At 45.9% G+C, this 239,682-nt stretch overlaps 2 protein-coding genes across 6 annotated transcripts; one reads left to right on the top strand and one right to left on the bottom strand.

Annotated features, from left to right (window-relative positions):
• Positions 1-23,588: 23,588 nt before the first annotated feature.
• LOC142589013 (uncharacterized) lies at positions 23,589-141,634 on the bottom strand. Of its 3 annotated transcripts, XR_012829775.1 has the most exons (7): positions 141,523-141,634; positions 135,729-135,853; positions 107,385-107,450; positions 101,355-101,500; positions 101,240-101,281; positions 90,174-90,279; positions 82,209-82,224 (listed from the first exon to the last, which is right to left on the bottom strand). XR_012829775.1 is itself a non-coding variant. In XM_075700806.1 (5 exons), the coding sequence occupies exons 1-5, from the start codon at positions 141,620-141,622 to the stop codon at positions 23,677-23,679; spliced, it is 435 nt and encodes a 144-aa protein (XP_075556921.1). In that variant the 5' UTR covers positions 141,623-141,634; the 3' UTR covers positions 23,589-23,676. The 3 variants fall into 3 exon arrangements, 2 of the variants coding, with proteins under 2 accessions (XP_075556921.1, XP_075556920.1); XM_075700806.1 differs by lacking the exons at positions 82,209-82,224; positions 90,174-90,279; positions 101,240-101,281; positions 101,355-101,500 and adding exons at positions 23,589-23,712; positions 24,667-24,774; XM_075700805.1 differs by lacking the exons at positions 82,209-82,224; positions 101,240-101,281 and having other exon boundaries at positions 90,210-90,279.
• A 37,964-nt stretch (positions 141,635-179,598) lies between these two features.
• Positions 179,599-197,609, top strand: LOC142587410 (uncharacterized). Of its 3 annotated transcripts, none has more exons than XM_075698406.1 (5): positions 179,599-179,774; positions 181,414-181,550; positions 181,614-181,681; positions 192,976-193,059; positions 193,959-194,061. In XM_075698406.1, exons 1-5 carry the CDS (start codon positions 179,670-179,672, stop codon positions 193,985-193,987), a joined length of 423 nt encoding a protein of 140 aa, XP_075554521.1. In that variant the 5' UTR covers positions 179,599-179,669; the 3' UTR covers positions 193,988-194,061. The 3 variants fall into 3 exon arrangements, with proteins under 3 accessions (XP_075554521.1, XP_075554520.1, XP_075554522.1); XM_075698405.1 differs by lacking the exon at positions 193,959-194,061 and adding an exon at positions 196,991-197,609 and having other exon boundaries at positions 179,600-179,774; XM_075698407.1 differs by lacking the exon at positions 193,959-194,061 and adding an exon at positions 196,408-196,929 and having other exon boundaries at positions 179,600-179,774; positions 192,976-193,060.
• Positions 197,610-239,682: the final 42,073 nt, after the last annotated feature.

The following is a 239,682-nucleotide window of genomic DNA, read 5'->3' as shown; positions in this document are numbered from 1 at the left end:
GTTTACAAAAGAATATTTTGCGGCAAGCGGATGTGTATGCTTTACGAATTCACCCACCTTAATACATCAAGGCTTGGCCATTAAATGCGAAGTCATCGTTAAATTGGAGGCGAGAGAAGCAATGACAGCTAATCTTCGCATAACGCTTTACGCGACATGGAGCCCAAATATTCAGTAAAAAACCGCATTGTCAGGAAACGAACCGCCAAGTAAGCTGCTTGGATAGACCCTCATAAGCATAAACGCGAAGTAAAATTTGAAGAAACAACCAAATCATGTAAAGCATTAGGAGCGACTTGCAGGAAGGGCCGTACGAAAGGATGGGAAGTCTCACGAAAAAAACAAGAAAAAGATATGTTATTTGCCACGCACAAAGATGTACTAAGCCCAACCACCTTCACTAACTGGCTTAAATATATTGTCTCGCTTCATGGGCTCCGACCTGAAAGGCCATACGACAACTGCGAAAATTCGGTGAATGCGTTCGATCCTGAGTCTGACACAATGAATAACTTGGAATTCGTAGTAAATTAAAAGAAACAATTGCAGGCTCCACCTTTAAGTAGAATAAAAAGTCGGTGTGTAAGGAATATCTTGGCGTGACTTAGCGAGGCCGAAACCCGTTCGTTCCACTGGTGCACACATAATTTATATGCGTCTAGTGCCACGTGAAGGTATTTTGGCGGAACATCTATCCACTTGATGCCTGCAATCGTTTTCTGGTTTATAGCACTACGAGACAAACAATAACTCTAAAGTTTTCATTCGTGCTCCTGAAATGCTGCGAAATTTCTCCATTGTTGATACTACACCTTTAACATTGGGCTTATCCGTCCAGAAGAAGGCTAGATCATCTTTAGAAGCTAAGACCTTTACTTCATTACCCAGTATATACACGCCGTCGATATAAGTCGACTTAATTACGCTTAAGCATAGCGGTTCCAGGTAAAACGCGAATAGTAGAAGGGATGTCGGGCATCCTTGTTTTACTGAAGAGAAAATAGAAACGAGTTAGGACAGATGACCATTAATAACTAAACGAATGTAGCAATGTCTAACGCCTTTAGGCACAACCAAGTCAACATCGGGGTGCCCCATAAGAGAATATAACAGAAATAAACGAGAAGCTTTAGGAAGGACTTCCTGGAGCATCGCAAGCTGCCCAGTGGAACTGTAAAAGTAATGAAGACGTGTACGGATGATATGTATGTTGACTTGGATGGATTGGCCACTAATTTCGCGCGTGTAATTCGAACCAATGAGAACCGCTATACCAAATTGCAATTTATCAGATTTTATGAATGATTTAGAAGCAAAATTTTTTTATTCACGTTTGACAATGCGAATGGTCTGTAGCTTCTAAGAGAACGCAGTTTCACATTACCTGTAGTTTTAGTAAATGAAACTGTGTGCGTTTTGCAAAAACATTCTGGAACAGCGTCCGCGTCTAAACTTGTAGTAAAATATCTAATAATGTGGGACTGACACTTGCTCTGAAAGCTTTGTAAACTTCACTTGAAAGTCGATTACGCCGGGTGTTTTCAATAAAGTCAGCTAAACCATAGTTAACTCAATTTCTTGGATTGTAAGAGTACCTCTGATGAACGTACACTCATCATCCTGCAAAGGTCTTACGAGAGACACAAATCTCTGCAAGACTTTTGCATTGTAATTGTCGGGAGGGGTACTGATCAACACACTGTAGTAAGTATTGAACTAAGAAATTGTCATTCGTGTTTGTTGGACGACCACGTTAGAGTATATTTCCGGAACTACTTTGGAGACAGCGTTACGCCAATCGTCAAGTAAATCTCGACGTGTTGGCTCCTTGGGGTGTAGGGCTCGCCTATTTCGAGGTCGAAGTTGCGCTCCTTCGTAACGCAGTGCGTCATATTTTTGCCAGTGACACTTGCAATTTTCTCTGTCTACAATGCAAGTGCCTGGCATTGCGCATTCCATCTCATAAAGTCATTTTTTATTTATTGTATAGAATGTTCAACGATGCAATTTCTACAGTCACTGTACGAGCCTCTTGCTTAAAGGGCTACGAAGCAACAAATAACGGCAAGCCAGTAAAAAAACACGTTGTTACGGCCATACGCAAGCGATTTATAAATTAGTGGACATTTGAAGTTCAGAGTGGCTAAGGTTGTTTTCAAAAAGTGCGCACGCACATTTATATTTAGATATAGAAGTGTGACTTGACCATTCTTAGTGCGTTGACAATCTCTAGTTCCAAGTTATGCAGCTTTTTCAGTTAAAGGAAGAACGATAGTGTGTGAAACTTGTGTGGCAGAGATTGACATGTCGTGCAAATATAACCGTCTAGAGGAAAGCAGAAGTTTGTGCCCGTCCTGTGTACTTGTGCCTTTCTGAGTTCATGTTTCTTGCACTACTCGTCAAGGTTTTTAGCTATGAACCAACCAGCCCGAACTAAACATTTATTTAAGCTTATAGAGTGTCCACTGTGGTCAGAAATTAGTTACAGATTTCTCCCCAATGATTGCGTTGAACGTACAAGGATAAGAGAACGAAATCGGGATGGTAATACAGGACACTCATCGAAAGGAGAGTGATGAAGAGACATAAATACGATTAAAGCGAGCGTAAAATCGACCTTGAATACGAGTTTAAGAGCCCGACGCGTGGCCAGACACTCCTATATCTATGAACCCTGGATTTTCTATTACGTTTGATGAAACTTCACCACTCCTGTCCCACTAAATTTTAATCTCACTTTGATTACTAGGATGGCACACAAATAAAATCTTCCATTACCATAATGCAGCGTTCACAGTCCATTACGCTAGACAAAGTATTAAACAAGAAAAATCATTCAACAGCGTCAGTGAAAGCATAGAGGTTGACTATTCGTCATTGCACACCCTGGTATACCAAATGCAACATATATATCGGCCTTCAGTGTCTACACGGTAACTAAATTCAGAAGAAAGTACGCTATTTTTCATAAACAGGAAAAGCCATGGATAAACCAAAAGCTTCTGAAATGCAGACATTATAATCAGACAGAAAAGGTCGAAAACAGTTTCTACCTTGTCATCACTCTCAATCTTTGCCTCCTGCATGGCGAAGAAGTCTAGGCGATTCCTAGATAAAAGCCGGCGAAGCTGTGCAGTTCGCTGCAAAGACCTAAAGCCTACTACGTTCAAAGTTGCGAACAGAAGTTGCTGGGACAGCGCCATAGTGACTACCCCCTATTTGAACCTAATGCCCTGCGTGGTGGCCCTTGAGGGCAATGGTGAGGCTCCCTTCAAACCCCTACCAGGTCTCCTCGACCGTTATCGTCTTCACGTTCATGAGTGTTTTGACGTTTTGCGGTGACATGCTTACCTTGTGGTAGCGGTCGCGCCGTTGTCCGTGCTTGATTCCGATCTGTTACTCACCTGGTGCTTTGAAATTGATGTATCCGTGCTACTTCGCCTGTGCTCTGACAGCACAAGGCAAGTGTTGAGATGCTTTGGTGTAGCAGATTAGTCACTCACGGCTTCCTCATGATTGTGCTTGAGATGAACTGGCTGCGTGGTATACGGGCGCTTCCTTGCGTTGTTGCTTGTTGTTGGTGTTGTTGATCATCTGTCTCTCCGCTGCCTTCCTGGCGGAGGTATGTGATACCATTGTCTGTAACATCTACAAGAGACTTGCTGACATGACTTCTGCTGACGAACAAATCAAATTCGTTTGAGTCCCTTATTAAGTCTAGCTCAAAAAACTTCTTCATTAACAACAGAGACCATGAGTTTGATGCTCACATTTCTTCGTGGTTCTACTCACACCAAAGCAAGCGGGTTCTTATCCTTAAAAGCACCAAAGTTAGCGTGTTTTGTAGAATTTTGCACCTTTAATGACGTCGAAGCGTTTTCGTTCAAGGTAGATGAGACATAAGGATTTGGTTTTCAGCATAAATCAGGCAATGCGTATCGTTGGTGTTAACCCCGTTGTCTTCTACCTCCATTGCTTCGCGTGGGCGTTCTCATAAACGTCCAAGTGCGAAACCTTATCTTTAGGACAATGGAGATGTCTTGCAAGTGGTTAAATATTCTTTTTTTCATTTATGTTTTTTAGTATACGGTGTCCTTCCGTATTTCTAGCTTTTTCCTCATTTGAAGACATCAGTGCCGAAAGTGCACTTGTATGTACTTTCTGTACATGTGGTTTTGCAGAACTTCGCCGGGCACATTACTGCCGTTCTTTTTATATTCATATCCGACACGGAATATAGAAATAACGGGAAGGGAAGCTTTCATGTATGAATGAGACAAATTCCATGCTCTAAATCTTCCCATTTCACTATTGCGTGTTTGGCACAAGCGAAAGAGGCAGACACCCATGTGCTCTTGTGCGCCCGCGCTATGCGAAGTGAACCACGTGACTATAATTTCAATAAATGTCAATGCAACGATATAAGTACCCTTGCAATTGTGGCCTCAAAGTTTGAGCGTGTGGCTTCGGTACTATGGGCCGACGTTTGATTCTACCATCATTCATGTAATTGAACTTCTTGCCTATCAGCTATTTGCAAGGCAGCAACATCCAGCGGCAAGGGTGAGAAAGGTTCGGGAAGGATCGTGTTTTGCAAAAAAAGGTTAGTGTAATGTTTCTGGAAACAGGAACAAATTGTTATTAGGGCTAATAGTCTCCGTGTAGGCCGTACGCAAAAGAGGACAACTACAGGTAGCGGTGATAAAAGTGCTCCGGCTGAAACCGTCGACGGCAAACATGACGCGAGACTATGGCACGAGGCATGAGAAATTAAGTTCTCGGCCAACCAGCAACATCGATGGGAATGCCGAAGAACAAAAGCTAAGAATTGGAAGCGAAGTCGGCAAGCGTGGAAGCTGTGGGCGGGCATGAAAGATTGTGTCCGGAATCGCCAGTAACTCTCACTTAAGGCATAGAGAAAGGAATACAACAAGACCGGACACTGCCATAGAGCCCAGCGCCCAAATTGACTGCAGCGCACCAAGCCGTGGATGTTAAAACCTGAAGCAAACTTCCGGTTTCGGTTTTGTGCGCGCGCGTTTTGAACACTAGCTGGTGCGCGTCATGCCGGCTCCGTTTTTTTTTTGCTTTTGCAGCAAATATCTATTTACATATTATATATTTATTTGCAAATCATTTTATCAAGTAAAATTGATTGCGAAAGATCTTCAGAAGGCTCCAATGAATATGTGCCACGTGCAGTTTCATAACGATGCAAGACACCTTGTGAAATGAGGCAAAATTAACGTTTATTTTATTGTTTGTAAATTGTCGCGGGCTTTTTGTTCATTCATCCAGCGTTGTGGCACCAGGTAAGCGGCGCTACATTCCGCAGGAAGTTCCACCAGACGACGTCAGCTGAAAACATTACAAGCGTTATTTTGGTATTAACATGTAAGAATAATGCCTGTAGAGGCGAAGCGTGCGAAAGTGGTGAGTGGGTGGCATTACAAACAAAAGCAGTTCGTATTTACACACACGGCGTGCAAAATACTCGACTCATCCCACGCAATATCGTACATAACACAAACACATTCTAATTCCAAGCATTCCCTTCTTACCAATACTTATTTCCTGCACTTTAATAGCACGAATGCGCGGGCAACGGCGCGTTTCGTCAACTTGGCTACAACCGACGCGACAGTACGCTACGAATACACAGGGGTGGCCACAACACAGGCTCTCAACCAGAGCATGCTGGACGCTCGCAGAATTCCTTTTACTCCCACTCAAGACAAAATTCATGGGTGCCGTTCAGAAGACAGAATGTTCGAGTTACTAGTTCCTGGCGTTTGAGCTCCTTGGCTTATCTTGTGCGTTCTGCAAGCGCAAGCAACGCACTCCCGTGTTATCACTCTTGACGATTGCTCCTTGCGTTTTGGACAATCGTGGGTATCGAAAGAAGGCTTAAATTGTTGCGGGGACATAAAAATTGCCACAAACTTGTCGCAGTAAGATTCAGTACGCGCCAAACTAACTGTCACCACGGCCGAGTTGCTTTTCGCTGCGTCACAACAGGCGCGGCGAGCGGGCCTCATAACATAAGAGTATCGAAAATAATTTTCAACAATGTTGGGCGTCAGAGAAAGAAAAGCGCCATGAACTTGTCAGTGCATTAAAGCGCGAAACCGCGCACCACGGCCGAGCTGATTTTCGCTAACCGAGTCACAGCGGCAGGCGCGCCCACTGCGCTCGAAAGGTAGCCCAAAAAGAAATGAAATTAGTTTCAATAATGTTGGCAGTCAGAGAAAGTGCCAAAACTTGTCGCAGTAAAATTCAGTACACGCGAAACTGCGTCACAGCACCCTGTGCGACTAGCATGCCCAAAAACTACCGAAATTATTTAAAATAATATTGGGGCTTATAGGAAGCGTCGCAAACATCTCCCAGTAAGATTCCTTAATTCAAGTTAACTGCTCCCCGGCGGCCACGCTGTTTTTCGTTAACTGCGTCACAAGCCTAGCCTAGGTGCCGGGCAGTAAGTCTAATTGCTTGAAGCGCGTCGCAGACTGTCGAACAAAGTGTCTCACCTTGCTGTAGTCTAATAGTGCACTGCTGCCATGTCGAAGTTCCGAATGAACGCAATAATTCGCCGGGAGGCCACCAAACCAGGCTAAATCCCAGAATAGAAAAACAGGCAGACGGGTGCCCGAACAGTCCAACGCTCAGATGCGCGGCCGGTCTCTCTCGCTTCGGTGGTGTGTCTGACAAATGACGCAAACATCTGGCTCGTCATTCGCTGGTTCGCCTGTCGCTAGGCAACGGAAGTAAGCCGCAAAGTTTAATTTAATTTATACGTAGATATTTCTTAAATTTTCCGGGAAAGAATAAAAAATAAAACAATTTCTGTTTATCTCATTTCACATTCTTCGACGCTCGCGGCCCCAATTCGTTGATGTTAATACTATAGCGTGACGTGTTTACCGTTTCCAATTTTCGCCGAGTGTCCGCTCTTGTTCAATCTCTTTCTCTATGCGAGCACGGTCAGCGATCCTCGAAAAATCTTATCAGCGGGTCAAGCGCGTCGGCTTTTATACAGCAGTCGTCGAACGTTCCAGACTAATCGTTCGCACCCGCGTGCCTTCCACAAAGTTCTACACCATTCGCGTCACGCGATGATAACAAGGTTCGGCGACAACAAAAAGCGGATAGAAGCATCTATAACTTTCCAGAAACTTCGGATACATGCAGGCGCGTCCCGCGCCGTGTGATTACATTTGTTAGGTGGCGAAACGCGGTCGCCCGATAAAGATAAGTACACGTGTCAATACCCCCCTTTTAAAAAGCGTCGACCAGATGGTGCATACAAACGAAAGTAATAAAGAAAAACACTCGTAGCAAAGAAAACAACACAATAAGGAAGTTCGTCAGCGTCCGTAAAAGGGTTTCAGACGCACCACGTGGACCACTTCAGATCGTGCGTGGCGCCGCTGTGAATGTGAAATTCCGTTTAGCACGACCTCATAGTCCAGTGCGCCAATACGTCGAATGACCTTGTAGGACCCGAAATAGCGGCGCAATAGTTTCTCACTTAGTCCTCGTCGGCGTATCGGTGTCCAAACCCAAACATGGTCGCCGGGCAGGTACTCGACGAAGCGTCGTCGGAGGTTGTAGTGTCGGCTGTCGGTCCTCTGTTGGCTCTTGATCCATAGGCGGGCGAGCTGTCGGGCTCCTTCGGTAGGCTGGAGATAGCTAGCGACGTCAGCATTCTCTTCGTCAGTGAAGTGGGGCAGCATGGAGTCGAGCGTCGTCGTCGGGTTCCTGCCGTAAACCAGCTTAAATGGCGTGATCTGTGTTGTTTCTTGCACCGCCGTTTTGTAAGCGAAGGTTACATACGGCAGGACCGCGTCCCACGTCTTGTGCTCGACGTCGACGTACATTGCTAGCATGTCGGCGAGGGTCTTGTTCAGGCGCTCCGTGAGACCATTCGTCTGCGGATGGTAGGCAGTTGTCCTCCTGTGGCTTGTCTGGCTGTACTGCAGAATGGCTTGGGTGAGCTCTGCTGTAAAAGCCGTTCCTCTGTCGCTGATGAGGACTTCTGGGGCACCACGTCGCAGCAGGATGTTCTCGATGAAAAATTTCGCCACTTCGGCTGCGCTGCCTTTTGGTAGAGCTTTAGTTACAGCAAAGCGGGTGAGATAGTCCGTCGCCACGACGATTCACTTATTCCCGGATGTTGACATCGGAAACGGCCCCAACAAATCCATCCCAATCTGTTGGAATGGTTGGCGAGGCGGCTCGATCGGTTGTAGTAATCTTGCTGGCCTTGTCGGTGGTGTCCTGCGTCGTTGACACTTTCGGCATGACTTGACTTAACGGGCGACGTCAGGGCTCAGACGCGGCCAGTAATACCTTTCCTGTATTCTCGACAGCGTCCGGGAGAAACCGAGGTACCGAGCGGTTGGGTCGTGGTGTAGGGCGTGCAGTATTTCTGGCCACACCGCTGACGGTACAACAAGAAAGTAGCTGACGCGGACAGGTGAGAAGTTCTTCTCCAGCAGGTTGTTTTGTAGCGTGAACGACGACAACCCGCGCTTATATGCCCTAGGGAAAACGTCGGTGTTCCCTTCCAAATACTGGACGAGGCCTTTTAGCTCCGGGCCTGTTCCTTGCTGTTTAGTGAAGTGTTCCGCGCTTATTATCCCAAGGAAGGCTTCGTCGTCCTCGTCGTCTTGCGGCGGGGGATCGATGGTGGCGCGCGATAAGCAGTCGGCGTCGGAGTGTTTTCTTCCGGACTTGTATACTACCGTGACGTCACATTCATGCAGTCTGAGGCTCCACCGCGCCAACCGTCCTGAAGGGCCCTTTAAGTTAGCTAGCAAACACAATTCGTCATGGTCGCTGACGACATTGAATGGCCTGCCATAGAGGTAAGGGCTGAATTTAGATGTAGCCCAAATGATGGCGAGGCATTCCTTTTCAGTCGTAGAATAACTGCTTTCCGCTTTTGACAGCGACCGGTTGCATACGATATCACCCGTTCAAGTTCTTCTTTCCTCTGGACTAGGACGGCACCAAGGCCTAGGCTACTGGTGTCAGTGTGCATATCGGTATCGGCGTGCTCGTCGAAGTGTGCAAGTACCAGCGGCGACTGCATGCGTTGTTTAAGTTCCTGAAATGCCTTGGCCTGCCGCGGTAACCACTTCAACTCGACATCACATTTGGTTAGATGTGTTTGCGGCTCCGCGATGCGTGAAAAGTCCTTGACAAAGCGCCTATAGTAGGCACACATGCCAAGGAATCTGCGCACTGCCTTCTAGTCGGTTGGCTGCGGGAATTTTGCGATGGCAGCTGTCTTCTGTGGGTCGGGGCGTACTCCTGATTTGCTGATGACGTGGCCTAGGAACAAAAGCTCATCGTAAGCGAAGCGGCACTTTTCCGGCTTCAGAGTGAGCCCTGGGGTGCTATGCAGGATGCGCCGAGTTTGGCGAAAGTCGGGATCTTCACGAGCTCTGGCGACACCCCAAGATGAAAGCACGAATGATACCGAGACACAGTTTATCTTTCGACAAGCCTGCAGTTTCATTGGTTTATCTAGATTCACTCTGGCTGGCTATCATTCCTTGGGCGTTGCCTTCTGGGCGGTCGACAAACTGGGGCTCACGTGATCATACCGTCGGTGCATGGTCGTGCCATCTTTCACTTGTTTGTCGTTCCACCGAGTGCATTACATGCACAAGCGAGTTATAAAATAAACGCATTTAGTACAATATTATTAGTTAGTTTAACGTGGTTTAGAAGCATTTTAAAGCTTTCAACATGTACACGGAATGTGCATTAGACTAATTTGTGATTTAGTACGCTTCGCATTATACCACGAGGGAACGCTGTGGTGGCGTCATCACATCCATTCACCGGGCGAGCATGGCGGCTAAGCATCGGAGGCGCCCAGTGTAAACAAACTCGTTCAACGAGCTTGCAGTGCGCGACGTAGTGATCAGGCTCGACAATGACCACTATTTCTTGGATAGTTCTGTTCCTCCGTGAGCAATCTTTCCGTGCACCCCGAAAGACTGCCAATAGCTTCGGCGATTTTACAGATCGCAACGCGCACCTACTGTTCACGGCGCAGTGCTGAAGAAACAACTTGTCCGATGCTGCTTCTGCGAGTGCGCTGAGTTCCTCCACTCTGCGTGACTGCGAGCGTCACGAACATTACATAGTGTGGGCAAAAGGCAGACATCCTATATAGCTACGATGCGACAAGGAGGTTGTACCGACGATGGATCTCGCTACCAACACAGTGAAGGAGACATCGACAGACTGCAGTTAAGTATATTTCTACTGTTTCATATTTAGCATAATAAGAGTGCGCGGATTAAGTCGCTTTCGTAGTAACGAACTGAATGTCCAGCAGTTTAAAGAAGGCAGTGAGAACCAATGAGTGTTCGTGCAAGTGGGCCCGCGAAAATATGGAAAAGTTGAACGTAACCTTCACTAACTTGGTGAGATAACAGAAATTCATGAGTGACATTAAGCCCGCAAAATTTATGGAAGAGTATCTTTATCCAGGTGAAATATCAATAGCAGGTACTGATATAAAGCAGGAAAGTTATACAAAAATTTCATGGGTTGAACAGGACATGGAAGGCATTACCGAATCGTGATCGCCACGTTACCGATATCCTTGAAAAAAGTTTAGAAACATTGCATTCTACCGGTTATGCAATATGGGACATAAACCTGGAGGCCAACAAAGAAACTTGAGATGTCAATGACTGTGCAGAAAGGGAAGTAACAAAAATTGTTGGAGATAGCATTAAGGCAGGAAGACAGTGGCGTAGTAAACCGTGGCAACTGATATGCTAGTTGACATTAGGAAAAAAAAAGGAATCGGCAGGTAGGCCATGCACGTAATCGATCACTTGTTGCCAATTCATAACAGGTGATTACATAAGCGTGACAGAATGAATGTCAAGGAGAGAGAACTACAGCCGAGGATGGTAGAAAATTGCGTAATGGGACAAAAATATGATGTCTGTAGGCATAGGATGCAATCAGCTCGTATAAGACGGGATTGTAGGGTGAGGCATTTGTTTTGCAGCGAACAAAAATAGGTTTGTGGTGCTGACAGTAGAGACTCGTGAAGGTGCGGGGCCACGTTAGCTGCTGGCACACTAATCAACATAATTGGCCCTGAAAAAGAAAGCCCCAGTTATGAAAAATAAAGCAACGTTGTCCCAACGCATTGTTTAATTATGCATACTACACAAGAGGTTTCTACAGTTAAGGGCACTTAGTACTAATAGTGCAACGATCATTTTTCTTTGTAAATAATGGTTTGGATGCGGCTGATTCATTGCAATTCACTTTTTTGCAGCAAAACATTCTGCTGCTGGAGGCACTCAACCGCCTGGTGGCAGTAGGTGAGCGCCACGCACGTGCTCTTGAGAGTGTGGCAGAGGTTCAGAGGGCTGCTCTGCAAGAGTAGTATCGGTGCCCTCACTGCTCTCCTGTCGAGCCCACAGAAGGCACCTTATAAAGGAGCTCTCAGTCTAATCTTTTGTTTATTATTCAAGAACAGGAATAAAATTATTGCAGTAAACATTGTGCTGTGCATATTAGGAGACTTGTAACATGCATTGGTGTCCCTTCAATATAGGCAAAAACGTAAGACAACCTGTGCCACTCTTGGACCATGTAAATAAAGAATACACTAATGCAGCATACACGTCATTGTGCTGTTTGTTCTTTCTATGTGCAAGAATACAGTGTGTGTTGATTAGCCACAAGATGAACGGTGTGTGTAATTCACAATGAAGACAGGAAACAGCAGGAGTTTAATAATGCTATCACCTATAGTCTGTGCAAATGACTGCAACACACCCCGATTCAAATGTTCCATTACATGCATGTTCGATACCACATATTGTTTAGCATTGTCTTATAATTGCATGTACTATATTTCACACATCTTAAGCCTTTCCATAGCACACTTCTAATGTATCCATTGCATAGGCCAAATAATTGTACACTTTGTCATTTTGTGTTGTATGAAAAGCAGCATCCTTTACAGTCGGAAAAAACTTCAGAAGACAGGAGAGGCCTCGCCCAGATGACCAAAACGCAGCAGCCGATTTCCTCCTAGTCTGAAGAAATAGTCCCTCTCCAGCGAGCAGGTATTAGTCTGTCCGGCGGCGCGATGTCAGTCTAGAGTGCGTGCCCATTGGCGCAGGCATGTGTTCACCTGCCTTAAAGTGCAGGTTCCACAGCCTCCTAAAGTTGTATCCGACTATAGAAACACGTAATGCCTTGCACCAGAAGCATAAACTTCTGCAACTTGATAGCACACAATGATCAGGAGCAGAAATCTATAAAGGCATCCAAGCAAAGCTGGCTGGCCGCACTTCCATTATGAGGGGCTGCAAAAGGTCTCGTGAAATATTCCCATGACGTCCTTGAAAATGAGGTGGTGTTTCGCACTTCTTTAGAATCAAAAACAGATTACAGTGAATGTTATGTAGCACGTCAAAACAAACTGAGCTTGGTTGTCTGCACAGCATGTAATGGGAGGTTGTGCTTCACATAGGAAAGAAACTGCTCTGTCGAGTACAATTTTGAGGCCGGTATGGCACCTATTATGTCAACAGTGTCAATATACAAATTACACTTTTCACAGGCCATTGATTTCACCATTATTTTTGTATGATGACTCTTTCAATCAGTTCTTTTATAACATGAGCAGGTGGATTTGAAAGCAAAGCTTTGTTTGCAAACCTTCTGACTTCCATAATTGTGTGGCAACGCACTGGCATGTTGCCGAATAGCTCACGCTTCCTCGGTCCTGCACCAAGGAAGCCCAATGCTCTATTTGAAGTTGGATCGCATAACAATTCAACGGCACACTAAGAAGAGTAACACACACAGCAAAGCATTCTGCTGTGTGTATTTCTCTTCTTTGCGTCCCGTCGAATTGTTGTGCAATTAAACTTCAAGCTACTATACCAATGCACCCAGTCTTCAACATCACCAATGCTGTAGTTATTAGGCCACAATGGTGCACATCTTTGAAATTTCCCAACAGAAATTAGCTCTCCAAAAAATCACAAATGTTAAATTTTGCAGCACAGGTGTATGTATGCACGTGCCATATTCTTTACATGATTGAAAAGTGACAGTTCGTGTTCGAGGACGAGGATCTTCCGGCAACAGCGACGCGGTGTCGAGCTGAGAGGCATCAACAATCTTGACCGCCGACATAAAACACGCACAACGCACTGTCATCGGTGATGTACACCACTATCAAAAACAAAGCGTTGACTGTCGCTGGCTTATGCATACATCTTCTCGGGCTGAGATGGCTGCACAGCATGGTTTCATTGCCTGCATTGTGGCGCGTAGCGCACAGTAAATTATTATCGGCACGTCACTGTAGCTGCTTACAAGGCGTCGATGCGGCGAGGGGGACGACGATGCTGAGGAGTGCGTATTGCAGCAGTCGTCTGAGATGGCTGCTCTGTCATCGGTGATGAAACGGAGCCACAGCGTCGTAAACACGATCAGCGTCCGAGAATCGCTCGCTCTTCTAGACCCAGTGCAATGGCATTTCTTCATCAGAAGCACTGCGCACTCAACAGTTCCAACACCTCTCTCCGTTCGAAATCTGATTTCATAACTGCACACAAGAGCCCTCACCTGCCAAAATGCGAGTGCTGCGGTGCCGTTACGATACCCATCTGCGATCGCTGCTGGCTCCAGCAGAGGTAACCCGCAAGCTCCTTCGACTGCACAACACACTCATATATTGCGTACATGCGCTCAGAGGCACCTTCACTGGGCAAGCGATAATAATAATATTTGGGGTTTTACGTGCCAAAACCACTTTCCGATTATGAGGCACGCCGTAGTGGAGGACTCCGGAAATTTTGACCACCTGGGGTTCTTTAACGTGCCCCTAAATCTAAGCACACGGGTGTTTTCGCATTTCGCCCCCATCGAAATGCGGCCGCCGTGGCCGGGATTCGATCCCGCGACCTCGTGCTCAGCAGCCCAACACCATAGCCACTGAGCAACCACGGCGGGTGGGCAAGCGATGACAAGCGATGAATAGTGTAGCTGGGGAAGCACGCACTTTTCGCAATGTATCGCAGAGGCTTCGCGTACAAAGATAAACTGGTACATTTTCGCTGAACTGCGTCACAACGCACTCTAAAATAACATACCACCATTTCGCAGCGAGAGCCGTTGTGCCGTTTTTAGTTGGTAAAGCGGGGGCCTTAATGGCCTAGTGAAGCGCCCGCCATGAACAACCGTACCGCGGCGCTGCGTTTCTATTCCCCTAATAGAGAAAGAGTGGCCATGACCCTCCATGGACCATGACCGGCATTATTGAGAATAGCTCTGCAGCGCCCCTAGGCGACTTATCGCCGTATGAACGCCCTCGTGCAGGCGACCTGCTTCAATGTACCGCCTCTAAGCTTTCGCCTCACTGTCGCCACTCGCGGCAACAAGTGCAAAATTTAATAATTTGCTCGATCTCCGTTTGTCATCACAAATTTCTAGCATTGAAAACGAAAAACAGATACTTAGAGAAACAAAAATGTTCGTTATTTTATTTGATGTATTTTAACGTATTCGTTTGAGTGAAAGTGTAGGTGCAAGAATGCGCCGCATGTACCCTGTTCGCATTCGATGGAGGAAAGAAACATAGCACCCGAAAGAGGAGGCACGCCCTTAACGCGCCCGGGAAAGGCGTGGCAAGCGGCTCACGGCAAGTGTGCAGACAGACAGCGGGACAGTCACGGTATCGCTAAGTTGCGATAATCCGTTGATAACAATACGCGGCGCTGGCGCGTTTCGTTGTGAAGCCTTGTGCACTTGAAACGTGGAAGCAGCGTGCTGCGCAGGGTGCGCTCATGTTGTCATACGCGGCCTTTTGTCTACATATTTTTTTGCCTGCACCTTCGGCGCGTTCCGCGCTATCTCCGTTCACTGACTGCCGTCGAGCAAACTCGGGTAAAACTCGGGTGAACGAGAAACTCGGCGAATCCTGCATAGCACCCCTGATGACTTAATGGCCTCTAACACTGTCGCAAGCCGCCTAAAGTGATCGTCGAAATTTCCGGCGAAGACAACGACGTCATCCAAGTAAACAAGGCACGTCTGCCACTTCAATCCTGCTAACATCGTGTCCACGACGCGCTGAAACCTTGCGGGCGCCGAGCACAGACCGAATGGCGTGACCTTGAACTCGTACAGGCCGTCTGGCATGATGAAGGCGGTCTTTTCGCGATCTCTCTCGTCGACTTCTATTTGCCAGTAGCCAGACTTGAGGTCCATCGACGAGAAGTATTTAGCGTTGCAGAGCCGATCCAATGCGTCGTCTATCCGTGGAAGGGGGTACACATCCTTCTTCGTGATCTTGTTCAGTCGACGATAATCGACGCAGAAGCGTAGGGTTCCGTCCTTTTTCTTCGCCAGGACTACAGGAGAGGCCCACGGGCTTTTTGACGACTGGATGATGTCGTCGCGCAGCATTTCATCAACTTGTTGCCTGATAGCTTCACGTTCCCGCATCGAAACTCGGTAAGGGCTCTGGCGGAGTGGTCGAGCGCTCTCTTCGTTAATATGCGATGCTTTGCAACTGGTGTTTGTCAAATCCTCGATGACTTCGAAAAGCAATCTTTGTATCGTCGGAGAAGACATCTGATATGTTGCTGCTTACTCATAGGAATCCGAGAGGACAAAGGCATTGTTGGTTTCCACAATTTCCTCGATATATGCGATTGTGGTGCCCTTGTTGATGTGCTTGAACTCTTGACTGAAGTTGGTTAGCATAACTTTCACTTGCCCTCCGTGGAGTCGAGCCATCCCTCTTGCGACGCAAATTTCACGTTCGAGCAGTAGATATTGGTCGCCCTCGATGACGCCTTCTACGTCAGCGGCTGTTTCGGTGCCGACGGAAACAATAATGCTGGAGCGTGGCGGGACGCTCACTTGATCTTCGAGCACACTCAAGGCGTGGTGACTACGACAGCTCTCCGGCGGTATCGCTTGATCTTGCGACAGAGTTATCGATTTCGACTTCAGGTGGATGACTGCGCCATGTTGATTTAGGAAGTCCATGCCGAGAATGACTTCTCGTGAGCACTGTTGGAGGATAACGAAGGTGGCAGGGTAAGTCCGGTCATGAACGGTAATTCTTGCCGTGCAGATCCCAGTCTGCGTAATCAGGTATCCTTCAGCGGTCCGAATGTGAGGGCCTTCCCATGCAGTCTTAACTTTCCTCAACTGGGCGGCGATGGGTCCACTCCTGACGGAGTAGTCGGCTCCTGTCTCTACTAAGGCGGTGACTGCGTGGCCGTCGAATAGCACGTCGAGGTCGGTGGTTCTTTGTCTTGCGTTACAGTTAGGTCTTAGCGTCGGATCACGGCTGCGTCCTGTTGAACTGAAGTTGGAACGTCGCGTCGTCGAGTCGTCTTTCGTCGGTGTAGTCTTGGCTTCCTGATTTCGTCGGGACGGTGCCATGTCGTTATTATGTCGTCTAGATGGTCTCTTCGTAGTCTTCATCGGCGGCGGAGGATCTTCGTCAGTTCGACGAACAGCAACCGCACCTCCATCGGTTGCTGCTTTTAGTTTTCCGGATATAGGCTGACGGACCGGCCCCGGAATGGTCAAGTGTAGGCTCGGCGCTGCGCCGGCAGGTAGCGGCCTGGTGACGGCGAACGGGAAGGTCATCAAGAGATCCATTGTGTGGCGGCGAGGTGGTCCGCCGTATTGCGAGATCGTTCGCCAATCTAGGGCCGCGGCGCGTTAACGGCGAAACCTCGCACTCCCATGTCCCGGTATGCGCGTCGGCGGTACACATGGCCTACTTCTCCGCAGTGGTAGCAGAGCGGGCGGTGGTCAAGAGCGCAGCAAACGGCTGTCTTCCTCGTGTAGGTGCGCTGGGCGACGGTTGGGCGGGCTGGCGGCGGCGGTGGTGGTCGACAGAATTGCGGCGTTACGGGGCCCTGGCGCGGTCGTGGCGGGGGACCTTGACGGCGGGCGACGGCGGCGTAGCTCATCGCTTGCGGCTGAGGCTGCGGCGGTTCAGGGGCTACTCCGAGTTGTTGTTGGAGCTCCTCACGCACGGCGTCGGCAATCGAAGTCACTTAGGCTGTGATGATGGGAACAGCTTCTGCAGCTCCTCCCGCACGACCGCTCGGATAGTCTCGCGCAGGTCGTCGGTTGCCAGTGAATGAACTCCCGCGTAGCTTGTAGAGTTCGGACGGTGCTCGAATTGCCGGTTTCGCATCTCGAGTGCCTTCTGAAGGCTGGTGGCTTCGCGAAGAAACTCGTCGACTGTCTTTGGTGGGCTTTGTACCATTCCGGCAAAAAGTTCCTCCTTCACACCACGCATGAGTAGGTGGACTTTCTTCTCCTCGGGCATTTCAGGGTCGGTATGGCGGAATAGATGGTCCATTTCCTCCGTTAAGATCGCGGTTGTCTTATAAGGTAGCTGCACCCGGGTTTGTAATAGCGCTTGGGCTCGTTCTCGGCGCAATAGTGGTTATCTGATTTTACTGCATATCGCTTGAAAACACAGCAGAGTAATCAGAGTGAGGAAAATGACTATCTTTTACGCAATTAGCATTATTTGGTGACTTTGCGCTCCTGTAGCATATCCATCTCTGTGTATCATAATATAGATCAACCCATCGCTCTGCTTGTATATCTGGTCTCTTAGACGGACTCAAATGTCCAAATGGTGTACCTGGTTTGGACGCACAGTATTGGCTCGTAGCAGTGATGCGATCATCATCAAACCATCATTGTCACTCGAGCATCGTTATCTGATTCTTGTCATGCCACCATGCAGCCTTTGTGTAGCGCCATCGTGCTCGTAAACTCGCAATATTCCTAATATCTTGATGCCACTGTCATGCCATCATCGTCATTGCGCCGATGTCATACGACCGTCGTCACGCAACCATTGTCATACTGTCGTCGTGATGTTGTCGTGCGCGTTTCATTGTCCTGATTTTACCTTAGTCACTCAGCTCTCGTTTGGCCACCCCCGTCACGGAGCCTTCATTCTGTCATTGTCATCACGCCAACATCTACGCGCAGTCGTCTCCATACATGGTGGTCAGGCTGCCTTTCTCACGTTTTCATGGTAACGTCATAATCACTTCAGAAACTTCGTCCCATTGTCGTCCCGCTGTCGCGCTCATACCGTCATTGTCAGTGCAACGGTATATTTCGTCTTTGTCATCTTTTTCCTAGCCATGTTCTCGCTATTAAGAAGAGGTTATGGGCCTTTGTATTGCCATTGGTGTCATTTTGTCGTTCTCGTGCATTCGTTAACATCATGCCATCACCCACATACACTAGCACTCATCAACTCACTTTATACCGTCGTCCTCACACTGTCGTCGTTTTAAGATGGTTACTTCAGCATCGCCATCTCATTTTCGACATGCCCACTTTGCATTCCTAACGTATTCAATGTTCTATGAATGTGATTCCTTCTTCGTCCTTCTACAGTAGTCACTCCATCGTCATCACTGCTTCGTAGACGTACAGTTTTGTCGCGTTATCCGTCATAGTTCCATAGCGAAGTCAGACGGCGCCAGAGACAGTGTATATGGCATGTAGTTGGAGAAAAGGAGGCTTGAATGTGACGACTGCAGAGTACAAATAAAAATAATTTGAGCAACGCAGTTTGCCACTACATTGCTTAATGTAAATATCATTACCATCACGAGGGATTTTGAGAAATATTCTGGTATAATATTGCCACGTACCCGGCCACGGCGGCCGCATTTCGATGGGGGCGAAATGCGAAAACACCCGTGTGCTTAGATTTAGGTGCACGTTAAAGAACCTCAGGTGGTCGAAATTTCCGGAGTCCTCCACTACGGCGTGCCTCATAATCAGAAAGTGGTTTTGGCACGTAAAACCCCAAATATTATTTTAATGTCACGTAGTGGTGAGGTTTAAGAACACAGTAGCAATACTGTGAAAGGCAAAACTAAGTTTTATTGGGTGAACCTGTGCACACAAAAACAGGCTACACTTATAGCACAAGGATAGCGGCGAACACGGTCGGCGATCATCGAAAATCTGCTCAACGGGTCAAGCGCGTCGGTTTTTATACATCAATCGTCGAACGTTCCAGACTAATCGCTGGGACCCGCGCGCCTTCCACAAAGTTCTATGTTATTCGCGTCGCGCACACATGCAATCAGATTACACAACTTTCGGTCACAGACAGTAGATGGAACCGTCGGTTATTCCAGAAACTTCCCACACATGCACACGCGTCCTGCGCTGTGCGATAACATTTGTTAGGCGGTGAAACGTGTCGCCCAATAAAGACAAGTACACGTGTCAATACCCCCCTCTTAAAAAGCATCGACCCGATGCCTCAAACAAACGAAAGTAATAAAGGAAAGCACTCGTAGCAAAGAAAACAAAAATAAGAACTTCGTCAACGTGCGTAAAAGGGCTTTAGACGCACTACGTAGACCACTTCAGATCGTGCCCGGGGCCGCTGTGACTGCGAAATGCCGTCATGCGAAATGCGAAAGTCCAGTCCGCGAACACGTCGGATGATCTTGTTGGGTGCAAAATAACGTCGCAATAGTTTCTCACTGAGTCCTCGTCGACGTATTGGGGTCCAAACCCAAACACGGTCACCGGGCTGGTACTCGAAGAAGCGTCGTCGGAGGTTGTAGTGTCTGCAGTGGGTACGCTGCTGGTTCTTGATCCGTAGGCGGGCGACCTGTCGGGCTTTTTCGGCGCGCTGGAGATAGGTAGCGACGTCAAGATTCTCCTCCTCAGTGACGTGCGGCAGCGTGGCGTCGAGCGTCGTTGTCTGGTTCCTGTCGTAAACCAGCTAGAACGGCGTGATCTGTGTTGTTTCTTGCTCCGCCGTGTTGTAAGCGAAAGTTACGTACGGCGGGACGGCATCCCACGTCTTGTGTTCGACGTCTACGTACATTGCTAGCATGTCGGCGAGGGTTTTATTCAGGCGCGCCATAAGACCATTCGTCTGTGGGTGGCAGGCAGTTGTCCTTCTGTGCCTTGTCTGTCTGTACTGAAGAATGGCTTGGGTGAGCTCCGCTGTAAAGGCCCTTCCTCTGTCGGTGATGAGGACTTCTGGAGCGCGATGTCGCAGCAGAATGCTTTCGACGAAAAATTTTGACACTTCGGCTGTGCTGCCTTTCGGCAGAGCTTTACTTTCAGCGAAGCGGGTGAGGTAGTCTGTCGCCACGATGATGCACTTATTTCCGGACGTTGACGTCGGAAACAACCCGTACAAGTCCATCCCGATTTGCTGAAAAGGTCGGCAAGGAGGCTTGATCGGCTGCAGTAATCCGGCTGGCCTTGTGGGTGGTGTCTTGCGTCACTGACAGTCTCGGCATTTCTTGACCTAACGGGCAACGTCGCCGGTTAGGCGCGGCCAGTAATACCTTTCTTGTATCCTCGATAGCGTCCGGGAGAAGCCGAGATGCCCGGCGGTCGGATAGTCCTGTAGGGCGCACAGTACACCTGGACGCAGCGCTGACGGAACAACAAGAAGGTAGTTGGCGCGGACTGGTGAGAAGTTCTTCCCGAGTAGATTGTTTTGAAGCGTGAAAGAAGATAATCCGCGCTTAAATGCCCTGTGGACAATTTCAGTGTACCCTTCCAAATATTCCACGATGCCTTTTAGCTCCGGGTCTACCCGTTGCTGTTCAGCGAAGTCTTCCGCGCTTATCATTCCAAGGAAGGCGTCGTCATTCTCGTCATATTGCTCCGGCGGGTCAATGGGCGCGCGTGTTAGGTAATCGGCGTCGGGGTGTTTTCGTCCGGACTTGTAGGTTACAGTGATATCGTATTCTTGTAGGCTGAGGTTCCAACGCGCCAGTCGTCCTTAAGGAACTTTTTATTCGCTAGCCAACACAACACGTGGTGGTCCCTGACGACATTGAATGGCCTGCCATAAAGGGCGAAATTTAGCTGCAGCCCAAACGATGGCGAGGCATACCTTTTTTGTCGTACAATAGTTGCCTTCCCCTTTTGACAGCGACCGGCTAGCGTAAGCTATCACCTGTTCGACTCCGCTTCTCCTCTGGACTAGAACGGCTCCGAGGTATAGGCTACTGCTGTCAGTATGGATTTCTGTATCGGCGTACTCGTCGAAGTGCGCAAGTACCGACGGCGACTGCATGCGTCGTTTGAGTTCTTCAAATGCGTCGGCCTGCGGCGTTTCCCACTTGAACTCAACATTACATCTAGTTACACGTGTCAACGGCTCAGCGATGCGTGAAAAGTCCTTTACAAAGCGCCTGTAGAAGGGACACATGCCAATGAATCTACGCACTGCCTTCTTGTCGATGGGCTGCGGGAACTTTGCGATGGCAGCTGTCCTCTTCGGGTCGGGGCATACTCCAGATTTGCTGATGACGTGGCCTAGAAACAGAAGCTCCTCGTAAGCGAAGCCGCACTTCTCCGGCTTCAAAGTAAGCCCTGATTACCTGATGGCCTCTAGTACTGTTGCAAGCTGCCTAAGGTGATCGTCGAAATTTCCGGCGAAGACGACGACGTCATCCAAGTATACGAGACAGGTCTGCCACTTCAGTCCTACTAAAACCGTGTCCATCACGAGGTGGAACGTTGCAGGCGCCGAGCACACTCCGAATGGCATAACCTAGAACTCGTAGAGGCCGTCTGGGGTGATGAAGGCGGTCTTCTTGCGATTTCTTTCGTCGACTGCTATTTGCCCATAGCCAGACTTGAGGTCCGTCGACGAGAAGTATTGAGCGTTGAAGAGCCGATCCAATGCGTCGTCTATTTGTGGGAGGGGCTATACGTCCTTTTTCGTGATCTTGTTCAGTCGACGATAATCAACGCAGAAACGTAGGGTTCCTTTCTTTTTCTTCACCAAGACTACTGGAGATGCGCACGGGCTTTTTGACGGCTGGATGATGTCGTCGCGCGGCTTTTCGTGGACTTGGTGCCTTATAGCCTCACATTTTCGCGTAGAAACTTCATAAGGGCTCTGGCGAAGTGGCTGAGCACACTCTTCATTTATTATGCGATGCTTTGCGACTGGCGTTTGTCGAATCCTTGATGACGTAGAAAAGCACTCTTTGTATCGTCGAAGTAAACTTCTGAGTTTTTGTTGCTTAGTCATGGGGAGACTTGGATTTATGTCGAAGTCTGGTTCGGGAACTACGGTCATCGGGGTAGATGCGGCAGAATCCAATAGGACGAATGCATTACTGGTTTCCAGAATTTCCTCGATGTATGCGATCGTGGGCTCTTGTTGATGTGGTTGAATTCCTGGCTGAAGTTTGTGACCAACACTTTCGTGTTTCCTCCGTGCAGTCGAGCGATTCCTCTTGCGACGTAAATTTTGCGATCGCACAGTAGACGTTGTTCGCCTTCGATGACGCCTGCTACGTCAGCAGGTGTTTCGGTGCTGACCGAAATAACAATGCTGGAGCGAGGCGGGATGCTCACTTGATCTTCGAGCACGCTCAACGCGCGGTGACTAGGAAGGCTGTCCGGCGGTATCGCTTCATCTTCCGACAGCGGTATCGATTTTGACTTCAGGTCTATGATTCCGTCGTATTGGTTCAGCAAGTCCATGCCGAGAATGACGTCTCGTGAACACTGCTGGAGGATAACGAAGGTGCCAGGGTAAGTCCGGTCATGAATGGTGATTCTTGCCGTGCAGATTCCAGTCGGCGTAACGAGGTGTCCTCCAGCGGTTCGAACTTGAGGGCCTTCCCGTGCAGTTTTAACTTTCTTCAACTGGGCGGCGATGTGTCCACTCATTATGGAGTAATCAGCCCGTTGTCCACTAAGGCGGTATCTGCGTGGCGGTCGAGAAGCACGTCGAGGTTGTTGGTTCTTTGTCTCTCGTTGCAGTTAGGTCTCGGCGTCGGATCACGGCTTGTCGGGGGCGTCCGATACATGAACGAAGAGCACCTCCGCCAGATGTCACGTGGTGGGGAGGTTGAACACAGTAGCAATACTGTGAAAGGCAAATAACTTTTATTGGGCGAACCTCAGCCCACAAAAACAGGCTTCACTTATAGCACAACGATAGCGGTGAACACGGTCGGCGATCGTCGAAAATCTGCTCAACGGGTCAAGCGCTTCGGCTTTTATACATCAATCGTCGAATGTTCCAGACTAATCGCTGGGACCCGCGCGCCTTCCACATGGTGCTACACTATTCGCGTCGCGCACACATGCAATAAGATTACACAAGTTTCGGTCACAGACAGTGGATGGAACCGTCGATAATATTCCAGAAACTTCCCACACATGCAAGCGCGTCCTGCGCTGTGCGATAACATTTGTTAGGAGGTGAAACGTGTCGCACGATAAAGACAAGTACACGTGTCAACATAATGGTTTTGCGTTCTTCTCTTTCTATAGTGGTGCTCTTATCTCTCTTTTTACTCATTACAGAGCAGTAAGTATATAGTCATACCAATACCTCGAAAATCCCCACTATCCTAAAAACTCTCTTACAGCAAATCAAGAGCCGTTTTGACCATCATGTAGAGCTAGCGATTCGGCAGAAACCTTCCCGAAAGTTTCTGTGACTGGGTTTGTTGAAATTAAAAAATAACATGTCGCTTCATAAAGCTTCCCGCTTACAAGTTTCAAAGAGCGCTTTATTGATTGTAAAATTGTGCCTTTATTCACGCATAGGAATATGTTGCTTCCATTCCACGTAGTAGTCGCAGGTTAGTTGATTTTCTCGCAAATTCCGTTGATACACCTCTGAAATAAGAAGTCAGGCATCCTTCTTTAGACTCATAAAATTTCAGAAAGCTCTCTGTGTTCTGAGTTTGTGTTTTAATAATTTCAAGTAACCTATGCCTCTCAAGCGCCGTTTAGGTCTAAAATATAGTTTGCATAGGTCAAAAATTTTGCAGCTAAAATCGCACAACATCCCTGTGGAAGAAACTTACGCGAAGGTTTCGGTATGCATCGTGTGTTTTCTTCTTGATTTTATTTTTTGTACAACATAATGGATTGTGCACTTGCAGGTAACTCAAAATAAAGCTTGTGTTGAGTACTGGCTCGTTGAGTGCCGGTGCTTGCTTGATTGTATTGTTAACTCGCTGTAAATTCCTGCTCGCTTCTGTTTTTCCTCACTAAGTACTGGGAGCTATGAAATAACCTGCGATGATTACTGCTCTGTGCTAATGAATTTATATTTACAAAGCACCACTTTTTGTGTCATTGTATTGCAGAAATGTACGATGCATTCAGGCCTTGCATGTGATACATTTTGTCAGTGCTGTTAAAAATACTGCACTAAGTCTCAATGCCGCCCTCAAAGGAAGTGACACGCGGTGAAACGAACAGGTTAGCTACCGAACACAATGCGACGCATATTCTGCAAAACTTGTTAATAATGAGAAAATCCCGTTACACTCAACACTGAAGAAAAGTAGGCAGAACTCAATATCGAAGGTTTCTTCCTTTTTTGTGAATATTGTTTATTTCATATTTGTGCTACACTACGGCGACTGAAGAGTCCGGATAGTATTTATTGGGTAGTTAATTGGTTTCCGAGGAACTACCTTGAGTTTATTTATACCTGTGTTTTTTTTTTCATTTGGGTGATTACGTCATAAACCGACATTGCTCCATCACAAACTGCATTGAGTGACTAATGTGCTCAGCTGCTGATCGGTCACTAGAGGGATTTGAAAACTGCCCTCTTACCCTGTCCACAACGCCTGTGGCATCTTTGCCACACTGGAGGCCGTCTGGCGCGACTATCTTCCTTGGCGATCGGAATCCCGAACAGCAAAAGACAAAGCAAAGCTTTTCCTGCGGTGTAAAGTGAAATACATCATATGAAGTAACGCGTGAACATTGATAGGTGCCAAAAAAAACAACGCACTAATAAATGCCCACCTTGACCTAAGAAAAATATAGCGAAAATAAGGCTGTTTTCAGTCGCCACATAGGTGGTCATCAACAAAAATAAAGCGGTTTGGTCCACGGCTTTGCTTCCTCTAAAGAAGTAATACTTATCGGTGTATCTGCTCCAAATAGGTTCTGAAATTGAACTAGGAGAAATTTACACGTGATATACTGGCCAAACTAAACAACAGAAACTCGCTTTTAGTGCTTTCGCGAAGTACAAAACGCGAAACGCTTTTGGGGAGGACTACACGCCGTGGTGTACATGTTGCTCTTGGCAACACTGCGGTAAGAATTTGGCACAATTTTATAAATGGTTTATAATAACAAATTATATATACATACTTAAAATAAAGAAATATATATATAATAAATTTTACATCATATTTATATATATATCAAATTTCATTTTATAAAAGAAATAAAAAAATATATAATTTTATCATTTCTTTATTTCAGTATTATTATTTCAGTTGCGAAGAAATAAGTTTGGTGTTGTGAAGGCGTCCGCTTCACTTGAAAAGTTGTAGGTGCTCTTTCACTCCCTTGCTGTGGTCAAATATGTGCCACTCGAATCAGGCGACGCTGGGGTTTTACGGCATACTTTCAGTGTATATATATTCACGTAGCGGTGCAAAATCCAGAGCGGTGGCCGCTACACAATGATGCTCAACTGATAAAAATAATTTCAAAATCGGCGTAACCCTCCCCACGATGACTCCTGACAGCATAGTGCTAGCATAGATAGCATTGATTAAATATAGTATCACAAGCGATTGCCGCGATCAAAACCTGTTATGTACGAGGCGTGTAATGAGCAGAATTCGTCTTTCGCGCTTCCGTAAGAACAGTCGGCGCCATCTAGCGCCGCCGGCATGAAGCCGGTGCGCCAGTGCAGATGAACTCTGATAAACGTGTCATTCGGCAGCTGTGCACCTGTCTTGTGCTACTTTCAGGACACGCTGCGCCATCTAGTGGCACTGCCGAGAGAAGTCTGCGCGTTGCTTGAAAAACGAAAACCGTGGCGAGCCCGCGTCTCCGAGTGCTGAGCATTGTTCACTTATTCGCCGCGCACTCAGTGGCGCACGCGCAAGGACCGAAGTTGGCGAAATGTTCGTCGAAGACCGGTACGCGCCCATTGCATTTGCGGCGAGCCTGCTAGAGCGTCGCGTCCTTAAGTAACCCTCCTCATGTAGGTTCGATACCGCTCAGCATCGTAAAAATTTCAGGGAACTTTTTCTTATTACAGAGCCGCCCATTCTTAGTGGCACGTGCCTAGTTTCGCAAGGGGGCGTCAAACGTATTCAATGAAGAGCCGCGCACACCTACTGCGACAAACCCAGTATCCCAAGCTGGTATGAAAGATGTTCAGTGAAATTCAGTACGGACCGAGTGACACATATTCAGTGTTCCAAACTTTTGTGAAAGCTTCGGACAGCCTTACCTACCCAGTCCTGCATCTGCAATAGCTCTTGTCGGCGTGAAAGAGGTTCGCAGCGGAGCGGCACCTATGTACACATTGCCACATACTCATTGACTGAAGTTGGTCGGAGGGCTAGTTCCGAATTCTGGTTGCTCAGCACAGCCTCTCGATACGCTTCACACTCACCCATAGAGTACCCAGTGACGCAGGTACACGGGAAAACTGATACATCATCATCATCATCATCATCAGCAGCCTGGTTACGCCCACTGCAGGGCAAAGGCCTCTCCCATACTTCTCCAACAACCCCGGTCATGTACTAATTGTGGCCATGCCGTCCCTGCAAACTTCTTAATCTCATCCGCCCACCTAACTTTCTGCCGCCCCCTGCTACGCTTCCCTTCCCTTGGGATCCAGTCCGTAACCCTTAATGACCATCGGTTATCTTCCCTCCTCATTACATGTCCTGCCCATGCCCATTTCTTTTTCTTGATTTCAACTAAGATGTCATTAACTCGCGTTTGTTCCCTCACCCAATCTGCTCTTTTCTTATCCCTTAACGTTACACCTATCATTCTTCTTTCCATAGCTCGTTGTGTCGTCCTCAATTTGAGTAGAACCCTTTTCGTAAGCCTCCAGGTTTCTGCCCCGTAGGTGAGTACTGGTAAGACACAGCTATTATATACTTTTCTCTTGAGGGATAACGGCAACCTGCTCTTCATGATTTGGGAATGCCTGCCAAACGCACTCCAGCCCATTCTTATTCTTCTGATTATTTCCGTCTCATGATCCGAATCCGCTGTCACTACCTGCCCTAAGTAGATGTATTCCCTTACGACTTCCAGTGCCTCGCTGCCTATTGTAAATTGCTGTTCTCTCCCGAGACTGTTAAGCATTACTTTAGTTTTCTGCATATTAATTTTTAGACCCACTCTTCTGCTTTGCCTCTCCAGGTCAGTTAGCATGCATTGCAATTGGTCCCCTGAGTTACTAAGCAAGGCAATATCATCAGCGAATCGCAAGTTACTAAGGTATTCTCCATTAACTTTTATCCCCAATTCTTCCCAATCCAGGTCTCTGAATAGCTCCTGTAAACACGCTGTGAATAGCATTGGAGATATCGTATCTCCCTGCCTGACGCCTTTCTTTATTGAGATTTTGTTGCTTGCTTTATGGAGGACTACGGTGGCTGTGGAGCCGCTATAGATATCTTCCAGTATTTTTACATACGGCTCATCTACGCCCTGATTCCGTAATGCCTCCATGACTGCTGAGGTTTCGACTGAATCAAACGCTTTCTCGTAATCAATGAAAGCTATATATAAGGGTTGGTTATATTCTGCACATTTCTCTATCACTTGATTGATAGTGTGAATATGGTCTATTGTTGAGTAGCCTTTACGGAATCCTGCCTGGTCCTTTGGTTGACAGAAGTCTAAGGTGTTCCTGATTCTATTTGCAATTACCTTAGTAAATACTTTGTAGGCAACGGACAGTAAGCTGATCGGTCTATAATTTTTCAAGTCTTTGGCGTCCCCTTTCTTATGGATTAGGATTATGTTAGCGTTCTTCCAAGATTCCGGTACGCTCGAGGTCATGAGGCATTGCGTATACAGGGTGGCCAGTTTCTCTAGAACAATCTGTCCACCATCCTTCAACAAATCTGCTGTTACCTGATCCTCCCCAGCTGCCTTCCCCCTTTGCATATCTCCTAAGGCTTTCTTTACTTCTTCCGGCGTTACCTTCGGGATTTCGAATTCCTCTAGACTATTTTCTCTTCCATTATCGTCGTGGGTGCCACTGGTACTGTATAAATCTCTATAGAACTCCTCAGCCACTTGAACTATCTCATCCATATTAGTAATGATATTGCCGGCTTTGTCTCTTAACGCATACATCTGATTCTTGCCAATTCCTAGTTTCTTCTTCACTGTTTTTAGGCTTCCTCCGCTCCTGAGAGCATGTTCAATTCTATCCATATTATACTTCCTTATGTCGGCTGTCTTACGCACAAACGCAAACACATATATACAGATACATGCAAACAATGACGGGTCGCCTTTGGAAAGTACATGATGCATCTTATGAATGATAATGGCTGTCAAATGTAAGGCAACTGAACCTATATTGGACGTCGATCGGAATCATCACCTGATGAGGAAATCACCACCTGGCAACGGCGACAATGCACCGGCACGAACATCGAATCCGGCGCAGGATATAAAAGTCCGCCACAACCGCTCTCTGCTGGGCACGACGCCACTATGACAATGAGACACTCACTGCTTTTGTTGTTACAGGTTAGTTACTTGGACAATACCAGTGGCTTTAAGTGCAACAATTGCTGTCTAATAGCGGTATTGTGCTCAATTCAACTCTATGGTAGTGTCAAGCGGGCCCTGTGCTGCTTTGCACGACATCATGCTTATTTCTGTGTCTCGCTGCGACTGATGCTGCCGGGGATGTCGAACTTAATCCTGTCCTGAAGATTCTGTCTTAGACATTGTACGCAGGATAGAAACAGGCCAAACTGCAATTTTGGTGGAACTTATGCGGATAAAGGAGAAGCAGGACGCCACGGCCGTTGAGGTGAAATGCCTTAAGGATGGAGTCGCCATTCTCAAGTCCACCCTTAGCCTAAGTAAAACATCCGGGACAGACACATCTGTCATCATCAAGTCATTTTCACGGCAGGTAAAAATGATAACTTCAAGGTGTGAGGACGCTGAAAACAGACTACGTAGACCAAATTTAGTTTTTTTGGCATTATCGATGAGGCCGGTGAAGACTGGACGACTTAAGAGCAAAAAGTCATCAACCTCTGCACTGAAAGGTTGGAGCTTATTTTATCAAGCGACCGGTTTGAACCATTGCACAAAATTGGTCGATTCGCTCATGACAAATGCCGGCCAATAACCGCTAAGCTTGTGATATTTAAAGACAAACAGAACATTTTGGCCTCTGCAAGTGACGCGAAAAGACTCCAGCTTATCTGTTCGTGAGGATTTCGTGCCAATCACTCGCTTAGCGAGAAAAAAAAACTGCTAGAATATACAAGAGCACAGGACAAATTGTGTAAACTGTCTCTTGGCTAAATGCGCAATAATGACAAGGAATACATGTACCAGGTTGATAGAGACACCATCGTACTACGTAGCAGATAGCTAGAAAAACCTATGGGTACACGGGTCTCTAGACTACCCCTTTAAACTGACTTATCTTGCTTGCTCACAATGTCGTACACTAACATACGTACCATACGAAAGAGGCGCGAAAACTTATGTTCATTTATAGAAGATAGCAGTCGCGGCATTCTAGCCCTAACAGAAACATGGCTGCGCCATTATGTTTAAGATGGTGAAATATTTGCAGTAAGTGACATATTCAGCATTTATCCGCCTGACCGCAATGATAAAATTGGGCGGTGGTGTCCCCAACAAACTCAGAGGTATCATTACGGTGGTAAACATCCCAAGAAACGTGCACCTCGATTACAACCGATGTTGAAGAAAGGCAAGAGCCGAGGCTGTGCTCCGTTCATTCTGCAGGGAGAGAAACGTGCGCTTTGTCTACGCAGCCAAATATCCGAACGGCCAAAAATACACCACCCTAGTCATAGACACAAACTCTAAAATCAGAACCACATGCAGTGTATACACCAAACACTCGGAAATACCGGAGGAAGTAGCGATCCCGCTGACCCTCAGGGAACAGGAATGTGAAGTCGTACTAAGCGGCTCGCAAACGGCAGTAAACAATTACGCCAAAGGTAGAATTTCCAAGGACGCCTTGTCCATTGTGGCCAAAGTGTGCAGATCCAAAACCGCGAGCTCGGGGATCATATGGTTCTACGCGCACGTCACCCCGGAAAACAATGCGCCCCCAAACCTAAACCGCGAGACATGACCCACCGCACCGAACAGTCAACGCCTCTCGCATGATAGCGAACACTCCTCGCGCAGAACGGCACAGGCTCAGCAGATACAACGACACAACCAGTACATATCTAAACGCCAGAAGGATATACCCACCGCCGAGTTCCAATTTGAACAGGAGGCAGGCAGTCGCCTGGAGACAACTCCAGACGAACACCTTCCCCGATAAGCATCAGGACGACACGTGCAAATTGTACCAGGAAGGACCAGCAACGGTCAAACTAATGCTGTGGGAGTGCAACGTAGTTATAGGAATGATGGCAGTTGCTCCGAAAACCCTGTCATCGAGGTGGGCTGCCACTCGGCGCACCTCAGACCTCGGAATCCAGACGTGGGTAGTCCAGCAAGCGCGTGAGGCGCTGTTGAGGCACGGCCTTGACGTTCACCCGTGGGAGACCTGAGCCCTGGTTGCGTTAACCCTTGCCGGACGTACAAGAAAATTGTAGCCATCCATCGATGGTGCCTTGCTTGCAATAAATAAAAGTATTTCTTCTTATGAAGTTGACACCTCGTCATCGCTTGAGATTGTCTGGGCTGCTTGTCAAACCATTTGTGGAAACATATTAGTTGGTGTCTGTTACCGCCCCCCGGAAATGTCCCTTCCATTTGTTGATAACATACGCGAAAGCACTCTTACTGCCATGCAGAAATGTTCAACTAGTTATGTTTATCTACTTGGCGTACTTATTTTTCCCAAATCATTTTGTCATGCTTTACATCATCGTGCAAGCACGCAACATTTTTCATTGAAATAACCTTGTAATTAAGTCTTTCTCATGTAATCACTCAACCCACTCGTGACAACACCTCTTTAGGTTTGCCACTAACTACTGCACCTGAAACCATGCATCCTCTATTAATTTCTGATGGTTTTAGTGACCATAAGCTGCTTGAGCTGACACTCCAGATGCCCATGTTATTTACTGGATTTCAGTATAAAAAATTCAGGATTACAACAAAGTTAACGACGTTGCCATCAAGACTGAACTTCAGTTATTTCTCAGCGACTCAATTTTCCCGTCTTTTCCCCAGCGTTCCGTTAACGAAAACTGAATACTTTACAAAAATAAATTACTCGTTCTTGCAGACAAATATATTCCGTATGTTTCGGCAGCCAACGACAAGTGTAAACCATGGTTCAATAACAATATTTGAACATTACATAATAAAAAAACATCTCGCTGCAAAAAAAAAAGAAAACAACCGTGCAGCGAGTCCTCATGGGGCAAGTACAAAAGTTTCCTTAGTGTGTACATTATTGCCATACGCACTTCAAAAACAAGTACTTCGCTAACAACTTACCTTCTCTCCTGAATACTACTCCGCAAAATTTTCGCAAATTTTAACATCTGGTCACAGTTCCCATATTTCGCTGCTAGACGGAAAACAACAGACCTTTTCAGACGGGGAATGTTGTTCGCTATTTAATGCATATTTTTCTTCTGTTTTAACAAGGAAAGACGATTCCGAAATTCCAGTGCTTCCGGATTACGATTACCCATTTACGGCACCCATAAATATCTCAAGTGAAGGCCATTGTTAGCCTCATTACCGAACTTAAAACAACATCTGCTTGTGGTATTGACAATATTAACACTAAGCTATTAAAAACACGGCATCTATTTCAAGTGTCATTCTGTACCATATCTTCAAGCAGTCCTTGTCGACTTGTGTCTTGCCCATTGACTGGAAGATTGAGAAGGTTTGTCCCCATTTTGAAAACTGGAGATAGACATAGGCCTGGAAACTATCGTCCAACATCGTCAACACCTGTGTCATGCAAACTACTTGAACACATAATCGACTCGCACATTTATTCACGGCTAGAAAAACAATACTATTTTCATTCAGAAACAGCTTGGCTTCAAGAAAGGTCTATTTTTTGAAACACAGTTACTGTAGATCACCACCGATCTACACAGCAGCATGAACAACAGTCAACAAATAAACGCATTTTCCTGGACTTCTCAAAATGATTCGGTCGCGTTGCCCACTGCCCACTCATTTCTGAAATATATATCGACTCACTAACCCTTTCTTGGCTTAGAAACTTCTTATCGCTTCGTCACCAGTTTAGCGCTGTTAACGATCGTCCTTCTATAACTGAGGTCATGTCTGGTGTACCACAGGAGTGTCTGGGGCCTCTGCTTTTCCTAATATTTATTAACGACATACCTTCAAACATTTCCTCTTGTATACGACTGTTTGCCGATGACTTCATTGTTTACCGACCAATAACTTCGGTTAACGATCATACCGCCTTGCAGCATGACCCTCACACTATCACCGACTGGTGTAACATATGGAAGATGTCTCTTAACCCTTCCAATTGTAATAATATATCGCTCTCTCGCAAGCGCACTAGCTCCATATTCACGTACACCATTAATAACACGAGTCTGTCGCGTACCACTACCTACATATACGTTGGTGTAAACCTCACTAGGATATCGTCTATACCCGTTTGCTCTCTGATCCAAACCGCCCTGTTTCTGTCGTTTAACGTAATGCCTAGCAATATTCGTTCCCTCGCTCTTTGCGCGGTCAGGGAACAGGGTAGGCAAAATCTCCGAAAAAAAAATCGATTTTTTGTTTTTGTGTAATTGAAAATCTATATTCTTTCCTTACCATGACCCAGTGTTTCATTTGTGCCCAGGCGAAATATTTACCTCAAAATCAACATTCTTCTAAACCTAGGCAGCATCCTGCCCCGCCCCCTTTGACACATGCTCGAGATCTGTGTCTCTCCTAAACTGAAAAAAAAAAATGTTTCAACGCCTATTTTTTGTCACATTTAGCGGAATGGCTGTCAGTCATCTGGCAGCAGTGAAAGCCTAGCTGGTATATTTCACTTACCCAAACGAATCCTAAGACGCAGCTGGATTACTGGTAACGCGCGGTGTTTTGCTCGTGCTTCGGCGTCTTTTCGCGAACAATCGAATTCGCTTATACGTTGGGGCTGGTTATTTAACGGTAATGGAATGGCGAAGCCAAACAAGTGCTTTAAAAAAACGTCTCTTTAATGGAACCCGGCATAAGTCCATCTCCAATGACGCCAATTCTCCGCAACCCAATCCAGGAGTGGGCGCCGCAGCCACCACGTGCGCGGCTGCATCGAAGCTTTCGCACTCGGTGGAACGCTTGAAAAACCTATAGGCTAAGCTCTCAAAGCCTGACCTTCTCCAGAAATGTCTCCATGGAGAAGCTCAGAACGCGAATGTGGTGTTCAACAACGTTGTATGGGAGTGCGCTCCAAAGAATGTCTTTCTTGGCCTCAAGACGCTGAAAATAGCGACAATGGATGCTGTGCTAACATTTATTGACGACAGAATTGCTCAAGCTGACATTTTGAGGTCATTCGAAGTTTCTCCAGGATGGTTCACAGTCCAGTGGTTGCGCGAAGCTGACCGGCGGCGACTGTACTTTACGGAGAGGCTGCACGACTGGTCACTAAGGAGGCCCGAAAAACAAGGCAGCAAGCACAGAATAGAAGTGTTGATAATGGAGGGTACTACCAGGCTGCTGGCTATTGAAAAAAATGCGTCAGAATTTGTTTATATAGCCCTATATTGCATTAAAGCTCTTTCTTCCACTTCAAAGCCAATTATCTCAAAACACCAAATTTTGCTGCATTTGACCCTTTCTTTCAGAAACTACAAGCACTAAAGAAATAATATTTTCCAGATATTGAGCAAACATTGTGGACAATTTACTGAACTGGGATTATAAATATTCGTGCAGGGGATTTTCATTTACGGGCTATTTACTGCAGATTTGGCTCTAAAATTTGGTCGGTCCAGTAAAAAAGAAAACAAATAACTAATCTTTTAAAAAAATAAACCTAGTTCAGTAACACTACCTAACATTGCTGATTACAATGCCACCAAGGCAAATGTTCTAACCACAGTAGGTCACGAAAAAAGGGTCACGAACATAGCCTAAAATAGATGGCAAGAATAGGACCTAACCTGTCCCCTTAACTTGTTCTCAAGCTTCTTTGTCAGTCTCGAAGTCTCTGCCCCATATGTCAGCACTGGTAAAATGCACTGATTGTTCACCTTCCTTTTCAATGATAATGGTAAGCTTCCAGTCAGAAGCAGGCGATATCTGCCGTATGCGATCCAACCCATTTTTCTTTTTCTGTTATTTTCCTTCCCATGATCAGCGTTCTCTGTGATTAATTGACCTAGGTAAACGCACTCCTCCACAAACTCTTAAGGCCAACTGGGCATCTTGAACTCTTGGTTCTTTGCCCGGCTATTTATTATTATCTTTGTCTTCTGTATATTAATCTTCAACCCCACTCTTCCACGTTCTCTGTTAAAGTCGTCAATGAATTGTTATAACTCGTCTGCATTGTTGCTGAATCGAACAATGTCATCGGCAAACCGAAGGTTACCGAGATATTCGCCGTGGATCTTTACTCCTTAGCCTTCCTAGTATAATAGCTTGAATACTTCTTCTAAGCACGCAGTGAACAGCATTGGAGAGATTGTGTCTCCCTGTCTGGCCCCTTTCTTTATTAGTATCTTCCTGCTTTCCTTATGTAGAATTAAGGTAGCTGTAGAAACTGTGTAGATATTTCTAAGGTATTTATGTAAGCGTTCTTCACTCCTTCATTATGCAATGCCTATATGATTGCTGGTACCTCCACTGAATCAAATGCATTTTAGTAATCCATGAAAGCCATATAGGGGGGGCCTATCGTACTCTTCGGATTTCTCGATATCCTGATTTATGACATGGATGTGATCCATTGTAGTGTATCTCTTCCTGAAGCTACCCTGTTCCCTCGGTTGACTAAAGTCCAGTGGAGAATATTTTGGTAAATATTTTATATAATACTGGGAGTAAGCTAATGGACGTATAATTTTTCAATTCTTTAACGTCTCCCTTTCTGTGGATTAGTATGATGTTTGCATTCTTGCAGTGTTCTGGGACCCTTGCAGTCGACAGACACTTCGTATACAGAGCTACCAGTTTTCCATGCAGTATGTCTCCTCGATCTTTGAGTAATTCGACTGTTCTTTCATCTTCTCCTATCGCCCTTCCTCGTTTCATCTCTTGCAGGGCTCTTCTGACCTCATCGCTAGTTATAGGAGGAGTTTCTGTATCCAGTTCATTACTGTTTGTAATTGAGGCGTTCGGACTCCTCTGGGTACTGTGCAGGTCAGTATAGAATTATGAAATCAATTTCATTTCCTGTTTCACCATTAGGGCTTTTCCAGATCCTCTTTCTGTTGCTACGCTTCTTGAAAAATGTGTTCATTATTCGAAGCTTATTCCTTTCTGCGAATTCTACCAGCATCTCTCCATCTAGCGTTCTTAAAATCGACGCCGTAGTAGCCAATTGCTTGTTCCCCAGCCTGCCTTTTCCCCACTTTTGCATTGAAGTCGCCCAATAGTATAGTATACTGAGTTTGCAGTTTTCTCATCACTAATTCAACTTCATAAAACTGCTCTGCTGCCTCATCGTCGTGACTAGATGTTGGAGCGTAGGCTTATGCTACCTTTAATCTATACCTCTTATTAAGCTCGATTACGGCTACAGCTACCCTCTCATTTATGATTTAGAATTTGTTATGGTTTCCCGCTATGGTCATTTTGGTTTAGGAATCGTACGCCATATTGCTTCTTATCTATGAGACATCTGTAGTAGAGTATATGCCTGTTATTCAGCAATGTATAATCCTCACCAGTTCTTCTAGTCTCCCTAAGGCTGATGATTTCCCAAACAACGTCTGATATTTCCTCAGAGTCCTGCTAAGCTAGCCTCCCTCGAGGGGGTTCGGGTGTTAAATGTTGCCGGGGTCAGTTTCCACTGGCGGCCTGTCCGGATACAGAGATTCTCAGCAGCCCCTGCTGCGTTAGAGGTCTGACAGTCGCTTTGGTCAGGTGTTCTGGAGCTGCTGGGGACTGAGCGCTATTGGGTAATTGAGTGAGCCATGTGGAAGGGGGTGGCCGAATTCCCTCACCAGGGAGGCCAATTCCTCTTCCGGTGAGGGAAAGAGGAATCAAGAGGAGAAAATGGAGCTGGGCAGGCCATGTAATGCGCCGCTTAGATAACCGTAGGACCATTAGGGTTACAAAATGGGTAGCAAGAGAAGGAAAACGCAATCAACGACGACAAAAGACTACTTGGAGCGATTGAATTAGGAAATTCGCGGGCGCTAGTTGGAATTGGTTCGCGCAGGACAGAGGTAATTCAAGACCGCAGGGAGATGCCTTCCTTCTGCAGTAGACATAAAACAGGCCGATTATGATGATCATGAAACCTCACTAGTAACCCTTCTTGTTATTCCCATATTAATACAAATTGCGCAACTGCACCTTAAACGCTTGGCTATCTTAGGCGCAACTTGCAAAATTCATCTGCGGACGTGCGTAATTTGCATACCTGGCATTTATTTGCATACGCTGTATGATCACCACACCAAGCATATTCTCTAAAAACTAGAGAGGTGTATCGCAGGAGTGAAGCAGCCGATTTGCTCTTCAAAGCGTTTTTTTCTCTCAATATGTCGAATGGAGTGAAATGCATTATTCACTCCGTCACCAAGGAGAGAGTGAAATGTGTTTTTCACTTTCCCCTTCAGAAAGAGAGAGAGAGCAGAATGCTCTTTCTGCTCTTGAGGCAATAGAGAACAAAACTTAGCGTAATCTTCTGCTTCAACTGTAAGAGGCTGGCCCGAACATGGCGATGTATCACTCACGCACGCTGAGCAAAGTACACACCGTTTAGCTTCTAACAGAACAGGCTGCCACAGTTCAAAGGAACGCGTTGCGAGCGCTCTACTTTTTTACTCGGAGTTGCTCCACCGCGCGCGCGCTCAACGTCGCGGAACAACACAGCACAGGCGAAAGGTGATCCGTCCAGCGAGCAGCAACGATGGCCATCCAAGGGAGATCGTGTGTCAGCCATCTCGCGTTGCCGCGAAAACACGACCGTCGTTCGTCACTCGTTGGATATAACAACAAATCCTCCACGGTAAGTGAATTCTAACTTGGGTGAACATTCTGCGTATATCGCAGGCTATCGCCAGGAAGTCGTCCTGGCGCTAAGCCGTCGGGACTGACAACGGACTAGGCAAGCGCGCTGTGTCTCTCGATGTCAATCGCAAAAGCCAGTCGTCGCGATAACTGCATGTAGTTTTATCACTTGCCGCTATCCGTAAGAGCTTTGAAAACCGCAAACGTTGTTAGAACTATAGTATGTTCAGTAAGTCGTGTGGCGAAAGGATGCTTAAAGCGGTTTGTTCACTAGCCCATGATTCCGAGCCTATGCGGAGTGTGCTTAGCATGCGTTTTGTGTGTTTGCATTTATTCAGTTTGGCCGTATGCTGTGTACGGAATGCTGTTGAAATAAGGTGTCACATAACAGAAGGCGTCATATTGCTGGCGGCATGCTTTCGTTCTACGTAAGCAGCGCGCTTGACGGTGTCTCGCCCATGGATAATCAGCGACCACTGAAGTTACGTGCAGCACCAGTGCTAGTTAGGAACTTTGCCGCAGGCATTCAGCTGAATGCAGCAAGAGGACAATTGGGCGCGTTATCTTGAACTTACTAAAAACTCATGAGGAATCCATGTTTAACGTATAACCTATAAACCACATATCAGCGATCTTGCGTCCGATAGCTACAAGCGATGCGATGGAGCTGTCTGTCGCGTTCGCTCGTCGCTTACAAGCCGTACTGCGTCAGAGCGACAATATTGAGCGGCGCGTCCCCGGCGTTGCCGGTACGAGGGCTGCAACCACACGTCGAAACTAGCGTGACGCGTGCTTTTGTAATTTAAGTTCATCTATTTTACTGTAAAATGCAGCATAAAATATTTCCAAAGGACTTGCAGTAGGTTCTGATCGTTGCACGTATAAAAATTGAATCGTTTGCTCGTTTCGCGGGACAATCGCTAGTAATTGAGCTATGTACATCCAGTTCCGGCTTCGCGCTATTGGCTAGTCGCTCATAGCACTTCCGGGAGACGAGCAACGATTTCTAGATTTCCAGGACCTAGCGATCTGTTCAAGCGACGGCCCGTTTTGTAGCTCCAAGCTGACCCTCGTTGCCGTCGCGTACTAAATCGCTCTCGTGGGGTTTAGCCCGAAGATTGAACTGTTCTTGCTCATGTATTGAAAAGGTGCGATTGTATGTTTGATTTTATGTCTCCTGTTGCGGTCTTCGAGGACGGTGCGAATCTCAAAGGGTGCCTATATACGTACTCGCTGAATTGTCAAGCAGCGAGTTATGCATCGGCATCGAATATAATGGCTGCTGTGTGTAATTACAATTGCAGGGACACTTTGCCGAGACTTATTGTTTTGGGCATGCCTGTGCATTTGCTAATATGAGTTGGCGTTGCAGAGTTATGTCATATGAACAGCTAAATCACCCTTCCTTTCGGGGTTACAAGCGTTATGTGTGCATCTTGATTTTGCATGTCAGATAAAAATGTGTTTATCGCTTTAATATTTTAGGACCAAAATAAAGTATCAAAATAAAACCTTGCTTTAATTCCGTGTTACCAGTCATCTGTTGTACACAAAAGAAAGAGTTGGTCTAATAAACTAATACTGCGGTCTAACTGCAACTTCTACATGCCTTCAAGAATGTAAAATGCTAGATTTCAAACTGCAGCAGTAGTGGAGTCTATCAAAATGAACTCCATTGCGCACTTCATATATTAAAATAAGTTCATGCCTTTTAGTAAGCTTAGATGCAGGCCGCAGTGAACTTTCTTGTTATTCAAATGTGGGTAAGCTCGCCATAAGGAGCCTTGTTGCCATTTATTATAGGCACATCCAGTCATATCCATTGAACTGGAGGACCATATTTTAGTCCCGACTGAACATCATGTTCGAGGATATGATCCTTAAATTATGGCTTGAGCAGTGGCACAACCAGAGAAGATGCGGGAGGAGGGGCGGGGGTGGGGCACACTGGGCACGTGCTTAGGATGTGTCACAAGTGCTGTTTGCGACACACCAGACTAATGACGGAGCTATGACATCTGACAATGATCAATATTCTATTTATTAGGAGGATTATTTTAACATTGGTGCCAAACGAGGATGAAGTGTCCGTTATTTCTTTTTTATTTCATTCTACAAATTGAAGTTAGTTTAGCAGTTGACTGTTGCAGTCATTTACATGTTTCGCATGCATATCAGTAGGAAGAGTAAGAGCTAAGACTTTCTTTTCGTGCCATGACCTTGACTGTCTTGATGTTGTTTACACCATGTGTTCGTGTTGACTTTTGCACACGATATTTTTCAGGCACCCGCATGATATAACGCAAGAAGGCAGCTGCAAGGACACAAGGATGCCAAAAAGCCAGTCCAGTGCGACTTCACCGAGTGCAGAGGTGCGCACGCCAAAGAATCAAATTACATTGCCATGCAATTTGGACAAGAAGACTAGAATGTGAGTATATTTGGTGTACCATTCGACTAAATGCTAACAAAATCAAAACACAGTACGTCACACCAAGATGAAAATTCTCACGTGCTCTAGGCAGAGCTGCGGCCTTAGAATATGGCACACAAAAAAAGTTTCTTGCACAATTTATCTACATTACCAGCTCCATGCATAGCAGCTCATTTGGTAACCTCTGCCATATAAGTGCACATGTTTGGTGCCAGAAATGTGTTTGCTGCGCAGTAATGTGGCGCATATTTCTCTTCGATCACAGTGTCAATACTTTGTGAGTTTGGACATGTTTGTTCTATGTTTAATTTTCAATTGTATAGTTCAAAATTGAAAAGAAAGACCAAGTGAATATAAAGAATTTTTCGACACTGTGATACTGCTGAAACTATAGATAATATGCTTATGTTTTATTATAAGATGTGTTCTAAATTTCATGGGCAACATTGCAATCTGATTTGATGTGTTCAGTTCAGTTCAGTTTATTATACTTTAAATACAATGAATTGGTAAGAGACAATATAGAGACGAGGGTCCCAAAGTCAAGGACTGCAACGGGACCCTCGGTTAATAATAACAATTCGGAGATGTATTAAACAAGAGCAAGGTGACTAAAAGAAACACACAAAATCGCGAAAATACAACATAGAAAAAAGATAAGTGAAAACAAATTGATTGTATATAAGCCTAAAGTGCAAAACAAAAACTGTCAATACACACAGTTGACAAATGTAGTGTAATGAATGACCTAAGCTTAGTTACACATATAGAACACCTTAACGGCATGACAGAATGTATGAAAGGATGAAGATTTAATGCTGACGGGTACACCATTCCACAGTTGTAATGCAGCGAATGATGATGACATTTTTCCCATAGTCAAAGTGAACCATAGGTAGTAGAAAAATTGGAGTTACGTGCAAACCTGGTAATATTGTTATTTATGAGGTGCCAGGAATCAATGGATTGGTATAACAGCTGTTTAGTAAGTAATTTATAGAGCATAATTCTTAGATGATAGTTGAACAAGTTCGTTACAACAAGGATGTTATTTTCACAAAGCAGTACAGTAGCAATCTTGAAAAAACCACTGTTAGTGATAATGCGTATTGCTTGGTTTTTTAAGTGCTGAATAGACGAGATATGACAGTTATAGGTGTTTCCCCAGGAAACAATACCATAATTAATGTGACTGTGAATGGAGGCAATGTATAATGCTAATAATTCGTCTTTACAGAAATATGTTCTTGACTTGATTAATGCTCTAATACCGAAGACACACTTTTGCTTAATGAACGCAATGTGTAGAGAAAACTTAATGTTAGAATCTAATATGGTGCCCAAAAATAATACACAGTCAGGGAAGGGAATGTGATGGCCATCTAGAGTTATCTCAGGCAAGCCAGGTATTATTCTTTGGCTAGAACGCAAAATCATAAATTGAGAATTTGAAGGATCGATACATAAATGATTGGACGAACACCAAGCAACAACATGGTCAAGCTCCTTGTTTTGTTTAAAAATTAGGGCAGTTAAAGAATTCTCACGCATCGATATAGTAGTATAGTCTGCGTATAGTGCACAATGTGCCGACTTATGACACGTGGGTAAATCATTACTAGAAATAGAGAACAGCAGGGGACCTAATATGGGGAGCCTTGCGGTACACCTTGGGTAATAACTGTAGTATCAGAATATACACCTCCAAAAAAACTGTTTGCTCTCTATCATGTCATCATCACCATCACCACCATCATCATCATCATCCTGGTTATGCCCACTGCAGGGCAAAGGGCTCTGCCATACTTCTCCAACTACCCCGGTCATGTAGTAATTGTGGCCATGTTGTACCTGCAAATCTCTTAATCTTATCCGTCCACCTAACTTTCTGCCGCCCGCTGCTACGCTTCCCTTCCATTGGAATACAGTCCCTAACCCTTAATGACCATCGGTTATCTTGCCTCCGCATTACACGTCCTGCCCATGCCCCCCCCCCATTCCTTTTTCTTGATTTCAAGTAAGATGTCATTAACTCCCGTTTGTTCCCTCACCCCAATCTGCTCTTTTCTTATCCCTTAACGTTACACGTATCATTCTTCTTTCTATAGCTCGTTGCGTCGTCCTCAATTTAAGTAGAACCCTTTTTGTAAGCCGTTGTTTCTGCCCCGTACGTGAGACGTAAGACACAGCTGTTGTACACTTTTCTTTTGAGAGATAATGGCAACCTGCTGTTCATAATCTGAGAATGCCTGCCAAACGCACCCCCAGCCCATTCTGATTATTCTGATTATTTCACTCTCATGATCCGGATCCACAGTCACTACCTGTCCTAAGTAGATGTATTGTCTTACCACTTCCAGTGCCTCGCTACCTATCGTAAACTGCTGTTCTCTTCCGAGACTGTTAAACATTACTTTAGTTTTCTGCAGATTAATTTTTAGACCCAGCATTGTCCTTTGTCTCTCCAGGCTAGTGAGCATGCATTGCAATTCGTCCCCTGACTTACAGGGCAAGGCAATATCATCAGGAAATCGCAAGTTACTAAGGTAATCTTCATTAACTCTTATCCACAATTCCTCCAAATACAGGTCTCTGAATACCTCCTGTAAACACGCTGTGAATAACATTGGAGAGATCGTATTCCCCTGCCTGACACCTTTCTTTATTGAGATTCTGTTGCTTTCTTTGTGGAAGACTACGGTGGCTGTGGAGCCGCAATAGATATCTCTCAGTATTTTTACATACGGCTCGTCTAACCCCTGATCCCGTAATGCGTCCATGACTGCTGAGGTTTCGACTGAATCAAGCGCTTTCTCCTAATCAATGAAAGCTATATATAAGGGTTGGTTATATTCTGCACATTTCTCTATCGCCTGATTGATAGTGTGAATATGGTCTATTGTCGAGTGGCCTTTAAGGAATCCTGCCTGGTCCTTTGGCTGACGGAAGTCAGTCTAAGGTGTTCCTGATTCAATTTGCGATTACCTTGGCAATGTGAAGAAGAAGACGCGCCTCGCGGCACAGCCGCATCGCCAACGCGCGGCTCGGTTTCTGCTCGCGCTGTTGATTGCTGGCGTCCTTTCTGGACAGTGCTTCGGGCTGCCTCGCCGTTCCCGCTCGCTGTGACTTTGCATTAGGAGCCGCAAATTAACCTGTTCTCAATTGGTGGAGTTGGGGTACTCAAACCCCGTCGCTTGAAACCCTGGAGCTGCGATCCCGAACGCTACCGTCCGCCATGACTGATATCTCATCCCAAACGGCGCCGACGCCATAGTGCGTCACTTGCACCGGTGTTCCACGACAACGGGACCCCAAGATCTTCAGCGGTGTAGACGACGAAGACGTCGAAGATTGGGTTGCGTCATATGAACGGGTGAACGCGCACAAGTGGGAAGATCCAGCCAAGTTAACCCACGTCACCTTTTATCTGGCTGTTGTTGCCCAACTCTGGTTTCACAACAACGACCGTGACGTACCGACATTGTCTGTCTTCAAGACAACCTTTACGGAAGTGTTCGGCCGACCCGCTGCTCGCAAGCTGCGTGCCGAACAACGCTTGCGCGACCGAGCACAGCAGACGGCAGAAACGTTTTTGAGCTACACTGAATACGTCGTGGACCTTTGTAAACTAGTCAACGCCGCAATAACCGAAGCTGAGCGAATTCGCTATATACTTAAAGGCATCGATGACGGCGCATTCCAGATGCTCCTAGCCAGGAATCCGCACACTGTGTCTGAAGTCGTCAGCATGTGCCAAAGTTACGATGAGCTAAGGAAGCAACGCGGTATGACTCGGCGTGCTCTGGGAAGCGACGACTTGTTGGCGAGCGTTGACGACATGTACGACCTATCCTCATTCTTTGAGCGGGTCAAGGACTTCGTGCGCGAGGATGTTGCCCGATAACTTTTTTTAGTCACCTTGACTCAGGAGCCCACCTCCCGTCTTCCAAACACGCTCCGCACCCTCATTTCCGAAGAGGTCGCTCAATTTGTCGTTTCCGCACACCATCAGCCGCCTGCAGCCACGAATCTCAACTCTGCGCTGGCAGTGCAGCCTGTCGCCACGCCTCACACCTATGCGCAGCCAGTCCTGCCTGTGGCCGCGCCTCTTACGTACGCGCAGGCAGTACGCAGGCCTCCACCGGCGTCGTTCGCGACCCATTCCCAACCAGTGCCACCAGAAGGTCATGCTGCATCTTGGACCGCACCGAGAGCTAATCCTTGGAGGACACCTGACAATCGTCCCATCTGTTATTCTTGCTGCACTCCCGGACACGTCGCCCGATATTGCCGCCGTCGCCCTCAAGCGTTCGGCGACGCCTCTCGGCCGTTCGAGTACGGCAGCCAGCCCTTTCGCCAATACGCCACTCCTTCCCCCCAACCGTATGCTCGTGCTAAGCTTCCAGAATTTCCTTCGCGTCGCTCGCCATCCCCTCGCCGACGCTCGCTCTCCCCAATGCGTCGGCGACCCGCACCACCTGACCAGGAAAACTGAACGTCGCAGTTCAAGAGGCAAGAACTGCGCCCCATTCGAACTGTCTAAGTCATCGCGCCTCTCCTGCTAACGTGGTCGAAATTTGTGTAGAAGGTATTCCTGCATTTGCTCTTGTCGATACCGGCGCAGCCATTTCTGTGATAGCCGCCAAACTGTGCCGTTTGCTGAGCAAGGTGACCACGCCGGTTTCTGGACTGTCGCTTCGTACGGCAAGCGCGCAGCACGTCACTCCGCACGCACCCTGTACTGTACGTGTGCTTATTCACGGCGCTGTTTACATCGTCGAATGTATCGTTCTTCCCACCTGCTCACATGGCGTCATCCTCGGATGGGACTTCTTATACCGTCATAAAGCCGTGATCGACTGGGCAGTCGCCGAAGTTGAATTTTCCCCTTTGACCTTGGACGAAGATTGCGACCGCCCTTCTAAACTTACCGTGCGCGAGGACACAGATATTCCACCTGGCTCCTTCGCCCTCGTACCCGTCGCCTGCGATGCCGTCGCTGATGCAACGGTCCTCTTCACACCATCCGACGTGTTCATGAGCCGTAAATCTCTCCCACTACCTTTCGCGACGCTTTACATGGCTGGCGGCTGCAGCAATATATTCTTTTACAATCCCCTCTGCGCGCCTATTACGTTTCTCTTTGGTGAATGCCTTGGCTTCGTGGAACTCCTTGACTCTTCGTCCTTGGTTGACGTCCCCGGAGACTATTTTGATGTGGACTCAGGCCAACCATTCTCGATTTCCGCGTTTGAGGAATCGTCCAGTGATGCGTTCTCGAATGCCATCGCCGATACCCTCACACCTGCCGAACACGCCGACCTTCTTGATCTCCTGCACAAATTTAGAAGTTCATTCGACGTTTCACAACCTCACCTGGGCCGCACGTCGGAAGTTCAGCACTACATTGACACCGGTTCACATCAGCCGTTACGTCAACGACCGTACCGCGTCTCTGCCGAAGAGCGTCGTGTCATTACCGCCCAAGTCGAAGATATGCTGCCCTGTGATGTTATTCAACCTTCGCACAGTCCCTGGGCATCTCCTGTTGTTCTCATTCGCAATAAGGATGGCTCTATTCGCTTTTGCGTCGACTACCGTCCGTTAAATAAGGTAACGCGCAAAGACGTCTATCCTTTGCCGCGCATCGACGACGCCCTCGACAGTCTTCCGGCAGCACAATTCTTCTCGTCCCTTCACTTGCGTTCAGGGTACTGGCCGGTCCCGATGGCTGCGGGAGATCGCCAGAAGAGCGCATTCATTACGCCTGACGGCTTATATGAATTTAAGGTGATGCCTTTTAGGGCTTTGTAACGCCCCTGCCACCTTTGAACGACTCGTGGAGAATCTGCTGCGTGGCCTCAAGTGGTCTATATGTCTGTGTTACTTCGACGATGTTGTGGTTTTCTCGTCTGATTTCCCTACTCACCTGCACCGCCTCAGACAAGTTTTGACCTGTCTAACGAACGCTGGCCTTCAACTCAACTTCAAGAAATGCCGCTCCGCTGCCCAAGAGCTTACCATTTCAGGCCACCTTGTGTCCAAGCATGGCGTTCTACCCAATTCTGCAAAACTTCGAGCAGTCGCTGAGTTTCCGAAGCCTCAGACGATCAAATAACTTCGAAGCTTTGTCAGCCTATGCTCATATTTCCGGCGCTTTGTTCGGAATTTCGCATCGATCCTGGCGCCATTGACTCAGCTTCTACGCGGTGACGCCGCCCTCTCCTGCTGGTTCCCTGCATGTGACTCCGCCTTTGCTACGCTGCGTCGTCCTCTCACCTCCGCACCTATTCTTCGTCATTTCGACCCCTCAGCTGCAGCTGAAGTGCATACAGATGCCAGCGCGGTCGGTCTCGGCACCGTCCTCGCCCAATGAAAGCCCGGCTAACCAGAATACGTAGTCGCACGCTGACGAAGCCGGAGGCCAATTACAGCGTGACCGAAAAAGAGTGCTTGGCTTTAGTATGGGTACTTGGCAAGTTCCGACCATACCTGTACGGGCGCCCATTCGACTTTGTCGCAGATCACCACGCGCTTTGTTGGCTCGCCAACTTGAAAGATCCCACTGGCAGCCTAGTTCGTTGGGCACTACGCATCCAGGAGTACGATATTCGCGTCGTATACCGCAGCGGACGCACACACTCCGACGCAGACGCCTTGTCTCGTTCACCTTTACCTCCATACCCGGCCTCCGGAACAACTTCCGCACATTCCGTGTCATCTTTCGACATAGACTCCTTTGCCACCGCACAACGTTGTGACCCATGGATCACTTCTCTTTTCGGCTATCCTTCTGGATCATCGACCATCCCTGTATCCCGAACCCTCCGATGCCAAGCAGTTCATTTCGCCATTCGTGACCAGCTGCTGCACCGACGCAGTTACACTCCTGAAGGTCGTCGGTAGCTTCTGGTGGTTCCTCGCAGCTTAAGGCCTCAAATATGTGCCGCTTTCCACAACGATCCGCAGTGTGGCCAGCCGGAGTCTTCAAGACGTACGAACGAATTCGCCGCCGCTACTACTGGCGCGGCATTTACAATTTTGTACACAAGTTTGTTCGGTGCTGTGTTGACTGTCCACGCCGCAAATTGCCGCCTTTACGCCCGTCTGGTGCCTTGCAGCCGCTCCCGTTCCCTGCCACACCCTTCGATCGCGCCGGCATCGACCTCTACGGCCCGATTCCTATGACGCCAAACGGCAATCGGTGGATCGTAGTTGCTGTTGACCATTTGACACGCTACGCCGAAACTGCTGCTTTACCAAGTGCTACACAGCGGGATGTAGCCTCTTTCGTCCTACATCGCATCGTGCTTCGACACGGCGCACCTCGAGAACTCCTCGGCGATCGAGTCCACGCCTTTCTCTCAGAATTCGTCGAAAGTTTGCTTTCCGAATGCAATATTATTCATCGGACAAGCACGGCATACCATCCACAGACTAACGGGCTCACAGAGCAATTTAACCGCACACTTGGTGATATGCTATCTATGTGCGTGGCATCTGATCATGGCAACTGGGACTGCATCCTTCCATTAATCACGTTCGCGTACAACACCGCGATCCAGGCCACTACGGGATTTTCACCTTTGTTCCTCCTGTATGGCCGCGAGCCTACGCATACCATTGACACGCTCCTTCAATACCGTCCTGACGCCTCCGAGTGTCTACCTGTGTCCGACGTCACCCGACAAGCCGCAGAATGCCGCCAGCTAGCGCGCTCTTTTACGGCACAGCAACAGAAGTTCCAGTAAGAAAACCGCATCGACACGCTTCCAAACGCCACCTACGCTCCAGGCGCTCAACTTGTGTGGTTGTCGGTCCCTTTCCAAACGCCGGGGATTTCCTCGAAACTTGTCCCAAAATTTGAAGGGCCTTACCGAGTTTTGGAGCAAACATCCCCGGTGAATTTCTTTATTAAGCCCCTGTCACCACCTGAAGACTTGCGCCGGCGTGGACGTGACATTGTCCACGTCTCGCGCCTCGAGCCCTACCACGACCCTCTGCATCTCAATTCTTAAGGCGCCAGGATGACTCTTGTTGTCCGGGGGGAGATTGTGAAGAAGAAGACGCGCCTCGCGGCACAGCCGCATCGCCAACGCGCGGCTCGGTTTCGGCTCGCGCTGTTGATTGCTGGCGTCCCTTTTGGACAGTGCTTCGGGCTGCCTCGCCATTCCCTGTCGCGGTGACTTTGCCTTAGGAGCCGCCAATAAACCTCTTTTCAGTAAATACTTTCTACGCAACGGACAGTAAGCTGATCGGTCTTTAATTTTCAAGTATTTGGCCTCCCCTTTCTTATGGATTAGGATTGTGCTAGCGTTCTTCCAAGATTCCAATACGCTCGAAGTCATGAGGCATGTTTTATACAGGTGGGAGGTTCTTCTAGAACAATCTATCCACCATCCTTCAAAAAATCTGCTGTTATCTGATCCTCCCCAGCTGCCTTCCCCCTCTGTGTAGCTCCCAAGGCTTTCTTTTTTTCTGCCGGCGTTACTTGTGGGATTTCAAATTCCTGTGGACTACCCTCTTTTCTATTATCGTCGGGGGTGCCACTGGTACTGTACAAATCTCTATAGAACTCCTCAGCCACTGGAACTATCTCACCCAGATTAGTAATGATATCGTCGGCTTTTTCTCTTAACGCGTACATCTGATTCTTGCCTATTCGTAGTTTCTTATTCACTGCTTTTAGGCTTTCTCCGTTCCTGAGAGCATGTTCAATTCTATCCATAATATACTTCCTTATGTTTGCTGTCTTACGCTTGTTGATTAACTTGGAAAGTTCTGCCAGTTATATTCTAGCTGTAGGGTTAGAGGCTTTCATACATTGACGTTTCTTGATCAGGTCTTTCGTCTCCTGCGATAACTTACTGGCATCCTGTCTAACGGAGTTACCACCGCCTTCTATTCACATTCCTTAATGATGCCATAAGAGTGTCGTTCATATCCTCCACAATAAGTTGCTCTTCTTGATTAAAAGCCGAATATCTGTTCTGTAGCTTGATCCGGAATTCCTCTATCTTCCCTCTTGCCGCTAACTCATTGATCGGCTTCTTATGTAGCAGTTTCTCCGTTCCCTCCTCAGGTCTAGGCTAATGCGGGCTCTTACCACTTTGTGGTCACTGCAGTGGACTTTGCCGAGCACGTCCACATCTTCTATGATGCCAGGTGGTTTGTGCAGAGTATAAAATCTATTTCATGTCTTGTCTCGCCGTTCGGGCTCCTCCACGTCCACTTTCGGCTATCACGCTTGCGGAAGAAGGTATTCATTATCCGCATATTATTCCGTTCTGCAAACTCTACTAGTAACTCTACCCTGCTATTCCTAGAGCCCATGCTATATAAATAAATTATATTGTTTATACAGGCCATTTTCTCCCAGACTTGCTGAGGAAAAAACCTTCTCTCATCACCACTAACTACAGGTTCACATGTCTTCAAAATACTATTTTAATATGGCTGCAAGCTGGCCTGTAAGTATTCCCTAAGAATATTCCAGTAAAGCCGCGAAATGTTTAGCTCCAGTCATGCCTTCATATGCATTCCTGTCATCTCTATTTTCTAGCATTGCGCATACGTCAGACAGTATTGTTTTCCGTGGAAACATCGTTTTTAGAAAACCAAACACACGCATTTATTTAAAGATATTGATACGTGCTAGGGCAGCACTTAACGTATAGTAATAGTAGCCTTGATTAATGATAATTTATGCCGCAGTCGTGATATACATATACAATTTGGACCGTATACCTTCTGAATGTTTTCCGTACTGTTGAAGTCCATGCATTCAATCAATGAATATTGTGATGCGAAGGCCGAGTCAGTAAGACGAGCAACTATTTACAGGTTACATTTACAATAGCGGTTGCAGCGCTGGCCAGTTAGATTCTCAGCGCTAGCCCAGTTAGTTCTACCTCTTCTCTCTTGAGAGATAGCACCCACGCACGTTCGTTGAAACAATCAAATACCACACACGTGTAGCATAATTCACCGGCGGCATAAGCGACGTGCGAGAGCGTTTAAATGTCATCACTGGGAGGGTGATCCAGCTTCAGTCCTGTAACGTGCGCAATATCACTGGAGTGGGAAGCAGGTGAGGCATTATGGGAGATCTCGGAGGTGACGGAATCACGGCACGAAGCACTCGGTATAGGCCTGTGTAACGATACAGCGGTTCTTCTGATAGGCCAACCTGACGCGCCACAGACCATAGAAGCACCAAAGAACCAGGCGGGAAGTGGACGTTCGGTCGTACAAATGTCTATGAGCTTATTGGAATTTCAGAAGACGGTCACGGGCAATTTCTCTTGCGTGGGCACAGCGGGTAATAGCGTCAAGTGCATATTCACTGGTCGGTGCCGTGGGAACAGGGAGTGTTGTGTCGAGGCGCAGTGGTGACTCTCGGCCGAACACAAGAAAAAATGGGGAAAACCGGCTGTGTCGTGGCGCGAGGAATTGTAAGCAAATGTGACAAACGGGAAAGTGAGGTCCCAGTCTGTGCGGTCTAAAGAGACATATCTCGTGAGCATGCCTGTGAGAGGGCGATTGAGACTCTCCGTGAGGCCATTTGTTTGCGAATGGTATGACGTGGAAAGCTGTTGCCTCGTGGCACAGGACTGCAGGATGTCCGCGATAACTTTTGTTAGGAATGTCCGGCCACGGTCGGTGAGAAGTTGTCGCTGAGCACCATGTAATAAAATCACGTCGCGTACAAGAAAATCGGCGGCATCTGTGGCGCAGCCTGTAGCAGGCGCTCGCATGGCGTAGCACGTGGCATCATCCGTAGCCACAGCGATCCACCTGTCCCCAGAGGTAGAAAGAGAAAATGGCGAGGCAAGTCTAAACCGAACTAAAAGAATGATTCCGCGGTAATGTCGAGTGGTTGAAGGTACCCAGCAGAAAGCGCCGATGGTGTCTTGCGTCGCTGGCTTATGTGACACGCAGCTATCTATCTTCGAACGGAGCGAGCAAGCTCTGGCCAAAGAAGCTTTGGCAGATCCGGTCGTAGGTACGTGAAAAAGCCAGGAGACCGGCAGTGGTGAGGTCGTGAAGTTCGCGGAGAAGAGCCGAGCGAAGGTGGTTAGGCATGACAAGGAATAATGCAGGTTCGTCGGGGTGAATGTTGCGGCCGTATAGTACGCCATCATGAAGTGTGAATAAGTGAAGGGAACTGTCAGCAAGTGACGATTCGAGGAGGTCAATGATGATACGCAAGGACGAGTCACGGCGCTGCTCGTCGGTGATGTGCAGCAGTGGAAAAATGGAGAGAACACAGGCGTTGGTGTTAGTATTAGGCGTAGAGGATCCGTCTTCGACAGGGTAGCGAGAGAGGCAATTTGGGTCCTGGTGGTGGTGTCCAGACTTGTAAGTCACTGTGTAGGGATATTCTTGTAGTCAGAGGTCCCAACGACCGAGCCCGCCAGTCGGATCCTTGAGCGACGAAAGCCAACAGAGCCCATCATGGCCTGTGATTACTGAGAAGGGCTTGCCATATAAATATGGGCGGAACTATGACACAGCCCCGAAAAGAGCAGGACATTCGCGCTTGGTAATCAAACAGTTGTGCTCTGCAGTTGTCAGGAGCCGGGTTGCGTAGGCTATAACACGTTCGTGTCCGTTGGCGTTGCGATAAGACGACGCCGATCACATAACCACTGGCATCGGATCGGACCTCATTAGGTGCGGACGGGTCAAAGTGGCCCATGACCGGTGAATTGGTGAGAAGTGTAATAAGGCGTGAAAATGCGGTAGCCTGAGGGGAACCCCACATAAAAGGCACGTCTTTCTTCAGAAGCTCTGTGAGTGGTCGAGCGATTGCTGCGAAATATTTCACGAACCATAGGAAATAAGAACAGAGCCCCACAAACTCCGGATGTCTTTGACAGGCTGAGGTACAGGAAAAGCCATTACTGCCCGAACCTAAGTCGGGTCGGGGTGTACTAAGGAAGCTTCGACGAGATGGCCTAGCACTGTAATCCGTCGCCGCGCCAAGTGGCATTTCGATGAGTTTAATTGGAGCCCAGCCTTGCGGAAAACGTCATAGATAGCTGCAACGCGCTCAAGGTGCGTTTCAAATATAGGAGATAACTCAAGGACGTAGTCAAGGTAACAAAGGCCATTTGACCATTGCAAGCCTTGAAGCAAAGAGTCAAACATCCGTTCAAACGTGTTGGGGGCATTGCATAAACTTAGCGGCAAAACCTTAAATTGATAGAGGCCATCTGGAGTGAAGAAACGGTATTTTCTAGGTCTTGCTCATCGACTCAAATCTGCCAATAACCAGATCGAAGGTCGATGGAAGAAAAGTATTTGGTAAACGTTCTATTAGGTAATTTGGTTTAGGCGGCGGTAATCAACGCAGAAACGTCACGCGCCATCTTTCTTTACGACGATCACGACCGCCAATGCCCAAGGGCTCGACGAAGGGTCAGCAATACCTCTGGCGAGCATCTTGTTTACTTCCTGCTGAAGAACTTGCCGTTCTGACGTGGACACGCGATGCGGTCGGCGGTGAATGGGAACAGCGCCACCAGTATTTATCCAATGCTTAACAAGGGACGTCTGACCAAGTTGTCGATTGTCAGTGTCAAATATGTCGTGGTAGGAAAGCAAAAGGCGATATAAGGCGGCTGCTCGGTCAGGTGGACATCCGGAGCGACCATAGGAAGTATTGGGCCATCGAGGTTCAAAGCATCCAGCGGGTAAACAAGAGCATCGGGAGACGCGTCGGCTGCAAAAAAGTGTCATGGTCGTCTGTCACTGACCACAACGTGGCCACCGCTATGCCTTCAGGTAACACTTGCTTCGTCAAGCCATAATTGATAGCGGGGATACAAATGCGATTAGCGTCAATAGTTAAAACGGAGTGTGGCAGAGCGATGTCACGCGCAAAAAGGACATCACGAATAGGCGCGACGGCATAGTCACCATCAGGCACAGTTGCCGTTGAGGCCAATTCGACAAAGGTTACGGCTTTTGGTGGTAACCGAACAAACGCTGTAGTGCAGAGTTTGTTCGGTTGTGCGGGGCGAATGTGGGAAAGAGCAGGAAGCTAGAGGAACAGCGTACCGTGGGAACGCTGGAACAGTCGATGAGGGCTGAATGCGCCGTCAGAAAGTGGAGCCCGAAGGTTATGTCATGAGGGGAACTGGTAAGCACAGTAAAGAGGACAGCAACTTGTCGGCCAGCAATTTCTATGCCAGCAGTGCACATACCCCTTACGACAACAGTGCCGCCATTGGTGACGCGTACGGCTGGAGTGATGGCAAGCGTAAGAACGTTTTTCAGGCAACGGCATAGGTTAGCGCTCATTATGGAGACTTAGATTCCAGTATCAATTAATGCCGTCAACGGAACACCATCTACGTCTACTTCAATTAGGCTTATGTTGGTCAGGAGCGTCAGCGGAGGATTTAGACTTGACGAACGTGATGCGGCACTACCTCCAAGAGCTTCATGGCCTAGTTTTCTGTCCGGTAATTTGGCGAGGAAAACCAGGGAGATTGGGGTGACAGAGAGCGGCCGTCAGGGGCATCAGGAGTAGAGTACAGACGGCGAGGTGAATAACGGCGAGCGTCGGCGTATGGGCGATGAGCAGTGGATGAGCTCCAGTACGGCAGCATCCAGGTGTTGCGGTAGTGGCCGGATACACGACCAACGCCGTGGCAGTGGAAGCAGATCGGTTTCTCGTCTGGGGTTCACCATTCAGCAGGGTTGCGTGGTCTGGGAGCGAAATACTGGTCATTACAGGTTGTGACATTGGAATGGGTGCCGAATCAGGTCGGGAGGTAGATCAGGTGGTAGGGATGCCAAGGTTTGCAATTTCTTGCCGCAGAACTGCTTGAATAACAGAAATAGCGGGGGCCGCTCGGTCAAAGGTACCGTCAGGGGGTCGTGGATGAAGGGGGCCGAACTCGCCGCTTCAATCTCACAGTGAACGATACGTGCGACGCTCTCTTGAAATGGTCGTGTGGTGGTAAGAGCGGAGCACGAGGACGTGGCAGAGTTGTTTGGGAGACGGGAAAACTGTGTGACGACGCGGGGGCTTTTGACTACCTCGAAGCGGCGGCATTTTTTGACGATGACCTCGACGATAGAAACGTCGTTATAGACGAGTAAATTGAAGGCGTCATCCGCGATGCCTTTTAGGATAACACCCACCTTGTCAACCTCGGTCATGTGCTCGTCGACTTTTCGGCAAAGCGTGAGCATTTGATGTATGTAGGAGACATACGATTCGGTCGATGACTGGACACGGGTGGCAAGCTGTTTTTGTGCAGCCTCTTGGCGACCTGACGGGTTCCCAAATAGGTCACGAAGCTGCTCTTTGAAATTGCCCCAGCTGGAGAGCTCGATTTCATGGGTGCGTAACCAGACAAGCGGTGTGCCGTCCAGACAAAGGTCACATTGGCAAGCATGATGGCAGGTTCTCAGTGGTGGCTTTCGCTAACAGGCTCATACATGCTGAGCCATTCGTCGACGTCAACGTCATTTTGAGCGGAGAATGTCCCAGGATCTCGGAGACTAGGAAGGGCAACGTACGTTGTGGTTGGCGCCGCAGGTGTAGGTGGCGACGGGGTGTTCCATCAGAAGCCGTGGCTGAGAAGACGATGGTGCGGCCGCTTCGGAGTTGTGTGGCGAGCACAGGGAACGGTCCACCTCCACCACAATGTTACGCGAAGGACGAGTGAGCAAGACTAGCAATTATTTTCAGGTTATATTTACAGCGCTGACCGGTTAGATTCACAGCGCGAGCCCAGTTCGTTCTTCCTCCTGTTGTCTCGAGTGATGGCGCCCCCATCCCTCGTTCAAACAATGTAATACCACACGCGTGTGGCCATATCAATATAGTTCATTGAATTGTTACAGTAAACAGTTGGCATGAAGCGACATCCTCAGACGCGTGAATCACCAAAGTGAACTCTGACCAGATTCTTACTGGTGCACAAGTTTCTATTTATTTATCAGCCAAACAATCGGCTGAAGAACACAGGAAAGCTTTTGTTCGGGCTAGTTGGTAAGCAAAACTTAAAGAATTTTATTTGCAGAATTTACCAAAAGCCCAATGGGTCGTTTCATTCATGTTCGTGTATGATTTTTGTAAATTCTGCAATAAAGCCGTATGAAATATGAAGAGCAAAGGTAACTGATTATATTTTATATGACTTAATACAAAGGTAAGTGAAAATCATTGAGTTTAGTACTTCTTCCAGCTGAACCTTCGTAATTCAACAACTTCGTAATGGCTCAGGCTAGTTGTACATGTGGCGAAAAATTTTCCATAAGTTTTCTCTTGCGAATTCAGCAGCATTCAAGCAATTTTTCTCCAAGGACGCTTACGCTGGGTCATGTTTGAGCGCAGTAGTCTAGAAACTATCCACTGAACAATGCACTTGCTCTTTCTCGACTTACCGCCCATAGTTTGTGCTTCAAAATTACACAATGCCTGCTAGTCTCCTGTTGGTGGAGTTCGTTTTCAGTGTCACATTGTGCTTGAAGCACAAATAACTCTTTGTCTCCGCTATCCGCAGACTCCACTTGGACTCCCCAGATGTATCTCTGAACTCCCGCTCATGCACGTATTCTCCTAGTGTCTTTGCTTACTGTTCGAGCATGTTTTATACAGTAGACTCTCAATAAATCAAGCCTTAAAGGACCGGCGGAATATGCTTCGTACGCTGGTGTATAGATGTGTAAAACATCCTCCTGAAACTTTTAAATATGTCAAGGATCTGCAGGAGCTAGTTATTGCAGCGGTTTGGACGCGGTCGATGACTACTGGAATGTCTAAGCTTCATCAGTTTTAATTTCGAACGAGCAACCGTGAGCGCATGAAACGAAAAGCCCAGATTTTACTGTTCCTGTCGATTGCCGAGAAATACTTTCTTGTGCAGCGGAGTACACAATATTACACGGCAGCCTGTAAGGCATCCGAAATTTCGGTTCTCCTTATTTTGGTCGTCTAAAAAATTCAAACTATGGATTTTTACGTGCCAAAACCACTTTCCGATTACGAGGCACGCCGTACTGGAGGGCTCTGAAAATTTCGACCATCTGGGGTTCCTTAACGTGCACCTAAATCTAAGTACATGGCTGTTTATGGCATTTCGACCTCATCAAAATGCGGCCGCCGTGGCCGTGATTCGATATCGCGACCTTGTGCTCAGGAGCCTAGCACCATAGCCACTGAGCAACCACGGCGGGTTATTTTGTTCGTCTATGGGCAAGTGGTAGTGCCGCGAAGGTGTTCCTGTCTGCGCATGCTACATAAATAAAATCTAAAATTTTCGCATGTTTAAATCTTACCACCACTTGTTAAGAATGGCTTTCCAGATAGAAGACAAATGTCACCAAATGTACAATTCTGATGCTGACTCCTTCTGATAAAATCAATTGCAGCTTCCTTCACGGTCTGGTTTATAGAGTGTTAATAGAACTTAATTTCCGAATAACGAACGTTTTCATTTGTATTAAATTACTCAGACTGTTGTTTTATCTAGGCGACAAATCCGCTTGAGCGATTTCTGTTTAGCGAGATTCCACAGGGTTTCGGCAGCGGTACACGCTGGAGAGGGGTTTGATCCCTGTGGCTGCGCCACTGTAGCCTTCAACGCAGTTGAGGAAGAACACTCCTCGTGATGATGCACTGTGAGGTAAAGAGCATTCTTGTTTATTCGGCATGATAGAGCGCGTTTAAAGCTTGCGGTAATTATCAGACTCATGGCTCGCCGGTTTCAATAAATTCTGGCCACCACTGCTCCCGCTTCACGTCACCTGTGCAAGTTCGTGTTCAGGGCACCGCAAGGGTATTTACTTTATCAGTCTACTCGGCTGTATCAAGTGGCAAACACTGCGGTGGCATGGCTAATAAGACCATGCATGCGCCCTGAATAACGGTATTATATTATTTATTCACTGTGTGCCTCATGCCATCCGACCTTGCAGCTGAATGTACCAGGATTGTACCATACACTCGCATTCGCAGCACGAAAATAATTATTAGAGTGCAATCAGCAAATTCTCCTTTACTGCTGGATCACAACGCTACTTAAAGCTCACCAGGCCACCAAGACCTGACAAACGCAACTTCAATAAATAAGCTAATAAGGTGATTGGGTATCATTTGGCCTAAGTCACATCACATAAGTGTTGTAAACAATGCCAGTTGCACGCTGAAAGTGCAGTGGAAAAGAAAGTTGTGCTTACCTCGTCCGGTATGCATGCTAGGCTGCCCATTTCCAACGCCTGAAAGTAAAGAATCAAGAAAAATAGAAGATGCAGAAAGCAAGCGTTGAAAATTTACCTTTATTCTGTCGTTAACGAATTGCGGTATACTATTAATAATCACGTCGATGCTCAGCTGCAGTGGTCTAGGTTCCAACGAAGGTTAAGGCTGCCCCCAAATTTACAGTTTCATCTCAACTGCAGGTTGGCTAGATCGCTAATCGTCCTATAGTCGGCCGCCTTCCAATTGTTACAGTTGGGATCAATTACAGACTCAAAGACCCAACGTGGTTTCTCAATGGCTGTGGTCTTGAGCTGCTAAGCACGAGGTCGCGAGATCAAATCCCGGTCATGGCGATGGCATTTCAATGGAGGCCAAATACGAAAACACCAGTGGTAGTTAGATTTAGGCGCAAGTTAATGAACCCCTGCTGCTCCAAATTATGCCGGTGTCCCTCACTACGGTTTCCCTCACAATGAGATCGTGGTTCTGGCACGTAAATTCGCTTACTTTTATTTTGATTTACGGGCCCAAAGCATATACGCTGGCAAATATGAGCGGCAGGCGTCATGCAAAAGTAACATAATCGGTTCATCGTCAGTTATAGCAAACAAGCTCAACTTCCAGACACTGCTATAGTTTGTGAAATAAATGTGCTTCAGTTCCAATGCAGCGCGCATATAACTGAAAATTATCTACATTATCTACAGCTGGTAAAACTTGCATATTAGTAATACGCATACCTATTGACATTGCCATTGCAGCCATGCCAAATGAGATTATGTAGATAAAGATTGCTACGCTATATTGGTGGACAGGTCAAAGAAGACAAGAACATTGGTTTCAGTTCTGGCGGCTCCCTCAGCTAAGCCTTCCGCTAGCATCGTTCGTCCTCGCATTTGTAAATTAACACGTTTCACCGTAACAGCATTGGCGGAGCTGCGAGACACCTCAGTGGAAATCCGAAGAACGACAACGGAAGCACAACCTCTGGAGCTTCGCCTAAGTCACCGATTCGCCGGCCTTCCACCTTCAGCTATTAGCCCTGAAGATGACCAAACCCAGAAAGACGGCAACGTGTTGCGCAAGGTCGAAACTTGTGCACAGCGAAGGTGACCGCAACTACACCGTAACAGTGCAATAGTACGTTGCGGTCGTCTTCGCTGAGCAAGATTTGCGTCCTCGAATGATGTTAAGAGGCCATGACACTATCTTTTACTTTATTGTACTTTAAGATGCACAACATTAATTCTATGCTATCTCAAAAAAGTATAAGTGCCTTCTTTTTTTTTGTAGCTCAAAAATGTAATGCCGAGCAATTTCTAACCTGTTAGCAGCAAGCGACTGCTGCATTTTTAGAAACCAAGGTGACTGTTCCTAGCAGCAAAAATATCATTATTATCATCATCAGCCTATTTTATGTCGACTGCAGGACGAAGGCCTTTCCCTGCGATCTCCAATGACGCCTGTCCTGCGCCAACGAATTCCAACTAGCACCCGCAAATTTCCTAATTTCGTCGAACCCCCTAGTCTTCCGCTGTCCTCTACTGCGCTTCCCCTCTCATGATGCCCATTTTTTCACCATAAGGGCCCACCGGTTATCTAATCTGCGCACTACATGACCTGCACAGCACCACTTTTTTCTCCTAATGTCCATTGGAATGTCGTCTATACCCGTTTGCGCTCTGATCCAGGCCACTCTCCTTCTGTCTTTTATGCCTCGCATTCTTCGTTCCATCGCTCTTTGCGTGGTTCTTAACTTTTTCTTAGTCTCGAAGTCTCTGCCCCATATACGTCTGCACCGGTAAAGTGCACTGATTTTGTACCTTCCTTTTCAATGATAACGATAAGATTTAAGTCAGGAGCTCACAATGTCTGCCGTATGCAATCCAAACCATTTTCATTCTTCTCCGAATTTCCTTCTCATGGTCAGGGTCCTTCTGATTAGTTGACCTAGGTAAACGTACTCCTTCGCAGACTCTAGAGGCTGACTTGCGAACCTGAACTCTTATTCCCTTGCCTGGCTATTCATGAATATCTTTGTCTTCTGCATGTTACTATTAAACCCCACTTTTTTACTACTCCTGTTATGGCCCTCAATCATTTGTTGTAACTCGTCTGCAGTGTTGTTGAATAGAACCATGTCATCGGGAAATCGAATGTTCCTGAGGTATTCGCCGTCGATCCTTACTCCTAAACCTTACCAGTTTAGTAACTTGAATATTTCTTCCAAGCACCTTAAAACAAAAGTAATATTTCAAATGTAGCACACGAACAAAAATAACTGGTTGTTCACACATATCGGTAATTTGAACTCTCTGATAGTATCTAACAGGGGAAAGAAAAGTTTTGCTGCGACAGTTTTTTTTAGTTAATGGGTAAATTCATTACCTAATGTATCACATCTTGTAGGCTGATTTTGACGACACCAAATGGGTCGTTCCGCGCCAAAACAAACAGCGTGTTTTTAATTGTCACAGACATAGTTTAAGAAAATCCAACGTGTTTGCTAATGTTTAACACTATTTCTACGCGTTCATTTTTATTCCCGAAAATAATCTAGTATTCTTGCGAAAATTGTTCTTGTGCAACTGAGCCAGAAGGCATCAATAAACATTGTTGTTTTCAAGAGTCATTGCAGGATGTTTCCGTTGGAATGGTGCGTATGGCGAGAAAATGAACAGATTGGACTGCGAAAATAACCGATATTTCAATTATTTGAATATTATAGTAATTTTCGCAGCAGCGAAAGCCCGTAAAATTGCAAAGTTTCAATGTTTTTAACTGAAAGCAGAAACTTCAGGAGCCCAAAATTTAAAAAAAATTGCTGGCTGTCCCGTAACCAAGAGTCGCATGCAAGCATGACATGGCAACCGGCTAAGCACATTCGCTGAAGATAATGCTAGCTAAAATCATAAAATCGGTGTAGTGCATGTTCGCAACGGCAAACCCCACCAAACCGCACCGCATCGCAACACGCCGTACTGCGGACTCGTCCATATGGACGCTGCCCATCGAGAAGAATAAAAGCGTCTAAAGGAGAGGCGTCACGCAGCGTGTTGCCGACGCAAAACCCGTGCCGATGACATCATGGACCACTGGCGTTCAAAACAGCACAGACAACCCTGCCTCAGCTCCAAAAAATGAAAATGAAATGTATGGTGCCCCGTAGCTGCATATTGAACGCCACTATTGGAAATAACGAATAAAATATCAGCGCACTAAAAGTCACAGCTTGAGTGATATTGTGAGCATTAGGTACAACTCGGCTGGACTATTTTTCATAACTCGTTTCGACAGTAACTAGCGTATGTAATGCTGTCCTGTAGAAAGGCTTAGGGGCCAGAGACCCCATTTTAGTAAGTTTTGACTGGTTGCCCGGATGATCTTGTTTTGTTCTTGAGACATGCCCGCAACTTCTTGTTTGAGTGCCTGGATAGCGGTTCTGGATTTTGACCCAAGGTTACTTGAAGGTCACCGATGAGGGGAGCTAAAAGCATTTCGTGCTTAATGGAATGGAAGCCCGGTTGACATAGTGTAGCCAAAAATTATCTCAAGCTTTGAAGGTTCAGCCGATAGCCTGAAAAATAACTGTAAAGTAACATATTTTATAGAAAAGGCTTCGTGGTAAATGTCAAAACAGTAGCTTTGTTTTTCGCCTTAAAATTTATGTGATATATAATTGGATATCTCTATGTGTCCGCTATTCATGTGCGAAGTAACTAAAACTATTATTTTTATGTCAGCTATGGTTTCTCTCTGACATGCCCACAAGGTTGCTGGTGTGGCTTGCAGATGACAAAGCTGGCTTTGTCTGCACACAGATCTGGCAATAGAACGTTGTTATGGTCCACGTTTTATTGCCAGTAGACGCACGCTCTAAGGCAATGTGGCGCGTTCTTGGTGTGTGTTACGTAAGCCATACAGTCAGTGCACATGGAATATCACGATGTGTTAAATTCTTCAGGGAGTCCTGCAGAGTTAAAATTTACGTTTCATAAAGGTTATATAAAGATACATTTGAACTTAAGTAGCCAATAAATCCCCAAAGAGCGCTGATATCGTACACGCAAAACACTTGAAAAGATATGTCGCACTGCAATACAGTGCGAGATAACAACGTGCAGTGTGACATATATAGAGCAGCACGATTTCTGCCCTGTTCCCTGACACCCAAAGACTGTTGTAAGGTGATTAAAACAGAAAAACCTTTATAATTAGAACTGAAAACCTACACGAGCTTGAACATAGTCTTTTGGTTTGCGCGCTACCACTGTTCGACCGCATTAATATACTCGGCTGTAAAATTCATATGTGCTGTGTTCAGCCTGATGTGCTCGACCAGTTGACGTCAACTTTTCGCTTTCATGGGAATAAAAAGAACACGAGAATAAGCTGGGGCACTTCACGTTGCTTGTCTTATATTAATCAAAAGAAGTGCGTCACAATTTCTTGAACAGTTCCCCCGACTCATTTTTTTTAAATCTCTCCTTCCTGGACGGCAAAAGGCCATATATTTCTCCTGTGTGCACGATCCACGTAGTAACAGTTAGAAAAAATATATTTGATACGTTAAATAAATAATATCTTCTTCAACATCTCGCATAAATAGCCGATATGTAGAGCTGTTTAATGAGACGTCACATACATTTTTAAACTCTACACCAAAGGAACCTTCGTTCACCTTCAACACGAACCTTTTTGTAAAAAAAATATACCCCAGCCATTATATTTGAGGCCATCGGCTGAACATCCAAACTTAATATATTTTTCGGCTATAATATGTCAACTAGGCTTCCATTCCATGCTTATTTTAGGCGTTTTCCATTTCTGTCTCGTTCAGAGAAAAACTCAAACTTTGCAATTTTACCGGCTTTGGCCAGGGCTAAAACTAACCAAAGCATTCATACATATGAAAGATTGGTTATTTTTAGTGTCATCGCTGCATTTTCTTGCCATACACTATTCCAACGACTGCATCATACATGCGCCTTCGAAAAAAAATGTTGAGTGAGGCCTTTTTTGCTCTTCTGGTCGAGAACAATAGGTTTCGCCAAAACGCTAAAATGTTTGGGAAGAAAAATAAACGACGAGAACGAGTTTTGAATGTTTCAAGGTGAGGGGGCATAAAGACATTCAGCTCGAAAAATAGCAATCAAAGTAAACGCGGCACTCAAGAAGGAACCATCAACAGGGAATTCTTGCGCCGTTCAAAGAAGATCGAATTGAGTTTTTGGATGGTAACAAAATTATTTATATTCCTGCAGGGCTTTCTTCAACGGGGCGTTAGGTCTCCCACGTGGGGACGTCGAGGTGAGGCCACGTCGCCGCCTCGCGGGCCTACTGGACGGCCCAGAGTTGGTCGCCGAGGCTGGGCCTGCGCAAGGCAGAGGCCGACCGCCGCGGAAGCGTTCCGGAGTTAGCACCGTGCGGGGTTTTGTTACAGTCCCAGAGCATGTGAGTTAAAGGGGCTGTATCAGTGTGGCAGACCTCGCACGTATTTGTCGGGTATGTACCGGGGTAGAGCTTAAAGTATTGTGCCGGGTTAGGGTGTGTGAGCGTCTGCAGTTGTCTGAGGGCCGCCGCCTGCCCCCTGTCCAGCTTATCGCTAGGCGGAGAGACGGTTAAGCGGGCCAGGCAGAGAGCCTTGGTAATTTCGTTGTAGCTGGTGAAGCAGTCTTTTGTGCGGTCCCATGGGCGACGGTCGCCGGCGCGGTTCGCGAGCTCACACACCTTCGGGTGTGCCGTCTCGTTTCGGTTGCTATGTGTCTCAGATACTTCTCCCATGTGCGCCGAGAACCACTGGATTCGGGTTTGAAAATCTACATCCCGCTGGACTTCTCGATTGCTCAGGACTCAGGTCGCTTTCCGTGAGGTCCATCTTTTGGCGAAGTTTCTGGCCACTTTTCGCCAGTCGCAGAGAACCGTCGTGCACGTCGGATGCGCAAGGCCGGCTGCCACCTCCGCTTCCTCTGCTGCCTCTGCGCGCTCGCACGCTACACTTGCGGTTATGAGCGTTTCGCCACTAGAATCGATGACCGCAACCGCGAATCGCGAGCGTTCTGCGTATTCCGCGGTGCCAACGAAACGTGTCTGCGTTTCGTGTTCGAGGCTGTGTAGGAAAGATCCGGCCATGGCCACTCTTCTTCGCCGGTTGTGTTCCGGGTTGACGTTCCGTGGAATCGGGTCGACCCTTAGCGTTTGGCTGATTCCGTCCGGAACGGTGACTTTCTCCCCTTGGTGCGCTCGGTATGTATGCCGATACTTTCCATGATCTGGCGCCCCGCTCTCGTGTCCGCTAATCTGTCTAGTTGTGAAGTGCGCTGCGCGTCGTTGATTTCGCTCGGCGTGTTGGGAAACGCGAACTGTAGCAAGCGGTGCGTGCTGGTGGACTCGGGTAGGCGGAGTGCTATCTTGTATAGCTTGCGGATGAGGACATTGATCTTGGCTTCTTCTCCCTAGTGCCTGTTGGAATGCGCGACGTACGCAATATGGCACATGATGAAAGAGTGTATGAGTCGTGGGACACTCGCCTCCCTCATTCCATTTGTTTTGCTAGTGACCCTCTTGAGGATCCTCATGGCGTTAGCCGTATTGTGCTTTAATTTAGTTAGCGTTTCGCCGTTGGCTGTTGGCCATGATCGAATGGAATGATTCCAAAATAATTTCTTCGTTTCAAGCGCTGCTCATTAATACCAATATTTATACACCCCGAAACCCACACATCATAAATACACACACGTAGTTCATGATCCAACTCCACCAAAAATGCTTCGCTTTACGCATACGTCGACTGGATGTACATCTGACTTTATTATGCCATATTAGAGGGCGGTTTTTGCTGCTCAGATGTCATTATGTCCTCATCACAAAATTTGCTGACTACACAGTCTCAAATTTGGATGCGCGTCTGGCAATAAATTTCAGGCTACCAGGGCATAGTAGGAAGTACGCGAGCTCATACGTTAGCCTGATTTAAGGCTTGTTGTGCGCCAAAATTCAATCCACAAATTTGAAATGCTTCTTTCGACTTGATCTCACCTATTTTTATGCGCAGATGAAGCATTTCTGAAAAAAAACTCGGGTCTCTTTTATTTTTGTGACGTAATTATTCACTACAGATAGCTTATAATAAGATGGAGAGAAAGACAGAGAAAGAGTAACCATCAGTACAAAGTGGGTGACGCTCTTTTAGCAACCGAGTTACACTCGGTATTTCTGTATTATCCTTTGTATTTCGACATTGCCATTAATAGGCTTGCGTCAAGCTTAAGAGGGCATGCAAGAAAAAGTTCCGTAATTCGTGTAACCACGAAATGCTTACATCACAGTGTACAGAGCTCAACGCGGTACAGTACGACGCTCTTGAAATAGGTGGCGGCAACGAAAGATCCTTCACTTTTCTTGAGGAAGAATTTTTTTCCAAACATGTCAGCTTCCTGCAAGGAAAATATTTCATTATGTACTTTCGTTTGAGCACTAGCATTGGCGGCCGATTTTGCACCATGGGTAATACCAATAACATGGGACTTTCTAAAGACATGTGTCAAGCAAAAAGTACGAAAAGAAATCATTACCTTGGTTTTGCGAAAGAATATATCATTCTCCTGGGTACATTAGGTGCAATTAGTTTCCTGAGGGATACTTATGATAGACCTCATTGGAGGCCATTTTCAAAATGAAGTTAATCCGCTTTCATGCGCGAAGCAAGTTTCAAACAGTAATAGTTAGGTATGACACAGGATGCTATTAAACTAGCGAATAATCGTTGCATGGTACACAATTCTTTTAGCACGCTATTCGCTCTGTTGACGGTGGTTCTTTACCAATCTTGTTAGCATTAGGCATTAGTGTACGGCACACAAATCTGCGAAATTGAATGTCTTCCAGAACGTATGCACTTTATTTCACTTACGCTGGTCCACCCCACCTCCCCACGCAAAAACTAACAAAAAAAACAGATTTCAAAAACGCTTTCTTTGTAATCAGACATATGAAATAGGCTATATATGGCAAAGAGAGATACATTGAGACCGGAAATAAAAGAGCGTCAACCATAGGAGAGGATTCTTATTTGCGACGCTAAACTGGCGGACGCGTAAATGGAAAAAAGAATGCAAGGATGCGATGCATAGTACTATTGCTGACTGCGCTAGTTGGCAATCCATACTAAACGTGAAGAGCGCAACAGCAACAAATCGATGAGGACCATAAAGGGGATCTATTCTTTTAATTCATTTCTGAAAATCCGACGAGTGACCAACCAATGGATTACCCGAACAATGCGAAACCATCACTTCGTAGGCAAATAAAACTTCTCTTCATGATCATGCACTCACATGGCGTAGAAGGATTTCTCAGTGTAAGTGCACTACCCTCCCTGTATATTAGTCTTGGTGCTTGATTTAACAATGTGAAGTACAAAGAAACAGTCTTGCCACCATGCACAGAGAGCACCAAACAAGGAATCCTAGCCGTAATTACATACAATTATTATGTATCGCCTATCCTTCTCAAAGTAGCACCTTGACTGTATGCGGCGGTTGTATTTTCCGCTCCCCTGAAGCATGGCGAGACTGTGCAAGTTCATTTATCTATGCTCCAGAAACTGTTTAGTTGTAATGAGAACTATTGAAAAAATACTGTCCACAGTTATACAGGGGTAATTCAAGAATTCATGTTTTGTCTCAAAGCGTATTTATTGAGCAAAGAAGTCGTTGGCTCAATGGCCGTCGGAGGGAACGCCATAGCAATGCTGAGTAACGAAACCAACAAATACCTCACCGCCTACTTTTATTGAAAATGTTGTAGGTGTGCTCTTCTAGATCACACCTATAATAATGCAATGAATATCGAACGACTCTTATTTATTCGAAGATGTTTGAAGTAAAGGAAAAGTTACAACAGCGGAGATTGCAGAGGGCTTACAGAAAATGAACTTCGCTGCTGAGATGGCACGAGAAAGCAATTCACATGTACGAGTGTGAAACATATGAGTACATTAGACGACACTGCTTTCAGACAAATCAGTTTGAACTATCGTCTGCGTGTATTTTTTCTTTCTTTTGTCAGCGTATGTTAAGGATGTTTACACGTTTCCAATGCTCAATCCACTCGCCCCACTAGCTATGGTTTTGCTCCTTACCTGCTCATCAGAAGCGATAAATGTATGTAGAAATAATGTATTTGTTGATATCGTGTGATATATTCTGCAGCTATTAGTAGTGAAATTGTTGAAGTAAAGCGACTATACACTAGTCATTCCTTTTGGGGTACACGGTATTTCTTTTAGATCAAGTTTCTCGTTCTTACATAGGTGGTGTACGTTACTGGTATCAAATCAATTTATTTACACTAATGGGGAAAAGTAGAAGTAAATAATCTGCATACTTATCCTTCCCGGCTAGAAATTGGGCCCACACAGAATGCGGTAGTTACGGTAGCGAAACAACACTTCATTGTATGTCAATTTTATCTACAGCAAAGTTATGCAATGTTCACATACAAACACGAAACTTAAGGCACACAAGAACTTATACAATATTTACACAAGTAAAAATATCTAAAAAGATAAACATTAGCTTTAAATGGACTCCCGTATTGGTAACTTCCTATAAACGTTTTGGTAACAGCAAATAAAACATGACCTATCTACGTTTGCAGGTACATTGTAGGCAGCAGAAGAGACAATAGTTCACCGTAAGCATTCTTAACCATTGAAAGGCTTAATTGACAGTGGAAAAAAGACCTTTCTCAGCGAGGTGGATAAACATAAGCAGACGACGGAAGTGGTGTGTTGTAATTTATCGTGTATGAGCAAACAAGCCGATTTGTAGTCCCTCATAGCAAAGCATGGTGTATAATTTAGACGATCAAAGTGTGGAGCGGATCTCTGCGTGAATCTGCTATGTGCAAATAAACGAAGGGTTTTCTGTAAAACTTTCATGGGGATGAGAGTAAAATAGTTCGTTTAAATACGTGGTATATGTTGGTCCCCATGATTCTACACAGTAAATGATGTGGCTGTGCAAAAGGCAGCAACATAGAGTTTGTAGTGTACGAATTAGAAAGAATTTTCGACATTTTATTTGGACAAAACGAGCTCCTGTTATTTTCTGCTTACTTGTGTTATACGAGGATGAAAATTCAAGGTAGCATGATTAAAAGACAGAAGAGAAGAAGGTTCTTATTTTGTCCGGTCTTTTAGTCGCACTGCCGTATGTCTGTTCAAGATGTGTTACCAACAAGCCCACACTGCAACCCTGAAGACATAAATAAAAGTTGAATTGAGAGTTACACCAAGACATACCTGTTCATCGGCATGCTCTAAGAGGTTTGCGCCAATTGAACAGCGAGTGAAACAGTTTGAAAGTTTATTGGGACTACAGAAAAGGATGTACTTAATTTTTGGCGTATATATTGCCAAGTTATTCTGTGAGAACCACCGGAATATCTCAGAAAAATCCCTATTCACGTGAATTTCAACCATCTGAATTTCTTGACAGGAAAAAAGATCTGTATCGTCTGCGTACATAATAATCTGCCTGTGAGTGCAGTGATCTTAGGTTAGTGAGGTCTAGGATTCCTCTCAATTTTGAAAGAAAAAGAGTAAAATTGGTCAGCAAGAAACAGCGCAACCTAGACGCAGTGAGGGTGAAAGGAGACCAATTCAGGCTGGTAATTGCAAACACATAGGCAGCCTCAGAACCGAGAGATGAAGATGACATAGATGTAACGAATGAAACCATAACTAGGCTGTTTTCAGAGGCAGCAATAGAAGTGGCACATGAGGTGCCGAAGCAACCAGTAGGCAAGTGCTCTCAAGTATCAAAGGACCTAAAAAACGACAAGAAATGAAAGTGTCCAACTCAAGAGATAAGACACAATTCGTGGAATTGTAAAAACTGCTCAAGAAGCAGAAAATAAGCGATATTAGAAATTATAAGGTGACAAACACTGAGGAAACACTAAAGAAATGGACACAGGATCAAATAAGTTAGAAGAAAGCTTGGAATAGGACAAACCAAGATGTACCCACGGAAAGATAAGCACCGTAATATCAGGAGCAATGACGAAGGTATACTGAAAACAGCAGAAGAATTCTTTACTAAACTACAGAGTACCAAGAGCAGCCACGATGCCTCCATTTGAAGCAGTAATGAACAGGTTACTGAGACTCCTTCTGTAGCTAGCGATGACCCCAATAGGGCCTCGCATTACATGAAACGGGAAAAAGCGGCAGCAGAAGATGAACTACCACTCGATTCAATCAAAGATGGAGGAGACACAATGACTGAATAACTGGTGGCACTTTATACGAACTGTGTATCAACGTCACGGGTCCCAGAGAGATGGAAGAATGCCAACATATTACTATTCCACAAAGGGGGAGACGTTAAAGAATTGAAAAATTATAGGCAAGTTGGCTTACTCCCTGTATTGTATAAAAAAATTGACCTAGATAATTTCCAATTAAACAAGGAGAACACTGGACTTAGCCAACCAAGGGACAGGCTGGCTTCAAGAGATATTCTAGAATAAGTCACATCCATGTTATTATTCAGCTAATTGTGAAATCCGCAGATTACAATCAGCCTCTTCGCATTGTTTTCGCATATTACGAAAATGCCTTCCATTCAGTAGAGATACAAGCAGTGAAAGAGTCACAACGTAATTAAGAAGTACAGGACGCTAACGCAAATGTCTTAGAAAATATCTACAGAGATTCCACAGCCGCCCTAATTGTCCACAAGAAAAGTACGAAGGTACCAATGAAGAAAGGGGCCAGACAAGCAGACACAATCACTCCAATGGTATTCACTGTGTGCTTGGAAGAAGTATTCGGGCTATTAAACTGGAAACACTTAGGAGTGAAGATCAATGGTGAATATCTCAGCAACCTCCGGCTTGAAGATGACAGTGCCCTCTTCACTAACACACGGGACGAGTTACGATAAGTGATTGTGGACCTCAACAAAGAGCTTGTGAGTGTGGGCTTGAAGATATTATGCAGAAGACAAAGATAATCACGAATAGCCGGGCAAGAGAACAAGAGTCCAGAATTGCCAGTCAGCCTCTAGAGTCCGTGAAGGAGTACGTTTATCTAGGTCAATTAGTGACGGCGAACCCTGATCATGAGAAGTACTTCAACAGAAAGATCAAAATGAGTTGGAGCGCATATGGCAGAAATTGACAGCTCCTTAGTGGAAGCTTACCATTATCATTGAAAATGAAGGCGTATAATCAGTGCATTTTACCGGTGCTAACATATGGGTAGAAACTTGGAGACTGACAAAGAAGCTTGAGAGCAAGTTAAGGACCGCGCAAAGAGCGATGGAACGAGGAATGTGAGGAGTAACGTTTAGGGACCGAGAGAGAGCCTTGTGGATGAGACAGCAAACGGGGATAGCCGATATCCTAATTTACATTAGGAGAAAAAAAAACGAGCTCTGAATCTGATGTAATGCGCTGGTTGGATAACCGGTGGACCATTAGTGTTTAAGAGTAAGTGCCAAGAGAAAGGAAGCGCAGTCGAGGACCATAGAAGAGTAGGCGAGGTGATTAAATTAGGAAATTCATGAACGCTAGTTTGAATCGGTTGGCGCAGTACAGGGATCATTGGAGATCGCAAGAAGAGATCTTTGTCCTGCTGTGCACATAAAATAAGCTTATGACGATGATGTTGATGATGATGAAGAAGAAGAAGTAAGAGCACTTGACAGGTCATTTATATATAAAGGAAAGAGTAATGGTTTCAACATTGAGCCCTGAGCCAAGCCACACAGGAATTAATTACCATTAGATACGGACCTATCTGAAATGTTAGGTGTGGAAAGACACAGATGAAAGTTGCTATTTACACGCTATTTACACTGGAGCCAGGCAGCTAGGCTACACAAGCTCGTGCCAAGGGCACCGATCAACTTCTTCGTCGTTCTAGTGGCGGCTCGTCTCTTGAGCATCGCTCAATCATATCGTAATAATATTAACATACCGCTTTGCGCCAGAGAGCTGCAAAAAGACTGTTTAGCTGGGCTTCTAAATCGATACCGTTCCAAATTTTGATATCATTATGTTATAATTAACAGTATCAAATGATATTTTTGTGTGCCAATAAAAAGGCTGACTACATATTGTTTTTTACTTGAGGCTTTGATAATAAATTTACTCAAACACTGTGCAGCCGTGCATGTCGATCTGTGTTTACGAAACCCAGGTTGTTTATCTACTAGAATTTTCTATTTATGCAGAAAACAAATAAGGCGTTGAATTAACAATTTTGCAAATTCCGTGTTAAGGGCACTAAGCATTCATATCGGCCGGTGGTTCTGAATGTCACCTTTACTTCCAGACATGTACATAGGAGTGACTGGAGGTATTTTGAAAGTGTGCGTATATGTAGCCGTATAGAATGATACGTTACATAATCTTTTCGAATTCTCACTGACTTCCTCGGTGTATTGATAAATGATTAAAATGCGTATTTTATCTCTGCTAGGTGAGTTCCACCTGTAATTTGTTTAACAGTATATATTTTTTCGTCATGAGTAATGTCATATACGTAGAATGACGTATAGGAGCTGGAAGCCTAGGGTTTTCGTAGGCAGTAAACTGTTTTGCAAGAGCGGGCTCTGTAATACAAAAAATATGAAATAAGCTCATCGCCAAGGCTTCACGTGCTTATGCTTGGTGAGATAATTTCTGATAGTACATGGTCCTCGCCAGAAATTTTAATTACCGAGTTCACTTTTTCCCGCATCTTTTGCGGAGCATCTTGTGTTGAAAGAGGGAGGGTATGGTACCGCCTTTTACATTTTCTAAGCAAGACCAGAGTTCTATGTTTACGTATTTTACGCTCGCTTCGATAGTATTCATTGCCTTTAAATCTGTTATGTTTTTAGGCATCCTGTCATTTGTATAGCGGGCAAAGCCTGAATTGCTGCCCAAGGACATACCAAGTGGGAATAATACCTTAAAATCAGTAATTGTTTGTTTAAGACACGATGCGATAATATTAAAGAGGCGGTCTAATTCTATAATAATATTTATATTGTTGTCAACATTTATCTGTAGAGTGCTTGTACGCGAAGAACACAGGTTATGATCCACTGTGGTAATTACGAGTTTCTTTAATGATTTTTGAAGGGGGTAGGTGGTCAATGAAAAAACAAGGAAATAAGGTCTGAAGTATCTGCGTCAATAGCAGCAGAGATAGCCCGCGAAGTACCAAAATAACATGTAATGTGGTCTATAGCATTTAGTTAGTGGGTTAACTCGAGTTGCTTGCTTCATTCGAGTAACATATCTATACGATTCATTCAGCTTCAGGTGCGGTATAATGGTTTAATTGATAGTGCCAAAGTTTATGTCGCCACATATAATAGCAGATTTATTCATAGAAGCAAAAAAATCTAAGGTTGGTTCTAAGGTGGCTAAAAATGCTAATGCGTGAACGTGCGCAGCGGTATAGAACTCGCATGGTTAACTTTCTACATATTTCGGTGAAAAAGACATCACGAGCTCCCAGAACCTGGCATGTCATTCTTGCAGTGCTTAAAAATACACCGTTTTTTATATAAAACGCAACTCCTCCGCCACGAGCCTTCGGTGATCGCGAGAGATAACTGAAATTGATATTTGGTATGTTAAAAACTCATCAGTATTCAGCCATGTTTCTGACAATGCGGTGATGTCATACTCAAAAGAAGGGGAAAGCAACAAAATCATAGGGAGTCAATGTTTTTATTTATGCTTCCAATAGTTCAGTGTAGTACTGTCAGGTTATGTGTAGCTGAACATGCAGCTCTTAGGTACGATACACTACACATTTCTAGGGTCGGATTACGTAGAGCAAGGCTACTGAATCACACAATTAGCTTAAAACCTTCCTCAGGTGTTACTTGAATGTCCGACGAGGTTTGAGTCTTCCTCGCTAGAATTGTTCCGTTAGAAACCCAAGAAATTTTCCGATCTTGATCATTCTTCTTTGAGTATTCTTTCGCAGCAATATTTTCAATTCGGGACACAGATGCTTATTAATAAAGATTCGATTGTCCTCTTAGAATCACAAGCTGGTAGTTAAAATTTTGTTACTTTTAAAGAGTTGAAGCAGTTTCTTTTGGATATTGGGGGATCCGAACCGAACAACGTTGCATTTAGGTGAAAACACAATGAACAGCTTCCACAATAAGTTTACTATCGACTGCCTGTACAGCATTCTAGAGGTTCTTGCCGACGTTGACAGGGAGACCCTTTTTGTAATTTCATTGCTGTACTGTATTGCTTCAGGTCTGCCACATATTTGTTTTAGCGGCAAGTTCTTGCTTGGGTCGTAATTTTTCTTTTTTTTTCGAGTTGTTCATTGTCGTCTTTTACAGACTTGAGATCCGCGCAAGCACTTATAAGCTTTCACACAAAATCACAAAGGAGCTGATAATAAAGACAGTGGCTGCCTTGATGTCATCAGAGTCTTTACTGATTGTTTCAATTTCGTCAAGCTTAGATGACATTTCCTGCACCATCTTTGCTAATTCCTTGATGGCGCTGGGTGCCTTATCTCCCATTATAGGACCAGAGCAGCGATCGACTGAAATTAGGTAAACGAAAGAAAACAACACAGTCCCACATCTGAAAGATAGTGAATGACGTTTTAGCAGAGTAGCTCCATGCGCACTTCTCCCACAGGCAGCCGCTGCTCTGTGCCGATATAGTTCCGCCGTCTTGCATACATAGCGGCAGCTCCGATGGTGCGAATGCGCAACGTTGCTCTTTAGTCAGCACGGTTGAAGGGGTGCCATGCAGGTTGTCCATGTAATCGACGTGTTGATTCGAAAGATGGTGAACGGCGTTTTATCAGCGTAGTTGTATACGTGCTTTTACCACTGCTCTGTGCCGAGGTAGACTCGCCGTCTTGATGTTATAGCTGTTGCTCTGACAATGCGAGGGCGCAACGTTGTTATATAGTCAACAGGGTTGAACGGGAATCATCGAGGCTGCCCGTGTAATCACCGCGATCATCTCAAATATGGTGAACGACGTTTTAGCAGTGAAGTTAAATGCGTGCGTTTCTCATTGAATCGCCCACTGCTCTGAAGCCTATAAAAGGCGGGATATGTTTAAAAAATAGCTTCAAGATACACCAATGACACCTTGCTAATATACACTATGGTGGCGTCCCTTTTAAAAACAGGCTTTTATGTGCTTGGTAATGGTTCGTTCTGGTTGCCTACTTTAACAACTATAGAAACGCATTACAAAGCAGATTATTACAGAAGTGGTCTCCTAGGAACATTCGGTTACTGAAAAAGCAACTCTCGTACCAACGTGAACATGTCCCTGCAATCTGGCGGTAATTCATAACTTCATTTGTTTCGGTGTTATGGCGAACCTCTACGTTCTTGCCCAGCGGTCATTTCATATTTCATCACAATTTGTCTAGCAAGACCGGGACATAAAGTGAGTCCCATCAAAGCCTGGACAAGTTGCTTTGAAAATAGCTTAAAGGTATGGCAGTGACGCCACCATTGTTTTGTTAGCAATTGGCTCTCGCGTGCTGGTAAATCTTCTGTTTATTTTGACCAGCTAATTTGTGAAAATAAAGTGCCTATATAAAAAGATTGTTTGCACAGTTGCGTAGCCCAGTATGTCAAATCGGGCATCGCAATTTAGATAATTATTTTGCAGTTCTTAACTCCGAAAAAATTTTCCCACTTGCTTTTTCTCAGTTCTAACGTTACAGAAAGAATGCGAAGAAGAATGCGAAATAATGGCAGACCTGGGTGCTGCGCGCACGCGACAGTAGTTCTCTCCAAGACAGATATAAAGAATCAACACTGCCTAAATGGCTGGCTCAGTAACCACGAATCTTACAAAGCAACGGCATATGCGTTCGCTATTGGAACTAGGACATAGTCACGGCGTCCTTCTTGTTCATTTTTTGTTCACTGAGGTGGTATTTTTAACAGCACCGTAAGGTGGCGAACAATGCTTTAGCCTGGAATGGCTGCTTTCTCCAGGCAGCAACGAGCAGCTACGCCATCGGTTTATCACTATGCCGTATCCTTATCACTAGTTAACCATTGCGTAGTGCTTATTCTTTGAAGGCCGTTTTGCTGAAGGAGCTGCTGCCGGTTGGACGAAACTCGCAGACCCGTCTTCATTTCGCCTTTTGCCTCTCGTTTTACGTAGTAACCTTTAACGCGGAAAAGTAGTAAGCTCCGAAAGGCTACATACGATGTTGTTAAACGCGATACACATTCAGCTCTCGAGTATAGGCAAATATGCAAGTTTTATGAATTGAGGCAATATTGTTAGGGGAGGATGAAAGAAGAGAGAGGAAGAAGAACGGCGACGCTGGCTGCTGCGTGTTGTTAGTGGTCAGCCATTTTACCTACTCTGACTCATCCTGTATATATATCGTAAATATAGTTTTTCTATACTCGCAACATCCCCCTAACATATTGGTGAGAGGTGCGGGGTATCCCGGCGGGAAAACGGAGCTCCACAGTGAACGTCGCATCGCCGTCCGCGCCATGACTGACGTTGAGCAGGCGGGATCAACGTCGATGCTGCCACTGACCTCACCGTCGCTAGCTACGTCGCCATCACCTTCGGTTGTCGGTGTGCAACCCAACGATCCTAGAGCTTTCTGCGGGACAGATGGCGCCGACGTTGAAGAGTGGGTGGTCATGTACGAACGCCTGAGTGGAATAAACAGATAAGACTCTAGGCTTCTGCTAGCTATCATGTTGTTCTACCTAAGAGGCACGGCAAAGGTGTGATACGAAACCACGAAGAGGAGCTGACCAGCTGCGACCAATGCAAATAGAAATTCACAGAGTTGTTTGGCAAGGCAGTCGGCCATAAGATTGCCGCAAAGCAGGAACTGGCCACCCGTGTCCAATCGCCCATAGAGTCCTATGTCTCGTCAATCCAGGACTTGGTGGTACTTTGTCGTAAAGCCGATCACGACATGACAGAAGCTGGGAAGGGTGGGCACCTGCCTAAGGGAATTGCTGACGACGCGTTTAATCTTCTCATGCGTAAGAGCTGCTCTTCAGTTGACGCAATCATTAAAGAGTGCCGAAAATTCGAGCACGCCAAAAGCCGACGCGTCTTGCTACCCTTCACCAGACTTCCCAATACTGCGGCAACGTCAACCTGCGAAGATGAACTGGCACAGCAGCATGCGTCGCTATCAGAGGACATGGTGCGAATCGTTTGACGTGAACTGGATGCGATAACGCCTGCAGCTTTCTGTTCGCGTAGCCCTGATGCTATCACATTTTCAATTCCCCTCGTACAAACTATCGTTCGCCAGGAACTTGAAAACATTGCTTTACAGTCGGTGTGTGCCGTTGCTAATCCCAGAGCTAACGAGCGCCCTTCTACTACTTTCACTCCACCCCGACGCTTCTCTCCAGGTCATCGAGTGGAGAAATGCAGACGAACAGCCGCTATGTTTCACCTGTCGCCGTATTGGTCATGTCGCCCGATACTATCGCAACTTGTGGCCCTCACCTCAACACCTCGCACGCCGACCAACCTCAGCCGTTTTGACGGAAATATCAGCAATGTTTCGCTCACGGACGAGTCTAACAGCGCCAACAATTCTGCTCGTACCACGTGGTACAGCCGCTCATCATCGTCGCGCGGCCACCAGTCTCGTTCACCTCAAACGCGTCGTCCATCTTCCCGTTTACCGCAGCCATGTCACCTTTCGTCCCCTTTGGCTTTTGGCCACACCCTTTCGGAAAACTAGGAAATGCTGCCCTCGGAAATGGTGCTGCATTGCCGACTACTGCAGCAAATCCTCTGTCTGTGCCCCCAAGGAGAACTGTAATTGACGTTAAAATAGACGGCGTACCTGTCCAAGCACTTGTCGACACTGGAGCCCCCCAAAAATTAAATTATGGTGTTTTACGTACCAAAACCATTTTCTGATTATGAGAGACGCCGTATTGGAGGACTCCGGAAATTTCGATCACCTGGGGTTCTTTACCGTGCACCTAAGTCTAAGTACACGGGTGTTTTCGCATTTAGCCCCTATCGAAATGTGGCCGCCGTGGCCGCGATTCGATCCCGCGACCTTGTGCTCAGCAGCCTAACACCATAGCCACTGAACAACCACGGCGGTACTGGAGCCCACGTGTCTGCGATGAGTACTACCCAACGTAGATGTTTAAAGAAGGTCCTCACCCCAGCAGCTGCCCGAGTGCTTCGTGTGGCCGACGGCGGCGTGCTTGTTGTTCTTGGAATGTGTACAGTGGTTTATTATAGCCGGCCGCCCTACTTCTGTTCTCTTTGCTGTGATCGACAACTGCCCTCACGACGTTATCCACTTATTTTTTTATCCACTTATTCTGCTCTCGTCGACTGCGTGACTGGCGTTCTTCAGTTAGAACTGCCTCAACTCGCCGATGCTTCGAGTACCGCGCCACGACGCTTGCGCTCCCTTCAAGATGTGCGTCTGTCGCCCGAGGCAGTTGCTTACGTCACTTTGACCGCCCTGCCACAGTTTCCTGACGGTGAACATGTGCTTCACCCTATCATCAAAGTGCCTTTGAACCGGAACGTTTCTTTTCCGGATACGTTGATCACGGACACTAAGAATGACGTCGTTATTCCGCTTCAGAATTTCAGCCTGTGCCTCAAGTGCTTCAGGCCGGCATGTTCTTGGCCAGTGTTTCTAGTGTTTGCGAATTTTACATTTAAAGTCGGAATGCCGGGAGTGGCTTATTAGCGTCAATGGTAACTGACTGCTCTGGTTCCTTAAAGGATGACTTCGCGAAAATGATTGCACCTGACCTCACCTCTGCAAAGGCCACGGACATACGACTCCTGCTTGAATCGTTCCCTGACATCTTTGATTTCGGCGACAAATCTTTAGGCCAAACATCTGTTGTTCCTCACCGTATACACAATAGAAATACGAACACTATTAGTCGCCGTCCCTGTCATGTATGACATGCTCACCGTCGAGCCATCCAATCAGAAGTGGACAAAATGTTCCACAAAGGGGTCATCGAGCCATCAGCCAGTTGTTGGGCTTCGCATCTTGTCATTGTGAAAAAGAAAGATGGCACCTGGCGTTCTTGCGTCGATTATCGCCACTTAAACAAGATCACGCGAAAAGACGTCTACCCACTACCACGCATCGATAACGCCTTAGACTGCTTGCGCGGAGCTAAATACTTCCCGTCCATCGATCTTCGATCCGGCTACTGGCAGATGTCACTCGATGAAATGGACCACGAGAAGACGGCCTTTTTCACACCAGGGGGCCTATATCAGTTCAAAGTCATGCCCTTTGGCCTATGCAATGCTCCTGATACATTTGAACGTATGATGGACTCTCTTCTGTTGGGCTACAATTGAACCACCTGTCTCTGTTACCTTGACGACGTTATTGTTTTTTCCTCCAACGTTCGGCAGCCACCTTACCCGACTCGCTGCGATTCTTGTGGCCTTCCGATATGCCGGCCTTCAACTCAACTCCACGAAGTGTCAGTTCGCGCGCCATCAGATCACTGTGTTGGGACACCTTGTTGACGCACCCGGTATCAAACCGGATTCGAAAAAAGTCGCACTCTACGCAGTTTTTCTGTGGCATGTTCTGCTTCTGAAGTGCGCTTCTTCTTCTGCTGGTGTTCTTACTTTCGCCGTTTCATCAAAAACTTCGCCGACGTTGCTTGGCCTTTGACAGATCTTCTAAAGAAGAACATGCCATTCTCATGGGGCCCGGACCAGGCTCACGCGTTCACCACTCTCATCGGGTTTCTGACCACCCCTTTCATATTTGCTCACATTTATCCGTCTGCACCGACCGAAGTCCACACTGGCGCAAGCGGCTATGGCATCGGTGCTGTTCTCGCCCAACACCAGTATAGTATAGAGTGTGTGATAGCTTACGCAAGTAGCCTGCTGCCGAGATAAATTACTCCATCGCCGAGCTGGAATGCTTGGCTTTAGTTTGGGCTGCCGCCAAGTTCCAGCCATATTTTTAGGGCCGCACATTTTCAGTCGTCACAGACCACTACGCACTCAGCTGGCTGACTTCCTTTCTGGAGCCGATTGCACGGCTTGGTTGCTGGGCTTTTCGGCACCAGAAATTTTCATTTAGTGTCCAATGCAAAACCGGACACCTCCACAAGCACACTCACTGCCTCTCGCGTCACCCCGTGGATCCTCCTAATCCTGTTGCGCATGATCCGGTGACCTGCATGATTGCTTTGGCTGACATGACCGACATGCGCGCTGAACAACAACGCGACGTATCCTTGCAGTCCATCATCTCTGGAGTGCAATCTGGCAGGACCGACGGCATGTGCCGCATGTTCGCGCTGCAAGACGGAATCCTCTATCGTCGCAATACCAACGCTGACGGCCCTGAGTTGCTCCTTGTCCTTCCTTATTATCTGTGACCTGTCGTTCTCGAACAACGTCACAATTCACCAATGGCGGGGCACCTTGGAGTTTTGCGTAAATGCGACCCCTTACGACGCCGGTTCTTCTGGCCGGGCCCTTACCGCTCTGTGCGTCGTTTTGTCGCAACTTGCGACTCCATCCCATTGATGTCACCTCTGAACAGTTCTTTCAGGTAGGCATTGACCTGCTTGGCCTTTTTCCGACAACCACTAGAGGGAACAAGTTAATCGCCATCGCTACTGATTACGCGACACCCTACGCGAAAACAAAGGCGTTGCCGACTAGTTGCGCAAGTGACGTTGCCGATTTTCTCCTCTACGACGTCAATCTCCACCACGGTGCACCTTGACAGTTACTTACAGACCGCGACCGCTAGTTCTTTTCTCGAGTTGGCGAGAAGTTCCTCCACATTTGTGCCACTGAGCACAAGCAGTCCACCACCTACAACCCACAAACGAACGGTATTACGGAACGCCTCAACCGAACAATCCCAGAGGTGCTGTCGATGTGCGTGCCCAACGTTCACCGCGACTAGGATCCCACGCTGGCTTACGTGGCATTCGCGTTTAACTCGTGCAGACATGACACCACAGGATATTCACCATTTTATCTCTTGTATTGCCGCGACCCCACACTGCCGCTTGACACCATCCTGCCTGTTGTGCCCCGTGTTGCAACTCAGTACGCTCGTGAAGTCATCGATCGCCGTCACATGGCATCTCAAGTCGCCCGATCGCGTTTATTAGCCTCGCAGCATATAAAAAAGAGCGTTACGACCGCTGCCATCGCGATGGTCAGCTCGCACCAGGTGCTTGGGTGCTCCTCTGGTCACCATATCATCGAGTTGGCCTTCCCAGAAGCTTCTCTCTCGCTATACAGGGCCTTATGAAGTCTTACGCCACGTTAACGGCGTAAATTACGAGATTTCACCGCTAGATTTTGATGCATCCTCAAGTCAGGCGCCTGTTGACGTCGTACAGGTTTCGCGGCTGAAGCCATAATTCGCTCGCAATTCTTCCCCTGCCATGCGAAACGCCGAGATGGCGTTTCGCCACCCGGGGGTCCTGTTTCGGAAGGATGAAAGAATGGCGAGGAAGAAGATCTAAGACGCTGGCTGCTGCGTGTTGTTGGTGGTCAGCCATCTTAACTACTCTAACTCATCCTGTATATATATTGTAAATACAGTTTCTCTATACTGGCAGAATCCGCGTAACAATATCTATGTGGGTCACCACTATTAACAGAAAAACTAACCAGTGTGCGCAAACCGACTGCTAATAAAACACTGATGTTGACATCGTAGTACGTACAGCACGTTTTAACAACTTGGGCCAGGCCAGGTAAGGCGCACGGTATGTGCTACCATATGTGAAACCTCTGTCTCATGATTTTGAAGCTACATGGGTTTTATGTTCGATTAAAACATGGGGCCCATTATACCGCCGGTTATAGAAAATAAATAATAATTATAATTTGTTGCACATTCAGAAAACACAGCACTTTATCAAAATTTTTCTCAAATATTAGCATGTACCTTGTACAATACATTTGCAAGCGTGCTCTAATTATTACCTGTTGGGCAATAAATATTTTACCATTGTGCTATCTGAGACATATTTAACGACAGTAGTGCTATACCTACCAAAGATTGCATGATTGCTTGAAAACAAGGCCAACGTCAGCGGCGATAGCGCTCGTTCAATTTACAAGTAATTTATTTGTTTACTTTATAGTAAATAGAAGTATATTCGTTTACCCCACAAGAGGCAACTATTACATTTCTAAGGAACATTTTCGTGGCGCGATATGGTAAAACAATAAAGGCTATATATGTCCTAAAACAAAGGTGTATTGATGGCCGATTTGCTTCAACAGTGCACGTGTCAGAATCTCCACTTTCATTCGAACTTTGTACTCTTCAAGCCGATGTTTTATTTTAAAAGAACTTCATGGCCACTCGTGCGAGTATCAGACTCTAGCGACGAGCAATGTGTAGAAAAATTTTTGAGCATATCTAAAACGCGTGGTTCATAACATCACAAACCGCCCTTTTTCATCGCTAAGATAAACTCCTTGTATTGCTTTGCCGCGGGCTTCTGCTTTATCAAATAAGCCTAATTTCCCTTTGAATAAGCCTACCCCTTTGAATAGCCCGCTCCTAGTAATGTATTATAGGCAAATTTTCAACAGCAGTTTATTTATTTGAGCATTGCTAGGTTACTTCAAGAGCGTCATATGCGAGGTTTGAATGCCTGAAGACACGTTGTTTTCAGTTGTTGGACGCTTGAAGAAATGGAGGATAAGTACATTGCACATCCGAGTGCGACATGTTCAGAAGGATACTGCGTTCCTCACAGAACAGTTGCTGCGGGTGGACATGCCACACGAACAATTTACGGCTTAACGAGAATAAGAGAATTGAACCACACTCCAATGTATTTCTTGCCTCCCAATTTTTGGATGTCATAACTTCTGTAACGTTGCAATAATAAGTGACGTTAAATACAATAAACATCTTTTTTTGACTGAGAGTTTATCAATTCATGTGACCACGTTTTTTTTTCAAGAAAAATTTGTTTTAGTTATTTGATACAGTGCAGTGAAGGTGTTTTCTTTTCTACCAGAAATAGCCATAAAAACACATGCGGATCAGAGCAACATGTAATGCGCAACATAAACGATTCAACCACTTCTACAAGTCAAATGAAATGCTCTGCAGTCCGAGCACCAGTCAACCTCACTAGGTCTAATTTCTGGGGAGATCGAGTCACTCCTGACTACTTTGCTAACCTTTAGTGCCGAAACATCACATTGAGGAACGCTCTTTGGGCCGCTATTCAAGAGAAAGGCGTATCTACCACATGGATTCAGTACTGACACGATGTTCATAAAATAAGCTTGCCGCTCTAAACAAAGTCACAACATTTCCATTCTTTACTGTTGGAATGAAAACGTAACATCATAATTTTGCTATTTATTACGTAAAAAATCAATAAAGGCCTATGTTTTCATCAATAAATTCAATAGGCTCCGAAGATTACGGTCCTTGCCGCCATGCAAACGAATGTAATTGAGTCTGAAAGTGCGTGGGTCATGCTTTTTTTTTACCTGTTACAACTTGGTAGGAAGGAAGAACTGATTCCTTTATGCAGTTCTACGCCATTTTTTTTATCCTCCTACTGCTGTATATGGTCCCTCAGGTTGTGCGTTTTTGCCATTTTTGTATGTGTTTTGTTTCAAATGTCTTCGTAGGAGCTATGCATATTTATTGTGTCTTGCGATGCTCGCTCACTTCTTGTTTGATCTCCTCCTTACCCATACCAATATGTTCTTCCCGAGCTAAAAACTATGATGTCCATAGTTAACCGCCATCAGGCGTCTATGTGATACCCGAAAAATCCTTCCTTTATGCTTTCGTTTTTTTTGTGTGTGTGAGTGGGTTGCCGGGGCTCCATGATGGTCGAGGATGGTCCCTTTTTACGGACAACTCCCGCCGGTAGTGCCTGGTCGCACAAGGTCGGGTGCCCCGTGGGCAAGCGATGCTCGCTTGATGCCCCCTATAGTCATTTTAGTGATTAACTGACATCACAGAGTGCAGATCTAATTCCATAGGGGAAGAGAAGTGTAACTCAGTAGGAACTGTGAATGGAGGACACAACGGCTGCATGAGTTTATTCATGTGGTGAGAGCGAAATATGATGTGACTTTGCGAATACAGGTAATTCATGCATTTAAAATTTTATCATTTCACAACCCTCCAATCCGCGTATTGCTTTTTGAAACAAGTCACCTTAATGCCGCTGGAAGAAGGTGGAGTGTGCATTCCGAGAAAGCCAGTGGCAGGCGAGGTTCAGTCCCCATGAGAAATCCATCACCTCTCCGGCAGCAGCGAGCAGCGCCGGCACCGTCCATATCAACGCCAAACCTGTAGAAACCAATGCATCCAACAAGGTTAGGGTGATAGTACACAGATTGAGAACTGGCATTTGTCAAACGACAGCTAACTGTGCCGTTTATGCGTGTTGTCACCTGTCATATGCGATTTACTGTAAAACAACGCGCTTTCCTTTTTAAAGTCTACATGGACTTCGAGCAGCAGCGCGACTTCATTTGCGCTCATTACGAAATGTGCAAGTTCCACATCAATATGAATATGCAAGGCGTCATCGTGAATTTCTTACCGCACTGGTCTGGATATGGCTAACGCAATGCACTACACATATACAATTAGGAAAAATAGAATCATGGCTTTTCCGAATGTTCCATGTATGGGAGTACATAGCTCGCCTAAGGTAATTTTAGGAGCATCGTCTTATTCGAAAGGTCCACTCTAATGGCCACTACTACGCTACTGCAGGGTAGAGAGGTATTATTCCATGCGTTTGCGGCGGCCAAATTACAAAAAAGTAACACTTCCGACTGACAAGCAGTAGGTCCACAGTACTAATGCAGGCTAAGCTGTTTTTATTTCTTCGCTTAGATTTTTATGAACGTCTCGAAAAGCACTGAGGGATTTCTTCCCTATTCCGAAAGTCTAAGGCTGGGTTACAATGGACGATAACACAATAAATAAAACATAGTATGCATTTTGACAAAATTACATGAGGCGAAAGGGTGCGCTTTCAGATCTAACCATTTTACTTGGATGTATTAGTTCGCTCTAACACCGCTTTCTATGGTTGTGAAAGGGAAAATTTCAGAAACGACACTTAGGGAGAAATGTAAATGCGAATACCATTCTTTAAATATTTAAACAGTTGTGAGTGGATCTATCTATCTATCTATCTATCTATCTATCTATCTATCTATCTATCTATCTATCTATCTATCTATCTATCTATCTATCTATCTATCTATCTATCTATCCTCGTATGCTGACCCAGTGGCCCAAGTTATCTACCTGCCTGCGCCACTAAGTGTGCGCTCTTTGGGGTGATGCCGTCGTGGTTGCTCCAATGTTGTAATTGCTTCATCGTAATGTCTTGATTCGTCATGCCGTCTTCGAAGGGCCTTCTACCATAACTCAGCGACCACGTTGTTTATTACTGCTGCGCTAAAGCCACAGGAAGAATGAAAGAATAGGAGAAAAAAGTGGGCTTGTCTTTGCAGAGGCTCTGTGTCGGCGCGGCCTGTTTTCATCCCTTCATCTTTAAACATACGCACCCCATCGTAATAATTTTGGTGGACGGTGTGGGGTAAAACAACGGCGTCCCCGAAGAACGACGATGAACCGCTCGCCGAATAAGCGTAATCTGGATTTTCGCTGAAGTCACTGAATTGCCGGTCTGCCACCACATATGGCTTCCCGCTGCGACAACCCGCCACCTTCTACCAGCAACCCATGGCAATCCTACATCGTAACACGAGCCTTCGCCGGAAAGCCGGGGAAGACGTGGATGCTTGGCTCAGCTGTGCCAATGCGCAAGTCGGTTCAGTGGCTGGAATGCCACCGCCCAGCTTAGCAACGTTGCTTTCTTCCTCAAGGGAATCGCGTCTGTGTGGCTTCAAAACCACAAAGAAAGCATGACGACGTGGGAAAAGTTCGTAGAAAAATAAGGTAGTGCTTCGGAGATCCATCAGCTAAAAAGAAGCATGCAGAGCAAACCCTAACGCAGCGAGCGCAAGTTCCCGGCGAAATATGCACGGCGTACATCGAGGAAGTGCTGAAGTTGTGCAAGGCCCTGGACCCTCAGATGAGAGAAGAGGACAAAGTTAAAAAAAATTGCCGTGGACGTGTACCAATTCCTCGTGGGCAAAAACAGTCTGGACCTCGTAAGTGACGTCATTCGGCATTGCCGTACATTTGAAGCCACGAAAGGTCGGCGTTTCACCCCGCAGTTCGACCGCCTGGCCAACGTAGCTAACGTCGCCAGTGTTAACGTAGTCCCAGCTCCATCCGACATTACGTCAGTTATTCGACAAGTGGTGCGCGAAGAGCTTGACCTACGTGAGGCGGCGTCCCTCTCCACTCCGCTGGCTTGAGAGCCGTTTTCTCACTGTGACTTCCGTGAGACGTCCATCAACGCCGCATCCGTTGACACCTACAGCTTCGCTCCTTCTTTGAAACGCCAAACCCTACTATGAACGCGCATCCCAATTATCAGTTCCACGACGTTTACTCACCCAGACCACCTGCAGTCTGTCAATAGTGGGACGGCCACGCCAGTTATTCTGCTACTGATAATTTCGGTGCGTCCCCTGAGTGACCCATCTGCTTCCAATGCGGAATTCGCGTTCACGTCACCAGATTTTGTCCTCATCGCCGTCGCACCTCACCACCGTTCCATGAGCGACCGCGCACTTTTTATCGGCGTAACAAGTGGTGCGGCGACGGCCCACTCTGGTCTTCTGACTCCGATAGCAGGACAAACGACCAGGCGAATTACCATAGTGACTGCCAAGCTTCCCTGTGGAGCTTGACGCCGCCGCCGTCACGTCAGCGCAAGTCCCTATCTGCACGACGACGCCTCACGTCACTGCCGCCGGAAAATTAAGCGGCGCGACCGATATAGGTGAAGTCGCCAGTCATCATTAACTACACGCCTCTATGCCTGCGCCGGTCAGCATGCGTCTTAACAACATACGTGTTTTAGTGGACAATGTTGCTACGTTGGCCTGTGAACACAGGAGCGAGTGTCTCCGTAATCAGCCGGGATCTCAAAACCCGACTAGGACGTAGTGTTACGTTTCGCTTGGATAACGCTAATGCATTTCGTGCTGTGAGTGGAGAGTTGCTGCCATCTATTGGAGGGTGCACCGCGAAAGTTTGCTTCTCCGATAACATGTATCGAGCCGAATTTGCAGTGCTTGCTCAGTACATTCACAACGCAATCCTTTGCCTCGATTTTCTACAACAGTGCGGTGCCATTGTTGACTGCGGTACTGACGTGGTTTTCCTGTCTTCTCTTGCCGACCAACCAACGCTCTCGCGCTCTGGCCGTCATTGAAGATGGTGTTTCAGCGGCACGTTCCTTATCCAGAGCTCGAGTGTTGCTGCTTGCGATGTCGACGCCGATAAATTTCATGCAATTGTTAATCCTGTGCCATTGATTTTTGAGAAGAAATGTATATTCGTACCTCGATGTGCCCTCTCTGTGGCCTGCGGAACAACTATCCTGTGGGTGTCAAATTTAGCCTCCGAGTTGGTTGTGCTACCCAGCGGTGTGCGACTTGTCTCTTTTGAAGTGGATACCAGTATCAGCATAGGCGCTTTAACTGATGACACGTAACACGAATCTCTACCGCACGGGGCTGACCATGGAGGACTCTGAAGACTCGTCGCCTTTTCGAAAACTTTCTTCACAGAAGCGCCAAGCCCTGGTTAGCGCCCATAGCAAGCATGCGTCATTATATGATTTCGTGCAGAACGTTAACAACGATCGCGTTCCGACTACGCGGCCTCGCTACACGATCCACACGGGGTCCGCGCAACCCGTCAGGCAGAAGCCTCACCGCGTGTCCGCGTCGGAGCGAAAGATCATCGCTGAACATGTTGATGATATGCTAGCCAAGGCCGTCATCCAAGATGTCTGCAGCCCTTGGGCTGCGGCGGCCATCCTCGTGAAAAAGAAAGGTGGGTTGTGGAGGTTTTGTGTTGACTACCGACGTCTCAATTCTGCGATGAAAAAGGATGTGCTCCCACTTCGCCGGATCGATGACGTTATCGACTGCCTTCATTCCGCATCCTATTATTCATCTGTAGACCTCCGATCATGCTACTGGCTGATATCTATTCATCCAACTATAAAGAGACAACGGCTTTTGTGACCTCAAACGGCTTGTTTGAATTCAACGTCATGCCGTTTGGTTTGTGCAACGTGCCTGCAACATTTGAGAGATTTATGGACACGGTAGTGCGCGGCCAGAAATGGGAGGTTTGTTTGCATTATCTCGAAGACGTCTTAATTTTTAGCAGCACATTTGCAGTGAACAACCATCGACTCGACGTTGTTCTGACGGGCCTTAAACAACCTGCCCTTACCCTCAACTCCAAGAATTGTCACTTTGGCCAGCGAGAGGCTCTAGAACTTAAAGCAGGGTTTAGGTACGGGTTAGATGGTATTCGATTGTTTCAAACATCGCTTACAGCGCGTACATAGACAGGGATCAAAATAACAACGAAGACAAGTGCTTACTATCACCCTATTTTTATTTTGAGCAACACGCATATGTACCGAGACACCAAGACAAACCAAGGCTCATGTCGGGGTTAAGCTTTGAGGGGGGGCGGGGGTCGCTTTTGGCTTGGTGTCTCGGTATATATGCGTGTTTCTCAAAATAAAAATCAGTTGGAAGACTGCGCTTGTCTTCGTCGCTCGTTTGGTCTCTGTCTATGCACGCGCAGCAAGTGTTGTTTGAAGCTAGTACTTGTACATCTAGTTGACAAGCAGGGGGTGCGACCAGACCCAGAGAAGGTCGCTGCAGCTAGCCTCTTTAAACAACCGCAGCCAAAACGCGAACTTGGGAGTTTCTTGTGTGTTTGCTCGTACTTCAGACGTTTTGTGCCCATCTTTGCCGGTGCTGCCTACGCTCTAATTTCATTGCTGGGGAAGGATAACCGTTTCACGTAGACAGCAGATTGCGATTGCTCGTTTTGTCAACTGAAGTTTCTGCTCTATTCCGGACCCATACTTCGCCATTTTGACCCCTCTGCCACAACAGAATTGCACACCTACGCGAGTGGAATCGGCCTCAGCGCCGTCCTCGTCCTCCGGCATTTTGGTGACGCCGAGCATGCCATTGCCTATGCCAGCCGTTCTTTGAACAAGGCCGAATATAATTACACCATCACTGAGCAAGAGTGTCTCGCTGTCTCTGCATTGCAGTCTAGAAGTTCCGCCCAAATCTCTACGGTTGCCATTTCACGATCGTTACTGGTCACCATTCACCATGTTGGTTGGTTGATCTTCGCGATTCGTCTGGTCGCCTTGCTTGATGGGGGTACGTTTGCGGGCATTTGACTTTGCAGTCCGTTACAAGAGAGGCCCACATCATTCGGATGCTCGCTGTCCTTCGAGGCTCCCTCTACCAACAAGTGCATGTGACGCCGACAATTTCGACGAGTTTCTGGCCGCCATAGACGACATTCTTTTTCCCGACCTGGCGACTTCCCGGAAAGAGCAGCGTGACGACCGCAGCATGGATACCTTCTTCGACACAGCTGCTGCACCAACAGGAAAAATGGCTTTGTCATCCAAGATGGCCTGCTCTACAAGAAGAATTATGCGGCTGATGGCACCCACTTCCTCTTAGTGGTCCCTTCGAATTCGAGAATTCACGTGCTCTGTGCTATGCACGACGACTCGATCGCTGGGCACCTAGGTTTCATCAGAATATACCACCGCATTCAGGCCTGATTCTATTGGACTAGCATGCGATGGGACATAGAAAAGTACGCGGCCAGTTGCAACAAGTGCCCGCAATTCAAGCGCCCTAAAACTGCTCTGGTCGAAGTTATTCACCCTGTGGGGCGACCATCATTTCCTTTCGAACTGGTTGAAGTGGTCCTTCTCGGTTGATTCCCGCGCTCAAGAAACGACAACCGTTGGATTATAGTCTACGTCGACCATCTGACGCGTTATACTGAAACCGCAGCGACGCAAACAGCCACAGCTCGAGCTTCCTCCTGTCTTCAGTTTTACGGCGTCATGGATCCCCTCGTGTCATCTAGAGCGCACGGGGTCGCCAGTTCATGGGCGATGTAGTCGAAGAGCTGTTGTGTTTCTGCGCTTTCCAGTTCCGCCATGCGACGCCGTATCACTCGCAGGCAAATTGTCTCATCGAGCGCACAAGAACTTAGACCAACATGCTTTCGATGTACGTAGATTCCAGGCACAAAAACTGGGATAATATCCTGCCTTTTATCAAATACGCCTGCAACACTGCAAAGCACCAATATACCGGCTGCAGTCCTTTCTATCCTCTTTATGTCATACCACCCCGCCGCTTCCTTAAGACCATTCTACCTTATACTCCTCATGCGCACTTTTGTATTGCCCACACTCACTGCCGCGCTGAGGAAGCACGCCGCAGGGCTCAGCTCCGTACGTTGGCATGAAAGTTCCTCGTTACCTCGTGAAAGTTCTCTAGTACGGTGTGGATTTCATGTGCTTTTTTAGGATTCTTTGCCATTATTCACCTTTTATATAAATGAACGCTGTTAGGTAGAAGTGCAAGCGAGAGTAATAGGTAACATTAAATTTTCAGGCTATGAAACAAAGGAGGCCGCAGTTCAGCTGCGTTCTTAAGTGTGCGGCAAACTGCTGTAAAGTATCCGAGGATTGGAAGCATTCGTTTTTTGTAGTTCTTAATAGCCCGAAGAAATATGACAATAAAAGACCAATTGCAAATTCGCAAATGAAGCTTGACAAGCACGGGGGCAACTTCTTTCCATGCACAATTCTAGACACATCATATGCTGCACGGCATTATCCACCTCATAAACAGCAAATAAGTTAGTCTGCCTTATTACCAGAGAAAAACCTTAATTGAAATGGTGCCTTTATGATTTAGCGTACGGCATCACCAGCAGGGCTACACCGCTTCAGAGGATGTAAAGGAGCAGCTGACACAATCTGATTAGACCGAACCATTCTGCACTTGAGCCAATAACAACTCACAATCACCAGAATTACGTGTCCTCAACGGTTCACTGCGAAAGAGTAGAAGAACATCCACGTCTGCAAGCCTCGTGGAAGGCCTGAGGAATTATCACGAGACAAAAGATCATTGTGTGAATGACGGCTGTTATCAGTGAGGCTTCCGGGCGGCAACAAACAGGGCACGAGGCCCTACCTATCTCTTATGACACCTTAGACATGTAGACGGGCAAGTCTTCAGTTCGGAAATATTGATGGTGTTTTCTCCGGGATCGCAAGAGTTGCGCAACCAGCGGAAAGATACTTTGCATACGAGGAATACGCACTGTCGCGCTTGACGCACATTAACTGCAGTTTGTAAAAATGAATCAACCTTGTTTCTGTGGTAAATAAGGAAGATCATATAAAAAATGATGCGATCTTTCTGTAACGAGGCACCATAGGTGAAGATCAGCGTAGTCAAAGCCCAATCACTATTACTGCCTCATGACACGATCCCAGTATCTGGTGCCACGAGAAGTCTTCTTCAGTTCAAGCGGTCAGGGCATGATCCCGCAAAAAGGTGAGCCGCTTGTGTTCGAGTGAGTAGAGCTGCAGGAAAATCGGAAAGGGTCGTTGCTAAAAAAGTATAGTTAATAGTTTATTGATGGTAAAATTAGAAAGAAGAAATATTGCTGCAATACAGTGGGCTTTTATTATTCGAAATTTGTTTTGGTCTTCCACCTGAGTAGAAAAGGCGAATGTGCTGGACCAAACGAAATATATTCGATGTTAGAATAAGATAATTCATCACACTATATATTTCCATAAAAGCCGAAAATGCGTATTTGGTAACACACATGCTGGCATAGGCATGTTTGGGTGTGTTGGAGAGATTGTGCCATTTTCTCTTTGTGTAGGTGTGCGCACGTGTGTGCGTATGTCTGTTTGTAAGTGTGTGCGGTTCAAGTTCTACCATCCTACTTGTCTCTGTTCTTAACTGTAATATTGTTTTTAGTACAAGCTATATCTCTGAACTGCTGAACAACATATTTCTAACAGCACGGTAAAAGTTACGTTGCCGATAATTATTTTCGAAATAAAAAAAAATTTGAGTGAAGCTTTAGGTATTCGATATAATACGCGCTACTATATGTCACCCCATTGGACAGGAACTGAAGTTATCAATATAAGAGTGTTCAAATGATTTTTCGGAGTTGTATTGATGAGAAGACTAGCAAATTTCCTACATTGGCGGGTGTTCCAGATGCATTTGTAAACAACAAAAAATACTTACGAATGAACAATTAGTTTTGCAATGCTGTTTACGGCTGAAAAGCTTCCGTCGTCTTTCACCAGTACAAAGTTATTCTGCGTGCACATACTTCCTTTGACAGCAGAGCCTGCAATAATACATGAATTGTCAAGCTGAAGCGACGTACCGTATGTCAAATTTCAGTTGTTGCTCACAAAGCCAAGAACGTCTGTGATGAACCATCCCATACATTGACTAGATACATGGTCTTCGATTATTCACTTTGAACAGAACATTGGCTCTAAGTGTTTATTAAATAGGTAGGTGAAAGATTAGGAAAAGACCAGTATATACCCGTACCTTTAAAATAAATGAGTACAATGAGGGGCCGCCTATCCAATCTGATAGAAAATGCACTGAATTTGTGAAACGCGACCTCAATAATAAGAATGCAAGGAAAAAAGTCCTTTATTAGACGATAACGCTTAATTGATAGCAGTAAAATTCAGGCGTCTTTTGTGGGCTACTCCCACCCCGACGATCAGCATACGCGCTTCAGATTTCCTATTTCCTTGGACCTGTAGTGAAGAGGGATGCCCGGCGCGGCAGCCACATTGCCAGTCGCCCGGGAGGCGGGAGCTCGAGATTGCCTGAGCTGCTCTGGTTGAGACATGCTGCCTGCTGCTCTCTTGTGCTGTATTCCTATTAGATTCTGGTGGAGGTACTGTGGTTTTCCCCACCCTGGAAATACGGAACCGAAATCTGCCATCCGTCATGCCTGATGACCTCAGCCCGACATCCCCAACGGTTACTCCAGCCATTTTATGTGCCGGTGCCCAGTGTCAGCAGGATACTGATATCTTCAGCGGCACCAATGAGAAAGACGTTGAAGATTGTTTCGAATCGCATGGACGCGCCAGCAACACCAACAAATGGGACGATCCCCTAAAGCTCGGCAACGCGATCTTCTATTTATCGGGCGTCGCCAAGCTGTGGTTCAAAAACCACGAAGCCGATGTCCGCACGTGGGCTAGGTCGAAAACCGGCATCGCAGATGTTTTCGGCCGCCCTAGCGTGCGCAAATTTCGCGCTGAACAACGCCTACGAAGCCGATCCCAGCAAGCTGGTGAAACGCTCACCAGCTACATAGAGGGCATCGTCGACCTCTGCCGCTGTGTCAACCCGACGATGGTGGAGGTGGACAAGGTCTGAGCTGCTCTGGCTGAGACACACTGCCTGCTGCCCTCTTGTGCTGTATTTATATTAGAGAACCTAATATGAATTCTCTGTTAAGCAGTTGTGTGTCCTCTTCTTTCTTGTGCATTGCCATTGGAGACGCATTTCCGTTGTCATGGAATGCCATTTTTGCAATGCATTTTGTTATGAGCACCATCATTTAATGGAAGGAGTAGCCATTTGTATCTTGAGTGCTATCTTTGTGTTTGAAAAAAAAAATGGTCTTCCTATATGTGGTAACACGTAAAACAAATCTGCAACACATCAGCTGCCTCAATGTGAAATGTGTCCTCTTGGCAACCGACAAGATGTAATTTTGTATTATATTGAAGAAATTAGAAATGAAACATGGACAGCTACATAACATATTATGCCAATATCTGTTCGCTAATGTGGGCATCATGGTAAATTAGTCGTAAGAATGGAAACTTCCTGGGGAATATATAAAGAAAAACCTACTTTTTTATAAAAAGACATAGGCCTTAGTTTCCTTAAGTGAATGGGCGTAGTCTACGGGCATAAATTAGAGTGTACTCGTATTTCATAAGAGGGCAAATAGAGGAATCCTAGATCAAGCTACAGAACAGGTATTCGGCTTTAACTCAGGAAGAAGACCTTAATGTTGAAGATATGAACGATAATCTTACTGGCATCATTAGGGAGTGCGCGATAGAAGTCGGCGATAACTCCGCTAGACACGATGCCTGTAAACTATCGCATTAGTGAGATCTTGATATGGGCTAGTTGGTTCGCACTTAGAACTGAGGTTAGAAAGTGCGAAAAAGGCAAGGACACAAGGAAACAAATACCCCGCACAAGCTCTGACTGCCGACTGGAAGTTTACTTGAAATTCAACGGACATTTATACCTTTTCCGACATAGGAATTCGAACACCAGTCGTAAACACATCTGCAAATCAGCAACATTATATTGTTTCATCCAAAAATGGTATTTCTTTTCCCGAAAAGGCAAGAGAGGGAGATAGCACACATTTATTTCTTTCCTTTCTGATGTGATAAGCCTCTACTGTTTCTCTTTCCCTCTTACCTTTTAGCTCGACGCTGTAATATCTGTCACTGCACCCTCATATTTGAAAAGACTAAATTCACAGGGAAAGGAAAAGGTAAGAGGGAAAGTCAAATTGTAGAGGATTATCTGATTAGTAAACAAGGAGATAAATGTGTAAGTACTCCCTCTCTTCCTTGACGGGAAGAGAAATGAGATGTTTGAATGAAAGATTATAATGTTGTGGATTTGCAGATACTTTTTCGACTGGTGTACGCACGCCTATGCTGAAAAAAGTATATATGTGCGGTGAATTTCAATGAAACTTCCAGTTGGCAGTCGAAGCTTGTCTGTGGCATTTGTTTCTTTGTGTCATTGTCTTCTTCGCGCTTTTTAAACTCAGTTATAAGTTATCGCAGGAGACGGAAGATCTGATCAAGAAAGGCCAATGTATGAAAGCCTCTAACCCTACAGCTAGGCTAGAACTGGCACAACTTTCCAAGTTAATCAACAAGCGTAAAACAGCTCACACAAGGAACATAAAGAACATAACGAACAGAAAAAATATGCGCATAATGAATACCTTCTTCTGTAAGCGGGATACCCGAAAGTGGACGTGGAGGAGCCTGAATGGCGATACTAGCAATGAAATAGAGTGTTACTCTGCGCTTATCCTGGCATCATACAAGATGTGAACATGCTCGGCAAGGTGCGCTGCAGTGACCATAGGATGGTAAGAACTGGAATTAACCTAGATTGGAGGAGGAAACGGAAGAAACTGGTACATAAGAAGCAGATCAATGAGTTCGCGGTAAGAGGGAAAATAGAGGAATTCCGGATCAAGCTACAGAACAGGTATTCGGCTTTAACTCAAAAAGAGGACCTTAGTGCTGAAGCAATGAACAACAATCCTATGGGCATCATTAAGGAGTGTGCAATAGAAGTCCGCGGTAACTGCTTTAGACAGGATACCAGTAAGCTACTAAATATCTGGTCAAAAAGCGCCAATGTATGAAAGCATCTAATCCCACCGCTAGAATAGAACTGGCAGAACTATCCAAGCTAATCAACAAGCGTAAGCCAGCTGACATAAGGAAGTATATAGTGGATAGAATTGAAGATGCTCTCGGGAACGGAGAAAGGCTAAGAGCAGTGAAAAAGAAACTAGAAATTGGCAAGAATCAGATGTATGCGTTAAGAGACAAAGCCAGCAATATCATTACTAATATGGATGAGATAGTTCAAGTGGCTGAGGAGTTCTATTGAGATTTATAAAGTACCACTGACACCCACGACGATAATGGAAGAGAGAATAGTCTAGAGGAATTTGAAATCCCACAAGTAATGCCGGAAAAAGTAAAGAAAGCCTCAGGAGCTAAGCAAAGGGGGAAGGCAGCTGGAGAGGATCAGATAACAGCAGATTTGTTGAAGGATGGTGGGCAGATTGTTCTAGAAAAACTGGCCACCCTCTATACGCAATGCCTCATGACCTCGAGCGTACCGCAACCTCAGAAGAACGCTAAAATAATCCTAATCCATAAGAATGGGGACTCCAATGACTTGAACAATTATAGAACGATAAGCTTACTGTTTGTTACCTACAAAGTATTTACTAAGGTAATCGCAAATAGAATCAGAAGCACCTTAGACTTCTTCCAACCAAAGGACCAGGCAGGATTCCGTAAAGGCTACTCAACAATAGCCCATATTCCCTCTATCAATGAGGTGATAGAGAAATGTGCGGAATATAACCAGTTCTTACATATAGCTTTCATTGATTACGAGAAAGCGTTTTATAAAGTCGTAACCTCCGCTGTGATCGAGGCATTACGGAGTCAGACTGCAGAGCAGCCGTATGTAAAAATACTGAAAGATATTTATAGTGGTTCCACAGCCGCCGTAGTCCTCAATAAAGGAAGCAACAAAATCCCAATAAAGAAGGCGTCAGGCAGGGAGATACGATCTCTCCAATGCTATTCACAGCGTATTTACAGGAGGTATTCAGAGACCTGGATTGGGAAGAATTGAGGATATGAGTTAAGGGAGAATACCTTAGTAACTTGCGATTTCGCTCATAATATTGCTTTGGTTAGTAACTCAGGGGACCCATTGCAATGCATGGTCACTGATGTCGAATGGCAAAACAGAAGGGTGGGTCTAAAAATTGATCTGCAGAAAACTAAAGTGATGTTTAACGGTCTCGGAAGAGAACAGCAGTTTACCATAGGTAGTGTTATAGGCACTGGAAGTGTTAAGGACATACATCTACTTACGCAGGTAGTGACTGCGGATCGGGATCATGAGACTGAAATAGTCAGAATAATAATGGGCTGGGCAGCGTTTGGCAGACATTCTCAGATCATGAACAGCAGATTGCCATTATCCCTCAAGAGAAAAGTGTATAACACCTGTGTCTCACCAGTACTCATGTACGGGGCATAAACCTGGAGGCTTCCGAAAATGGTTATACTCAAATTGAGGACGACGCAACGAGCTATGGAATGAAGAATGATGGGTGTAACATTAAGGGATAAGAAAAAAGCATATTTGGTGAGGGAACAAACGCGAGGTAATGACATCTTAGTTGAAGAAAGAGAAATGGGTATGGGCAGGACATGCAATTAGAAGGGAAGATAACCGATGGTCATTAAAGGTTACGGACTGGATTCCAAGGGAAGGGAAGCGTAGCAGGGGGCGGCAGAATTTTAGGTGGGCGGATAAGATTAAGAAATTTGCAGGGGCAACATGGCCACAATCAGTGCATCACAGGGGTAGTTGGAGAAGTATGGGAGAGGCCTTTGCCCTGCAGTGGGCGTAATCAGGCTGATGATGATGATGATGATGATGATGATGTATTTGCTTCTTAAGTTGAACAAGGTGGCTTTCAGAAAGATGTAGCGTGCATTGGAACACATGTGACGATGATCTCGCAAAAAGCTCGCTGTAACAGTATGATAAAAGAGTAAGTCAGCCTTCTAATCACTTTCGCTCACAAGTTTGAAATATACAAACTGTGAAATAAGCTGTTAGTTTTACAAAGAAAAATACATCTTAAATGCCTCAAATGCTCTCCGAGTGACTCAACATTTCTTCCTAATCGCAAAACAGTGAAATAAAGATTACATGAAAGTGATCATTCATGTGGTGATGGATGTGCGTAAGAGACACATTACATTTCATGTCTTTAATTCAGCTCTAAGAATGTCATGGGATGTATGTGTGAAGCAGGAATGGGATCACTAACTACAGCATACGGAACCGCACGTCGCTCCCTGCTTGCGGTCTGCATGACGCCATCGCTTGGAAAGTGCAAACGTAACGGCAAAAATACATTTTTTACAGAGAAGTTGAGCATGACTACTCCAGGAAAGTTTCTGCGTCCGTGCTTGTACACCATCACGTCGAGGAAGAAAACTTTAGTCTTCAGCGTTAATTAGTGTTAAACAAAGTCTTGTCTTGTAGGTCCAATAGCATAACTGTCGAAACCTACGATGAAATGCCTGTTCTTCATCGTAGTGAGCTCGTCACGAGTGTCGAGTGACTGATGACGCAATATTCTCGGCGAGGCTCTCCTTAGTCACCGCTATAGCAATCGGGCCCATCTAAAGGCCGTAATAAACACACACGTATGTATGTACCAATGTGTGTTCGTCTGTAGATTTGCCTCATTGGCACTTAGCGACCTTCTTGACAGTTTTTCTTGAGTGTTTCCTTGGGGCGTACACGTATTGTGCCCACCAAAGAGGAGCAACGTGTCCTTCTAGAACAACGACGGGAGCGACAGTGGGGATGGGTGCGGGGGCGATGGGAAGCCGACAAAGCCGATCGTGCGTCTGTCGATTAGCCCGGCCCATCGTGTGTACCGACCAACGAAGACCGACGAAAGTGGGTGACATCCAACTGTAGTTTTATAAAGAAATCTTTGAATGATGACTGAATTAACTTCAGTGTGTCACAATACTTGTTAAATGTTTTACCTGCCTCACGGGATAGCAGGCATTACTATATCGTGCCAGAGTCGCGATTCGTATGGCCCGTGCATACATGGCAGCACGATGGAGCCTCCGACTGCGATACTTCGATATCACCGTGATATACAAGTCCTGGAGAAGAGTCTCTGATGCCTACTGCCTACCGACTGACTCTCAGACTGCCTCGACAACCAGGACGACCACTACGGACAATTGGTGACGAGGACTTCTCCGAAAAGAACTGAGCAGAACCGCAAATAAGAAGCACTTTCGAGTTCTTGGTAGGGACGACCGACTTCGACCCAAGAGTACTCAAGCGCAGATTGTAGTCTTCTTCATTGCAAAACGACGTCCTCACATAGAAGAAGTTCTCGTTTGTCTAGAGCAGTGCAGCCAGAAGGTCTCCAAACCCTTCAAGATGGTCTAATGGTAGGCCATATTGAATTTTGCTGTACGGTCGCGAGGATTCCGTGGAACTATTAGTCGGCACCCTTGAACGTTGGCGCAATCCATTACACTGAGACCTCCCGAGACTGCCAGCGGCGCAAGACAGCAACGACAAGGGCGGTGGGACTGCTACAGACGTTTGAGCCTCCTTAACGAGCTTTTTATTAGATCGGGATGAACTTCTTCGGGCCCTTTCCCATGTCGCCGTTAGAGAGCAAGTTGGTTTTCATGATCATCGACAACCTTACCCAGTACGCTGAAACAAAAGCCCTGCCCAAAAGAAGTGCGTCGGAAGTAGCGAATTTCTTCGTCGAGAACATCCTGCTGAGACATGGTGTTCCAGACGTCTTCATTAATGACAGACAATAGGCTTTTACAGCTGAACTTGGGGAAGCCATCATACAACATAGCCAGACAAGTTAGCGCAGAACGACTGCTTTACCACAAGAAGACGAATTGCTTAAGAGAATGCCTGAACAAGACTCTCGCCGACATGCCAGCGATGTACGTCGACCTAGAACAAAATACATGGGATGGTACTCCTCGTGCTTGCTTGTTGGCATTTGAGTTGTGCTACAAAGCACGAGGTCAGGGTAATAAATTCCGGCCATGACGGCTGCATGTCGATGGGGGTGAAATAAAAAGGACACCCGTGTACTTAGATTTAGGTGCACGTTAAGGAACCACAGATGGTCTAATTAATCCGGAGTCCCCCACTATGGTGTGCCTTACAATCACATCGTGGTATTGGCACGTAAAACGGCATAATATTTAAGACGTGGGATGCAATCCTTCGATACACAACCTTCGCTTAAAACACGGCAGAGTAAGAAACAATCTAAATAATGCTGCTGAAGCTCCTTTGCGGAAGGCACCCGACCGTGGCTTCCGAGGCAATGCTACCACACCTCACCAACGAAGAGAATCTAGACGTCACCGCCTAGCTGCAGCGCGCCAAAAATGCAAAAGTTGCCCTCCTGAGAATCAAGAGTCAGCAAAGGTGAGAAAGCCGACGCTACAAATTTCGACGACGCTACGCGGAATACCAGCTTGGCTATCTTGTTTGGGTTTGAAGCCGGATTCGCCAACAACAATTTATTGAGAAACTTGCGTGATATTATTTCGCACCCTAAAAGATGATCTGGCGTACTGGCTCACTGTTCTACGAAGTTGTGCTAGACAACATTGCGCAATCCCAGTGGCACCACTCGCCACCTGAAGTATTTCATGCTGTGTGCCTGCAAGTTACTGGCAACCAATATTTAAAGACCTAGTTCTTATGGTGCAACACAAAGCTCACGATCTGTAGTGTTTAGGCCTGAACCGAATACTAGCAAACGAGCGCGCATGTTTGTAAGCAGAAGTTTTTGATAAGAGCAGCCTCTGCAAAAGAAAGAGCCCCTCCTCCAAACCCGCCCATAGGTCTGCTTTCACAGGAGTGAATGTAACTGTAGTTACCAACCTACATTTTGACCGCTTCAACCACTTGTGAAAGTAAAAAGTTGGTACAATAATTGAGCCTTGTTGTAAAGAAATTTCTTGTATTTGTACCGCGCTTTGTCTCAAGTAAATGCCTACGTCAAGCTGGCAGGCTCCGGTCGTCGATATCCTGCCGATAGACGGACCATGCCAACGAAGGCAGCGTCCCTTTTGTGCTCGCTACAAACTATAGCATTTCTGCACATTACAAGTTAGAAAAAAAGCTTATGACAAAAAAGTGTACCGCATTTCAATACTAACACTAAGATCAGGAACGGCGTATATTAACAGAAGGTCACTTGATAGGCCCCTTGTGCATCTTCATGTTTTCGCCGTCTGGAGTGCGAAAGGTTATTTTTGGCCACTTTTAGTGACGAACTCAATATACAAATGCACATTTAATAGGAAAAACTTGGTTGGTTTTTACGAATACCACTGGCAATCTTTTCATCCGCGCGGCTACCTCGATTCATATTCTGAGCTGTTGTCTTTCCCTTTAAGCCTCTCTACCAGTGATAACAAACCCTGGGACATTGCCTCTTTTTTGTTAATTTTTATTTACTGCGACTGGCGTAGCTATTGCTCGCGTTTTCGTAGCAACGTGACGATCGATTTTCAGAGGTTGGGGACACTGACTCTTCTACTTTGTTTATCTTTTTTCCAGGAACTTTCACCGTCTAAAACGTGTCATTATCGCTAAGTGCAAGGCGCGCTTGTGTCACATGGAACTTTCTCGCATGTCATCGCTTATCCTATCTGTTGTATATGTTCTCGCCGAACGTTGCGTAATCAGGTGTTATACGCCAGATCAATTGTGCAATATTTCCTGGATGGTACGCAGGCAGCAGTCATTTCGCTGCAACCTTTGACGAGTCATCTGTAAAAACCGCCACGCCTGACCCACCGATCACATTTCCAAAATCGCCGGCAGTGCTCGCTGCTGTCGTTGTTCTATGAATGTCATTTGTATTGCGCGCCATATGTTCACACGAAAAACAATTATTATTTTAAAGTAACGCTTTTAACACCATTCTACGCTGCCACGACAACGGCAGAAGAGGATCATGTATCGGAAGTAATTATCCTGAAAATACAACGTAAGAATGATGCAGACGTAATGGAAATGGTATGACAACCACTATGCGAAGGTATTTGCGTAATCACCATGACCTGACGAGAGGGCGCTAACGAAGTTATAATGGGGACGACGAAAAGACCGCTACGGTATCACGACGATGGTATGACAGCAAATTAGTGACGACGACTGTATGGCGAGGACACAATTACGACGTTGTCATGACAACGGCAAGAACAGAATGCGAAGGCGACTATGGCATGACGAAAATTCTGTGATTACTATTGTATGATGAACTCTATATCACGAAGGTGACGAGATGACGGAAACAACGAGATATAGATGACGAATTTAGAGTGACAGCTTTAGAACCACCACGAGGGCATTGCGACGACTGTATGACGATGACCTATCTTCGAGGAAGCAATGATGACGATGACATGGTGGGGTTCGCCGCAAAAGGGGAGGACGACGAGTGCATTACAACGACGGCGTGACACGTATTGTATGATGAAGACACGATGACGGGTCTTAAAAAATTATCGCGTCCTTGAGTGCGATGTTCCTCTGACATTAACTCCAGTTAAGCAAAGATAGTTTAGGTTTAATACAGCAAGGTGGGAAACTCATCAGTTACTCTGGCCTACCCTGACAAATTTTATAGCCTTTTTTTATAAACCTCCGACTATGTGGACACGGGTAAACAGAGTCAGAGGTAGAGAATTGTAGAGCCTTCTTTTGTCATCGTCTATTGTGCTTTGATTGTCATGGCCCTATGCAAAATTTAAGTGAACTCAAGTTTCTACTACTGTGACGGAGCAACAGTTAATAACAGCCTAACAATGTAGCAGTAAGTGTACTTTTAGCTGCACCAAATTTTAAATATTTGCCTTCAGCAGGTGAAAGAATTCTAACCAGTGAGCAAGAAACTCGATGAGGCGACCAGCACTACTACGACAAATCAAAATGCCCAACTGAATAACTTGCACAATTGCACTACTTATATTTTAAATTATTTACTTTGCAGCACGTATAAAAGGTGTCACAACTATCATGCACCAAGGTTTAAATATATGCAAATGCCACGCACCCAGACAGAACCAAGTTTATCTAGTTTTCTGTCTCTTGGAGAAACTTGCATAATACTTTGCGATCAGCGTTATTACATATTTAATCTTCATGATATAAACAACCTCTGAAATGTTATAATTAGATTAAAAGTGTCAAAGAGAAAATTGTAGGGCCATATAAAAAACTCCCAACAAAGCTTTCTGTTCCTCAATACGTGTTACCTAAAAGAGTTTTTGCGAGCGTCAAAACAGGCTGTGAATACACACAAAGTGCCTCGAGCGGCCAGTCTTGCGGCAATTTCGCGTATATTTTGCGTGTACTAAGAGCATCGCTTTTTGAGCTAGTGGTATTTACTAGCTTCTGTAGGTAATAAATAGGACTATCACTTTACTACCTTCACTTAGTCAGAATGTAGTGATTTGTGCGACAAGTAACATGTTAGTATTCAGTTACTGAATATGACTACCATTTATAGGAGTGCTTGTTTGACTACACTATCTTTACAATCACCTACCGCTTTTCGTTGGACAGAAACCTAGAAAGTGGGCGCGGTCTTTCTATACTGCTTTGCCTATAATAATACTATTCAATTTTTCAAATCTGTCTTTATTAAAATAGTTCACGCGGTATATTTTTGTGAGGCACGTCCATCAGCGGCAGTTCAGGAGCTCATGCTCAAAAAGAGCGGTGGCTGCGTTGACTTGTCCGTTTAATTTTCTTAGACCACTTACACATAAAAATGCTGAGAAGTTTAAACGCCCATATGCTTATCTTCGATGTAATGCATCTGCTTACTGCATTATCATAAATTATGCATGACATACTTGCCAGTGCGCCTGTCGCCGTTAGGATCCCTCATGGTACGTCTGCATAAGTTCATCAAGGATTAGAATGACAGAAAAGCACATGTCACGAAATAATAGGGAGCTTTATACTTACTTCGTTATTAAAATAATAAGGTCTTTTCCATGTGTATGGCTTTCAAGCTCCTTAGCCAGTTGTGAATTCCAGTGGAGAATGATCTCGTTGGTATTCGCCGACTTCCCAGATTTTAGAAACAGAACTTGGCTTTGTTCCATGGATAACTTCAAAAGAAGGGATGAAATATTTTCGTAGATAACCTCACTTACATTGCGATTATACAGAACCACTAAAATGATAACCACCTGCACGGGCAAATATGACCTTACATAATAGTGATTTTGCTCTTTGCGTAATATTTCTATTTTCTGTTTTTCCCTCATGTTGTATCCTTTTGTAAGTGGCGTCTTCGCCATCTCGCAAGGTGGATCCATTGAAAGAAATGTAGTGTTCGAGTTCTCCGTAAACGTTTTTTAGGTAAAGGAAATAATTAGATTGCGTAGGAAAGCGAATCTTTGTAGCTGTTCCTAGGCCAGATTAGTAAATGTGAGACTTATACGAGAAATAAGATCCAGAAAATGGTGTAAACATAAACAAGTGGTTAGAAAAGGCACTACCAGCTATAGTACAACCGATCAAACAGTCACTACAAACAGTCACTACGGTAGCATTGTAGGAACATTTGCAATAATTAAAAAAGTCGGAAGCTTACCAAAACCGGTCATAAACATCTTCATCAACGTATTTTTATTTCCTCTGCAGGACGAGGGCCCTCACAGTGATCTCAAATTACCGCGGTATCATGCCACCCTATTCTTTATTAAATAAAAATGTTTCAGTTTATAACACCGTCTAAATCTCTGCCCTTCTTGACTGGCTTCCTTTTCCTTGGTGCCTTTCTTGCGGCTCCAATATACCACCGGCTATCTGCCGTACCAATTACACGGCCCTGGTACACTTCCTTGGGATAATAATTGGGACTCGGACAAACTATACGGACGCCGATAGGTGTGTTTGCATCATCGCGGTTAGCATCGGCGTTATCGTGCAGTCTCACTAACGAAAGCGAACGCGGTCCTCACACGCGGTGTGTTGGAGGGGCAGAGGGTGGAAACCTTAATTTTCAAAACCCATGTTCGGGTCTGTGTTTCAAGGTGAGAGTTGAAATTACTTCCCGATAATGGCTAGAAGAGGGTCAAGAAGACTTTTTCGAGGGTCTCCAGGGTTTTGGGGCACGCTTGGATGGATAAAAAAACAAAGGGAGGCGGATGTGCCATGACCACTCGTCAGCCGCTTGGTAGCGGAGCCATACCGGCATTTTGCCATGCAACTCACGCTTTCATGCCAGCAGAGCTTTGCTGCTGCCATGACACGTTATTATAAAGCGTCTGCAAACATTTCTCCCTGACAAGCGTACAATCGGCCTTGTTTTGCAGCAGCTGATTGTGTTTGGTGGCGCCTGTACCTCCTTAAACCGCAGTTAAATGCATTCAACTGTGTTCGACTAGAACTTCCAGCTAGACTGCTAGCAAAGTGGGAGAAGAACATTGGAGTGCACGAAGGGCTCGACATACATCGTTATCAGTGAAGGCGATTTGGGACATTACCACTCGAAGCGTACATTGAACAACGGAGATCTACGGCGGGGAGTTAGCGCACGGCGGTTGGCGTAGGCCCATCTCCGTCCGCGCGCTAGCGTTGTAGGTAGTGACGTGAAAGCAGTCTAGTGTCGTCAACTCAGCATAAATATTCTGCGAAATAAAGGTGGTGTGGTAAGGCCGCTGAGCAACGGCGGCTTCGTTTCAGGAAATGCCTGTTAATGTCGCGTGCGTGTGTTTACTTCATGGAATTGCATAAAGACAAGCAAACACAAATAAACAAGAATCTACAACAGCAACATGCTGTATCAGAATGCTCCGTGGCAAAAAGAGGCATTGACCTCCGACGCTGCAGGACGTGTGAGTCCAACGCTTCTCCCAAGGTCTAAACTTGCCGAGCTGCCATTAGAGGCACTGGCTGTAGTCACGGACACCACACGCACGTTCGACTTGACCGCAGGGAAACGCGGACGGAACGCGGACGGCGTCAGCGCAAGCTCTGTCTCGTCTTTCGCTGCGTAGCCTCATCAGTGCTGCTACATACCTATGCGTGATGGAATTCACTGAAACATCACTGGTCTGCCCTGAGAAGTCTTTTTATGGGCTTCAGTAAATACTTCGGGTGGAAAAGGTGATCCAGCGTTCCAAATGGACAGCCAGATGAGAACAGAGGTGAAACAGCGCGAAAAAGACGAGGACACAAGGAAACAAATACCACAGACAAGCGCTGACTGCCAACTAGAAGTTTACTTGAAATTCACCGGACATTTATACCTTTTTCAGCATAGGCATGCGCAAATCAGTCGCAAAAACCTGTGCAAATCAACAACATTTTAATCTTTCTTCCACGAGTGTGATTTCTTTTCCCGACAAGACAATAGAGGGAGTGCTTACACATTTATCTCCTTCCTTTCTAATATGAAAGGCTTCTACTATTTCGCTTTCCTTCTTACCCTTTCCTTTCCCTATGAATTTTGTCTTTTCAAATATGGGGTGCATTGACACTTGTTACAGTGTCTAGCTAAATGACTCCCATAGCCATTCTTTAGGTTAGTGCTGTGCTGACGAACTCTTTCAGTGAAGCACTGTCCCGTTTGACCTATATAAGATTTTCCACAGCTGACCGGTATTTGATAGATGACGTTGCCTCTACACTCAGTTAAACGAGTTTTATGATTTCTGGTGTACAGGTGCCTTTCGCGCTTGTTCATGCGATTAAATATCGAGGACAACTTACATGGGTCACTGAAAACCAAATTAATATTATATCTATTGGAAACTTTCTTAAGATTGTGTGACAGCTTGTGTAGGTATGGCACCACGTGCGCTTGTCTTTTGTCTTGGTTTTCTTTTTGGGAAGCATCGGAACTTTTTTTCTCTTTCTGCAAAATGGCTTCGCCTACTGAAGTGATCACAGAACTGGGAAAGCCTGCGTCCTGCAGTCGCGATGTTTGATTTAAAAACTTTGATCGCACTCATTCTCACATGACATACTAAGTGCTGCCTTAATGGGCGTTGTGGCTATGCCTCTCTTAATCAATTTAGAGTTTGCGCTGCCCTAACGCAACAAGGTTTTCTTAGATCGGGGATGATATTCCAAGCATACGTGCTCGTCCAAAGAAAAACCGAGGTTAATAGCTAGAAACTGAATACGGTTGTTAATTGACAATCTATACGTGGACTCAAGTCCTCCCGATGAGTTGATGAACAAGTTCAAAATTTCTTCGACCGCGTCATAAAAATGCGTACAGGTATCTTTCTTCATAACAATTAAGTATTTGTCAACATATCTAAACACTCGCGTTACAGGCATGTCCACCAACTTAGCAGAAATTACATTGTCAACCGAGGATAAACAAATGTCACATAAAATGGCGGCGATGGCTGATCCTATACAGATGCCAGTGCGTTGGATGGAGAATTGACCATCATAACTAACAGCAGTTGGACGAAGTTAAATGTCTTAAAAGGTATAAATGTCCAGTGAATTTCAAGTAAACTTCCAGTTGGCAGTCAGCGCTTGTCTTTGGTATTTGTTTCCTTGCGTCCTCGTCTTTTTCTCGCTGTTTCACCTCAGTTCTAAGTACGAACCAACTAGCCCTCATGAAGATCTTACTAAACCAGATGAGTGCAGCGAGAGCCACCTTTGATAATTCTCGTTCGTGGACAACATATATAAGCATAAAATTGACTTATTATGTGTGCACACGTTGAAGAAATATCATATTTTGGAAGAGAACGCTGTGCTGTGGGGTCTACGTAATAAAACCTTGCAGTATTAGAACCTCGGTAAACACAGGCGTCGGTGGACAGCTTCTAAAAATTTCAAATGTTAAAATATGGAGTTTTACGCGCGAAAGCTACTTTCTGTTTATGACGTACACCGTAGTGGAGTACTCCAGAATTTTCTGCAACCTGGGGTTCTTTAACGTACACTTAAATCTCAGTAGACGGGTGTTTTCGCATTTCGCCCCCATCGAAATGCGACCGCTGGTCCGGGATACGATCCCGTGACCTCGTGCTCAGCAACCCAACACCATAGCCGCTGAGCAAACACGACGGGTAATTTTAAATGTATCCTTTAGAAGGCACCCTGTCAGTTGGCGAAGTCCTACAGGGTAAAGCACTGTTCTCTTTGAAATCCCTGGCGCACTTCCGTAGACTAGCATCCGAGAATGATAGTTTTTTTTTTTTTGCTCAAGCGCTTCGTGTTTTCCGATACTCACAATCTCCAGGAGGCTTGATATCACTTTGCCCATTGGTGATTGATCTATGCCGTGTAAGGCATTTCGTTCCGGATGCAGCCTATCAAGATACACTTTTCATTCACTAAGCTTTTACAAAGCATACTAGTGGCACCAAAAATGTCTAGTTTTACAGCGAAGCACCTCTAATTTCTGTGGACATAGACAAACTGTTTCTCATACGTAGGCCGATCCCGGAGATAGTGCGATACGAGGCCGACCCACGGTGGAGGTGAAGCAGGCGTTAAGCAATGTCCATAGGTTGGCCGATACCGAAGATAGTGAATACCGCGCCGACCCACGGCGGAGGTGCAGTTTTCCAGTAAAAATCCCCACATTCACAGCTTCGCTCGTCATCCTTCTTCACGGAGTGGAATGGCACTGATATCTTTTTTTAAAGGTTTCCTACGTACCTGCATTCATTTCAATCTTCTTGATGAATATTATGCATGTGTGAACGCGCATAGTATGTTTTTCTAAATCAGAATAATAACAGACACGCCACAGGGGCAAGCAACAAAGCCAAGATGTACTTATAGAAGAAAAAAAAAGCAGTGTGAAGCGAACTGTACGTTCTCTGAAGAAAAAAATTGCAGTTCCGTCCGAAAGGTGAAGGACCGGTTGCGATGGCAAATTGGTAAATAGCTGTACAAACTAAGGATAATAGCTTTATCGGCCGTATAAACTTGTATACTTTCGCTTACTAACTAAATTAAAAGTAACTAAATCTGTAAGTGTGGCTCAACGAAAACGTAGAAAAAACAGACACACAGAGAGAGCGCTGTCTTTGCGTGTCTGCTTCTTTCTACGTGTTTGTTCAATCGCGCTCACACAATTTGTAATGAATTCGAACCAACTAGCCCCTCAGGTGTTCTACCTAAATTAACCAGCACGGCGTCACGCACGCAGATGTAAACATGAAAACAGATAACTCGGTGAGCGCGGAAACTCACTGTCAAAATTGTGGAGTAAGGAACCGCGGCAGCAGCAAGCGAATTCACCTTCATGCATGTCTGGCTTCAAAGAGAACGAAACATCGAAAAAAGCGCATACGAAGCTACCGGTGCTACGTGCACTCTGCAAACATCGCAGATCACTTTGAAGACGAGGCCCGCGCGGGCGCGTACTTTGACCACGTCGCAGATTGCTTTCCAGACCCAGGAGCGCCGACAACGCATCCCTATCGTGCATCCCTGCAGTAGACACCTAAAGGTGTTTACTGCAGCATCTGCGACTGGCGTGGCCGACGCCGTAGTATCTGTCGCGGGTGTCTCCACTCTGTACGGAGCGGCGGGCAAGGAGGACATCGAGTAACCTAGCAGCTGCCGGAGCAGAACGCCTCTCTTCCTTCACCTGACCCCCGCCTCGCGCGCGACAGGAGAGTGCACGCATCTGGGCCGCGTTCCTCGCTCGCGCACGAGAGATTGAACCGCGTTCGCCGGCTCGCCCGCACACGCTTTCACTGATGCGGAACCGCACAGTGACGGCAAAAATGCGTCTGTAGTTTGCATAAATCTTACCACAAAAAATACTCTAAATTAGTATTTACTAAAGAAATACCTTCTTCGTGATATTTTTTTTTATTTTTCAACTCTACACTTTGCGTCATCCAGAAAAGAGCAACCGATGTGGTAGCATGAACTGCTGTCATCTATAATACACGCTGGGGCGCACATAACACGGCTGTTGGCGATGTGCCTCGTGATTGCATCGTGAAGGACGCAGAAGGCCATGACGTTTATTACATCCCGTATCTACGCACTTACCGGATGATATTCACGTCTCACAAATTCGAAGCGCCCGCTAGAAAGCAGATCTAGGCGCCTTGATACCTGCATGAAAATAATCGCGTAACCTTTTTAGTTATCACCATGAACCAGAATGAATGTTTTGTATTAAGCATATGGGGAAATGGTAGGCCAATTTCCCCATATGGTCAAAGCAATAATTACAGCATCTAACGAAGTAGCAGTCAGCCCGCTTGCTAGATGTAAGTTGCTGACCTGACTCGAACCTAATATGAGACAATCTTTCTCCTAGTAAGAGTTTCGCTCTATCGAAATTGCTACTCATACACATCCAAACACCCTAAAGGATTATGATTCTATATAATAAGGTCCTAACAAAGTTAAAAAGAAGCACCTGTGAAAACGATGATTTACACTCATTCTGTAAAAGTCACGTCGTACAATCAACTTTCTTATAGGTGCGCAGTGTCTGGCACAATTTTGGCCGAATTTCCCATGCACCAGCAGCGCTGAGGTTGATTGACAGATATGCTCAGTTCAGATTGCCAACATGACATTCCTCCATCCCACGCATTGCGCAGCGGTAGGCGCTGTTTAGGCTATTTTGCCCGGAATGGTATTACTTTTCATTATTTTTCACCACTTAAAATTGCATTAAATGTGCCGGCATTTTTGGGAGGCTAGTGAGTAAATGTGTATGTGGATATAGAAAGAGAAGCACTATGAAGAACACTCTTGCAAAGTGGAAAATGCCTTGGTAATTTATGGTCTTGATGCAAGTGCTGCCGTACATTACATTGCGGTTATGCGCGATCCATCCTAGTTTGCTGCAAAAACTACGCTGGTACCTAGTTCACCTCTGGTAGAAGCGTTGGCCACCACATGAGTGAATTTTGTAAAAAAAATTAATGTGGGTCGGACAATGGGGGACTTGGCAGATGTTTGATTTAGATTCACCTTCCTTCAAATTTGGGGCGCCATAGGAAACCATGATTATCTTTCCCCTTTATAATCAGGGAACTATACTCCAATCCGAGTTCATAATTAGACGAAATAGCGTGGAATGGTAACAGGTATGGGCGACGACTAACGTTTATTATTTCTCAAAATAAATAGCGGATTCGCGGATAATTACAGAATAATTATGTTCACCAACTTTGCAGCGATGTACAACAACCGTGGAAGGTTTCCAGATTATCATCGGTGAACTAATTTGGCTTCAATTTCCTATCTGTCAGAGATTGCTAATGGAAATGTTATATGGTTACGTTTTTTCTAGTTTGTCGGCTACCCACTAGGTTCCTCCGAATACATTGTTGAATATTATATTGCCATAGACACATCCCTCCAGGTTAGGGAAAGTTTAATTTTATCCGATGATCTGTACCACACTCCATTCGGTGCAGGTGAGCTTGGAGGCATGGTTGCTCAGAATAATGACTAATTACTGCATCTGACAACATTGTGTGCGCTTAATGTTTTGAGAAGCCATGAGTAATGTATCAACAACGAAGGCCCTTTGACAGCATTTTATCAACACTATAAATGCCATCTTTCGGTCGACAGCATAGAAGGGGAATGGTGCAGCGAATATTTCTTTTACTGAAAACGTCTGAAAGGTGCATCGCGCTCAAGACCAGAAGATATGTACGTCCAGCGCTTTACAGCAACATTGCAACTAAGAGAATTGAAGGTTGTATTGCTGTTTTTTAACAAAGCGTAGAGATTGAATATTGTGCATCGCCGTTTGTCAAATACGGCGCATAAGTCCCCTATTTCTCTTGAGGTTCTTTGTGACAAAAAATATTTTACCAACATCCCAAAAGCAGTAACAAAGTTGGCTTAATAATATAAATTTTCTTCAGTTTTCTTCATAAATAACTTCACATCATCACATAAGATATGTTTGCATCACATAAGATATTGTCCGTAGTTCACGAGCGGCGCATTTCCCTCAATCTGTTGCAACATCATAAATTTATTTTATGAGGCCCCAAGAAAGATGTCACTGACATATTTGGAAGATTTTTGCTATTGCCTCTTTGCTTCTGGGGGACACCCGTGTAAACTATTGAGGAAGAATCAGAATCGCATATTCGGCAAGCACTCAGCTTGCCGAAGATCCACTACTATGTAGGAAAAGTTCACGTGACACAGCACTCACTGCGGTTGTGTTTATCTGGTCTTGCCATTGAGCAAGACACGTTTCCTAACAACATAACAATTTTCTTCACATGAATCTTGCTGGAGTGACTGCTATACTCCATAATAAAGAGATTGCAGCTGAATATATCACCCTGCGGACGACGAACGCCATCAAGGAGGCCATTTCGCTGCAGTTATTAAAATCAAACAGCATGCATAAATCCTGAAAGAAAAATGGCTCGTTTACGTGACAACCACGCTTTATGTAAAACACGCGTGGAAATAAAGAAAGTCCCTTTCTCACGCTCGTTTTCTACTAACATCACCAGCATATGCTATGAGGGCAGACGGTTTGCAACTGGGAAAGTGCCGCAGATTTTTTCATACACTATTTTCTCTTATCCACTCTTTTGTGTTGACCTATTTTCTTATGGCGCAGAAGAAGCTGGCATTATGTTTCACCCTTCGTATCCTCCAAGTCTTACAAGGATATCGGACTGAATTCCCCAATAATTTATCATTGTAACTTGCAAGTGCGAGCTTTCGAGCGAATACGCATTGTTAACCACCTGTTGTTGTTCTTGCACGTTTTGTCTCTTATGTGGAGCGGAAATAGAAATGCACAAAAATTTTTTTCGAGAACACCCGTAAAAGTCAATTGGAAGGTCACAAGCCACCTGGCCGCTCATTGTGCAAGTTGCAGTTGCTTGCCGCTGTTAGACAAGGCATATGTATTTTTGCTGGCACAGGAGAAAGTGTATGCGAGATGTGCAAGCTCTCAATATTTTCACGAACTAAAATGCTTGTGTTATTCCTAGTCGGTTACTTTGTCTCCCAAACAGGTGGACCGCTTAGTAGGCAGGTGATTAGTGTTACCTTAGACATATCCTCAATAATATTTGGTCTAGGTTTTCGATAAGTTTCATGACGCGTTTGATCAATTTACGTCATTTTGTCAATCCGATACAGTCGTCTTTATAATTTCGTATAGTTTTGAATAGCGCGTTCATTCATCTCCTTTACTTGTATGTTCTGTTTGGCGCCGAAGAGGCCACCGTGACTTGGCTTAATTTTCTAAGATATATTGACGTTCTCGTTTTCAGAGCGATGTAAGTTCCTTTTAGGCAGTTCTGGCTTATATTTTGCACGTGTTTTTGTCATTGCTAGTTTCACAGTATTGCGCTAGCCTGAGTAAGAATGTTGTTTTTCATGTTGTGTTTCATGAGTGAACTGTCCTATTAAATGCACCCTAGCTACCACACAGACTTTTACACGTTACAGCATAGGCTCCTGATACAATTACTATTAGTTCAATCGGAGATGTAATTGATAACGGTTTAAATGTAATTGATCGCTGCCACAAAAATTTATGGATAATCAATAAATAATCTATCATAGAAACTGACGCTGTCTAACTTTAACTTCCTAACTGTGTTTAGTGAGGTCAGCTTAGCAGGAGTCTTTGAGGAACAATCAGCCATGGTTTGGGATATCAACGGCCTTAAGTTTAGAAGGACTGGAGAGGCTTATACAGTACTAACGGCCATGTCATCGGCTATAGAGGTCTCTCAAACAAGAAGCAATACGGGCTAGGATTCCTAATACATAAGGGCATAGCGGGCAATATTGACGAATTCTAGAGCATTAGTCAGAGGGTAGCAGTAGTCCTAATGAAACATAATAACAGGTATACATTGAAGGCAGTACAAGCCTACGCTCCAATATACAGTCCCGATGATGATGAAGTAGATCAGTTTTATGGAGCTGTTGAATTAGCGATGAGAATAGTGCGATTTCAGTATACTGTAGTAATGGGCGACTTCAATGCAAAAGTGGCGGAAAAGCAGGCTGGTGAACAAGCAATTGGCAACTACCGCCCCAATTCTAGGAACGCTAGACGATAGATGCTGGTATATTTCACAGAAAGGAATCGGCATAGAATAACGAACACGTTTTTCAGCAAGCGTAACGACAGAAAGTGGACCTGGAAAAGCCCTAATGGTGACACAAGGAAATAAAGTAATTTCATGCTTTCTGACGATAACAGCATAGTCCAGGATGTAGATGTGATAACTAGGGTAAAGTGCAGGGATCATAGACTGGTGACGGCTATGATTCACCTTAATTTGAAGAGATGAAGATAGATGACATAGAGGTAAAGAATAAAACCGTATCTAGTTTAGCTTCTGAGGCAGCAATTTAAGGGGGAGGAAAGGCACCAAGGCAACAAGTAGGCAAGCTCTCCACAGTAACAAAGGACCTCATAAGAAAGCGACAAAGAATGAAAGTGTCCAACTCAAGAGATCAGATAGAATTCTCGGAACAATCAAAACTAATCAACAAGGCCAAAATATGACATATTTGAAATTATAATGTGTGAAACTGAGGAAGCCGTAAAAAAATGGACGCAGCATGAAATGAGTGAGAAGGAAATTGGCAAAGGGACAAACCAAGACGTATGCACTGAAAGATAAGCAGGTAATATTATCAGCAATCTCGAAGGCATAGCAAAAGCAGGGGACGAATTCTATACTAACCTGTAGAGTACGCAGAGGAGCCACGCTACCTCCATTCGAAGCAGTAATGAACAGATTGCAGCGAATCCTTCAATAACTAGGGATGAGGTCAGAAGGACCTTGAAGAAATGGAACGCGGAAAGTGGCAGGAGAAGATGGATGAACAGTCGATTTAATGAAATATAGAGGAGACACAATGATTGAAAAACTGGCGGCTCTCTATACGAAGTTTTTAGTTACATCATGGTTCCCGGAAAACTGGAAGAATGAAAACATTATACTGGTCCACAAAAAGTGAGACGATAAAGAATAAAAAAATTACTGGCCCAATAGCTTACTTCCGGTATTATATAAAATATTCATCAAGATAATCTGCAATGAACTAAGGGAAACAAGGGACAATCCAACACCAGCAACAGGCAGCTTTCCGGTTGGGATATTCTACAATGAATTAAAGCCATGCCATCAATCAGCTAATCGAGGAATGTATTTGATTACGTAGAGATACCAACAATCACAGATGCATTACCTAATCAAGATGTACAGGCCGCATACGTAAATACGTTGGAAAATATCTACAGAGATTCTACAGCTACCTTAATTCTGCAGAAGAAAAGTAGGACGATACCTATAATGAAAGGGGTCGGACAAGGAGACACAATCACTCCAATGCTATTCACAGTGCCCTTGGAAGAAGTATTCAAGCTATTGAACTGGCAAGGCTTAGGAGTAAGGATCAACCCCCAATATCTCAGCAACCTGAGGTCTGCAGATGCCATTGTTCTGTTCAGCAAGACTGAACACGAGTTACAAAGAATGATTGAGTACCTTAACAGAGGGAGTGTAAGAGTGGGGTTGAAGATTATAATGCAGTGGACAAAGATAACCATTAATAACCCGGCAAGGGAACAAGAGTTTTCAGGATCGCCACTCAGCCTCTAGTGTCTGTGAAGGAGTATGTTTACCTAGGTCAAGTAATCACAGTGAACCCTGACCATGACAAGTAAATTCACAGAATAATAAAAATGGGTGCAAGTGCATACCACAGACATTGTTGGCTCCTGAGTTGAAGCTTACCGCTATGATTAAAACGGAATGTGTGCAGTAGCTGCATATTACCCCTGCTGACATATGGGGAAGGAACTTGGAGACTGACAAAGAAGCTTGAGAACCAGTTAAGGACCACGTAAACAGCAATAGAACGAAGAATGTTCGACGTAACGTTAAGAGACAGGAACAGAGCGGTGTGGATCAGCGGGTATAGCCAATATTCTAATTGACATTAGGAGAAACAGATGAAGCTCAGCTGGTTATGTAATGCACCGGTTAGATTACCTGTGGACGATTAGGGTTACAGAATGAGTGCCAACAGCAGGGAAGCGCAGCTGAGGATGGCAGAACACTAGGTGGGGCAATGAATTTAGGAAATTCGCCGGTGCAAGTTGGAATCATTTGGCGCAGGACAGGGCTAATTGAAGTTCGCCTTCATCCTGCAGTGGACATAAAATAATCTTATGATGATGACGAATCAATAGAAGCAATCGATTTCTTTACGTTACTTCCCCACCTCATTTATTAAAATTATTCGAGTACCATAAAAACAACTAGGTGGCCTGGTGCTTTTCTTGAATGTTGTTAAGCCCTTCACACCTTTATTTTCACTGAGAATCGGCTTTCAAGAGTTTCTTTAAAAGTCTTCATTCGCTTTCTTAGGAAGATATCTGCAGCCACGCTAAAAACTGGCTCAATGTGCGCGTTGGCGAAAAGGACTGTGACGTAACGGATGAACACCTTGCACACCAGGCTGCGGTCACTCAATGACACAGTGCACCGATCTGGGTCGTGTATGAAGCGATACGCTTCATAATCAGGGAAATGCTCTCACGAGAGCGCCAGTGAAAAACTGACAAAACGCCCAGAGGAAACTCCCTGGCATCAACGCCCGAAGTGGACATCGCTATGCAGTAGCACCACTTGAATTAGTCGGCAAACATCGGATGGACCTCCTCCATATTCGTTTTGCTCGTTAGCCTCTAAGGCCTAAATGAATAATTCTCAGAGACTAAGGATAACTCTAAGCGTACGTTCCTTCAAAAGGTGGGTAAATCTGCATTGTAATTAAATATGAAGTTGCATGGTATTGAGCTGCAATAATAGTGCTCGCATGTTACGATCGCTGAAATAGGCGTATATAAGTACCGCACACATCAAACACCAATAACCACTTTCACTATTGGCCTAGAACTTTTGTATATATCACAGAAGTCATAGAATGCACTAAGCGCGAAATGAAGCAGCAGCTGTTACCGCCTATGAAGGCTGCCTAAAGGCGCTTCCTGGAGAGAGAGATAGATTTGTGGAAAGAAAAGAGGCTCAGTGGTCGGACTTATAAAAATGTGTCAAGTGTTCGGCTGCGCTCTTGTCACGCAAATAAGTCTCATTGTCAGCAAGCTGTTTGTGGGAAGGAGGTAATCCTTTAGACTTTTATCATTTAGACACTGTAGTTTAGGGATCGACCGATGACAATATGTAAAGGTAAGTTGTTCCATTGTTTGGTTGCGAGTAGAGAGAATGAAAACCTAAAACAGGCGTTGCTAATACGGTAATTTTGTACTTATTTGGGATGTTCATGACGTGTGTGTGTATTGTCAGATTTAGTCAATTAGCTGGAGCTAACAAAATGGCTCGTTTCGGCAAAAATTTAAAGCATGGCATGAAATTGTCTACTCAAAAAGTAATCCAATTATTGTGAGCATTACCAAGTAAACAAAGTTTTTGTTCAAAAGGAAAGCTACAGTAAAACGTGATGTATAATAAATAATTAGTTACAAGTCATTCACTTATTACAAGTTTGCTATGAGCTCACAGGAATGGTACAGACACAAGTGTTTGCTGTGCAGGGTGTTTCACTTAGCTTGAGCCGAGCATTAAAAATGTGCAAATGCTGTGTAGCTGGACAGAACCAAGGTAATATTGTTTGCCGTCTCTTAGAGATACTCAAATTACTTTTAGTATTCCGCCTATTTACAAATTAGTCTTAAGTAATTAATAAACTTTGTCATTATCACAATTCCATGAAAATTGTCAATGACGAAATTTAAGAGCAACATGACAAACACCCGCTACTGCTTTCTGTTGCTCAATACTTGCTGTATAACAGTATTTTTCCGAGCGTGCAATTTGCGTGTATTCGCGGGATTGTTTCGCACTCGGAAAATGGCTTTTATATTGCACTTACCAAACAACATAAGGCTGTGCCACCAATTTTTCATGTTGCTCAAAACTGTTCTCATTGACACTTTTCATCGAATTATAATAATTTAGAAGTTTATCATTCAATGAATTTTATTTATCTAATTAGGCGGAATGGAAAAATAATGCTCAGAATTTGTTCAAGCGGCGGCAAAAAATAGTACCTTGGCTCGCTCAAGCTACTAGTCAATTGCATATTTTAAGTTTTAGTCCAGTTTATGTGAAGCAAGCTGTATAGGATATATTGCTACGTTACAGTTGGCCGAGGGTTGAAAAACAAGTTTACCTAAGCAGTTGTTACGAGTTCTGAATGCGAAAGCAATAATGTGCAATTGAACGCTGCAGCGCGGTTCTTCGAGTTATGAGCTCCTCGCGGGCAAGCGAGCGCATTGCGGCGCTTGGCGATCGCCTCCTAGATAGCGCAAGGCCGATGCACTTAGAAACGCGACGTCACGCTACCTTGTGCGATTGACAAAGAACCTAATGGGGACGCTCCTGAGTGAGCTTGCGTGAAATTCACGTCAACTCTTTCGTCAAGTCGAGCTTGGTAAATGGAAATGTTTATCCAACTATCATAGCATTAAGGAGCAGAGTGCACAGCCCTGTCATTTGGGAGGCTCTGTATTAGCCCAGTGGGTAAGACAGTCGGTTTCTCAACGTGGGGTCATAAGTTAGAAACTCACTATCGCCAAGGTTATTTCTTTTGAGTTTATTTTGTTTCTATACAATAATTTCTTCATCGCAATTACCGATGCTCAGTTAGAATGCAGCTGAGAGCTTGTGTGGACAAAGAAAGCGTGGATAACACAGGCTTCACAGAGCGAGAGTGAGGATGAGTGGCGTCGCAATCATGGATGAATGAAAAAAAAGAGAAAGGAGCATACCGCATCGCAATTGAACCCGAAATCTACTGGGCCAGTCGTGACCCAAAACATCATCACACGTCAAAGTGCGCGGAGCCACGGCAAGGCACCTGAACAAGCGCACACTGAATAAAAAACCCCTGGCATAGCTACTGGACACCAAACGTCTCAGGAAGTCTCCATTCTTGATCCGTGATCTAGACGGAGATGGGCACGTGTTGGGCCATGCCTGTGGCTTCACGCAGTGTTCGCTTGCCAAGGCATGATGCGTGACACAACGCTCCTTCCTATGCTTTTCCTTCCTGCATGGTCGTGACGATGCACTCTCCCCTCACGTAACACCTGGGACGCCAGCGTAGCAGCGGTTGTACCCGTTCGCCTGCTTTGGTCCGTCGAGCCCACCGCATGACGTGGCGTCATAGCCATTGGGAGTTTAGTTGCCGTTTCGCTGATACAGATGACGGATGTTTAGGTCAATGGGACATTTGATGATTTTCATTCAATAAGAGAACGAGGTTGGTTTGGATTCTGAGCGCTTTAACGAGCTAAGCCTATCACTATTGTTTATCGTCGCATTTGTAAATAAACACCTTCCATCGTACCATTGTTGGATGTGCGGAGTACCGCAGTGTAAGCCCAAACAACGAAACGCACCTGCAAGCTTCACCGAAGCCGCCGAGTCGCTGGTGTTCCACCTACGTCCATGGACCTACACGGTGACAACGCGCGACCGGCTGCCGGCGCTCCTGGGCCTCATTACAGGGCGCCCCCAATTTTTAATGGAAAAAGCGGCAGAAGACAAAGAGCAATACCTAACCCACCAACACCGGATGTACGCCTCCTAATCCCTGGAATGTCATGAGCCAGCGGACCAACGACGCGTCGTTCCTCGAGGGAATCACGTTGACATGGTACGACAACTACGAAAGTTCGGCACATTGGCAGGATTTAGTCGACAAGATTCAGAAGTACTTCGGCGATCCATTTATTAAAATGAAGCGCGAGGATTAGCCTGAGCAAACTGAGCTCATATACAGGTGAGACGTACACACTGTATATCGAAGGCTTACGGAGACACAGCAAATCTGTGGGTTCGCATATGGCGGAAGAAGGTAAAGTCGGGCATACCCTCAAAAGAATAACTGATGACGTTATTGCATGATAGGTAAAGACAAGTTAGAGTCTGCAACTAACATCATGAAACACTGTCGCACATTTGAGACTCCTAAAGACTGCCACATTGCACCAAAGTTCTGCCGACTCGCCGACGTCTCTACTGTCGCGAGAATCGATGTGAGCCACTGTCTAGCTTTCGTGCGTCGAACATATGTCAAATAGTATGCGACGAACATGAACAACGTGAGGGTGTTGGTCTTCACTGAGCGTAAATTTTACCCTTAAATCTGCGGCCGTCGATTCTCTGTCATTACAGGCCACCACCCACTATGTTGGCTCACTGGTCTCTGATCCTACGGACCATCTTGCTCGCTGGGCCCTAGGTTTACGGAAGTATGACTTACAGCTGTGCTTCAAGAGTGGACGTCGTCACGCAGACGCTGAATGTCTACCGCTACTTCTTGCCACCAAGGAGTGCGATGCCGACAAATTCAGCGAATATCTGGCCGGTCTTCGCTCTTCACTCACAGCTTCTAGATCTTGATACCTTTCGCGTACAATAAGCTAACGCCCCCACTTAGGCACCTTTCTTAATATTCTATGTCGACATGTCACATCAGTGCTCCTTTGCGGTAGAACCTAGATGACATCAATTAGCGGAATTTCTGTGGAAAAGGCCCCCACATGCTTCTGGTCGTACGTAAAGCATTGCGAGACAACGTCTTCCGAGTCATGCATGCCGACCCGTCATCTGGCCACATAGGTTTTGCCAGGGCCTGCAGAGCACTAAGAAACTATTCTGTTGGCCAAGAATGCGTTACGATACGGCTACATACGTCTCCAGTTCTAATCAATTCCAATGCTAGAAACGTAGCGCTAGTGCTCTGCAGGGACTTCTCAAGTTCATCGCTTCTCCAATTTCTCCGTTTGAGATTATCAGAGATGTGTGACGCATCGCACGTCTGCGTAATTTTGCGTCACAAGACCGCCCAAGGGCTCGCTATGATAAGTGATATCAGCCAATCGTACACAAAAGGAGACATGGTGTGACTGTGAACTCCGTACCATAAGCGTCGCTTTTGCGAAGTTTCTAACCCGCTATACCGGCCCTTGTGTTGTTGTTGCATACTTAGGTAAATGTCAGTTACGTGTGATCGCGCCTCAGATTCACTGGTCGCAAGCCTCGCAAGACCGATGTCCTTCACGCCGCCCACCTGAACCCTTATCAGCAACGGAAATCCAAATGACTCGCCCGTTGGGGATCGTCTATAACAAGGAAATTGGTACGTTGCATTGGCTAAGGGGTGAAAGCGAATGAAGTTGGTTTGGTCATGGCGGTTTTCCCAGCTATGCCTTTGGCTATCATCTTTCATCCTCGCATAGGTAAGTAAACACCTTCATTGTAACAATGTAAAACGACCTTTTCCCCCAAAGAACACTGATATTGTTGGTATACTTCCTTTACGGAGAGTTTGACAGCTCATACAACAAGATAAATTACAAATGGGCGCAATGAAACGTTCGATCGTGAGAATAGCAGCGTACAAGAGTCAAAACACTCTTCGAATCACGCTAACTATTTTTTTGTATATAAAAAATGGTATACCTAGGTACGCTTTATGTTCACAGCCGGGTGCGAAACTGGGGATGGCCAAATACGTTCTAGGACAGGTACCTCTGTACACCGTGACGTCGTTGGAATAATGTGCCCGGCCATGTGCCACTCTACACCAAACCGCACTACACTCAGAAAGGGGCGACACTTGTTAAGTTTTTACAACCAGCCGCACTTGGCCTGATCCCCATTCCCTTTACGCAATTCTTCAAATCGGTCTCTAGCCATCTTCGAATCCATTACTTGCTTCCTACTTCCGCAACAAGGGAAACAAACGAAAGAAAGAACATTGGATGCGGCTACGGACACGCGATGACATGGTGAACCGAGCAACATAATCTGTTAAACACTTCCTTATAGAAATGATGGCGGGATCACTTGTCGCTTGACGTCATGGGCGTCAATTCTCGTTCTACGGCTGCAGGTGACAAGATGCCGGAGGGGGAACGCGCCACTTTGCTATCGTGACATGTTTCGCTAAAGCTACCTCGCCGTGTGCTATGCGCAGTCGACGTTGCTGTTACTGCTTGGCTATGCGCTACTGCTCTGCTAAACGCGAAAGCGAAACCTAGTCAAGCCATTTAGGCGCTGTATGCAAGGGTTCCGCGAAAACTGTCTCAACGACCCTAAATATCCATGTTTTCCATACCCAAGGACAAAAGATGCCAAGATTACTTATCACGGGGAATACGCCCAAAGGACTAAGATGTGACTTGCACTGCAGAAGTAGGTCAAATTTTGTAGTGTAATATTTGGCAGGTAAAGCGCGATGAATTTAAAGTAAAAAAATCATTCAGCCGTCCATGAACTGCACTATGGCAGCCTTCATTGGCAATGTTTCTCTCAACAATAGCTTCCTAGTAAAAATGAAGTCTCGCGTGTTTCTCTGTACCATCTTTCTGTCCATTGTCATACATCATCATTCCCAAAAATGCTACCCCACACTGTCCATGGCTTTTCTAGAGCGTCATAGGCGGTATTTCGGCTCTAAGACCATTAGCGTTTAGTTCGGTTTAGCTGACTGTATTTAGGCTTCTTTTCTCGTGGAACAACGAATGCTTGGTTTTCTCTAAGTCGAGTAAAAAAACAAATTGTCTAAAACTGTTGTAGGCAAGACATGGGGCATTTCTGCGTCCACAACACACAGGCACATTTCTTTATTTTTTATCGGAGCGTAACATAAACAATAAAGGAAACGTTCATAACTAACTACAACTCATAGCATGCTACGCAGTCCAAATCATGTTTCTTCACAAAAACTTTCGGCGAGTGCTTCCTGGATGATGATGCAACGCTAGACTAATTCTTTTATGTTCTCGATGGTCGTTTCTCGGCATTTCGATTAATTTATCAGACAGAACACACCACCCACGAAGCGTGTTCAGATGCCCTCGACTCAGTCCTTGCTGCAATGCCATTTCTTCTAAGCAATGAATAAAGAGGGTGCCTTTACTGTCGACGGCCAACAGTGCTAACGAAAGATTTTGTATTCTTTAGCAGTTGTTCGCACAATTCAGCCAGTACCATGCGCAAGAATAGTTAGCAGTCATGTCCAAATTATCATGTGTATTAGTCTTTTTATTTGCAACTGCCCTCTTCGCCAAGAGGATGTCGTAAATAGTAATTATGCACATATAGAAAACAACAACTCACAGTGCGGTTACAATTGTTTAACGAGAATAATAAAGCATTGGCTGTGGCACGGGCTAGGCGTTTTCACTAACGATGTCGTGGCAGGCGTATCGCTCGGGGGGTCTGAAAATCCTTCTTTTCCCATGACATTTCCGTGCAGGCTATATTTTATACCCTTCTATTTTAAATACTACGCTCCTCTCCAATACTCGACGTTCACTGGCTTTCTAAGCATAGCGTCGTAGCCTAAGGAACTATGTCGGTGACGTTATGACGAGAATGATATGGCAATTCTCAACTGACGGGAATAGCAAAATGACGGCAGCTTCAACACGGTGGCATGATGACATTAGGATGACTAGCAGTGTATGATGACGTTGGCGTGACAACGACTGCACGGCCACGGATGTGTAACGACGACTTTGTGACCATGATGACGTGACGGCGAGTGTATTACACTAATCACGTGACGTCAAATACATACGGCATGGTTTGAAAACAAGTTTATGCTTACGTGGCAAAGACGGCGATAGGAGCACGGTGCGTCGAAAAGAGCGTGACGACAGTGGCACTAAACGATGGTTCGACGACCTATTCAGCGACCGATACACATCGGTACTGAGCTAGCGGCACACGCTCATACTAACTGTAGACCACACAATATCCGGGAGTGCATCACCGCTGTTGGCGGTGTAAAACGGATTAATTATGATATTCCGGCGCTTGAAAAAATAGCAATTCTATTCTACGAAGTGAAAGTGGATATACAGTGAAGCTTCTGCGGACGTTAGAAAAGTACTACCACCCCAACTGACATTACACGACGTTACACAGGCACCACCAATACATGAAAGATACATCACGCACACACGTGTTCGGAAGTCCAGCATACATCCTCATTCTTCTAGGCCTTCCACCAAGCGCAATTACGTTATTCAACTAAATAATTCTTAAAATAAGCTGCATCAGAGGATGTGTTAAGTACGGCCTACACGTAAGCTGCGCCCATGAGAGCTTGGGATCTTAACTCTTTCTGTACCATGGGGAAAATAGGTGTTTTTTCAGGTTACGCCAGATATTTCTTGCTGAGGCACTACTGCACTAAATATTTCGTATAATACACCAGAAAAGGCAGAATGAATGCGCTTTTCAGGTAGAAGAGAGAGAGACAGAGAGGCAAAGCAAAGACAGGGGGGTTGACCCGACATTATCTCCGGTTGGCTACCCTGCACTGGGGTGGGGCAAGGAGATGCAACAGGTGAGACAGCGAAGGATAAAAAAAGAAAAGAAAAACCTAAACACACACAGGCACGTACACACGAACTGTTTCTGTGGGCACTGTCACGCAGCCCGCAAAGGCGTCCCTAGTCTTAAGCAGTGTAACCGTAGAGTCATACGTCCCACAGTGTACAGTCCCTATTTGTCAGAAAGTCCCATGTTTTTGAAGTATCGCAGCAGCGCCTTCATAGCGCATCGCGCTGATGTTCACGTAGGCGAGTTTCCAAGGATCTTGTTTTCTCACATTGGGCGCTTGTCCAGTTTGTCTAGGGTGGCTGAGAGGACCGCTCTTTGTGGGTTCAAACGAGATCACTGACAAAGAAGATGCTCGATTGCTTCATTGCACCCGCAGAAGTCACAAAGTGGGCTGCTGGCCATTCCGATAAGAAAAGAGTAGGCATTTGAAAATGCTACTCCAAGCCACAGATGGCTTAGAAGGGTGTAATCACGTCGTGGAAGCTCGGGTGGAATACGGAGCTATAAATTAAGGTCCAGGGTATGAAGGCGTGCACTTGTGAAATCGGATAAATTCCATTGGGCTAATGTTAGGTCACGTGTAATTGCGGAAAGTTTTTTTTCGCTGCGTCGGCTCTCGAAAGAAGAATGCCAACGCAGTTGACGCCGTCATGGGCAGATCGGGCAGCTGCGTCTGCTCGATCATTGCCACGTATGCCACAGTGACTAGGCAACCACTGATATATTATATCGCGCCCTTCGTCAACTAGTTGATGGTGGACTTCTCTGGTCTCTGCGACAAGCTGCTCATGTGATACATGGCGCAGTGCTGACAGTACACTCTATAGGGCTGCCTTGGAATCACCGCAGACTGACCATGCGTGTGGGATTCCTCCAGAATGAAATGAAGAGCCGCACGCAGGGCTACCAGTTCTGCAGCTGTCGTTGATGATACATGTCACGTTTTTAGCTGTATTTAGACGGATCGTCTTGGTAACACCACAGCGGCAGCTGCACTTGCAGTGAGGTACAAAAGGTTTATTAACGAGATATATGTCATAAAACAGATATCATCATCATCACCACCATCATTATCCTATCGATGTCTACTGCAGGACGAATACCTTTGCCCGCGATCTCCAATTACCCCTGTCCTGCGCAAAAGAGATATAAATGTCCAGAACCTAGATTGTGGCATAAGATGAAAGAAAGTTTGTAAAGACACGCTGGTATCTACTAAAAAAACTAACAAAAATTATAGGATAAACAATTGTACTGCCGTCTAATAGGCACTGTATTCCCCCAAAATCCAAATTTTTAAATAATTTTCCACTTGAAGAATTTAAGTGCAAGCACAACAGTTCGGTATGCCAGGCTGCGGCCGCCGATATTCCGGGCGGGCTTGCAGCGTCGTCACTCTCATAGTCCGACGAAAAGACAGCATTCTTAGACTCACTGCTGCGTGATCCACTGACAAACTCAGCCGCAAACACAGCGGAATCACGAGATTTGCGATCTATCGACGCGCGCACCAATCCCCGAGGCGGCCATTTTCGCTTCCTACTTTGACGGTCGCGAAACTTTGGAGTGTGGTAAAAAATTAGCACCTTTCGCGGAAAAAAAGAACTGCTTAGAAAATGAAAACATAGTTCTCGTTCACGTCCCGTGGAACAGTGTACGTGAGCGGGACATAAGGCCTCTAAAACGGCGTTTTAGACCAAGGATAGCGGACCGCATTATTGCTTGCTAGTTTGACGATCTTGAAAACATTGGAACACATTCAAAATCGCCGTCTGGGGGAGGGAAGCGAGCTGCTTAGAAAACAAAGAGTAGTTGTCCTCATGCATGTCCGATAGTGCAGTGTCTCCGTAGGCGGCGCGGAGAGTCTCGAAACCTGCGTTTCAAACTGCACCGGCCGTTTACCATGACGGAACTGTGGACAGCGAAAGATAACAGTAACAAGAGAAGTGCACCTGGTCGGGACGCCATACCTTCCAAATTACCCGGTAACATGAGCGGTACAGCGGCCCGCGGCCTCCTAGAGCACATCAACGATTCCTAGGAGAGCTCGCAGTTGCCGAAGTAATGGAAGGATGTAGAGGTCCGCTTCATTCCAAAGCCCAGCAAGGCCCTCACCATAGACAACATGCGGCCCGTATCCCTCAAGTCCTGGGTGGGGAACGTGATGGTGCGCATGGTCCTTCGCCGGCTACAGAAGCACCTCGAAGAAACGGATCAGATGCCGGAGGCGATGTACGGCTTCAGACAACATCTCAGCACCCAAGACGTGATGATCCAACTCCCCGAACTGGTCGTCAAGCCAGCAACGAGACACGCGCCGCGCGAGACACACGCCCTCCATCTGAAGGGAGCGTTTGACAACGTGTCCCACGCGAGCGTGTTGCCGAATCTGAACAACAGGTTCGGCAAAAAGACATTCGGCTACATAAAAGATTTTCTGTCAAACCGAACGGCGACGATCAGGTAGGGGAGGAGAGGTCGGACACTGTCGACCTCGGCGATAGGGGCACACCTCAGGGATCGGTGTTGTCGCCCCTGCTTTTCAACCTGGCCCTCCTGCCCCTGGCCAATCTACTCAAGCAAATCGAAGGCGTGGACCACGTGTTCTACGCCGACGATATTACTGTGTGAACGGCCTGAGCCGGATCCGATGCCTGAATAGAGGAAGCCTTGTAGCTGGCGGCAATGACCGTGTACGAGTAGGCAAAGTCGTGCGGACTTAGCTGCGCTCCCCAGAAATCAGAGCTGCTCATGATCCAACCGGGAAAATCCAAGAAGGAGCTGCCGCCGAACGAGATTATCACCATCGCCGGAACGACCATCAAGCCAACACAGCATGTTAGGATTCTCGGCCTACTACTTTAGAGCGACGGGAAAGCACACGCTGCCATCACAAAGATCAAAACTACAACCGAACAGATACTTGGTATGATTCGCAGGGTATCTAGCAAAAACCAATGCCTTAAAGAGGACGATGCCATGTGCCTGGTACGCGCGTTCGTTGTGTCGCGGGCTACCTACTGCGCCCCGTATCTCCAGCTGAAGAAGGCGAATAGGGACACCCTAAACACTATGCTTCGTAAGGCAACGAATCAAGCACTGGTCATGCCCATATACTTGTCCACGCAAAAACTGCTAGACATCAGCGCCCAGAACACGGTGGAGGGGCTCATCGAAGCCCACCTCTCTAATTAGAGAATTGGGCTCATTCACACGGAACACGGACGAGCTGTCCTACGCAAGATAGCATGGCATATCAAGCCAGTACCCATCAAAGCGACCCTTCCGGAAGGCTGGAAGACGACCATTCATACCAAGCCTTTTCCTCGGAACATGTCGCCGGGCAAGGACGATTAGAGGCGCACCGCGCGAGCCCAAGCCATAGCCCTGAAACTGGAAGAGAACCACAAGGTCCTTTACGCGGACGCCTCGCTTCGAAAACACAGTGACCGTGCAGCAGTGGTGGTTACGTCAAAATACATGCTGATCGTCAGCGCGTCCCTGATGGCAACAGACCCCGCAGTTGCCGAAGAAGTGGCCGTGGCCTTCGCACTCGCACAGCTGGGCGTGGGCACCATAGTCACCGACTCAAAGACAGCCTACAGAAGCTTCCGCAGGGTGGTAATCTCCTCCGCAGCCCAGCCATTCTATTCAAGCGCAAGCTTCCGGGAAGAGCCATAGAGCTCGTGTGGGTCCCGGCTCACTGGCAGGTAGCAGGCAACACCATCGCTGACAACCATGCCCGAAAAGTGTCAATCTGGGCCGAGCACGATCCGGAAGAGCTGTCGCGCCCGGTTACCAGCTTGCGGGAAATTGCGCACATGTGCCAAGAGGAAAGGTCCAGGCTGCTAGAACCGCACGCCAAACTCACCAGGCAACAACAGACGATCCTGCGTCGAGCTCAGGCGGGATCGCTTGCGCATCCCGTGCTGAAGAACCGCATGTGCGCTGCGGAATACGATATGCTCTGTCCTTTTCGGAGAATAGAAAAGTGCACCCTGCCACATGTTTTGGCAGAGTGCACAGATTTCAAGAACCCCCCACCTCCCCTTCCCACCAACACTCCCAGTCCCCAACCCCTTGAGCGAAGGGAGACCTTGTTATCGAGCCCCGCCCTACCGATACAGCTCCTACTTATGGACAGGGGCCAGTAGCTGCTGGGAACATATGGGTCCCATAATTAGAGAAACACCCCGTCTGATGCCTGCGTGCCCCACCGATTTATCTCGGGCACAGTAAATGTGCCTTCATCATCATCATCATCATCATCATCATCATCATCATCATCATCATCATCATCATCAAAGCATCGTTAGTGGGCTAACGATGCCCAATGGGCGCAGTAAGGAACGAGTTAATGCAAGTATACAACAAAACAGTTCGTTTACGCGGAAACTGATAGACAAAGCCGTATTCCAGCTACCGTTTCAGGTCCATCCTCATTCAGCCTTATGTTTGTAGGCCTTCTGCCTGGCGAAATGAATGAATGAATTCTGGGCTTTTACGTGGGAAAGCCGCGATTTGATTATAAGGCATACCGTAGTGGGGGAATCCGGGTCAATTTTGACCACCAGGAAATCTTTAACGTGCCCGCAATGCGCGGAACACAGTGTAAGGGTCAACAAACCGCTACTAATACCGGCCAACTAGAAGCTAACAGCTTCGCTGTAAGGAAGAGTCGGTAAAAAGCGAAGATCGCTCGAGCGTAAAAAAAGGCAGCTGCAAGAAGCCACGGACTATGCTGATTATGTTATGTCACCGTGAGAGCAAGTAGTGTTGTAGTTATATATAAAAGATGTCGATTTGGGTGTATTTCGACCATCCAGTACCCACCTATGGTTTATAATGCGCCGGCTGCCATGTGGACTGATTATCGCACTAAAATCACTGAATAATTTCCACTGCGCCGCAATACGTTGGAAAGGAGCGCACCTAACTCTACACTCACGTTTCCAGTTCAGCTATAAGAAAGTGGGCTGCGCGGCCTGTCGCTCCAAACCTGTTTTTGCCTTTGCTAATTTAGCAAACGTAATGAGACTTGAACCACGAGATCTAGTGCGCTGCGTCTATTGCAGATTGCTTGTTCAGGAATTATTTGTTCACTGGTTTTTAGTGGTAATGATCTAGCGAATGATCATCTCATTTTTGCCGCGATAATGGGCTGTTTCTTTTTCGCTCTTTTCCTTCGTTTTATCGTGAGTATTTCAATTTTTATCCTGTTCTGTATTGCCTTGTCGTTATTCTTCTTTAAGGATCATGTTGATCACATGTATCAATTTCTTCTATAACTGGCGGTAATTTTGTCATTGCTTGTTAGCAAGCTCTAACGTTCTTTCTTCTTTCTGCAGTAATTTTACGTTTTGGGGTATACGGAATAAGGAAAAACTAATTAGACAAAAAAATGTTCCTATGTATTTCATCAATGAATCAAGAAATTAATAAATCAATAAATGTACTGAATTTTCAAGATGAGCATAGCCGTTTTAGAAGTATGGTCTGTCAAACGTCAGGAAAAGTATGCCTAATTTGCTTCCTGCAGAAAACAAATTACCTGCGGACTTCTCCCACTTGAACGAAGCTGACGAATGACAAAAGAATGCTGACGGCTTGCGTGCGGCAGCTTCTTATCATAACCCAGTGCAACGAGGGTTTCGATTTTTTTGATGGTATTGTAGTAATTTTCCAACTTTTCTTTCTATAATGTTGTCGCGTATTTGGCCAGATTTTCAGTAATTCATGACATCATTCATCTAAGTGCTAAGAATTTAATATGCGTTTAGTCCATTTCTCAGACAATTTTGTTATAAATTATTGTGTAAAAGGTACCGAAACAGCTGCTTGTGCGGCAAGCTTAGTGGTAAACTGTTATTGGCAACTTAGCTAAACTTAGTGGCAAACTCAACAATAAATGGGCTCTGGTCAAATAAACAGAGGAGAATGAACATATCACGACGGTTACGAAAGTGTATTTTCATATTTAAATAGGTACCCATTATTAGGCGCCACTTCATAAGCTACATACCAACCAAAATTATGCAAACCACTGAGCGAATGTGTCCCCCTTTGTCTTTAAATATATATTTTTGAGTGTTTCGTGGGAGTTTTTTAACAGGCGAATAGCTGGAACGGTTCTGAAAAGCTAAACGAGCTATCTCTCGAAGAAATCAGGCGGGATCGAGACATGCATTGCCTATGGTGAACTTTAGGCGTCATTGTCGAAAAACCAAGATTTTTTTGTGGTGGTGTTCAACGAATTGTTTTTTAAAGACTGTTGTTAACACGACTGCGAAATATTTCACACTTGTATATTTTACTGACTCTAAGGTGGTGAGACAACCTCTTAACCTTCGGTAATTGAGGAATTTGAAACAACTGTGCTCGCGTGCTACGAAACTGAGGGTTTAAAGCCTGAGGTGTTCTCACTAAAGCGCACAAACCAGAGGCAGCGTTCCGTGTAAGATCAATTTATTTTGCACACGTAGTAGCAGGAAGATATCGAGTGCCTTAAGCACCGTCCCGTTTCTCTAATGCTGTTGATTCCATTGCAATTGCTGTTGGTAAACGCGTGGATAATTATTTCGTGCGTATTTATCCGCAAAATTGTGGCACTGTTATTTTTTATATAGTAGGTGAATTGTTTACAGTTTCACATGCTGAGGTAAAGCAAAGCTTTATGTTTTGTATCAATGAAGAAAATGATGAAAACACCAATCCTTCCGGATGAACTAGAGTTCTAGTACTTCTAGAGCTCTTTTCTTTAGTTGGAAGGTTGCATTTATTGCATGCAGCAGACATGAAATGCATGTTTACTTATTCTGCAACCTTGCAGGTATTCTCAGCTCTACATTTTTGTGAGCATGGAAATGTCGTCAGAATGGATCTGGTCATTCAATGTGTAATGAAGAAATTAAGGAAATGACATCCCGGGCTCAGTGATCATCATCAAGAGCGGAGGGCACGAGATCGTCGCTCGAACACCACCATCTTGTTCTCCCTGCGCAGTGTTCCGAGCTACCTGCTCGGTACGCACATCACCGGCAACATAGAACTCCGGTCCTCCACTTTGCACTCGACCATGCAAGCTGACACTGCCCCACCGCCGCCACCTCTCACGGCAGTTGTTTGTCCCGGCACGGTTAGGCAGCGACACCCCCTGGTATATTCGGATACGGAAGACCAGGACGTCGAGGACTGGCTGTCGTCCTAGGAAACATTTTGTGGACCCAACGAGTGGGATGACACACCTAAGTTGAGTAGCGCGAACTTTTACCTGGCAGGTGGGGCGAAGGTGTGGTATACGAACCACGAATCGGAATTTGAGAACTGGTCCGCCTTCAAGGAGGCAATATCTGCCGTTTTCGGTCGCCGTGCCGCGCGGAAGTTACGCGCAGAGCAACGACGGCGCACATGGGCAGAGCAATCAGATGAACCTTTTACCGCCTATATTGAGGACATAATCGATCTCTGCAAGCGCGCCGATGCCTCAATGAGCGAAAGTGCGAAACAACATATTATGAAGGGTGACGACGACGATGTCTTTCAAATGCTTCTTGCGGAGTCCCCTGGCACTGTGTCTGAAGTGGTGACTCTGTGCCACAGCTAGGATGAATTGAGAAGGCAGCGGGCTCTGACCTGACGTTCGTCTGAGATTGATACGTACAATCAACCACTCGCTGCATGCCTGACCAGTCATACTTTCTCGCACAAATGAAAGAATTTGTGCGTGAGCAGGTGGCCCGTCAGTTGTCTCTCCTGCCGTTGGCTCAGCATCAGGAGCTCCCACAGCAGCAGCAACTGCAGGGACTTGCTTCGACACGTCTTTCAAGAACTGATTTCCGAGGCCATGCCGGGGCCCATTCAGCACCAACCTGTCGCCCTGCCTCTTAGTTACGTTGAGGTAGTAAAGCAACAGCAGCTTAGCCCTCACCGTCCCATGCTGTGTTATGTGCTGCAGCGCCGATTCAGCCATCCGTGTCATGGGCTGCTCCCTTCGCTGCAAATCCCTGGCGAACGCGCGACAACCGGCCTGTCTGTTTTGCATGTGGTGGCCCTGGTCATATCGCCCGATTCTGCCACTGTCGCGCGTCAGGATACTCAGACGCCCTTTCGCCGAACTGCATGGATCGTCCCTGCTCTCGTTATGAAAGTCCAGGTCCCTAAACAACCACGTCTTCACGTGACTATCCGCCACCCACATCTCATCGCTCACCTTCACCCTGTTGCCAGTCCTTGTCGCCCATGCGTCAACGATCAGCCCCTGAAAATGAGGGAAACTATCCCCCCGCAGTTCGTGAGGCAAGAACTGCACTGTGGAAATTCTCAAGTCCACGAACTCTGCCGTTGAATATTGTCGAAGTTTCTCTAGAAGGCATCCGTGCATAGCTCTTGTCGATACCGGTGCTGCTGTTTCTGTTATAGACGCCACACTTTGCCGCAAGCTTCGGGAGGTGACCACCCCTCTTGAGATAATACCCTTACGTACACCGAATGGAGACCTTGTTCGTCCTATAGCTGCCTGCACTGCTCAATTTGTTATCGCTAAAAAGAACTAAATTGTTGAGTTTATCGTCCTTTCATCCTGCTCGCACGACATCATACTTCGCTGGGACTTTCTATCGTATAATAACACCAATATTGATTGTGCCGGATCTGAAATTGAGTTCTTCCCGTTGTGTGACCAGTCCAACAGCCCCGCTCAACAAGCCGCAAACAAACTAGAGGTAACAGAAGACACAGAAATTCCGACGACAGCAGCTGTTTTGCTCTCCCTATTCTGCAACAATAGATGTGATGAAGCTGCACTCTTTGCACCATCACGCCTCCTTCTAAGTCGGAAGCGTCTTCTTCTGCCTTATTTGACCCTCTCTATTGTACATGGAACAAGTGCTCTCTGCCTCACAAATCCTCTTTCGTATCCCATCAAACTGCTTAAAGGTGAATCCCTTGGATGCATGCAACCCATTCATATCGGCCAGATATTTTCCGTGAAGCAATAGTCACTCGACGCGACCTCGACGTCGTCAGTGCTCTTGATCGTTTTGATGTACCAGCTGCTGACCTATTCGATTCGTCGATCGCAGACGGACTGTCACCATTTGAATGCTCTGGTATTCTCCTGCTGCTCTACCAGTTCCGGGACTCTTTCGATGCTTCCAACGTGCCCTTGGCCGAACTTCTACCATTGTTTACTACATCGACACAGGCTCCAGCTCACGAGACCCTTACCGTGTCTCCAATGCGGAACGACACATTTTTACCGAACAGGTTGATGATACGCTTCAACGCGACCTTATTCGCCCTTCACAAAGTCCGTGGGCATGTCCTGTGGTTCTCGTTAAAAAAAGGATATATGGATTCGCTTCTGCGTGGATTACCGGCGCCTAAACAAGGTCACTCGAAAAGACGTGTACCCTTTACCAGAATTGACGATGCCCTTAATTGCCTAGAAGGTGCCGATTTTTTTTCCGTCTTTAGATTTGATTTCCGGGTATTGGCAGGCGCTTTAGGTCGAGGCCGACCGTTCAAAGACAGCCTTCGTCATGCCTGACGGTATATAGGAATTCAATGTCATGCCCTTCGGCCTCTGCAATGCACCTGCCACCTTCGAGTGCATGGTGGACTCGGTTCTGCAGGGTTTAAAGTGGGGCATGTGTCTCTGCTATATCGAGAACATTGTTGTCTTTGCGCCAGATTTCGCAACCCATCTCGAACGGTTCAACCATGTCCTGACGTGTCTGAAGACCGCTCAGCTCCAACTAAATCTCAAGTGCCGCTTTGCTACGCGAAAACTTACAATTCTTGGTCACGTCGTATGAAAGGACGGTGTCCTTCCGGACCCGGCTAAACTACGTGCAGTGACCGACTGCCCCAAACAGACGACTCTAAAGCAGTTACGAAGCTTCATAAGGTTATGCTCCTACTTTCGTCGGTTTGTGCGCAACTTCGCCTCTACAATTGCGCCTTTGACCCAACTTTTAGGCAACGCCTCCAATCTCTCGTCGCGGTCTTCTGAGTGTGACCAAGCCTTCTAAACCCTTCGCCGTCACCTGACGTCCCCACCTATACTGCGCCACTACGATCCTACGGCCGCAACTGAGGTGCACACTGAGGCCAGCCGTGTCGGCCTAGGTGCTGTTCTCGCACAACCAAAGCTTGGATTCGCAGTGTATGTCGTCGCATACGCCACCAGAACGGTCACTAATGCAGAGTCAAACTATAGCGTCACCGAGAAAGAATGCTTGGCAATAGCTTGGGCGCTTGCAAAGTTCAGGCCTTATATATATGGCCAGGCGTTTTATGTAGTTACGGACCATCATGCATTATGTAGGTTGTCTTCGTTAAAGGAGCCGTCAGGTCGCCTTGCCCGCTGGGCTCTTCGACTTCAAGAGTTTGACATCCGCGTTATACATCGTTCAGGATGCAAGCATGCCGATGGTGATGCACTGTCGCAGTCACCACTATCCACCGAAACTGCGCCCATATCCACTATAGACCACCCATTGCCAGCTCTTGATGTCGCCACCGTCTCCGCTGCACAGCACCATGATCCCTGGATCGCTTCGCTTTTTGACGTTTTAACTCGCACTCTGCGACGCCAAGGTTCGCTCTTCAGCATCCGTGATGGCCACTTCTACCGCCCCAACTACTCGTGAGATCGTAGGAAGTGGCTCCTAGTTATCCCCCGAACACTACGCTCTACTATCTGCCCGTCCTTTCACTCCGACCCGAAGTGTGCTCACGGCGGTGTCTTCAGGACCTACTAACGCTTACGGAAAAGGTACTATTGGCGCGGAATGTTTCGCTTTGTCCGCAAGTTCATTCGCGGCTGCCACGATTGTCAGTGGCGAAAAAAACCACCGCATCCTGCCGCAGGTTCATTACAGCCCCTTCCATGCACAGACCGCCCATTCGACCGCGTTGGAATTTACCTTTATGGACATTTACCTTTGACCACGGCGGGAAACCAATGGGCTATCATTGCTGTCGACCACCTTACACGATACACCAAAACCGCTGCGCTTTCCACGGCGACAGCACAAGACGTCGCCTCTTTCATCCTCGAGCGTTTTGTGCTTCGACACGGTCCTCCTCGCAAACTCCTCAGTGACCGTGACCGCGTATTTCTCTCCGATATAATTCAAGCACTTCTCCCCCAGTGCAACATTGCACAACAAACATGTACTGTCTACCAGCCTCAGACGAACCGTCTGACTGCGAAGTTTAATCGGACACTGAGCGACACGCTTGCGACACATGTTGCATCTGGTCAATCAAACTGGGACCTGGTTCTTCCATTTGTGACATACGCGTATAACACCGCTACGCAAGTCACAACCGGGCGTTCCCCCTTCTTCCTTCGGTGCGGTCGCCAGCCGACGCACACTATCGACACGTTGCTGTCATATGCACCAGATGCCTCAGAGTGTACACCGGGTCGGAAGCCGCCCGTTAAGCTGAAAATAGCTGACAACTAGCCAAGCGCTTTACTACCGCCCACCAACAACGCGAGAAAAACGCCCGCGATGATGGCCACTCTCCTGCCGCAACATTTGCTCCTGGAGCACTTGTGTGGCTGCTTGTACCAGCCTGCGCCCCTGGCTTGTAGTGCAAACTACTCCCAAATTGTCATGGTGCCTACTGCGTCGTCGAGCGTACTTCCCCCGTAAACTACGTCATTGAACCTCTTACGCTGCACGGTGACCGTTGTCGACGTGGACGTGATGTTCACGTAGACTGCCTCAAGCCGTACTTCGACATTTTTGTCCCCACCTGTTAGATCACCAGGCTGGCTCCACCTTTCTCGATGGGCGCAATTGTAATGCAGAAAGGAAGAGAATGAAATCTCGAGCTCAGCGATGATCGTCAAGAGCGGAGGGCACGAGATCAGCGCTCGAACACCGCCATCTTGTTCTCCCTGCGTACTGTTCTGAGCTACCACCAGTTTGTTGCACTCGTCCAATAAACCTTCTTTCAAATCTATTTGGTACAGGGCTGCCAATTTATTAACGCGATTGCGTTAAGGAGCCCGTGTCGCAGACAATGAGTTGTCGGCGTCGGACGTCGTTTCGGCGCAAAGCTTTTGGAACCACCCATACTTATACCTTACATGTGACGCAAGAAATTTACTGAACTAATTGAATTTCTCAAGCTAAATACATGAACAGATGGTAAACTATGATTTACATACAACGTGCAGAAATTATAGCTCTCGGATGGTAATTTGACTATACGAAAAAACGTATTTCGTTTACTCGAAAGCTCAAAGAAACCCCTTTCCCAAGGTTTCTACGGTTCACAAAGCAGCCGTGGCATGAGCCATTTGCGCGCGCCGGCGCGCTTGTGCCTCTGGGGCCACGGAGCGTCGCGTCCAGTTCCATGCAATACTTCCAGCTGGCGCTCACCTCCGACCCATCGCGGCCCACACAAGAGGCAACGTTTCTACCCCAAAGTCGGCCTTCACGAATAGCGTTCACGGCCAGCGTTTCTCGGTAATGATTACGGTTACATACGCACCAGCTGCCGGGAAGCATCAGGACAAGCCAGGGATATTTGAATGCTATCGCGTTACACTCTTAAAGCCTATATTTAGGCGTCCTACAAATTTTGGTTTCCAGTACAACTGAAAGTTGCCCTTTGAGTGGTTGCGTCTACAAAAAGAGCACTAGGCCAAATTTTCGTGCAGGAGATGCTAAGAAGCGAGGAGTTAAAATTTTATTACCATATTCTGTGGTTTTCTGACCATCGAGCGTTCCCGCAGTATTCACGCTGCCGGAATATATATACTCGTATTTTATAAATCAGTTCATGTAATTGATAAATTCATAAAAATGAGAACCGTCAATTTCGTCTAAGTACGAAGTTTATGGCAAGGCTTGTACATATATATCAAAATTTGGCAAGAAGTGCAACGGCTAGTAATTCCTCCACATTCGACTAATATATTATTACATACTCGCGAAGACGGAGTAAACTGAGTGATAACGAAGGAAACGCCAGCAGAGAAACGGAACGCAAACAAAGGCTTGGTTCTGTGAAACTTTGGGCGCAAGTGGCCGCACGGCAATAAAAAAATAGGTGGCGCAAGGAATGCGCCGGTGCACTATTTTTTTTCTGCATTAGGCTACGTCGCCATAATTTGTCTTAATGGTCACAGAAACCATTGCCATTTCTTTCTGTTTGCGGCTTCCAGTTGCAGCGTATTAATAATTCGTGATCGTTGCAGGGTGATTGAGCTGGAAAGACTTCCACTGTCAGGCAGCATACCAAATGGGCCGCCATCTTAACCTAAGGCAAGGAACACGAGCTATTTACAGCATATATCTTTTTACAGTTTCAAAGGAATGGTGTACAAAGTGGATGGCGATATTTTCTCATAAAATATCAATAATTCCCGCCCATCAAACTGACTAGATATGATCAGCAGTTGAAGCAATGTTTTTGTACACAGGGCGCCATCACAATAGCGCTGTTGTCGAACAAGTCACCCTGTACAACACGTTCTTGACCCGCCGTGGTTGCTCAGTGGCTATGGTGTTGGGCTGCTGAGCACGAGGTCGCGGGATCGAATCCCGGCCACGGCGGCCGCATTTCGATGGGGGCGAAATGCGAAAACACCCGTGTACTTAGATTTAGGTGCACGTTAAAGAACCCCAGGTGGTCAAAATTTCCGGAGTCCTCCACTACGGCGTGCCTCATAATCAGAAAGTGGTTTTGGCACGTAAAACCCCAAATATTATTATTATTAACACGTTCTTGGTATCTTTAGAATGGTCAAGCTTTGTAGAAAGCACAGATGTTTTGCGAATGCTTCTTTATGCGTGATTTCAAAGAAAATGATGAATAATTGCGATATGTCACTTTACTGATGGCTACAGTTACAAAATAGTATCGTAATATAGTCACCGCTAGACTAACTTTGTTTGCACATTTTTTTAAACCCTTCATTTTGCAGCACAAATCTGGATCTTACGGAATTGAACATCTCCTCGTAGTACGCTTCTTTTGCTTTCACGGTATTGTTGGGATGCTGCTGGGTCGAGTCCTCAAAAATAACTATGGAAATCTTCCATCCACTGTGTTCGCTTGAAGCCGCCCCTGGGGAGTGCAAAATAAAAGAGTTAGTGTTTCGCCAAAACAATCTTGTACATGTGACAAAATTTGATCTTCAGGCATTTGTGGTGAAAAGACAGTGCTTTATACGAAACCACTTTATGAAATTTCTAAAGTGTTAAATAATCTCAAGTTTCCTCCAATATTACATGTAGTGCCAATGTGTGAGAACGCATCACAAAAACAACGCGAAAGAATCAGAGTAAACTGAAACAGCACCGACATACACTTCCGTTCCATTGCGGCTAAACATGTTTGCATACGTGTTCACAGAGCCATTTCACATTTCCACATAAACACAGCGTCATTGTCCGCTAGGGTCACTGACGAGTCTCAGTGACAAATGTCCTAAGTGCCCAATTATTTCGTTCTTTTGATTTTCACGCGATTGTCCTAATGCAGACGTCTCCAGGGATGGATCCCACAACCTCATTTTTTTTTGTCACAGCACAAGCTCGTTGCCACTGAGACACTTTGTATCGTGAAATGGCCCTTTAACTTTTTTTATTATTATATTTTGGCAATTGACTCCTCTGACTGCCTTCTTCTTTTGAAAATCCCGTACACTTGTTTTATATTCATAGAAATTGAAGGGGCTTATACCCATAAAATCAGCGATGTGGGCAGTCGTAGTGAGGGGCAGTGGTTTGACTTGACATGGCAGAATTGCTTTTGTTTGCCCAGGGTCACTTTCAGGTGACCCTGGCTGGGTGCAGCGGTGGCGTAGAGGTGGAACACTCGCCTCGTGTGCAAGAGGTATGTGGTTCGGATCCAGGTGCCAGCAATTTTTCACCGGAATAAAAAAAATCCGCGTGTTGTTAAAATTGCCAAAACAGGCCTGGAGGGTGGCCTGATCCCGGTGACCAGAACCGGTAACGCACTCCCTCGCCAGAGCAGGATTGGCAACTCTGGTGCAGTACTTGGCCACAACCTCCTATATGAACACAACAATCAAACCCCGGCCCTCAGTCTCCAGCAGCTGCGAAGCAACTGACCACGGCGGCGGTCAAACCTGCGACGCAGCAGAGGGTGCTAAGAATCCCTGGCTCCGAACAGGCCGCCATTGGAATATGAACCTGGCAACGTTTAACGCTGGAACGTTATCTAGTGAGGCGAGTCTAGCAGTCCTATTGAAGGAATTAGAGGGCAGTAAATGGGATATAATAGGGCTCAGTGAAGTTAGAAGCCCAAAGGAAGCATATGCAGTGCTAAAAAGCGGGCACGTCCTATGCTACCGGGGATTAGCGGAGAGACGAGAACTAGGGGGCGGATTCCCGATTAATAAGAATATAGCTGGTGACATGCAGGCATTCTATAGCATTACCGAGACGGTGGCAGGTCTTGTTGTGAAACTTAATAAGAGGTACAAAATGAAGGTTGTACAGCTCTACGCCCCTGCATCCGGTCATGATGACCAGGAACTCAAAAGCTTCTACGAAGACGTAGAATCGGCGATGGGTAGAGTGTAAACAAAATACACTATACTAATGGGCGATTTTAATGCCAAGGTAAGCAAGAAGCAGGCTGGAGACAAGGCAGTGGGGGAATATGGCATAGGCACTAGGAGTAGCAGGGGAGAGTTTTTAGTAGAGTTTGCGGAATGGAATAATATGCGGATAGTCAATACTTTCTTCCGCAAGCGGGATAGCCGAAAGTGGGCGTGGAGGAGCCCGAACGACGAGACTAGAAATGAAATAGACCTCATATTCTGCGCTAACCCTGGCATCATACAAGATGTGGACGTGCTCGGCAAGGTGCGCTGCAGTGACCACAGGATGGTAAGAACTCGAATTAGCCTAGACCTGAGGAGGGAACGGAAGAAACTGGTACATAAGAAGCCGATCAATGAGTTAGCGGTAAGAGGGAAAATAGAGGAATTCCAGATCAAGCTACAGAACAGATATTCAGCTTTAACTCAGGAAGAGGACCTTAGTGTTGAAGCGATGAACGACAATCTTGTGGGCATCATAAAGGTATGTGCAATAGAAGTCGGTCGTCACTCCGTTAGGCAGGATACCAGTAAACAATCGCAGGAGACGAAAGATTTGATCAAAAAACGCCAATGTATGAAAGCCTCTAACCCTAAAGCTAGAATAGAACTGGCAGAACTTTCGAAGTTAATCAACAAGCGTAAGACAGCTGACATAAGGAAGTATAGTATGGATAGAATTGAACATCCTCTCAGGAATGGAGGAAGCCTAAAAGAAGAAGAAACTAGGAATTGGCAAGAATCAGATGTATGCATTAAGAGACAAAGCCGGCAATATCATTAGTAATATGGATGAGATAGCTCAAGTGCCTGAGGAGTTTTATAGAGATTTATACAGTACCAGTGGTACCCACGCCAATAATGGAGGAGAAAATAGTCTACAGAAATTCGAAACCCCATGGGTAACGCCAGAAGAAGTAAACAAACCCTTGGGAGATATGCAAAAGGCGAAGGCAGCTGGGAAGGATCAGGTAACAGCAGATTTTTTGAAGGATGGTGGGCAGACTGTTCTAGAGAAACTGACCACACTGTATACGCAATGCCTCATGACCTGGAGTGTACCGGAATCTTGGAAAAACGCTAACATAATCCTAATCCATAAGAAAGGGGACGCCAAAGATTTGAAAAATATAGACCGATCAGCTTACTGTCAGTTGCCTAGAAACTCTTTACTAAGGTAATCGCAAATAGAATCAGGAACACCTTAGACTTCCGTCAACCAAAGGACCAGGCAGGATTCCGTAAAGGCTACTCTACAATACACCATATTCACACTATCAATCAGGTGATACAGAAATGTGCGGAATATAACCAACCCTTATATATAGCTTTCATTGATTACGAGAAAGCGTTTGATTCTGTCGAAACCTCAGCAGTCATGGAGGCATTGCGGAATCAGGGTGTAGACGAGCCGTATGTAAAAATACTGAAAGATATCTATAGCGGCTCCACAGCCACCATAGTCCTCCATAAGCAAAGCAGCAAAATCCCTATAAAGAAAGGCGTTCGGCAGGGAGATACGATCTCTCCAATGCTGTTCACAGCGTGTTTACAGAAGGTATTCAGAGACCTGGATTGGGAAGAATTGGGGATAAAAGTTAACAGGAAATATCTTAGTAACTTGCGGTTCGCTGAAGATATTGCCTTTTTTAGTAACTCAGGGGACCATTTGCAATGCGTGCTCACTGACCTGGAGAGGCAAAGCAGAAAGTGGGTCTAAAAATTAATCTGCAGAAAATAAAAGTTTAAAAGTCTCGGAAAAGAACAGCAATTTACAATAGGTAGCGAGGAACTGGAAGTGGTAAGGGAATGCATATACTTAGGGCAGGTATTGACAGCGGATCCGGATCATGAAACGGAAATAATCAGAAGAATAAGAATGGGCTGGGGTGTGTTTGGCAGGCATTTTCAGATCATGAGCAGCAGGTTGCCATTATCCCTCAAGAGAAAAGTGTATAATAGCTGTGCCTTACCAGTACTCACCTACGGGGCAGAAACCTGGAGGCTTACGAAAAGGGTTCTGCTCAAATTGAGGACGACGCAACGAGCTATGGAAAGAAGAATGATGTGTGTAACGTTAATGGATAAGGAAAGAGCAGATTGGTTGAGGGAACAAACCCGAGTTAATGACATCTTAGTTGAAATCAAGAAAAAGAAATGGGGGCATTTGCAGGACATGTAATGAGGAGGGAAGATAACCGATGGTCATTAAGAGTTACGGACTGGATTCCAAGGGAAGGGAAGCGTAGCAGGGGGCGGCAGAAAGTTAGGTGGGCGGATGAGATTAAGAAGTTTGCAGGGCTGACATGACCACAATTAGTACATGACCAGATTTGTTGGAGAAGTGTGGGAGAGGCCTTTGCTCTGCAGTGGGCGTTATCAGGCTGATGATGACGTTCAAGCATTCTGACCCAAAAGAAAACCCTCTCCAGACACTTCGCTCAGAACAGGGCAACTCCCCTTACAGAAAAACCCGTTTTTTTTCTGTTTGCTCTCACTGGAAATATGACACGCAGTGTCATACTTCCAATGTTTGCGGCGCATGTATGTGGCGCAAGCCAATGTCTGCGGCGATTGTGCCTGTAACAAGGTAACTATACGGGAAGCATACTAATTGATAAAATGTGGTTCCGTTGGTTCACAATTGACAATCTTCCACGTACGATCCCAACCACCCAGTAGTATTCCCATATGCAAACGCAAAGTTATTCGCTTTCACACGATCAATGTTTACCTTACACTGCATTGGGTTATATTTGTATTTAAAATTTATCTAAATAAATTTCGCACCGACGGTGATGACACATCACACAAGCACCAAGTAATAGAGGTTTTATTGCCACAGGGAAGCGATAACATAGGTGCTTGTGACATGTGCACCTGCGGATGCACCCCACGTCACATGCGAACAATATCGCCTTTGGGCTTGCCTCAATCTTAAGCCAAGTGACGACGACGCACTGTTTACAATGATCACAACTTCACGGTAGAGAACGACACTGACAGTTGAGAAGCATCCTTGGTACTGGCCCATTTTTCCTCGGTGACTGACAGTGTACACAATTCCCGCTTATGTATCATAACGCGATAGTGTTTTGTCCGATATCTCAAATAAAAAATCCATGAGACCCATAACATCCACATCGAATACTGCCCTGGGAAACATTATGGCGATATAATAGTTATCTAAAGAAAGTGTTTCCTTTATCGACATCGCGGTGTAGGATATATTACATCTTTGAAAGAGATGAGTCAGCGTAGCCAGCTTCTAACATGTTCTGGGACATGAACACCAAGAAATATTTGTTCAATTCGGAGTTCATACGCATTATGACTCTGGCATTAGCGATTACATTGTTTCTCATGTTCATCCTTGCATCACCAGCTCATACAATTTGCAGAGTTAACAATTTCCAGTCCTATGATAGAAAAAGCGTGTGATGTTTTGGTTTTCTTTTTTTTTCAATCGTAGCGTATGCCTTTTCTCTCATCGCACTCGTAGCTTTGCACAAAGTAATGTCATGCTGTTGTGTGATAGAGAAGCCTTTAATGAATATTAGCTACACATCTAGTTATTGGTTGCCACGAACCTTTGGAATACACCATATTAGAAATGCAGAAAATTATAAAAATTGTATTTTGACGAATATTAACATATACAACACGAATTTCCAGTAAGAGAGCGAAGAAGAATTTTAATGCTCCGAAGTGGTAGTGTCCAGCCTGTATGGTTTCAGATAATTGCATAGCAATTTCTCCCGCACCTGCTTCTCTAACGAAATGCGACCGATGCTGCAGACTTTCGCTTGGTGCAGTGATGTTTATGAATGTCTTTTGATATCGAGAGATGAAAACTTAGCCGCTGATGTACCTTTGATTTCGTAACGCACATGCATTTCGCCTTTTCAGCGAGATGGATTGGCGCTACTCAGTGAAGCATACCCTAGCATAAGCTGCTTTGCGGATTACACTAGTGAAAGAGAACGCTATATCTGACACAAATACACTGCGCCTTAAATGCGCCTTAAATAAGGTAGTATGATTACTTATGCACAGCATACCGCAGTTGTCATAAGATAGGTTGCTTTCCAATGATCGAGCGAATAAACAGCTGCTTGGCTACTACGTTTTGAACGCTTAACTTAAATGTCTATATTCTACTTACGTGTCGTCGATGCGGTAATATAAAACGCCAGGAAAAGATGCAACACGAGCGAAGAACGCTGAATTGAAGCCATATAGGTCATAAAGCTAGCGCCTAACATGCCTACGTTTGGTATGTTTTGAGTCTTTGTGCTAAAAGTGCGTGTCAAATTTCAAGTGAAAACAAAAATAAAATCGTGTTGCCACAATCGCATTGTGTTTTATGAAACTGATGCTTCCAGACATCGTAATGCTTCCTCCTCAGACTTTGAACTTGTTATGCTAAACACAATACCCCGTTTCCTACAACAACATGAACAGCTGAAGCGATGGTTGAAAATGGAGTATGTGCGAAATATGGGTCCACAAGAAAGTTTCAGATAATTTATTCTGCTTTGCGTTCAGCTTTGCTAACACCAACGTAGTTAGGAATGTGTAAATCTTTTCTCAGCACGTTGCTTGCGGAAATTTCTTACAGTCTGAGAACATATGTAATTTCGAAACAAATGTAATAATACTAACAATAATTTAACTCGGTACATGCCATCTCACGATGAATGACAATGATAATGTATTTAACATTGAATCGCTATAGCGACGAAGCGTATTGTCACAGTTGAAAAAAAGAGTTTTGTCTGATGCGTGTACTGCGGTGGGACTCCTTTTTCTCGCGTTCCTTACAACGTTCAGTTACAGTTACAACAATAAGAATTGTTGGCTCATTTCCCACGCACCCTACGGCGCATACTCAGTCACCAAGCTGTGTTCAGGGCACAGATAGCTAAAGTGTTGGCTTGAAAGGCGTTCACTGAAATGAGGCCCATACCCAGTACATTTGTGGCGCAACTTACTGATGTCATTATCTCAGTGGTTAGTCCCACGGATAATATCGTAAGTGGCTGATATCAAATGAGGGACCTGTGGCTGTATATATCGTGAAAATAGTAATATTGTGATGACAGTTACCTGGTTGCCCCCTCACCTTTAGCAAATGGACATGGTGTAAGCGTTGGAACTTTGTCGTAAAGTTCAGTCTGTTATACGACACATGCGGGCCTTTGAATCCATGGAGCGCTGGCAGATGCCAAAATGTGACGTTACGTTTGCACTAAAGGATGGTCGATCGACTAGCTTTGTGCCACTCCCGGTCACCGTTTATGAGTAAAACTGACATTTGCTTTTTTCCCGTATGTGCTGTGCTATGCTTAAGGAGAAACATAGAAGGAAAGCTACAAAGGCAGCGCAGGGCGCCACGCTGCAGTAAATTTCGTCGCTTCGGACATCTTCCGGAAGGACGTGTCAGTATAATACAGACAAGTTACGAGGCAGTTGTTGAGGGAATTGCTCGAGGCGCTGCTAACGTCTGTATTTTCAAGCGGTCCTCGACTGCAAGTTCTTCCTCCATTTCATGATGATTCGTTTGCTGATAATTTGTTGGCATGCCCATCGAAGCGGGGTGGGGCCAACAGTGACTTAACGTGCTTGAGTTCATCAGGTATGCTATACATGCTTTTCAAGCTTTTTGTTTAAATCGTTGTTACAATTTTCCTTTATTTTACTCAAAGCATCTTTATATACTTATTGCCTCTACCTATGTCTGTATGAGATCTTTTTCGTGTAAAGCTCTTCCTTGCTTTTGTTCCAGCGCTACAGTAAACGACTCTTGCTTATATTGATTTATGTCGCGGTAATGCTTTCATTTTGCATTAAATACGAGCGCTTTTGAAAGATGTACGTTACGAAGGGGTCTACCTGGATAAATTCCTTCGCTTTGCTTTAGGATGTGCAAAGTGGTCTCCGGAAAAGTGTTGTGGCAGATGCGTGCCTCATCCTGTTGCAGATATTTGCTCCGCTAAGCTCTCGTCCTTCTGCAAGCAACTCGAGAATCAGATAGCAAGGTAATGCCCTTTGTCGTACTGTGAAAATGTCCCCTACTAATTCCTTTTACAGCCAAGCTGTATGTGGCAAGGCGATTCGTCTGTCTGTGCGTCTGTCTCTCGCCTGCACGCCCAAACATCCTCCGGTGCAACCCCATGCCCATGCGCGATAAAAAGAGAAAGAGAGACATACGATCGGGACTGTCCCAGTAGTGACGTCGTTGCTCTCTGTCGCATCCGAGCGCACGCAGAGTAGTTTCTATCCAGCTCCAAAATGGGTAGGCCACGCGTCATACGTACTGCTAAGGTGCATAAAGCTTTCGATCAGCAACACCAGGGGCAGAACCGGGAACGAGCTCTTCTGCGCCGTCCCGGTGCTCCAGCCGGGGCACAAGAACAGGCTCGCGCAACCGAGCGCAAGCAGGAACTGCATATCAAAGATTCAGCAGCCTACCACCCCCGTCATTTAATGAAACGTCGGTATTAACCGAGTGATAAACACTGGGGCAGCACGTTTAATCTTTGCGGATTAGCCATCTGTACGGAGTGCTTGGCTGGTGATTGTCTTATACGAGATCTACCGCTAGTTCATTCCTTCCAGTACGCTACGAGTAGGAACGGCTGGGCAGCGTGAGGCACCGTCTTAAATATACAGTAGTTCTTTAATTGTATCCCACAGTCGTTATCAGATAAGCTACATGTCCTGCGCTATCATATCGCACGTGAAAGGGAGACATTATTAAACTGATAGTATTTTTGTTTATTTTCTCACTGAAACCTCACTTTTTGAACAGTGACTAGAGAACCTCCTAATGTTATTTATTGGACGCGTTACTGTGGTCATTACCAGTATTTTCGTCGTAGTAATACTACAAGTTTGTTAACATGACGTTGATAACAATTTAGAACTAGATGGGTTGTAAAACCAATTTACGTTTTTTATTTACATCTTGCTCCCGGTGTTTCAGATGTGGAAATATTCTCGCAGTAAGACTGACGTTAGGCTTACTTAAATGTTCCTGACACCTGCATTACGACTGTAAACAGCCCATGAAGGTGAAATACACAACTTTTCGATGATACCTTTCAGTTAAAAAGAAAACGTAAGTACCAATGAGCTGTGTTACTACAGCTGCGTCAACTACATTTAGCTGCGCTCGCAGTACTTTTCGTATGGAGTATGCAGACTGCAGGATGACGTAATTTGTTTGAGCGAGAATGGTAGCTGTGTGGTCAACAAGGTGTCGATTTGATTTCGTGGTGGGTGTTACTATTTACAATACCATAGTAATTCACAAGTTACCATGAAGGATCGTAGTACCAGTGTCATGACATAAGCAGAGCACGCATCTTTTTTTAAGGGATTCCAGAAACATATGACCTCCGTCTCACAAATTCTTCCCTTTCATCGGGGCTCGCAGAGAAATGCACATCAAAATTCAGTAAGCACGAAGGCCAAGGAGTAGTTATTTACGACAAGCAGTGCCAAGGTAACCTTGCTGACAGCCAGTAAGCCGTCAGTAACGAATTGTGACCAGATTGCGAACCCTGAAGTTCAAAAGTGTTCTCCCTTTACTTCGTGCGACCAAGTTGCACATGGTAAACTGGATTCTTGCGAAGAACTGACACACCAGATTACATAGAGTGCTTGAAGGCAGCAACTACACGAACAGTAACATTGGTAACTTTGTATGTGGCATCCAGAACATTGATTCCAAGTTTATGGCAGCTAGCTTTAGGAGTGCAGGAACCAAAAGTCCATGCAGACGTCAGCTATGGTATGAAAAATGACACTATGGTGCAAAAAGGAACAAGAAGAACTGAGTGCAGTTCCAAGAAAACAGCTCCAAACCTCCAATCTCTCCAAACATACATCCACTGTGGAATCTCAGTTCTGCTCCATGAGGAAAATTCGAAGGACAGCTTATGCACATGCTAATGCTATTACAAAATTAATTATTGGTATAGTACACCGCGAGCATTGGTCGCATTTGAAGGCTTTTTTTAACAGGGTCTTCCTGTACCTAAATTGGGGAGTTTATTTATTCTACGTCATGAATCACTTTATAATTATATATGTACCGGTAAATTGAAAAGCTAGACTGAAGTACATCGGTCAACGCCCATCAGTCCTGGCTTAGCTTAGGAGGGAGGATCATGTCGATGATGATGAACACATTTTATTGAGAGGAAGAAGGGGGCATTGAGGAGAAGGGCGATGGGATCCTTAAGCCGAGGTTTCGCAGGCTAAGGCCGCCGCCTTGGCTCTTTCCACGATGGTTTGCTGGTCCTCGAGGGTTGAGCTGGGCAGAGCTGCTTCCCATCCTTCCTATGTTGGCTGTTGTGTAGTGTCTAGAGCACTATTAGCCTGAATCAAGAACAAAATTGGTGCGTCCTACGCCACCGGCTCTACCTAAAACAAATTAAACAAAACACATTCCGTATGACACTGGATAACTGCTAGAACGTGTTTCGGTGTGCGCTTCTCTCCCTTTCAACAGCTGTTTTCTTCCCCGCAACGCTGCACATGATACGGACGTTGTTGCCAGCACTAAACGCAAAATCGCATGTATACATTACCTACGTGTTTAAGTCGCTGTGACACAAACGGTAATACAGTCTACTCATGGCTTTATTATTCCCATATCTCTTCCATGTGCTATTTTGTGTGAACTGAAACTGATAGACTGTTTATAGATACTGACTTTGGCAAGAAGAGGGATAAACGCTTCTAATAAACGGTTATTCTGGCTATTGGTGCTGATTACGGCTTGCCATCGGAAGGCTTTCATTGAATAATCAAAACTATGAGCGGAGCGATTACCAAATGTGGATGAAAGTGCGTGGGAAAACGGTGGCGCGGTAGCTCACTTGGTAGAGCATCGCACGTGTAATGCGAAGAATTCGGTTGGTATCCCACGTGGCGCCATTTTTTTCATCCACTTTCAGTTCCTTTATTTCTGATTTATTTCGTTCAATTAGTAAGTCCAAGTGATTTCCCCTATGTTGTACTTGGTGTATTTGTTGCTTCTTACGATTTGATTACTAAAAATTGGATATCTCAGTTCCCTTTCTTCTCGCGAATTATAGTGTTAAGAGCCGTTTCGTTGAAGCACTGAAGAAAACGACTATAGCGAGCACGTTCGGCGTGAATCTTCTGTTGGCTATTTATATCTCTCAATACTGTATAGATAAAGCATGGAATAGTTTTGGGGCGCTCCATCATAGCATGGTGGAGTTGCTGTGTGCTATTACCAGATAAGAGAACTTTCCATGCGGTTCTCGCTGCGGTACGACCACTAGGGTACAGCTGTCGGCATTAGCTTCCGTGCCAGGAAGCTGCATTGTTTTATCACACGCCCGAGACCTTCGCACGTTAAACGGGACCCTCGGCGACATAGTTTGAACCCGGTTTCCTATGCGGAGCAGCCAGATAATCTATTCATGTGTGCAGGGACTACCCCGTGAGACAAGTTGCAGTGGAGGAGGTTAGATACAGAGGCACCACACATACAGCAAAATCGCGAAGTTCTTAAAGGATACTGATCTACCGAAAATTTTGCAAGCTACAACTACCACTGCATGCTACATAATGATAATCATTGGTGTTTGGAAGAAGTAGGAGACTTACAAACTTTCGTAAATAACTGAAATGTGCGTCGAAATTCGCGAAGCGCAAAGATAAAAAATGTTTAGTTAACATCACTTTGTGAGATATGAGGATTATGTGCAAAGTAGTACGCGGGCACGTAGATAAGTTGATCAGTTGAAATATTTACTCAGCATTGATCGCTTCACTGATTATCGTTTTGTCAGTGTTTTCATCGGTAGCATCACCGGTGCTTTCACTAGAGGATTCACCGTGTAGGGTGCAGCAACAGCAATGTGCGTCATTGCTGCTGTCAGTGCCCACCTGTGGAAGAACGCAGATGCCCCGTGCATAGAATGTCAGCACGGATGTATCGTACAATAAGTGATTGCGCATTCTTTTATCAGTGCTCTAGTAGATCGCAAGCTCAGACTGTATTCCGCAATAACTTCTTGTGCGCAGTATTGTCGGCCTTCTTCATCGTCATAACAAGGAAGAAAGCAGATGATATTACCGTTTCGCTCACAATCACATACGACCATTCCCTTGTATAACTAACAGCCAACACCGACGCAAGCTACTTGCGGTGACTTTTCAAGAGGGCGCATTCACTCCACCGCGTGCCGCGCCCATTACGATGGCCTATCAATCATCTCCGATTTTCAAATCGTGTGCACGAGGCCCACAAAAATATTCATCGATACGAGCAACCTAGCGTTTTCGCCCGAGCACGCACCACTCAAGCGAAAACGGCTTATAGAGTTTGACTACATACCCCCTCCCCCCGTACTATGCCGGCACCTCCTCCGCCTCTCTGTTCCAATAGAAATATTTGCCTCGCGAAGACACCATTGCCGGACATCAACTTCAGGGAACCAATTATCAGCGCCTGAGCTGAAGCACGCTCTACGTATAAGCATAGCCTTTAAGAACAGAAAACTGGGTGAGTTGGAAGACACTTGTGATTTACAGTGCGAAAATACGGAAACAAACAGAAGGAACCAAACGAACGCTGTCTTGCAATGGAAATATTATTGAAAATTGGAGACAAGCAAAATGCCAATCAAGTTTTTGTTCTGTTTTCTCGGATATTTATTCGTCTACAGTTTCCAATATACTTTCAGTTCCGAGACAGCGCTCGGGTCGTCCATTATTATGATTGTCCCCTTCGCGCCACTGCGAGCCGTACGCATGACTGAATCACTTCGTGGGGCTGTCTCTAGAAACTGGCACTCCCGCCTTGCATCCGAACAATGAGAGATCGCAGTCTCCAGCTGAAACGCACGCGAATAGAAACAGGTTGGGGAGACATACTCTGTGGAAAGGCGATACCGCGGTACTCCTGGATTGAATACCCCACCACCTCGCCCTGAGCGAAATGCAGGCTGCAAGGCCGGAGAAAGTAGCAAGCCTGCATTATTTCTTTTTCATTTTAAAGCGCAGCTTTCGACTTCTGCTGGTGCTGATGTGCAGGCTGCGTACAGATGAGGTTCAGAGCCCGCGTATACAAAACAAGAGCATCGCAGAGAGGAAAGGTGCCGCGAGAATATCGTTTCCTTTGGAACAGGCAGTGGGTAGCTCCGCCTAGCTCTTATTTTATTTGCTGATGACCTACCTAAGTTAAAAAGAAAACGAATAATTCCCATAACCAAAGTTTCTGAACCCACATTGGGAACTGTTCTTCTCTTTTGTATTTTTCTTCTACAACCCTTCCAATCACTTCTTATGGATCTCTATGGCAGACATGTTTACTTTCCTTTTGCTTTCACTGAACCAAAAGGCTTCAAGGGGGCCATTGGTTCCTGAGTGAACCGCTAGCCTCCTTGACAACCGCTGGCCATCTCTACAAGTTAATATAACATGCTCCATCGTTTGTCTAGCTCTACTACAGCGCGTACATGCTTCTTATTCTTTCTTACATCTCTCTTAATAAGTGCGTGCTCTAAGGCATCCTTATCTCGCTTCGAACAATAATGAGATTCGGATAGAGTTCCTTCTTTTCCTTCCCTTTGATTTCCTTTTTTCCTCTCAAGTCGCACTCTCCTCGGAGCACCTCGTATGTATTGTATCCCCATAACGCTCTGTGTTTCATTATGGCCGCATTTCTCTTCTCCTTTACTGTTATTATTTTTTCGTGTATTTCCATATATCTATGGTCTTTGTTTATCCATATACAAAGGAATTTATATTCTTTACGCGAGGTATTTCCTGGCCCTTTATTGTTACTGTCCGTTCGTTGTTTTCACTGAATACCATAACACCAGATGTTTAACCCTAAATTTCAGAGCTAACTCATAGCCTTAGTGCGCACAGATATTAGCCATGTGTTGCATATAATTTTGCTTAGTAGCTAGCAACCCAATGTCGTCCGTATAAAAGAAACCTGGAAGCTGCTGCTCTACTACCGCACCCTGAGGCGTCGCATGTGTACAGCGTCCTCTGGAGGTTCTTGGGACGTACGTTCTTGATGGCTGTAATTATCCATGTGCCCCAGCAATAGCACCGCAGAAACTTCAGCGCTTACCTTAGCTGGATAACCTGGCCCGCAGGTATCTCCCGCTGAGCACGGCCAGGCTGAACGACTACCTAAGGTACAGGGGTAGATCGTGCTCCGAGCTGGACGCTCCTTTAAAAACTTACAGGGTTAGGGAGGCCTTACAATGCCTCAATGCCAGGTCTGCGCCGGGGTCAGACCATGTCACAATTAAGGCCCTCAGGAACTTGGAAGACGACTCCATAGAATGATTCACAGAAGAAATCAACAAGGCCTGACATACGGGTGATGTTCCCCAGCGCTGGAAAGAAGCACTGATATTACTAATCCCCAAACCAGGCAAACCTCCAAACTTGTCCAATGACAGACCTATTTTCCTCCCGTCTTGTGTCGGAAAGGTAGCGGCCCACCTAATTCACATTCTCATAGCCAAGCATGTCAACCGGAACCGGCTATTTCCCTATAACATGGTGGGCTTCAGACCAGGTCTTTCGACACAAGACGCAATGAATCTCGCGACGGTTTAGCTCATAGACATCGACACGAGCGACGTGCGGGGCATTCTCGGACTCGACGTGGAGAAGGCCTTTGTTAACAAATCTGTCAGACACATTCTAGAATCAACCTTGGATATCAACCTCGGCCATGCCTTTCACGGATACGTCAGATCGTTCCTGGAGGCTCGCAAAGCTACGTTAAATGTCGGAGACCGCAAATGGGAAGGGTACTCGCTGGGGCCCAGAGCAACGCCTCAGGAGGCCGTGATGTAACCCTTGTTCAATCTGGTTATCAGGCAACTGTCGGTATCCCTTTCGAAGATCGAGAGAGTTCACAACACAATATATGCTGACAACATCACCATCTGTTTTACCGGAGGCATTGAAGGGGAGGTGATATCGAGTCTACAGGACGTGATTGACCGAACCAAAACATTGCTTTAGGACACGGGGCTAACGTCCTCGACGAAAAAGTCGGAGCTAATTCTCTAGAGACCGGTCCGATGAGGTCCCAGACCAATGGGGTGGAAGCCCCAGGACGAGGATAACATAAACCTTCACACTAAGGTCGGCACCAACATCCCTAGGGTTGACACTCTTCGGGTACTCGGAATGTTCATTGAGTCAAGCGGAGGCGAAATTATTAAGCTCAGGAAAACCACGACAAACACGGAGTGCATGATAAACTTGATCAATAGAATCTCCAACAAGAGAGGTGGTCCAAAGGAGATTAATCTTCTCAGATTCTTCCACGCATTCCTCATAAGCCACATCGTCTACGTGGCTGCAATGCACAAGTGATACGCGTCTGAAAAAACTAGTCTGATATGCTAATCCATAGAGAGAGAGAGACAATTTAATTGAAAGAAGGCAGAGAGGTCCGCCTGAGCTAAGGTGCTCTAGCCTGCTACTCTGCACAGGGGGAGGAGAACGAGGAAATAAAAATGTGATGAGGGATGATGATGACATAGCAAGAGGGATGCGCAAAGGTGAAAGCAAGTTCAACACTCTGATGATAAACATTCACAAATGTAATCCATGAAGCCACACTCAAATTTCGCCTCAAATCTGTAGTCACCAATTTGAGTGAACTAAAAAATAGAGGCGTTAGGACGAAGCTGGTCTGGGCCTCCCCTGCGTGAACAGCACAAGCGCCAAACAAAATCTTTATAGCATATAAAGAGCTGCGATAAGCGGCTCTAGCACGGCAAGCCCTTGTAGGGCACATTGAGCGGCCGGAGTCTCGAGACCACCGAGAATCACGGGCATTGATTCTACTAGGTGCTTCAGCATTTTTTGTACACTGTCCTTCTCATTGTGTTCATCTCCTTGCTTGCCCGTAGTGTCACCGGTTTCATTGGCTTTATAATTCTTGGCTTCATGGCGCAGAGGACCGCTAGTGCTCGCTGGCATGGCCGTGGGCCTAAAGGGCAGCAAAGGTCATGCCGTGTCTGTATCAGCCGGTGGAGTTGAATGTTTGCCGCGTGCTCTCATCGACCTTGAATTATCAGTAGACGCCGTTACCGTCCTCGATGCACGCACAGGCAGAGGTGGTCGTGGTACCTGTGCCACACTAGGTAGTTGTTCTGAAATGGTTTTCTGATGCTTCTGTCGCGAGCGTTGGTCAGTTTGGCGAACAGGTTGAGCAGCCTCTTTACGTGAAGATTGGTCTCTTGCCATTTTTCGAAGAATAGGAAGCTCCTGTTTCATCTTCGGGCATTCCTTCGAAGTCACTTTGTGAGAGCCAGTACAGTTGGGACATTTAAATGAGGACGCCTCACAGTCGGTGGTATGATGCTCTCCGCCGCAACGCGAGCAGGTGGCTTTGCTTCTACAAACAGCGCTCACGTGTCCTATCTTGTGACATTTCCGGCACTGAATAGGCTCGGAACTAATGGTCGTACGCGGTGTATAACGTAGCCCACTTTGACAGACGCTGGTAATGTCGAAAAAGCAAACGTTAACTTGATACATCGGGAGTGCCCCAAGCGCTGAATCTCAAGAATGCGCACCGATGACCTCAAAAGACTCTTGAGGTCCGCATGCTTGATTTCAAGCTCCACGTCGGAAATCAGTCCAGTTGTTGTCTTTTTCCCGTAAGTAATAAAGGAGTGGACGGGGATTGCGCTTAACTGTGGAATGATCTTTAACTTTATTGCGAAATTTTTCACATGTATTGTCAGGACGTTCTTGTGAGCGTTGACCCTTACCTCGTTAATTTGCACAGGGGCCACACTTTCAAAATATTCGGTTTGAAATTGCCTGCTGAGGGAGTTCATGTTGTGTGACGTCGAGAGCGGCACGTAAGAAACCATGAAGGATTCTTGCTCACTCTGATGCGATGAAGTCGCCTCAGTCGACTTACGGCGCATCTTCTTCATACGGCGCCCCATGACTACGGTGTACTCGCTGTCAGAATCCATGGCTTCTGGCGTTGAGCTCTCCCAGGAATCGAGCTGGTCCGAGCTTCCAAAGGCACGCCGTCCAAAAATGAGCGATGAAGTACACGACTGACCTTGTACAGGTGGTCGTGGGAACATCTTCTTGCTCATCCTTGATGAAATGATTCTCACGAAAATGGCAAGAACGTAAAAAATGCATAACAGCGAGAGGCCCAGAGCAGCAGTAAGCTCTGGGCACTTCTTTCTCTTCCTAAGAAAGCTTATAATCCGTAAGAGCATCAAGAAAGGATAGGAGTTCCGGTATATGCCAGCACGGAAAGCCTTTTCTTGCTGGTGGGCATGAAACACTCGGCGAATTCATCGAAGCTAAGGAAACGACTCAGATATCACGCCTATGCAGCACTCCTGCGGGGAGGGAGATTCTCGCGGTCTTGGGAGTCAACCCCACAGTAGTGGAGGTACGTAAATGGGCAATGTCGGATCACCTAAGGGACAACGTCACGGTTGCTCCTTTTCCCGAAAAACATTGATAAGCAACACAATGCGGGCAGACGCAGAGCTCGTGCTGTGACACTGCTACGGAAGATCGACGAGTGAGTGAGTGAGTGAGTGAGTGAAAACTTTTATTGAGTCTTTTAAGAGTTTCGCGGTTGCGAGGTCTCCGTCGTCTTCATCTTCTTGGCGCTGGCGACTGGAGACTTCTCTTCAGCAAGGGTGGGCCCCTATTCCAAGGCTCCACTGAGTCGTCCTGCAGCGCTCGCATGCTGCACTAGGGCCCTTTGGGCCGTGAGCTCGCTGCTGGTGAGCCGACTCTCCCATTGCTCCGCACTCGGGTGTTCGTGTTCGTGGAATGTTTTGTGGCGTTCGCACTCCCAGGTGATGTGGTAGAGTGTAGGTGTGGCACCGCACCAAGGGCAGGTGGCCCTGTATTGTGTCGGAAACATCTAATTGAGCACGTGTAAGTTGGGGAAGGAGTTTGTCACTTCCTCCTTTGTGAGGGCTTTGTGTGGTGGTGGATATCTAATTCTACTTCCTCTATATAAGTTCAGGGTCTCTGCGTATCCCCCCTCGCAAGACTGTAGGTGGGTCTCTGGGGCATTAAACCGTCTTGCTCGGAAGGCTTTGCCTCGAGCAAGGCTGTCTGCCCTTTTGTTCCCTCCTATGCCTACGTGACCCGGGATCTAGATTAGTTTGTGCCTGGGCTTTGCCTTCTCGGCGGAGGTGGCTCCGCGGAGTATTCTGAGGGCAGTTTTGCTGATTGTGCCCCTCGTGTAGTTCCTGCACGCCTCTTTTGAGTCCGTCAGTATGTTGACAGATCGGCCTGTTATATAACCTTCCGCTGCCGCCAGCGCTATGGCAATCTCCTCGGCCTCCGCTGTGCCAGCGACCTTTGCCGTGGCATACGTGATCGGGTTTTCTTCCTTGGTAACCACTACCGTTGCCGCCACACGTTCTATTCCGTGTGAATATACGGCGGCATCCGTGTATACTGTATTGTCTAGCTGGGCTAGCGCTCTCTCAACGTATTCGACCCTAGCTTTTCGCCTGTTTTCGTGTAGGTTGAGATCCATATTTTTGGCAGTGGTCCCACAAGTATGGTTTTGCTGAGGTGGTCCGGTACGTCCGCGTATCTGACTGTCAGTTCGCTCGTATCCTGACCCAACCTCCTCAGGTGCGCTCGTCGCGTAGCGGTGCTTGTGAGTCTCACTGTTTGCGTACCCAGCAGAGCCTCGGCGAGCTCGCTGAAGGTGTTGCTGATGCCCAGCTGGAGCAACTTCTCGCTCGACGTGTTTCTGGGTAGACGCAGAGCCGTCTTGCACGCCTTCCTGAGGATGGTGTCTGCTTACTCTCTTTCTGCCTTGGTCGTCACGTGGTACGGCAGGGAGCACATGACTCGGCTGACAATTAAGCTGTTGACTAGCTTGAGAGGGTTTTCTTTCATTACGTATCTCTTTTGGGAGACCCTATTGATCATTTCGCCCACCTGTTCCACCGCCTTGCTCTGCAGGCTAATGGTGTGGCTGCACTTCCGGCTGCCTTGTTGCCACATGCCCAGGATCCTAATAATGTTCTTCTCCTGGATGTTGTGTCCCTCGAGGGTCACCTCCAGTATCGCTTGCGTTGGGTGCTTGCCGACCCTGAGGAGCTCCGACTTCTCTGTGGAGCATCGCAGTCCCCTTTATCTGGTATAGTTTTCCACGCAGGTCGCCGCTTCCTGCAGTTTTTCTTGCTTCTCTCCGAGGGATCCTTGGCTGACCCAGATCGTGACGTCGTCGGCGTATATCGGGTGCTGGATGCCTCGGATCTCCTTAAGTTTTGTTGGCAGGCCAATCATTGCCACGTTGAAGAGGACGGGCGAGATTACGGATCCGTGGGGTGTGCTTTTGTACGGCGTGAGGAAGACGTTGCTTCTCAGCTCGCCCAGCCCCACCGTCACCGTTCTGTTGCTCAGGAAGTCCCTGACGTAATCGTGCACTCTCTTCCCGCAGTTGGTGTTGTTGATGCCCTCCATGATGGCCGCGTGGCTAACGTTGTCGAAGGCCCCCTTTATGTCGAGGGCCATGACGACATTTTCGCGCGTTTTCGGCATCGTCTCGAGCACTTCCTCCTTGAGTTGGAGCAGCACGTCTTCCGTTGAGAGGTTGGCTCTGAGCACGTATATGGTGTCCGGGTACCATTGCTCGTTTTCCAAGTGCGACTAGATTCCCTTCGTGATCACTTTCTCGTACAGCTCGGCGGAAGAGTTGCGGCGGAAGAGTGAAGCGAACAACTCAGGCGAATCCAAGACCTATACAAGAAGGAAGTAGACAGGACGGAACAGACGCCGGAGGTGGAGAAGCGGCTCCTCAAGCTATGGGAGGCGAGACGCAGGTTCACCAAGAGGTGGAAGACACAGAAACTCAACAGAAAAAGAAAATTGCGGACATCACCAAGAAAACGGAGGAGTACGCGACGCAGCTGAGCAGACAGGGGTGGCAGCAATTTAGCAATTCGTTAAACGGCACCCTCAGTACGGCTAGAATATGGCAGATTCTCAAGGCCCTCATGGACCCGAGCAAAAACAAATCCGAAGGCAGCAAGTCGATACAGAGGCTAGTCCACCAGTACGAAGGCACGGACGAACAACTCCTTGAGGAAGTCCGGGTCAAATGCTACGGCAAAGACCAGGTTGAGAGCTACAAGGAAGAATACCGCGGCGATGAAAACCCTACCACGGACCGACCCATCATAAGAGAAGAGGTCGTCGAGACGATAAGATCGGCCACCAAGAACACGGCGGCGGGGGTGGACGAAATCCGGAACTCACTAATCAGAAATGTCGGCGACGAGGTCATCGACCAACTGACGGCCTACCTCAACAAGGTCTGGCAAAAAGGAAGAGTTACGGCGGAGTGGAAACACGCCGTCATCGTAATGATTCAGAAGCCAGGGAAGAAACTGCAAATAGAGAATCTCAGACCGATATCCCTAACGTCGTGCCTGTGCAAGCGGTACGAGAAAGATCAAGGAATAGTCTCCCACAGTCAGCTTCCTTGACGCGGCTCAGTATATGACCACATTGGGCTTCGTCGCAACTGTAGTCAATCACGAAGGGTAGGTCCTTTGCACGGCCTCCATCAGAGGCTCCACCCCGGCTAGGGCGGATCAGGCCGATATAGCTTTGGCACTCGTAGAGGAAGAGAGAACTCAAAACTTCACTGACTCAAGGGTGGCGGTCAGGGCATTTGTCTCTGGCTCCATCGCCGAAGAAGCCCATAGAATCATCGACGGTTGAATAATACGACCACATACTATCACGTGGTTCCCGGCACATCTCGGCACTCAGCTGGATTCCCTCCCCAATCTCCGTGACCTCGCAAATGTCCAAGCGCGCGCACTAACCAACCGCGCGGAGGCGAATGCTAGTCATGGTCTTGTTGAACCTAGGCTTGTAGAGTTCCGGGACATTCTTTACACCTTTAACGAGGTAACTGAGCACTACTACTTTGACAGGAGAGTTTACGCTATCTCCCATGATAAACTAAACAGACCACAAGCTATCACACTGCGCATGCTTCAGAGAGGATCGTATCCAAACTTGGCTTTATTTCACTCCATCAATACAGCCGCCTTCAGTCCGGACTCCCTGAGCTGTGGGCTGAGGAGTAATTAAAAACACATGCTCTGGGAATGTCCCTCGTTACAGAGAGGCCCGCATAGCTGTACTGCAGAAGAGTGGAGCGCTGCGTTGCGGAGCTCACAGCTTGAGGTCTAGTATTGGCTGCCCAGAGAGCCCACAATGCGGCGGTGAGGCTTGGCCTGTCGGTCCCAACAAGGGGGCGGCCCGCCACTTCATCAACTCCCTGAAAAGGGGGCAACTGACAATCTCAGGACCATCAATAAAGTTCCTTGTCTGTCTGTCTGTCTGTCTGTCTGTCTGTTTACTTTTCTACAATGTGCAGCCTTCCATAGGGGAGGTGGATAGAATGGTTGAGGAGACTTGGGGGAGTGCGTGCAGAGAATGGGTAAAACCGATGCAGGCACAAAACGAGGGAATAACAGCCTTGACACGCTTCGCTTGCAACTCACCTATGTGGGGGGAGGGCGAGAGCCGGAGCAGATTACCTTATAAGGTCAGGAAACGTTACTAGTAGACGCGGAAACGATTGCGGACAAACTCGATATATTTAAGTACAGTGTACATTACCGTACGTTTATGATATTTCTGAACTATAAAGACCACGGGAATTGGTCAAGTGTACAAATGACATTTGGCGTGCAGACTCAAACCGAATAAAAGGACCGTAGCGTCTACGCGACATCGTACCACCGTAGAAGCTAGGCGTCGTACGTCATTTCAACAATTCTTTGCCCACCGTGGTAGACGAAGGGACGGTATGGCATTGCTCAAGTTGGCGGGTTCTATGCCAACCGCGCCGGCCATATGTCTACTGGGGCGACTTTGAAAACGCTCGTGTACTTATATTTAGGTGATCGTTAAAGAACCTCATAGGGCAATCATTGATCGTTGGTCTGCCACTACGGCTTGCCTCATAATGAGATTGTGACTAAGGCACGTGCTGCCCCATAATTTCATATAAAGAGTATTACATATGCCACGATGCGATGTTTCATGTGAGGGAATGACAATGCTAACATTTCCGGAGTTTCTGAACAATGTCCCACAACGGTGCCTCAAGCAAACACGTCTCGCTGTGTGTTCTGTGTATTTCGTAGACAAACAGCAGCAGTGCACTCAAGGTAACGTTTACCAGCTGAGGCCTCTCGTATTGCACTAAACGCTGAAGAAATAGAACATTCGTCGTCATTGTTACCGCTAATTATCTTCAACCAAAGCAAGCGGCACAGAAGCCTTCGCCTACGTAAATTCCCACAGTGCATTGGATCAGTTTAATCGTTCTTTTATAAATGTTTATTCCGTCTCCTCTGCGTAGCCTAGTCCTTGAATATTTTCCAGCGTATAAAACATTTTGGCTAGGGTACTGAAGAGGTATGTCGAAAAGCATGTAGCTTTTTAGACGCGGCATCAATTGTGCACATGACTGAAGGCGTCAGAAACTGACTGCATAAAATGTATTCGCCGCTCTACAAAGCATTATACAAAAATTCTGTACTGTGCTCACTTGGAGGATCATATAACTGCATAAAACGCAAATTATCGAGCGTGGAACATTCATAAACATTGTGGCTGGTCGCGGTAAGTCTCCGAGCATTAACCGTGCAATCACCTGCCGCACCCGTATTCCGTGCTATTACCATTTGGAGAATTGTGCGCAAAATGCATGCTCTTTTTGCTCAACTAACGATAATGAAGACTTATGCGGTGAGGTGACACTACCACAGCCGTCTCCTGGATCAACACAAGGGCCAGGAGACCCGGAAGGGCGTTCATCTGACTAATGAACTAATTAACTTTCGCGGCCCTTCCGTAACCTGTGCTGGTACTTTAGCTATGTGCATCTATTGTCAGTGGTAGTGAGTTCGGGGCACGGACGAATTGGTCCCGCATGGAAAGAATTACACAAACAAATACTTGGTGGTTGTAGACTCTTCATGCATCAGCTTGAACAAAATATTTCTACATCAGAAGCTTTAGCTTCTTACCATCTGAAAGCTGGACGATGTTCGAAAATTGATGGAGTGTCTTGCTTTCTATCCAATTTCGAAAAACACAAATTTTTGCAGCACCTACTGCGACCGTACACCATAAAATATTGCCTTATCTAAGCGCAGACATGCATTGCCGTCTCAAATGAGTGGCAAGATGAATTTTTGTTCCTTCTGTTGACGAAGCCCTAGGCTCCAACACTACACGTGGTCCATAAGAGAACGGTTTCTTGAAAGTGTAGAATTGAATTCGGGGCGAAAACCTATGGCACTCTAAGATATAGAGGAATGACGACATGTCAGCTTTCTGGTGTTGAGTTCTAAGAACATGCTGTCTTGAAGGTAAAGAAAGTAGCTAAAATTGCCTTTCTCAGGCACAATGTAATACCAAATATCGAAGCGGTGTGCGTGCAAAGTAAACGTGCTTAGGAGGAAAACTTTATCTGTAGCTACTGATCTTGAATTCGGGGCTATTCTTTTCTGTAAGTTTCACTGAACTTTTATGACACATTGGCTTTTGAATTCCCCATACAAACGCCGCGGCAAAAAAGAAAACAGGTGGCATCTCGCTCAGTTTGCGAAAGCAATTACCACCGAGCAATACCAGCAGGTAGGAAAGCAATGAAAACTATGAATGGAAAAATCTTGGACTTATATTTATTGCGCCCATAATTTCAGCCCCAGTTCTATTGCTTAAAGATACTCGCGGAATTTTAAAATTCCAAGCAGCTCCTAAAATAAATTGACGTTATTAGGCTTCACATTGGTGAGGGGTTCTTTATAATCGAAGCTTTCGTTGCCTCTTCTCATGACTTTCCGGGCGTTGCTACAATGGTCTTGCCGCGCGTGTTTTGCTGCAATGGTCTTGCTCCACATAGTTTCTTAAAGCACCACTAGATGGCGCTCCCCTGAGTTCATCCCGCGTGCGTGTTTGATAGAAAAGTGAGAGCGTGGCCGCGTGGTTGAGTGCGTGCGAGAGTGTGTCATACCTTCGTTCTCCGCGGCACTAATTGTTTTTGAAACAGTGGTGAGAGTTGCTTTGCGGCATTTTGAGGATTTGGATCCTTTGCGTATCGGTTTTTTCTAAAAGGCAGGTGCTCTGCATTGATACAGTAGTATAGTATTTGCAAAAAGCCGTGCAATACATGGCGAGAAAGCCGGTACGGGTGGGGGAGGGGGGCGGGAGTCCCTCAAGGCAGATGAGGAGACGGTTGAGAATGGAGAGGGCGTCGAATCACCCGGCACACAGTGTGATGTCGATACTAGGCGGCAGAAAGTGGAGGCTTTCCAGGAAGAGCTTCTCAAACAGGTGCAAGAGCTCAAAAATGAGCTAAACAGGGAGAGGGAGGCGCGGAAGGTATTTGAAAAGAGACTTGAAGCAGCCGAGGAAAAGCTGAACAGGGCCGCCATTGTGAGCGAGAATGTGCGTGACAATGCAACGCAGACCCCCGACGCGACAAGCGCGGCAGGGTCAGAGAAATACGTGGAACGCAGGCAGGGTTATGAAGGGTTAGCTGGAAAGAGCAGCACCTACCTTGAGGCCGCTACGCGGAAAAAGCAGGAGCCCAGGGGACAATGCCCCTTGTCGAGTCCGAATCACGGGGAAAATCACAAAGGGAAGCAGAGAGAGGTAGGAGAGAGTGAAAAGGTGATTCAACCAGGCGATTCAAACCAGGCTGGGTGCTCAAAAACACATGTGGAGAGGGTGAAAGGCGACAAAATAGTGGCGGTAGGGACATTTTCAGGACGCACACTCTGTTCTGTGATGGAGCGAGCAAAAGAAAAGTCCGCGGAAAATGCCCACGTGCGCAACCTAGTCATAGTAGCATGTGGGCTAAATGACGTCCTAAAGAGGAAAGGGCCAGGACTAGCCCAGCGCTTGGCGAAGGGGGTGGACGACTTGCGTGAGCTATCCCCTCAGTTGCAGATCGTGGTGTGCACGGTGCCGGAGGTGCCTGTGCGTGACAGTCACGTACAAAGAGCCGTAGTGGCTGCTAATGAGGCAATATGAAAAATGAGCCGAGAGAAAGGCTTCGAGGGTGTCGAAGTAAACAGGCAAGTGAGAAGTTGTGGTGGCTTTAAACGAGACGGGATCCACTACAATTACAGGCTAGCACGAGAAGTGGGCTGGCGACTTGGTGGTCGCGCGGTTGCTTTTTTAGGGGGCCCGCGGGAGCTCAGGAGGTCATAGTAGATAGTAATGAAGAAGGTCCCCTAGGGGAACATCAGAAGAGCATCGCCGTCGATAACAGGAAAAGGAGGAAAACAAGAAAAAGAGCTCGCCATGCAATAGGCTACATAAACATGCAGGGCGGCAGAAGAAAGGAAAAGTGGGCAGAGAATGAGGAGCAGTTACACAGAGAACAAATAGGGGTCTATGCGGTTACAAAAACGCACCTTAGAGACTGAGAGAGTTATTGAGAATTATGTTTGGGAAGGGTGCAGCAGAACTAAGTCGGAAAGAAAGGGAGGGGGGTCGGAACGCTCATCCATCAGGGAGCCAAATGAAAAAGAGTAAATTCACAATGTCAAGAGCATCTTTGGTTACCAGGTACGATGAGTGGGAAAAAAACTTGGCTGGGCGTTACGTATTTGTGGACCAGAAAAAATTGCACAGAGAAGAATAAAGAGTTAGTGCAATGCATGAGCGCTGATATTAGGGTTTCGGGAGTGGTGCTGAAATTGTCCTATTAGTTGACATGAATGCCCACATACAGGATTTAGATGGCTATACCGACAATAACGGGAAGTCAATGCTGGACCTTTGTGAGCAACATAACCTCGTGATCGTGAATGCAGGGCCTAAGTGTGCAGGACACGTGGGAAGCTATCACGTGGGAAGTGGGAAACCGGCATTCCACCATGGCTTACTGTCTGATGACACAAGAAATTCATGATGAGTTGAGAGAAGTGATCATCGATGAGGAAGGGTTTACCAGCATAGTGAGTGACCATAAACGCATCATTTTGAACATAGGATATGTAGTTGGGAAAGAGAGCAAGGAGCGCAAAATGGCCAGTCCAAATCTGAACGCTGAACAAATAGCAAACAAAGTCACTAGAGTTGAGGAAGAACTTGGCAAATGGCCAAGTAAAGAGTGGGAATATGGTGAGCTTCTGAGTGTAATAACGACAGAAATACGGAAAGAGAAACAACATATTCGTTTGAAAGGAAAAAAAAGAAACCGAAAAGCTGGTGGAACAAGGAGATACGAGAAGCGATCGCCAAACGACAGAAAGCATCTCGAGAGCACAGGCAGGCAAAGAAGGTGCAGTTGCCACAGGATGAAGTAACCAATAAGTGGGAAATATACCAGGAGACAAGGTCTATGGTTCAAATACTGGTGCAAGCAAAATTAAAAGGTGAAAGTCAACGTTGGTTGTCAGAAATATGTGAGAAAAAGAATGCCGCACCTAGAATATTTTGGAACCACATAAAATTATTAGGCAGGAAGTCAACAACAATACAAAAACATATCCTAGACGAAGATAAAAACAGACTGGAAGGAGAAGCAGCAATAAATTACATCCGAAAAACAACCCCCCAATCTTTCCAAGGCAATGACGAGGTTGTACTTGATGAAAAAAAGAGCATGAAGGAGACCCAAGTGGAAAAGGAGCTGGTGCTGATAAATTTAAACTGCAAGAAAGCGGAAGAGAAAATTCCTAAGCGCACAGCCACACGGCTAGACGAGGTTCCCGTTAGGCTGATAAATGAACCAGGACCAAAAATAAGGAAGCTCTGGTGAAAGAAGTAGAAAAAACTTTAAAAGACGAATACCAGGCAGTTGGCGACAACGTAGAATCAATTTAATTTACAAAGGTAAGGTGGAGACAGACAGAATTCACTCGTATAGACCGTTGACCATTACATCGGTAATATACAGGCTAGCAATCCAGGCAATCAAATTAAAGCTTCAAGCATGGGCAGAGAATAATGGCATTTTGGGAGAGCTTCAGAATGGCTTCAGAATAGGTAGGCGTTTGGATGATAACTTGTTGTTCTTACTCAGAGTATTGAAATATCAAAAGCAGTAAGCAGAGCGTTGTATGTCGCCTTTTTGGACATTACAGGAGCCTACGACAGCGTAGACCGTAACATTTTGTGGGATATTCTGGAAGGGGAAGGCTTAGGTAACGATTGTCTACAGCTTTTGAGACAGATTTACCTAGAAAATACCGTTTGCGTTAAATGGGAAGGGATGAAGAGCGAGGAGAAAGTTCATATCAACAAGGGACTGAAGCAGGGGTGCCCTTTATCCCCGCTGCAGTTTATGATGTACATGGTGAGGATGGAGAGGGCGCTAGAAGGAAGTAATATAGGGTTTAATCTCATGCAAACAGTCGGGTGCAGTATTAGAGCAGCAACTGTCAGGTTAATTTTATGCGGATGACATTGTGTTGCTAGCTAACAAGCAAAGTGATTTCCAACGTCTGGGTAATATCTGTGGACAGGAAGGCAACAATTTAGGTTTGAAATTTAGTGCTAGAAAATCACGTGTTATGGTATTCAATGAAAACAGTGAACAGACAGTGGATATACAGGGCCAAAATATACCTCGGGTAGCAGAATATGAATACGTTGGTATATGGATAAATGAAGGCAGCGGATATATGGAAACACAGGAAAAGAACCATAGCAGTAAAGGGGAAGAGAAATGCAGCCATAATGAAGCACAGCACGCTATGGGGATACAATAGGTACGAGGTCCTCCGAGGTAGTGGAAATGTGTAATGGTTCCAGGACTTACTTTTGGCAATGCGGTTGTTTGCTATAAATGAGGGGTACAATCGGGACTCGACGGGAACCAAAGGTCAGTGGGTAGCGTCGCATTGGGCGCTCACGGGAATACTACAAGTGAAGCTGTGCAGGGTGATATGGGCTGGACTAGTTTTGAAGTGAGGAAAGCTCGCAATAAAATTGAGTATGAACAATGGCTGAGGAATATGGAAGAAAGTAAATGGGCTGTGAGAGTGTTCAGGTATCTATACAGGAAAAACATTGATTCACAGTAGAGGAAAAGAACTAGCAATCTTACCAGCAAGTATGCGGCCTGTAGGGTGGACAACACAGCAACAAAGAAGATGAAGCGGAAAGTCAGAGAGGCTGAATTAATCTCACGGGTGGCGGCAATGGAAAAGAAACCTGCCATGAGTAACTGCTTGAGAGGAAAAAACGAAATCAGGAAAGAAACCTTTTATGATACCTCAAAGGGAAGCTGATTACTTTTCGAAGCGAGATCGGGATGCCTTAGAACACGCACCTATAAAGCAAGATAGAAGAACGAAGAAGAAGCATGTGCTTCCGGCGGTAAGCCTAGGGAAACTACGGTGTATGTTATATTAGAATGTGAAGACGTCTACCCAGCGGTCGATTTAGGCACCACTGGCCTTCTTGAAGCCTTTGGGTTCAGAGGGAGCAGTGGTAAAGCAAACATCTCCGCAATAGGCATTAGTAAGAGGTAACTGGAGGATAGGTGGAAGAAAAGCGGGGAAACGACAAAAGAAGGAGACCTACAAAAGCACATTTCGCAATAGCGGATCAGAAAATTTGGGCGTGGTAGTTCAGAGTGTTTTTTTTTCTTTTTTCTTTGTTTAACCTAGGTGGGATATTAGGCAGTATAGCAGCAAGAGCTTGGTGGCGCAACCCACCACCCCGTTCCAAAGGGGACGCTCACAATATCCATCCATCCATCCCGCGGTCCATGTTGTGTTGCTGGCTAACAAGCAAAGTGATATGCAATGTCTGAATAATATCCGCCGACAGGAAAACGAGAATCTAGGTCTGAAATATAGCGGTAAAAATCGGCTGTTATGGTATTCAATTAAAAGAGTGAACAGACAGTGTCAATTCCGGACCATGAAATACCTCGGGTAAAGGAATAGAAATACCTTATTATGCGCATAAACGAAGAAGATGGATATCTGAAAACACAGGAAAAAGCAATAACAGCGAAGGGGAAGACAAATGCGGCAATAACAAAACACAGAGCACTATAGGGATACAATATGTACGAGATGATCCTCGGTGCGCGGGAAGGCGTAATAGTTCTAGGACTTAAATTTGGAAATGCGCTTGTTTGCTTAAGTCATTGGTACAATGAGAACTCGATGGCGACCAAAGGTCAGTGGGACGCCTCGCATTGGGCACTCACGGTAAGACTACAAATGAAGCTGTGCAAGATAATATGGGTTAAACAAGTTTTGAAGGGAGGGAAGCTGACAGTAAAATTAATTATGTAGAACGACTGAGGAACATGGAGGAAAGTAAATGGGCTGGGAGAGTGTTCAGGTATTTGTACAGGAAAAAGATCGACTCACACTGGAATAAAAGAACTAGGAAGCTTACGAGCAAGTATTCGAACGGTATAATCCCATCGGTTGCGGCAATAAAAGATAAACCTGTTGTGACTAGCTGCTTAAATCAATTGGCAAATCAGTTTAGTACGTTCTTTTAACTGGCCACGAAAAATGTGAAATTGAAACGCCGAAATCTGAGGAAAAAATGGATACTGGCATGCATTGTAGAACTATCTTGCCAAAAAAATAGATTATGGAGACCTTGTAAAAATTACCCGACGAATCTAGATCTGCAAAAAGAATATCGAACCGCACGTAACAAGCTTACTGCTCAGTTACGAATAAGTAAACGGGAATACTACGCTGAAAAGTTCTCACAGCATCGCAGTAACGTAGGAAAGACATGAGGCTTGCTGCATGACTTGGCAGGAAAACTTCAACGTAAAAGTCTAGATGATTGCTTGCTGAAAACATTTTCGCCTGCTGAGTCATTCGACATTGCGAACTCCTTTAAAGATGGCTTTGAACTATAGCTAACAAAATTAAACAGCAGTCTTCAAGGACTCCGAGTTTGAATTACCTAGGTCAGATGATTCCAAACTCTGCTATGCCACCATCCTATTATTACAAGTGACCTATGTAACTTGAATAACGCAATTCCACTCAACAAACCGGCAAGTTATGACCGAATCAGAGTGCGAGATATAAAGCGCAATTTCTATCATCTGCAAAGCGTACTCTTGTTAATATTAAACGGATGTTTCGAAACAGGTACAATTCCGCAGGTTTGTTCCATTCCGCAATGTCCACATTGACTACATAATGAAGAGTTTACGAACGGTAGCAGCTCAGTTATACACGCTTAAATTTAACACGCCTGTTAAGTTGTGAAGGTTAGTTTTTAAGGCTCTAGGCCAGTCTGTGCTCAGATATGGTATTTCAGTTTTTGGTTCCTCCTTACAAACGAAAGTAGATCGATGATGATGATGATATGTGGGGTTTTATGGCGCAAGGGCCACTCATGGCCAAAGAGCGCCAAGCAATGTTTTAATGGAGTCAGTGATGCAAGTAATGATCAATGACGTCGTGGTTTGCTATAACGATGGAACCTGGCTGTATAGGGGCCTTAAAACAATAGTAAAATTAATATATATCTATTAAAATTGTCACAATGACTTTTTAGATGTACTATGAATTTAAAAGATATGTTCTCATGGAGGGATGGAATAAAATGTGTAAATGCCCATAGCACTATTGCCCCAAGAGAGCCCTTAAGTGCAAGGGCCTGTAGGCACGTGCTCTACAAAATGCTACTATCGCAGCAGCAGCGTCTGGTAAGATGCTGTGCTACGAATCTCTTCGGCCTGTAACTTGCAATGAATTAACATCTTCCAGATAGTTCAAAACTGACTTTCTGTGAAAAAATGGGTCAGCACCAAGCAACATTGCAGGATGAAAAGTAATGTTTTGTCGGTAGGCTAGAGGGAAGTGTTTTTTTCCTTTCAATTTCCATTTCTCCACACTCCAGCAAGACATGGAGGCCGGTTAGTGTCTCGCCACGTCTACAGCATATGGGAGGTTCGCTACCGGTCAAGAGATAAGAGTGCGTGCCGTACGTATGACCTATCCGAAGGCGGCAAAAAATGACCTCGATTCGCCGTATTTTTGTTATCGGCGGGAAATTTCGTAATTGTGGCTCGACCAAATGGAGTTTATTAGAGGTTTCGGTGTCCCACTTCTGTTGCCAATACCGCCTAAGTTTTTCCGCAAAAATGGCTTTAATTCTGAGGCAAGGATACCTACGGAACAGTTGCCAGCTTTCCTTGCAATGGATGTGGCAATTTCATCTGCAAGCATGTTGCCCTTAATGCCTCTGTGCCTAGGTACCCAACATATTGTTACGGCGAAGGGAAGGAAAAAATTGTATTGGACGAGAGGAAGACGAAGTCTGGCAGTTGCCTGAACGCCATTAACATCAGTTGTAGATATGCATCATTTTACACTTGTTGGCCTGCTTTCTTCCTGCAACATTTTGGTGGAAGGTGCGGGGTACAATCACGGAACTTCGCAGCGGACGTCATCTACCTGCCGCCACAATGGCAAATCAACCGACACAAGCGACAACGTCTCAGCAACCCGTGCCAACGGTCATCCTCACTCATCCGCGGGGCTCAGGGACATTTTGTGGCACGGACAACGCCTACGTCGAGGACTGGCTTACGATGTACAAGCGAGTGTGCGACAACAACAGGTGGAACCCAACAATGATGCTAGCAAACGTGATATTTTATCTAAGAGGAACTGCGAAGCAATGGTACGACACACACGAAGCTGACCTAACGAGCTGGGTTGTCTGCAAAGAAAAAATGCGGGACCTGTTCGACAGACCTGTCAGTCGTCAGCTGGCAGCAAAAAAAGAACTTACGTGCCGCGCTCAGACGTCCACAGAATCCTATGTCATGTACATACAGGATGTGCTGGCCCTCTGTCGCAAGGCTGATGACAACATGACTGAGGCAGACAAGATTGGTCACATACTGAAAGGTATTGCAGACGATGCTTTCAATCTCCTGATGTGTAAGGATTGTGCCACAGTCGACGCAATTGTAAAGGAGTGCCGGCGCTTCGAACAAGCGAAGGGCCGCCGCGTCACTCAAACTTTCGACCGATTGCCCAAGACTGCCGCGAAATCTTGCGAAGACCCGCCGCGGTTCGTTCAGCCCGCAGGACCGGAAGATATCACGCGCATCGTTCTCCGTGAGCTTGATGCCATGGCTCCAGTTCGTCCCGACTGTCGGGGAATAGTGCACGCTATCTCCCTTATACAAGCGGTCGTTCGGGAGGAAGTAGCAAATTTGGGCATTCCATCTCTTTGCTCGGTCCGCCATACAAACACCTACCAGTTTTCTCCGGCCGCTCGCTCCCAGACGCGAAGCTTACCGCCACCCCGTCGAAACCCAGCTGACTGGCGCACAGCGGATGATAAACCCATCTCTTTAATTGTTCTGGTATTGGACACACCGCCCGTCATTGCCGCAACCACTGGTCGTCGCCTCCTCGGTGGTCGTCTCCGAGTCACTACCGCCAAGTGCCAGACAATCGCGCTTTCTCGCCCTATACGCCGACTAGGAACACCAACGCCGACAGTGCTACACCAAGATCTAGCCGCTCCCGGTTCCCGCAAGGTCGTAGGTCCCGTTCGCCTCCCGTTCACCGCTCTTCGTCCCCTTCTGCAACCGGTCGCTTCGCTTCGGGAAACTAGGCGGTGCAGCTCCCGGAGGTGAAGTTGCGACTACGACCCGGCCCACAAATCCTCTGTTGACTGTGCCTACATGTGGAAACCTACTGGACAACGAAGGTGATGGCGTTCCTGTTAGATCTCTCGTTGATACAGGAGCGCAGCTTTCAGTTATGAGCGCTGCTCTCCGCCGAAGGATCAAGAAGGTTCTGACACCCGCCGTACGGGGCACTGTACGAGTCGCCGATGGGAGTACTTCACCTGTCCTTGGAACGTGCACAGCACGTGTGACCATTGAGGGCCATTATACCGTTGTTCTATTTATCGTCGTTGAACACTGTCCGCACGACCTAATTCTCGGCCTCGACTTCCTTTCGAAACGCTCTGCCCAAATTAACTGCTCCGCAGTTGTTGTACAGTTGGATCTGCCGCTTCCTGTCGACACAACTTGTGCTTCACCCCGCTTATGTTCTGCTGAGTTTGCAAGGCTCTCTCCACAAGCGGCTACAAATGTCCTCCTAACGCCCTGTGCTCCCGTACCTCTAGCGAGTACGTCGTGTCGCCGCTTACTGACGTGGTTTTGTCGCGCAATATTGCCCTGCCGAGCACCTTTGTCCGGATCCGTGAAAACTGCAATCGCATGCCCATCCTCAATTTTAGATTTTGGTCGCATGTGCTGCCATACGGTATCGCCATAGCGGATATCACTCCTTTGGAAGAATTTGAGGTTTATTCTTTGACCTCTGAATGCTTCCTCAGTACCAACGGACCATTGTCACCCACTCCTCCGTACTCGACGCCTACGGACGATGTTTCTAAGATGATCGCCCCTGACCTTCCTTCCGAGCAAGCAGCAGCTCTTCGTCACCTCCTGTGATCTTATCGGGACATCTTTGATTTGGACGACCGTCCACTTGGCCAGACATCAGTTGCCACGCATCGCATCAACACCGGTGACGCCAGCCCCATTCATAGGCGGCTATATCGTGTCTACGCAACAGAAAGGGCCATCATACAAAAAGAGGTAGACAGGATGATGGACAAGGACATCATTGAACCTTCAAGCAGCCCGTGGGGATCACCAGTTGTCTTAGAAAGGAAGAAAGACAACTCGTGGCGCTTCTGCGTTGACTACCGTCACCTCAACCGGATAACAAAGAAGGATGTTTATCCCCTGCCTCGCATTGATGACGCTCTTGACTGTCTTCACGGATCCCAATACTTTTCAACAATTGACCTTCGCTCCGGTTATTGGCAGATTAGCGTCGATGAGATGTACCGCGAGAAAACCGCCTTCGTCACACCGGACGGTCTGTACCAATTTAAAATCATGCCCTTTGGATTATGCAATGCGCCAGCTACATTCGAGCGCATGATGGACTCTTTCTTGCGCGGCGTGAAGTGGCCTGCATGCCTCTGTTACCTCGAAGATGTGATTGTGTTTTCGCCGAACTTTCAGAGCCATCTGCGGCGCCTCACAACCATACTATCCGTGTTACGCAGGGCTGACATTCAGCTAAACTCCTCCAAGTGCCATTTCGGTCGCCGTGAAATTAACATGCTCGGCCATCTCGTAAATGCCGCCGGAATCCAACCTGATCCACAGAAAGTTCACGCCGTGCGAAATTTTCCTGTACCTTGTTCCACAAACGATGTCCATAGTTTTCTGGGCTTATGATCTTATTTCCGGCGATTTGTGAAATATTTTGCCTATATAGCTCCCTCTCTCACTGACCTTGGGGACCACTGCAGGAGAAAGCGTTCTCTACCTTGATTGAGCGGATTACAACTTCCCCAATTCTGTCGCACTTTGACCCTTCTGCGCGCACTGAAGTACGAACTGACGCGAGTGGTCATGGCATCGGCGCTGTCCTCGCTCAGCGTTAACAGGGCCAAGACCGTGTCATCGCTTACGCTAGCCGCCTTCTTTCTGCGCCCGAGCCAAATTACTCCATTACTGAGAGAGAGTGTCTCGCGGTCGTATGGGCGGTCGCGAAACTTCGGCCGTACCTTTTCGGTCGGAGCTTCTGCGTCGTAACCGATCATCACGCCCTCGGCTGGCTCTCCTCTTTGAAGGAGCCAACTGGACGACTTGCACGTTGGGCCTTGCGTCTACAAGAATATACATTTTCTATTATGTATAAGTCAGGGCACCTGCATAACGACACTGACTGCCTGTCCCGTAGTCCCGTGGATCAACCGGACGATACCGATGCAGACTCCAACATCAGTGTTCTATCCCTCTCCGGCTTCCTCCATATTGGCGACGAGCAGCGCAAAGATCCTGTTCTTCGAACTCTTATGAAACGCCTAAGCACCTCGCCCAATGACCCGTCCCTCTGGATGTTCACCTTGCGCGATGGAACTTTATACCGTCGTAGCGTTCGTCCTTACGGCCCGGAGCTCCTCCTAGTCGTTCCCAAGCAACTTCGAGTAGCCGTGCTCCAGGAACTTCCCGACGCTCCTACTGCTGGACATCTGGGCATCACTCGACCGCCTGCGGCGACGCTTCTTCTGACCCGGCATTTATCGCTCTGTGCGCTGTTATGTCGCTTCTTGCGACCTGTGTCAGCGCCGGAAGACGCCTGCTGTGCCTCCCGCTGGTTTGCTGCAACCAATTGATATCCCTACAGAGCCCTTCTTCCGGGTGGGCCTAGACCTCCTTGGACCCTTTCCAATTTCCATCGAAGGAAACAAATGGATCGCTCTTGCAACCGATTATGCCACGAGGTATGCCATCGCACGAGAGCTACCAACCCGCTGCGCTACAGATGTAGCCGACTTCTCACTATACGACGTCATCCTGCACCACGGCACCCCTCACCAGTTGCTGACGGATCGCGGCCGCTACTTTTTATCGAAGGTGGTCGATGATCTGCTCCGATCCTGTTCTACAGAACACCAGATTGCTACCGCCTACCACTCTCAAACAAACGACCTCACCGAGCGACTCAACCGCACACTAACTGAAATGCTCACCATGTACGTTTCCGATGATCACCGCGATTTGGACGTCGCTTTACCATACATCACTTTCGCATATAACTTGTCCCGTCACGACACTGCCGGATTTTCACCATTTTACCTGTTGTATGGCCGCGACCCCACCTTGCCCTTTGATACGTTGCTACCTTCCGCAGTACTATCACCCAGCACTGGTTACGCTCGCGATGCTGTTGACTAAGCCGCACAGGTCCGAGAAGTCGCCCGTCATCGCCTCACAGTCTCGCAAGTTTCTCAAAAGCGACGCTACGACCTTCGGCACCGAGACTCCCATTTTTCACCTGGTTCCCTTGTCCTTCTCTGAACGCCTTCACGTCGCGTCGGCTTGTCGGAAAAACTACTTTGCCGTTATTCTGGTCCGTACCAGATCTTACGCTAACTGTCCGACGTGAGATACGAGATCGCCCCAGTCGGTCAGCCTTCAGTGCCTCCCAACGTCACCAGCGATGTTGTTCACGTCACCAGGCTGAAGTCCTATGTGCCCCCATTAAATGATGCTCTATAACTTGCACCGGGACGGAGATACTCCGCCGGGAGGGTGATGTTACGGTGAAGGGAACGAAGAAATTGGATTGGACGAGAGGAAGACGAAGTCTGGCAGTTGCCTGAACGCCATTAACCTCAGTTGTAAATATACATCATTTTAGACTCGTGGGCCTGCTTTCTTCCTGCAACAATATTATGACGTGCTGATTAGATATATATGCTGTGCAGAGGAGCGAATATTGCTCATTGAGTACACGACTGTTGCGTTTCTGGAGTGACATTGGAGATTTTACGACACTAAGGGAGTCTGTGAATATAATGGCCTTTTGCAATTTCATTTTATAGATATGTTTAACAGCTGTCAGTACAGCATATACCTCAGCATAGAATATGCTTGTTTCTGGGTGCAGGAAGTTGGAGTCTGAAAATGATGTACCGACGGCTGCATACGAAACGCCGGCATGCGACTTTGGGGCATCTGTGTAAAATTTCTGGCAAGAGTACTTCGACTGAAGTTCAAGAAAGTCCATTTCAATGTGTACCTGGGGAGCGTTCTTCGTAATTTCAACGAACGAAGTATCACACTCAATGAGCTGTCATTGCAACGGCGGACATAGCATGACAGGAGCCATAAGAGGATTTTCAAAAAGTGTAACATCCATTTCTTGACTGAATTTCCGTACACGCAGAGAGAAGGGTTCTCTAACTGCTGGTCGATTATTAAATAAAGTTGCAGATGTCATGTTGTTTACGCTTGGATAAGAGGGATGCTCACGGTTTGCATTTACCTTCAGAAAATACATAAAGCTTGAGTACGACCTCTGAAGATGAAGCGACAACTCATTATCTTCAACGTAAAGACTTTCCACAGGACTTGTCCTGAAGGCACCAGTCGCCAGGCGGATACCTTGGTGATGGACAGGATCCAGCATCTTCAATGCACTAGGGCTAGCCGAATGATAAACTATTGCCCCATAACGTAAGCGTGTTCGAATGAGGCTCTTGTAAAGGTTCAGAATGCATTTCTTATCATTACCCCATGCTGTGTGTGACAAAATTTTAAGAATGTTCATGGTTTTTAGGCATTTGTTTCTGAGGTACTTCGGGTGTGAAATAAAAGTTAATTTCGTGTCTAAAATCACGCCTAAAAATTTGTGTTCTGTGCTAACAGGTATGTGCTGTCCCTGAAGTTCAAGTTCAGGATTTGCTATGAGACCTCTTTTTTGAGTGAAAAGAAGACAGGTACTCTTGCTGACATTGAGCGTAAAGCCATTTTCATCAGCCCACTTAGACACCTTGTTTAAGCAAAGCTGTACTTGTCGCTCGCAGATAGCGAGAATACATGACTTAAATTCAATCTGAACGTCATCAACGTATACTGAATAAAATATACTACGCGGTATTGATGAGCGCAAGGAATTCATTTTTATTATAGAAAGTGTGCAGCTAAGCACGCCACCCTGCGGTACCCCAGTTTTCTGTAGAAATGGTCTCGAGAGAACATTACCAATTCTGACACCGAATGTGCGATTTGATAAATAGCTTTCGATTACATTAAGCATTTTTGCGCGGATGCCCAACTCTGATAAGTCACGTAGAATTCCATACCGCCGTAAGCCTTTTCCATGTCTAAGAATACAGAAAGAAAGAACTGGTTGTGTATGAAAGCGTCGCGAATATATGTTTCAATGCGAACGAGGTGGTCTGTCGTCGATCGGCCTTCCCTAAAACCACACTGATATGGGTCAAGGAGCTTGTCTGATTCAAGGAAGTGCAAGAGCCTGCGATTTATCATTTTCTCACAGGGCATACATAGACAACTTGTGAGTGCTGTGGGCCGGTACCTTGCCACAGAGGACGGATCTTTACCTTGTTTCAAGACAGGGACTACAATCGTCTCTTTCCATGCCAATGGAATGTCTCCTGTTTCCCAGATAGTGTTGAAAATAGACAACAGAGCCATCTGCGTGTCAGGGTGAAGATGTTTTATCATTATGTACATGACTCTGTCGGCTCCTGGCGCCGATTTCGTGCAGCCGTTCAAGGAAGCTTTGAACTCAGCAATGCTAAAAGGATGATTGTATGGTTCACTTCCAGTAGCTTTTCGATTCAGCGCCTTACTTTGAGCTATCTGTTTATGTTGCTGGAATGACTGCGACTAGTTCGCAGAGCTAGAAACTCGCTCGAAGTGTCCTCCCAGAGCGTTCGCCTGGTCTTGAAGGCTGTGGCCTTCATCATCAACGAAAGGCATGTTGTAGGCTTCTTGTTTATAGGAATTTATGCTTGTGACGTATTTTTCTCAGCTTTGTCTTTTAGCGATACGACGCGTTCGTCTGCCTTAGGATTTCACGTGCTTAAAGTTGATGAGGTTTTCTGCCGTTGAAGATTGACGCAGTAGAGGCCAGGCTTTGTTTTGCTCCTTACGCGCATTCTTGCATTGCCCATTCCACCACGGCACGCGCCTCTTTTTTGTAGTCCCCTTCGTTTGTGCAATGCACTCTACTGCAGCGTCAATTATAAAAGCGGTAAAATAAGCAATAGCATCGTTCGCACTAAAATCTTTAAAAGTATTTCGCTGCATCTGGGTGATTTCCTCAAGTTTTTTCCAATCTGCGGATGCAACCTTCAATTGAGGGGGGTGTGGTAGAAATTCATTTTGTTCTAAAGCTTTGAGGCTGATGGGAAAATGATCACTCCCATATGGGTTTTTGACTACCTCCCATTCTAGGCAAGGTACAAGTGTAGCCGAGCAGATAGCTAAATCTATCGCAGAGTACGTGCCATGTGCTGTGCTATAGAATGTCGGCTCCTTTTTATTTAATATGCATGCACCTGAAGAAACAAGAACATTTTCTATTAAGCGGCCTTTGACATCGCATCGAGGGTCTCCCCAGAGAGTATGGTGCGCGTTCAAATCCCCAACGAGTACGCAGGACTCAGGCAGCTCATCGATTAGACTAAGAAATTCTGTTCTTTGGAGTCGATAATGGGGTGGTATATACATAGAAGAGATTGTAATGAGTTTACCTAACAGTAAGGCTCGAACCGCATCTGCCTCAAGAGGCGTTCGGAGTTCCAAGGCCTGGCATGCTACACGCTTATCAACTATAATCGCGACACCACCGGACGAAGCAAAAGCATCAGTAAGATCTTGATGAGGACTAGTTGGTTCACACTTAGAGCTGAGGTGAAACAGCTCGAAAAAGACGAGGACACGGTCCTTGCGAAAAATGTTAAATTGGGGTAGAAATCCTGTCTGTGTAAGCTTTAAATGGGTCTCTTGTACACACACCACCTTTGGATTATATTTGCGCAAGAGTTTCTTGACATCATCGAGGCTATGTAGGAGACCCCTGACGTTCTATTGTAATATTTGTGTCTCCATAGTTAATAGTGTGTGTGTGTGTGTGTGCTGTGTGTTAAGAGAGGAAATTTGATTTAGATTACAGGGCCTTCTCAGGCCCTGTAATGCGGAGTTTCTCTTTCTTGCCGCCGTCCTGAGGCTGGCGGCGGTCCTTGGGCGCTTGCTGCGCCGTCTGGCTTGAAGTAGTGTCCATTGCCTCTTGAGAGGCACTGGACGTCCGCTCTTCTGAGCGGCGTGTTTGTCGTGAAGGCTTCACCTGAGCAGATGAGACCTTCCTGCCTACCAACCCTGAGGTCGATGTGCCCTCTTTCTGTGACGGCGAGGCAGCGTTGGCTGCTATCCCCGAGGGGGCTGGTGGCACAACCTCGGCCACACTCTTTGTGGGCCGGGCTGATGCCGTAGTCTGCTGCGGCGTTGCCCCCTTACGCGCCGCACCAGCATAGCCTACGGTATGAATTAATGAAACACGTTTCCGTGCTTCTTGAAACGATATATTCTCTTTCACTTTCAGTGTAATAATATTCTTTTCTTTTTTCCACGTCGGACATGATTGGGAATATGTGGCGTGATCACCGTCGCAGTTCACACAGTGGAGTGCGCCAGTGCAGTTGTCGGAAGCGTGCTCTTGACCACATTTTGCGCAAGTGAGACGGCCTCAGCAGCTTTGTGAGCCATGGCCAAATCTTTGACATTTGAAACATCTACGTGGATTTGGAATGTATGGTCTCACTCGTCTTATTTAGTATCCTGTATCGAGAGATTCTGGCAGAACACTTGTAGAAAACGTGAGAACGAGATGTTTTGTAGGAATTTCTGTGTTGTCGCGCATGATCGTTATTCTTTGTACTTTGACGACTTCTTGTTCCTTCCATCCTTCGAGTAGTTCTTCTTCACTCAGGTTCAAAAGATCGGCGTCTGATACCACACCTCTGGATGTGTTCATATATCGATGTGGCGTCACTGTCACTTCGACATCACCTAAAACCAGAATATTTGAAATCTCTTCACGATGGAGCTGGTCACGTGCTTCAAGCAGTAGGTCACCGCTAGCCATTTTAGTGATCTTGTATCCAGGACCAAGAACATCGGTGAGAACTTTCGCAACGGTGAATGGTGAAAGGGTTCTTACTGCCTTATCAGGGCACTGACTATGTATGACGTGGTAACGCGGGAAGGATTCCCTGCGTATGGCGAGGAATTAAAAAGTTTATTCGGTGCGCCCTCTTTTCGAAAGAGGGCGATCAGGAAGTCGGGGAAAGGTGCTTAAAGCCATCAATAACTTATTACATTGCGGCAGCTATGCCAGCCACCCACCACCGAGCCCAACAAGGGGAAGCTGCGAGACCCGAAGGAAACGCAGACGCCAGCTGTACATAGCTACTATAACCCAATATAATAGATCCAAGGTTGGATGAACTACACCAGGTTAACCCTTGCTGCCTGGAGAATTGGAAGTAAACGAAGTGAGAAGAAGATATAATAATAATAATATTTGGGGTTTTACGTGCCAAAACCACTTTCTGATTATGAGGCACGCCGTAGTGGAGGACTCCGGAAATTTTGACCACCTGGGGTTCTTTAACGTGCACCTAAATCTAAGCACACGGGTGTTTTTGCATTTCGCCCCCATCGAAATGCGGCCGCCGTGGCCGGGATTCGATCCCGCGACCTCGTGCTCAGCAGCCCAACACCATAGCCACTGAGCAACCACGGCGGGTGAGAAGAAGATATGAAAGGTGGAAAGTGAGAGAGAAAGACGAATGTTTAAGAGAGAGAAAGATGGGAAAAGGCAACTACCGATTCCCCCCGGGTGGGTCAGTCCGGGAGTGCTGTCTGTGTGAAGCAGAGGCCAAAGGGGTGTGTTGCCTGCGCCGAGGGGCCTTAAAGGTCCAAACACCCAACATCAGCTCAACCCCCAGGATCCCCCTTTCTCCAGACACGGCTAAGCCGCGCACGGCTATACGCGGGAGGGTCCAACCCTCGTGTGCTCGGAAAGTAGATCGAGTGGATAAGCTGTTGCATAGGATAGCTGCGAGCATACTGTATGGTACCGTTTATGATTATTCAGACAGTGACGTAAGTAATATTGTAGGTGTTGAGTCCTTTTCGGATATGTTTGTACAAGTGATACTTCTCCGTAATATTTTCTCTAATCGCCACAAAATAATACACAGGAAACTTAAAACGCTAAGAAAAACATACATTTATCAGTTACCGCGTTTATATAGAAACTATGGTAAAAAGTGCCGAGAAAATTACGTTCCTTATTATTTTAACCAGTTGCCGAAATAAATAAATCAACAACATTCTCAAAAAGAACCCAAACAACAAATTAAAGCATAGTTACTTCATCCTCTAAATACTTGACAGGTATTGCATGCTTATGTTTTTAAAATGTTCCTATCATTATTTTCACTATTGTTGTGATGTTTTTTATATATCTATTTCTTTTACCTTTTCCCAAAGCAATAGCGGGAAATTTTATTTTTTTGAAAATTAGTTTTTTTTTCTCACGCTACTAACACAGTGAAATATTCCTGTTCAGTGTTCTCTTCAAGCTGTTGCGATATGTAGCATATACGTCGTACTTTTGCTAGCAGCGAGCTAGGACCTCATGTCTGCCGTGACCCACCCACAAGCGACTTGCGCTTATGCGGGCACGATACGTGTAATAAGTTGTGAGCTGCTGAAATAAAGATGTATGTATGTATGTATGTATGTATGTATGTATGTATGTATGTATGTATGTATGTATGTATGTATGTATGTATGTATGTAAGTACGTATGTACGTATGTATGTATCTATGTACGTACGTATGTATGTATGTATGTATGTATGTTAGGAGGGAAACAATCCACGATAACTCAAATGAAAGCTGATTACTTTTCGAAGCGAGATGAGGAAGCCTTAGAACACACATTTATAAAGCAAGACCCAACAAGAAACAAGAAGCATGTGCTTGCAGCGGTAACGCAGGAAAACGATGTAGCATGTATTATTAGAATATGAAGATATCTGTGCAGAGGTAAGTTTTCTTTCTTTCTTTCTTTCTTTCTTTATTCAATACTGGAAACCTTGTACAGGTTCAAGTGGGGGCGGGGGGGGGTTGACGGGCAATAAAACAATAATAAAAAAGCTAAAAACATCTAAGTGTGGCAATATACAATAAAGAATCATTCCAGTCGGTTACAGTGCGAGGAAAAAATTAAAACTTGAATATATCTGTTCGCGTAAAATTGGTACCATGGGCACCAAAAAGGCACCATGGGTCGGTCCCCTTGAAGCCCTTGCATTCCGCGAGAGCAGGTGGAAAGTAAACATGTCGGCAGTAGAGATTAGTAAGACGCGATTGGAGGATTTGAGGAAGAAAAGTAGGGAAACCACAAAGAACGGAGGCGTACATACAAAAAGTTTCCAATAGGGTTCTAGAAAGTTTGGCGATGGAAATTCTTCGCGGGTTGCTTTTTCTTCTTTCTTTAACATAAGAAATTAGGCAATATAATAGGAAGAGCTTCGTGGTTCACCCCACCAAAGCGGCACTCATAGCATCAATCCATCCATCAATTCATCCATCCATCCATCCATCATCCATCCATCCATCCATCCATCCATCCATCCCTCTATCCATCCATCCATCCATCCATCCATCCATCCATCCATCCATCCATCCATCCATCCATCCATCCATCCATCCATCCCTCCATGCATCAAACCATCGATTCATTCATTCATTCATTCATTCATCCCGCCGCAGGAGCGTTTCCCCCAGTTTGTGCTTATGGTACGTAGTGTGCTTGTTTCATCAGCGACAAAAACGCAGGTGCTGGGCTGTGGAGGTCGCGCACTAGGCTGCGATATTGTGAACGTTACGATCATCTATGGCCTTGTAGTTGGCGTCTCAGAAGCATGCTGGTGACGTATGCACAAGATTCCCGTAAACATGCGCTATCAAAATAACTCCAAGGCGCGCACTCAGCATCGAGGACACCCGGGCACGAAACAGGCATTGCGCAGAACGGAAGCGTCTTCGCTATGCAACGAAATGTACTGAAAATCGCGAATGTATGTATGTAATGTATAGGCACAATGTTGTAATACTTATTTGAGTTACCTAGAGCCCAACATTAAATTATTGTTTAGCACCTCTGCCACGATACGATGTGCCATCTCGGGCAATGATAATGCTCAACTCACAGAGATTACGAACAATGACGCAACACGCCTCAAGCGAACCCGTCGCCCTGCGTGTTCTGTGGACTAAGCAAACAAACAGCAGTGGTACACGCGAGGTAGCGTTTAATATAAACTCACCAGCCTCATATCGCACTAAAAGATGGAGAAATTACACATTCGTCTCCAGTGTCACCGCTAGTAATCGTCAACCAAAGCAAACAGCATACAAAGCTTCGATTACATTATTTTAACAGTGCGTGGAATCTGCATATTTTTTTCGTTACATTAATCTCATTGCGAATCACACCAATGAACGACTGTAAGAAGTTACACGTGTCAGAAGACACAAGGAATGATACACCACCTATATAAGGAAAATGACCCATAACCAATGCTTTCTTTTATAATTTCTTTATTAGGGTAGAAAGTTCTGCGCAGTTTTCTGAAAAAACGCAATGCTGAAACGTCTACTTCCCAATGCCAAAATAGTTCTGCGTTGCAGCTGTTCTGACTGTGGAGTGTAATTTTCAAAAGAAGCCCACGTATATGCGTTAACAACACAGATGTATTCATTGAAGCACAGCTGTGCCTTATTGTGGGTTGCTCGCTCCTGTTCGACACATTCGCCAGAGAAACATGGCGGAAAGACATTCGTTTGGTGTGCTCCTGTTTGCTGCCCACTTGGCCATATTGGAGTGCAAGTTTCCCTTGGTATCAAGAAAAGCTTACAATATGAGTCAGGTAATATTTTTATGTCATATGCACTAGTTTCAGGGTTGTCACACTTTAAATTCTCGACAAGCGTTTCAATGGTCGCTTAAAGTAAACTGTAAATGTGCGCTCAAGCATAACTTCTGAACGCCGCGTCACGTGGACATTCCATCGTTCGTCGAACTTTCCTCCTCTCTAGTGGGGAGCCCTTTGTAGCGGCAGCAGCATCGGCGTCACACGGGAGATGACGTAGACGCTCGCGTCTACACGAGGCACAAGCGGCTGGCACGCTCCGGCACGGGCTAGCGTTCCGAAGAAGATTATTAAAGAAAGAATGCTACGCTAAGCGATCGAGTGTCGGTTCTTCCTCTCCTGCGAGAGCCCGAGACTTTACCGGTCTACGTGGTCACTCGACGCCACTTGACGCTTCATTTTGAACCCTGTTCCGTCAGCACAGCAGCCCGATGCGCTACCCAGTTCGCAATGAACTAACTAGTGAACCAGGAAGGCCCGACAACAGATCACAATCAGAGAAATAGAAACCAATAGAAACTAAGCTAGCTTCCGAAAGTGCGTTAACTACCCTAAACATGCTAACATCATGAATGTGACCCTTCGAAAACAGCTGTTCTTTAATGCTACGCATGCGTTAGTTAAGCTTCTTTCAGTCCCTTATGTTGGGATACACGTGACGAAGCAATCGACTCATCTCGTCTGCTAAAATTGCTACACCATCACGTTGATTTTGGTTTCATGACACAAGAAGGCGCTGTGCATTATCCAACAAATTCGTGTAGTGGAAGGTCTCGAGTACCCGACTGCAGAAATATTTCCACGTGTCAAATGTCTCTCGCGGTTTTTGTTGTGTTCGACAATGCTTTCAAATGAATATAGTCGCCGCGCTTTCATACTTTTCAAGCAAGTCTGCCGCATCTTCATGCGCGTCACCCTGAATGCCTCGGAGTGTCGAAGGTTTCGGACTGGCACCTGTGGTAAGCCTGAGTGAATGTGATTTTTGTTTCAGCGGAGGACGCTGTTGGCAGGTTTTCATGGCAGGGAGTGAACTTTGGACTAGAATATTCAGGATGACAGCTAGCGCTTTAAACATGTATGCGCCGCTGGTGTGGCATCTTGCCGAGTCTTCTGCATGTGAAATGAGGAAGGCGCACGTGGCTTTACTGCAACATCTTATTGTCCGTCGCTTTCACACGTTCCACGTTATCTTTTTTTCTGTCAATGCCGCCAAGCAAAATCAGACAAGTGGAAATTCCGGGCCCCATCCTGCACAGCATTCTAAATTAGAAATACCTGTGCATTTCTTGGCGGTTAACTGCGTAGTTGATGTTCACGGAAGCTCTATCACATATTTTCATTATGCGCTACCTGCAATGGCAAGGACCTAAAGCTTTACGATTGCGGTTACAAAATATGCTAGTTTTGGCAGGGCGAACTATCCAACATCGATTGTCTTATTCGCGTAAGACTGAAACTTTAATTGAATAAGTGTGATACTTCTGAGCCTAACGGTTGGGTATTTCGCTTACGGTGTCCTCGAAATTTATATTAGATCAGTTTTAACGGGAATAAGCTGTTTTCATTAGAACGTTTTCTTTCTGGTTATAAAAAGAGCAAAAGCCAGCTAATGCGTTTATGCCCCTTCCCATTCCAGTTCTTGAATACCAAGGAGGGTATATGGACCTATGAGACGAACGGACCCACCAAGCTGGAATGTGAAGTGGAAGTCATACACACGATTACACCAAAACAAATATTTTTTATGAAAGCTTACCATGAAAATGGGAAGAAGTAATATCATCGCGTTTGCTAATAAAAAGCGCAGTAACTTTTGCATTTTATTTCTATTTTTAGGATTACTAGCAAGCTGTTGGGAAAATTTGACCTGCATCGGCTGAAGCACTTGGACGTCTATTCTCTAGGTATTTGTTTTTAAATGTTTCTTTTCATTGTTTGAAAGTCGATGGCACGAACACACACACACGCACACACACACAGACACGCACACACGCACAGTGATGACATAATTCAAAATTTGCCTGCCGCACAGATTTCTTGTGGACTGCAAAAAATATTTTGTGGCCACAAGCAAAATTTATTCCAATTTCAATCTCTAGATGAAAAGATCGAAGGTTGGTTCGCGTAATGAGGTCTCTCAGGTATTTTATTTTAATCTTGATGGCTGTAATGTTTCATTTTAATTTCAACTCTGAACTAGAATATAGCTAGAATATGCAGCATCCATTTGGTATCCACATCAAAACTATCTAATAAACTTACTAGAATCCATACAAAATAGAGCCGCTAGCCTAATTACACGTAACTACAGTCCATTTTCGAGCGTAACACAGATAACACTTGATATCTCTATTGAGCCATTACATATTCATCGTTCAATCGCTCTTTTATGCTTATTTCATAAATATCGCCACTGCACCAGGCAATCTGCCTTACCTCTAGAAGCGGCGTCACGCATTTCGAGCATTTACATAATCAGTACAGCACCAAGCGCATATATGGAAGAACAGAAGCCTTCAATTCATCAGCCCTTCCACGTGCCATCGTTCTTTGGAATGATCTTTCCGATAATATTGGATCCATACGCAACCATCAATCATTCCATAATCAGCTGCGCGAATATTTTCAAGTGACATCGTCACGTTAAACCTTCTCTTGCATAAAATATCGCACTTTTTGGCTATTGTGTTATTGTAAACCCCTGCTTTATTATTTTTTTCTTGAGTCATATATCAGACATTTCTGCTGTATTTGTATACTTCAATTATTTTTTGTACTTTGCTCTTGTGTTTGTTGCTGCTTTTTCTGTACTAGACCAGTGCAATGCTTTCCCTTGCGCTACTTTTACCTGTATATTTTCCATTTCTTATAATACCCTTTTTTGCGTGCTTTGCGTGTTTATTTGCGTGTTAGTACGTAATAATCGCCAGCAACTGCTCATGCATAGTGGAATGAACACGTGTGCATTGATTTCCAATGCTCAGCCAAACGACATTCCCTCAGAATAGCGTATCATCTTTAAAACGTCGTGCATAATAACGGGGACACCCTCCGTAATGCGAGGAGGCTTGCTAAGTTTACGCTATTATCAACGCGGAGGTTAAGGACTAAATATGACATGCGACGTCCTATGTATTTAAGTTTAAATGATGGTATTGTGGTACTAATGCATCACAACTGAAGCACACCGCTGCCTTTGTGGCGTCAGTGCCTTTGCTAAAAAACCGTAAATCATAGCATTGCAAATCATAACTGTAGCCCGTGCATCGCGATTTGGTTATTAAGTGTTTGCGCTATCACGGACGTACTTACAAAGATGATAAAAGAGATCCATATCAGAGATTTTTCTTACAGAAAAGAGAAAATTGCTTGTAATTCGTCGTCGCATGTGTAATAGCCATGGAGCTGTAAGTGGAGATGTTTGTATTGAGTGCGACAGAGACAGCTGGCCGCAGCTTAGCAGTTCGCAGTTATCCTTCCTTAACTTTTTAAGCGTTTATTAATGTTGCTATAAGTAGCCGATGACGCACACATTTTGTCGACGGGGGGGGGGATAATCTACACGTATGTCGGGCTCTGGCATGTTTTCCAGAGATAAACGTATTTGTTCGTGTGGAGGATTTCAGTGTACTTGTGTAGCTAATATCACGTCCCTATAGTTCAAAAATTTAAGATAGCACTACTTCCAGGAATTCCACTAGCAGATAATTCTGTTTCCTCGGACACTCTACCGACGAGAAAAACCTGTGGCACCTATGCCTATATCACCATCTTTGTAAGACTGCAATGATTTTCCACTCTTTGGAGCAGGGCAATGCTTTGTTAAACAGCGGCATGATTTCTCTGAAGGCCAGTATGAGGAAATAAATTTTGCGTATTTTATTAACACAAAGGGTTTTAGCGCGGCTTGTTATGCAAAGCTTTATTTGGCCTTCACACTTTACATTCGTCTAACATGTCGCATGAGTTTCATGCCTCACAATAATCACAGGGTGCTGCGCAAATGTATCGTGACGATAGGTAGATAAACTCACTCATGATTCGTGTCACTTAGACTCACTCAGATTTAGACCAGTCCTTGAGTTTGAGTCTGAGCGAGGTTTTTTGACTAGAAATTTTCTAAGCCTAAATGCACTTGGGGCCCCAGCTGAGTAAAATTTTATTGAATCCGAGTTGGGACAGAGCCCGGCTGAGGAGAATTTCGGTCTAATTGAACCTGAGTGAAGACCCCAAGAAACGATATATATTATGAGTGAGTTGAGTGACTTCTGCTTATTTTGCCAACTTCAGAAAGAAAAAAAAATATCGCTAAACGCACAGTGAATGTGGCAACGGGATGCGGTGCGCTGTGTAGAGCAATCGAGCGCAGCAAAAAAAAAACATATCGAGTTCGGGAACGCGTGTCTATCATTCGTGTTTGGCTGAGCGCCGCACTTGGAACCCCCTCTTTCTCTCCCACACTTCAGTACATGCGCCGCCTGTTTTAATCCCGTTCTTGTGGCAGCTCCGGCATTGCAAATTGGCTGCTCTCAGTCGAGAGTCATGACAACGGGCTGCAACCTCCCTCACTGTATTGCCTCTGCTTAGCGTATTATACCCGCTGCGCCTCCGCGGAATGATGAAGACAGGTTTTGAAGGCAAGTAGGGCAACTCTCAATGCGAGGCGCGATAAATTAAAGCACATGCAAGGATTGTATGACGAGCAGGCGTACCCTTTAACTCTTGCAATCACAGATATCTCGAGAAGCGAGCTAGATGACGGCGTGCGAATTTCTTGAGTTTTGTACATTATCGGCTCTGTCATGTTTACCGTTCAGTGCTTATTAGATTCCTCCCTTATTTTGTCGTCATTGAGCTCTTTGCTTATTGCGGACCTGGATATGGCTGGTGTTCCGCGCGCAGGTTATTGACATCATGACACTGCTTGTTTGCTTATCGGGAGTTTCTCAAATGAGTGGTACTTCTCTTGCTTCTTCGGAACGACCGGACTGTCCAAATGATCAGTCTCCTGCGCAGCCTCAGAGAACAACAACGTGAGGTGGACATTTAGCAGCGCTCTCGTGAATCGTGGTTTGAATGAACGTTGGCTGCGTGGTGCTCTCGTGCAGACTTTAGTATCCAATGGACGGCAAAAAAGAATGCTAGGAGCGATCATGACTTAAAGTTGCTGGCCTACTCAAGCCAGCACGCTTTCATGACGCCCCACTACTTTCTCTCAGAGGCCCATCTGAGCACAAACTTATGAGGACTAGGCTCTCCAGCGTAGCCGCACCTTCTCTAGATAGACTTTGGTGCACAGTAGCTCAGCACAATCGACCCCCGTCATGCGCTCTACAGTCTACTTTCTCGCGCCGACTCCTCGTGCTCTGCGGTTAGAATTACGACTTGCACGTCACCTTGATAGGGCTTATTTCTCATGAACATTTCCTTTAAATTTCCATCGCTAAGCACCAAGATGGTCAGTTGACGCTCCCCCTAGTTGTTTTTTCTTGCTATGCGGTTGGTGCCTGGGTTCAGTTCGACTGACCACTAACATGAACTTCAACAGTATGACAGTTGGGGACTGCGCATTGGAATTTATGGCACGTAGTGTCGGAAAACTGCTGTTGATAATGTGGACGAATCATGTGTCACTAAGTGCTCAGAGCCTGGCGCGATGCCCGAAAATTCAAAAAAGAAAACAGTGAACCGGTCCTCCTGAAGTGCAATGATAAAAGATAGCTAAAATTTGCCTTGCGGAAGGTCAATTTTTCATTGTGCACACGCTAAGCAAGCGTCCATTCTTGTTTACCAGGCAGCTCTGCTTACCGCAAAGTGCCGGAAATGAAGACCAAATTTTACCATCGGCTGCCAAAAATGCACACATGCATGCAGAAACGCACGAGTGCGAATTTACACATTTTCGAAGTATTCCTGCAGAGCATTTAACCCAAAGACGAAATAGTACCAGCAATATCAAGATCGCGCGCCTTATTTAAGTGCTTCTTACAAGGCGTAGTAATGCACAGCAAATGAACTTGTGTCTTGTGCATTATATTTTTGTAATCAATTGTCCACGACTTCTGCAGGACACTTACTTGTGTATAAATGTCAAATATTAGGTGTTTTTCATGTCACTGGATGTGCTGTACATCCGATATGAAACTTTGTTAGCTTCTTATAATATTAAAAAAATTGGGCCCCTCTATTACCCCGGTCCTGCTCGATCAAAAAATATTATGAAGTCATTTTATACATCGATATGCTCAACTCACGAGTATGGTTGAGATCGGTAGAGTCTGCAGGCCAAGGTAGGATGCCTTGATGCGCAGGCTCTCTAAAAGGGTGATGCCATTCTTTGACGGGCTCGGTGCGGCCAAGACCGCCTGTCGGGTGGAGCCACCACCATCGCCTTGCTAAATATTGGCGTCTACGATGCTGCCAGATTGGGATTGCTCACGTGCTAGTAGTGCAGAATGCATGGGAGTGGCGTTCCCCAGTGTGCCAACAAGGTAAAAAGTTGCTGAATGGTGTTTTCGTTTCCTAGAGACCCGAAAAGAGGGCTCCCGTGGATTGAAAATCAAGCGGGACAAGGTGCTGCCGACGAAACTTTCGTGCACATGTAGCCTTCGTAGGAGTGCCTAATCAATTTGTGAGCATAGGCAAGCTCGTCCGTCGTGCTAATTCTACGACAGTGATTTTTCGCCTGCAAAACGTTCTCTTCAGCCATAAACAACACTGCTTTTTTTTTCTGAAGAGAAGGCGTCTCTATAATTACCTCGAGAGCCTCCTCTCGGTATTGCGCCTCATAAAGCCAGCGTAAACTGCATATGATCTGATGTACGCTCTCAGGCTTGTGAGCTCGAGCCAGTTTCTCGACACCCGGTGGACGATAGGCTATGAGCTTGAGAATATTTTGTTGAACTCCTTTCTTCAGGGAACGCGCACTGCCAGAAAATTTTTACGAAGGAAATGACGACTCAGATGTTTCATTCATTGCGGCGCAGACGCCAACGGAATGTCGCATTTTATACTATCTTGGAGGCTACAATCTCAGAAGCCTGTTCGCAGTAGCCTGTTCGCAATGTAGCCTGTTCGCAGTACAAGGATACTCTACTTGGAGCAGCCATCAATGAATATGCGTCGTGGACAACTCTGAAGGATTATTTGACTTGCGGAACTTGATATGTGGGAGCAGTGAAGTGATTGGTGCTCTGAAGAACTACGAAAGAACATGAAGGGCGGTATTTCATAGCATACCAACAAATTACACAGTATGAATTCACCACGGCGGTCCCTCACTGAATACCTTGAGGAAGTAGACCAACCGTGCCTGACTACGTCCGCAGACCACAAGGAAGCAATAAGTAAGATGCTGGTAGCCACTCAAGATTGAGGTTGCGCATTCTCATACGTTAGTGGTTGCATAAGCAAAACTGGGCTGGCGTTATTATTTCTTATAGGCACGGCAACTAGTAGGAGCTTTCTTGTAAATATGTCCACAACAAGTTAAAACGTGAGAGAATAATCACAGGTTGAATTACGCCTTCACTGAAATATGCAGTTTGTAATCATCTTGTTTTAGTGTATTCATAGATAAAATCATTTATTCACTGTATTTTCTTACGCATGAGTTTTTTTATGGCTTTATTCCTGATACACGATGCGCACATCTAGCCGTCTTATCTGTTGTGAAAGCTCAATCATAAGTACGCGTGAATACGCAATAGACCCGTTGGATGTTCGAATGCGGCCCATGCGTACACCCGCAGCAATTACTTTGGTCATTCGGCTGCTTCATCAACTTTTGGCCATGTTTGTATTTATCTGACTTGTCTCTGGGCAAGCAGTATCGACCTCGCCGCTGGCTGTAAAAGCAGCGGCTTGGACAGTGTGATCGCGATTGTGTGACGACGACAGAACATGGACTACAGCTTTACGTGGATGGTGTGACGCTGACGGCGAGGAAGTTGTACGACTGTTGCCGGTTGTTCTCGTTTTCGCCCATCTTAAGAAAGCATAATCGCAACAATGTCGCCAATTTATTGACTTGCATACCCGCATTCGCCGTGAGACGTTGCAGTAGAGGGGCTAGAGTGAAAAATTTAAAGAAAATTGTAGAGCCAAAATTTAACACAAAAATAAATCTGAGAAAAAGTCATCTCCAAGGAAAAGATGCACCGCTAAACCTTCACATTCAAATTTATATAGTCAAGAGGAGGAATGAATATCAAACGTGACATGCAATGCAAGATACCGCATGTAGCTTGCACGACGTCACACGAACTCGTACCCCGCCGCCAGCGGATGCAATGGCGGTCACCGAGTGCGCATCAGGGCACCCTATTGGCGACGTAGAATACCTGAGTCTGATTTTGGTAATTGAGTCTGAGTGACCCAGCGCAGAGTATTTCGGTCATTCTAAGTCCGTGTGAGGGTGGCTGAGTAAACAGTTAGTGGGAACCTAAGTGAGCCCATCTGGGTGGAAATTTGGTGAGTGAGCGCGCCTCAATAAAATTTTGGTCAGTCTGAATGCCACTGAGCCGCGCTGAGCTGAATTTTGGTGAGATTCAGCGCGAGGGAGGCCGGCTCCGTAATAGTATGCTGAGCCTGAGAACTGAGTAAGCTTTTAAGGAAAATTATAATTTGTGAGTAAATATGAATGATCTACTCTTGCTTTGCCATCATGTGGAGATAAAGGTCAAGGTTGGCGTTGTGCGAAACTATTACCTTGAATACAAATTCACCTAACCGTTACTCAGATGAGCGATATTATCACTCCAGTGGTAGTTTTATCAATCCTACTTATTGCACGTGCTTTGAGCGCAAGATAGCTTCAATATCACAATTTGATCGGGTTCCCCAACTTATTTACTGAAAAGCTAATTCCATCACAACTTTACAAATGGGCGTGGCTCGTAGTTAACGTAGAAAATACTTTATTATATAGAATACAGAGCCTTCAAAACTTGCTCTTCTCGTTTAAAGCATGTGATCTGTAATCTGAAGTTTCACATAACTACTCATGCTAAGATTACATTTATCAGAGTTAGTATTATACAACCAGCAGAGGTACATTTTTGTAATGCATAGCCAAAGTAAAATGTTGCAAGCTGGTTGCGCTGGTCATCGGCAGTTTTCAGACCTTTTTTGAAAGGCAGCTCGCTTGCAAATAGAACCAAATTCATGGGCTTTTAGAAATGCTTCTTGCATTCATTACGACATAGTAAGCAAATGCGTATATATCTGCTAACTGTTCAAATGCCAGTAGGTCACGATTTGAATGTGGATTCGTCTAGCGGAAGAAGCACGCGACTGTGCTATTCAATTTTGAGTTGAGGAGCGGCGTCACAGTCTGGACAGTGATTGCACCGCGCATCCGATTCTAAGAAGACTACTGAAATGAGCGTGTCCTTAACGCACCCAAATTGTGTCATCAGCGTCTTTTTTCCTTTGTGCGCTGTTTCTAGTCTTCTGAATTGCGATTTCTATCGGCAGCCCTTTCCTAAGCGTTTTGCAAAACGACGCATGCGAAGAACATACTTCAGTCGCCTCGTTTCGCCTAACTCAGCTCCCACTTTGCACATGTACCGTGTTCTATGGGGAAGTAAAATGCACAAACTTGCAGCGCTACACACAAACCATAACCCAAAATTTTAACTATACATACATTTCCTACAAAAACGCCAAATTTCCTAGGCTGTTTAAGTACATGACTACATTATTTACTCAAAAACCTGTTTTCTCAACCAAATAATTTAAGCCTAAGGAATAAATTCATCTCTCTGTTGTGCAGCGCATCTTATACACAGTTTCCGCAAAAGCTTCTGCGCCCTTGCGCAATCTAACAGAAAGTTTTCACTCTCAGCGTAGGCTACTAACTGAGCCTTCTTTGAGCATCCGTCGACAGATGAGGTTGTCGCGGTGGCGTTCTCATGGGTGTATGAAATAGGCCTTCCGGACTGCTTTAAGAACCATACTAGTCTGTCTTTTCGGAAATGCAGGCGCTAACAGGTAGCGACACCCCGAAAGTAAAACAAAATACAGTCGTCGCGCTGGCTCTCCAGTGAATGTTTTTCTCAAGAAAAGACAAATGTAACGAACATGTGTAAAATATGGCATAATTTGCACAAATATTGCGTTAAAATGCGTATATTTGCGCAACAACGTTCTCAATCAAAGGTAGTAGAAGTGAAAACAATTCACTTCTCTCGATACACACACACACGAACGCATGGAAGCACACGCATGCACCCACCAATACACACACACTTGACAACACATGGTCACATAGGTTTCACTAATTCAGCAAATGGCAATCATCTTGTTCAACAGCCATTTTCAGGCGAGCTTGCTTAGTAAATAATACCAAGTTCTATGACATGCCAGCTGTGTTGAGCTGCATGAAACTGCAGCTTAAGTGCTGTTGCAGATAGCACAACTGCAACACTTGAACTAATTTACAAGATGAGGCAGTTATTACTCCTTGACACATCAAAACGATTAACAGAATAATTAGCACAAGTGCGCTAATCAACTTCCGATTTTTTTACGCTATGACACATATTGCAAGTCATGCATTGGAGGCAGTGAGCTCATAAGATGCACCGACTTAGAAAGAGTTCTCGGGATGATCACTTTTAAAATATTCATTTTCCAGGTTTGTGACAAGAAATATTGACGTTTCCAATACATTTGTGATTCAATGTATACAACGGCATTATCAGAACTAAGTGGAACAGTGGTTCGTATTTATTAGTGGTTTCGCGGCGCGTATGTCCAAACCGGTGGTATCGTCATACCTTTTTCCAAGTCGTTACGCCTTGCAAACTCAACAGTGTCTATTTGTTAATTGAAATACTTGCTCTAAACTAAGTTGCAAGACACCTAGTTCATAAATTTGGTTCAATAATATTTGCCCATTTATTGCTCGTGGAAGTAGTGTCAGCCTTAACGATTAATTATAAAAATGGCTGAGAATTGTGCTATCTGCCCCGGGGGATTTGTCCTAATTTGGTGCAGCCAAAAAAGAGCACCCTCTATAGGTAGTCTCGTAATAATTTTACCTCATTGAAGCCGAATTGCCGCGGAACAAATTCCGGCGTTGTTTTAGAGCTCTGACAATAAGGCAATATGTTCCTGATAAGAGAAGGATCTAGACAATTTGATAGCACCTAATTTTCTCATAACGTGTTGGCAAATATTTTCGTACTCGAGTAATTTTCCAACTTTCGAGGAAACAAGCAGTTGTTCTAAATTGTGCAAATGGAACTCCTGCTTAGACAGCTTGTTGATTGGCCAAATTCCTTAGGTCTGTTTTTTATCCCTTGCATTTTCTAATAAAATGATGAATAGGTACATCTTTTTTCAGGTATTATAGAGCTTGGACTTATATTCTAAATTTGTGTGTGCAGTGATGTTTGTTTCATTTGCCAAATTTTTATTTCGGGCTTGAGGAACTGTTCTTGTGTCAGACACCGCAAGACGTAACTTATTAAACAGAATCTATGTCCAAAAGGTCATACTGGCCCTGTACACTTTCAAGGTGGCGACGGCTGCATAAGAAAAGATATTCAATGTACAGAAGCGATCTTCCAATGTTCATATCACTGAGCGAAATGTTTCGCATGAGATCAAGTGGTCAAGATCCGGGAGCGCTCTACAACACTTCGCTTTCTTGATGTGTTTATTTATTAGCCATAAGGTAGGCATGAGCAAGCTTTTTGTACATGATGCTAATACTTACTAGTAAATAAGCCGAGCCAATAAAAGGCTAATGCGCACAAGCGTCGTTAATACATTCATAAATAATTGAGGCTATCTTTAGAGTAAGTTTTCCATACCCAGTCAAGCTATCGCTGAGTGCTTATACTGTGCGCAATCACGATTCAATATATTGCGTACAGCCGCACAACCCAGCCACACCGCTAGAGCATGTACATCTTCAACAATAACTATGACACCAAGTATGTCTGTTTCTACTGAGTTGTACAAAAATGCCAAAAGCACTGGCTGCAAAGTAAGTGTGACATGGTCACCACCAAATTGAGCAAGTGTCTCTCTTTACGATACAATGCAAACATGGTTCATATTTGTGTTATGCTCATTAATAGGTGCTCTACTTTGCTGCGTTGGGATTCTTCGGGTACTTTAGGAACGGGCTATGTGTTTAGGTCTGTTCCTACCTAACCGCTTTACGTGCTAGCTGAGTCACTAGTTGGTGGGGGTCAAATGGGTTGCGCGTCGGGCTTCTGGGCTGAGGGATCCTGGTTCGAATCCAACCATTAAACCAGTTTGATCACTGAGTCTGTTGAAATGTTTACATGTTTATTGCCCCTCAACGAACCTCTTTGAAGCAGACATGAGTCTGCATATGTCGGACTGGGTAGGTACCATGGTTCGAAGAAACTAATTGAAGCCATCTTGGAGCACTCTGCATGTGCCACTCTGTCTGGGTTGGTCTTCAGGGAACCTCTTTGACACCTACACAGGTCACTGGGTATGTGCCGCTGAGTGTGGTGCTCTTTAATGAATGTATTTGACGCCTACTGGGGTAACTGCTGCGTGTCAATGCGAATGTCCCAAAATGTAATGACGAAAGTGATTCTTAAGTTTTTTTTTGTTGCTTTGCGGAATAGAACCCACGTCACAACGGTTCCTCAAGGGCAGCAACCTCAGATTTATGCAGGCTGTTGCGCACATTTATTGGGCATGTGGCACTTTTCAAGGAACGTCTTTCAGAAGCGACGTTTTAGCGAGCCGCGTCTTCAACGCATTCGGGTGCGCTCCTATTCAAGAAAAATCTAGCCAACTTGAGTCACTGAGTATGTGCAAGTGGGCTTGCGGAAAGCGAGGGGAGAATTCTCACTGTTTGCAGGCAGCGATGCGCCACGTTTGTTGTCTCGGCCGCCACGTGAATTTTTACCGGCAGCGCCACCAGAGTGGGCAGCGAGTCCACAAAGAAGCTGGAGAGAGGAGCACTGTTGGCAGATAACGTGTTTCTCTGCTTTTGCATGCACCGGCGTGCTCCCAAGTGGTTCCGTTGAATGGAACCACTATTTTGAGGGAAGCGCGAAAGAAGAGTCCCGTTGCATGAAACGCCTCATACATAATCCGTTTCAATGTTGAGAATGGGTTGCGTAGCTATACTGATCCAATGCTACATCGTAATTGTCATCGTGAGTTGGGCTCAGCCGATTTTTTCTTATTGCCTTTTCAGGTGGTGAGATGAAGTTTTCCGAGGACATCCTTTATATGAGCGCGACATCTAGCTGCGCACTTATCAGAGTAACAAAGAGTGGCGGTAAGTTCTGCCATAATAACTGGTTTAGACGTCTCTATGTGATCTACAGAAATATTTCAGCAGCGCATTGGAACGGTGAACAGTTTGTAGTCAACCGTATTCACAAATTTGTGATGGGCACTATTTTGTTTGTGGTCATAACACTTATTATTACCTACTAATGCGTAGACAATCCTTGATGTATCCCTCCTATGAGGCTTTCTATCTGCAAAATAAATCCATAATTGCTCAAATTAACACGCGTAATTGTTATAGTAGTCTAGTAGTAGGCTATTGGTAGCATTAGAAAAAACAATGGCCACGAAGTCGCAGGCGGATGTTTCTGTGAGCCATATTATATTATTGAAAGTTACTTTGGCGTCAGTTTACATCACATCTAGTTCAAGCCAAAAAAAAACATTAACAGGTTTCTCTTTATTATATTTATTTCCTACGCTCCTACAGTATTGCGTGAGAATTCTTTTGGGAGTACCCATAAGTGCCAACATCACGAAAATGCTCTAATCCCCTATTTCGCCCGAACCAACCTGTTTAAAGGCTCTTTCTTTCCACGCAGCATTATTGACTGGAATGACTTGCCTTTGTAAAAGTTGTATAAGCATTGTTTTACTTCTTGTGTCCTAATATTGTATTTTATGCGCCCTATAAGAATTTCGTGTGCGAAGTATGTAATAACTAACGTGAACAAATAAAATCTACCTGTCCCGCGACATTTCATATGTGCAAAACAAATGCGTAATTGGTCATGTTAACACATATATAGGTTATTATAGTATGATAGTAGGTGATTGCTAGTATTAGGGAAAGACTGGCTACGTAGCCATCGCCACGTCAAGGTTGTTCCAAGAAAAAAAAGAATTTTACATGTGTATTTATTTATTTATTTTTTTAATTTACAGATACTGCCAGGCCTTACAAAGGGCTATAGCAGGAGGAGAATACAAACATTTACAAATCAAATATTTTGTACATAGAAAATTCTACATTGAAACCCAAAAAAGGAACAATGACTTAAAATTCTTCGCTATACTAATTATTTCCAATTATTTCAAAATTTCAAAATTCAATTTCAAAATTATTCACTATAATAATGTAATTGTAAATGACTGGTAGCATTGTCAAAAATTTAGGCAGATTAAGTCGGCATCGCCGCGTTAACGTCATAACAAAAAATAAAATAAAGAATGTAACATATCTAATCATTATATTAGTGCAATGGCACATGATTGGTAGCCTTACACAAAAAAAAACTGGTTGCGTCACCGTCGCCGCGTCAAGGCCGCAACAAAAAATAAAATAAACTAGTTAGTACACGTTATAATAGTGTAAACTCGATTTTTGGTAGCGTTAGAAAAAAAATCGGCGACGTTGGCATTTCAATGTTTAGGGCAACCAGTGCTCTTCGCCAGTAGAAAGATCGGCGATCAAGCTAAGTCACGAGAACGTCACCCACTGCATAGCTGATGACGCTTCGACGCTTTTCTTTTTCCGTTGATTTCACTCTTCCTGGAAAAAGTGAAATGCTTTTGGTGTAAAACGGAATGATGCACAACGACGCCCACAGTACTGAGTTCTCTGAAACCCTGTAGCAGCTGGGTGGAGATTGACCCAGTGCGGGTTCACTCTTCTGAACAAATAGATCTGGGGCGCTATAACGTAAAACTATTCTAAACTTTTCTATTCCATTTCTGCAATCAGCCCTCCGCGATTGGTCAAGAACTTTTTTAGACCACCCCCACTTGACCTGTCTGTCACATGACGTCAAGAAAACCGCGATAGCTCCCCATCTCATATGACGTGCACACACTATAATTTTGACCGAACATGATTTGACCGAACAAAAGAAAAATAGTTATTTCTGATTCGATGCCTTTTCGCCCTTAGCCCTCTGCAAATTGTCAAAAGTTTTTGGGCTGCAGCCATTTCAATTGCCTTTTGCGTGACGTCACAAAACCGCAAAAACCCATCGCGTCAAAATGACGTGTATGCATGAAAGATGCTTTAATATGCCAAACACAACTGAATTTTCTCCGGAATAGCCGCCAGCTGCCCCGTTCCGAAAGGAATAAAAGACGGCTGCCACCAATCGCTAAAGCACTGGCTATCTCGCACTTGCCGAAGAGCGTGGGTTTATTTGCGCACAATAAAACTTTTTGCATGGCCCTGTAACGTTTTTGAGCACTTTCGGCACGTTTACCACTTCGCTCTGCCAACTGTTCTTTGACAACGATCAGCCTTAGCTGCAATATTAACCTTCCGTTGCATGCCGCCGCGATTTTGGACGAGGCATCGCAAGCTAGTAAGGGAAAGTGGACCAATCGCAGACGCCGGTGCCACCCTCTTCATCGGGTTATCGATTTTCAGTGCACTGACTCAGCCCCATCGAATCCCTCTCCACTTGAGCGTGCTCTTCGCCTCATGTCAGCCAATTAGATAAGACAAGCCGCTCAGTGTACGCAATGTTATTCGTTTTTAGAGCAAACAGAAGTGACCTCCTATAAACGAGGAGAGCATTTGATTGGTCTTTTCAGACAAACCTGCGGGTAACCGCCCGGTGCTTGCGTCGGCGCTTACGCAAAGTTGACGTCAGGAGATTGGAATAAAAACATATTGGAATAGTTTTACGTTATACGGCCCCTGGATACATTCCTGTTAAGCTGGAGTTCAAAAGAATAGCTGTAATGAGATATACAATAAACCAGCGACAGTGTAAACAGAAGCGCTCTCAAAAGGGTGTGTTCAGCTCTTATCTACTAGCTCAACAAACCTGCAACAGAAAAGGCAAGGACCAATCGGCTCTTGAATACATTGGCGAGCCTATTCCTCTCAGTTCGAATCTCATTTTATGCCTCAGTTTGCTGCAGTAATTATATTAGGCTAACAATGCGGTCTAGGGCAGAAGTGTAGAAACCATAGGATATAAAAAACGAATATTCTTGGAGCCGGGGCACACAGCCGAAAATTCTTGGTCTGAACTTATACTGTTATATCCGAAATGTAGTCTTTTGAGAGTTTGTTCGCTATTGTTGCAACCTGCCGGGAAATTCATAATTTTTTAGTATTCTTGCTTCTTGATACTTCAACTTTTGCTTTTAAAAAACTCTAAAGTTAAGATGAGCCATTAGTACCCATGAAACTTGAAAATGGTATATTTCCTTTGTGTTTCTTTGTGTTGCTTTCTTTTTGCTAATTCCATGTATCCTTCCCTCACCCAATACTCCTTCGGGAGCCTGTGAGGTAACCGAATACATAAATAATGATATATACCGACAATTCTTAGAAATTCGGTCACTCATAAAATCGTATTCAGCTTTCCTCATCCACTTTAAATTTGCTCCCTCATTCACGATGTCCCGGATGAAGAAAGTGCGTCATGTTGGTGAGAGACATCGGCACAACAAGGAAATTCGGAAAAGTGGTAATTGGCAAACGTAAAACGACGACGAAAGGCGATACTACCAATGTCTCATTGTTTGCTATTTGATCGTGGACTTGCTATGCAACGACTACATTGTTCTGGATGTATTATATTTGTGTTTTATGAATGTTCAACGACTGCCACAATGGTATCCAATGTGCATTCCCCATTTGTGTCTCGCCAATGGAAGGTGATTTCACAGAGAGAGTGAATACGTTGCAGCTCATCTTGGGCGTGCCGTGTGGCACCAAATGGGATGAACGCTTTGTCAAAAACATGATAGCTCGCTTTTGCGCAGTGTTTTGAGGACCGTGCGTACAGCTGATACATGAAAATAGCTGCTACGTAGATAAGGGTAGGCTCTGCAGAATACTAATGTTACGTCGTAATTTTTATCATGGTTGTCACACCTAGGTATTACTTCCATTTCAGGGACAAACTATCTTGGTCATCATCCAACAGGTGTGGGAAGAACACCAGGAGAAGATTGATATTTCCTTCTTTTTTTTACAGGCAAACATCCCACTTTCGACCTACGAGTTCGGAATTCCTCAACTAAACAAGGCCCTGAGAAAAAATGCTTGCGCCACTTCCTTAAGCATGTAAAGCGAGCCCAAGTGATCTACCGTCCGCAGTGTCAACATATATTTGATAACAGTGGGCAGTCCTCATTGTTGGTTATAGGTGACAGCAAAAAGTAGAAAAAATATTCACCAAAATAACTGCGCAAATGAAGTGTATGCGAAAAGGAAAAACAGCAAACAGAACGAGAAGGGGCAGAAACAAATATGAGCACTATAGCAGAATATAACCAGTCGACCAATCATAATTATATGCTACCTCACGGGTATTTGTCCAGCTTAGATTATGTTACTTTTGTGGGTACGTAAGATTTTTAAAACATGAAGCCCTCGCAGCTCTAGATGTGTCGTTATTCTTTAGTTACCTAAGCTGTGTAGTACGTTAGTGTTTTATTTATTAGGTACCTATTCTATGATTTCAATACTTCCGTTGTTAAAATGTAACTTGAAAATGGCATTTCTATATGGAAATTGACGTGCTTGGAAAATAAAAGCTTTCGTTGAATAAAATTTGCCCACAGTGGCAAAATCTTCATTTGGCAACTGCGAACTCCTGTGAAATACGTTTCTGGATATGCAAATGCACTTGTTACCACTTATTTCCTCTTAACACGATGTAGTGCTATGTGAAGCTTTCCATGCACCCTGGGTGGTCTTCTGATACAGTTGAAACATAGGGGTAGTTTGAGAGGGTAATTTCAAAGTATTTTAGGTCGCAGCACCGGTAGCATTTCGAACTGAATTGCGTTGTTTTTAGTTAATAATCTCAAGCTATATAAAAAAATGCATATGAAAGAACTTGTGAGGTATGCCATCATGTCCAGATGAAATTATTTGTCCCCACGAAAAGCCATGATCGTTGCGATTTTACTGCCACTTTCAGGAAAATATTTCTATTTGACATTTTAAAGCGAGTAGTTCTTATTTTTTTACCTGTCACACCTGGTTTCGTGGTTGGCGATAGTCGCTCCTCCGTAGCTGGCGGTCAATGGTTGATGGTCGGTGGTGGGACATACGATACAAATGCGTTCAAGAAAAGAGGCGATGAGCTTTGGGAAGCACTCAACAAGAAAAACTTTCTTTTCTCCCACACTAGTTCTCCAGTTCATTCGTTTGCGCTATTGGCTCAAATTGACAATTGTGTTTTGTGGTTTCCGTTCAGTTTTGGTTCAACAACGTTTCCGGTTCCCCTTTCTGTTTCTACAAAACACATCTACTTTTCAACAACAAAGCCAATTTCCAGCTGGTAGCGAGATTATACCCTTGAAAACGGGGATTAATTGATTACGATAATGCTTGGTCACGCTCAAGTTCTCATGAATCACAACACAAACGTATTCGTTCATTCAGTCACTGTGGCTACGTGCTCTTTGTTGTTAAACGCGGTAATTTCTTTGATTATACATTGCAAATTGGCTTCGAAATCCGAAATATTCCAGCGGTCAGTTTGCTATAATGGTTTTTGCAAAAAAGCTTTTAAAATTGGGCATTTTACGAGAGTAAGTAATGTGATGGATGCTGCCTACATACTTTTCATCGAACAGAATTTTTAGAGGACCAATCGTGCCACCTTGTTATAGGTGTATACTGATCCATGTTTGTTTCCTTAAAACACCACGAAGTCGTGTTACACACGGGTTGGTCCTTAAAAAAGTCATTCTTGTAATGATTTGTTTTGAAGTATTTATTATCATTATTTGCACAAAGTCCGATGGGAAGAGATAGCAGCCGTGTTGTGAGATAAGCCGTTCTAGTCATTTGATATAACATGGGAAAAAAGGAAGCAGACGATTTAATACGGAATACGGGGAGATACAGTTGCAGGCGCATGGCTAGTGCTTTTAGATATGTGAGCAAACACCAATATTTCAAGGCGAGCGATTATGTAGAGAGTGAATTAACTAATGAACGCGATAATTGGATAATGCGAAACAAATACGATAAGTTAAACTTGCCTTTAAATAAATAAACGCGGGTCACCATGAAGTCTGACCATGAAGCGCAAATGAATCTATAGACTTTATTCCCATGGAATTCACGAAGGTTCGTGAGAATTACCACGTCTGGATGCGGCAATGACGATGCATAATTTATTTTAGGCCTCACTTATGGTTTGAATACAGTACATGCGCAGGAACGTCGCCTACATCACACTTGAAGAAATGTAATGTTTCTTTAGTTTATGAGTTTATGAGGTGATGTCTTAAAGATACACGTTCCAAGAGTGATCATTAGATAGCGCGACTCAAATGGAATTAAGAATACCAAGGTTAATTTGGAAACGGGGAGCCACGTTTGAGACCACGTTGGAAACGGGGAGCCACATGCATGACGCTCACGCAAGTTTTCTTTCATAGTCGGCGGTCGTTTGTGTTCTTAGAACCACGTCCCTCTTGAGACAGGGACCGCTGCCGACGGCGCGCCAGCGTCGCGGTGCTGAAGATATGTGGATAATTGGCGCACGGGCACATGTAACCAAAGCCCAAGCAGCCGCCTCGCCGCGCGCATGTCGCTCAACGGTATATAGGCGCGTTCTTGCCAGGGGGGGGGGGGGAGCGGCGTTCCCGTGGCGCTGGGGTTGACAGTTCTTACGACGTGGATCATACGTACGTAACGGGAAATGTGGCGGCCACGTCGTGAGCGGCTACGAATATGTGGTTCGTGGGGAGATTTATGGGTTCGCAGGACGCGCGAATGCACCGGGCAGGCTGCACTAAGGCGTGTGGATATGGAGCAAGAGGGCTATCTGGCGTTAGTTCAAGTGATGTTGAACTGCGTATACCAAAAACCGGACAAGTAGAGGGGGCATTCACAGTGTGTATTGTTGATGGTCCCGCCTACTTTAAAGTAAAATTAATTCATATAATGTGAGCGAGGAGGCCTAAAATAAGGGTACCGCCCCAATTCGTAAGCGTATTTAGAAGAGTGTGTAGAGAGCTGAGGCGGGAAGCCAGCGAGAAGATAATCGGCCGCTAGTCGATGTATACGACTTTGTCCTAATAAAGCTATATATTGCTAAGTTTGCCTCCCTTAGTGCAAAGTGTCGTCGGACGGCAGCGATCACTCTGAATATTCGTCTGTCCGGAACACCTGTAGTACAAGAAACTTAACCACAATCCGGTTGACCAGGTATACTATCGATGGTATAAGAGGCGTGGAATATCATGGCAAGTGAATGAGCTTGTACTGAGAATAATTCGACGCTCATAACGCCATCATAAGACATGGTCGACTTTAGCAGTAATATGAGTTAACTAGATTCTCTTGGGAAATTTGGCAAAATTTCTCGATAACCAATATCACGATGAGCGTCAAAGGTAGTGCAATTAGCAGTGATTCCATACACTGACACGTCCTATTTACAAAAGCGAAATGGCGCATGCATGAGGCGTGCGTGCGGCCGGGTTCCTTTATCGAGCATCCGCCTCAGCATGCCGTATTATCTGCTAGGGCGGCCGCGAAATTTGCGCGTGGTGTCAGCGTCACTTTGCATTCACACAAGATGACCTTAATATATATGTCGAAGATTCGCTCCCGTCAAGCCAGATGGTATTTATGTCGTTGGAGAGAGCAAACATCCAATATGACAAGAAAAGAGACCCAATCTACCATCACAGAGGTTAAACGAAGAGCGGCACCCCCTCAGTGGTAGATACTCAGTGAACGCAAGCGAGCATGCAATATGTTCATCGAAGTACTCTACATGTACGTCACAGTGAAAATTTATAGTGTCCCAGGCGGGTCTGACCTTTATCCCTCAGTACAGCAGCCGCATGCGGTACACATTATAACATGGACTGTGCTGTGGTACAAGTTGAGAGTAGACATAGACGGGCAGGTAGTCCCCTGAAAGTGTATGGAGTTCCCAATGAAATATTGACTGCAAAAATAACACATTCCTCAGCAAAGATGCACATGGATGGATAGGTGGGCTAGTTGGTAATGCATTACAATAAGCGCTTAGAGCACTAAAAATACAAATGACGTAGGAAAAGGAACACACACTACATGCGATCAGTAAGAACTGATATTTATTAGACGTATGGAAAAGTAAATATATACAATATGGACGCCTCGCGCATGTCAATATGTAGGTTAGAAAAAAACATCGTGCATCTAAAGCTCGTCTAAACATCGAATAATCAAATTGAAATTTTTATCTTGTAGTAATAAGGATTGTTGGCTTACAAACAGCTTCCACACTGCTTGGTTGGCTTGATACCGAAGCTGAAGACAGTAACGACCACTCCCACTCTAGACTCATCTGGTCTTATAAATGAGGATAGAGATGGTGACAATAGCAAATCAGTTGACTTGACCCGAAGAAGTATGACATGATATTAAGGAATTCCGCGTAGGTGTCCTGACATCCGTATTGTAATGACAACCTAATTCTTTTAATGAGATCTGAGCTACCGTCATTAAACATCTAATTACAGCATCGGAGGGTGGTACATAACCTCCGCCCACAACTGAAGAATCTCCCGATTATTCTGTAAAAACCGAGGACAGAGAAGTAATAAATAAATCCGCATATGTAGCGCCACAAATAGCTTCCCTGGATGTCTTGGTACAAGTGGTGGTACCTACTGCGCGTGCGCAGCTTAGCTGTCAGAACATGCGACGGTTTTTAGTTTAAAACAACACAAGTTGCACTGGAAGAATTAAGCTTCGCAATAGCGTTTGGTGTCTGACAGCGGAGCTCAGCAGCGCATTATTTTCAGCAGCTTCAGACAACTCCTTTCATTTCAGCAATCCTAAATAATAATAATAATAATAATAATAATAATAATAATAATAATAATAATAATAATAATAATAATAATAATAATAATAACGTAAGGGGGTGGAACGCCCGTAGTATACATATGAAGCTCACAAAACGTTCCCAGTGAATGTATATGATCACAAAGTATATATTTTCATGGTTAGGTTTACCACGTTCGCTAGACTGCTCTCGCGAAAAAAAACCAAGAATGTGTACATGGCTTGCGGCATGAAGAAGTCACTATATCCATCGTGAAAGCTGCCCTATGATCTCCACACGTGCCAATACAAACGGGCGAACGGTCTTTCCAAGAATGCGCGATGCGACCGTCTACTGTAGGATCAGTCCGCAAGGATGCTAAACAGCACTGTAACTACGGGCTGCTTCTGGAGCTTGAAAGCAGAAACTTCTGTCGTGAGCTTAGCCAAGCCCGCATAACCTCAATGGGGCTAGGAGAGAAGAAGCATGCTTGCCTGCTGATGGCTGTCAAGATGTGTTTCCGGCCCTGAAAATCGCTTCCTGGGTCTTTAGCACCCAAATGCATGGTGTTCAAGAATGGCTACTTTTACTTCGAGCTGCCGCACACCTTACAACCAGCACCTCCCGAGATTGCATGCATATCTTTGAATCTGGGAGGTCATGCGCGGCTTCTGCAAGTTTTGTTCCAACGAAACAGATGAGACTGTGGTAATTTTTACATATTGTAGTTCTGCGTGTGCGCTTCGAGGAACCAGAATATTCCATCCGCATGATGTACTTTTGGTAGTGGAGCTTTTGCCGCTTGAGGAACAATGAACAATGGCTTTTTTTCCTAAGTAGAATATTTCTCTTGAGAAACATCAAGCTCTCGTTTCTTATTGCCGCCAAAAAAAATAATATATTATTTTTCACGTAATTTGAAAATGTCTACAACGCATGGTTTACTGTGCTTATTTAAGCTACATAAATTAGGAACAAAGAATTGGTAAAATATGTTCTTCTATCTAAATAAAAATGTAGCATTCTGTGAGATTACCAAATCTCACAGAAATCTATTGTTTCTTATCTCCGAACGCATTGGTGAAGCGCAGATGTCGAAGACATGAAACACTTCTAGGGTCGTTTGCAATTGCAAATTGTAGCCTACTGTAAGAACTTATTAAGGAAGAACAGTACAAAAACAGCCCTCGATGGAAATGAACATGGGTGCACGATTTGTAAAGGCAAATCTTCACGTTTTTCAGTGCGCGCGTTTCTGTGTTGATCGTAGGCGTGCCTCGCGTCATTGGCATAACCGAGCGAACGAGCAGAGCCAAACCTGAAAGAGTGAACGCGGAGGGCCGCGGGGGATGAAAAGCGAAAAGAGGGCGAGGAGGACAGTGGAGGAGAAGCCGATACTGAAAGCATCAGGCGTAAATTGGAGTAGGAGGGTACGGCGAAAGGGTGAGAAGAAAAGCGTAGAGCCGCTTGGTGGCGACGATGGCTACGAAGTGTCACCAGAGTGGCACTAGGACAACACGAATGAACGCCGTTCATGTTGTCCATCTCTCTTTGGTCCGTGTCCGCGTGCCTTACCCCTTTTACCATTATGAATCCTTACCAACTAGCTATGCTTTCGGCCGGCGTTCGTGTTGTCCGCTTCTCTTGTGTGCGTGTGTGAACGCCTTACCCCCTTTTTTGTGTCAGGAAAGGGTATCACGCGCTTCGATAATAGCTTCGTTTCCGTTCAGTTAAGGCTAGAAAAACGGATAGGATGTCATGCGTGGTACCTTCCCCAGATGAATACGCAGCCTTTGACGAGCTGCGGCGAAACTCGCCCGTGATAGGGCTTGCCGTGGGCGTGCTGGTCTAGCCGTTGAGCCGCCGAACCCAGAAAATCTGACAGCAACGAGGAGATACCGAGCTGAGGGAGCGGGAGGCCGAGGCGATCCCGCACTGTCACCGCTGGGTTACTTAACCGTGACGAAGGTCAGATGCGCGCAGGACAAGCTTCGCTAACCCCCGTTTTATGGAAGCGCAAGGGTTGGTCATTTCTCCTTACCGCGGCCAAGGTTCGAAGCATAGCTGTTCCGTGCATTGTGATACGTTGTAGCAAAGATGTATTATCGCTTGTAACTCGTTTACTCTTGTGGACCGTCACGAAACATTCAAATTCCACCATTCGTGTGCTGTCTAGACCATCATTTAGTGTGCGTATAAGGTGCGGGTATATTGAAGTGTGCACCCATTTGCTCGTTTCTGATACGTTGGCATAAGAGTAGATGTAAGTTTGCGTCAGTTGGAGTAGATGTGTGTTCAGCGTGCGGGAAAATTACTATAACAGAAAAGAACGCTATTCCCTTTGCCACTTCTTAACGTGCGGTACTCACTCTTGCCGACGATCCGGGGTTTCGGACCTTCCTTTGGAGATTAGCAATACGATATTTGCGGATGAGTGAAAACTTTTGTTCTCGGGGAAAGTCGTGAATCGCGTGCGGCTGGCAACACATCGGTCAGAGAGCGCGCAAACACATATTCATGCCACCCTTTAATAAGCCATCAGTGTTTCCACACGTCTCTAATATACTGCTCCAAATTTTCAGCAGTGTGCATTTGCCAAAACTCAGCTGTATTTTCCGGCAGCTGATCGCACAGAAGCAAGGTGGAAGTGGTAATACCTTCGTATTCATGCGCTGTTGCTCAGGTCACTTGCGGCGCGCCACCTAAAGCGTCGTCTTCTTTCCCTAGAACAAAGAGCACGGCGAAAAGGGTCAATATATGAAAACAATGGCATCATAGCTAAATGTCTCCTTGCGGCGACTGCTGTGAATCGCACCCACGCACCCCCCTCGCGCTATCCGTCGCGATCTCCCCGTTAGCGGAAACCTCGCGCCACCTTTCGCTCTATTCGAAACGTGCGCACGAGAACGGTTGTCCGGGCTATCCATTATATCGGGAATTGGAAGCACGCACAGAGCTGCGCTCAAATTTCACATTACAGAGTATCGCAACCACCGGTGAATTTTTTTCCCTGAAAGGGCGGCTCCGACAACATTTATTGTGACAGCAATTTTATGGACACACCAGGTATACTTCAGCAGCAGACAAATGCCAACTATCAACTGAATGGTGAATTGAACAACAGTTCTACTTACTGTCGTATGGGTATGGTTTATAATGTTCCCTTTAGCTGGGGCCCGTTCTACGTAGGGCAAACGGAGCGGTGTATCAATCAGAGGTTAATGGAACATAAAAGGTCGTTAACCGGTGAATCACCTTCTAACTTTTCTCTACATTGCCAAGATTGTAACTGCACGCCTAAGTTAGATGAATGCGCGATATTATACAGGCACAAGAATGAAGATACGCGTCTTATGGTAGAGGCAAGGCATATCTATTATGGTGGAAGTGCGTGCGTGAGTCAGCCTTCGATTACTTTACAAAAGGAAGACATTAAGTGCCTTTACAGGTATCTATCACGTAGACAGGCACATGTACCCGATTGACACGTGGTGATGCCATTCCAGAGCTTGCGCAGATGAGTTTTGTGTCTGATTTCGTTTTTTTGCCTCAGTGCTCCGTTCAGTTGATAGTCGCCGTTCGTGTTGTCCACTTCTCTTGCGTCCTGTCTGCACAACTCACCTTTTCTTGCATAATGAATACTTACCAACTAGCTCAGGTTTCTGTCCTTCTGTATCTAGAAAGCCATCTGCACAGGGGACGAAGTGCGCTGTGCACTGTGTTTTCGCGGCTTAGATTGCGTTGATGCGAGAAGCAGCACAAAGGTCTATTCGCTCGCTCTTGCTGCCGCGCTTCATCACTCCAGCCTTTTGACAGCGAGTTTCCGCGGCCATGGAATGAGATATCCTCATGCTTGCTTATGCATGCATGACACCGTACTTCCTAATTTAGTTAGCATACCCACGTTGACAAGATGACAAAGCCGATAATACTGCTATTCTTATTTCGTATTGATTTCGAGCGCATATTTTAGTTGTTAGGCGATGCTTATTTAGCAAATGGTGTTTGTAGAATTCTTGATGACGACTATAAGCAGCCGTTGTATAGTGTGGGGAGACTTTTGAACTGAGCTTCTTTACGCTTGGGTGAGACAACCAATATTATCGATGGATAGTTTTTAAACACGGACAGGCACAACAGGTTCGGCTCAAATCCGAGAGGACCGACGCATCGCTTACACAGGCAACATAATCCACAGAGGCAATCTATGTGCGTTTATTCAGGTGTAAATTCTTGCATTAAATTTTGTACTTTCTCTTTTCCTCCGTGCAGTTGAGCCATTGCTCATGCGACGCAAATTTCACGGTCAAGCAGTAGGCATTTGCGTCGCATGAGCAATGGCTCATCTGCATTGAAGAAAAGAGAAATTTGAAAAATTTCAGACAAGAATTTACACCTAAATAAAGGCAAATTTCACGGTCAAGCATTCTACATGGCGCGGATGGCAAGAAGAAGCCGACTAGTGCGGTCGTACAAACATCGGCTCCTACTTGGATCAATGTTTTTTCGCCGAATTTTTGTGTCTCCCTGAGAACCTGGTGTCGATGGACGCGTCTTATCACAAGGATTACGTGGATGTCCATTTTTTACCGGTGGGTCCATTTTTCGCCTCTTTGTGAACTGTTTTCTGCGTCTTACGTAGAAAAGGTGACAGCCCCTTACTCGCGCTGTAGGCCTAGGCCTCACGCGGATGACAGAGTGTAGGCATGGCCTCCGGCTTAGCTGTTGAAGGCATGGAGATCAACTCAAAGGAAGATATATTATGGATGACAGACATCACTCGCCGAAGGAGACGTGTATTAGGCGCTGGCGTAAACTCCGTGGCTATAAAGTACACCAACCATGGTGGGAAATGCAGTCGCCGCACAGCCACCTCGCAGAACACGGTTAAGCGCGTCGCTACCGCCCCTAGGATCCCGATGCTACCAAGGGATCACACCAAGATCCATCGGTAGATCGTCCACCAACACGGCAGCCTCGACGTTAAAAAGTTCAGCCTGGTACATCTCTCCAGAGCGCTGGCCATGGCGGCAGCCTTAGCGCCGGAAGACACGACGGAGGACACGTACTGTCCGAACAGCTGTCAAAACATTTTGGTGGTATTTACTCCGCAGGAAGAAAACGCTAGAGCTTACGCCAAGGTACGCAAGATCTATACGAGGGATGGACCCTTCGAAGTGGTGACCTACACCATAGCAGGAGAAGATACGTGCAAGGGTGTTGTTCGCACTATGGACCTTGACATTAGCGACGCGGAACTGAAAACCTTTTTAGTCAATCATCGAAATCCGCGCCTCGTCGAGGTACGTCGGACCAATCAAACTACAACTGTGGTGGTACTTTTTGAAGGAAAAAGAGTGCCAAACCACGTTATTTGTGGTAACGTACTGATGCCCTGTAATCTATACCGACGACAGATAGATGTGTGCTACGGCTGTTGTGAAATCGGACATAGATGCGAAGTGTGTCCATATCCGGCAAGTGTTAGAAAATGTAGGGGCTGTTAAAGCACTTACCGACCTGAAGATCATCAATGTGATCCCAAGTGCGCTATTTGCGGTGGCGCACACCCAACTGGGGACCAAAAATGCAGTCGAAGGTTCCAGATGCCTTATATTGTGAGACAAAGGCGTCGAAGGCGCCAATGACAGCAAGAGCGCTTTACACAGGTGGCCGACGACATTGACGACAGCGACGATTCCCAGCGCAAAGGGATCATGGAAGAAAATGACGCAAACTTTCGCTCTCGCACGAGAGGACGCTCCAGCTCACAACGGCGCAGCCGCTCCAGCCGGTGTTCTCGATCCAGACGACAACCCAGCTCCGGATAATCTTCTGGTGTTGACTCGCAAACCCGAGGACCTGGGGCAAGATCCAGGTCCCGTTCACAGTCGACCCCAAGAGCAACCTGGGCCGACCGTGTCAAGAACACAGGCCCTGGGAAACCAGGACAACCGACAAGGGCAAAGTGAGGAATACTAACGGCAGGGCACAGGCGGAACGTGAGTCAAATCCCCGAATATTGGCTTTAATATCCGAAATTTGGAAATTAAGGCAAGAACTGTCTGAGCTAAAGGAGGCTTTCACATCCTTTAAAGAAGGGTCCGGAACACCCCGCAGTCAGACTGAGACAACGGCTACGAAACCCTCGGCCGGCAAACCCAAACGTAAATGCCTCCACCCTGTTGCCTTTAACGAAACGGAGGAGCAAGATTTAGAAACGACTAAAGCACAGAGATTGGAGAGGGTCAGGCACCCCCAAACCCCGAAAAGTCAGAATAGCTGCAAGGTTAGCAACAATACACAGGACTCTGGCGAAAATTGTGGAGCTCATCACTAATCTAGATGCTCGAGTTGGCAAACTAGAAAGGCCCAAAGTTAAGGCAAACGCAAGCGCAGCGGCTTCATCGGCAGTCGACGGAGGCACGAACGGTAGCCCGACCGCGAACTCTAGGGGCTCGGGTAGTCAACCAGGGGTATTATAATGGCTACAAACGACAGCAATCACATTAAAATCTGGCAATGGAATTGTACGAGTTTCCGAAGGCGCAAACCTCCCCTTCAGCAGCTCATTAGATCGGCCAAAGTTAAACCACACGGTATTCACTTACAGGAAACGATAGCTAAGGAGGATTTCTCTGTACCAGGATTCCACTCCGTAACCTTGATCATTCCAGTGGGTCGGGTAATAGCAACTTCGGTAAGAAAGGGTACCTCTTGTGAAACTCACCAGCTTCCCAAGTACGCAGTTGGTCTAGAAGCACAAATGCTCGAACCCTTCCTGAAGTGCCAAAAAGCAGCTAAAGTGTTTATAGCTAACGTTTATAGCTCTCCGGCACATAGTAAAAGGGATTTTAAGACCCTCTTGGCCCGCATTTCCAATAAGGCAGATACCGCCCCACTCGTAGTGGCTGGGGACTTCGACGCTCCCAACAAAGAATGGGCTAAGGTCATGAGAGCGTCCAGGGTACTAATTTAGCAACCACGGCAAGTGAGTTAAAATTTGCTCTTATTACATCTGCTAACTTCGCCACGAAAACTGGTACCTCTACTACCAGACGTACAACCCCGGATCTACACTCCTTCGGTGAATTATAGGCTCGAGGGACAAACAGCAGGAGAATTAAGGACGTGATCTTTACATAAGTGAGGTCATCTTACAGAAGCTAGCACCACCACTAAGGAAATATGAGTATCTGGACTGGGATCTCTTTCCTAAGTTGTGTAAGGAAACCAGAATAGATAGCGAATCTGATGAGGCGCTTTTAGATAAACTAAAGGCAACGATTAAGAAAGCTACTCAAGCAGTCTTGACAGAAATCCAAGTCCCGAAAATGGACTGCAAGCTAGCTCACATGCTGGAGGCGAAGAATTCCCTTCTAACCAGATGGAAAAGTCACAGACTTAATAGAAGCCTTAGAGCCAAGATCGCCCAAGTTAATCGTCATATCGAAACCTACGCGGCTTAACTCTCAGGTCAACAATGGGACGAAGCTTGCTCAGAAACATACGGCAGATTGCGCAGAGGAGGCAACTCGAATCTATTGAAGAGCCTTCATAATGACAAGCTCTCCAGAGGTACTACAAACCTCGCCACAAACAGACCCGTCAATAAGCAGGTAACTATAGGGCGTACAGCAAGAGAGGTCGCGAACGACCTCGCACACATGTACCTACCACTTAAAAATGAGTATGAGAATGAAAAAGAAATAAGCGAACCTTACTCCGTAATATCGCAACCGGACTTGGACAGTGACTTCACTGCTGCTGAGATAAGGCATGCGCTCTTAATTTAAATGGGAGATTTGCCCCGGGTCCGGATGGCATCAGAAATAAACTTTTGCGAAACCTGGACGATGATCCCATAGACATAATCACTGTCAAAATTAACAGTCACTGGAGATCCGGCACCGTCCCATTGGAATAGAGTGAGGCCAAGGTGAGGTTTATACCGAAACCCGGCAAACCCCCAACGAAGGAGAACCTCAGGCACATATCACTTACATCCTGAATTGACCAGGTAGCCGAACATGCTATTCCTAACAGGATAATAGAACACATAGAAAACCAGGACCTTTTCAGGCACAATCTCATAGGCTTTCGGAAGGCACTATCCACAGAGGACGCTATGCTCATGATCAAACGTGCTATTACTGACGACCCTAGCAGGGACGCAAAGGGCCTCCTGGGTCTGGATCTAATCAAAGCATTTGATGCGGTGGCTCATCAACATATCCTAAATGAAATGTCAACCTTGAACCTGGGAAGCAATTTTTACAATTATGTGAGGGCCTTTCTAGCAAATCGAATAGCTCGGGTCAAACTCGGGATACAGTCACAGGTCGTCCATACCATTTAGGCAACAGCGGCACACCACAAGGTTCAGTATTGCCACCACTCCTCTTTACATTGCCATGCATAGGCTCTAGGAGGAATTGTCCAAAATCTTGAGCTTGGGGCAGGCCATATACGCTGAAGATATCACAGTGTGGGTCCCCAGAGGGTCACTCCCAGCACTAGAGCAGACACAACAGGCAGCCTTAGACACCACATCATCCTTCCTTAAGGGCACCGGACTCAGGCTATCACTCAGTAAATCTGAGCTCTTTAGACGGGGGAGACAAGGTGCTGGAAACCTTGCGACTTTAGAAACGCTGCCAATTAAAATCGTAGACGACACAGGACTCGTGATACCCAGAGTAGGCACAATTAAAATTCTGGGTCTTCACATTGACGCAAGGAGCTGTAATGCTACGGCCCTAAACCGTCTCACAGGTCATGCCAACTCTACTTTAAGGCTCCTGGTTAGGGTCTCAAATCGAAATGCAGGCCTCAAGGAGGGCAATCTCAAGATAGCATATCAGACATTCTTCTTCAATCATGTCACGTACATTGCATTATACCGGAACTGGGAGAAAGGAGAGAAGGCTAAGCTAAGCGCACTTATATGGTCCGAACTCAAACGGGCTCTTGGACTCCCGCACGGTACGAGTACCAAACTCCTCAACAAGTTAGGACTTCATAACACTATAGATGAGCTCATTGAGGCGCGTTCGATTTCACAAATTGCAAGACTCTCCAACACTGAGCCAGGCTTCAAAATTCTAGATGAAGTCGGAGCACTGCCTCGAGGAGGAGACGTCTCTAAGTTGAAGATACCCAAGTAGATGGAAACACAATTACTTGTAGACCCCATACCTAGATATATGAGATATACTACTGCTTAAACTTGACCCCAAGAAAAGTAGTGGCCCTGACGACGTACCTAATACTTTCCTCAAAAGATATGCAGAGTGGTGCAGTAAATATCTTGGCCTAGTCTTTCGGAAATCACTTAAGACTTCGCAACTACCTCATGATTGGAAAATTGCAAAGGTAATCCCGATCCACAAGGGAGGTGACACTGCATTACCTTCAAGTTTCAGACCCATTTCACTAACGAGCACGTCATGTAAACTTCTAGAACACATAATCTTAAAGCATATGACCGTATTCCTAGAGCGCATTAATTTTTTCTCACCCAACCAACACGGTTTTCGCAGTGGTCTATCGACAGTAACCCAACTAACGGAACTAGTCCACGATCTTGCTGTTACAGTTAATAACCGCGGTCAAACTGACTTGATTCTACTCGATTTGTCCAAGGCTTTCGACTGTGTATGTCACAGCAAATTAATAGCTAAAGTTGAAAAGGTTTTTGGTATAGGAGAACTTTCTGCTTGGATAAAAGGTTTCTTAAGTAACCGCTCGCAATTTGTGGTTTACGAAAAAACGCTTTCTAACACAGTCGCAGTAACATCCGGAGTCCCCCAAGGGTCAGTGCTTGGACCATTGCTTTTCTTACTCTATATTAACGATATCACAGCTAACATCAATTGCAATATAAAACTATTCGCAGACGACTGCGTCATATACAGAGAAATTAACAATTACAATGATCATATTAAACTAAATGATTCTCTAGCTGACATAGCTGATTGGTGCTCCAAATGGCAAATGCAAATAAACATACAAAAGTCCGCGATCATGTCTGTAACCAGGAAAACGGTATCATCAATTTTTGTTTACACAATTAATGACACTCCACTTAACAAAGTTGTAGAACACAAATATCTAGGCGTTACATTAACCTCGGAGCTCAAATGGGACAAACATATCAGTAATATAATCTGAAAGGCGCTGCGCAAATTATTTTTCTTAAAAAGAAGCCTGGCGCTCGCAACCAAGTCAACGAAGCTGCTAGCCTACACATCATTTGTAAGGCCTGTTCTCGAATACGCTAACACAGTCTGGTTTCCGCATACACAGACTAACATAAGTAAGCTAGAATTAATACAAAGGAAAGCTGTGAGGTTCATCCATAACAAATATAGACGTACAGACTCGCCAACACATCTTTTAACCCAGTCCGGTTTGCGAACGCTATCCACAAGAGCGAAACACGCTCGCTTAAAATTCTTGTTTCAACTACTAAAAAATAACTACAGAATAGATGTCTCCCGATACATTTCATTCTCCGAAACTCGACCTACACGTAACAAGCATGCGCACACATTGACAGAATACACATGCAAAAATGACACATTTAACTATTCTTTTTTCCCGCTCGCGATAGCAGAATGGAACCAACTTCATCCTGCTATCACCAACATTGAATCATTATCCGAATTTATCTCACAAATAGAAAAAAACTGTGTGTGAATAACAGTACCTATTATGCATGCAGGGACACCGGCACAGATTGCTTTATTCGTTAGGAAATTTTAATAAACACTCTAATTTTCGACAGCTTATTCGTTTGCCATAATGATTCCCTAACACACGTAGTTTATTAGTTATTTCTGTTTTATTACTTGCCCTTAGTAATATCTGTGCTTTTGTTATAAAGCATCTTGCTCTTTTACATCTTTTTTTTATTATTTACTGTTACGTTTAATCTTATCATGGTTTACTTGTATAGTACTATGTATAACTTGCACTGCTTATGTCGTTTTCTTACTTTTTGTATAATCTATACTTTGATTTCCTTGCATTGTACAGCTGAATTATTGTACTGCCCAACTGCCACGCTCTCGAAGGAGAGCAGCAGTATTGAAAATAAATAAATAAATATGCATCCTGTCCACAGCAAGGGTAGAAGGGACGCCAGGGCCAACTTAATTCTCGTTAAACTGCACCAAAAACACAGCTCAGCTCTTTTTGTCGATGCAACTAGTTATGGATCGGGCAACGGTTACGCTATTGCCATGGTCGATGAGAATGGTGAATTATTAAGCGCGGCGTCACTAAGAACGAATTCAATTCATGCCGCCGAAGCAGCAAGCATAACACTTGCAATTCGAATGAGGAGAAGCTCCATGATTTTCTCTGTATCCCGTACAGCTATTAGGAACTACTCAACCAGCTTCGTCTCAATCGAAGCACACAAGTTACTTATATAGTCTTAATACTCATAATTACGAGAAACTGGATAGCTCACACCTAGCCTGGTTTCCGGCTCATCAGGGCCACTCGGTCAGCCCCAGTGGCTGTAATGCTAACGAGCAAGCTCACTCTGCTGTGCGATCTCACATGCCGCGCATCAGAAGCTAAACCGAGCTCACGTAGTCCCCCCCCCCATACTAAGAATGATTCAAACTAAATCTTATCCCACCCCTTTTGTCCTTAGCAAAATTAACCAGGATTTTCCAGCGGAATGTAAAAGTTGCGGACACACTCCGTGTCTATTTGATAATATGTCCTGGCTGTGCCCCAACCAAAGGGCTTCGGATCTCAACAGTGAGGAGCACTGGAGTCTGCGCATATCCAGCGAAGTCCTCCAAGATCAACTCCTGGCCGTCCGGAGAGCTCGCGGCATCGGGAAAGCCTTTGGCCTACCGGTGCCTACTTGGTCGGAGCCACCGACTTAGCCATCGCGTTTTCGCTCTCGGGCCCTAGTTTCCATGGACGAAATAAAGTGCTTTTCATGCCATGCCAAGCAGTAAACATTGGCCCTTCTCGACAGCGCCTTCTATGTCTTAGTGTGCGTCGAAGCCGAGAGAACTAACCATACTGGAGCGAGGCGTGACGCTGACTAGATTTTCGAGCACGCTCAAGATATGGTGAAAGAGACGACTCTACGGCGTTATCGCTTGGTCTTCGGATAGCGTTATCCACGTGGACCTGAAGCCGGTGATAGCGTCATGTTGATTCAGGAACTTCACTCTGTGTACAACGTCCGTACCCGTTGCTGCAGGAGAACAAACGTCGCAGGTTTTGTCTTGTCAGGAATAGTAAGTCTTGCAGTACAGATTCCATTCAGCATGATCAGGTGTCCTCCAGATGCTTGGATTTAAGCGAAGCCAATGTAGTCTTCGCTTTCTTCAAATGAGCCTCGAGTGACACGCAGTAGTCGCCCCCTGCGTCCACAAAAGTGGTGACTACGTGGCCCTCAATTAGCATGTCGAGGTAGTTTCGTATTCGCTACATGCTGTTGTTAGGCCGTGGCGTCCGATGACGGTTTGGTCGTGTTGTCCCGCTGCTCTAACATCGTGTCATCGGGCTTTCTTGAAGCAGCGCCTGGTTGACTTAGAGGCATCGTCTAGATGACGACGTATCATTCCATCAACCTCGAGGTGGCTCTTGCAACGCCGTCATTGGCGGAGTAGCATTTCTGCTACCAGCAACCCTACCACCCTTTCTTGCTGCTTTTAGGTGTGCGTATCTGGGCATACCGATGTCGAGAGCTGTGTACTGTCAGTGCTGTGGTCCCATATAGTGTCCTGGGGAAGGTGAATGCGATGGACGTTGGCGTCTCCTCTGCGTTGTTGCGATGTAGTGAGCGATGTTACGTGGTCAGCTGTGCATGCGTCGCGCTGACTGCGAGATCTTCTACTCGCATCTGCCCTATGTGGGTGTCAGCGGTAGACGTGAGCCGCTTTTCCGCAGTGATGGTAATGCGGGCGGTGTTCGCAAGCGCGCCACATGCTTCTCTTCCTCGGGGTTTTGCGCACGCTGACAGGCGGGCAGGTTTGCGGTAGCGGCGATGGCTTCTGGCGGCGGAAATACAGCGTCACCTTGTGCCGAAAAGGAAGCTCATGGCCGGCGACGCTGGCCTAGGTGAATGTTATTAGGCTAGCGCTTTCTCGATACCGGCTAGACTTCGCGAATTCCTAATCATCGCTCGAGGCCACCAGATGCTGCGGCCTTGCAACCTTCCTTCGTAGATACTCGCGCATGGTTGCTCGCATAGTCTCGCGCAAGTCATCGGTGCCAAGGGCTTGGACTTGGTACTTCCTCGTAATTTTTTGATAGTCGCATTCTCTGGCGCGCATTTCCAGCGTCGTCAAGATGACCATGGCTTCCGATGAAAATTCTGCGACCGTAGTCGGCAGTTTGCGAATTAGTCCGACGAACAGGGGCGCGATTAGGGATCATTGTTCGGAGAGCACGGCGAAACTGCACGCGCGCTCCGCACAGCGATCCCCAATCGCGTCCTAGGTCTCACTTCACTAGCCCCATGAGGGAACAAACTTTCTTCTCTGACATATTCGCGACGGCATGGATGTAGAGACGGGCCATCTCTTTCGTATAAATGATAATGTTCTCGTTCGGTGGCTGCATTGAGTCAGAGTTTCTGCCCTTTCGTTCGTCAGTACGCTCGTAAAGGTCTGTAGGAAGCCATCGAGAAACAGGTGCCATGTCGTTACGGTCCACTCTCGGCTCTCAAACCAGGTCTTCGCGACATCTACTAAGAAGAAATTTACATGACGCAACTGGCCTTCAAAGGGTCGCGGCGCTCGACATCTAAAACAAAGTTTAAATTGTTGAATGCCGCGAGCCTTACGCATGTGTTCAGCATGCTTCCGTGGTCTTCTGTCAATTATTCGCGAAAGGTCGGTGTCTCTCTGGATTGTTGCGCGACAATTGTATACAGGGGTGCTATTGTGGGTGAAGAAACACCAGATAGACGTTGGTGCATGGTGTCCACAAAAAATATATCTTTAGCCGAGCTCGTTCAATCAGGCGGAAGCCTGATTGAACCGATTCTACTGCTCGTGCCCCATAAGCATGGTGGGCGTGTCCTGGACCGAACCATTGTGGCACGTAGTAGTGCGCTATATGACCCCCCTTCTAGCAAAACAGCCATGACCAGTACAAATGACGAAGCGCGGATGGCAGCGGTGTGAAAAGCAAAAGTGGCTGAAGAGTAAAAATAGGCACGTTTCAAACGCTTAACGGAGTCCGTATCTTCCAGGTCACTGATGAGCAATATAAAGTGTCTAGGTGTACGCGTGAGTACATTGAAAGGACCATTCTACTGGGGCCGTAAGGGAGCGCGCGCAGCGTCGTGGCGCACAAAGAGGTGCGTGCGGTTCTCAAGGCCAGGATGGACGTATACAGGCCAGGAAGAACGTGGTTGGGGGGGAGGGCTGTTATAGTACGCATAACGCCTGTATAGATGGCAGGCATAATAGGAAACGTCAGCAGCTACGGTGAGCAAGTCGTCGAAGAAATCGCTAAGGACTGGTATAGCGGTGCCAAACGTAAACTCGGGTTCGCTGGTGGAAGAGTGACTGCGAAGAGCGGTGCGTATGTCAAGCATAACGAAAGGAAGGCGCTCGATCCATGATGAAAGAAAAGCCATACCCATGAGTGAAGCCTGCAGGGGGCAGTGAAAATGTTCTCTATTGGGTGGTAAGAGGCAGTGCTGATGTGATTGAAGCCGAGTAGCCGAGGTAGGCTAGCGAATAATGTTGAGCTCTATTAGCGACCACGGTAAACCGTAACGGTGGAAGGGATACCGTAGCGGCCAATACAGAGTCTGATGAATCCTCGTGGTATAGACTGCGACGTTATGTGCAGGAGAGGCATCGCTTCAGGCCATCTCGTGAACCTGTTAATGCAGGTTAACAGTTAGCGATGATGGTTCCCGCAGCGAGAAAGGGCTCCAGCAATATCGACGTGCAAATGACTGAAGCGAGCGTCCGCGGACGGGAATCTACCAAGAGGACTCGTAGTGTGGCGATGCACTTGAGATTGTTGGCAGGTGAGCCATGCGCTTGAGAAACGGCGATCGTCTACGTTGATACTGGGCAACACATAACGAGAAGTGACGAGTCGCTGTGTTGCGCGAATGCCAGGATGATCCATAGAATGGAGGGCGTCAAAGACCCTGGTATGGGCGAGGCAAGTAAGGGCAAGGACGTCCGTTCGACGTAACACAAAAGAGAGGGATGGCGAAGTCAGAAAGCAAGTAATCTTCAAACACCAGAAAAATACCGCTCGTGGGAAGTAGCTCGAGCTCCGGGGTTGACACTATGGGTGGTAGCCGTGCCCGTGAAGTCGATCGCAGATCGGCCGTGGTCCGCTGCATGGATGGCGGCGCGAGAAACTGTATCGGCAACGGCATTGGATTTTCCGCTGACGTGACGAATGCCGCTGGTGTATACAGAAATGTAGGCGAGCTGTCTGATTTCGTGGGGGTTCCCAGGAGCTGCTGCTGGGTGCTAGTACGCAAGTCATTGGTTTATGGTCGGTAAGGACATGGAAGGAGCGTGCCTGGAGAAAAAGTCGAAAGTGCTTTATAGCCAAATAGATGGCGAGGAGCTGTCAGCCGAACGTGCTGTAGCGGCACTCAGAGGGCGCAAGCTTCTTGGAAAATAGGGCAATGGGTTCCGAAGCACGAGCGGCGAACTGCTGCAAGACTGCGCCGACAGCGGTGTCCCATGCGTCAACTATGACAGAAGTTGGAGTGTCGCATTTGGGATGGACGAATAGCGTAGCACTGGCAATGGCTTCTTTGTTGCACTTGAAGGCGTGGTCAGCAGTGTCGTTCCATGCTACGGAAGTATTCGGTGCTTGGAGGCCCGAGAGATGGTCGTAGAAAGGCTGCAGTATATTGGCGCAGCGAATAATGAAGCGGCGATAACATTTGGCGAGGCCGAGAAATTTGCGCAGTTGCCTGGTGGTGGACGGCTGAGGAAACTAAAAAAATGACTGTTACGCGGGACGGCATTGGACAAATGCGTGTGCGTTGACTTGATGAATGAGGAAATCCAACTCCATAATGCCAAACTCGCCTTTCACACAGGTAACGACCGGACCAAACTTGCCGAGTCTCTTGAGCACTTGACGCAGGTGGAGCTTATGAGCTTTAGCGGTGGTGCCGTAGACAAGGATGCCAAACCAAGTAATACGTGTTCAGCGAAAGGGAGAAAGGTCTGGGCCGCATTACGAAGACCGCTAAGCATGTGTAAATATTCGAACAGGCCGAAGGAGGTGATGATGACAATCTTATTAATGGCTGAGAGTTCCGGAGGAATCTGGTGGTAGGCTTTCCCCAGGCCAACCTTGGCGCTAAAAATTGCAGTTCCACCGGAAAGGCGAAGCACCGATTGGGATAGCACATTAGTAGATAGCTGTACAATGTAAAAGATAGTAGCTTTATAGTCGGTATCAACTTGTAAACACTCGCTAACTAACTAAATTAACAGTGATAGAATGCGGAAGCGTGACGCAACGAGGACGTAGAAGGAAACAGTCACAAGGAGGCAGCGCTGTCTTTGTGTGTTTGCTTCCTTGTTCTGGTTCAGTTGCGCTTACACATTCTATCCTGGATTCGAACCAACTATCCTGTCAATGTGTTTTAACTTAATTGAGCAGTAGAGTGTGGCGTACGCGCAGGTAAACATGAACACACATCACTGGATGACAGCGGAAAGTGTCTGTGAGAACAGTTAAGAATTGCGGCAGCAGCAGCAAGTCAAATGCCCTGCGTGCATCTGTCGCTTCAACGCGAACGAAAGGTTGAAAGCGAAACGCATACGAAGCCACCAGCACTACGTGCGCTCTGCAAATATCGCAGATCGCTTCGAAGATGAGGTCCGCGCGGGCGTGCACTTTAGCCACGTTGCAGACCGCTTTCAAGACACAACACCGCCGGCAACGCGTCCCAACGGCATCCGCCAAAGGCGTCTACTAGGGCGTCAGCAATTCGCGTGGCCAACACCGTAGTAGACGCCACAGTTTTGTCTACTCTGTACAGAACGGCGGGCGAGGATGACATCGAGGAACCATAGCAGCCGCCGAAGAAGGAGGCCTCTCCTCCCTCGCATAAGCCCCTTCCTTGAACGCCGCAGGAGATGGCATGAACCGGGGCCACGTTGCTGGCTCATGCACACGAGATTGAACCGCGTTGACCGCCTCACCTTCACAAGCTTTCACTCATACGGAACCTCACGGTGACGGCGAAAATCCACCTGGAGTTTCCATCAAATTTCTGTCGCAATAAAAGGCAGCCATGCAGAGCCGACGTCAAATTCTGAGTGTGAGGTATTGGGTACGGTTCCGGCGCACTGACTTCATTGAGAGAATGGCAATCGCCCAAGGGGTGCCAGTCATGGGTCTTCCTAGGTACGATATGGAGTGGGAAAGCGGAATGACTGGAGGAGGGACGATTGATTCGAAGGTCACGCATGTGTTAAAACTCCTTTTGGCGACAGCGAGACGATCCGACGCGAGGCGACAAGCCCGAGGAAATACGGGAGGGCCAGACGTGACGATTTGATGTGGGACGCTGTAAGCGACCAAGGACTGAAACACGTCAAACACGTCCGGAAACTCGGTAAAGACGCCTGACCAAGAGACGCGAAAGGTGATGTGCGCCTGTAGAAGCAGAAACGGTGGAGCACAACAACACATGCCTTGGCCGGACCAACGCGTCTCTGATATGGAGATAGGACGGGCTCACGTGGACTACGAACTTGTAGCGGAAAAAGACGTCGGCTCCGATGATGGACTTACGCACGGCCGTGGCGGTAAAGATCATGCGAAAAGTACGTCAGGGGCCGATTTCGAGTCACCGAGCTTTGTTTGTAGGTCCGAATGATCGGCCCGTTGAAAGCGCGGAGAGGAGGCGAGTCGGCAGGATTCCGAGTCAACCCGTGCTGTGGCAGCCAGGTTTTGACGAAGAACTCGACCGGCGTGTTCGGATGGCAGCTACACCGGCTGTCACTCGCGTTATTTACCTTGAAGGTTATCGTTAGCTTCGAGGAGATGTGCATAGCTGTCGCCAGCGGCTGCGCCGTAGGAAGGAAGGTCCGAAGGGCGAAGAACTGCTATCATGGGAGTAAAACTGATATTCATAATTTTGTTTACCTGCTGAGCCAAAGATTCCTGCGCCAAGGATGAAGGCACCTTCGGATCATGCCCACGTGCGGTGGGAGGTGCAGAAGGAAAAGTTCCTGGAGAACTGTCCTCTGGGTTAAAGGAGCCAGTTCTCTAGCCAAGGCTTGCATGCGACGCAGTAAGTAGGTAGTTTTGCAATCGCTGAGCTCCTCAAATGTACAAAATAGCTGTAATTGATGCCGCCACGTTTCAGTGGCGCTGGATGAGCGTCGCCTTAATGTGGTCATAAGGGCGGTGGACGGGCGGGCAGCGTAGGACATCCTGAACAATCGCCGCAGTAGTCGGTGGAAGCGCTACAGTGATGTGGTTTAACATAGTCAATTTTCAACTGAGGCAGTGGCGATGGCACAAGGATTCCTTGGTAAGGAACGAAAAGTCCGAGTCCGACAACCAGAACCCTTGAAGCTTGAGAGCGGAGACCTCGGGATCGCGAGGTAGCGGCGTTGATGGCAGTACTTGATCGGGAGAATCCGACGCCATGATTGTCTGGATTTAAGGTGGACTACGAAGACAGCGGGCCTCAAGCTCCTTGCGGAGGTAAGTCCTGTGAAGCGGCTGAGGTACGCGGACATGAGTGCGATGACGCGAAGTCCGGTTCGACCAATTTGTGGGTGAAAACAGCACGCTGGTGCCTGGCATTCACAAATTATATATCTAGCCCGACCAGATAAATCAGGCGGATGCCTATTTCCACCGATTCCACCGCTCTCTCACCGTTGGCGTGCTGGGTGTGTCCTCGTATTTAGTGAGCGGACCGTTGCGGCTCTAGTAGTGCGCTGCACTATCATTTGGGCTATTGGCTTGGCGTTGACCTTCTTGGATGTCTCCGGTAGAAGTTCGCGCGCCGGTGGTTATTTTTGCAGCCTGCGGTTAGCTCGCTAGGCCATGCGGACGTTGCAGATGTCTTCACGACTTCGGCTTGCAGAGGGTTCCTGTTACATTAAGTGCTGTAAAATACTGTCCAACACTCCACTTTACTGTGCTGCAGCACTGTAATAGTAACTCAACAGAGCATGTGGAGGCACCAGAGCCAGTTCAACGAAGAGTGCACCAGCTTCATTAAACGGAAAAGCTGATCGAATGCAGTAATTAAGCACAAGGAGTCTTTTACATGCTCCTTGACCTGAGAACCATTGCTTCGCGATCTTAAATGGACAGACAACCGCGCAGTACATGAATCAAGATAATCTCGCTGATAGAAAGATCGGCTGTCTCGTATAGGTCTCGTTTTTGATAAGCGTTGATTTATGTTTCTAATTTTTCCCCAAAAGTGGCAAAAATGACGTTTGCCCCATTGCGACGAACACATGAAGAAGTATTAATGGCCTGTCACGTCACATTCTAATAGTATACGCGGATACTGTCTTTTTATAAGTACTGAACGGCAGTTTACTGTTTTATATATAAGTTTTATTTTACACGTAGTGCGCAGATGGGCCTTCGTTCGTAGCGAAAAGGAAAATGGCGTTGCCCTCGCTTGACATGAACTCTTAATCATGAGCGGTGTTCATTAAAATAGCTACATGCGTTGACGCATTCTGAGCTTTGGGAAGTGCAGCCAATCGTATGTTTCCTAACCGAGTGGCTTGCGGTGATAGGGTGCTGCCGAAACCTGGATCGTCGCTTTGATTGCCATCGTAAATCTAAGCATCACGGTTTGGCGCGCTATCGAAGGAACTGAAATTCTGTTCTGGCATACGAGCTAGAATTCGTAACACGAAGTCACGAATATTCTGGAGCGAGTTCATGTTTCGCGACGTAAACATTTTAAAATAGCGCGCCGTGGCGTTCGGCGTGGCCACACACATGTCGCGCCAAGAGCGTGGTTTTGTTTCTCGCGAGTTGCATTCGCTATCTATCGACAGAATAACGACTCCGGGGGCCAGCAAGCTATGACGTAGGCGGGTACTTGGGGAAAACACGGCACCGGTATAGAAACATCTGCAGAACAAGGCGAAAATTCTTGTACCAGTTTTTTCTATTGAGAATAAGTGGAAAAGGTCAAAATACAGATGGTTAACAACATTTGCACTCTCTCCTATGACAGCACATCTATGGACTGCTTTCACAATTTCAGAAGCGAGCTATCCGCATCACTCTGGATTTTCAGCGTTGCTGAATGAGGGAGTCTTTATTTTTTAGAGGCTGCTCAGATCAAAGAAGTCTGCTTAGAAAAACTTCACACGGCTTCGGAAGTAATTGCTGCAGTTGTAAACACTACCGAGGGTGAGCTTTTTGTTGCGCTATAATGAACTGAGTGCTTAAAATCGTTCCTAAGTCCCTCTAAAGAATGCAGTAAAAACAACCCAGGTGATTGCTGCGTACATGCAGACTAGAAATACAATCTTCTTGCGATATACGAATTCCGATATACGAATATGGTACAAACCATATTCGACGTTTCGCAAACTTGCAAGAGAAAACCACAAATTACCCTTTCAGACAACCCGAACAATGGATGGTGCCAACAGCACGCTTAAACTCCGGGCAAGAACGTTTGCAATTCACACTCCCTTCCCTTCTGAACGCTTATACATCTGCACATTTTGACTTATTCACCTGTACTCATAAGGTTTTGCGTAGGATGTATATAGAAGGTAGCTCGGAACAATTTTCATCCTCAGTTGTGCCAAAATAAGTCTGCTTCTGTATCTCATATTTCATGTATGAGAGTGTGATATGTAATAACAATCTTTTTATCCCTGTGTTTACTCAGTACGCTTGAAGTGCTCTTGCGATGTATAGCATTACATTTTTGTTCTTTTATTTCGTTTATACGACACCTGAAGTTGAGTCGTTGTTTGTCTTCTGCTGTTGCCTGTAAAATGGGGGCTGCGGCTTTGTCAAGCTGTATTTTACAGCTTTTTCTGCAGCTCCTCTGTCCAAGTATCTTTGAGGCAGAAATAAAATTTATTATTATTATTATTAACCATGTTACTATTTGCGAAGCTACTGCTTTCCAACGAAAAATGGGCATCACAAAAGCCTATTATTGGCAGCACCATCTATAACAGCGCATCGCAATTTATCCCTGTGAAGTGACTTACAAAAGTAGGAAACTAGGAGCTTGGTACATATTTTGCATATTTTCAGCTTTCTTACTCTTAGTTCAAACAGAAAAAAAATAGAAAATAATAATTTTCCTGGTGCTTCTTGTGGTGCTGTTTTGAAGTTTCACATAAAGATCCTAAAAAATTTCGGGCCAATTAGTACTGCTCTATATTGATTCAAAACACCACTGATCAGGCAATAATTTTATGTATAGCTCAGTATGCATTGCAACTAGCACGTCATAAAATAAAATGTTGCAACATAAATACACTGAAAAGGAATTCATTTTTAGCGGTAACAAAAGAGGTAAAAACCCGGATAGAATGAAACAGCAGCTCCGACTTAAAAAAAAAAAACAGCCGCATCAGATTAGCAGCTGTAACCTCTGAATACAAATAGTTTTTCGCTACCGATTCTTATCTACAACTTTTGAGAAAAGTCTACACCAGTAAGCCCATTATTTATTTTTCCTAAAATAACTGCATACCTGCATTCATCCCAGTTTCTTCTCTTTTATCTTCTCTCCGTATTCTATCTTTGCATATTAACATCAACAGGCCCATATTACGCAACGCCATATTCTCTTCCTCCTTGTTTATTCTGAAAGGGGGGAAAGTGAGCTATGCGTAGATAAAGTCGTTCCAAAGGAAAGCAGTTGCTGCCCTGACAAAAGCAAGTTCCCTAGTCAAAATGTTGGCTTCAGCCAGATTCCTTGTTCAAATACTGCTCATAACATAAAGCATCCATCTTCCTATAGTGTTCTGGTTTGTTTGGCATTGGGTGATTTACGATGGAAAAATTTCCTGTGGTCCATGCACAGGAAAAAAGGACATGTCAAGCTCGCTCTATAAATGCAATGTGAAATTAAGCGATCGCAAGAAACGGCACAGACCAAAATGAACAACGCAAGCGCTCACTAACAGTATACGCGCCTCAGAAAAAGGTAAAATATATTATATGAGTTGAAGGTGTGCACATGCATGATACAAACATAACAGGATCCTAGGAAGCCAACAAGCAAAGCAACCGAGTAAAACACAGGGGATATTACGTGGACCTGCAATTGTACTGACTGATTGAATTGAAGAAATGATAAATATATGGAAATGGGAAATGAAAGTGGACGAAAAAACAGCTTGCCGCAGATGGGGAACGATCCCACGTCTTCGCATTAGGCGTGCGAAGCTCTACCAATTCAGCTATCGCTCGGCACGGTTTTCCCATGCACTTTCTTGAGTATTTGTGTGACTACTAGAACTAACCCTGGTAATGTTAGCCAGCGCCCACAATCAAAGACCTTGGCGGCGGATGTGGAACAGCCTTTCTGCCGTAGGCGTTACGAGCACGTGACAGTGGTGCATTTGAATTCCCCTGCGATTCATGTTTCGGTGATTATCAAGGGAATCGATCGAGCCCCCTTCACAAGGTGGCCTCGAGGACAGCAAGCCGACGCTCTAGTAGGCTGTGCCTCAAGCGCACTGATTATGTGTCGCTTTTTAGCGAACTTCTCGTCACCTTGGGTCACGGAGTACGTAGCACTGGGTGGACGGCAAACGAAGGAACGATTGTCAACGCTCGCAAGCTCCGGTGCGCCACGAGTCTCGTCTCGGAGGCCACACACGGGCTTCAAGAGATGCGCAATAGAGGGGCCTGCTTACCACAATGTGCGTCTGTCCGCGTCCGTAAGAAAACCGACGCGCGGCGGCTTTACGACGGCACGCCCAGACTCCACGGTGGCATTGCCAGACGGCGCCGAGTGTTCTTCTCGAAGCACGATAAGGGAGTCCTGCTGTAGTGCGCGACTCATGCATAACTCGTTTCGGTGGTGACAATACCCTTCGTCACGATAACGATTCAATGGTTAACGCATTGCCGTTGACAGTCATCATGAGATGGGTTCTGCCGATATTTTCTTATATTTTCGTCCCTATGTTTCTTGTTTCAGGTATAGCCGTGTGACGCAGCGCTCATTCCTTCTTTATAGATCATGTCACCCATAGTCCGCAGAAACCGCCCACTGAATAAAGGGGACAATTTTTCTTGCTTGAATAGTACCTGGCCTGGCAACTGACAGTGAGAGGGGTTTGCGGCCACAACTCCCAGCGAAAGTTTTCTTGTGGGTCGACCGTTGTCGGGTTTTCAGCTGTTAAATGAGGAATGTGGACGCACGTACCACACCTGTGCGAATTATGAACTTTCAAGGCAATGAGATCGTTTGCCTTCGCAAGGAAAATAAGAATCATAAATAACACAGCAGTCTTACTTGGGTATCGTGCGGCTAATCAAATCAGATAAGTGTGGGGTGAAAGAGCTGAATCTTTGTCGCATATACTGCACTTAGAGCGTTTTATCACAGCAGCGGTATTAAAGAAGAAGCACACCGTACGTTGTAGCCTAAAAGGAACTGGGACGCAAGAGCGGCTGAAACATTTCAGAATACCAGCCATGTCATGTGACAACTCATTTGAAGAAGTGTAATTTTTGTAGCGCACTGTTTTATACTGAGAGCATTAGGTATTGTGTTTCAGTATTTTCTAGCGGTCGTTTTACTCTTATACTGCAAGCAATGAAGGCTCACTGGGGAAAAGGGGGGCCGCTCTGTGGATGCTCGCTGCCATCACAGCGCAAGCTTGCCACACTGATCTTCCCTGTAATACCCTCTGAAGACCCAACTTTAAGCTTTTCGAAAGATTTGTAATAGGTTTTCTTTTTACTTAGGCATACAGAAAGACTGCAATATAAAACTAGGCACTAAGCATCGAGCCAAGTGATGAAACCATCTTCATCCTCAATTAGATTCTGTGCAAATTAATGGTTAGGAAACCCAAGAAAGCATTTTCAGTTCTGCAGAGAAAGAAACTCTTCGCACGAGGCAATTCATCTCAGATTTGCCATCGCAATCAGTATTTCTAGATCTCTGATTCAAGCTTCACGGGGTCTGGAACGTGTCCTGCCTTGTCGTGTTTGATGTCATCAGCGGGCAGTGAAGTAATTATGATGATCACAAATATGAACGGTGACAGTAGATCATCAGGTCCTCTACTGGATTGGAATTAAAAAGAAGCCCATTTTCGTTTGACAAGATCTTAACATATACGCGTCAAGCTTTCCAAACGTAATTTGTGAAGCAGCGAAAATTGAAAGAACAAATTTGTGGGCTGCCTGCACAAGAGGCATCATTGTTTGAAATAGTTTAAATAGCGGTAATTTCTTATTTTAAAAAATGAACAAATATTCAACCGCTTTGTATGCAGGATTCTAGTATCAAAAAGCAAGAATAATCATTCCAATTCAACATTTTGTATATATTCACGCCCTGTCAACCTCTTCCCCGTGTACTTACTAATGTATAAATGCATGATTTCTCTCGCTGTCTCCTCCGTGATAATCCAATGCTTCGTCAGTGACGCCTGCCCGACTTAAGACGTCAACGAGGAGCAATCGTGAAAATGATGCCCGTTGTCACTGCTACTGACACTTCGGCGCCGGCATCGGGGTTGCGGGTCGATGCAAAACATGTGCGTACCTGAGCTGCCTCGACTGAGAAATTAGCTCAGGAGCCGAAACGCTTGCCTTATTTCTCGGCGCACAACTTCAGACACGGACCCAGCTGTGGGTTCCTGTGGCCTGGAAGTGAGCTTATATAATTCAATTCAAGTTATTTCACAGAAGCATCTGGACGGCTTCCTGGCTAAAAGCTGCTAGAGTAGCTTGACAAAAGGCGCAGGAAGCCGTTACAAGGCATAGCAGAGAAGACACATAAATAAAGAACAGGTATAATCACAAGCAATGGAATCAAACACGATTTCAGTTTAAGAAATCAGTTTTACATGATACGACAAAGAACAGCAAATGAAGTATTGAAAGAAAGAAACAAAGTTGAGAACCGTTGAGTTGAGTTGAGTTGAGAAAAGACACAAAGTTGAAGTTCACTCTCAAATAACAATTTGAAATGCACTGTACGCAATCAGTAGGCATGAAAACACAAATTAAAAAAACTATGTCTTACAACACGATACATAAGCAATCGCAAACATCATGTACACAACTATACACAGTAGGCCAGAAACACGATATCAAACCAAATGGTAACTCACAATACGCTGGATCTTTTATTTAGTTACAATTGCACAACATATGTTCGAAGCTGCCTTCTACTATATCCAGCTGTATTTTGTTACTTGTTAAGTGTTAGCGGTACATTGTGAGCAACTGACTGAAGTTTCTAATTCGTACAAAAATGTGGTATCGCCCACATATCAGTGCAGCGCATTTTAACAGTCGACGAGTAACGTTGTCACGATGCCAGAGAAGAGAGGTAATTAACGATTTTAGTTGATGAAAAATTAAACAACTACAATAACCGAAATTCATACATTTCATCCGCGTGAAGTAAATTATGCTCTAGAAATGCTTCTTTCGTGGTATCTGTGCGTTCAAGATTTGAAATTTGCCGTATAATTCTTTTTGTATGGTAACAATCTTATTTATATTAGTTTTTGTTGTGGTAGCCCAAACCGGGTTGCAGTAGTTTATGTGTGGGTAAAACAGAGCATAGTGAATTTGAAGTTTTGCTTGTAGTGGAAGAATACTACGACAGCGCGATAGTACCCCTGTAACTGCAGATAACTTTATACAAAGAAATTCGGTGTGAGTATCCAATTTCATATTTGAAGAAAAATATATTCCTAGAGTTTTGTGGTCACTGACAATGGCAACAGGCTGGTGTTCATAGCTAAGCTGATGGGACGAGGAAACTTTTTTTTTTGCACAGAATATGATCGCCTTCGTTTTAGTTGCATTAATCCTGAGTCTATTTTTTTGGACCATAAAGACACCTTATTGAGAACTTCATTGCAATTCATATATGTTTGATCTAAATTAGAACTTTTAGAATTAGAATTTTTCCAAGACGCTAGAACTATACTATTCCTACGCAACCTTGAGCGATCGGAAAGCGCGTTTTCCACGCCTGGCCGGCGGAGAGGGGAGGCTTCGTTCCGGCCGCGAAGCTCTCCACATCCCCGTAAGGAGCCTGGTGGTGGTCTTGCGCTGACGATGCCCTCTCGGTGAGCGCATATTTCCCCCCTCATCTTTTAAGAGATTCAATACATACAAGCATTTGTCTCGCAAACCAGATTTATTTCAAGGGAATTTTCCACGTCTCAATTATTTCTCTCGTCTCATTCGAGTGCTCATTGCCGTGTTATAGTGTGTTAACGAAGCTTCCCCTCAAGTCTAAATATTGTAAGGCAGTTTGTCGTGTGCGTATCATGGCCACGCATGCTTATATCGCCTTTCCGTTTCTCTACCACGGTTGCGCTTTAAAACCACGGCGCTGCAAGTTTGCTTTCTTTTCCTTCCCTCTTCTCCGCCCTTAAACTGGCTCTCTTAACTACTACACGCAGAGGCAAGAAACAGCGCGCGCTTTAGATCCTATAGATGAGATGAATATTTACAATTATTATTAGGGTTATAATTATATTCGAGTGCTGATTGCCGTGTTATAGTTTGTTAACGAAACTACCCCTCAATTCTAAATATTGTAAGGCAGTTTGTCGTGTGCATATCATGGCCACGCATGCTTATATCGCCTTTCCGTTTCTCTACCACGGTTGCGCTTTAAAACCACGGCGCTGCAAGTTTGCTTTCCTTTCCTTCCCTCTTCTCCGCCCTTAAACTGGCTCTCTTAACTACTACACGCAGAGACAAAGAAACAGCACGCGCATGCGATCGCATAGATGAGATGAATACATATATATAGAAAAGCATCAGTCATAGCTCTCGAAGTATAATATAATATAATATAGAATAGCTCTCGAAGATAGCTATTCCGGCGGCTAGCTTCCCACGCTATGCGTGCCGTCCTCGTACCTGTTAAAGCTTTTCCTAGACGCTAGAACTATACTATTCCTACGCAACCTTGAGCGATCGGAAAGCGCGTTTTCCACGCCTGGCCGGCGGAGAGGGGAGGCTTCATTCCGGCCGCGAAGCTCTCCACATCCCCGTAAGGAGCCTGGTGGTGGTCTCGCGCTGACGATGCCTTCTCGGTGAGCGCATATTTCCCCCCTCATCTTTTAAGAGATTCAATGCATACAAGCATTTGTCTCGCAAACCAGATTTATTTCAAGGGAATTTTCCACGTCTCAGTTATTTCTCTCGTCGTATTCGAGTGCTCATTGCCGTGTTATAGTTTGTTAACGAAGCTTCCCCTCAAGTCTAAATATTGTAAGGCAGTTTGTCGTGTGCGTATCATGGCCACGCATGCTTATATCGCCTTTCCGTTTCTCTACCACGGTTGCGCTTTAAAACCACGGCGCTGCAAGTTTGCTTTCCTTTCCTTCCCTCTTCTCCGCCCTTAAACTGGCTCTCTTAACTACTACACGCAGAGACAAAGAAACAGCACGCGCATGCGATCGCATAGATGAGATGAATACATATATATCGAAAAGCGTCAGTCATAGCTCTCGAAGTATAATATAATATAATACAGAATAGCTCTCCAAGATAGCTATTCCGGCGGCTAGCTTCCCACGCTATGCGTGCCGTCCTCGCACCTGTTAAAGCTTTTCCTAGACGCTAGAACTATACTATTCTTACGCAACCTTGAGCGATCGGAAAGCGCGTTTTCCACGCCTGGCCGGCGGAGAGGGGAGGCTTCGTTCCGGCCGCGAAGCTCTCCACATCCCCGTAAGGAGCCTGGTGGTGGTCTCGCGCTGACGATGCCCTCTCGGTGAGCGCATATTTCCCCCCTCATCTTTTAAGAGATTCAATACATACAAGCATTTGTCTCGCAAACCAGATTTATTTCAAGGGAATTTTCCACGTCTTAATTATTTCTCTCGTCGTATTCGAGTGCTCATTGCCGTGTTATAGTTTGTTAACGAAGTTTCCCCTCAAGTCTAAATATTGTAAGGCAGTTTGTCGTGTGCGTATCATGGCCACGCATGCTTATATCGCCTTTCCGTTTCTCTACCACGGTTGCGCTTTAAAACCACGGCGCTGCAAGTTTGCTTTCTTTTCCTTCCCTCTTCTCCGCCCTTAAACTAGCTCTCTTAACTACTACACGCAGAGGCAAGAAACAGCGCGCGCTTTAGATCCTATAGATGGGATGAATATTTACAATTATTATTAGGGTTATAATTATATTCGAGTGCTGATTGCCGTGTTATAGTTTGTTAACGAAACTACCCCTCAATTCTAAATATTGTAAGGCAGTTTGTCGTGTGCGTATCATGGCCACGCATGCTTATATCGCCTTTCCGTTTCTCTACTACGGTTGCGCTTTAAAACCACGGCGCTGCAAGTTTGCTTTCCTTTCCTTCCCTCTTCTCCGCCCTTAAACTGGCTCTCTTAACTACTACACGCAGAGACAAAGAAACAGCACGCGCATGCGATCGCATAGATGAGATCAATACATATATATAGAAAAGCGTCAGTCATAGCTCTCGAAGTATAATATAATATAATATAGAATAGCTCTCGAAGATAGCTATTCCGGCGGCTAGCTTCCCACGCTATGCGTGCCGTCCTCGCACCTGTTAAAGCTTTTCCTAGACGCTAGAACTATACTATTCCTACGCAACCTTGAGCGATCGGAAAGCGCGTTTTCCACGCCTGGCCGGCGGAGAGGGGACGCTTCGTTCCGGCCGCGAAGCTCTCCACATCCCCGTAAGGAGCCTGGTGGTGGTCTCGCGCTCACGATGCCCTCTCGGTGAGCGCATATTTCCCCCCTCATGTTTTAAGAGATTCAATACATACAAGCATTTGTCTCGCAAACCAGATTTATTTCAAGGGAATTTTCCACGTCTCAATTATTTCTCTCGTCGTATTCGAGTGCTCATTGCCGTGTTATAGTTTGTTAACGAAGCTTCCCCTCAAGTCTAAATATTGTAAGGCAGTTTGTCGTGTGCGTATCATGGCCACGCATGCTTATATCGCCTTTCCGTTTCTCTACCACGGTTGCGCTTTAAAACCACGGCGCTGCAAGTTTGCTTTCCTTTCCTTCCCTCTTCTCCGCCCTTAAACTGGCTCTCTTAACTACTACACGCAGAGACAAAGAAACAGCACGTGCATGCGATCGCATAGATGAGAAGAATACATATATATACAAAAGCATCAGTCATAGCTCTCGAAGTATAATATAATATAATATAGAATAGCTCTCGAAGATAGCTATTCCGGCGGCTAGCTTCCCACGCTATGCGTGCCGTCCTCGCACCTGTTAAAGCTTTTCCTAGACGCTAGAACTATACTATTCCTACGCAACCTTGAGCGATCGGAAAGCGCGTTTTCCACGCCTGGCCGGCGGAGAGGGGAGGCTTCGTTCCGGCCGCGAAGCTCTCCACATCCCCGTAAGGAGCCTGGTGGTGGTCTCGCGCTGACGATGCCCTCTCGGTGAGCGCATATTTCCCCCCTCATCTTTTAAGAGATTCAATACATACAAGCATTTGTCTCGCAAACCAGATTTATTTCAAGGGAATTTTCCACGTCTCAGTTATTTCTCTCGTCGTATTCGAGTGCTCATTGCCGTGTTATAGTTTGTTAACGAAGCTTCCCCTCAAGTCTAAATATTGTAAGGCAGTTTGTCGTGTGCGTATCATGGCCACGCATGCTTATATCGCCTTTCCGTTTCTCTACCACGGTTGCGCTTTAAAACCACGGCGCTGCAAGTTTGCTTTCTTTTCGTTCCCTCTTCTCCGCCCTTAAACTGGCTCTCTTAACTACTACACGCAGAGGCAAGAAACAGCGCGCGCTTTAGATCCTATAGATGAGATGAATATTTACAATTATTTTTAGGGTTATAATTATATTCGAGTGCTGATTGCCGTGTTATAGTTTGCTAACGAAACTACCCCTCAATTCTAAATATTGTAAGGCAGTTTGTCGTGTGCGTATCATGGCCACGCATGCTTATATCGCCTTTCCGTTTGTCTACCACGGTTGCGCTTTAAAACCACGGCGCTGCAAGTTTGCTTTCTTTTCCTTCCCTCTTCTCCGCCCTTAAACTGGCTCTCTTAACTACTACACGCAGAGACAAAGAAACAGCACGCGCATGCGATCGCATAGATGAGATGAATACATATATATAGAAAAGCGTCAGTCATAGCTCTCGAAGTATAATATAATATATTATAGAATAGCTCTCGAAGATAGCTATTCCGGCGGCTAGCTGCCCACGCTATGCGTGCCGTCCTCGCACCTGCTAAAGCTTTTCCTAGACGCTAGAACTATACTATTCCTACGCAACCTTGAGCGATCGGAAAGCGCGTTTTCCACGCCTGGCCGGTGGAGAGGGGAGGCTTCGTTCCGGCCGCGAAGCTCTCCACATCCCCGTAAGGAGCCTGGTGGTGGTCTCGCGCTCACGATGCCCTCTCGGTGAGCGCATATTTCCCCCCTCATCTTTTAAGAGATTCAATACATACAAGCATTTGTCTCGCAAACCAGATTTATTTCAAGGGAATTTTCCACGTCTCAATTATTTCTCTCGTCGTATTCGAGTGCTCATTGCCGTGTTATAGTTTGTTAACGAAGTTTCCCCTCAAGTCTAAATATTGTAAGGCAGTTTGTCGTGTGCGTATCATGGCCACGCATGCTTATATCGCCTTTCCGTTTCTCTACCACGGTTGCGCTTTAAAACCACGGCGCTGCAAGTTTGCTTTCTTTTCCTTCCCTCTTCTCCGCCCTTAAACTGGCTCTCTTAACTACTACACGCAGAGGCAAGAAACAGCGCGCGCTTTAGATCCTATAGATGAGATGAATATTTACAATTATTATTAGGGTTATAATTATCTTCGAGTGCTGATTGCCGTGTTATAGTTTGTTAACGAAACTACCCCTCAATTCTAAATATTGTAAGGCAGTTTGTCGTGTGCGTATCATGGCCACGCATGCTTATAACACCTTTCCGTTTCTCTACCACGGTTGCGCTTTAAAACCACGGCGCTGCAAGTTTGCTTTCCTTTCCTTCCCTCTTCTCCGCCCTTAAACTGGCTCTCTTAACTACTACACGCAGAGACAAAGACACAGCACGCGCATGCGATCGCATAGGTGAGATGAATACATATATATAGAAAAGCATCAGTCATAGCTCTCGAAGTATAATATAATATAATATAGAATAGCTCTCGAAGATAGCTATTCCGGCGGCTAGCTTCCCACGCTATGCGTGCCGTCCTCGCACCTGTTAAAGCTTTTCCTAGACGCTAGAACTATACTATTCCTACGCAACCTTGAGCGATCGGAAAGCGCGTTTTCCACGCCTGGCCGGCGGAGAGGGGAGGCTTCGTTCCGGCCGCGAAGCTCTCCACATCCCCGTAAGGAGCCTGGTGGTGGTCTCGCGCTCACGATGCCCTCTCGGTGAGCGCATATTTCCCCCCTCATGTTTTAAGAGATTCAATACATACAAGCATTTGTCTCGCAAACCAGATTTATTTCAAGGGAATTTTCCACGTCTCAGTTATTTCTCTCGTCGTATTCGAGTGCTCATTGCCGTGTTATAGTTTGTTAACGAAGCTTCCCCTCAAGTCTAAATATTGTAAGGCAGTTTGTCGTGTGCGTATCATGGCCACGCATGCTTATATCGCCTTTCCGTTTCTCTACCACGGTTGCGCTTTAAAACCACGGCGCTGCAAGTTTGCTTTCTTTTCGTTCCCTCTTCTCCGCCCTTAAACTGGCTCTCTTAACAACTACACGCAGAGGCAAGAAACAGCGCGCGCTTTAGATCCTATAGATGAGATGAATATTTACAATTATTATTAGGGTTATAATTATATTCGAGTGCTGATTGCCGTGTTATAGTTTGCTAACGAAACTACCCCTCAATTCTAAATATTGTAAGGCAGTTTGTCGTGTGCGTATCATGGCCACGCATGCTTATATCGCCTTTCCGTTTGTCTACCACGGTTGCGCTTTAAAACCACGGCGCTGCAAGTTTGCTTTCTTTTCCTTCCCTCTTCTCCGCCCTTAAACTGGCTCTCTTAACTACTACACGCAGAGACAAAGAAACAGCACGCGCATGCGATCGCATAGATGAGATGAATACATATATATAGAAAAGCGTCAGTCATAGCTCTCGAAGTATAATATAATATATTATAGAATAGCTCTCGAAGATAGCTATTCCGGCGGCTAGCTGCCCACGCTATGCGTGCCGTCCTCGCACTTGCTAAAGCTTTTCCTAGACGCTAGAACTATACTATTCCTACGCAACCTTGAGCGATCGGAAAGCGCGTTTTCCACGCCTGGCCGGTGGAGAGGGGAGGCTTCGTTCCGGCCGCGAAGCTCTCCACATCCCCGTAAGGAGCCTGGTGGTGGTCTCGCGCTCACGATGCCCTCTCGGTGAGCGCATATTTCCCCCCTCATCTTTTAAGAGATTCAATACATACAAGCATTTGTCTCGCAAACCAGATTTATTTCAAGGGAATTTTCCACGTCTCAATTATTTCTCTCGTCGTATTCGAGTGCTCATTGCCGTGTTATAGTTTGTTAACGAAGTTTCCCCTCAAGTCTAAATATTGTAAGGCAGTTTGTCGTGTGCGTATCATGGCCACGCATGCTTATATCGCCTTTCCGTTTCTCTACCACGGTTGCGCTTTAAAACCACGGCGCTGCAAGTTTGCTTTCTTTTCCTTCCCTCTTCTCCGCCCTTAAACTGGCTCTCTTAACTACTACACGCAGAGGCAAGAAACAGCGCGCGCTTTAGATCCTATAGATGAGATGAATATTTACAATTATTATTAGGGTTATAATTATCTTCGAGTGCTGATTGCCGTGTTATAGTTTGTTAACGAAACTACCCCTCAATTCTAAATATTGTAAGGCAGTTTGTCGTGTGCGTATCATGGCCACGCATGCTTATAACACCTTTCCGTTTCTCTACCACGGTTGCGCTTTAAAACCACGGCGCTGCAAGTTTGCTTTCCTTTCCTTCCCTCTTCTCCGCCCTTAAACTGGCTCTCTTAACTACTACACGCAGAGACAAAGACACAGCACGCGCATGCGATCGCATAGGTGAGATGAATACATATATATAGAAAAGCATCAGTCATAGCTCTCGAAGTATAATATAATATAATATAGAATAGCTCTCGAAGATAGCTATTCCGGCGGCTAGCTTCCCACGCTATGCGTGCCGTCCTCGCACCTGTTAAAGCTTTTCCTAGACGCTAGAACTATACTATTCCTACGCAACCTTGAGCGATCGGAAAGCGCGTTTTCCACGCCTGGCCGGCGGAGAGGGGAGGCTTCGTTCCGGCCGCGAAGCTCTCCACATCCCCGTAAGGAGCCTGGTGGTGGTCTCGCGCTCACGATGCCCTCTCGGTGAGCGCATATTTCCCCCCTCATGTTTTAAGAGATTCAATACATACAAGCATTTGTCTCGCAAACCAGATTTATTTCAAGGGAATTTTCCACGTCTCAGTTATTTCTCTCGTCGTATTCGAGTGCTCATTGCCGTGTTATAGTTTGTTAACGAAGCTTCCCCTCAAGTCTAAATATTGTAAGGCAGTTTGTCGTGTGCGTATCATGGCCACGCATGCTTATATCGCCTTTCCGTTTCTCTACCACGGTTGCGCTTTAAAACCACGGCGCTGCAAGTTTGCTTTCTTTTCCTTCCCTCTTCTCCGCCCTTAAACTGGCTCTCTTAACTACTACACGCAGAGGCAAGAAACAGCGCGCGCTTTAGATCCTATAGATGAGATGAATATTTACAATTATTATTAGGGTTATAATTATATTCGAGTGCTGATTGCCGTGTTATAGTTTGCTAACGAAACTACCCCTCAATTCTAAATATTGTAAGGCAGTTTGTCGTGTGCGTATCATGGCCACGCATGCTTATATCGCCTTTCCGTTTGTCTACCACGGTTGCGCTTTAAAACCACGGCGCTGCAAGTTTGCTTTCTTTTCCTTCCCTCTTCTCCGCCCTTAAACTGGCTCTCTTAACTACTACACGCAGAGACAAAGAAACAGCACGCGTATGCGATCGCATAGATGAGATGAATACATATATATAGAAAAGCGTCAGTCATAGCTCTCGAAGTATAATATAATATATTATAGAATAGCTCTCGAAGATAGCTATTCCGGCGGCTAGCTGCCCACGCTATGCGTGCCGTCCTCGCACCTGCTAAAGCTTTTCATAGACGCTAGAACTATACTATCCCTACGCAACCTTGAGCGATCGGAAAGCGCGTTTTCCACGCCTGGCCGGCGGAGAGGGGAGGCTTCGTTCCGGCCGCGAAGCTCTCCACATCCCCGTAAGGAGCCTGGTGGTGGTCTCGCGCTCACGATGCCCTCTCGGTGAGCGCATATTTCCCCCCTAATCTTTTAAGAGATTCAATACATACAAGCATTTGTCTCGCAAACCAGATTTATTTCAAGGGAATTTTCCACGTCTCAATTATTTCTCTCGTCGTATTCGAGTGCTCATTGCCGTGTTATAGTTTGTTAACGAAGTTTCCCCTCAAGTCTAAATATTGTAAGGCAGTTTGTCGTGTGCGTATCATGGCCACGCATGCTTATATCGCCTTTCCGTTTCTCTTCCACGGTTGCGCTTTAAAACCACGGCGCTGCAAGTTTGCTTTCTTTTCCTTCCCTCTTCTCCGTCCTTAAACTAGCTCTCTTAACTACTACACGCAGAGGCAAGAAACAGCGCGCGCTTTGGATCCTATAGATGGGATGAATATTTACAATTATTATTAGGGTTATAATTATATTCGAGTGCTGATTGCCGTGTTATAGTTTGTTAACGAAACTACCCCTCAATTCTAAATATTGTAAGGCAGTTTGTCGTGTGCGTATCATGGCCACGCATGCTTATATCGCCTTTCCGTTTCTCTACTACGGTTGCGCTTTAAAACCACGGCGCTGCAAGTTTGCTTTCCTTTCCTTCCCTCTTCTCCGCCCTTAAACTGGCTCTCTTAACTACTACACGCAGAGACAAAGAAACAGCACGCGCATGCTATCGCATAGATGAGATGAATACATATATATACAAAAGCATCAGTCATAGCTCTCGAAGTATAATATAATATAATATAGAATAGCTCTCGAAGATAGCTATTCCGGCGGCTAGCTTCCCACGCTATGCGTGCCGTCCTCGCACCTGTTAAAGCTTTTCCTAGACGCTAGAACTATACTATTCCTACGCAACCTTGAGCGATCGGAAAGCGCGTTTTCCACGCCTGGCCGGCGGAGAGGGGAGGCTTCGTTCCGGCCGCGAAGCTCTCCACATCCCCGTAAGGAGCCTGGTGGTGGTCTCGCGCTGACGATGCCCTCTCGGTGAGCGCATATTTCCCCCCTCATCTTTTAAGAGATTCAATACATACAAGCATTTGTCTCGCAAACCAGATTTATTTCAAGGGAATTTTCCACGTCTCAATTATTTCTCTCGTCGTATTCGAGTGCTCATTGCCGTGTTATAGTTTGTTAACGAAGTTTCCCCTCAAGTCTAAATATTGTAAGGCAGTTTGTCGTGTGCGTATCATGGCCACGCATGCTTATATCGCCTTTCCGTTTCTCTACCACGGTTGCGCTTTAAAACCACGGCGCTGCAAGTTTGCTTTCCTTTCCTTCCCTCTTCTCCGCCCTTAAACTGGCTCTCTTAACTACTACACGCAGAGACAAAGAAACAGCACGCGCATGCGATCGCATAGATGAGATGAATACATATATATCGAAAAGCGTCAGTCATAGCTCTCGAAGTATAATATAATATAATACAGAATAGCTCTCCAAGATAGCTATTCCGGCGGCTAGCTTCCCACGCTATGCGTGCCGTCCTCGCACCTGTTAAAGCTTTTCCTAGACGCTAGAACTATACTATTCTTACGCAACCTTGAGCGATCGGAAAGCGCGTTTTCCACGCCTGGCCGGCGGAGAGGGGAGGCTTCGTTCCGGCCGCGAAGCTCTCCACATCCCCGTAAGGAGCCTGGTGGTGGTCTCGCGCTCACGATGCCCTCTCGGTGAGCGCATATTTCCCCCCTCATCTTTTAAGAGATTCAATACATACAAGCATTTGTCTCGCAAACCAGATTTATTTCAAGGGAATTTTCTACGTCTCAATTATTTCTCTCGTCGTATTCGAGTGCTCATTGCCGTGTTATAGTTTGTTAACGAAGTTTCCCCTCAAGTCTAAATATTGTAAGGCAGTTTGTCGTGTGCGTATCATGGCCACGCATGCTTATATCGCCTTTCCGTTTCTCTACCACGGTTGCGCTTTAAAACCACGGCGCTGCAAGTTTTTTTTCTTTTCCTTCCCTCTTCTCCGTCCTTAAACTAGCTCTCTTAACTACTACACGCAGAGGCAAGAAACAGCGCGCGCTTTGGATCCTATAGATGGGATGAATATTTACAATTATTATTAGGGTTATAATTATATTCGAGTGCTGATTGCCGTGTTATAGTTTGTTAACGAAACTACCCCTCAATTCTAAATATTGTAAGGCAGTTTGTCGTGTGCGTATCATGGCCACGCATGCTTATATCGCCTTTCCGTTTCTCTACTACGGTTGCGCTTTAAAACCACGGCGCTGCAAGTTTGCTTTCCTTTCCTTCCCTCTTCTCCGCCCTTAAACTGGCTCTCTTAACTACTACACGCAGAGACAAAGAAACAGCACGCGCATGCGATCGCATAGATGAGATGAATACATATATATACAAAAGCATCAGTCATAGCTCTCGAAGTATAATATAATATAATATAGAATAGCTCTCGAAGATAGCTATTCCGGCGGCTAGCTTCCCACGCTATGCGTGCCGTCCTCGCACCTGTTAAAGCTTTTCCTAGACGCTAGAACTATACTATTCCTACGCAACCTTGAGCGATCGGAAAGCGCGTTTTCCACGCCTGGCCGGCGGAGAGGGGAGGCTTCGTTCCGGCCGCGAAGCTCTCCACATCCCCGTAAGGAGCCTGGTGGTGGTCTCGCGCTGACGATGCCCTCTCGGTGAGCGCATATTTCCCCCCTCATCTTTTAAGAGATTCAATACATACAAGCATTTGTCTCGCAAACCAGATTTATTTCAAGGGAATTTTCCACGTCTCAGTTATTTCTCTCGTCGTATTCGAGTGCTCATTGCCGTGTTATAGTTTGTTAACGAAGCTTCCCCTCAAGTCTAAATATTGTAAGGCAGTTTGTCGTGTGCGTATCATGGCCACGCATGCTTATATCGCCTTTCCGTTTCTCTACCACGGTTGCGCTTTAAAACCACGGCGCTGCAAGTTTGCTTTCTTTTCCTTCCCTCTTCTCCGCCCTTAAACTGGCTATCTTAACTACTACACGCAGAGGCAAGAAACAGCGCGCGCTTTAGATCCTATAGATGGGATGAATATTTACAATTATTATTAGGGTTATAATTATATTCGAGTGCTGATTGCCGTGTTATAGTTTGTTAACGAAACTACCCCTCAATTCTAAATATTGTAAGGTAGTTTGTCGTGTGCGTATCATGGCCACGCATGCTTATATCGCCTTTCCGTTTCTCTACCACGGTTGCGCTTTAAAACCACGGCGCTGCAAGTTTGCTTTCTTTTCCTTCCCTCTTCTCCGCCCTTAAACTGGCTATCTTAACTACTACACGCAGAGGCAAGAAACAGCGCGCGCTTTAGATCCTATAGATGAGATGAATATTTACAATTATTATTAGGGTTATAATTA

Source organism: Dermacentor variabilis, chromosome 7, assembly GCF_050947875.1.
Source record: "Dermacentor variabilis isolate Ectoservices chromosome 7, ASM5094787v1, whole genome shotgun sequence".
Lineage (NCBI taxonomy): Eukaryota > Metazoa > Arthropoda > Arachnida > Ixodida > Ixodidae > Dermacentor > Dermacentor variabilis.
The sequence above is the reverse complement of the archived record's forward strand: the minus strand, read 5'-3'. Positions and strand labels throughout refer to the sequence as shown.

Coding starts and splice junctions, on each gene's coding strand:
- LOC142589013 (XM_075700805.1), bottom strand. CDS start 141,622: ATGTTAGGCGCTAGCTTTATGACCTATATGGCTTCAATTCAGCGTTCT. Junction 135,854..141,522: donor TATTACCGCATCGACGACAC/GTAAGTAGAATA, acceptor TGCACTCCCCAG/GGGCGGCTTCAAGCGAACAC. Junction 90,280..101,354: donor CTTATTATTTTAATAACGAA/GTAAGTATAAAG, acceptor GTATTATTGCAG/GCTCTGCTGTCAAAGGAAGT.
- LOC142587410 (XM_075698405.1), top strand. CDS start 179,670: ATGGCGGAAAGACATTCGTTTGGTGTGCTCCTGTTTGCTGCCCACTTG. Junction 179,775..181,413: donor AAGCTTACAATATGAGTCAG/GTAATATTTTTA, acceptor TTCCCATTCCAG/TTCTTGAATACCAAGGAGGG. Junction 181,551..181,613: donor TACCATGAAAATGGGAAGAA/GTAATATCATCG, acceptor TTCTATTTTTAG/GATTACTAGCAAGCTGTTGG.